The sequence below is a fragment of the Physella acuta genome, unplaced genomic scaffold, assembly GCF_028476545.2.
Source record: "Physella acuta isolate Inbredline_101_S28 unplaced genomic scaffold, ASM2847654v3 ptg000366l, whole genome shotgun sequence".
Lineage (NCBI taxonomy): Eukaryota > Metazoa > Mollusca > Gastropoda > Physidae > Physella > Physella acuta.
In genome coordinates, this window is record NW_026731885.1 from 116 (window position 1) to 249,786 (window position 249,671).

A 249,671-nucleotide genomic window follows, 5' to 3' on the forward strand; every position below is an offset into this window, starting at 1 on the left:
CACACACACACTTTACACACACACACACACTTTACCACACACACACACTTTACCACACACACACACACACACACTTTACCACACACACACACTTTACCACACACACACACTTTAACACACACACACACACTTTACCACACACACTTTAACACACACACACACACTTTACCACACACACACACGGGAAATTACCGGGTGTACTCATTGCAAAAATCGTACATCCTCGATACACCAATCTGACGGTAAATTGCAGGACTTGAGGTCCCGGGGCGAAACTACAACACTGCCGTCTGCCGCTACCATTGCTGTCGTATTATCGTCAGGTGTGCGGGGAAATATTTTTGTTTCAATCGATTTAATGTATAGGCCTACTCAATATGGTAGGCTTGGTAGTCGGGACTGAAGGAATCTGCACAATTAGTATGCGTCAATACCCTGGGCATACTCATATATATATATATATATATATATATATATATATATATATATATATATATATATATATGTATATGTATATATATATATATATATGTATATGTATATGTATATATATATGTAAATGTATATATATATATATATATATATATATATATATATATATAATATATATATATATATATATATATATATATATATATATAAACAATGTAATTGTTTGGCACAGTTAATGAGTCGAGTTTCTGATTTGTTAAAAATGTGAGCTAATTTAAAAGTGTGTAAACATACTAGTACCGCTATAATGGATTGAATATAGATTTCTAAGTGTGTTTGCAAAGATGTTTTGTTAATTTCTTTTTTATTTCTTTCGCTGCATTGTAAAAACGTAGACAATTTACCATATTTTAACTTGGTCTGTTGATTTTTAATTATCTGCGGGGATATTTTTAATATTTATTTTTCTCTTAATAAACAATAAACGATAAGCGAATGTTAAAAATAATTATGTTAAAGCACGATTAAGGCAGGACTTATGAGTTTAAAAAGCAATATCAAGTCTACCACTCAACACTACCATCGACAAACACAAACCTCTCTCTAAAAACAACAAACCTCTAGTTGACAAACCCTCAGCCCACAAACCTCTTGCCCATTCCCCCCACCCACACACCCACACACATATTCTATAACACTTAACTTCATTTCCGCTAACCAGTCAATCCAGGTTTAAGAGCTTGATTAGCATATTAAACACAGGTTTAAGTCATTCAGTGTTCATTTCATCGTTCTTGAAAATTAATAGCGCCACCACTAGATTAATACGCAGTCAATTGGTATCCGCTATATCACGAACCGACACTATCCATGACCCCTCTATAACAGCCTTAATCCATGACCCCTCTATAACAGCCTTAATCCATGACCCCTCTATAACAGCCTTAATCCATGACCCCTCTATAACAGCCTTAATCCATGACCCCTCTATAACAGCTTAATCCACCACCACTCTATAACAATCATGACCACGACCCCTTTATAACAGCCATTATCCATGACCCCTTTATAACAGCTATGACCCACGACCCATCTATAACAGCCATGATCCATGACCCCTCTATAACAGCCTTAATCCATGACCCCTCTATAACAGCCTTAATCCACCACCACTCTATAACAATCATGACCCACGACCCCTTTATAACACCCATGACCCACGACCCCTTTATAACACCCATGACCCACGACCCATCTATAACAGCCATGACCCAAATCTGTATAAAATAATTGTGACACCGGACCCATTTTCAACTATAGCGACCATGACCCCCAAACTAAAATAGCTTAGATAAGCTACACTAGTTCCCATATGGAGACTGAACTCATAAAATTGATTAAATAGCTCACGATAATTAGTATTGAATGCACCAGGTTTTAATGGATTCAGTGTAAAATTTAGTTTGGTATATAGGAAGTTGTTGGGGAGAATGTTACAGAATATAGTAATGCTGTATTTGTAATATAATAAATATTATATTGTAATTATTTAAATAATAAAATTGTTTTGTTTTTTAATTGCGTAGTCTGAGCTAAATGTAAAAGCACGGGTAAATATTAAACTAAATAAATAATATATAATTAAGTAGTAAAATAAATGTAAAGAATTATATAGAAACGGAATTAAACACCCAATTAAATATTATTCAGGTTGAAAATTAGCTGTTATTGTTGTTAATGTGGTTTTTTTTTTTTTAATTGGCTATCACTAATGAACATTTTTAATGTAATTTGGAATCTTTTTGTATAAACAAAGGAATGATCGCTTTTCGTGGTATTTACTAGAGATTAATATTATTGTGTACCGTTGTACATACTCGTGTTTTAAATAACTGGTGTAGACGCTGTTATTAGTGTTAAATATATCTAATATTCGGCAAAGTTCTATGGGACTGATTGATATGGGACTGTTGGTAGTAATGTATAGCAAACAACACTAGCAACATTCAGATGGGAAATATTGAGGGAGGACATTTTCATTCACAAGGTAAGACGTAGGGTGTATGGCCGAGTAGCATTTAGCCGAAATATAAAAGAGACAGAACGTACTAAATAGCCGAAATGGAGCCTATATAGGATGTACAACATAGCCGAAATATAGTCGAGACAATGCTTACTATATAGCCTAAACATTAAGTACTATATATCCTAGACACTAAGTACAATGTAGCCGGAGTATAACAGAGACAGGATGTAACAAATAGCCGATATTTGACGTACCATATAGTAGAAGTATAGCCGAGACGGGACGTATTATATAACCGAGATTTGACGTACTATAGGGCCTATATCCAAAGTATAACCGAGACAGGACGTACTAAATTGCCGAGATTTGACGTACCATATAGTAAAAGTATAGCCGAGACAGGACGTGCCATATCCATATAGCCGATATTTGACGTACCACATAGCCGAAGTATAGCCGAGACATGACGTATTATATAGCCTCAACATGACGTACTATATGACAAGACGCGAGCGATGTCTGTATTAGAACATGTAAAGTTCTCCTCACAAGAAGAACCTAACTTAAAACGTCTCTCACAAACCCACACGCTTTGAGACTGTGTACCCCCGTGTGAAATAAAACTATTTCAAATTGCTTGAAAGGCTTACAAATTGGATTACCCGAAATCTCTCTCCAACAAACATAAACAAGGATTAAAATAAGATTAATAAACTTAGCTTACATCCGAGAAAAAATGGATTATCTGTGGTCACACGCTTTGTTTAAGAATCTGGTCTAATTAACGTACGGTGCAGCTAATTCTGTTAATTAAGGTCAACGCCGAATAAACGTATTAAAAAAAAACAAGGAGTAATTCCAAATATAAATGAACTGAGTTAGTCTTTATTCAACTTTATAATTAATGACCCAAGAATATGTTACAATGATTGGTAATAGTATATGTCAGTAAATGATAATAGAATTAAATACTGAGTTGTTGTTTTTATACATGTAAGGGATGTAATCCTAAAACAGTTGTCTGTTCACAAGACAAATCCACCACACACTATCCAGGTGAGTCGCACAATCGAAACCACAACAAACTTGATAATAAAATATAATTTTAAAATTCAACATACGATTTGGTGAATTATAAATCCAACTCCTGAATTAGTTCCCAGCTAGCCGCCCAAGTGCACAGAGCGAAACAGTCTTTGTTTTTCAAGTGAGTGCTTCAAAAAATTACAGCCTTCAAATTTTCAACTTAAATCCAAAGAAAAGTTGGGCTACAACGATCTAGAACCGTGGCGCAAGAAGCGTAAACTCAACCCCCCAAACTAGACTTGCCACCGCGCAGAGATTAGTGCGATATTCCCTACCTCCGTAAGACTTTGACAATCGGGCGACTCCGGCAGGCGGCGGGGACCGCCGAAGGACCGAAATGAAAAGCTACCTGATTGGTTGAAATAGACCCCTAGCGGTGCTCGGTATAGAAAATCTCTCCCTGCGGTTTTTTTCTCTCTCTCTGCAGGCTTGAGTTGTGTTTCGTTTCGCTAGTTTGTGTCTGGCTTCGGCGGGGCGTGTTCAACTTTTTTTAAAAAAAAACTAGCAAACCGGTGGCAAAAAAACGGTCGATTATAGAAAGCGTGGTTGGAGTTGGGGGGTTTTGAACAATAATTTTACCCTGCAACGCTTGAGGTTTTCAATGCAAATGTTCCCATCTCCTAGAGGCATTGAATCTTCAAGTCACTATTGTATGTTTACAACAAAAGAATGTAAAAAAAAAAATTCGCGTTGCTTTACTTTCGCTACTGCGGAATTCGGTTTCCTTGACATCAATATTTATCAAGGGAAAAGGAGGTTTTAAACCTGGACAAAGGAGGTTATAGGTTTTGATCATTGAATTTGAGCGAAAACAAACTCCCTTGTGTGTGTTTAGTGATAAGTTGCCTTGTTAAGATAGCTCAACAAGACACTCTGTACTCGCTTAGTAATTGATATTCCTACGGTAGAGATAGCGAGGCATTTTTTGTCGTGTAATATTTATTTTAATTCACTAAAATTGAAATTAGTTGTTATTGAATGCTAATATAATCTATGATTGCAATCTTACAATTTTTTGTTGTGGGTAATTTGGATTGATTTCATATATGGGGAAATGGGTTTTTCGTACTGGTATGGTTGAAGTGCTATAGCGTTAGGTAGAAGAAAAAATATGGACATATATTAAGTTGTGTTGTCTAGAAGGTTATGTAGGAAGTAGAGATTTAAGGTTAGGGTGTTAGGTTAGGAGTATGGTGTTAGGGTGTTAGGTTAGGAGTATGGTGTTAGGGTGTTAGGTTAGGAGTATGGTGTTAGGGTGTTAGGTTAGGAGTATGGTGTTAGGGTGTTAGGTTAGGAGTATGGTGTTAGGGTGTTAGGTTAGGAGTATGGTGTTAGGGTGTTAGGTTAGGAGTATGGTGTTAGGGTGTTAGGTTAGGAGTAGGGTGTTAGGGTGTTAGGTTTAGAGTATAGTGTTAGGGTGTTAGGTTTAGAGTATGGTGTTAGGGTGTTAGGTTTAGAGTATGGTGTTAGGGTGTTAGGTTTAGAGTATAGTGTTAGGGTGTTAGGTTAGGAGTATGGTGTTAGGGTGTTAGGTTTAGAGTATAGTGTTAGGGTGTTAGGTTAGGAATATGGTGTTAGGGTGTTAAGTTAGGAGTATGGTGTTAGGGTGTTAGGTTAGTAGTAGGGTGTTAAGGTGTTAGGTTTGGAGTATGGTGTTAGGGTGTTAGGTTTGGAGTATGGTGTTAGGGTGTTAGGTTAGGAGTATGGTGTTAGGTTTGGAGTATAGTGTTAGGGTGTTAGGTTAGTAGTAGGGTGTTAAGGTGTTAGGTTTGGAGTATGGTGTTAGGGTGTTAGATTAGGAGTATGGTGTTAGGTTTGGAGTATAGTGTTAGGGTGTTAGGTTTAGAGTATGGTGTTAGGGTATTAGGTTTAGAGTATGGTGTTAGGGTGTTAGGTTTAGAGTATGGTGTTAGGGTGTTAGGTTTAGAGTATAGTGTTAGGGTGTTAGGTTAGTAGTATGGTGTTAGGTTTAGAGTATGGTGTTAGGGTGTTAGGGTGTTAGGTTTAGAGTATGGTGTTAGGGTGTTAGGTTTAGAGTATGGTGTTAGGGTGTTAGGTTTAGAGTATGGTGTTAGGGTGTTAGGTTTGGAGTATGGTGTTAGGGTGTTAGATTTAGAGTATAGTGTTAGGGTGTTAGGTTAGGAGTATGGTGTTAGGTTAGGAGTATGGTGTTAGGTTAGGAGTATGGTGTTAGGTTAGGAGTATGGTGTTAGGTTAGGAGTATGGTGTTAGGTTAGGAGTATGGTGTTAGGTTAGGAGTATGGTGTTAGGGTTCTTTTAGAAGAAAGATGTAAGGGTGAAGTTAGCAGTAAGATTGTAGGTTTAGAGTGGGTGTTAGGGTTAACGCTATATTAGAGTATGAGAGACAAGTTATGATTGTTGATTGGAGGGTTAGGTGAACAGTGGGTCGTAAATTACGACGAAATTGATAGGTTAGGATCAAGATGTCAGGAATAGTTTAGTAATTGGATGAAAATATCGTGTTTCCTCCATTTTATCGTATTGTTTCGATGAGGTTATTTTCTGTTTTTAGTCGGATAGTTTTGAGATTAAGTTCTGCGTTTAAGAATAGCATATTTTATTTAAGTGGAAATATTCAGTTGGTGGGAAATATTTGACTGAGAAAGAAGTCTGGTGACCCCCAGAGGTGGTATGGTGGTGCAGTAGCAGTATCGTTAGGTTAATGATGAGGTTGGATAATAGTGAGGTGGTATAATGGAGAGGTGGGATCATTGAGAGGTGGGATAATGGAGAGGTGGGATAATGGAGAGGCGGGATAATGGAGAGGTGGGATAATGGAGAGGTGGGATAATGGAGAGGTGGGATAATGAGGAGGTGGGATAATGAGGAGGTGGGATAATGGAGAGGTGGGATAATGGAGAGGTGGGATAATCGCGAAGCGGGATAATCAACATTTGGGTTCATAATAAGCTGAGTTAACAGGTTAAGTGGGGTAATTATTATGTGAGGTAGTTCTATGAGACGGTCATAATTGTTGACCAGTTGATAGCGACCAAATGAGAAAATTTCCTCTTTAAGTACCGATAAATAAAGTAAATAGTTTTCGCATACCATTGAACTGCCAAAATATCTTTGTGATTCTGCCCCGCCCCACCCCCGGCACTTATTATAGTTTTATTAATTTAAACCCTTTCTTCATGTTCATAACCTGCTTCGTGTGTCACCCCAGGTACCTTAACTGAATCTCTGTCAAGCTAAATATTCCATTTTTTAAAAGTTAAAATTTTATTTGTTTCGTTTCATAGATTGTATCTATAAAATGAAAACCTCGTAAGTGTTGCTTTTTATAAAACCCTCGATGACATTAGATCAAGATTGTAAGAACCATCGTGAACAGTGTGAACCGTAAGTCATTACTCCATTGCACGATATTCTTGCAGTAGAAGACTGGGAGACAATGTCTTACGACACCCGACAACCACTGCAATCGTCTGCCCGCCGGAGCATACGATATCCGACACAAACACAGCAGAACCCTCCCGATATACGTGATATAGATCTATATATTACCGAGACAGTTGTTTTTTTATTAAAGATATCTCACATTACATTTGGGGGGAAAAGGGGCACCATTATATCATCGGTTACACCAGTTTTTAATGGCGGCAGTGGCTGGGGTATAATTTATAGTTGGTGTCACCCCGGCCAGGCGAGCAGAGAGTTTATTTCAGTCATTGAATTCACGAAGTCACGCTGTTTCTCGGCAGACAGATCAGGACGAGAAAATTTTTTGTCGAAGGGTTTGGGTTACCGTAGCTATGTGGGGGGAACGGGGGGGGGGGGGGGGGGGGGGGCAAACAAGGGGTGCAGGTTTCATTTAATTGATACATCTCTGGTTATCTTTATATATATATATATATATATATATATATATATATATATATATATATATATATATATATATATATATATATATATATATGTATGTATATATATAATATATATATATATGTATATATATATATATATATATATATATATATATATATATATATATATATATATATATATATATATATATATATATATATATATATATATATATATATATATATATCTTACCGTCAAAAAAAAAACACAGAAAGAACAGAGGCCATAAAAGAGCAGTTTTTGTTTTAATTGTTTCGTTTAAACTAGGGGGGTAGAAAATGTTTAGTAGCGTAATAGCATAAAAAATATTTAGCAAAAAAAAAATTATGATAATTCTATTAAATCAAATTTTAAAATGTTAATCTTAAGGTAACAAAAAGAAATGTCATTATACCATACCTGACCTGGGGTTGATAGGAGACACCTCGATAGATGTCGTGGGGTAGATAGAACACAGCCTTGATGTCCTGGGGTAGATAGGACACAGCCTTGATGCCCTGGGGTAGATAGGACACACCCTTGATGTCCTGGGGTAGATAGGACACAGCCTTGATGTCCTGGGGTAGATAGGACACAGGCTTGATGTCCTGGGGTAGATAGGACACAGCCTTGATGTCCTGGGGTAGATAGGACACAGGCTTGATGTCCTGGGGTAGATAGGACACAGCCTTGATGTCCTGGGTAGATAGGACACACCCTTGATGTCCTGGGGTAGATAGGACACAGCCTTGATGTCCTGGGGTAGATAGGACACAGGCTTGATGTCCTGGGGTAGATAGGACACAGCCTTGATGTCCTGGGGTAGATAGGACACAGCCTTGATGTCCTGGGGTAGATAGGACACAGGCTTGATGTCCTGGGGTAGATAGGACACAGCCTTGATGTCCTGGGTAGATAGGACACAGCCTTGATGTCCTGGGGTAGATAGGACACAGCCTTGATGTCCTGGGGTAGATAGGACACAGCCTTGATGTCCTGGGGTAGATAGGACACAGCCTTGATGTCCTGGGTAGATAGGACACAGCCTTGATGTCCTGGGGTAGAAAGGACACAGCCTTGATGTCCTGGGGTAGATAGGACACAACCTTGATGTCCTGAGGTAGATAGGACACACCCCCAAAGATCCCTATCCTAGATAGGCCACCCTGCTCGCAGCGACCCTGTCATTAAAAACACATCAGCGGGTAGACTCGGACGTGAACTGACGCAACTGACCAGAAGGGGGGGGGGGAGGGGGAACGGGGGGGGGGGGTGCTCGCGGTGACGTCTCAAATGGCACCTCGTCACGCTCGACCAACCACCGAAGGGTGTCATCAAATTGAGCGTTAGGGCGGAACTTAATGTACCTGTGGCGACAACCCTCCCCCCATCCCCACACACACATCCTTTATCACATACAACAGGTTTGATTTTAGTGTCTGTTCACTAACATGCCACAAGGGGTAGTCCAAGTCAATCATTCTATCGAAAGGCCAGTTACATTAAAGGAGCTTAACTTGGATCTTTAAACCCCATTTGATGGGGTGGAAGGGGGGGGGGGGTACCTGTAAATGTCGATGAGGGAGTAATTAAGGTATATTTCATTGAGACGTATTGCTAGTCATTAGCGAATACCACGTGGTCGTAATTTTTGTTTGCGTCATAAGCAATGGCAGATGGCATTTTTTCTCAGCAGTAAACTAAAACGTCGATCTAAATATAGTGAGAATGCTTTGGAGTCTAGCTGTGGCAGTCTTAGGGCTGGGCCTTATGTTTGAGTTGTAGGCTTGCCTTTAAACAGTGAGTTATGCGCGTGTTTTATAACAGAAAAACTTCACTGTTACCCCATCCTAACACCATGTAACGGTACAAGCCATTTCCTTAGAACAACAACTAATATTATTTCACTTTTCCAGAAACTCCCATCTCCACCCCAAACTACGATACAATTTGGTCAAACTAAAGCTAAAATTTGGAAATCACAGCTTTCAGAAAACAAAGAAATATATTATGTCTCAACTTAAAATGGTGGTAAAGACGTGTTTGGAGAAGTTGCGTAAACAAGTAAACAATATTTAAACCATTCTAGTCATTAGAAAGTCATTACCAAAAACAAAATAAGGAAAAATCCAAATGAAGTCACCATACAACATAATTTAACGAAATGCTAAACCACCGCCCCCACTACCTTCGTTTGAGATCGCTAACAAGATCTGTCCAAACAAGTTGCAGTCTTTCACAACGTCTACAAGCGGCCTCTGATTCTTTTGTTTCGCTCTCGTCGCTACTTTTAAACAACGTTGGTCCTGTGGCTCCTGTGGGTCCTGCGGGTCCTACGGGTCCTTCATGTCCTGCGGGTCCTACGCTGTTGACTTAAACCTAACCCTGTCCTTGACTCTGACACTAATCTTGATCCTAATCTAGCAAGGACTCTAACCCTAGTCCTAACCTGAACCCTGACCAAAATCCTAGCCCTAACATTTGATGCTATGAGTAGCACTATACCCAACACCGACGATGGTGAAGGAGGGGGGGGGGGGTCAATACAGCGTTGTATTACCGTCGCTGGATATTTTTTTTTAAAGAATCAAATACTAAAAACGCGAGTTCAAAAGATTTTTTTTTAAATGAATCAAAACTTTTAAAATTTATATCCACAGGAGCTTATAAAAACCTGTAATGAAATACGCATTTAAACATAAAAAGAAGTCAATAAACCGCTGATAAATTAACTTCGATATCTACCCTCCCGCCCCTGAAGCCATAAAGAAGGGAAATTATACAGCCAACAAACTTGCTTAACGCGCAGCGAGATACACAATAATCCAATAAAAATGGCGTTTTTATCGGTCAAATATTTATAATTTGACTGGTACATTTTAAAAACTGTAACCGGGATTTCTATACGATACAAGTAATTTCTAAGTAGGGGGTGACTTTTATTTTTAATTTATATCCGGGCCTTCTTTTTAACCGTTGTGATCTCCCAATTTCAACTGTCCCTACGCACACAGCGGTGCCCAATATAGATTCTAGACCAATATAGCTTGTTTTTTTTTTATCAAAGCATTGGCTTCTATGTGTGCATGAATTCGTGGCCTCTATATGTGTAAAAGTATGAATTGCTAAACAAATGCCGGTATAAAGAGGACTGCGGGGAACGAAATCACAGAAAACAAATCGATGGGACTCAACTCGACAGACGTTACGTCTTCAAAAACATCTTGACTTTAACAACTGGGCTCTGACAATCTTGACAAATGGTCAGTTCGGCGAAGTACCAATTTAAAATAATGTTGCTTGTTTTATTTATTTCCAAACAGACTTCGAATATAAAAACGTTGTTCTTATTTCACTTGTTGCCTATTTTGTGATTAATTAGTGATTTTCTTTTGAAACTTTGCTAATTAAAAGTAATGTCTAACTTATATACTTGCAAGAAATAGTCCTCTAGATGACGCGATAAAAAGTCACTGTGACTTTTTCCTACAATCATGCTAACATTCGCGGTGGGGTGGTGGTGGATCGGTAAAATTAGCATACTTACATGTTTCACAATCAGATATTAAACATCACATTAAGGGATGTTTAAATAGATCTTTAACACATGTCAACGCTTAAATGATAAGACCTTGTCATTATCACGAGATGCCAATTATGCTAGAGAGGAATTTTGGTGGGATCTCAAAAAGGTCTTTTACATGAGGAGACTTTATGTTAGGATATCAAAACGGTCGTTAACATAAGTTAGCATTATTTATGATTTCAAAAAGATTATTTATTAAAAACGACTATTGTTTAGGCCTATTAGGACATTCGAACATTCTCTACAATTTCAGCAGACACAAGTTTGTCCATTTTGTCACTTCGATGTGTCCAAGTTCAACGAATTTGTCCAGATTCAACGAATTCGTTCAGATTCAACGAATTTGTCCAGATTCAACGAATTTGTCCAGATTCAACGAATTTGTCCAGATTCAACGAATTTGTCCAGATTCAACGAATTTGTCCAGATTCAACGAATTTTTTCAGATTCAACGAATTAGCCCAGATTCAAAGAATGTGTCTAGATTCAACGAATGTGTCTAGATTCAACGAATGTGTCCAGATTCAACGAATTAGCCCAGATTCAACGAATTAGCCCAGATTCAACGAATTAGCCCAGATTCAACGAATTAGCCCAGATTCAACGAATTAGCCCAGATTCAATGAATTTGTCTAGATTCAACGAATGTGTCCAGATTCAACGAATTTGTCCAAATTCAAAAAATGTGTCCAGATTAAACGAATTTTTTCAGATTTAACGAATTAGCCCAGATTCAAAGAATGTGTCTAGATTCAACGAATGTGTCCAGATTCAACGACTTTGTCCAAATTCAACGAAGTTGTCCAGATTCAACGAATGTGTCCAGACTCAAACCTAGTATGATCACGAGACCTATGCACTCGGCCACGTGATGTAGCATAGAATGTAAATATCTCTACTATCTAGATACGTGAGGTTGAAGGTGGGTATAAAAACGTGTGGGGTAGGGCAGCCATTTGCATAGAAATCTGTGGGCATTAAAAGTAGCTGCCAAAGACTGGCCACCACACCCCTCTCCCTCACCCACACACCCACACACCCACAATCACCAACACACACCAACCATCACCCCTGACTTATCGCCAGGCCCATTACAAAGAGCTAGCGCCCAGTGACCAGCAGGGCTCTAACAATAAAAACCCACGGCAATTAAGCTTTTATACGTCCGTGAATTTTATGCCCTGCAAGGGCGTGAGCCCGGTGGGGGTCCCCGGGCCGGTGGTTTGGGCGCGGTGTTTCGTTACCCTTTTCTTCTGCTACAATGTTGGGGGGTTGACGTCTGCTGGTCTGACACGTTTATGATGCGAGACTACTTGGCGATGGGGGTCCAGGGGTGACTTTCTGATTCCACGCACGGGGAGGGAGGGGTGCTGCCACCCCCTAGCGCCGCCCCTTCTCTTTCATCTGGTTCCAAGGAGATACAAAAGGTAAAACACGATTGATGATAACATCTGGTCTGCCAGTGTGTCTGTGTGTGTGTCTGTGTGTCGGTCTATAGGTTTCTATGTCCTCCTTTCCATCTATCCATCTATTCATCTATCCATCTATCTATCTGTCGATCTGTCGATCTGTCGATCTGTCCATCTATCCATCTATCCGTCTATCCGTCTATTCGTCAATCAATCTATCCATCTATCCATCTATCCATCTATCCATCTATCCATCTATCCGTCTATCCATCTATCCGTCTATCCGTCTATTCGTCTATCAGTCTATTCGTCTAGCCATCTATCCATCTATCCATCTATCCGTCTATCCATCTATCTATCTATTCATTATCCATTATCCATTATCCATTATCCATTATCCATTATCCATTATCCATTATCCATTATCCATTATCCATTATCCATTATCCATTATCCATTATCCATTATCCATTATCCATTATCCATTATCCATTATCCATTATCCATTATCCATTATCCATTATCCATTATCCATTATCCATTATCCATTATCCATTATCCATTATCCATTATCCATTATCCATTATCCATTATCCATTATCCATTATCCATTATCCATTATCCATTATCCATTATCCATTATCCATTATCCATTATCCATTATCCATTATCCATTATCCATTATCCATTATCCATTATCCATTATCCATTATCCATTATCCATTACCATTATCCATTATCCATTATCCATTATCCATTATCCATTATCCATTATCCATTATCCATTATCCATTATCCATTATCCATTATCCATTATCCATTATCCATTATCCATTATCCATTATCCATTATCCATTATCCATTATCCATTATCCATTATCCATTATCCATTATCCATTATCCATTATCCATTATCCATTATCCATTATCCATTATCCATTATCCATTATCCATTATCCATTATCCATTATCCATTATCCATTATCCATTATCCATTATCCATTATCCATTATCCATTATCCATTATCCATTATCCATTATCCATTATCCATTATCCATTATCCATTATCCATTATCCATTATCCATTATCCATTATCCATTATCCGTCTATCCATCTATCCATCTATCCATCTATCCATCTATCCTTATGTCCGTATGTCCGCCCGCCTGTCTGTCCGTCCTTCCGTCTGTGTATCCGCCTATCTATCCCTCCATCCGTCTAGCCGCTGTCTGTCCGTCTGTTCGTCCTACGGTCCGTCCGTTTGACAGTCTCTCTGCATTGAAATACATGTTTTCTTCTGATATGCGCAATCGTAAAAACTACAGAAAAATTTCATGTTGTATTTTTTCAACTCCAATCTTAGTATTACAACAAAAAAACTTCCATAATATAAAGCCGTGTTTGGTTTCATATGAGCGGCAAGCATCTCTAGACCTGAAGGTCCTAGATCACTAGATGAACAACCAGCATCTCTAGACATGAAGGTCCTTGATCACTAGCCTAGATGAACCACCAGCATCTCTAGACCTGAAGGTCCTAGATCACTAGCCTAGATGAACCGTAAATGAACCACCACCCATCGAGTGCTAGCTCCGTGTTATCACGTCATTAAGGGGCAGCAATCCTAATGGGGAGATAACTCTATTGTCCCTAACGAGCTGAGGGATCATAGAACTTGTTTTATCTAGGCGGAGCGGCGTCACCGGCCTTCTCATTGAGGGGAATTACGACCCGCGAGAGATAAGCCAACGTGGCCAAAATAGATAGGGGTGGACAACAGGATAATGGGGGTAGGGGGAGGTATGGGGGGAGATATAGCGTAAAGGTTGAATGACCGTTCAGCTTTCATTTTAAGACGATGGAAAAATAACCTATAAACATGAATACAAAATGCTTTTGTCTTTAGTAATACAACGTATGAATCTCTTGTTCGGCTGGCCACATTTCTATAATAGTTTATCTATTATAAAAAATAGTATGTTTTAATTTATGTGTCATTATGACTTCCATAAATGGATCGATTATATGCTGTTCTACCTCAGTGTGTGGGGAGAAGGGTCCACGATGTACATCCCTACCTGCAGTATGCTTGTAGGTTAGCAAAACTAAATGTCGTTATCCTGTAAACATCATTTATATCATAGATCTAGTTATATCACTAGATCTAGTTTTGCAAAAATAGCTGATGTCAATAAAAATTGAACTGCCGAAGACACGCTGTAAACAAACCGAAAGAAGTCTACAAAATGAATTTAAAAGAATAAATTTGTACTTAACATTTTTTTTTATTATAGATCTAGATCAAGATCTATATTACATTATTTACACCCCATTGCCATGCGTATTAATTAGGCTAATAGTAAGCCCTAATACTAGTAAATATTTATTGTATTTACAGTGCCACATCAAAATTCGGTAATGTATCGTAAAAGTTTTAGGTACGTACAATCGGCCGACACTACTAACGTGAAAGAAAGGTGACTCATTAATATGGCTTTAATACAAGTAGGGCCTTATAAAAAAACTTGACATCATTTACTGTCATTTCAATTTTATAAGAACAATGTGGAATTCTTCCTGTAATATTATGTTAGTGGGCCTAGATTTCCTCCTGATGCACCATAGATAGCTACAGGAGATTCTAAAGATTTAATAGAATGTCACCAATATAAAAGAGAAAACAGGCAGCCAATGTATTTTTCCAGAATAGTTGCATCATTAATATCTGGTAGATTATGCAGATAGACTGAATTATGATGTTAAATTGATAAACCGTAGAAGAAACCGGTGCTGACGTTATGCTTTGAAACTGTTGAAAGTCGTTGATCGGCTGTATTAATTGTATCCCATTATACTTATAGCTAAGAAGCTGTAAAGATTTTGTAATTCTAGTACAATTCTTACCGCCCCAAAAAAAAAATCTCAACTTCCATTGCTATTTTAGACCATAAAAGATCTAAAGGGATATAACTCAATATTTTTGTTACTGTAGGAGTTATCGGTTTTAATTTTTTATTGCTATGATGATAAGTAAATCATCAAAATTAGCATAATCAATTTATTTGAAAACTAAAATGAGTTTTTGTCTTTAACTTATCCGAGCTTATTAATATAATGGTTGACTGATGACTTTTTCAATTACTTTTGAAAGCATTAAAAAATATATACTTCTGCTTGTTTAGAAATTGATAGTTTAATAGTTTAAACATAGGAAGGAACATTTGGTCGAAAAGTAAACTAACCTCTCAGGAAATTAAAAATGTTATTTTATGTATAAAACATGTTTCACTTTAATATTTTTTTTCTCTAACATTGAAAGGCATTATTTATAAATACAGTGATAAGAAATTAGACTGCTGCTGGTTTAACAGACCGATTCAAATGTTTTCTGCACCTATTGTCTGACACCAAAAGACTGAGTGGGCGCTTTTTCGCCAACTTGAATGGCTTTATATAAATTGGGGTGGGGGGTGGCTGCGTTAGTGTAACAGGTAGCTCTCAAGAAAAAAAAAACATTAACGCATTGATGTAATCCTCTAAAAAAGTTGCGTCAGCCTTTCTTTTGAGATCGCAGCAACAATCTCTATCTTAATGAAAATATGTTTCTTTTTCGGCCTTAGTCTTTTTATATATTATTACATAATCGATCGGTGTGAAACTCTGGAAAATTATATAGGAAACATATACTTTTACCAGTGTCCCCTCACCTCCAAAAATATCAAGTGCCCCTCCCCCCCCCCCCACTTCGGAAAAAAGAAGTATGGAAGAAACACTGTATATAATTGGTGTATGGGGTATCTTACCCTTGATTTGGACTAGGGCACCTATGTAACTCTACTTGAGTTGAAACCTGGGTTATAAATAATACATGCCTGGGGGAAACTGTAACAAATGTGCAGTGTACAGAGTTTCTTATAGGCATATACGCGAAGAGAGTCTACCGCTGCCCCCCCCCCCCTTAACAAAATGGAAATTATATAGAAAATATATACTTTTAGCAATGTCCACCCCCCCCCCCGGAGAAAAAAGTCTTGAAGAAACACTGTCAGTGTATAGATCTATGATCAGTAGATCTAGACAGTGCCGGCAAAACTTATTAACCCCCCCCCCCCCACCCACTCGCAATTTTTTTTACATATGATATATATGTAAATAAAATAATATAATATATTATATAGGTCTATGTTTATTATATATTCATATATTATACATATATATATATATGAATATAATATTATATATATATATATATATATATATATATATATATATATATATATATATATGCACACACACACACACACACACACACATATATATATATATATATATATATATATATATATATATATATATATATATATATATATATATATATATATATATATATATATATATATATATATATATATATATATATATATATATATGTATATATATATATGTATATATATATATATGTATATATATATAATATTTGTTTATGTGTATATGTATATTTGTATAAATGTATACACCTTTACATATGTATATACTTATATATACATATATGTTAGTAGACTGTCTCGCTAAATTTTAAATTAACCATTTAACCTATTTCATAAAACAAGAAACCACACAGCGGATAGGCTGAAATTCATTTCTGGTCTGAAATAATCCAGATTTTAAAAATCTCATTTATGCTCGCCGAAAATTATAAATAGCGTCAGCGAAGTGTTTTAAATGTTTGCCTATTTTTCATACTACAAGTTATGGAGTTTTTTCTCTACGCAACAGTATGTGTTAGTTACTGTAGAACAATGATTGCTGCAGTGGCTTTGTTTTTCGTTTCACAAAAACCACTGGTCTATAAGGGTGCAACAAATTACTTATATATATATATATATATATATATATATATATATATATATATATATATATATATATATATATATATATATATATATATATATATATATATATGTGTGTGTGTGTGTGTGTGTGTGTGTGTGTGTATATAAACAGGTTGTACGTGGTTGGAGCTATTGTGTTAATACATTTTATACCAGAGTCCTAGAATATAACCCATATATATTTTTCCGAAAATTAATTTCCCCTAAAGATCTTTAATGCAGGAGAAGTTGATATGTTTCTAGACCTCGGCATTTGAAGGGATGGTGTGGTCAGCACTATGCCCAGCTGCCTTTATGTCCTGCAGTAGTTACTAGGCCGCACCGAGATCTGAACTCAAAGACTTCGGGCTAGCAGTCGAGCTCTCTACCACCCCGACACGCCCTCCCATTTTTATCTTTGTGTTAACAAGGTTTCTTTCGTGTTTTGTGTCACAAGTAAATTCAGAGTATTTCGTACCTCGTGCAATTTTAGACTTACCCCCTTCCCTTTGGTGTGTGATGACATGTGACGTCATTTATAGATTTCCCGGGGTGGAGGGGGGCGGATAGTACACTTAAAATGATACGTGAGCTTGCGCAATGTCAGTTTATTGGCTGTGGAGCTTAACTATCATCGTTTAACAATCGACCTTTAATTGATTGAGTGGTAGAGGAGAGTGCTATTGGAGGTAAGATGCAATTAAAAGTTGATCCAATTTGATGTAACTTCTAAAATGTATTTGTTGCAACTAAAGGGAAGTCAGCCGCGCAAATACAAAAGTGTTGAACAACCTTGAATGCTGAGTAGTCTTTCTTTTATTTAGAGCTTCTTTTAACTAATTCGCTAAAAGTAAAAAATCCTTTTTTTCTCAGTAATATAAATTGCAGACTGAATTTCAATTATTAATTAAAGAAATTAAAGATTTTTAAAATGTGTTTATGATTTTAGAATATAGTTAAGCTCTTCGTTAAAGCAAAAAAGAAATGAGTTATTGAGTGTATACTAGTTTATAGATTGTACGGGAGGCTACTGTAAAAATAAAAGCTCTCCGAAAATTAAGTTCAATTTCATACCATTTCCTGTTTCGCTATCACTGTAAACCAAAATAATAGCGTCGTCAACAATACGATTTACGGATTTACCCAACTAATATTAGATCTGATTAATTATTAAAGTAATACGTTAGTCCGACATACGAAGTAGAGACTGTTTGTCAAGCGATATGGCCACTGAAATTTATAAAAAAGATTTGTACGGGATTATCGGCGTACCCGAAGAAGCGACAGAAAAAGAAATTCTTCGGGGTTACAGAAAAAAAGCTCTTCAATGCCACCCTGACAAAAATCCAGACAACCCAAAAGCTGCTGAACTTTTTCATGAACTTTCAAGAGCATTAGAAATACTAACGGATATAGCTGCTAGAGCAGCATATGACCAATCACTCAAGGCTAAGAAGGTTGCTGCCGAAAGAACAAGAGTTTTAGACAGCAAGCGTAAAAAGTTTAAAGAAGATTTGGAAGCTCGAGAAAGGGCAGCATTTGAGATAAGACAGGCTGATGCAGCAGCAGAAGCTGAGAGGAAACTTCAAATAGAAATCAAAAGATTGAGAAAAGAAGGATCAAGGTAAGGCAATTATTTTTTTTAAAATCTAGATCTAGTAATCTAGATTGAACACATGTGATGAATTCCTTTTTTATGTCTACTACTAAAAAGTCTACTACTTATTACTAAAGTACTTAGATCTAGTACCTAGGTCTAGGGGTCGTCCATAAGTGACGTCACGCTTTTTTGACAATTTTTACCTCTCCCCCCTCCCCTCTGTCACACGTCGTCAGAAAAAGCCAGACCCCCCCTAAATAGTAAAATGACCTCACACCTCAGACTACAACCCCCCTCAAAATTGCAGTTGTCTGAATTTAGTCAAAATAGAGTATTTTAATCAATTCCTATTACAATTTATTAAAACATTTATCTAAAATGCGAAAAATAGAGTCTAAAATTCGTTTTCTAACATTGCTTTTTTATAATGCAAAAGTGTGACGTCGCACCAACTGACCCCTCCCCCTCATCACACACCGTCACAAAATTACGGACCCCCCTACGAGTGTGACGTCATTTATGGACGTCCCCCTAGCTTCTAGATTATAGATCTAGTACACTTATAACTAGTTATAACTTAACTCTCTCATTTGAAAATTGAGGGCAATGGCTGCAAATGATAAATTATAATTTCAAATATGTAGGCTACACAACATTGGCTTGATGATTGAAAGGTTATACTGATGGAAATGAATTTCAGGGTCTGTAAAATTTGGGATAATATAGACTTGCAGTACGCTTGCACCATATTAAAAAGTTAACTTAAATCCTGCGAGGTGGTATTCATATTCTACAGAATGGACGCAACTTGAAGATTCATTAAATATTTTTAAACTGTATTACATTTAAAATGAAAGTGGCTTTAATACTTTTATTAAGTTTTTCTGGGACTTTACTAAAGATTGGATGTATATATTTTTAGTATTTTCAGTAACTAAACAAAAAAATTAAAAAGCCAAAAACTATTTTATTTTTTCATTTTATCTCTCAAAATGTAAAAAATATTGGCATTGATAGATCATTTGGTTAAAAAAAAAGTTAATTTTATTTAAAATTTTATCAGCAAAGTTTTGAGTATGAATAACTGCTAAGCGGTGTTTTCAGAAGATTATAATTTAGGCTTGATTAATAAGAAAATAAAAATGTAGCCTTAAACTCACAAATTTGTTTTAAGTTCTCAACATCTGCAACTTTTATAACATTGAATCCAAAAAAATTAAATTATTTGAAATATTTTTAGGCTTAGGCCTAAGTTGTTTTTTTATTTTATTTTTACTGCCTCTTTGATGGCAAAATCTAAAAAAAACTTATTTTTTTAATCTATGTCAACAATAATGGTTGAGCCCTACTCGTCAAACTAGGCTGACTCCATTGATGCTTCCACCTCTAGGGGTCTATCAGAAGTATTCCTACATATTGGACCTTTTTGCCCACTTATTACAATCATCAGACCTGCACTAAACATAGAGACATTGAATGAATGAAGCAAATTTACCAAATCAGAAAATAAAATTTAGAAATTTGCAAAAGTTAAACTCGATATTTAAATAGATTTTTCAAGTCTTGTTTTGGCTTTATGTTTCTGTTAACTTTAAATTGTTTTTCACAGATTACTTGAACAGGAGCAAGAGCGGTTACGCAGAGAGTTACAGCGTTCCAGTTTAAATGATAACCTACAACCAAATAACCAGTCATCTGAACCTCAACGGATTAAACTGAAATGGAAGGCTCAAAAAGGAGACCCTTCTAATGGAGGCTACTCCAGTGATATATTAAAAGACATACTGGGATGTTATGGTCATATAAACACACTACTTGTCTCCAGCAAGCGCACTGGTAGTGCTATAGTTGAATTTGATGGAGTCTCAGCTGATATTTCAGATGAAAAAGGTCATACAGACAACCCCTTCACTATTGTGTGGTTGTCTGGCAAGCCAGATTGCCCGGATGAGTTCGACAAACTTGACAATTGTGATTTTACTAATGGGGCCAGTAAAAGGAATGACATATTTAGTACGTGTTCTGTGAAATTTGACTCTGGAAGTTCTGTCCCTCCTGTGAGTGGACCGGCATATTCAGAAGATGGGGAAAAAGATTTTGAAAGCTTGGTTTTGATGCGAATGCGACAAGCAGAGGAGAGGAAGAAGCTGACAGAACAGATGATGAAAGATGATGCTGAATAGTTTTTTTTTGGCCCAGATATCTTCATTGTAAATAAATTTATGATTCCATTGTTATTTTCAGTGTTATATTTTCAATATTCTGTTTGTATTTGACATTGTGAAATAATTTATACATTTCTCTTTGAAAACAAAACTAGTTCTGATGAGCACCTTTCATATAAAGGTGCACAGAGTAAATGTGTATTACATGTATTACTCTTGAGTTGTGTTTTATGGTATGTCAGTGATTTTGGTGACACCTCTTTTTTTATTGTGCTGTGTATTATCTAATTCTACTGTGTTGGGCAATAAAACATGCTTTTCTTACATCTCTTTTAAAATACTGTCTATAGAGGTGCACCAAGAATTAGATTATTGTCAGGTGAGATTGCAGGATCTGTGGGACAGGAAAAAGTAGGCTGAATGTATGTTTATTTTTGCTGACTTGCGAAATCCTGTATGCAGAACAAGATTATGGCTACACAAACAGGCAAAGGCTTGCGGCGTTAGAATTTTATACAACACTCCACCATGAACAAAAAAACCAAAGAATATGATGGAACAAATACTTTTATTTTACTTCAGCACATACAAGTAAAATACACATTGAAAAAGTTAAAAATACATCACATGACACTAAAAATTCAGCAGATTGATGTAGTTATAAACTGTCGATTGCTACTCTAAAATGTAAAATTACCGGTGCCTGAATCACAGTCACTTTAGTTGTTATTTCCCGACTGGATGATATAGCTCCTTATGTTTTTCTTAAGACCTCAGCTTTTCAATGTAATACAGTATTTTTTAAAACTCCAAAAACAATAACGACAATTTTTTTTTCCATAACATTTAAAAATAATAATGTATTATACTTGCAAATGGTTAAGCTGGTCAATTATACACACAAATGTATACATCTTTTAAAATAAATTATTTATTATGGCACACAATTATTAAAATGTACTTATACAAACCTAATTTTATAATCTGAAGTACAATATAGAGATATGAATACTGTTACATATTTTCCACAATGGATTTTTTTTTTTGCAAACTTAAAAAAACTAGTTAAAGTTACAATTTTTTTATAAACTGTTGAATTTGTATTATAAAACTAGTGTGTAAACTGAATTCGTTGTACTTTCAAATACCATTTTAAAAATTAAAATTCATTTGAATAGCTGCCATAGACCTAGCTTGTTAACTATTTGTTTAACATTTTAAAAATTTGACATTTTGACAAAAGGTGAAAAAAATACATCAAAGTTGTTTCAATCAAATATCTATATTTGAAATGTACAATCCTTTTGATAATGTACAATTTTTACATAAAAAGCTGTAGAATAAACAATTTATACTTTTAAAAGAAAACTACCTGCACTATTTTAAGTCAAATACTAACAGTGTGATATATAAAAAAATTTGTTAAAATGCAAGGACATTTTTAAAAACTTAAAGATACAAGAATATAAGTTGATCTGGAGAAAGTGATTGCATAGCTGAAAATGCTAAAATTGCTGCCAAGTAGGTACGGAAACCAGCTTAAAGGTGACTAGTGGTGTGATGTGAATGTAACTGAAATGATGGAGGGGGGAAAAAAGAGCTGTTCTTTCCTAAATACTGCCTTTACTAGACAAAGTCAACATTTCAAAAAAACAGAACATTGACGCTAACAATAATTACTACACTATACAAAAAATATTAACTTAATTGAGTTAAGTATGAGATTTGAGATCCAAACGAGAAAATGTGTCAATAACCAGTTAGTGCCAATGTATGACATTAAATATAATAGTGGGAATTTTACAGTTAAATATTTCCCTTCAGACTTGACATGGTAACAAAAAACTTATCAAAAAGAAGAGAAAATATTTCTTTTTAAATTAAATATTGTTTGGTACAACTAAAAATCTTATTCAAATATTTTGGAAATGTGTATCTGTAACACAGTGAATGAGTTTAATAACAAATGAACATGATTTGTCATTAAAAATCACCGTTAAACTATTACTTAACTATTCAAATAGAAAGTATTCACATGGTTTGGTAGCTTTAAAATTTTCTTTTTAGGTGCAAGACATGAACACATTATTAAATGTATACTGCAAGATTTTGCTTTGAACAGGGAAAGTTTGTCTAGTGTTTCTTTCTTTGTATGCATAATATATTTAAAAAATGCTACAAAACCAGGCACAAACTGTAAAAAATATTTAGGTAATTGTTTTTTCAAATTGTACAGGAAAGATTGAAAATTAATATACAATAAATAGGATTAGAACAAAACTGAATACACCAAAAAATATTTTTAATAAAGAAAATTCTTTTCACTTTGTAGGCACTTGCATGTAACATAATGGCAACAAGCTTCATTTACTTCGCATTTTGTGGTTGTCGCTTGCATAAATTTTAAAAATTGCATTACAAATTAAAAAATATTTATACAGATGTTAAATTTTAAATAAATCAGACAACTGGGCTTGCACTTCAATAATTAATATAAATTAATTTTACTGACCTTAGGGAAAAATAGTCTAAAACAAAAAAAATGAATGTACCCGATATAAAATGTATGTATATAACTCAATAAAAGCAATCAACATTTAATTTTGATTATTGATAGAACTTAATCTTTTAAAAGTTTAACAGTAGCCACTAGTTACATTTATATTAAAATGTGTAATAAACACATTTCTCTCCCATGAACAAGATTTCCTTGAAAAATCATGTTTAAGTCATTAAAACTACAATAAAGTATGATCTTTCTGTCATACACTTCTGCTTTGAGATCTTTTCTAAAATGTTTCTATAAATGGATAAGATAAATGCATAAAACAAAAAGTTTCTTCCAAGATAATACACAAAATAAATCATATTTTAAAAACTATATTCAGTATACACAAAGGGGAAATCATATACAATCCACTAAGTACTTGAGTGCACTTAAACATAAAAACTTTTAAAAATCGCTGCAAATTGAACCATTAGGATGGATACAATACTGATCAATCTACAAATAAATAATCAAGGACATTGCTATAGCTTTTGTACAATTATTTCTTCTATCTACCACTAAAGCACAGCTTAAGACTGCTGAAAGATCTAAATGAATGAACATCAATACACTAAGACTAACATCAATTTATTCTTTCAAACTTTGATTAATACGTTTATTGTAAAAGAGATTTCTTTGCTTTTGATGACGGTGACCTGGAAAAAAAATGTTTACAAATATATTTTTAAATGTGGATAAAAACCACAGGCCTAAGAATTACTACTAGTCTAGAGTTTTTAGGACATATTTTATGTAGGTGAACACAGGAAGAGTTCAATGTGTAGCCTACAATGGTTGTCTTAGTGACATTTATAAAAAAAAAAAACTATAGCATTTGACTATAAACAGTTAAAAGTGTAACAAATTAAACTAGGAAACTTTTAGTCTAAGTACTTGAATACTTTTACATACTTTAGCAGGGTTTATACTCCTATAAATTTTGGTACATTTTATCAAATCAGATAAGGCAAAAATTAACCCTGAGCAAGTTATAATTGTTAAAATTTGAGGTGCCACTGACTTCTACTGTGAATCCTGATATTCAATCACCCAAAGAATACAGCATTAATAAACCTAAGATTACTTACAGCAAAATAAACATTTTTTTATTAAAATCTGGATTACTCATAATTTAACAGATTTAGGTTATTTATTAATGTGAAATAGGATATTTATACAGCAATCCTTGGTTGTGCAACCAAAATCTAGTGCATTCTGCAGCTAACCCAATAGTCTGGAGTTCAGATCTCTGAAGACCCCAAGCTCTAATGGGTACCTGACTAACATTAGGTAAAGTAAAATACTCTTGTCAATTAACTCTACTTTATTTGCTCAATAGATTGCCAGGTGTTTTCATAGAAATTTATATTAACATATTACTAATCAATGCCAGTATTTTAATTGAGATAGTTTAAGATACATGACAGTTTTCGTATCTTCAGAACATCTTTGTTCTTAACTGAAATGTTGGAAGGGATTTCCTCCAACTCATTTAAGTATTACAAGTCAACTCATGTGCCATTAGTCTGTTGACTCCAGTTTAAGCCTACTTTTCTTTCTGGATTTTCTTCCATAGCCTTTGTCCAACCAAGAACAAACTTCAAGGCAGCAGTGGTTTGATGGGTTCCGATCCTCCCAGATCTGCCCAGGGGGTTCTAATTGGGACTACTTACTGGTTAGCAACCATGAGCTTTACGAACCCGACCACATAGATACCCATCACGACATGGTTTCAGGTGCTTTCCAGTTTTATGGTTTTTAAATGATTACACAAAATTATACTGAACTTGCCCACAATTCAATGATAATTGTATAAAAATGTCACAGTACATCTTTACTTACACTTCATCCATGTTTAAACGCTTCTTGGCAGAGGCACCAGGAAAACCTTTCTTAACTCTTTCATTGATATCTTTCAATTTCTCTGATGACTGAAACATGACATGTATTAATTAACTTGGTAGTTTTTACTAACTTAAATACTTGAACTAATTTAAGATGATTAATGTTAAAATAGGATTTAAAAAAACAAAAAAATTATTTCTGACTTTTTCATAAACGTTAATTTTTTTATAGGAAATTGTTAAAAATAGACAGTAAAACAACTTATGTTATGCTGTTTAAAATTAAGTACTATTCAAATCTTATGACAATTGAAAACTAAAATGCTTAAACAAGTGAAGAGGAATTTTTTTTATAGAAAATTGGCTCTTATATCCCTAACTTTGTGGGAACCCTACCCATCATATGTGAATCCACTTGCTAAAACTACTCCAGAACGTTATAATCATGGTTTATTAACGAAGATTATTACGCCATTGACAGAGTACTAACAGATTGTTAAACCAATCATGGAGTACTGACACAGAATGTTACTTACTCCAATTGTGTCCCCAAAGCTGTAAAGCAACCTAGTGGAAGGTGTCATCTGACTAGGGGAGGAAGGAGTTTTAAACACAGATTCCTTCAGCGGCGAGATCAGAAAATTCTTTTTTCCTGGTATGCTAATAAAAAGAAATGAAAGTAAAAATTGTTTTATTAAACTACAAACACTAATGGAAACAAAAACCAATCACATGTTTACTAGAACAATGGCTGCGTTAGGTGGCACAAAAAGCTAAATATTAGTTGTTTGTTGAATGCGGAATTATGACAAATATAGCTAGGATATACTTACACATAACTTGGGGACTGTTTTGGCATTGGAGATAGTTGTGGCCGCTAAAGGAAAAAAAAAAGCAAAAATTGCAATTTTAATTTTTTTTTTATAATGTTAATAATTAAAATGACAAGAATACAGGAGTTGCCATAAAATAAATTTAAAATTTCATAGCTTACACTTTCTCTGTTGGGTGAGAATTGTAAAATGTACATCTTGATGGTCTGGACAAAGACGCTGTTGTAAAAGTTGATGATGGATTCAGTCTGGTCTGGGCTGATGTAAACATCTTTAAAAACCTACGAAGCATAAAAACAAAGTACATGATAGTATGACTAATACTTTGGGTGCATTTTAGATGTGCACATATAAGAGACGTTTAGACTTTTAAGAAAAAAAGCACATATGGGAGACAGTAAGACTTTTTTTTAAAAATGTGAACTCTAAAAGTAAGCTTAATGTTGCGCTAAGCTTAATCACTAACCTCTGGTCTGGCATGTGGCATGTTTTTATATTCACTGACTATAGACTTGAATTTAATTTCATGCTCGGCAACTTTGCAGATACCATAGATGCAACACATAATGATCTATGTAAAAAAAAATTTTGAAGTCAAATATAAAATTTAATGAATTTAATAAGTAGCTAGATAAACCAACTAAAAAACTTTGAATTACCTGGTCAATGTGTCTGTTTTTTAAGAGTTCAGGCATTTTGGTCACACAATGCTCAAAACAAGTCCAAATTTTGTGTTGCTGTCAGACAAAATTCAATATAAAAATTAAAAACAATAAGCAAATTTATTTTATTTTCAAAATCTATCAAATAAATGTAATTTTTATTTATTGTAATTGATAAAAACTCCTCCAAACAGTTAACCAATAATTAACAAATGCAATAAATCTATTGAGCACTTACTAAATCACTAGCTATCCTCAGATCTGTACACAACTTTGTCTGTCTGGTAAAGCCTAGTCGCAGAACTAATAAAACAAAATTTAAAACAATAACACCAAATTGTGTTTGAACATTGAATAATTGTTGACATTTTAACATATGATTATTCAAATAAAATGAACAGAGACCAACAAATCCTAAGCAACTAATGGTTCTAAAAATCGAACCACAGGAGCAATGTGGAAAACATTAAAGATTATGATCAAACTTACCTCTCTTAAGGAAGTGTGCTAGAGACTGAGACTTTGGTTGAGTGTTGAGCTTTGAAGGCAGTGTGTGGTAGTGTGAAGATTCTGTGTGGGGTGGTGGGGTGGATCCTGTACTGTTTGATGAGCTTGGTCGACCAGGAGATAAAAACCTGACCAAAAGGTTACAATTATAGCACGTAAGGTCAAAGGGCATTTAAAGTACACATCACAGAAGGTCAAATCATACAAACTATACATGGTAATTTTAAAACAAGCATGCAAAATAAAAGCTAATTATAGTTAAAGAAACAGACAAACTGCACAGAAAGCAGATAACCAGAAGGTACATTATTTCAATTTTAGATTAAGTACAGCTTTATTTTAGAATTTCGGGCTACAATCATAGATGATTATTTACATGTTACATTTTTTTGTTTATTTAGATTAAAAAAATAAAAAATCTTCACTAAATTAGGCAATAAAGTGTGTTTAGCAACTTACAAGTCAACAGCACTTTTATTTGGCAGAGGAAGAGTTTGTGGGTGTGAAGAGAGGTCAGATGTTTTCACTGGGGAGACAGAAGGTGGGGTCCTTTGACCATGGTCCCAGTCACAACCAAAGGCGTCAAAAAGTATAGATTTCTGGAAACAAAGAATTCAAATTAATAACATGCAAAAAAAATAACATGCATCCATACCCCAGCAGACTGATAAATAGGTCTGAGACATAAACATTCAAAAATACGTAACAAGTATTGTTTGACTTTTATGTTCCTGTCATGGCTGTGCCCACTAATTTTTTTTTGTTGTTTATCATTTGTAATTTACGATGAAAAACTATTTGAAAATTCCAAATATCGGCTTTCTAGAAAGAAGGCTCTACCTACTGGCATACTAAGGATTGTTGTTGACAATTTATGTACAAATGTTGACTAAAATAATAAAATCAACTTTGTTGTTCTCTTCATATATATTTTTATTTAGTTCAGGAGCTAAGGGTTCAAAGGGTTTAGCTTGGAAGAAGACTAAATAGTTACCTCATTCCAAGCTAGACTTTCAAGAATCCTGATCTCATTATTATGAAGATGCTGCAATTAGAGAAACCTTCAGTCAGTTTAACACAAAAAAAAGTTACTATATTTTTAAATTTAGCAATAGCAATTCCTATATATTCATATTGCTGGTATAATCAGTAATGAAAGTTTTTTTTGTATTTAAATTTGTTTTCTCGTTCACTAGTAATACAAATATGGATCAGGCTAATCAGCAAACACCAAAAGAAATGCCCCATATTAAAAATATTGCAGTATCTGATAGCTGTAGCTTACATATCTATAAATAAAATTTACAGTAAGAAGCTTTTTTTTTTAAACGAGACATTTTAACAATTCTCAGCACAAAATTTGAAACTACCTTCACAACATCCACTGGCAACTTGGGCTCTGCTTTTATAAAACTCTCCACCACTTTATAAAACTCATAGGCTTGGAGTGAAAATATTTCTAATATCCATGGAAAAGAAAATGCAGTTTCTCCCACTTGTGCCCCTATACAAAGTAAGAAAAATATTGTAAACAAAATGTGACTTTTACATCAATTCATTTATGACTTGTTTATTAATGAGTTCTTAATGACAATAACTACCTTGGTATCAGACTTAGTAAATCAAATTATATTGTTTGTATGATGTAACAAAAAATGTAAAAGAAAATGTCAACACTAAAGAGACTGACTTACATGTTTGGCTGTATGTAGCTAAAACAACTTCCAGTGCACAAGCAAGTAAAGATTTGTGGAAACTTTCCTTATTCAACAAAGTACTTAAAACATTGGCAGCAAGATGATCAGACTCCTGAAATGATAGATACAAAGATTTTTATTAATACAGAGAGTTCAAAGGTCACAATGGCCAAGAAGTTGGCTACAGAATGTAATAAAACTGCTAATTTTAAGTCAACAACAGTGTAGTAAGCATACGTTCTTTTTTCCTATGGTTGAATTCTTGATCAACAACCCTCAAAATTCCCTACGCATGAATTACTACTCACTGTCAGCAGGATAGTCTCAAGAACTTTGAGATACAATTTTGCTCCTAAGCTGAACCTGTATTCAGCAAGGGTTGTTTTTGAATCAGCAGAAGGACAAACTGCCGAGTAGCCTTTGACAAAAGTTACTTTAAGGTTGGCCATTATTCTGTTGACTTCATCACTAGGATCCACAGTACATCTCTGAAGATTTAAAAAGCTTTCTTGAAACAAACATCAATGTAAACAAAATGTAAAAATGGTGTACTTCCAGTTTTAAAAGCAGGAGCTACAAATTTTCTCAATGACCACTGTCTTAAAACATCTATAACGCTATTGATTTAATATGTGAAGGAAGAGATTAGGCACTTAATGAATCCAAACTAACTGATACAGAAGGGTATTATATTTATTTCCATAGTGAAAAGTTTTTAAAGTCCAAACTGTGAAATTTTACAAATAATTATGTAGATCCTGCTTTTGATAAACATGGATATTACTTCTAAAAATATAACTGCTAATCTCTTTATTAATATGACCTTGACCAGTAAATACCAATAGCCCACAGGTGGAAAATATGTTTATAATTAGAAACAAACCTTAAAAAACTGCTTCAATCTATCACTTGGCACATCAGAAAGATCAGCAAAATTTTGTTGAAAATTTTGAATGGTGCTAACAGCCAATCTGCATTTTAAAAGACAATTTCATTGACCACCAATTAGACAGATGAGAGGAAATTTACTGCAAATGTAGAAACTTCTAAGGTGGTATACAAATATTCACAGAAATGTAGCATGAAATTTACCTGACTGGAGTCATCAGCTCTGGTGATAGCCTGGAATGTTTTTGTTCTTGAGTCTCTTGTCTAAAACAGAAACCACACATTTATTTAAAAATCTTTCTAAATCGTACAAGGAAATCTTTATAAATATAAATAAAAGAAAAACTTACTTGTTGACTTGTAATGGACGTAGATATGATTCTCCTTTAAGGAAATCCAATTCATTTACATCTCCCTCCTTCTGAAGTGCATTCTCGTATTTTTCCCGGAGGCGGTCAGACTGAGATAAGTAAAGTGCTCTTATAAGTATTTGCCACATTTATGCTAAGCTAGACAGTCAGCTAATATTTTATATAAAGTTTTACCTCTAGTTCTCCATCCTCATTCAGTAAATTTTGGAAAAAAGGTTCTGTGGTTTCTAAATGTAATTGTACAGTCTGAAAGAAAAATTATTTGCAGGAAAAAATAGACAAATAAGCAAAAATAAGACCTCTTATGAAACAGGTAAACTCTACTTTACTCGGCACAGGTTTGAAAAGAAACCTTACTCTTTTAAGATCATTGACTATCCAAAGGCAATGATAAAACAAACCAAATTCTCAAACTATGGGCCGAGTTCTTAATATAGCGTTATTTTCCTGAATTATCTATTATTAGAAAACCATCAACTTAAACTGAACGAAAATGTAAAAAAACTTGATGAATAGTTATCTTTTTACCTCTTTTACAGTCACATCAAATTCTTCAGCCAACTTTTTAAGCATGGTCACACCCTGTTCTTGAGGACTGTAGCTGAACTTGATTGCATCTGTAGAGAAACTGTTCTTTAAAATACCAACATAAAAAAAAACTCCCACAAATAACTCAAAAGAAATATAAAAACAAAACCCCATTTAACAAAAATTATGTTGTTACCATATGGAGAATTAAGAAGGAAAGATGGCGTCTGTCGCAACACAAACTCTAAGCAACACAGCAATAGTTGAAAGTGTTGAAAAAGCTCCTGGGTTGTGGGAAGCAAATGTTCTGAAGAGAAAAAAAGAAGTGTGATCAGTACAAAATATCACATAAATATATATATATATGATAACAAAATGCAGTTTATTATTAGTAGTGTGTTAATAAAGATATAGACAGTGATGGAAAACAAAAAACACATCAACACTCACTCAATCTACTTTATATATATATATATATATATATATATATATATATATATATATATATATATATATATATATATATATATATATATATATATATATACACACACACCTGAGTTAAAATTCCTGGTTGAGATTAGGTTTTATTGATAAAGGTAAAAAAAAGCATCCTTACCCTTGGCCAATAAATAAAGAACCCAGCACTGCTTCTTTCTGAATGGAACACCCTCTGTCACGGGTATTGGGGGAAGGGATGTTTCCCTGCACAAGTAAAAAAAAAACATTTGGATGCTGGAAAAAAGTAGCTACCCAACAACTTTATTAACTGAGTACATTTTTTAATCACAGAACAACATTACACTAGTCCCTCAAAAAACATTTTACAGGAGGTCCTCTAATAAATTCATGTAAACAAATTAAAGTAAGAGCCATGTGGGAATCAGCTCCAATCAAATACTCACTCTAGCCCTCCTCTGATGCTGTCTTCTCTAAAGACTGATGTGCACAGACGTCTGTAAATTAAATCATTTTGTAAACATGACTATTCTTAGACAGGAAAGATTTTACATTCACTAACACTACAAACTTTTAAACACTATCAAATACATCAAATTTAATTTTATAAACAAATGATTGCAATTAATCAGTTTGATATGTGCGGTCATTATTTATTATATTAAGCATATTACATTAATTAAAAAAACATCTACAACATGAAAATGGAGTAAAAATATAATGCAAAAGCAAAATAACTTAAAAGTGTTGTATTGTTTAAAAAAGAAAAGGTGTTTAGAAGCTTATGGCCACCTACCCCTGGAATGTATGAAACAATGCTGATACAACAAGGTAATTCCTCTCCAGCTTCATTAAATTTTCTTCCACTGACTTCGTCACCACCATCTTTCTCTTGATGACATCCATAGTTTTAAACAATGTATTTATGCTGAAAGAAAAATTATCAATTAATCAATGGAACTATCAATGAAGGCATAAAACCAAAACTTACTGCAAAAACTGCAAGCAGTGGGAAAGCTGAGTAGCCCAAGTAGGCTATTAGAAAAATTCATACTTATTTAAAAGGTTTTATTTTTTTTTTTACCAATTTGCTTAGTGCATAGAGTTTATTGAGCTAAAATTGTAAATTTAATGACATCTACGATACTCACTTGACATTAGCCTTTTGAAGAATGTCGGTGACTGTGATTGATGGCTCAAAGCTCCTGTGTTCCAGTAGAGGATCCATGGGGCCATACGGCAATCTGTGGATATTTTTATTCATTGAACTCTGACATTTAAATAATGGCAAAATTTCATTTCTACAAATCTGGAACATACATATTTTACTAAAGATGTGCTATTACTGCTACTTATAAAAACAAACTAAACCATTTTTAAGACACATAGTTAATATTTTCTTTTTGATGTTGTCAGTAATGAAACTAGCCAATTCTTATGTTCATTCTAATGAACTTAAGAATCCTTTATGTTTTTTGAAGTCATAAAGTGTTTATTTGTAAATTAGTTAACATACCTTGATTCAACAACAGCCATGTATATTATACTGGCAAACAAGCTTTTTTCTTCAATCTGGAAAAGCAAAAAACTAATTTTTTAGACAAAAACCTTAAGGTAACTAAACATCTACAATTAGATATATAGTGTTCATATTTTTAATATAAACAAAATCAATCAACTTAGGAGTTTCAATACTGTGCTACAAACATCAAGTATTTTATTTTGCAAAACAACCAATAGATATAAATAGCCCTGCTACAGGACAGGTCACTTGATAATTACCAAATGATAAAACAACGAGCAGGAGGTAATTTGTAATATTACCTGAGGTTCTGAATCAAAGATGCCAAGACGCAGAAGCTCTTGAACTATATGGTTTCCTCTCTGTTTGATATCATTAGTGATGGAGATTTCATGACAGAATTCATCATATTTTTGCAGACTAGCCTGATAAAGTAGTTCCTGCATGCTATTTTTAGACTGACTCCGAGCAAATTCAGAATGTCTGGAATATGGAAACATGAATAAATAAACCAAGTTAATAGCTGATTAATAAAACAGACATGCTATTTCATGATAGAATTCATCATATTTTTGCAGACTAGCCTGATAAAGTAGTTCCTACATGCTATTTTTAGACTGACTCCGAGCAAATTCAGTATGTCTGGAATATGGAAACATGAATAAATAAACCAAGTTAATAGCTGATTAATAAAACAGACATGCTATTTCATAACAATGAAAATAGCTGTGCTCTCTTCTGTACCTCATTCCCCAGACATGATAAATGCTATTGATATGTTATTGTAAGATATTAGGCTATCCCAGCTGTATATTTGCATGAAATGATAGTCGAACGGGAATAGCCGTATTGAGGGCTATTCCAGTTGATTGGGAAAAGCCCCATTTAATATGCCTATTTCCAACCAAATGGGAATAGCCTTGGCCTAACAATTTTAAACAGTAAATTAAATAAAACTAAATAATAATATGATGAAGCTCCAGATCTTCATAAAATGAAAAACCTTCAAAAAATACTATAAATATGGTGTGCCTAGCATCAGACTATAGTACATAATACAGTTGTAAGTACAATGACAGTTGCCGATAAGTTGCATTGTGATGTCAATTATGTTTCAACGGAAATCAATAGTAGGCCAGGCCACTGGTGAGTGTAATGCCTTAAACTGCAGCTTAAACTGGGCCTAAACACTGTTGCTGTTAGTGTTACTTATTTCATTTACACACTTGCTTTGTTTATGTTGCAATTTACTAATTTAGGGCCTAGGCCTAATTGTTTAAATTGCATAAATTATTAGATAAATTCTAAGTTGGCCATTCTAGGCCCATATGATATGGAATATGGCGAATATGACAATAGTCAATAATAAAATGATACTAACTAGTAACTTGAGTATATGGCCTATCTAATATAGATCTATATATATATATATATAACATCTTCACATATGACCTAGAATTTAGAATCTAATAATAGGGTTGTCGGTATCGGCCGAGATGGCGGTAAAAATATGACCCAAAATCTCCCATTACTTTCTGAAACCGGGCGCACGAGATTTGGTTTTGCATACTAATAAGTTTTTAATTTATGGTAATTAATTAAGTTTAAAAGGTCATTTCCTAATGTTAAATGAAAAGTAGAATGGTTTTCCCATTGTTGTGATGGCTTAGCAATCTGATTGCATGCTGTCTCTGCTTTGGTCTTTCCCCTGTATGAAGGCTAGTTTCAAATACGTTGGAATCACGATTTTTTAAAAGGTTATTCTAAATGAGAGTAGATTACCGAGCAGACATATCTTAAGTATGTGGAAATGATATTTGTTTTTGGATATTTTGACTCCGACATTAGATATACTCATCCAGAGGTGGTCACTGTATGTAGGTCGCGTTGCCACCATTGTTATATTTTTTAACCCGATCTTCCGGCCTTTAAGTTTGATCAACTAACAACAGCGTTCTTATTGAAGGTGCAAACAAATCTCCTAATTGTTGTTTTCAAAATATATTTACATACCCATCTTTGATTTTTTAACTCTAGTTCTAGTTTTGCAGAATACCTATGTTTTTCCTAAAATCCAATTTTGTCAGACTAGACTGACAAGAGTCAGACCTAGATCTAGGTTACCTGTCTGTTGCTATACACTAGCATTGTGCTAACTGCAATTTTAAGTATTCAAGTTCTACTAACCCTTAGCTATAGTTATATGCTGAAAATCAGAATCCATACACAATTCACAAAAAAAAACATTGATCTGATAACTTCAGTTCACTTATTACAAAATGGCTTATATGGACTCTACTTCACCTGCCCAAAATAACAAGGCAGTTATATACACATTACAGTGTTCAAGTCATTTACTTTAGATTTCTGACTATGTAGTTCTTTCATTCACTGTATTTATATAAAATATTGCTTTAGAAATATTTTCAGATTTGCGCAGCAGTTTTATAATAAAATGGCTTAAAGATGGACTCTATTTCACCTGCCCAAAATAATGAGGCAGTTATATGCATATAACAGTGTTCAAGTCATTTACTTTAGATTTCTAACTTTGTAGTTCTTTCATTTGCTGTATTTATATAAAATATGGCTTTAGAAACATTTTCATATTTGAGCAGCACACAGTTTTTTGGGGTTATGGGAGGAAGCCAACACAAAAATATAACTTCTGTATTATTTTTATTCATTTCAACAGCATTAACAAGTTCTATATATCATTCTAGTTAAACTCTGCAAATATGAACAAAATACAACTGCAAGTAAAATAACTATGCTCAATTTATTCAGGTATACCATGACTTGTCACAATTGGCCAATGCTAAAACAAGGGGATTCCACCCCTCACAAAAAAATTCGCTAAAAAAAACTATTTGAGCTAGACAGAAAATCTTTTTTGTTTTATTTTCATATAGTTGAGCTCTTGAAGAATATGTACTTTTTATTTTTATATGATGATTAGTGTTTTTTTTTACCAAAATACCTACTAATAATATCTAGATCTAGTTAAGATTTTATCTACTTATAGGATAGGCCCTAATCATACAATGTAGATCTAGATTTATCTAAATCTACTAGGCCTATCTCAAATTTAGATTCTAGATGATGCCAGATCATCAGGCTGACCTTTTTTTTTAATGCTTTGGCCTCCTGCTTTAATAAACTCAATAAAACTCATGTAAGTCATAATCCTAACAAAAACAATATTTTTATAATTATTTTAAGTAGATCTTTTGTTGCTGCCCTATACTCCACAGGGAGTGATGAGGAGTAAGTAAGTAAGGAGATCTAGATTCTAGATCTAGGGCACAGCTTAGCTTATGTGAGTCTTGCTTGATCACTATAACTTAGATCTATTATATTTAAGAATAGCCAGTATATTAGAAATCTATATTTAATTTAATTAACTGAAATCTAAAGCAGTCTTTTGCCTTAGTCTTATATACTTATTGGAACATGCATTTTTTGTATTAAGGGGGAGGGGGTGCAGTGGTACTTTTTCTTTATGGAGAGCTTTCTACCCACTACCGCCCTGGCATATTTTTCTAAATCATGCCGATAAATTTAATTTTTTGCTCAATCAACGGTAATATAATGTATTAAATAAATAATTACTTACATTTTGTTTTGACTTTCTTTACCGTCATCATCTAAGTTCATTTTGTATCTCAAGACTGGATCTAGAACTAGGATTTAGGAGCTTACAGATCGTGTCACAACAACAAAATATAGGCGGTGGCTCCCACCCAGCGACCTTCTTTCCCCGCGTAACGCACAACACTTCCTTTACAAGGCTAACCAATGATATCCGTTAGATTCCTCAGTTTTCTCCTAATTTAGTTCAGAGGCAAAAGGTTACGCGAGAGGGATTTTCCCGCCATCAGGGGAAAAAAACTATATTTGGACATGACGCTTCTTATCTTGAACTTGAGATGAAGATGTGAAATTTATAATTCTTAAAGAATTTTTGAATTATCCTAAGGAGGTAGATCTAGATCTAGGAAGGTGGGGGTTATCTTGTAATACGGGTAGTGGTGGTAGAGAGTAATGAAAGAGTAGTACCGGTTCCTGTTGTTTAGTTGTTTTTTGTAAATAAATTGATACACCAGGCTTAAAAGGGTCATCCATAAATGACGTCACGCTTTTTTGGACGATTTTCACCTCCCCTCCGTCACACGTCACAAAAAGCCAGACCCCCCCCCCGCTCCTAAAATGACGTCACACCTCAGCCTACAACCCCCCCCCCCCTCAAAACCGCAGTTGAATTTTTTTAAAGCATCGATATTTTTCCAAAATCTTGTCTGAACTCTGTCAATATAGAGTGTTTTAATCAATTCCTATTGCAATTTATTGAAAACAGTTTTCTAAAACGCGAAATAACTTCTTAAATTAGTTTTTAACATTGCTTTTGTATAATGCAAAAGTGTGACGTCGCGCCATCTGAACCCCCACCCCTCCCCCTCATCACACACCGTCACAAAATTACGGGACCCCCCCCCCCTCTCCCCCCTTCGAATGTGACGTCATTTATGGACGACCCCAAACTAAAAATCTAGGCATTTTACTTTAAGGACTAGATCCAGATCAATGTTTCTTCCAGACTTTTTTCTCCGGGGGGGCACTTGAAATCTTCGGGGGGGGGGGGGGGGGGGCGGTAAACTTTCTTCGGGGGGGGGGGGCGGACACTGTTAAAAGCATATATTTTCTATATAAATTATATAAATTTCATTTCGTTCGGGGGGGGGGGGGGGGGACGGTAAAAAATTTTCAGGTGGGGTTTCGCCCCCCCCCCCCCCGAAGAGATGCCTGGAAGAAACTCTGATCCAGATTTCTAGATCTAAAATAGAACTATATAATAGACGTTACAGCTTACTGTTAGTTATAATCTGGGGTGTGGTCATAATCGAGGGAGTGGGGGGGGGGGGGGTTAATACTCCAAAAAAGAACATATTTAGGACATTGGCAAATTAATTATAGGCTACCAAAATTTATAAAGCTTAAAATTGAGTAGGCCCTAGGCCTCAAGTGCCGCCAATATATCCACTTGGGTAGCTATGGAAGAGACGGGAGTCCGGCCGCCCAGAAAGCCTACCATAGGGTGCGTCAAAGATTGTAGGGGGGGGGGGGGAAGTTTCAGGAAATAAAGACAGGAAAAAAGTCACAAATGTGTATTTGCACGGAATTAATGCATAAGATTAGTTAAATTTAAGGAAACTCTAAATGCGACTTTTGTCATGATTAAGATTAGGTGCAAAGTTTAGCGGTATGGCTACGTACGACTATATTTAGAATCTAGTATCAATGTGCAGTAACTACGTGTAGATCGAGATGAAATCCGATTAAAAAGACGATTCTGGATAAAAATTCGCTTTCAATTACATTTTTCGTTTTTGGATCAATTTGAAGTTGAGGTTGTGATTATTTTGGTTTTCGTTTAGAGAAAAGAGACAACACTATCAACCAAGCGCCGGCTGTATTCCTTCCTCAACGGGCCATTTATCTCGTTAATTATAACTTTGCTATCATAATAATACGGTGTTGTTTACAGATTTGGATAACACTGTTAAATGCACATATTGCGGCGTGGAGCGTATTGGTGTGGGGTATGGTGTACTCCGTGTGTGTGTCATTGGGTGGGGGTAATGAGAAGTTGTCTGTATGGTGTAAGATGAATGATTGTATGTGAATATTGGGGTGTGTCGTGTTGCTTGCGGGTTATGGACATGGGCGGGGTGGTATTGGGTTTTGTTCATTGTGCTGTTTATTTGTCGTGAGGGTTGGGAGTGGTGTAAGTTGGGTGTGTGGAGTGGTGCGTGTTGGAAGTGTGAGCAGAGGCGTAGCGACCCTTCCCGGCGCCCGGGGCGAACTTTTAGTTTGGCGCCCCCCAATATATATATATATATATATATATATATATATATATATATATATATATATATATATATATATATATATATATGTGTGTGTGTGTGTGTGTGTGTGTGTCGTTCTCTAAAACTTAACGCCAATTAAATTCCCCTTAAGATGCAATATCCTTTGAAAAATTATGATTAGTATTGTCAGAGAACAGTCTCTGTTATGATATAGTACACACTTGGATTATAAATTTGTTAGATTAAGGTTATACAATTGACATACAATAGCAAATTATTGTTCACATTGGATTACGATATGGGTATTTCGTTGACTGTTTGATTATATAATGAAACAAGCTAGAGGAAACAAACTGGAATCCAACGGACACAACAACTCGAAGTCTTGGATTTATCAGATGTGCGCTGCCTTCTCGCACACAGTCAACAACAAATTCAGAACTAATTGTACTGGTTGAAGAAGCTGTAATAACCGGTTTAATGAGAGTAGCTGACGCCCATGACGTTCTGATTAGAATCAGCAGCGATAAAATACGTATTAACGTTTTAAATCGATGTGGAATTCAAATGCATTGTCAAAATAATTCGATCATGATCTATAGCTAAATATGATGTATCTTTTACGGTATGGCTCAGAGCTAGGTCAAAGACAGTAGAGAATGAAAAGGTGGTGGTTAGGACAAAATATGAGACAACAAAAAATAACATCACTATGCAGGTGCTTGTGTGAAGTCCATGGGGAAAGAGGAAGAGAAAAAGACTAAATAAGTCCTGAAGGAAATCGTTTGAAATAGAGAAGGGGTAGGGTGGATTATTAGGGTACGATCCTCATAAAAATCAAGTGAGTTGACGAAGTGTTGATTACGCCTATGTTCCTAATGGAGCCGAAACGAATAAACAGAAGAAAATCAAAAGAGCTTAAAACAGTGGGTTCCATCGAACCCGAGAGGTTCGGTAATTCAGTCTCAGGGCTTCCGCGGAGGTCAAGACACACACCCGACTCAAATGATACACGATTTGATTTTTTTGCAGTGTGGAAGATACAACTATCAGTTAGGTTGACCAAAGTGTTATGAAAAAATGAATTTTAAAAATGATCTATTCCGTACAATATACTAATTTTTTTCTCTCTTAAAATTTTGGCAAAGAGTGTCGCTTTCCACCACCCGCTACGACAGTCTGCTATTTTACTGATCGGATAGCGATACAGGAATCCGTGATATGTATTTCTCTTTAATGAAGTGATGTTAAGATGTAATGCAATCAAGTAAAGTATCTGATCTCTCACGATGAAGTTAAGAGAATCGTAAGAATCGTACTAAGAAATAGTCGCGTTATTACTTAGCAAAACTGGGTGGTGAAATCGTACATTAAGTGTTAATACAATTGATTTCTTTTCTGTGTTAAAAGAGTTATCTAAAAAGCGCCCCCCCCCCCACCATCTTGGACAAAAATGGTAGAGCGGATTTTAAACGTCACTAACTCGTTTTTTTTATGTTACACAATCGTGAAATACGCCTTAGTACAATGGGTTTCTTTTCTGAATGATATCGGTTATTTATTCCATAATCCGGTGTGATATTTTTCCGATTTTAGTCTTCGAAAAAGCGCCCCCCCCCCCCTTCCTAGGAAAGCTGAAAAGCAGTTTTTCTTGTCACTGTTTTTTAAGGATACACGTTTTATAGTTACACAATCAAGGTAGAAAAACAGTTAAATCAGTATTTAAAGGCTCTCAGCCGTTAAATTTCTTTACTTTGACTGTTTATAATTCAAAACTGCAGCTTAAAATAAGTTTTAAAATTATTTTCTATCCCTTTTGGCGCCCCCCTAGGGTCGGCGCCCGGGGCGGCCGCCCTCCCCGCCCTCCCCTAGCTACGCCTCTGAGTGTGAGTGGTGTGGTTTGGGAATGTGGAGTGGTGTGAATTGGGTGTGTGGAGTGGTGTGGGTTGGGAGTGTAGGGTGGTGTTGGTTGGGAGTATGGAGTGGTGTAAATTGGGTGTGTGGAGTGGTGTGGGTTGGGAGTGTGGAGTGGTGTAAATTGGGTGTGTGGGGTGGAGTGGTGTAAATTGGGTGTGTGGAGTGGCGTAAATTGGGTGTGTGGAGTGGTGTAAATTGGGTGTGTGGAGTGGCGTAAATTGGGTGTTTGGAGTGGTGTGGGTTGGGAGTGTGGATTGGTGTGGTTTGGGAGTGTGGAATGGTGGTCGTTGGGAGTGTGGAGTGGCGTAAATTGGGTGTGTGGAGTGGTATGGGTTGGGAGTGTGGAGTGGTGTGGTTTGGGAGTGTGGAGTGGTGTGGGTTGGGAGTGTGGAGCGGTGTGGCTTGGTAGTGTGGTCACAGTGGATTTGTGTGGGTTGGGAGTGTGGAGTGGTGTGGGTTGGGAGTGTGGAGTGGGTTGGGCGTGTGGAGTGCTGTGGGTTGGGAGTGTGGAGCGGTGTGGGTTGGAAGTGTGGAGCGGTGTGGCTTGGTAGTGTGGTCACAGTGGATTTGTGTGGGTTGGGAGTGTGGAGTGGTGTTGGTTGGGAGTGTGGAGTGGGTTGGGCGTGTGGAGTGGTGTGGGTTGGGAGTGTGGAGTGCTGTGGGTTGGGAGTGTGGAGCGGTGTGGCTTGGTAGTGTGGTCACAGTGGATTTGTGTGGGTTGGGAGCGTGGAGTGGTGTGGGTTGGGAGTGTGGAGCGGTGTGGGTTGGGAGTGTGGAGTGGTGTGGGTTGGGAGTGTGGAGCGGTGTGGCTTGGTAGTGTGGTCACAGTGGATTTGTGTGGGTTGGGAGTGTGGAGTGGTGTGGGTTGGGAGTGTGGAGTGGTGTGGGTTGGGAGTGTGGAGTGGTGTGGGTTGGGAGTGTGGAGCGGTGTGGGTTGGGAGTGTGGAGTGGTGTGGGTTGGGTTGGGAGTGTGGAGTGTGGAGCGGTGTGGCTTGGTAGTGTGGTCACAGTGGATTTGTGTGGGTTGGGAGTGTGGAGTGGTGTGGGTTGGGTTGGAAGTGTGGAGTGGGTTGGGCGTGTGGAGTGGTGTGGTTTGGGAGTGTGGTGTGGGTTGGGAGTGTGGTGTGGGTTGGAAGTGTGGAGTGTGGAGTGGTGTGGGTTGGGAGTGTGGAGTGGTGTGGGTTGGGAGTGTGGAGTGGAGTGGGTTGGGAGTGTGGAGTGGTGTGGGTTGGGAGTGTGGTGTGGGTTGGGAGTGTGGTGTGGGTTGGGAGTGTGGAGTGGTGTAAATTGGGTGTGTGGAGTGGTGTGGGTTGGGAGTGTGGGGTGGTGTGGGTTGGGAGTGTGGTGTGGGTTGGGAGTGTGGAGTGGTGTGTTTTGGGAGTGCGGAGTGGTGTGGGTTGGGTTGGGCGTGTGGAGTGGTGTGTTTTGGGAGTGCGGAGTGGTGTGGGTTGGGTTGGGCGTGTGGAGTGGTGTGTTTTGGGAGTGCGGAGTGGTGTGGGTTGGGTTGGGCGTGTGGAGTGGGTTGGGCGTGTGGAGTGGTGTAAATTGGGTGTGTGGAGTGGTGTGGTGTGAATTGGGAGTGTGGAGTGGTGTGTTTTGGGAGTGTGGAGTGGTGTGGGTTGGGTTGGGCGTGTGGAGTGGGTTGGGCGTGTGGAGTGGTGTAAATTGGGTGTGTGGAGTGGTGTGGGTTCGGAGTGTGGAGTGGTGTGGTTTGGGAGTGTGGAGTGGTGTGGCTTGGTAGTGTGGTCACAGTGGATTTGTGTGGGTTGGGAGTGTGGAGTGGTATGGGTTGGGTTGGAAGTGTGGAGTGATGTGGGTTGGGAGTGTGGGGTGGTGTGGGTTGGGAGTGTGGGGTGGTGTGGGTTGGGAGTGTGGTGTGGGTTGGGAGTGTGGAGTGGTGTGGGTTGGGTCTACTCCGTGTGTTGCAAGGTGTGTGTGTAGCGGAGTAGGCTGTGGTGTATTGGGAAAGGCGTGGGATAAGTAACTTGGTTTGAAGTAAAGGGATATGAATCCTGAACAGTGGGTTTTAAATGTACATTGTGGGGTGTAGTGTTTTTATGGGGTGGGTGTGCGATGTAGTGTTTCAGGTTGTGGGGGTTTGGTTACCTCATGGTGTCGTGAGATGTTGTGCCTAAGTTCCGCCGCGAGGTAGTGTGGGTTTTGATCTACTCCATGCGTTGTGTATTTGTAAGCGTTTGGTTCAGTGTATGGTGAATCGTGCGTATGGTGTGGGATGAGTGACTGGATGTGGATCGTGTGGTTAGCTTTGGGTTATGCTATGTGTTGTAGTGCGATGTGTCGCGTTGGTAACCAGAGGGGGATAAGGGGTGGGGGAGGGGTTTGGTTTGGGTATCATGTATCAAGGTGTCGTGTGGGCTCGTGCGAGTTTTTTTTTTTTTATTTCGCTTCTATTATCCTCTCCCAATAATTATTTTTAATATCTAATTTCGTGAAACTAATATTTATTTCACGAGAATTTCAAAAGAACACTTGTATGTTTAGTGCAATTCTTTTCTATCCCCCCCCCCCCCCCAATTCGTAAGGGGATATAATCAGGCTAGTTTGATTGTGACGAAAATATTAATGGGGTTATCGCGAATTACATAGGAAAGAGGAGAGAAAAAACTAACTGTTAAAATATGCAAATTATCTCAAGTTGATGAGGTGGCCAGCCCTGTCGGGTTGGGGGGGGGGGGGGTAATCTATCTATATAATTCTCTTCTGGGAGACGCTAGAAAACAAGCTGTAAGCGCGCTCTCTACCACTCCACCCCTACATGGTCTGGTGAGCTGGTTGGTAGGGGTTGGGGGAAAGGAGGGTGGGGGTAGTATCGTTCTTAACGACCTACTGATAGTGTTTTAAAGCAAATATTTTCAGTGGCAGCATTGGTACTATCGAATTCACAAATTATGAATTACTGAAAAGTAGAAAATAAAACAACTAAATAGCGGCATATGATATGCCGCGGGTCGGCTCGTATACTAAAATTATTATCTGGCCAATAAGGCATAACAGGAAGTGTCAATGCCCATGCGCAAAACCGGTTGTCAAGATAAACGGTTGTTTACAGAAGTAGAAAATGCTGTACTAACTATTTAGAATTTAGGTCCACTGACAGGTTTGTGTATGCTTTTTTTTTAAATTGTATATTTTGTTTTAAATTTTGGGATGATTGAAATAGCAATGGTTTAAATTTAAGAGCTAGATCAAGATCTAGTAGGCCCTAAACTAATTAAATTATTAATTTTTTTAATAGGGCTTAGGGCCTAAAAAATTATTTATTTTTTTTTAAGCTAAGAAAAGGTATTTCTTGAGAAGTAAGTGCAAACAACAATTGTGATGAAATTTATCAACTTAATAATCTTACTTTTTAGAATCTAGCTCACTTATGAAGAGAGTGTAAAGTGCAAGCTATTTTGATGAATGTGAAGTGATGAAGAGGTAAGAATATTTTTTAGGTAAAAGATCTAGATCTAGGCCTAAACTCTAAACTATAAATAAACTATAAATACTAAATACCACTTATTAATAAGTTATATGGGACGGCATAGCCTAGTGGAAGACAGCTAGACTGCTAATCTGAGAGTCGCTAGTTTGAATCAGGGTTCAAATATGTAGAACGTCCCTGAGTTCACCTAGTTCTGATAGGTACCTAACTGACGTTAGGGGATCAAACGAGGCATTGTGCTGACCAAGCTATCCCTTCATATGCCGAGGTCTTTGAAGCAGATGAACTCCATTTCATCTGCCCCATGTGTGTTGGGCACGAAAAGGATTGATGATGACGAAAGTTATATATAAATTAAACACTGAAACTACTAAACTAGTTATATCTAGATTCTGAGTAGACTAGTTCTATATAGTATATGGCAATAATTGAATATGTCCTACTACTAATAGATAGCTATTAACACTAATCCTCTCTTATTTAACCTGAAATCCTTGTTAATATGAATATTTAATAATAACAGATAATTCATTAATTCAATTAAATAATATGTCTATGCATAAACTCTTTTGATTATGTTTTGATAACATTATTATCACATGTATACTACTATTACCATATAACATTGTTTTGATTTGAGGTTGTAGTATTCACATTAAACACATAATTCTAGAAATATATTTTAAGTACCAATAATTTGGTAGCTAATGGCTGATCGTTAACTAGATCCATTGAATAGAATGGAAAGTAAACTAATAGATACAATTTCAATGTGGAGTAAAAAAAAAAGTTGGTCTGTGCACCAAGTTGTGGGAAGTTATTTTAGCTTAAGCTTAAACTTCTAAAAATTACGATTAGTTCTTATCAATCAGTGTTATCACACCCACAAATTCATATAATATAGATCTAACTAAGCAAGAATACTTTTATCCAAAGATTTAGTGGGTGATTAGGCACACTTAGAGTTAGGGTTATCTCTTGGTAAATCTAATGAATTTTAATTATGCTTTATCAATATTAACCTATTCTATGTAGGTCTCCTTTACTATATATGATATATTTAATCAAATCATCCCTGCTGTAAACACAATCTGGTAACATGTTTTTATTATTTTAGTGACTTGTAAAGAACTAAAATGAGTGCAAGGTCAGGAAAATCAAGAAAAAGTGCGAGTGGGGTTGGTGGGAGTAGACCAGGCAGTTCTCGGCCCAAAAGTAGGCCAAGTGTTGGAAATGACTCTGAGAAGGCTGTTGAAGAAGGTACTGAGTTAAAAATTGACTGTTAAATATTTCTTTATCATACTTTATGTATTATAGTACTACATTTTATCAAACAAATTTAGTTTAGAGATTACTAATGGATGTTGGCTGCTTGTTTTTAGAGGTCATTAATATCTGGCTCCATCAATTTTTGTAGAAATAAGTACAGATATTATCTTTAGTCTCATTTAAAATTCAAGTTATTCAACATACACATTATATTATTAACAAATAGGGTTGTAACTCATCATTTAACTTATAAAAAACCTGTCAATGTTTACATAGTTACTTGTTGATCTGGAAGCCTATATGTATTATGTTAAAGATTTGTTGGAATAATAAATGCTGATAATAGACCTGACTTCTACTTATTTTAGATGAAATAAATAAATTGAGAATTGTATTTTGTTTTCCAATAAATAGCTGCAACAGTGGAGGAACCAGAGGTAGACTTAGAAGGTAGACCTAAAATATTTTATACATTGTAATACTTTATACATTGTCATACTACAAAACACTTTTTAAAAAGAGAACATTTTATTCTAGAAGCAGATAATTGTGTATTGTCTAATTTTTACATTTAAATATTTTATTATCATTTACAATTAATATATTTAAGAATTCTGATTTAAAAAATATATTTTTCATTAGGTAAGGATATAATTATTTTAATGATGAAATTAAAATAGGAAATAGGTTCCTTTATTAAGTAATTAGTTATGATAAATGATTTTTATTGTAATATCACTCTTCAGATATTCTTGGAAATGTTAAAAAGTAATAGTAGGCCAAATGAAAAAAGAGAATTTCTGTATTTCAGAGGAATTGGCGTCAGGAGACAAGGAATCTGTTGTTCTTATTCCTGAAGCTCCAGCAACACCCATACCTGATGAACAGCCTGAAATGTCTGTGGTAAAGATTTTAAACTATTCCCTCGCACTGTTTAAAATGGCAGTATACTAAACAACTTTATAGTTTGTATGAAGTAAAATAATTTCTTCTTCATTTATTGATGAAAATGGGAGATTACTAGATAGTGTTAGAGTTAAAGGCAGATAATCATCATTTAGAGTTAAATTTTACATGTCTTAAACAAATACTTTTAGTCACGTAGAGCGCCAGCTTGTGTAAGAATAAACATGGACCCTAAAGAATCAATGATACTATATTGTTTTTTAGTATTATCAGTTTCTTAAATTTGTTTTTACGATTTACAGAACCTTTATAAAGCAAGCCTTTGAAATGAATTTTAAATTAGAAAGTCAATAAAAATTTTCTTTCTTTAAGCATCTTTAAACAACGTCACACTTTTAAAATTTTTTTTAGCTCCCTCTTCCTGAAGTCAGCATAAAAAATCAGATAGCCCCCTCCCCTAAATTGATGTCACATCACAACCTGCCAACACCCCTCCCTCCCTACCGCAACACAATTTTTATTTTTAAAATTTTTAATTTCTTTCTACATTATTTACATTGCTCTACCAGCATAGGGTAATTGAAATGAAATGTACCAAAAATAATTTTAAATGCAAAATAATAGCTAGAATTTGATAATGATTAATGCCTTAAATGTAATAGTAATTGTGATAGTTACTCATGAAATCTCTTACATAAACTTTAGTGATCAACACTTTTAGTTTTCTATCTTAAAAAAACAAGTTGTATTTTCTCATTTTATCATGCATTTCATTTAACAGCTTGTTACTTTAAAGGTTTTTAAATGCATTTTATTAGAAGACAGTTTTGTCTTAGAAGAGGTTAATGATAAAATATAACTTGTTTCAGTTGGATATGATAAAAAAGAGATTAATCTTATCCGGTGGACTTCCATCGGAGCTCACTCCAGAGGATGAAGATGTGATTAAAAATTTCATTGAGATTGAATCTTTTCGACTGCTTGTTGCGTACAATGACCAGTACAATGGCCTGAGTCTCAGCCATACCGTCCCCAATTTCCCTGTACAACAGCTGTGCTACTTCATCAAGTCAATGAACACAACAGAGGTCACGAGTCAAAACTTTCTCAAGGAGATACAATACGGGTCTGTTAAAAGTGGCCACATTGAAAGCTTGTTACGTATAATGATGGGCATATACGCCCCCATATTTTTTGAAAATCGATCCTGGCCTGACAGTATCCTTTACACACCATATTATCATTTTCTCAATTAATTCAATTCTTGTATTGATATTTATGGAAGAATATTCTGAATAATAAATATTTTAAATGTGATTTGGTACGGTCCATGGGGGCAGGTGAGGTAGAGTTCACTTATTTTGGTGACCTCTAGATATGTAGGGATAGTATGATCAGCACTATGTCCAGCCCAGCGACCTTTACTTTCTGTCAGGTACCCATCAGATCTGGGTGGACTAAAAGACGTTGTACAGACTCGAGTCAAGGATCCCAACTTGAGACTTCCAGACTACGGTCGATTGCTCTACCATTTAACCTCACTGTCCCTCAATGTGACTTGTGGTTTACTGTTAATCTGAAGAAAAGTTTATTTTCATTAACTAAAGATCAGGTATTAAAAATGACTTTTCTGCCCAACTGCACCGTTTTTTGGCAAGTTTGACAGACACAAGATGGAAACTGGAAGGGAAGACAGTCCTGTATGTTCCCACTGAAGGTATCAAGCTGACGGTGGAAGAGGCTGCCAAAAATAAGGAACTTATTCAGCGCCTTGAAAGTATGGCATTATTTTCTTTTTTTTAAATAGTCTTTAGTATATCTGATCTTTTACAAAAATAACTTCCAAATTTTAAATTGCCTTGAAAGTATGGCATTATTTCCTTTATTTAAATAGTCTATAGTATATCTGATCTTTTACAAAAATAACTTCCAAATTTTAAATTCCAGCCTCAATGATCCATTGGGCAAGACAAATTAAAGAAGTTTTGAGCACTCAGGATGCCTTTGAGATGGCAGAAAACTCTGGTCCTTTGGATGAAATAGAGTTCTGGAAAAACCGCTGTGCTGACCTTTCTGGAATCACAACCCAGCTGGATAAACCGGGGGTCAAGAGGATCACACAGATCCTGGAGCTGGCCAAGTCATCATATGTGACCCCATTCCTTAAGCTCTCAGGACAGATCATTGTAAGCAGACGCTAATGGTTGAAACACTTTTATATAGACTGCATATCAAATACTAAAAAAACAAACTTGAACTGCATTTTCTATTCTTGAAAAACACAAAACAATTTTTTTTTAAAATTTAAAATACAAACATTAAAAAAATAAATAGGTATATTATATTTATTTCCTTATATGTGTTTTTAAAATATGAATGTGACCTAAATTGGATAGTTTGACCAAAAAAAAGTCACATAAATTAGCTAGTTAGCTTTTTAAAAATCGTTACACCTGGATTAGCTTGTAATTTAAAAAAAAAATGTCTCACCTTGATTAGCTCAACAAAATAATTTTCTTCAATTCTACAGGAGGGATCCAGACAGGCGGAGAGCAACTTGAAATTTTTGGCTGTTCTCAAGGATCCATGCTACGAGCTGGCCGATGCCAAACCCAAAGACATTCCTAAACTCATTCCCAAAATTCTCAACATCATCCGCATGATATGGGTGAACTCAGACTACTACAAAACTAGAGAGAGATTGACTGGCATTCTCAAAAAGGTAAGATGTATCAGTAGTTCAGGTGTGGTATTCTATTTGTTACTTTCAAGTAGTGTTTTTAATTTTACTAAATATTTTCTAATTGATTGAAAATGTTTTGCATAGATGAGCAATGAGATTATTCGTCGCTGTTCTGTTGAGATCAACCTGGATAAAATTTTTGATGGCTATGTCATCAGTGGGAAGCAGTCCCTCAATGATTGCATTGAATGCTGTGAGGAATGGAAAGAAATCTATGACAAGGTAGGCAATCTGTTGTAGAACTTGTGACATAAATCTGTGAGAATGTAGACAATCTGTTGTAGAACTTGTGACAGAAATCTATGATAAGGTAGGCAATCTGTTGTAGAACTTATGACAGAAATATGTGAGAATGTTGACAGTCTGTTGTAGAACTTGTGACAGAAATCTGTGACAAGGAACAATCTTGACAAAATCTGTGACAAGGTAGACAACCTGTTGTAAATTCTCCAGTGCTTTTGTATTTGTATTTAAAAAATAACTTACCTCTTTGACAACAACCTGAATGTTATACCCCTCAAAGAGTAATGATAACATAAAATTTTAGAATTATTTAAAATGATGATCTGAAAAGTAAAAAGTAATGATAACATAAAATTTACCCAGACATCCAGACTCCACCACAGGTTTTCACAAGTTGGCTGGGTCTTGGACAGGAGCAGCATCTTTGCACAAATTGATGCATTTATTCAGCGATGTAAAGATATGCTTGAGGTACGTACAGTATTAGACGGAATCTGTTGCTGAAATCTCTTGTTGCGTACAACATTAAACAATAAAAACTTGGTTAAAATCTCTTGGTACTGTGTCAGAATGTAATATAGTATCACAAAAATGACATTGTTTAATGTGTACTTCTATCATTACTAGTAGTACAGGGCAGTATAGAAATGTATTGACATTTTTCTGCCTGTATCAATGTTGATGATGATATATCCAAACACTTATGTTTAAGGTTGAGTTAATATTTCAAATAAATAATTATTGCCTTCTGTTTTTATTGCACAAATGCCTTAATCATAAACCAATTAAAAAATCTGTTTTTCCCTTCTGACGTTACAGAAAAAAATACAAATTTTATTATCATGAAAAAATGTATAAGATAAATGTGCAATAATGCTGAGAATATGTTATCTCTGTTTGATCTGTGACTGTTGTCTTGGCCAGGTTTGTGAAGCACAGTTCCACTTTGCCAGGCAAGTGGATGGGGAAAAGGCTGAGATGCCCCACTTCCCTGGACAGAAGGGGCCTGAGATTGTCCGTGGTCTCTTGGAGGTGGAAGCTCAGTTTGAGAAGAATGTCAACCAGCTCAGGCTACAGAAGAAAAACATTTTAGATGTCAAAGCTACATCCTGGCATGACAGCTACAACAAGTCAGTGTTTCAAATCTTTTGTCTGCGTTAAAAATTGTTTTATTTAATAGAAAATAATCAAACTGTAAAAATATTTTGTCACTATGAAAAGTATTATTCATTTATATAATGATAGCGATTAAATTATAAAGATTCTTATCAGTGTTAAGAGTAACAGTATTAAAAAATATGTTGACAATGCTGAAAAATGGTATATTAATATATATGAGCCGACCCGCGGCATATCATATGCCGCTATTTAGTTGTTTTATTTTCTACTTTTCAGTAATTCATAATTTGTGAATTCGACAGTACCAATGCTGCCACTGAAAATATTTGCTTTAAAACACTATCAGTAGGTCGTTAAGAACGATACTACCCCCACCCTCCTTTCCCCAACCCCTACCCCCACCCTCCTTTCCCCCAACCCCTACCCTACACCCCCCCGTGAAGGCAGCCTCCTCTTAGTTACCTCCCCTAAGTTTAAAATCATTTCAAACTAAATTATCTGCCCCTAATAGCCGTCACTAAACCCGGCTCTATGAATGTAAACATTTAGCATGAACCACAGTTCACCAGACCATGTAGGGGTGGGGTGGTAGGGAGCGCGCTTACAGCTTGTTTTATAGCGTCTCCCAGAAGAGAATTATATATAGAGATTAAAAACAGCAACAGATTAGCTCTGAGAGTATCATGTTATTTACAGTATTTTTTGTCAAAAGTCACAGAAATTGAATTAACATAATGCTTCCTATTTGCATCAGCCTTTTTTTAAAAAAAAAATACTATATAATAGAACGTTTATTTTAAAATGCTTCGCTTATGTAAATGTCATATTTCTATGACAGGTTCCGAGCTGGAGTCAAAGATCTGGAGGTCATGATGCAAAACACCATCTCATCAGCATTTGACACAGTGAAAACAGTGGAAGGAGGAGTGGAGATGTTGGACGTCTTCATGCACCTGTCTTCTAGAGAGGTTCTTTCTTCACATCTTCTAGATATTAACATCTTTAGGAAATTAATTCAACTTCTATACTTCATCTAGATATTAGCATCTATAGGAAATTTATTCAGCTTCTTCACTACATCTAGATATTAGCATCTTTAGGAAATTAATTCAGCTATACTGTTTGAAAAATACTCAACACTTTAAATTGTTCTTACAAAATAAGCATGTCTTTTTTAAAAACCTAGGCTACTTATATTAATTGATTAATGAAGCTTAGGTCTTTTGTTAGGGTTAGTAATAATTTAAAGAGTTAGGGTTAGATGGAGGATGGGGGGGTATGGCTACTTAACAATTACACACAGCTTAACTTGTACAGTATAAATAATATGTCCGCCATTTGTGTAATTTTTAGGCAGTTAGACGCACCATTGATAAAAAGACAGTGGAGGTGTATGGTTTGTTCAACGATGAGTTAAATGCTGTCAAGAGAGAACTCTCCACCAAGGATCACCCCACACTATCACCCTCACATCCTAAATTTGCAGGATCTGCACACTGGGCTAGGCTTCTCAAAAACAGAGTACAGAAGGGCATGAATGTAAGTTAGTTTTACTTTCTGCAGGAAGTGGCCATAGTTTTCGGTAATGTTCAGTCATATGTCCTCCAGGATTTCCTTAGCCGCTTATTTTCCTCTTCACCTGGGGACTCCATACACACATTTATACACATACAGATACACACACACACACATATATATATATATATGTCTTTATTCTGTATTAAGTAATGTCCCAAATATAATTTAAAACACTTGAAACGCACTAAATTTTCTTTTTCTTTTGTTGATAGGCTCTGGACCGAGCCCATTTCCTCCCTCAAATTGGGACAGGAGAGGAAGTCCGCTCCCAGTTCAAATCTCTCATGACTGCGCTGGATGAGTTCATCCGTAAGACATACTACGAGTGGACAATGACCGTGGATAAAGTAAGTTTTTTTGTCTCCTCTAATCGTGCTGGTCATTAATCCCATATAAGTTCCAAAATTTATATCATAATTATGCCTCATGTTAAAAATAGCAATGAGTTCCTCATATATAACCCACCAAATCAGATAATAAAAATGTAAAACTATATCAGAATGCTAACAGTTGGGTCACTTCTTTACATTTTTATTGACATTTTGAAAAGATTGTTCTATTAATGTCTTTTTCACAGAAAGCTCAGATTATGCATAATTAGCTTTAGATTTCTAAACATTGTTACATTCAATAAACACTTTTGCTAATATCATTTAGAGCAGGGGTCTCCAAACTTTTCAGACCGAGGGCCACATTAACTATCAAATTTCAGTTTGGGGGCCAGTTTCTTCCAGGCATGTCTTTGATTTCTCTGGGCAAAGTTCCTCAACCATCACCAACAAACAATTTTTCCTTAGACAAAAAGATCTCCGCGGGCCGAATGAGAGAACTTCGCGGGCCGCATCCGGCCCGCGGGCCGTAGTTTGGAGACCCCTGATTTAGAGACTAATTTTAAATAATCTGTTTATAGTGGCTCAATATATACCAATAATATTTAAGAGTTGGTAATTTAATCAGTGAAATTAATTTATTCCTCCACCCCCTTTTTATGCTTTGATTTATATTATTGTAGTGGAGAATGCAGTCTTTCTATCTTCAGTGTAAATAACTTAATTTATGTGTGTATTTTCTCATTGCATCTCTCCCCAACAGGACAGTGTAAGTTATTTCCTTCTTGAATGTTGCTGTACTTTATCTGCTATATTTAGACACTTCACAATACACAAGCCAATACTATATTAACTAAACTAAACTTTTTTTTTTGTAAAATGTTCTAAATTATTTTTTACTTTGGTGTCATGTAGCTTACAAATTTCTTTATAAAAACTACTAACAAATTTTTGTAGCACCATTTATGCTATATATTTTACTTTTCACTGGCACACTATTAAAAATCACTTTTTAAAAATATATTTTTTTAATTGTCTGAAGGTTGGTAACATCAGAAGAATTTTTTGAAAACTTTTGCATTTGTTCACTGTCAATTCTTGATTAGTAGATGTAGTAAAAATATATTTACTAACAGAAGCATTTTAAAAAAATATATTTTATATATATATATATACATAATATTTGCAACACAAATAATAGCAGCACATACAATTTTAAGAATATAATCCACAGCACAAAATTCAACCTAACAATCAATTCAACCCAATGTTCATCGAAATAATCAATCAGACACATTAAATATCTTCATCTTTTCCCTTTTGTGTCCAGGACACATAGGGCAGCCACAGATAGCTCTTTCCACTTTTGCCAGTCTCTGGCTAGTATAACCAATACTAAATAGTATTCCACTGAGTAACCAACACAAAGTAATAATCAGCAGAATAATCAAAACAAGATCATATTCAATAGAATTATCAACATCACTCAGTATTATCTATGCACAACTATATTGTTGTAAACTTCTAATATAATTTATCTGTTACTGGCTTGAATCTTAACAGTAAATTTGTTAAAGATAATCTAAAAATACTTTTTTATGTAACCTCTGTTGTCACTTTTTGTTAAATCTCTCAAGGTTCAAAACCATGCCATTCTTTTTTTTTTTTTTTAAATGAGTTTAACTAAAGTATTGGCGCATAAAAAATTGCTGTAAAAGATATTCATGTTTAAGAATTAACATTCAAATGACTTTTGGATATGACATTGTCATTGCCTGTCACAAACAAATAGTATCTGAAATAACATCAGGTCATCTATTTGAATGTTTTTGTTGTCAAGTAAACTATTCACCTATCCTCTTCATTATTACTTTTTAAATCTTTTTTCCTAAATGATTTACACGTTGCTATTTTGAACACAGGAGCCTCAGAAACTTCTGGACTGCCCATTGCTGTGTCGTAGTCTTGAAAGACCACCCATGCTTGATCTTAATTTCAACAAGTGAGTTACCCTCCCCTGCAGATTGGTATCTACAATTCCACATTAACTACTTTTAAAATATGGCGTCTACTTTTGAAACACATCACAAAGCTTCTGAAAATATGTTTTAGAATTCTCAATTCATCCATGTCCAAGATTCTAAGAAGAAAGTCATGCTCTAATTTATTAACACTATTTAAAACGATCACTTGCAGGCACCTGCTGAAGATGTTTCAGGAGATCTACTACTGGGAGAGACTTGTCTTTGAAGCGCCACACTACGCCGTGGAGGTTTACACAAAGAAAGAAGATCTCCGCTACCTGAGGGAAAATGTCTTACTTGTTGTCAGGGATTACAATAGGTGACCTTGACCTTGATACTTGGGTTGTTGTTTTTTTTTGTATTGTTCTCTGCGAGTTCAATGGCTCATGTTAATATAAGTACAAATTTAACCTTCTATCTGCACAAGTGAAGGATCAGAAACACACTATTGTTGTAGTGCTAACTGGTCATAGTGTTTACACTTCTGACCTGAGGTAGGGTAGGTAAATCAGTGTCATGAGGAATGGTTCACTAGGGCACCACCTGGCTTAAACTCCTGTTGTACAAGGACTAAGTCCTGTATCTGTGTTTACCTCGGGTGTTTATATGACACTTTCTTTAAATGTCATCCAGTTTTCAGTAGTTCAGACATGCCTACCGTCACGGCAAAATCGGAACCGTCACGCTTTTTCACCTAAAAAAGTAATTTGTTCCGTCATTCCGATTTTGACTAAGTTTGTTCCGATTTTTTGAAAAAAAAAATTAATAAAGACAGGTAACAAAGTGAATTGAAAAAAGGCAGGGAAAAGCGATTATCTCTCTTTGGAATACGTTTCTGTTTCCTAGTTTACTTACAATATTTACAAGTATCATCTTATACTAGATCTAGCTAGTATATCTACTACTACTAGATCTAGAATTGTAACTAGATCTACTAGTAGATACTGAAATAGTGAACACTGATCTATCTTGTAAGTTGTAACTTAACTAGTAACTACTATTATGAAGAACTTAGTAAGAAGTAACTAGGACTTTTACTAGGTAGATCAAGGGTCTTTGCTCTTAACTTATATATTACATATGATGAAGCCTTCAGAATTTGTTATTCATATTAATATAGCCTAGAACATAGCAAGGCATAAATAATCAAATCAATAATGTTATGTCAAAGCTATGGTTTTTATTTGGGGGGGGGGGTGGTCTCAGGTTACTGGTTAACTTTTTAAAAAAATGTAAGCTGACATTAATAAGCAGTATTTAAATGTAGCCTATAGACCAGTTATATATGACTAGAAGCCTACTAATGTCATTAGAGTAATTTTTATTTAATTATTTTTATTTTTGATTTAGTAAAGTAGGGTCAGTGCATATGTTCCTCTTTTTGGCTACAAATTCCTTTTTTAGGCATAACTATTCCTACTTTTGGCTGAAAGGGGTAGGCATGTCTGGTAGTTAGATGTTCTCCAATGGTCAATACATTAGATGTTATAAGACAAACAGGATACTCGACTAATTGTGTTGGCTGCTATAAATTCTCCAATGGTCAATACATTAGATGTTATATGACAGGATACTAGACTAATTGTGTTGCCTGCCATAAATTCTCCAATGGTCAATACATTAGATGTTATATGACAAACCTGATACTAGACTCATTGTGTTGGCTGCCATAAATTCTCCAATGGTCAATACATTAGATGTTATATGACAAACAGGATACTAGACTCATTGTGTTGGCTGCCATAAATTCTCCAATGGTCAATACATTAGATGTTATATGACAAACAGGATACTAGGCTCATTGTGTTGGCTGCCATAAATTCTCCAATGGTCAATACATTAGATGTTATATGACAAACCTGATACTAGACTCATTGTGTTGGCTGCCATAAATTCTCCAATGGTCAATACATTAGATGTTATATGACAAACAGGATACTAGGCTCATTGTGTTGGCTGCCATAAATTCTCCAATGGTCAATACATTAGATGTTATATGACAAACAGGATACTAGGCTCATTGTGTTGACTGCCATAAATTCTCCAATGGTCAATACATTAGATGTTATATGACAAACAGGATACTAGACTCATTGTGTTGGCTGCCATAAATTCTCCAATGGTCAATACATTAGATGTTATATGACAAACAGGATACTAGGCTCATTGTGTTGACTGCCATAAATTCTCCAATGAAAGCTACAATTTGTTATGTGTGAAGCCTAATCTGTTTTTTAAAGGCTGACACCCTACGGGGTGGGAAAAAGGGGGAGGGTGATTTTTTTATTATAGAAGTTATATGAATAGAAAATGCATATTTATTCTCAGTGCTTTAATATTTGATTTCTGTAACTACATTATTATCCAAAAATGATGAAGTTCTGAAGGAGTAAAAAGATAACAAAATATTTGAATGGCATCAATTTCTTTATAGAATCCTCTCAGCTTTGTCCATGGAAGAGCGAGGTCTGTTTAAAGAGAGAATTCGTTTCTTAGACAAGCGAATTCACCCAGGCCTCACTAAATTAACATGGGCTTCAAAAGGCACTGTGGATTATTTCTTGCATGAATGCCGCACTCATTGTGGAAATATCCAGGTGAATTTTTTAATTAAGAATTAATTTTTTGTTCCTAATTTTTATGCCATTTAAATTTGACATGAAAATTTACTTTTAAAATTATTTGAAGTTGTCGCTTGTATTTTTGATCAAATTTCATTGAACTCATTAAAAATCTTCCAAATCTATTTTTAGTCAGTGGTGGATAGTTATAAGTTGGCCAATCAAAATGTTTCAAGTATGTGTGTCAAAATCAGTGAGTTACTTCTAGTCAAGATTGATTCCAAGGTGGTCTATGAGAACTTGCAGTTTGACGAGGATCAGGTAAATGATTCATCAGTAAATTAGGTGGTTTATTAGAACTTTTTAGTTTGATGAGGATCAGGTAAATGATTCATCAGTAAATTAGGTGGTTTATTAGAACTTTTTAGTTTGATGAGGATCAGGTAAAGGTTCATTTAAATAAAGTGGAAAAAAAAGTCCTCAATATAATACTGTATTATCATGCTTGCATATTTACTGGGAGGTTCGCCTTACTCATTCTATAAAGTATAAATGAAGGAATGCAATTTTTTTGTCTAGGCCAAGCACAGAGAGAACGTCCAGAAAAAGCTAAGAGAAGCACATGAATCTATTGTGTCCACACTACGCCAATCTTACGAGGTGTATAAAAATGACGGCCCTGAAGTCCAGCAACATTGGCTGAGATACACAGAAAAGATGGACAAAATGCTGGAAGAGGCTTTCAGGTGGGTCTAGCATCACTGATGTATGTACACACAACATCACTGACATGTACACACAACATCACTGATATGTACACACAACATCACTGATATATGTACACACAACATCACTGACATGTACACACAACATCACTGATATATGTACACACAACATCATTGACATATGTACACACAACATCACTGATATATGTACACACAACATCACTGACATGTACACACAACATCACTGATATATGTACATACAACATCATTGACATAGGTACACACAACATCACTGATATATGTACACACAACATCATTGACATATGTACACACAACATCACTGATATATGTACACACAACATCACTGACATGTACACACAACATCACTGATATATGTACACACAACATCACTGACATATGTACACACAACATCACTGATATATGTACACACAACATCACTGACATGTACACACAACATCACTGATATATGTACACCCAACATCACTGACATATGTACACACAACATCACTGACATGTACACACAACATCACTGACATAGGTACACCCAACATCACTGACATAGATACACCCAACATCACTGACATAGATTCACCCAACATCACTGACATATGTACACCCAACATCACTGACATAGATACACCCAACATCACTGACATAGATTCACCCAACATCACTGACATATGTACACACAACATCACTCACATAGATACAACCAACATCACTGATAAACACTATAGCCTTTATTTTATTTCTGCATACTTAAACCAGTGTTGGTTTAGACAAGTTACCCAAACCCCATCAATTGAATTATACAGTCCTTGTACAGTCACAGAAATATAGCTACTTACTTTAATAATAATAATAAGTGGTCCTTATTAGTTATCTATTTTTGCATAATTTATGTGAACTTTGGACCTAGGTTTTAACATTGAAACAGTGTTTACACCAATGTAGGTTGCTACATAAACATTGTGCTGTTATGAACATAGTAAACGAATGAAGTGAACATTGATATTTTCCTGCAGGCTGAATGTCAAATGGTCATTGCAAGAGTTGTCCAAAGCCATCAATGGAGACGGCAAGTCTGCCCCAAACCCCTTGTTTAGGGTCAGGGTTATTTTGGAAGGAGATAAGGTTAGTCTAAAACATCAAAAAGTGGTTTAGTGTTTAGTTTTAAAAAGTCATGAACAGATAAATATACAGATATCTGAATGGAGTCAGCTGTAGTATTTTCTAATTTAAAGTTATAGAATAATTGTAATGAGCCGGCCCGCGGCATAACATACGCCGCTATTTAGTTGTTTCTAATTTTCAATAATTCATAATTTGTGAATTCGACAGTACCAACGCTGACACTGAAAATATTTCTTTAAAACACTATAAGTAGCTCGTTAAGGACCATAAACCCCCCCCCCCCTTCCTTCCCTCCCCCCCTCCCCCCCCCCCCTACATTTATAATCGTTGGCTCTGCTTGTAAACATTTAGAGTGAACCCAGCTCACTAAAACCATGTAGGGGTGGGGAGGTAGGGAGAGCGTTTGCAGCTTGTTTTCTAACGGCTCGAAGAAGAGAATTATATATATAGATATACCCTTAATGAATTATCATATAAATTTTATTACCTGCATTTTATTTATTTTGTTGAATGTTATTCACTTTTTAAAAAATTAGGTTGAATTTTCTCCAACACTGATCCAACTGGCAACAATAGTTGGGGAAATAGGCAAAACACATGTCATCAAGGCCATTTCTGATTTCAAACGTCTGCCTGATCTGTTGACCAAAAAGAAGTCAGCTAAAGAGGTAATTTCAATGACTCAAATCTTTGTGTGTATGTACTTGATCTGAATATTTACCAGTACACATTCTAAACAATGTGCTTGATCTGAATATTTACCAGTACACATTCTAAACAATGTGCTTGATCTGAATATTTACCAGTACACATTCTAAACAATGTGCTTGATCTGAATATTTACCAGTACACATTCTAAACAATGTGCTTGATCTGAATATTTACCAGTACACATTCTAAACACTGTGCTTCATTCTGAATGTTTTCCCAGTCAATCAGTGAACTGGTAGCTAAAGATGAAGAGATCAAAAAAATTCTCAATGTTATCAACACTGGCATGCAGACCAATGCACAGAACCTTCAAAACTACCTCAGTACATGGGACTCATACAGGTAAACCCTAACCCAGACCCATAGACAGGTACATGGGACTCATACAGGTAAACCCTAACCCAGACCAATAGACAGGTACATGGGACTCATACAGGTAAACCCTAACCCAGGCCCATAGACAGGTACATGGGACTCATACAGGTAAACCCTGACCCAGACCCATAGACAAGTACATGGGACTCATACAGGTAAACCCTGACCCAGACCCATAGACAGGTACATGGGACTCATACAGGTAAACCCTAAGCCAGACCCATAGACAAGTAGACTCATACAGGTAAACCCTAACCCAGGCCCATAGACAGGTACATGGGGCTTTTACAGGTAAACCCTAACCCAGACCCATAGACAAGTAGACTCATACAGGTAAAACCTAACCCAGACCCATAGACAAGTAGACTCATACAGGTAAACCCTAACCCAGGCCCATAGACAGGTACATGGGGCTTTTACAGGTAAACCCTAACCCAGACCCATAGACAAGTAGACTCATACAGGTAAAACCTAACCCAGACCCATAGACAAGTAGACTCATACAGGTAAACCCTAACCCAGACCCATAGACAGGTACATGGGACTCATACAGGTAAACCCTAACCCAGACCCATAGACAAGTACATGGGACTCATACAGGTAAACCCTAACCCAGACCCATAGACAAGTAGACTCATACAGGTAAACCCTAACCCAGACCCATAGACAAGTACATAGGACTCATACAGGTAAACCCTGACCCAGACCCATAGACAGGTACATGGGACTCATACAGGTGAACCCTGACCCAGACCCATAGACAAGTAGACTCATACAGGTAAACCCAGACCCATAGACAAGTACATGGGACTCATACAGGTGAACCCTGACCCAGACCCATAGACAGGTACATGGGACTCATACAGGTAAACCCTAACCCATAGACAGGTACATGGGACTCATACAGGTAAACTCTAACCCAGACCCATAGACAGGTACATGGGACTCATACAGGTAAACCCTGACCCAGACCCATAGACAGGTACATGGGACTCATACAGGTAAACCCTAACCCAGACCCATAGACAGGTACATGGGACTCATACAGGTAAACCCTTACCCAGACCCATAGACAGGTACATGGGACTCATACAGGTAAACCCTAACCCAGACCCATAGACAGGTACATGGGACTCATACAGGTAAACCCTGACCCAGACCCATAGACAGGTACATGGGACTCATACAGGTAAACCCTAACCCAGACCCATAGACAAGTAGACTCATACAGGTAAACCCTAACCCAGGCCCATGCACAGGTACATGGGACTCATACAGGTGAACCCTAACCCAGACCCATAGACAAGTAGACTCATACAGGTAAACCCTGACCCAGACCCATAGACAGGTACATGGGACTCATACAGGTAAACCCTAACCCAGACCCATGCACAGGTACATGGGACTCATACAGGTGAACCCTAACCCAGACCCATAGACAAGTAGACTCATACAGGTAAACCCTAACCCAGACCCATGCACAGGTACATGGGACTCATACAGGTGAACCCTAACCCAGACCCATAGACAAGTAGACTCATACAGGTAAACCCTGACCCAGACCCATAGACAAATAGACTCATACAGGTAAACCCTAACCCAGACCCATAGACAAGTAGACTCATACAGGTAAACCCTGACCCAGACCCATAGACAAGTAGACTCATACAGGTAAACCCTAACCCAGACCCATAGACAAGTAGACTCATACAGGTAAACCCTAACCCAGGCCCATAGACAGGTACATGGGACTCATACAGGTAAACCCTAACCCAGACCCATAGACAGGTACATGGGACTCATACAGGTGAACCCTGACCCAGACCCATAGACAGGTACATGGGACTCATACAGGTAAACCCTGACCCAGACCCATAGACAGGTACATGGGACTCATACAGGTAAACCCTGACCCAGACCCATAGACAGGTACATGGGACTCATACAGGTAAACCCTGACCCAGACCCATAGACAGGTACATGGGACTCATACAGGTAAACCCTGACCCAGACCCATAGACAGGTACATGGGACTCTTACAGGTAAACCCTGACCCAGACCCATAGACAGGTACATGGGACTCATACAGGTAAACCCTGACCCAGACCCATAGACAAGTACATGGGACTCATACAGGTAAACCCTGACCCAGACCCATAGACAAGTAGACTCATACAGGTAAACCCTGACCCAGACCCATAGACAAGTAGACTCATACAGGTAAACCCTAACCCAGACCCATAGACAAGTAGACTCATACAGGTAAACCCTAACCCAGGCCCATAGACAGGTACATGGGACTCATACAGGTAAACCCTAACCCAGACCCATAGACAGGTACATGGGACTCATACAGGTGAACCCTGACCCAGACCCATAGACAGGTACATGGGACTCATACAGGTAAACCCTGACCCAGACCCATAGACAGGTACATGGGACTCTTACAGGTAAACCCTGACCCAGACCCATAGACAGGTACATGGGACTCATACAGGTAAACCCTGACCCAGACCCATAGACAAGTACATGGGACTCATACAGGTAAACCCTGACCCAGACCCATAGACAAGTAGACTCATACAGGTAAACCCTGACCCAGACCCATAGACAAGTAGACTCATACAGGTAAACCCTAACCCAGGCCCATAGACAAGTACATGGGACTCATACAGGTAAACCCTAACCCATAGACAGGTACATGGGACTCATACAGGTGAACCCTAACCCAGACCCATAGACAAGTACATGGGACTCATACAGGTAAACCCTAACCCAGACCCATAGACAAGTACATGGGACTCATACAGGTAAACCCTAACCCAGACCCATAGACAAGTACATGGGACTCATACAGGTAAACCCTAACCCAGACCCATAGACAAGTACATGGGACTCATACAGGTAAACCCTAACCCAGACCCATAGACAAGTACATGGGACTCATACAGGTAAACCCTAACCCAGACCCATAGACAAGTAGACTCATACAGGTAAACCCTAACCCAGACCCATAGACAAGTACATGGGACTCATACAGGTAAACCCTAACCCAGACCCATAGACAGGTACATGGGACTCATACAGGTAAACCCTAACCCAGACCCATAGACAGGTACATGGGACTCATACAGGTGAACCCTAACCCAGACCCATAGACAGGTACATGGGACTCATACAGGTGAACCCTAACCCAGACCCATAGACAGGTACATGGGACTCATACAGGTAAACCCTGACCCAGACCCATAGACAAGTACATGGGACTCATACAGGTAAACCCTAACCCAGACCCATAGACAAGTACATGGGACTCATACAGGTAAACCCTGACCCATAGACAGGTACATGGGACTCATACAGGTGAACCCTGAATTTTTAATTGATGTATAAATAATCTCTGAGACCCTGGATAATTTTAGGACAAGCTAAATGTGCCCCTGCTAATTAGTTTTACGTCTAGGGAAATAATTAACTTCATATTTCAACCAATTGTATACAACTGTTATTTTACAGAGAAATTTGGGAAATTCAGAAAGATGCATTTATTAGACGCTATCAAAAACTGAATCCTCAAAACTCTTCATTTGATGCTGATATAGCTAGGTAAATCAAGTTTGTAATTTTTATTTTATAAATTTTAAACAAGACAAGATTTCAAATTTTTATAGGTTTCATAATCTTATAAATCTGTATTTCAAATATTTGTATACCATTTCTTGTAACAATGAGATAACCTAAACAAGACAAGATTTCAAATTTTTATAGATTTTATAATTTTATAAATCTGTATTTCAAATATTTGTATACCATTTCTTGTAACAATGAGATAACCAGCTACACTTGACCTTGGCTGTTTTGTCTACAGATATAATGAAGTGGCCAACAATGTTCAAACACAGGAGACAATTCTAAACATTCAGTTTGCACTCTTAGACTGCTCTCCCCTGAAATATGCCATACTCAGTCACTGCCAAGAGTGGCAGAATAAGTTTACAACCTTGCTGATGGAAATAGCTACAGCCACCCTGCAGGAAATCACCAAATATCTATCAGACAACAGCGTCAGGTCAGACTTTACATTCACTCAATTAAACACACACAAATCTAAATAAAGAATAACCAAGTATAGCGTCAGGTCAGACTTTACATTCACTCAATTAAACAAACACAAGCCTAGCTAAGTGATAATGATAATTCTCTTATATTTTCTAATTTTTATTTATTGTTTTAGTTTTCATTTGGTATAGGCCTACTTTTCTTTTCTTAAAACCTTACAATTTAAAAATCGATTCATATTAAAACACTGATATGCTGAAGAGAAACTACCCTAATCCTAAATCTAACGATTTCTCATTAGTAATTTCATTCAGAATCTGAACTAATCTGCATATGTAAAAAAAAATCATTGTCTAACAATAGCCCTGTATGTTTTTATAAGAAGTTCAACTAAGTTGATGAAGTAGTCACTAATTTTAAACTGCTGACAGAGTGGCCCAACCACCACAGACCCTGGATGAGCTGGGAGACAGCCTTGCTTTATGGGACAAACTGAGTTCTGAGGTGCCTGTGACGGAGCAGAAGTTTGCTCCCCTGCAGGAGCAGTTTGTCATCCTGGAGAAATACGAAGTGGTCATTCACAAAGATGTGAGTTTCACATGGGTCACTTTCTTCACCTGGCCAACATTTTATTTGGTTTACATTTATTCACTTTATAGTTTTCTTTTGTTTCTTTTCCAGTGTTTGTTTTTAATTGTGTACTTCTGTTTACTGGTTGCTAACTAGATGTTGATGTTCATGTCTTATGGAATTAGGTGGCCCAGTTGCTGCAGCAGTTGCCTACCCAGTGGGATGAGTTCAAACAGACCCTGACAGATTCTGAGACCATGCTCAAGAAACACAAGGTAGGAATGACTGACTCATCTGTTGTAAATCTCATCTCAAAACATTTAATAGTTTAATAGCTGGATGCTCTAGGAACTACTGACTGAACTGTCTTTTTACAATTTAGTAGCTGGATCCTACTATGCTCATAACAAGCCTCTGTCTAGGACATTCCCCCCTCCCCAAGCCATTACTTCTGGTCAATTACTACCCCCTTTCTCTTCCCTACCCCCCCCCCCCCATATGCTGCATGCTGAACCCTGACCCTAACCCCAAAACTCAACCATAAACCTATAGCTAAACCTAAAACCAACATAATCTTAACCCCAACTCTAAACCTACATCTGGCCCTATCACTAGCCCTAACCCTACCATCCATAAAAGGCTCCCATGAGGCCATGTGATACATTTGACTGCATATTGTGCTCTCCACCTGATTAACTCATACAAATGTACATGACTAAACTTATTTAGTTTCTTGCTAACTAAAATTATTTTTAAAGGAACGGTTCAAAGCTGGCCTGCTTTCACAAGCTGAAGAGTTCAAGAAACAAGCAGCAGAGCTAATGAAGGAGTTTGAGACTAGTGGGCCCTTCACATCCACCATTAAAACTGATGATGCCCTGAGTGCTATTGCTAATGTTTATGCTGCCATGGATGCCCTTAAGGAGCAGGAACAAGTGATCAGACGTGGGCTCAACATCTTCAAGATTGAGCAGCCCCCATCCAAGGACATTGGAGCTTTAGAGAAGGTACAATTTTTTTTTTTTTAGACATTGGAGCTTTAGAGAAGGTACAATTTTTTTTTTTTAGACATTGGAGCTTTAGAGAAGGTACAAATTTTTTTTAAAAGTTTGATTGTTTTAACAACCTAAATAAAAAAATGTAATGGATCAAAACATTTGCGTGAATTAAATAAACAGCCATTAGGAAATTACATATTATACTGATGAAGTGGCCAACAATGTTCAAACAGGAGACAATTCTAAACATTCAGGTTGTGCTTTTAGACTGCTCTCCCCTGAAATATGTTTTGTTTTAGTAGATTTGAAAGTTGTTTGTGAAAAATTTAAACAAAGGCTTTAAAATGTGTTAGTTAGAATTTTTTAAAAACCTATGTTGACCTGTATCTGACTAGGATCTAGAGAACATCAAGGCCGTGTGGGAACTGACCAAAGAATGGGAAACCAACTGGGATACTTGGAAGTCTGGGAAATTTTCAGACCTGGAAACATCAGAGATGGAGAACAACTCGGTCAACTTGTTCAAACAGCTGGCCAAGTACAGCAGGGCACTCAAGGTACGCAGTTTCAGAACTCTTCTCCTTATAAGTTTAAGTAGGCAGATTTAAATTTGTAAGCTTCTGTCTTGTTTTCTCAACATTGCCATATTTTGTTTGCCTAGACTTTTGTTTTGACAATGCCATATTTTGTTTGCCTATACTTTTGTTTTGTTTTGACATTGCCATATTTTGTTTGCCAATTAGGAAAAGAACTGGGAGATTGTGGAGACCAGTAAAAATAAAGTGGATCAGTTCAAGAGGACAATGCCACTCATCTCAGACCTCAAGAACAAGGCCATGCGGCCCAGACACTGGAAACAAATACAGGTCACTTTTTTTCTGTTGCTTCAAACTAGAATGTCAGCAACTTTCATTTGCTGGTCACTTAACATATATTTATTTTAAAAACCTAAACAATTTGTATAAAAAACCTAAACAATTTATATAAAAAACCTAAACAATTTGTATAAGAAACCTAAACAATTTGTATAAAAAACCTAAACAATTTATATAAAAAACCCAAACAATTTGTATAAAAAACCTAAATAATTTGTATAAAAAACCTAAACAATTTGTATAAAAAACTAAAAAATTAGCAGAAATACCCTTGAACAATTTTTTAAAAAAATTTCCAGGTGGAAATGCATCGCACTTTTGATCCAGATGCAGATGACTTCACCCTGGAGAAAATTATTGAATTTGGCTTTGATCAGTACGCTGAGCAGATCAATGAGATTTCTGGTGCAGCAACCAAAGAGTTAACTATTGAACAGGTACAAATCATTCTTTGTTTTCTTCTTCTTCAGTTTTAGGTACAAATCATTCTTTGTTTTCTTCTTCTTGAGTTTTAGGTACAAATTATTCTTTGTTTTCTTCTTCTCCAGTTTTAGGTACAAATCATTCTTTGTTTTCTTCTTCTTGAGTTTTAGGTACAAATTATTCTTTGTTTTCTTCTTCTCCAGTTTTAGGTACAAATCATTCTTTGTTTTCTTCTTCTTGAGTTTTAGGTACAAATTATTCTTTGTTTTCTTCTTCTCCAGTTTTAGGTACAAATCATTCTTTGTTCTTCTTCTTCTCCAGCCTTTAAAATTTATAATGAATATAATTTCTTAGCCAGCATGTATTCAAACCATAAACTTATTCCATTTCTGATTCAGTTTTATCAAAATCATAAACTTATTCCAATTTATACGTAGTATATCAAAATCATAAATTATTCCAATTTAAACATAGTTATATTTAAATCATAAACTTTATCCAATTTAGATCAAACTTCATCAAAATCATAAACATATTCCATTTCAATTATCAAAAATAATATAATTGATTTAAAAAAAAGAAAAATAAGTACCAGTTTTTGTTATAGAATATATCAATAAATTAGTACATTTTTAACTCCCCAGGGACTTGCTAATATTAAAGAAATTTGGCAAATGAGAGAATTTGATATAGGGCCTTATAAAGACAAAGGCCATTACAAAATCAGGTAAGCATAAGGTCAAATGTCATTTGATTGTTAAAGAAAAATAGGAAGTTGATGCTTGTATTGTAAAAAATAATATTGAGTTACAGAAGTGATCAATAATTTTAAAATGATATTTCGGCTCTCATTCTCACACTTCAGGACAACTGAGGAGATTTTCCAAAACTTGGAGGACAATCAAGTCCAGTTGTCTACCATGAAAGCCTCAAGGTTTGTCAAAGCCTTTGAGAAAGAGGTGGACTACTGGGAGAGAACTCTGTCTCACATCATGGAGACGACAGAGATGCTGTTGACAGTCCAGCGCCAGTGGATGTACTTGGAGGTAGCATCACACTTCACATCACTGTGATAATTAGACAATAAGGAATACAGTCATGTGCTAGAAACAAGTTTAATATGGTGTGAATTAATTCCAGAATATTTTCCTGGGTGAGGACATCAGAAAACAGTTGCCCAGAGAATCCGCAGAGTTTGATGCCATCAACAAGACATGGAAAGAAATCATGACGCGACTTTTCAACACAAAAAATGCCCAGAAGGGAACACATTATCCAGGTTTGTTTTTTATTTTATTTTTAACTACAGGCAAATTCATCATCATCTTACAAATTTTGACTGCTTTAAAGATAATTCTTCAACACCTTTCTTAATGTCCCTCCCATGTCATCTACCTAAAAAAAAGTTTACCTATTTATATTCTACATTTTCTAATACATTGGCTAGTCTGTTTTCAGAACACTTTACCTATAACATTATAGGAGAAAATTGTTTAATAAAATATATCATTAACCAATGCCCATAAATGGTTGTTTTGGTGTTGTATTATTTTTAATTGTCTACTCCTTAAATAATTAAAATTCAGAGACAAACTTTAAGCTAAAGATTAGAAATATATTTCATAAAATATTAATTTATCTTGTTTATAAGAAATCATAATACAATGAAGCATAATCTTGATGTTTTACATTTTATAATAACCTAGGCACACTTGACCAATTGAATGAGATGAATGGCAAACTGGAAGAGATTCAGAAATCTTTAGACATGTATCTGGAGACTAAGCGCCAGATCTTCCCACGATTCTACTTCCTGTCTAATGATGACCTGCTGGAGATCTTGGGTCAGTCAAAGAATCCTGAAGCCATCCAACCTCACCTCAAGAAATGTTTTGACAACATCAAGTCTCTGAAGATGAGCAAAGTAAGACAACAGTTATACCAGTTAAAGTAAATTTAGTTCACTGTCACAAAGTAAGACAACAGTTATACCTATTATAGAACATTTAGTTCACTGTCACAAAGTAACACAACAGTTATACCAATTATAGAACATTTAGTTCACTGTCACAAAGTAAGACAACACTTATACCAATTATAGAACATTTAGTTCACTGTCACAAAGTAAGACAACAGTTATACCAATTATAGAACATTTAGTTCATTGTCACAAAGTAGGCAACATTTACACCGGTTAAAGTTAAGTTAGTTCAGTCACAAAGTAAGACAACAATTATACCAGTTAAAGTACATTTAGTTCAGTCACAAAGTAAGACAAAAGTTGCACGAATTATAGAACATTTAGTTCACTGTCACAAAGTAAGACAACAGTTATACCAGTTATAGTAAATTTAGTTCACTGTCACAAAGTAAGACAGCACTTATACCTGTTATAGTAAATTTAGTTCACTGTCACAAAGCAAAACAAAAGCTCTAAAATCTATTTATTTTTAAATATTGTATTTGACCACTAGACATTTTGAATACCAAGTCATTCATTATATTAAAAAGTTATGCCTCACAAAAACTAATGATTTGAATGCTGTCTGCAATTTACAATCATTCACCAATTAAAATTTGTTCCATTTGTTTAAGGTTTATATTAAAAAAAAATATTTGACTGTTTAGGCTGGCGTCCAGCAGAAATGGGAAGCAGCCGGCATGTTTTCCTGCGAAGGGGAATATGTCGAGTTTGGCCATGCAGTGTTTCTAGAGGGCCCAGTTGAGGTAATTTCTTGATGTTTCTGTTTTTTTTTCTTTTCATATTTTTTTAAAAGTTGCTGTCAGTTAGGACTTAAAAAGAGCTTAATTAATCCAATTAATCCAGTATACCTTCACCCATTGACAATTTGTTTTTTAAAAACTTTTTACTGAGTTCAATTTACATTTTTCTCTACTTTTCAAGGCATGGTTGTGTGATGTTGAAAAAACAATGAGATGGACCCTGAAAGAAATCTTAAGGAATTGCCGCACTGCTCTGAAAAAGAATCTGAACAAAAGAGACAAATGGATCAAGGATTGGCCTGGACAGGTTCGGCTTGTTAAATTGATCTGGACAGCTTTTTTTTTTTTTTTTGTTGAGTGCTCATCCCTATTGGTGGTTTAAATCCGCCCTTCATTGTTAAATCATTATTTTATTTATACCTTTTTTGTTCACTTCAGTGTGATAACCTTTATGTAAATAATGAACTTGAAAAGTGAATTTTTACTTTTTATTTAGATGTGCATCACAGCTGGTCAGATTCAGTGGACACAGGATGTAACCAAAGCACTGGCCATCACAAAGGAAAGGGGAGACAAGAGAGCATTGAAAAGTATGAAAAAGAAACAAGTAAGATAATTTTTGGTAGTTTGGTTTCATTATGTATTTTTTTGTTTTGTTTCTTTTTACCACACTTGCGATTCTAGTTTTTTTTTTGTTTTGAAAAAAATGAGCTATCTTTTGTTATTATTTTTTGATCTATGAATTTCTAGTACTAGGCCTACTGTCATCCATAGACTATTATCACACTTTGTGTTTTGAAGTTTACTTCCCCTGCTTTCACTTGTTTTAATTCTTGTCCCCATAGGTGATCATGCTGAATAAGTTTAATTCTTGTCCCCATAGGTGATCATGCTGAATAAGTTCTCTGAAGCCATCCGCAGCAACCTCACCAAGATGCAGAGGTCAAAGATTGTTGCTGTTGTTACCATAGAAGTGCATGCCAGGGACATCATAGAGAAACTGGCCAAAACTAATGTCAATGATGTCAATTCATTTGAGTGGCTGTCTCAACTGAGACTTTACTGGGACAAAGTGAGTCGTATAAAAAATAATTGCAGAGTGCTTTCATATGCATGACAAGATAATCTCCAATTGCACAACATTTTGACATGTAATACTTAATTGTGTTGGAGGAAATCCTGTAACACTAAAGAGCTGATGATGCTCTGAATAGATTAGTATTAATGCATTTATTAAATCTTCTTCAGGTGGATAAAATAAAGTTGTCCAAATTAAATTTTAGCAGTTAATTGTTTTAAATTTATTTGATACATATTAGACTCCTTTATGGACAAAGGCTATGGAAGCAAATCGAAAAAGAAAAGCAGGTTGACGTGTAATACTTAACTATTTGGGAGGGAATCCCTAGAATTAAGAAGAAGAATAAAGAAGACTCCTTTAAACTCAATTTATGCTTACTATTCAAAAGACCTTTTAAATAGTGTAAATACAGAATTTAATCTGTAACATTTTTTGTCTTAGGCAATATATAACTTATGTTTCTTAATTCAAACATTAAAAAAAAATTAAAATGGATTTTTTATACTACAATGTTTTTCTTTTCTGACTGCAGGAGTATGATGACTGTGTAATCAAGCAGACCAACACACAGTTCCAGTACGGCTACGAGTACCTAGGTAACTCTGGGAGACTGGTCATCACACCATTGACTGACAGATGTTATGTGACACTGACCACAGCATTACACTTACATAGAGGAGGCAGTCCTAAAGGTGAGTACATACATTCAGTGTGTAGAGTGTGAGTACATACATTCAGTGTGTAGAGTGTGAGTACATACATTCAGTGTGTAGAGTGTGAGTACACACATTCAGTGTGTAGAGTGTGAGTAACATACATTCAGTGTGTAGAGTGTGAGTACATACATTCAGTGTGTAGAGTGTGAGTACATACATTCAGTGTGTAGAGTGTGAGTACACACATTCAGTGTGTAGAGTGTGAGTAACATACATTCAGTGTGTAGAGTGTGAGTACATACATTCAGTGTGTAGAGTGTGAGTACATACATTCAGTGTGTAGAGTGTGAGTACATACATTCAGTGTGTAGAGTTTAATCCAAATTATGATCTTTTAAGCTTATGACATCCTATGACTTTCATTATGGAAATCCTAGATTTGACATTAAATGCTAACTATAACAATTTAAACCACAATATTAACTAACTATGACACATTAATGTTAGTTAAGACAATATGGAAATTCTAAATATGGCATTCTAATGCTAATTATGACAATTTAAACATCATAACATTAAAATGCTAACTATGACACTCTAATGCTAGTTATGACAATTTAAACCTGACAACATCAAAATCCTTAACATTCTAATGTTAATTATCAATTCTTAATGCTATTTATGAATTTTGTCTTATGAAACTTGTGTATTACTGTCAACATGTCATTAGAAACTTGTCCATTACTGTCAACATGTCATTAGAAACTTGCCCATTATTGTTGATTGATTTGTCAACTTTTCCCCTGTATTTTAGGCCCTGCCGGGACAGGGAAAACTGAAACAGTCAAAGATTTAGGGAAAGCCCTCGGGATGTATGTCATTGTGGTCAACTGTTCTGAGGGTCTTGACTACAAGTCTATGGGCAGAATGTTTTCTGGTCTTGCTCAGGTTTGTCTGTTTGAAAAAAAAATTTTTGAATAGATTTCTAGCAAAAATTGTTTGAATAGTTGTTTTTTTGACAAGAACTGTTTAAGTAATTGTTCTTCTGTCACATATGTCTAAATAGTGTTGATTCTTTTATATTTAAACAAATGAAATTAAATTAGTGCAGAACTAATGAAGAACAACAGATTTTTTAATGAGTTCCACCTTGTTTTCAGACTGGTGCCTGGGGTTGTTTTGATGAGTTCAACCGTATCAACATTGAGGTACTGTCTGTGGTGGCCCAGCAGATTCTGTCTATACTGAGTGCCCTGGCTGCCAACTCAGAGAGATTTGTATTTGAGGGGCGGGATATTGACCTGGTCTGGTCTTGTGGGATATTCATCACCATGAACCCTGGTAGGTTTAACCATGAACCCTGGTAGGTTTAACCATGAACCCTGGTAGGTTTAACCATGAACCCTGGTAGGTTTAACCATGAACCCTGGTGAGTCTAGCCCTGCACCCTGGTAGGTTTCACCATGACCCCTGATAGGTTTAACCATGAACCCTGGTAAGTTTAACCATGAACCCTGGTGAGTCTAGCAATGAACCCTGGTGAGTCTAGCAATGAACCCTGGTATTTAACTATGAACCCTGGTGCTAGCCATGAACCCTGGTGTCTAGCCATGAACCCAGGTGTCTAGCCATGAACCCTGGTGTCTAGCCATGAACCCTGGTGTCTAGCCATGAACCCTGGTGTCTAGCCATGAACCCTGGTGAGTCTAGCCATGAACCCTGGTGAGTCTAGCGCTGAACCCTGAGTTAGTCTAGCCCTGAACCCAGGTAGGTTTAACCATGAACCCTTGTTAATCTAGTCTTGCACACTGGTATCATTCATACTGATCTCCCCTAAAGTGGCATAACTATCATGTTGTATACTTATCTCCCTTAAAGTGGCATAACTCATGTTGTTGTATACTTATCTCCCCCTAAAGTGGCATAACTCATGTTGTATACTTATCTCCCCCTAAAGTGGCATAACTCATGTAGTATACTTATCTCCCCCTAAAGTGGCATAACTCATCATGTTGTATACTTATCTCTCCCTAAAGTGGCATAACTCATGTTGTATACTTATCTCCCTTAAAGTGGCATAACTCATGTTGTATACTTATCTCCCCCTAAAGTGGCATAACTCATTATGTTGTATACTTATCTCCCCCTAAAGTGGCATAACTCATTATGTTGTATACTTATCTCCCCTAAAGTGGCATAACTCATCATGTTGTATACTTATCTCCCCCTAAAGTGGCATAACTCATCATTTTGTATACTTATCTCCCCCTAAAGTGGCATAACTCATGTTGTATACTTATCTCCCCCTAAAGTGGCATAACTCATGTTTTTGTATACTTATCTCACCTAAAGTGGCATAACTCATCATGTTGTATACTTATCTCCCCCTAAAGTGGCATAACTCATCATGTTGTTTACTTATCTCCCCCTAAAGTGGCATAACTCATGTTGTATACTTATCTCCCCCTAAAGTGGCATAACTCGTTGTATACTTATCTCCCCTAATTGGCATAACTCATCATGTTGTATACTTATCTCCCCCTAAAGTGGCATAACTATCATGTTGTATACTTATCTCCCCTTAACCCAGGCTATGCTGGTAGAACAGAGCTACCAGATAATTTGAAATCCATGTTCCGACCAATAGCCATGGTGGTCCCTGACTCCGCCCTAATTGCAGAAATTACACTTTTTGCTGAAGGCTTCAACAATACTAAGGTTGGTTGCTTGACTTTTAGATTCCACAACATTTGTAATTTTGAAATGTTTTTTTAAAGTTAACTTTGAAAAAAAATTTGTTTCTTAATTTTAAAAATGCACTATTTATTTTAAAAATTTCATTAAAAAATGTGTAAAATGTGCCCAGGTTTTAGCCAAAAAGACCTACACACTGTACAACCTGGCCATGCAACAGCTGAGTAAACAAGACCACTACGACTTCCAGCTTCGTGCCATTGTATCACTGCTCAGATACTCAGGGAGGAAGAAAAGAGCCAATCCACATCTTTCGGATGAAGAGGTAGACTGACACATCTGTGAATGCATCTTAAGACTGACACATCTCTGAATACATCTTAAGACTGACACATCTGTGAATACATCTTAAGGCAGACACATCTGAAGACTGACACATCTGTGAATACATCTTAAGACTGACACATCTGTGAATACATCTTAAGACTGACACATCTGTGAATACATCTTAAGACTGACACATCTGTCAAAACATCTTAAGACTGACACATCTGTGAATACATCTTAAGACTGACACATCTGTGAATGCATCTTAAGACTGACACATCTGTGAATACACCTTAAGGCTGACACATCTGTGAATACATCTTAAGACTGACACATCTGTGAATACATCTTAAGACTGACACATCTGTGAATACATCTTAAGACTGACACATCTGTGAATACATCTTAAGGCTGACACATCTGTGAATACATCTTAAGACTGACACATCTGTGAATACATCTTAAGACTGACACATCTGTGAATACATCTTAAGACTGACACATCTGTGAATACATCTTAAGACTGACACATCTGTGAACACACCTTAAGACTGACACATCTGTGAATACATCTTAAGACTGACACATCTGTGAATACATCTTAAGACTGACACATCTCTGAATACATCTTAAGGCTGACACATCTGAAGACTGACACATCTGTGAATACACCTTAAGACTGACACATCTGTGAATACATCTTAAGGCTGACACATCTGTGAATACATCTTAAGACTGACACATCTGTGAATACATCTTAAGACTGACACATCTGTGAATACATCTTAAGGCTGACACATCTGTGAAAACATCTTAAGACTGACACATCTGAAGACTGACACATCTGTGAATACATCTTTAGACTGACACATCTCTGAATACATCTTAAGACTGACACATCTGTCAAAACATCTTAAACATCTGTCAAATCGTCTGTGAATATTTCTCTAACTTGTGATTCTGGAGTAAACTATAGTTTGTTTAAAAGAAATTTGAACTAGAAGAATATTTTAAAGTCAATAGTAAATGTAGATTAAATTAAATTGATTAAATTGAATGATATTGAAACTAAATTTTGGAATTTCTTAATCAGAAATTTTTTCTCTCATTTATCTTGATCCAGGAACCATTTCTAATGAAAATGTTTATGATGTTTTAGATCTTACTTCTGTCAATGAAAGACATGAATCTGGCTAAACTGACGTCCATTGATTTGCCCCTGTTTAACGGAATCATGTCTGATTTGTTCCCTGGTATTGAGACGCCTGTAGTTGATTACACAAAGGTAACGTTTCAAACTTTTTTTTCTCTTCCCAAAGTTTGTGTATCTTTTCAAACTTTTTTATTCTTTGTGTATCTTTTTAATTATTTTTCCTCATCCTAAATTTTGTGTAGAACTACTTGATATTTTAACATCAGAGAAAACACAATTATTTACATCACATCCTGTTAGAAAAGTTAATAAAATTAGAGCTTTCTGTAATCTTTTAAAGGTGAAGACTGCTATTGAAGAAGAACTAAAGGAACAAAAGCTGCAAGTGAACAACCACACAGTGCTGAAGGTTGTGCAGCTGTTTGAAACCAAATCCTCTCGGCACTCTGTCATGATAGTTGGGGGGACCCAGTCGGCTAAAACAGTCACCTGGAGAGTCCTTCAAGCCACCATGGGCAGACTAAGCAAGGCAGGGGACGCTGCCTTCCAGCCAGTTAAAGTAAGTTTGTTTATAAGACAGGGGACAGCTGGTTAAAGTAAGTTTGTTTATAAGACAGGGGACAGCTGGTTAAAGTAAGTTTGTTTATAAGACAGGGGACAGCTGGTTAAAGTAAGTTTGTTTATAAGACAGGGGACAGCTGGTTAAAGTAAGTTTGTTTATAAGACGGGACAGCTGGTTAAAGTAAGTTTGTTTATAAGACAGGGGACAGCTGGTTAAAGTAAGTTTGTTTATAAGACAGGGGACAGCTGGTTAAAGTAAGTTTGTTTATAAGACAGGGGACAGCTGGTTAAAGTAAGTTTGTTTATAAGACAGGGGACAGCTGGTTTAAGTAAGTTTGTTTATAAGACAGGGGACAGCTGGTTAAAGTAAGTTTGTTTATAAGACAGGGGACAGCTGGTTAAAGTAAGTTTGTTTATAAGACAGGGGACAGCTGGTTAAAGTAAGTTTGTTTATAAGACAGGGGACAGCTGGTTAAAGTAAGTTTGTTTATAAGACAGGGGACAGCTGGTTAAAGTAAGTTTGTTTATAAGACAGGGGACAGCTGGTTAAAGTAAGTTTGTTTATAAGACAGGGGACAGCTGGTTTAAGTAAGTTTGTTTATAAGACAGGGGACAGCTGGTTAAAGTAAGTTTGTTTATAAGACAGGGGACAGCTGGTTAAAGTAAGTTTGTTTATAAGACAGGGGACAGCTGGTTAAAGTAAGTTTGTTTATAAGACAGGGGACAGCTGGTTAAAGTAAGTTTGTTTATAAGACAGGGGACAGCTGGTTAAAGTAAGTTTGTTTATAAGACAGGGGACAGCTGGTTTAAGTAAGTTTGTTTATAAGACAGGGGACAGCTGGTTAAAGTAAGTTTGTTTATAACACAGGGGACAGCTGGTTAAAGTAAGTTTGTTTATAACACAGGGGACAGCTGGTTAAAGTAAGTTTGTTTATAAGACAGGGGACAGCTGGTTAAAGTAAGTTTGTTTATAAGACAGGGGACAGCTGGTTAAAGTAAGTTTGTTTATAAGACAGGGGACAGCTGGTTAAAGTAAGTTTGTTTATAAGACTGGGGACCCTGCCTTCCGGTCAGTTAAAGTGTTAGTTTACACTAAGCTGAATATTTCCTTTTATTTAATTTTATTGGGGGTCAGTGTGGTCGAGCCGGTAAAGCTCATGGTTGTTAAAATCGAAAAGATGAGGCTTGACAGCTAGGGACAGCAACTCATATAGGAGAGACAACTCCAAAATCAAACAACTGCTGCTTTGTACTTTGTTCTTGGCTATTGAAGCAATCCAAAACAAATAGCAGGTTGAAATTGGAGTTAACTTGGCACATAAGTTGACACGTAATACTTTATTGTGTTGGAGGGAATCTCTTCCAACACAAAAAATTAAGAACTCAGAAGAAGAAGAAAGAATAATTTTATTTAGTTGTAAAAATTATTTATAAAATCAATTATAACAATTTTTAAAATTTCTATTTTTAAGTTTAATTACATTAAGCCAAATACTAATTGATTAAATTGATAAAAAATATTTTTAAAATTATTTAATTTTTAGCAAAAATTTATGAAAAAGTATTTTTTTAAAATTTAAATTACATTTAACAAAAAAAAACAACCCATTGAGGTGGGATGATTAAAGAGTTTGTTTGGTTTCAGGAATTCCCACTGAACCCTAAAGCCCTGTCACTTGGGGAGCTGTATGGAGAGTTTGATCTGAGCACAAATGAGTGGACAGATGGCGTCTTGTCTGCTGTTATGAGACAGACATGTGCAGGTGTGTGGCTTTCATTTGTCTTGTTCCGTTTGGCAAACAATTTATAGTGAAGTAAATATACATCATTTCTCATTCTTTAAATTTTCAATTGTTGTCATTCAGATTTATTATCAAAGTTTATTAAAGCCTTCACATGGTAGACTTCTGGTAAGAGTTTGGGGGTAATGGGGACAACAACCAACATTATATTTGTGTATATTTATATATTAATATATAACTAAAATCTTTATAAAATTACAATTTAAATTTAATTTTTTTTTACCAGCATCAGGTAAAAAGCCAAATGAGAAATTGATTGTTGGCTCTGTGTATATTAAATGTCCTATGTTAATCATGTTAATTGGTTGATTTTTCCTTTTCTATTGACAGATGAAAAGCTAGATGAGATATTGATTGTTAACCCTGTGTACATAAAATGTCCTATGTTAATTAGTTTTTTATTTGATTTTCTATTGACAGATGAAAAGTTAGATGAGAAATGGATCGTCTTTGATGGACCTGTGGACACGCTTTGGATTGAGAGCATGAACTCAGTCATGGACGACAACAAAATTCTGACTCTGATCAACGGAGAGCGTATCTCCATGCCGGAGCAGGTGTCCCTGTTGTTTGAGGTGGAGGATCTGTCAGTGGCCTCCCCTGCCACAGTGTCCAGGGCTGGCATGGTGTACTGCGACTACAAAGATTTGGGCTGGATGCCTTTTGTCGACTCCTGGCTCAACAGAAAAACTAACAAGGTCGGCTGAAAATTTCAAGAAGGGCTTTGGTTTTTTTTTTTGTTATTTGCTAACTGGTTGAAGTAAAAACTAAAGGGTTTCTCTTCAGGTGGAGTCAGATGTTTAAAATACTTTAACTTTCAAAATACTTTAACTATCAATACAATTTATTTAAAGTAAGGGTTAGCTAGCATATCTCTGGTTGCTAATGTAAAAGAAAGGTCACATCTTAGTAATTAATAACTGATAAATTAATTATAAATTAACATGTGTATTCTTTAAAATAATCTTTTTTTTTTTAAATTAATTCAAAACGTATGATTTCATAGTCCCCATAGTCTGGTAGTGTGAAAAAAAATACTACTCGTTATGTATTATTTCCTTGTGTAATGCGGTGAAATGCTATCTCACTGCAGTAACTTTACAATGGATTAATTTCATTTCCATCAGGCATTAGTGGAGGAACTGAGGAAATGTTTCGACAAATATGTTGTCAAGATGTTAGACTTCAAGGCCCTCAACTGCAAGGAGTTGGTGCCAATAGCAGAGTTGAATGGAGTGGCATCCCTTTGCAAACTTTTTGATGCTCTTGGCACTGTGGAAAATGGGGTAAGTTCAAGTCCATAGTTTCTTTTATTTTGTTAGATAATTTAGCTCATTTATTTATTCATTATTTTTAGTTCTATTCCAAATTAAATTTGAAATATACGAGAGTTTAAACAATTATGTATAATAATAAAAAAAAATTTCAACTTACGACAAAATCTTCTTGTTTTAATGAACACAGGTTGACCCCAATGACCAGGACACTTTCTCCAGAACTGTTGAAATTTGGTTCCAGTTCTGCCTGATCTGGTCAATCTGTAGCTCCGTGGACGAGGAAGGAAGGAAAAAAATTGACAACTATGTGCGGGAGATGGAGGGCACTTTCCCCAACAAGGACTCCATTTTTGAATACTATGTTGATGTGAAGAACAAAACCTGGCTACACTGGGAGGAGAGGCTGAAGGAAGGCTGGAAGTACAACCCTAAGTAAGTAGAGGATAAGAGTTGTAGGGGTTGTTGTTGTTGTTATAAGTATAAGATTTTACACTTATGCAGGGGATATAGTTCTATTTTAGAAGATAAAAGTTATAGGGGTCGTTATTGTTGTTGTAAGTATAAGATTTATAGACAAGTAAGGGATACAGTTCTGTTCTAGAAAAAAAAGTTGTTGGGGTCTATGTTGCTGTTCTAAGTATAAGATTTATACACTGAAGCAGGGATATAGTTCTGCTCTAAGCTTATACAAAAGTGATTAAGAATGTAATCATGTAGAGACTTCTAAGCTTTTTCAGTACACATTATAGGAATCCATGCTGTTTACTGTTATAAAAATAATGGTGTAATTGTTATATTTAATCAAAAACATTTTTTAAATTTTTAGTTCACAAATGCAAACGTCTTTGAACTCTTATTATCTTGAAATCTAATTCATTTATCTCCATATTTTTTACTGCGAATTGCTCCAATAAGTCCTAAATTAATCACAGAATGAATCATAAACATTAGAAAGTTTTTTTTTTAAATTATGGTGTCAAAAACAATTTTTGGTGACACCACCAGTTTTAAAACAAAATTTACAATTTCAGTGTGCCATTTTTCAAACTGATTGTGCCGACTGTGGATACCATCCGCTACCAGTTCCTGTGTTCTGCACTGATCAGCACACAGAACCCAGTCCTTCTGGTGGGTTCTGTGGGCACAGGAAAAACTTCTGTCATAGAGAGCACCCTCTCCAAGTTTGACAAGTCTGAATTCTCTGTGCTTTCAGTCAACATGTCTGCTCAGGTAATGTTGGTGGTGTGCTGTGTAATGTTGGTGGTGTGATGTACTGTGTAATGGTGGTGGTGTGATGTACTGTGTAATGGTGGTGTGATGTACTGTGTAATGGTGGTGGTGTGATGTACTGTGTAATGTTGGTGGCGTGATGTACTGTGTAATGTTGGTGGTGTGATGTACTGTGTAATGTTGGTGGTGTGATGTACTGTGTAATGGTGGTGGTGTGATGTACTGTGTAATGTTGGTGGTGTGATGTACTGTGTAACGTTGGTGGTGTGATGTACTGGTGGTGGTGTGATGTACTGTGTAATGGTGGTGGTGTGATGTACTGTGTAATGGTGGTGGTGTGATGTACTGTGTAATGTTGGTGGTGTGATGTACTGTGTAACGTTGGTGGTGTGATGTACTGGTGGTGGTGTGATGTACTGTGTAATGGTGGTGGTGTGATGTACTGTGTAATGGTGGTGGTGTGATGTACTGTGTAATGTTGGTGGTGTGATGTACTGTGTAATGTTGATGGTGTGATGTACTGTGTAATGTTGATGGTGTGATGTGCTGTGTAATGTTGTGGTACTGAATAGAGCATGTCAATTTGTATTGATGTTTTTATAATGGGGTGTGTAAAGCACGAATCCAATGTGAAGTTTGTTTTTATGTTAAGCAATATAAAACCAAGGATTATTCTTATATTATTATCAGCTACCTTTTTGTCAAACATTATTAAACAAAACAAGATTTAAACAAATAATTACCTTAATAAACAGTGTTTGCAGATTTAAAGATACTAAGTACAAAAAACCCATTTAAATTTGATCAACCCCAGGCAGTACTAAGTAAATTTATTCAGTTGTTTAGACCTGTGGGGTCATTAACTTGGGTGCTATGTGTTGTCAGCTTCCTACCCAGTTAAACTATGTAAGGTGCACATTAACCAAGATTTTAAAAAGGGACTTGTTTTCCTTTGTATCACATCTTTTATTTAAAGTGAATATTGAAATTATTTTAAATGTATTTAACCTCTGATATATAATATTGTGTTAATCTTGTTAAGCAAAGGTTCTTCAGTTGTTTTTTGTCTTAGTATATTCTGTATCAAAACAAGGTTAATAGAATATTGTATTTAAAATTTTAAATGCATTATTTCCCTTTGGCCACAGACTACGTCAAACCAAGTTCAGAACATCATAGAATCCCGCGTGGAGAAACGCACTAAAGGTGTGTACGTTCCACTGGGGGGTAAAAAAATGATCACATTCATGGATGACCTAAACATGCCAGCTAAGGACACTTTTGGTTCTCAGGTAAGGGTTGTTAGCTTACAAATTAGCCAAATTTAAGCTCCTCTAAATCAACAATTTAACATTTTAGGAACTTATCAGCTCAAAAATGTGATATTTTTGTAATAATGTGCTAGTCTGTACTTTGACTGTACCTTTAAAAACCTTGATAATAATGTGCTTATCTTGTACTTTGACTGTACCTTTAAAACCTTGATAATAATGTGCTTATCTGTGCTTTGACTGTACCTTTAAAAACCTTGATAATAATGTGCTTATCTTGTACTTTGACTGTACCTTTAAAACCTTGATAATAATGTGCTTATCTGTGCTTTGACTGTACCTTTAAAACCTTGATAATAATGTGCTTATCTTGTACTTTGACTGTACCTTTAAAAACCTTGATAATAATGTGCTTATCTTGTACTTTGACTGTACCTTTAAAAACCTTGATAATAATGTGCTTATCTGTGCTTTGACTGTACCATTAAAAACCTTGATAATAATGTGCTTATCTGTGCTTTGACTGTACCATTAAAATCCTTGAAATGTTTCCCTGCAGCCTCCGTTGGAGCTCATAAAACTGTGGCTGGACTACGGCTTCTGGTACGACAGAGAGAGACAGACCATCAAGTACATCAAGGACATGCTGCTTGTCAGCGCCATGGGCCCACCTGGTGGCGGCCGCATGGTCATCTCTCGACGTCTGCAGAGTCGTTTCAACCTCATCAACATGACTTTCCCACAGGTAAGTTTCAACCTTATCAACATGACTTTCCCACAGGTAAGTTTCAACCTTATCAACATGACTTTCCCACAGGTAAGTTTCAACCTTACCAACATGACTTTCCCACAGGTAAGTTTCAACCTTATCAACATGACTTTCCCACAGGTAAGTTTCTACCTCATCAACATGACTTTCCCACAGGTAAGTTTCAACCTCATCAACATGACTTTCCCACAGGTAAGTTTCAACCTTATCAACATGACTTTCCCACAGGTAAGTTTCAACTTTACCAACATGACTTTCCCACAGGTAAGTTTCAACTTTATCAACATGACTTTCCCACAGGTAAGTTTCAACTTTATCAACATGACTTTCCCACAGGTACAGTAATAATTCATTTGATATTTTACAGTTTGGTTATTTTTGTCTAGCAGTTGAGTGTTGGTGGTGCCCTAAATCAATTAAAATTGAATTTGATTTATTCTCTCACCATTACATGTTGTTCAGTAGAAACTGATGTCATTCAATGATCATGACATGTAATTCACACAGCATGAGATGTAATTAAATTATCATGATGTGCCATTCGTGTATCATGGCTTTTTATAAAGTACTCAGTATAACATGTCATCCACTCATTATGGGATGTCATCCACTCATGATGACATGTGATATAACATTGTATTGACATTCTCTACCAGGAGTCCCAGATCAAGAGAATCTTTGGCAGCATGATCAACCAGAAGCTTCAGGACTTTGAGGAGGAGGTGAAGCCCATAGGAGACATCATGACACAAGCCACCATTGAGATGTACCAGGCCATCGTCCAGAGGTTCTTACCCACCCCAACCAGGATACACTACCTCTTCAATTTAAGGGACATTTCAAAGGTAAACATTCAATTTAAGGGACATTTCAAAGGTAAACATTCAATTTTAGGGACATTTCTGAGGTAAACATTCAATTTAAGGGACATTTCAAAGGTAAACATTCAATTTTAGAGACATTTCTGAGGTAAACATTCAATTTAAGGGACATTTCAAAGGTAAACATTCAATTTTAGGGACAATTCTAAGGTAAACATTCAATTTAAGGGACATTTTTAAGGGAAACATTCAATAAAAGGGGCATTTCTGATGGACATTTCCAAGGTAGAAATGGTCATTTTATTCAAGACAACTGCACTTAACCTAAGTACCTATTAAAACAAAAATATATCTTATTTTACTGTCTTTGACTGAAATAATTTTCATTCTTCTCTTAAATCTATGATTAAGGCTGAGATTGAACATAACAATGTACTATTAGACTTTAAAAAAAACTACACTAGTCCAATTTTGTTGTTCATTCTCCTGGTTTGTTCATACTTTAATGTGGCTCATTAAATCACCACTTATAGTTGTGATACCATTAAGTTTGAGTAATTAATATAAAACTAACAATAACAGAAATCTAATAATTCTCTTCATTTTTAACGCATCTGTTTTTTTTAAAAAAAAAGTAAAGATGTTAATGTTTCATTTTTTTTTTCAAATTTGACAAGATATTTCAAGGCTTGCTAAGGGCTAACAAAAATTATCATGATACAAAGCATGCCATGACAAGGCTTTGGATACATGAATGCTTCAGGTTAGTCACACCTTTGTTAAAAACCTGGCTACTTTGATATGTTTTTAAAACGAGTTAAACAGCTCTTATCTTGATACATTGTATTTAAGTGTGAATATTTGAAGACCACTTAATAACTTTTAAAATCGTATTTCATATTTTTTCAGAGTATTTTCAGATCGATTGATAGACTCAAAGGACAATAATGCTTTTATTGAACTTCTCTCTGAAAAACTTGGAGTCTTGTTTGACCAGACATACCATAACATTTGTCACAACAAAATACCTCCACTGTTTGGTTAGTGAACTTAAGCATACCTTGACTTTTTGTTAACACTATTGTAAAATCCATCAGATCTATGGGTTGTTTTTTTATAACTTGAAAATATCTTGAATTTATTGTAACCTTACAGTAAAATACATTGATGTTATGGTAAATTTATGGTAAAATACCTAATATATTTATACTTGCAGTAAAGGTCTTAAAGACAAAAGTTTCAACTATTTACTTAATCCTGTATAAACTATATTCATCTGAGATACTTTATGCACCCAGAGAAAGTGTATGAAAACAAGTTTTAATTTAATTATTTAACCTTTTTAAAACTGTATAGGAGATTTCATGCACCCAGAGAATGTGTATGAAAAGTTTGAATAAATTATTGAACCTTTTTAAAACTTTGTGTAGGAGACTTTATGCACCCAGAGAATGTGTATGAAGAGTTTGAATAAATTATTGAACCTTTTTAAAACTTTGTGTAGGAGACTTCATGCACCCAGAGAATGTGTATGAAGACATCCAGCATGCGGAGAAGTTGAAGAAGTTCATGCTGGAGCAGCTCAATGACTACAACAACACACCCAACACTGTGTCTATGGACCTAGTGCTCTTCAGAGATGCCATTGAACACAGTGAGTTCTACATCCAATTTTTCCCAAATATTTCTGTACTGTGATCTGCTCATATTTTTCTTCCATCACTTGTGTTTTGACTTTTGTTAAAATCACTATTTTCATGCTACCACTTATTAAGAAATATTTTTCTTTAGTTTCCAAGATTGTGATTGGGCAGCCCTTAGGAAATTTTTCAGTTTTGTTTCCAAGATTGTGTGTCATTCGACAGCCCTAGGGAACTTTAAATATTTATATTTTTGTCTAGTTTCCAAGATTGTGTATGTGATTAGACAGCCCCAAATTTTTAAAAATACTTATATTTTTGTCTAGTTTCCAAGATTGTGCGTGTGATTAGACAGCCCAAATTTTAAAAAAAATTTATATTTTTGTCTAGTTTCCAAGATTGTGCGTGTGATTAGACAGCCCAAAATAAAAAAAAAAATTTTCTATTTTTGTCTAGTTTCCAAGATTGTGCGTGTGATTAGACAGCCCAAATTTTTTTTAAAAATTATATTTTTGTCTAGTCTCCAAGATTGTGCGTGTGATTAGACAGCCCAAAATATAAAAATATTTCTATTTTTGTCTAGTTTCCAAGATTGTGTATGTGATTAGACAGCCCCAAATTTTTAAAAATACTTATATTTTTGTCTAGTTTCCAAGATTGTGCGTGTGATTAGACAGCCCAAAATAAAAAATATTTATATTTTTGTCTAGTTTCCAAGATTGTGCGATTAGACAGCCCAAAATTTAAAAATTTATATTTTTGTTAAGTTTCCAAGATTTTGTATGTGATTAGACAGCCCCAAATAAAAAAAAATGTATATTTTTGTCAAGTTTCCAAGATTGTGCGTGTGATAAGACAGCCCCGAGGCAACATGCTGCTGATTGGTATTGGTGGCAGTGGTCGTCAGAGCTTGACCAGGCTTGCGTCTTTCTTGTGTGACTATTCAGTCTTCCAAATTGAAGTCAGCAAGATCTACAGAAAACAGGAGTTCAGAGATGGTATGCTCTTTTTTTTTTTTTATAAATTTTATTTATAATTTTATTGGCTGTTTTTCTAATTGAAAAGTGTTTGTTAAAATTAGAAGTAACATAATTAAATCTCTGAGGATCAGCAACTTAAATGATGTTTGAATCTTCACAGTTATGTTATTTAGGCTTTTTGATTCTTAGAGAAACTTTTGTGTTTTATTGTTGAGCTATAATAATAGAATCCTAATACTTGTTCCTCTGTTTTGTGAGTTAAAAATTGACAATTGCAGATTTGAAAAAGCTGTACTCTCTAGCTGGGGTTACCAACAAACCCACAGTTTTCTTATTCAATGACATCCAGGCTGTTGAGGAGGATTTCTTTGAAGATATAAACAATATCTTGAGCAGTGGAGAAGTACCCAACTTGTACAAGAGTGATGAATTTGAAGAGGTTTGTGGGTTAAGGAACTTTTTTATAAAATGTTTTTTTTTTAAGCCAAATTAATTTTTTATATTAAATTTAATTTTCTTAAATTTTTTCTAGAATATTTTTCTTAAATCTTTATTATTTATGTTTGATAATCCTTTATCTAAAATTAATTAGGCCTTTAAAAATTGTAATTAGGTCAAAAACGCCCTAATGGACGATGTGAAAAAACTTGGACTGGATGAGAGCACCCAAAGTGTTTTTAATTTCCTGATTGACAGAGTGCGAGCAAACCTTCATGTTGTCCTCTGTATGAGCCCAATAGGAGAAGCTTTCAGGTCAGGGCTTGTTTCATTTGATGTATTACGGCTTGTTGTATTGCATGTATTACGGCTTGTTGTATTGCATGTATTACGGCATGCGTTATTTGATGTATTACGGCTTGCTGTATTTGATGTATTATGGCTTCCTGTATTTGATGTATAACGGCTTGCTTTATTTGATGTAGTACAGGTTTGTGGAGTCTGACAATGATCTTTCCCTGATTTTTGTGCGAATTGTTGTTTTTTTCAGAAACCGCATGAGAATGTTCCCAGCGTTTGTCAACTGTACGACCATTGATTGGTTCAGTGAGTGGCCGGCTGAGGCTCTACTAGAAGTGGCTGACAAGTACCTGGTTGACATGACTTTGGGGACTGATGAAGCTGTAAGTTGGTCCCACCCACTACCCCACCCCCTTACCCCAACATCCACCCATTGATTCAGCCTCAGCTAAAAATGACAGACAAATATGTAGTTGGCATGACTCTAGAGAATGATGAAACTGTAAGTTGGTTTTTAACCACAACACCATCCCATCCTCTACCTCTGTGGGTGTGGCTGGCATTGGTTGACAAATATGTAGTTACCATGACACTAGGAATGATCAAGCTGTCAGTCTCAACCCCTTACACACCTCATCCTTTGAGCATTTGTTGACTACAGCCAATGATCACTGAATGAGAAAACTAATACAGCCAATGACTGACTTAGTGATAGACCAGATCAGCTGTTGTTACAAACTAGATCACTGAATGAGAAAATATATACTGACTGTGAGTTACTAACTCTTAGGAATACATTACACCAACAGTGCTGAATTTTCTGCTCAGAATATTTTGTTTGTTTTCTTGTATGCTCTTGTGGTGATTTTTTTTATCATATGATTTTTATTGCTAGTATTTGTTTTTATTGAACCATCTAACAAAAATAAAAATATTTAATAAATTTTATTTAAACATTTTTTCACACAGGATAAGGAACGCTACAATTTGGTAAGACACTATTTAACACTTGCGTTTATTATATCATTTTTAAACACAAACTTTTTTTTTTATTTACCAAACTTTATTATTTTAAAAAAATAATTTTTAAATTACATTACTAAGAGCTGTATTTTTTTAGAAGTTTGTCATCGTTGCTCCCATTGTAGGACAAGAACAAACACGCCCTGGCCCAGATGTTTACCATCATGCACAAGTCAGTGTCTGAGTTCTCCAGCAAGATGTTTGAAGAAATGAAGCGCCACAACTACGTCACACCCACTAACTACTTAGAGCTGGTAGCTGGCTATAAAAAGTAATTTTGATCTTCTTGTTTAGAAGTTGTTTTGTAAATGTATATTATTGTTGAAAAGATACATTTAATATGCTTCACCCTTTTTAAGTAGAAAAATTTTGTTAAGGGTCGTCCATAAATGACGTCACACTGGTAGAGAGGGAGGGGGGTCCGTAATTTTGTGACGGTGTGTGATGAGGGGGAGGGGGGGGGGGGGGGGTTCAGATGGTGCGACGTCACACTTTTGCATTATAAAAAAGCAATGTTAGAAAACGAATTTTAGCAGTTATTTTGTGTTTTAGAAAACTGTTTTAATAAATTGTAATAACAATTGATTAAAATACTCTATTTTGACAGAGTTCAGACAAGATTTTGGAAAAAAATATAGCTGTTTAAAAAAATTCAATTCAATTTTGAGGGGGGGGTTGTAGACTGAGGTGTGACGTCATTTTAGGGGGGGGGGTCTGGCTTTTGTGATGACGTGTGATGGAGGGGAGGGGGGGGGAGGTAAAAATCGTCCAAAAAATGGTGACGTCATTTATGGATGACCCCTTAGACATATTACCTAAGTAAGACATGATGTAGAAAATCCTTTAAATATTATAATAAACTAAAACATTATTACTTACATTTTATTAAACCAATAAAACTTTTTAAAAATTTCAACAATAATTCTACAATAAATTAACCTCTCATAATTAGCTCTTGAAAAAAATGTACAATCCCGAAGGGTTTAACTTTTGGGTTCTACATGTGTTTGTCCGTGTTAGGCTGCTGTATGAAAAGGCCAAGGAACTGACTGAAGGCAGGGATAAACTCCGGAATGGTCTGAGTAAGATCGATGACACCAGGGAAAAAGTTGAGAAGATGAAAGTGGAGTTGGAGGACGCTAAGCTGAAAGTGGCGGCCTACCAAAAGCAGTGCGATGAATTCCTCAAGACTCTAGTCCAACAGAAGAGAGAAGCTGATGAGCAACAGAAGGTAAATATTTGAAGGAAAGATAACTCTAAACATTTATTTTGTTGACCTGGACTTATTAACCCATATTATCCCAAGGTCTCAAATTTTTATAATTTTTTTATATGGTTTAGCTTTTGGGCACTGAATGAAGGAATGACTATAGATTTTTTTTTAAATCAATACTTTTTTAAATATCGATTTTTAAAAAACGGCCCATAAATGGGACGCTAGCAACGAACGGCCCTATGTACATTTATTGAAAAATAAAATCATTTATCACGAAATATGGCTAATCACGCGAAAATTAAGCTGTATACTGATTGTGTATTGTTAGACCAATGATTACATTGTTTAGAACAGCTAAAAATACTGATACTTTTCAATTGGGTTAGCCATACCATGGTCTAAAATGCAGAAATTATGTTCAAAAGTCTAGTTTTCTTTCAATCTAGCATCCATCAAAGTGAAATAAGTAAAGCTGTGACTAGTACATCTAATTATACACACATGATCACAAATATTGTTATTATTCATCGAAACTGTAATATAATTAAATATAAAGAATTGATTTTGGGGGGGGGGGTACTTGAAATTTTCAGGGGGGGTGGACTTAAATTTCAGGGGGAGGGTGGACACTGGTAAAAGTATGTTTTCTATATAAATTCCATTTTGTTCTGGGGGCAGAGCCCCCCGCCCCCCTCCTCCGAAATGATGCCTGAAAGAAACTCTGCCCTCAGTGAATTTGCAAAAGACGATCCGGTCCAGTCCCAGATGTCATCCAGCCAACTTCTCTTTTGTTACCCTCCCTATCCCCCCCCCCCTCTCAGGCGTACATTAGGACATCAGACATCTTATTTCTAGGGCAGGGATCCGTCTCTTTGGGCCTGTATTGAGTGTTTATGGCTCTTATCTATGTATGCAACTCACTATTCGAACAGCCCCCAATCTAGCACCAGGAATCTTGTCGGCCTTTTGGATGTCGGCCTTTTGGCAGTCGTCCTTTTGTCTTGTCGGCCTTTTGTCTTGTCGGCCTTTTGTCCATGTTGGCCTTTTGTCCGTGTCGGCCTTTTGTCCATGTCGGCCTTTTGTTCATGTCGGCCTTTTGTCCGTGTCGGCCTTTTGTCCGTGTCGGCCTTTTGTCCATGTCGGCCTTTTGTCCAGATCCCGTTGCTAGCATCCCACTTATGCGACGCTTGTTGTACACTTGATATAACGAAGTAGTAAAAAAAATTGTTATTCTTAAATTTTTATCAGATAGAAATATGGTACTGCTACAAGTTTCAAATGTATTGTGCACTTAAAATGTTAATATTTTAGAAGATATGCATTTTCCTGTGCGCATGTTTTCTTTTTTCCGCCATTTTGACAAGTCCTGCAAATCCGGCGCTATAACATTTTTCTAAATATTTTTTTCCACAAAACACACACACATTCAATAGTCTAGCCATTTTCAAATACATTGAAACATAATTTGTGTTTTAACTAGTTTTTAATAAATTTTAACATTTTTTTTTACAAGCGTCCCATAAGTGGGACGCTAGCAGAATATGGGTTAAATCCAGGTCAAAAAAATAAATGTTTAGAATTAAGTTTGAAATTATTATTTTCTTCTAGTTAGTTAATAATAGCACTAGCAGGCATATTAATCTGTAGTTTCTGTTATATAAGTTGTATAGCCTAATAAAATACTAATATTGTGTTGATAAGACTATTCTAACACAATGTTTAGTGAACTAAAACTGTGTGTACACTAACTAAAAACTGCTCTGTTGATCACCAGTCTGTAGCTCAGAAGTCTGAGAGAATCAAGGAAGAAGAGGTCAAATGCCAGCAGATGGCAGATGTGGCTCAGGCTGACCTTAACGAGGCTCTACCTGCACTGGATGAAGCTAACAAGGTTTTTACAAAATTTCATTTTTTTTACACCTCAAATCTTTTTCTAGAAATAATAAGCCACCTTGCAATGTAAAAAATTAAAAATATGTCATTACTCTTCATAAAAGTATTTTTCAAATTACTTGTGCCAATAGTTTTTAATTTGTTTACATTTTTTATTTGTTTATAACAAAATATAACTATTTCATATCATATTAGCTTATATTTTTTTATAAACAAATAAAAAATTTATATATGAAATAGTTATGTATCAATACAAGAAAGTTTTAACTTTTAAAAAATATCTCTAATATTTTCCATCTGACAGGCCCTGGAGTCTCTGAACAAAAAAGACATGACTGAAATCAAATCTTACGGCCGACCACCTGCCCTGGTTGAGAAGGTCATGGAATCTGTCATGATTCTACGAGGCAATGACCCAACTTGGGCCGAGGCTAAAAAACAGCTAGGTGGGGGTTAAAGTGACTTCCTTTGCTCTTTTCAAATGTGTAATAAAATAATGAATTTAAATAAACTTGCATATATTAGTAACTTTGGCTGAGTTTTAAAAAGAACTAGGTGGGGGATAATATATATATCACTCTAGAATCAACATATATATATATATACATTTACATACTAGTTGTTATATTTAATGTTTGAATTTTGGTCCATAGATAAATAGTCTAAAGAATAATTTTAAAATGTAAATATTTTAATAGTTTATATAATTGGGGTTTTTTTTTAGGTTTTTTTTTTTGTCAAAATATTTTTTAAAATTATAAAGTGTGCTTTTTCTATTTTGTTTGATAAAAGACTTCTATTGCTTATAATTTTCTTTTATTTTCATTGTGTAGGTGACCAAAACTTCCTGAAACAACTGATGAACTTTGACAAAGACAACATCACAGACCGCGTCTTGAAGAAAATTGGCCAGTACGTCGCGCAGGCCGATTTCCACCCAGAAATAATTGGCCGTGTGTCTCTGGCCGCCAAGTCTCTGTGTATGTGGGTGAGGGCCATGGAGATGTACGGCCGTATATACAGAGTGGTGGAGCCCAAGAGGCAGAGGCTGAATGCTGCCATGGCTGTACTCAGGGAAAAGCAGGCGGCACTGGCTGATGCTAAAGCTAAACTAGCTGAGGTAAGAGCTATACACTGCTATCACTTGGAGGGATTCCCCTCAAATTTTTATTAAATTTATAATTTTATACTTAAGTAGGCTAACCTACTTGTTAAAAATCAAAGTAAATGTAATATACTGATACATCAGTTTAACTATCAGTATCACCTTCCATATTATTTATTTTACTTTTTAATTTAGTGTAATTCTTTAATTAATTATATATAAGACATATTTAAAACTGTTATTTAAAATTGAACTCCTTGTTAAAGAGTGTTTTATAACTTATTAAAAAAAAGTATATTACTAACTTTTAAAAAAAATTGTTTACAAAGTAACTTATTATCTCAGATGGTCTGTTATCACAGAATTATAAACAGTTAGTAAACTCTATTCACTTTTCACTGATCATTGGTTGTTGATTACAGGTAGAGGCCAAGATGGCGGAGCTGAAGGTGTTGTATGACGAAAAACTGGCCCAAAAGGAAGAGCTGAAGAAAAAAGCTGAACACACGGAACTCATGTTAGACAGAGCTCAGAAACTGGTCTCTGGGTTGGCAGGGGAGAGAATTCGTTGGGAACAAACTGTCAAGGCACGTTCAACATGTTGTAGACATACTTTTTTAAAAAGTTTTTTCATTTTTACTTTCTCGTATATACGAAGTATAGAGAAAGTATTGTAATCGTGCACAAAAATCACTTGAAATTTTAACTATTTTCACCGTATTATACCTCAGTCCTTCATCACATCCGAAGTATAGAGGACTTATTTTAATCGGGCAAAAATTATCAATCCAGATTTATCAAAATTAAGAGGTTTTATGCGTAATGCAGTCTGAAAATCTGGGCTTTGCAATTCTGTCCGTATGTCTGTGTGTGTGTCTGTGTGTGTGTCCGTGTGTAAACACGATAACTTGAGTACCGTTACAGCTAGGTTGATGAAATTTCATATATAAGTATTTTATCAAAATCGTAGATCCGTATCAACTTTTGAGCGATTTCCGATAACCGGAAGTGGTACTTTTTGTACTTTGAATTTTTCAAAAGCCTATAACTTGTGTACTATTTCAGATACGTAAATGAAATTTCACATGTAAGTAAAAGATCTAATACTCTACCTTCTGTTAAATTTTGAGTAATTTCCGTTGACCGGAAGTAGTAATTTACGCTACTTCCAATTTCTCAAAAAACTAATGTAAATTTTTAAAGTACTAATAATATTGCGCACTATTATGCACTTTTTCATTGCGCGTTCACTTGGTGTGCAATTCTTTTGTCTACGAGATTTTATTCTATTTTTAAAAGTTTAAGTATTTAAAATGGATTAAAAATCATGTCTATAGCCAGAGTTCCAATCCCCTGTTGTTTTATATAAGAATATTCGAGAAAGTTTAGGGGAGATCACTCCCGGTTTATTATATTGAGACATCTGGGAAAGTCATTCAGTTTTTTAAAATACATAGGGCTTAACCACATACACTCCATGCCATCTTAACACATAGAATTCTGTAAAAAAAAGTGGAGATATTTGGCAGCTCAAAGGAAATAACTTAGATACATACTTGAACCTCCTTTGAAATTGTATTGATACAAAACCTTGATATTTTTAAACAGTAGAAACCACATTCAAGTTATTGTTTTAGCGTAGTCGAGGATGCCCACAGAGCATGCCACAATACGTTTAGGATCTGTGGTGAAAGAAAAATGTACTATGATGTATGTTGTCTGTGTCTTAGGATCTGGAAGAACGTATGGGCCACCTGGTAGGTGACGTCCTGATTGCTGCTGCCTTCCTGTCCTATATGGGCCCATTCCTGTCAACATACAGAGAGGAGATTGTCAACACGAGGTGGATGACCGAGGTCAGGCTTGTTGTTATCTCCCCTCACTGGTTGCTTACACTTTATCCAGTCCAACTTATCTCCTCGCTAGTTCTGTTGCTTGTCCCATTCAACTTTTACTTTATCCAGTCCAACATATCTCCTCACAAGTTCTGTTGCTTGTCCCATCCAACTTTTTACTTCTAATAGACTGATGTGCGACTAAAAACCGGTGTGTTTTACAAATAACATTCAAGTTTACACACTAATTTTAAACATAACTCTCTCGGTAAGGTTGAAAGACTTGTACCTAATTTTCTAATCAATCGTACATTAACAATTCAAGTTTCTTGAAATGAGCCATTGAATCCTTTTTCACACTGTATACATTTTTACATATTTTTGCATCAAATTGTTTTTTTACTAATGAATATAGTTTCTATAGTTTAGCGTCCAACATTTTTAATTGAATATTTTGTGACTGCTACAGGTGAAAAAGCTCGGCATACCTGTGGGTTCAGAATTTAGTTTCTGTAATTTCATGTCCAATCCAACATTTTTAATTGAATATTTTGTGACTGCTACAGGTGAAAAAGCTCGGCATACCTGTGGGTTCAGAATTTAGTTTCTGTAATTTCATGTCCAATCCAACATTTTTAATTGAATATTTTGTGACTGCTACAGGTGAAAAAGCTCGGCATACCTGTGGGTTCAGAATTTAGTTTCTGTAATTTCATGTCCAATCCAACATTTTTAATTGAATATTTTGTGACTGCTACCGGTGAAAAAGCTCGGCATACCTGTGGGTTCAGAATTTAGTTTCTGTAATTTCATGTCCAATCCAACATTTTTAATTGAATATTTTGTGACTGCTACAGGTGAAAAAGCTCGGCATACCTGTGGGTTCAGAATTTAGTTTCTGTAATTTCATGTCCAATCCAACATTTTTAATTGAATATTTTGTGACTGCTACAGGTGAAAAAGCTCAGCGTACCTGTGGTTTCAGAATTTAGTTTCTGTAATTTCATGTCCAATCCAACATTTTTAATTAAAAATTTTGTGACTGCTACAGGTGAAAAAGCTCGGCATACCTGTGGGTTCAGAATTTAGTTTCTGTAATTTCATGTCCAATCCAACATTTTTAATTGAATATTTTGTGACTGCTACAGGTGAAAAAGCTCGGCATACCTGTGGGTTCAGAATTTAGTTTCTGTAATTTCATGGCCAAACCAACACAAGTACGAGACTGGAACATTCAGGGTCTTCCCAGTGATGCCTTTTCTACAGAAAATGGTGTCATAGTCACCAGAGGTCAGAGATGGCCTCTTATGGTTGACCCTCAAGGTCAAGCTATCAAATGGATCAAAAACATGGAACACACCCAGGTACTTGAAAATAGGATTTGTTAAAAAAAAATTTTTAACACTAATAAGAGTTTGTTGCTAAAATCATAGCAAGTACAAAGTTTGTAAAAAATCAGCTGTGAGTAAACGTCCACTCCACAAACCAGGCAATAAATTAAAGCAATATTTGTATTGCAATATTGTATTTAAATTGGTACTTTTTCATGCGGAATAAATTTTCACCCTCTCTCTTTGAAAATGTAAAAAATTACTTCCTTAATAAGCATTTTAAAAAAAAAACGTAATTTTAAACATTATTTTTTAATATGTTATGCAGTAAATACAGCATTCTTATCTGTAAATTAAATATCTTATCTAAAATTAATGCTATAAAGTTGTTTTTTTATATCAAGCATAAAAAACTTTTCAATTTTGATCTGTTTTATTAGGGTCTGAAAGTTGTAGATCTACAAATGCACGACTACATGCGTACACTAGAAGGAGCTGTACAGTTTGGCATGCCTGTCCTGCTCCAAAATGTGCAAGAAAAATTAGACCCCTCACTTGATCCCATTCTCAACAAGTCACTCATGAAAATAGGTACAGTGAAACTAAAATTAGATTTAAAGAATAATTGTTAGAGGTATTATAAAACTTTGGTTTAATTGCTTAGTTTTGAGATAGAAATAAATGTAAAGATTTAGTTGTGATGAGAGTGACTGACATGTGGTGATTGCCCACCAGGTGGCGCCAACATCATGAAGCTTGGAGACAAAGAGATTGAATACAACGAGGCCTTCAGGTTTTACATCACAACCAAGATGAGCAACCCTCACTACACCCCTGAGATCTCCACTAAGGCCACCATTGTCAACTTCGCTGTCAAGGAACAAGGTCAGCATGGTTGTCTAGTGAGCTGTCATTTGTAGATTTGATGTATGTCCTGATGTTCACATATTGCACTACATGGCTTTACATTCAGATGGTGTCTTTACATTCAGATGTTGTCATGTTGTCTTTACATTTAGATGTTGTCTTTACATTCAGATGTTGTCTTTACATTCAGATGTTGTCTTTACATTCAGATGTTGTCTTTACATTCAGATGTTGTCTTTACATTCAGATGTTGTCTTTACATTTAGATGTTGTCTTTACATTCAGATGTTGTCTTTACATTCAGATGTTGTCTTTACATTCAGATGTTGTCATGTTGTCTTTACATTTAGATGTTGTCTTTACATTCAGATGTTGTCTTTACATTCAGATGTTGTCTTTACATTCAGATGTTGTCATGTTGTCTTTACATTTAGATGTTGTCTTTACATTCAGATGTTGTCATGTTGTCTTTACATTTAGATGTTGTCTTTACATTCAGATGTTGTCATGTTGTCTTTACATTCAGATGTTGTCATGTTATCTTTACATTCAGCTGTTGTCTTTACATTCAGATGTTGTCATGTTGTCTTTACATTCAGATGTTGTCTTTACATTCAGATGTTGTCTTTACATTCAGATGTTGTCATGTTGTCTTTACATTCAGAAGTTGTCTTTACATTCAGATGTTGTCTTTACATTCAGATGTTGTCATGTTGTCTTTACATTCAGAAGTTGTCATGTGGTCTTCCCATCTATGTTTGAAACAATGTTAAGTGTACATCTCATCAAGCCTAGTCTAACAATCCCCTGGGGTAAACCTTGTTGCACTACATCTCTCATCAAGCCTAGTCTAACAATCCCCTGATGTAAACCTTGTTGCACTACATCTCTCATCAAGCCTAGTCTAACAATCCCCTGATGTAAACCTTGTTGCACTACATCTCTCATCAAGCCTAGTCTAACAATCCCCTGATGTAAACCTTGTTGCACTACATCTCTCATCAAGCCTAGTCTAACAATCCCCTGTTGTAAACCTTGTTGCACTACATCTCTCATCAAGCCTAGTCTAACAATTCCCTGATGTAAACCTTGTTGCACTACATCTTTCATCAAGCCTAGTCTAACAATCCCCTGATGTAAACCTTGTTGCACTACATCTCTCATCAAGCCTAGTCTAACAATCCCCTGATGTAAACCTTGTTGCACTACATCTCTCATCAAGCCTAGTCTAACAATGCCCTGGGGTAAACCTTGTTGCACTACATCTCTCATCAAGCCTAGTCTAACAATCCCCTGGGGTAAACCTTGTTGCACTACATCTCTCATCAAGCCTAGTCTAACAATCCCCTGTTGTAAACCTTGTTGCACTACATCTCTCATCAAGCCTAGTCTAACAATCCCCTGTTGTAAACAATGTTAAGTGATCATCTCATCAAGCCTAGTCTAACAATCCCCTGATGTAAACCTTGTTGCACTACATCTCTCATCAAGCCTAGTCTAACAATCCCCTGATGTAAACCTTGTTGCACTACATCTCTCATCAAGCCTAGTCTAACAATCCCCTGGTGTAAACCTTGTTGCACTACATCTCTCATCAAGCCTAGTCTAACAATCCCCTGGGGTAAACCTTGTTGCACTACATCTCTCATCAAGCCTAGTCTAACAATCCCCTGTTGTAAACCTTGTTGCACTACATCTCTCATCAAGCCTAGTCTAACAATCCCCTGTTGTAAACAATGTTAAGTGATCATCTCTCATCAAGCCTAGTCTAACAATCCCCTGTTGTAAACCTTGTTGCACTACATCTCTCATCAAGCCTAGTCTAACAATCCCCTGGTGTAAACCTTGTTGCACTACATCTCTCATCAAGCCTAGTCTAACAATCCCCTGGGGTAAACCTTGTTGCACTACATCTCTCATCAAGCCTAGTCTAACAATCCCCTGTTGTAAACCTTGTTGCACTACATCTCTCATCAAGCCTAGTCTAACAATCCCCTGTTGTAAACAATGTTAAGTGATCATCTCATCAAGCCTAGTCTAACAATCCCCTGGGGTAAACCTTCTTGCACTACATCTCTCATCAAGCCTAGTCTAACAATCCCCTGATGTAAACCTTGTTGCACTACATCTCTCATCAAACCTAGTCTAACAATCCCCTGATGTAAACCTTGTTGCACTACATCTCTCATCAAGCCTAGTCTAACAATCCCCTGATGTAAACCTTGTTAAGTGATCATCTCATCAAGCCTAGTCTAACAATCCCCTGGGGTAAACCTTGTTGCACTACATCTCTCATCAAGCCTAGTCCAACAATCCCCTGATGTAAACCTTGTTGCACTACATCTCTCATCAAGCCTAGTCTAACAATCCCCTGTTGTAAACCTTGTTGCACTACATCTCTCATCAAGCCTAGTCTAACGATCCCCTGATGTAAACCTTGTTGCACTACATCTCTCATCAAGCCTAGTCTAACAATCCCCTGATGTAAACCTTGTTAGTTAAGTGATCATCTCATCAAGCCTAGTCTAACAATCCCCTGTTGTAAACAATGTTAAGTGATCATCTCTCATCAAGCCTAGTCTAACAATCCCCTGTTTTAAACCTTGTTGCACTACATCTCTCATCAAGCCTAGTCTAACAATCCCCTGATGTAAACCTTCTTGCACTACATCTCTCATCAAGCCTAGTCTAACAATCCCCTGATGTAAACCTTGTTGCACTACATCTCTCATCAAGCCTAGTCTAACAATCCCCTGTTGTAAACCTTGTTGCACTACATCTCTCATCAAGCCTAGTCTAACAATCCCCTGATGTAAACCTTGTTGCACTACATCTTTCATCAAGCCTAGTCTAACAATCCCCTGATGTAAACCTTGTTGCACTACATCTCTCATCAAACCTAGTCTAACAATCCCCTGATGTAAACCTTGTTGCACTACATCTCTCATCAAGCCTAGTCTAACAATCCCCTGATGTAAACCTTGTTAAGTGATCATCTCATCAAGCCTAGTCTAACAATTCCCTGTTGTAAACAATGTTAAGTGATCATCTCATCAAGCCTAGTCTAACAATCCCCTGATGTAAACCTTGTTGCACTACATCTCTCATCAAGCCTAGTCTAACAATCCCCTGTTGTAAACCTTGTTGCACTACATCTCTCATCAAGCCTAGTCTAACAATCCCCTGATGTAAACCTTGTTGCTCTACATCTCTCATCAAGCCTAGTCTAACAATCCCCTGTTGTAAACCTTGTTGCACTACATCTCTCATCAAGCCTAGTCTAACAATCCCCTGATGTAAACCTTGTTGCACTACATCTCTCATCAAGCCTAGTCTAACAATCCCCTGATGTAAACCTTGTTGCACTACATCTCTCATCAAGCCTAGTCTAACAATCCCCTGTTGTAAACCTTGTTGCACTACATCTCTCATCAAGCCTAGTCTAACAATCCCCTGATGTAAACCTTGTTGCACTACATCTTTCATCAAGCCTAGTCTAACAATCCCCTGATGTAAACCTTGTTGCACTACATCTCTCATCAAGCCTAGTCTAACAATCCCCTGTTGTAAACAATGTTAAGTGATCATCTCATCAAGCCTAGTCTAACAATCCCCTGGTGTAAACCTTGTTGCACTACATCTCTCATCAAGCCTAGTCTAACAATCCCCTGTTGTAAACCTTGTTGCACTACATCTCTCATCAAGCCTAGTCTAACAATCCCCTGGTGTAAACAATGTTAAGTGATCATCTCTCATCAAGCCTAGTCTAACAATCCCCTGTTGTAAACCTTGTTGCACTACATCTCTCATCAAGCCTAGTCTAACAATCCCCTGATGTAAACCTTGTTGCACTACATCTTTCATCAAGCCTAGTCTAACAATCCCCTGATGTAAACAATGTTAAGTGATCATCTCATCAAGCCTAGTCTAACAATCCCCTGGTGTAAACCTTGTTGCACTACATCTCTCATCAAGCCTAGTCTAACAATCCCCTGATGTAAACCTTATTGCACTACATCTCTCATCAAGCCTAGTCTAACAATCCCCTGTTGTAAACCTTGTTGCACTACATCTCTCATCAAGCCTAGTCTAACAATCCCCTGTTGTAAACCTTGTTGCACTACATCTCTCATCAAGCCTAGTCTAACAATCCCCTGTTGTAAACCTTGTTGCACTACATCTCTCATCAAGCCTAGTCTAACAATCCCCTGATGTAAACCTTGTTAAGTGATCATCTCATCAAGCCTAGTCTAACAATCCCCTGTTGTAAACAATGTTAAGTGATCATCTCTCATCAAGCCTAGTCTAACAATCCCCTGATGTAAACAATGTTAAGTGATCATCTCTCATCAAGCCTAGTCTAACAATCCCCTGTTGTAAACAATATTAAGTGATCATCTCTCATCAAGCCTAGTCTAACAATCCCCTGATGTAAACCTTGTTGCTCTACATCTCTCATCAAGCCTAGTCTAACAATCCCCTGTTGTAAACAATGTTAAGTGATCATCTCTCATCAAGCCTAGTCTAACAATCCCCTGATGTAAACCTTATTGCTCTACATCTCTCATCAAGCCTAGTCTAACAATCCCCTGTTGTAAACCTTGTTGCACTACATCTCTCATCAAGCCTAGTCTAACAATCCCCTGATGTAAACCTTCTTAAGTGATCATCTCATCAAGCCTAGTCTAACAATCCCCTGTTGTAAACAATGTTAAGTGATCATCTCTCATCAAGCCTAGTCTAACAATCCCCTGTTGTAAACCTTGTTGCACTACATCTCTCATCAAGCCTAGTCTAACAATCCCCTGTTGTAAACCTTGTTGCACTACATCTCTCATCAAGCCTAGTCTAACAATCCCCTGTTGTAAACCTTGTTGCACTACATCTCTCATCAAGCCTAGTCTAACAATTCCCTGATGTAAACCTTGTTGCACTACATCTTTCATCAAGCCTAGTCTAACAATCCCCTGATGTAAACCTTGTTGCACTACATCTCTCATCACGCCTAGTCTAACAATCCCCTGATGTAAACCTTGTTGCACTACATCTCTCATCAAGCCTAGTCTAACAATCCCCTGATGTAAACCTTGTTGCACTATATCTCTCATCAAGCCTAGTCTAACAATCCCCTGATGTAAACCTTGTTAAGTGATCATCTCTCATCAAGCCTAGTCTAACAATCCCCTGTTGTAAACAATGTTAAGTGATCATCTCATCAAGCCTAGTCTAACAATCCCCTGATGTAAACCTTGTTGCACTACATCTCTCATCAAGCCTAGTCTAACAATCCCCTGGTGTAAACCTTGTTGCACTACATCTCTCATCAAGCCTAGTCTAACAATCCCCTGTTGTAAACCTTGTTGCACTACATCTCTCATCAAGCCTAGTCTAACAATCCCCTGATGTAAACCTTGTTGCACTACATCTCTCATCAAGCCTAGTCTAACAATCCCCTGTTGTAAACCTTGTTAAGTGATCATCTCTCATCAAGCCTAGTCTAACAATCCCCTGTTGTAAACAATGTTAAGTGATCATCTCATCAAGCCTAGTCTAACAATCCCCTGATGTAAACAATGTTAAGTGATCATCTCATCAAGCCTAGTCTAACAATCCCCTGTTGTAAACGTTGTTGCACTACATCTCTCATCAAGCCTAGTCTAACAATCCCCTGATGTAAACCTTTTTGCACTACATCTTTCATCAAGCCTAGTCTAACAATCCCCTGATGTAAACCTTGTTGCACTACATCTCTCATCAAGCCTAGTCCAACAATCCCCTGTTGTAAACAATGTTAAGTGATCATCTCATCAAGCCTAGTCTAACAATCCCCTGGTGTAAACCTTGTTGCACTACATCTCTCATCAAGCCTAGTCTAACAATCCCCTGTTGTAAACCTTGTTGCACTACATCTCTCATCAAGCCTAGTGTAACAATCCCCTGTTGTAAACCTTGTTGCACTACATCTCTCATCAAGCCTAGTCTAACAATCCCCTGTTGTAAACCTTGTTAAGTGATCATCTCATCAAGCCTAGTCTAACAATCCCCTGATGTAAACAATGTTAAGTGATCATCTCATCAAGCCTAGTCTAACAATCCCCTGGTGTAAACCTTGTTGCACTACATCTCTCATCAAGCCTAGTCTAACAATCCCCTGTTGTAAACAATGTTAAGTGATCATCTCATCAAGCCTAGTCTAACAATCCCCTGATGTAAACCTTGTTGCACTACATCTCTCATCAAGCCTAGTCTAACAATCCCCTGTTGTAAACAATGTTAAGTGATCATCTCATCAAGCCTAGTCTAACAATCCCCTGGTGTAAACCTTGTTGCACTACATCTCTCATCAAGCCTAGTCTAACAATCCCCTGTTGTAAACCTTGTTGCACTACATCTCTCATCAAGCCTAGTGTAACAATCCCCTGTTGTAAACCTTGTTGCACTACATCTCTCATCAAGCCTAGTCTAACAATCCCCTGTTGTAAACCTTGTTAAGTGATCATCTCATCAAGCCTAGTCTAACAATCCCCTGATGTAAACAATGTTAAGTGATCATCTCATCAAGCCTAGTCTAACAATCCCCTGGTGTAAACCTTGTTGCACTACATCTCTCATCAAGCCTAGTCTAACAATCCCCTGTTGTAAACAATGTTAAGTGATCATCTCATCAAGCCTAGTCTAACAATCCCCTGATGTAAACCTTGTTGCACTACATCTCTCATCAAGCCTAGTCTAACAATCCCCTGTTGTAAACAATGTTAAGTGATCATCTCATCAAGCCTAGTCTAACAATCCCCTGGTGTAAACCTTGTTGCACTACATCTCTCATCAAGCCTAGTCTAACAATCCCCTGTTGTAAACCTTGTTGCACTACATCTCTCATCAAGCCTAGTCTAACAATCCCCTGATGTAAACAATGTTAAGTGATCATCTCATCAAGCCTAGTCTAACAATCCCCTGATGTAAACCTTGTTGCATGCAGGTCTGGAGGCCCAGCTGCTGGGTATTGTGGTCAGGAAGGAGAGGCCAGAACTGGAGGAGCAGAAAGACAGCCTGGTCAGAAGTATCGCAGCAGGCAAGAAGAAACTGGTGGAGTGTGAGGACGAAATTCTCAGGTAAGTTTTGTTACTTCACCTGGATACTTCTCAGGTAATTTTGTTACCTCACCTTGATAGGTAAGTTTTGTTACTTCACCTGGATAATTCTCAGGTAAGTTTTTGTTACTTCACCTGGGTAATTCTCAGGTAAGTTTTGTTACTTCACCTGGGTAAATTCTCAGGTAAGTTTTGACACATTTCTTTACCTGGACAATTCTCAGGTAAGATATGGCACTTTTCATTACCTAAACTGGATATTTTTACTCAAATAGTCTTTGTATGTTATAATTTTTTTCTTGTATTTAAAAATTCTTAATACCATTATTCATTTCCTTTCTTATAGAACCATGATAATCTCTTTAAAAACCTAAGCACCAATTAATGTGTTGTAGATTACTGAATGAGACGAAAGGATCTCTGCTTGATGACGCTCAGCTGGTCAACACACTGCAGCTGTCAAAGACAACCTCTCAAGAGGTCACCGAGTCTGTGACCATCGCTGAACAGACTGAAATCAAGATTGATGCTGCTCGTGAAGTGAGTTCTTTCCCTTTGACCTATAGAAAAATATCACTGATAAATTGAATACCATTATTTTTTAAATCTTGTTTTCTAAAATTGAATCTAATCTTTTTGTAAATTATTTTTAAAATTTTGTTTTCTAAACTTGAATCTGTAATATTTTTGTAAATTATTTTTGAAACTTTGTTTTCTAAACTTGAATCTATAATCTTTTTATAAATTATTTTTTAAATGGTTTTCTAAACTTGAATCTGCAATCTTTTTATAGATTATTTTTAAATTTTTTTTTTTTTAATCTTGATTCTGTAGCCTTTTTATAAATTATTTTTAAATTTTGTTTTCTAAACTTGAATCTGTAATTTGTTTCTATTCAGGGCTACAGGCCATGTGCACAAAGGGCATCAACATTGTTCTTTGTACTCAATGACATGGGTCGCATTGACCCCATGTACCAGTTCTCACTGGATTCCTACATAGACCTGTTCACCATCTCCATAGAGAAGTCCCAGAGGTCCTCAAAACTGGACGAGAGGATCGTCAATTTGAATGAGTACCACACGTATGCTGTGTACAGGTGAGGCTTCACTCATTCACTGGTGTAGGGAAAACTTGAGTCAGGTAGATGACTGTTTGGGACCTTATTGGTACATAGATCAGGTCAAGAAGGTGACTTTTTGGGACCTGATTGGTACATAGATCAGGTCAAGTAGAGTTCATCTGTTACTATGCCTGCAGCAGATGAAGGAACTGAGTGGTCAGCACTATGACCAGCTCCCTGACCTTTAGTCAAGTTCTTACCAGAGCTGGGTGGACACAAACAGAACTAAACAAAACAGGCTAGCAAATGTGTCCTCTACCACTCCCACATTGTTTATTCTATCATGAGCAAGTCAAGAATGGGAACGGCTTAGATATACTAAAATATTTGTATATCAAAAAGATAGGTGTATCAAATTACTAATATTGACTAAGAAATTAAAGTCTAATTCAGATGTAAATGTGATGCTGTCAAACTAGAAACCTTAAAAAAAATGGCAGCATGGAAAATCAAACCCTAAAAATTATAATTTGGATACAAAATTAGTTTTATATTGGCTTGTGAATACTTTGTAACAACATTTTTTTTACCTCTGGGGTTGAACCTGGTTGAACTTTGCCCTTTAAACCTGCACAGGTTCACATGCCGAGGTCTGTTTGAGAAACACAAATTACTCTTCTCCTTCCAAATGTGTGCTAAAATCCTGGAGCATGCGGGCAAGCTGAACATGGATGAGTACAACTTCTTCCTGAGGGGAGGAATTGTGAGTCAAAGGCTTTCCTTTTATCTTACAGTGTTGATTTTAAAACGGGGGGGGGGGGGTATTTTATTTTACATTTTACAATGGGGATATCAATTAATTATTAAAATGTTAAATGAAAAAATAAGCAGTACACTCCACCCATTATACTTGTGTCTGTGTGTATCAGTCCACCAACCTTTAGATTGTTTGTGTTTGTATCAGTCCACCAACCTTTAGATTGTTTGTGTTTGTATCAATCCACCAACCTTTAGATTGTTTGTGTTTGTGTTTGAGTCCACCAACCTTTAGATTGTTTGTGTTTGTGTTTGAGTCCACCAACCATTAAATTGTTTGTGTGTATCAGTCCACCAACCATTAAATTGTTTGTGTTTGTGTTTGAGTCCACCAACCATTAAATTGTTTGTGTGTATCAGTCCACCAACCATTAAATTGTTTGTGTTTGTGCTTGAGTCCACCAACCATTAAATTGTTTGTGTTTGTGTTTGAGTCCACCAACCATTAAATTGTTTGTGTTTGTGTTTGAGTCCACCAACCATTAAATTGTTTGTGTTTGTGTTTGAGTCCACCAACCATTAAATTGTTTGTGTTTGTGTTTGAGTCCACCAACCATTAGATTGTTTGTGTTTGTGTGTATGTCCAGTCGTCCACAAACCATTAGATTGTTTGTGTTGTGTATGAGTCCACCACCCATTAGATTGTTTGTGTTGTTTCCCCTGCCTCATGTCCTGGACAGAGAGAACCAGATGGACAACCCCTGCACCAACTGGCTGTCTGATTGGATTGTTTGTGTTGTGTATGAGTCCATCAACCATTAGATTGTTTGTGTTGTGTATGAGTCCACCAACCATTAAATTGTTTGTGTTGCTTCCCCTGCCTCAGGTCCTGGACAGAGAGAACCAGATGGACAACCCCTGCACCAACTGGCTGTCTGACTGGATTGTTTGTGTTGTGTATGAGTCCATCAACCATTAAATTGTTTGTGTTGTTTCCCCTGCCTCAGGTCCTGGACAGAGAGAACCAGATGGACAACCCCTGCACCAACTGGCTGTCTGACTGGATTGTTTGTGTTGTGTATGAGTCCATCAACCATTAAATTGTTTGTGTTGTTTCCCCTGCCTCAGGTCCTGGAAAGAGAGAACCAGATGGACAACCCCTGCACCAACTGGCTGTCTGACTGGATTGTTTGTGTTGTGTATGAGTCCATCAACCATTAGATTGTTTGTGTTGTGTATGAGTCCATCAACCATTAGATTGTTTGTGTTGTGTATGAGTCCATCAACCATTAGATTGTTTGTGTTGTGTATGAGTCCATCAACCATTAGATTGTTTGTGTTGTGTATGAGTCCATCAACCATTAGATTGTTTGTGTTGTGTATGAGTCCATCAACCATTAGATTGTTTGTGTTGTGTATGAGTCCATCAACCATTAGATTGTTTGTGTTGTGTATGAGTCCATCAACCATTAAATTGTTTGTGTTGTTTCCCCTGCCTCAGGTCCTGGACAGAGAGAACCAGATGGACAACCCCTGCACCAACTGGCTGTCTGACTGGATTGTTTGTGTTGTGTATGAGTCCATCAACCATTAGATTGTTTGTGTTGTTTCCCCTGCCTCAGGTCCTGGACAGAGAGAACCAGATGGACAACCCCTGCACCAACTGGCTGTCTGACTGGATTGTTTGTGTTGTGTATGAGTCCACCACCCATTAAATTGTTTGTGTTGTTTCCCCTGCCTCAGGTCCTGGACAGAGAGAACCAGATGGACAACCCCTGCACCAACTGGCTGTCTGACAACTCCTGGGACAACATCACAGAGCTGGACAAGCTGACCAACTTCCATGGGATCATCACTTCCTTTGAGCAGTACGCCAGAGACTGGAACCTTTGGTATATTTCTGCGGAGCCGGAGTCTACGCCTTTGCCAGGTAAAACTTTTTTCAGGTTTGATATTTTGGCATTTAGTGATGTGACCCTTTTGGATCTGGTGATCAATAGAGTAGATGAAGTAGAGTTCAGCTTTTTCTGTGATCTCAGCAATCAAAGGAACAGTGTGATGAGTTGTATTCCCAGCTGCCTTTACATTAGTTAATGTAAGTCAGGTACTTATAAGAGCTGGGAGGGCTCAAGGATGTGCTACAGACCAAATTCTGGGATCTGAACTTGAGACTTACAGGTTAGCAGTAGTGTACTCTACTGTCTGACCTCATTATACAGTACATATAAACAGCTATCATTTGGCCAAATGTGTGTTTGTTTTCTGTTCACATTATTTATGTGGAAACTACAGTAAGTATATTTAACCAAATTAATATCACCTTACTTGGACATTGAATTTCTGTCATTAATTTAATTTTAAAATATATTTTTATTAATGAATTTTAAAAAATATCCAGCTGAATGGGATAACGCGTGTAACGAGCTCCAGCGGATGTTGATTGTCCGCTCCCTAAGGCCAGACAGGGTCTCCTTCTGTGCCACTTCATTCATCATCAACAACCTGGGGTCAAAGTTCACAGAGCCTCCTGTCCTTGACATGCAGGCAGTTGTTGAAGACTCCACCACAAGAACTCCCCTGATCTTTGTGCTGTCCCCTGGAGTGGTGAGTCACACATTCCATTACATAGCAAACTTGTGGCACAATAAAAACATGGAACTAACACTTCACAGTACAATCATATCAAATTTATAACTAACTTGTGCCATTGTAAAAACATGGAGCAAACATTTTACAGTTAAAAAATATCAAACTTAAAACTTTTAGACATTATAAAAACATGGAGTAAAAATGTTACAGTTCAATAATATCCAACTTATAATTAATCTTAGACATTATAAAAACACACAAAAACTTCAGCAGCTTATATTAGAACTTAAATGGAAAGAACTTTTTAAAACTGTATATGTCATATGTCTTTAAACTTGATATGTGTAAGGTTATCTATTGTTGTTGCATATGGTATAAAAAAAAGATGTAATGATTCCAGGATCCCACAAGTGGTCTGCTACAACTTGCTGAGAACAGTGGGATGGCAGCAAGGTTCCATGCCTTGTCCCTAGGTCAAGGTCAGGCTCCTATTGCTACAAGAATGATCAAAGAGGGAGTTAAAGAGGTATAACAAATGTTTCATGTAACATGTATCTTATGTATTGCCACATAATGACTTCATAAGCTAGGGTCATAGGAACAGATGAACTTAGTTTCAGCTCCACTTTAGACTAGCAAGTCTGAGAATCAGAATTGATGCAATACCAAGCCAAACACGTTCGTGTGTGTCCCGTCCACTCCACCCCCTGGCAAGTGGGTGTTCCTGGCCAACTGCCCAACTTACACATACATATGTAATGTTGCTTCCTGTCCCCACCCCCAGGGTACGTGAGTGTTCCAAACCACCCCCACACACATGTGTAATGTTACTTCCTATCCCCACCTCCAGGGCAAGTGAGTGTTCCTGGCCAACTGCCCCCCCCCCACACATGTGTAATGTTGCTTCCTGTCCCCACCCTCAGGGCAAGTGGGTGTTCCTGGCAAACTGTCAACCCCCCCCCCCCACACTCACAGATGTGTAATGTTGCTTCCTGTCCCCACCCCAGGGCAAGTGGGTGTTCCTAGCCAACTGCCCCCCCCCCCCACAGATGTGTAATGTTGCTTCCTGTCCCCACCCCCAGGGCAAGTGGGTGTTCCTGGCAAACTGTCACCCCCCCCCCCCACACTCACAGATGTGTAATGTTGCTTCCTGTCCCCACCCCAGGGCAAGTGGGTGTTCCTGGCCAACTGCCCCCCCTCACACACACATATGTAATGTTGCTTCCTGTCCCCACCCCCAGGGCAAGTGGGTGTTCCTGGCCAACTGCCCCCCCCCCACAGATGTGTAATGTTGCTTCCTGTCCCCACCCCCAGGGCAAGTGGGTGTTCCTGGCCAACTGCCACCCCCCTCACACACATGTGTAATGTTGCTTCCTATCCCCACCCCCAGGGCAAGTGGGTGTTCCTGGCCAACTGCCACCCCCCCCCCCCCACACACATGTGTAATGTTGCTTCCGGTCCCTACCCCCAGGGCAAGTGGGTGTTCCTGGCCAACTGCCACCCCCCCTCACACCTACACATGTGTAATGTTGCTTCCTATCCCCACCCCCAGGGCAAGTGGGTGTTCTGGCCAACTGCCCCTCCCCCCCCCCCACACATGTGTAATGTTGCTTCCTGTCCCCACCCCCAGGGCAAGTGGGTGTTCCTGGCCAACTGCCACCCCTCCCCCCACCCCCCACCCCACATGTGTAATGTTGCTTCTTGTCCCCACCCCCAGGGCAAGTGGGTGTTCCTGGCCAACTGCCCCCCCCCCCCCACAGATGTGTAATGTTGCTTCCTGTCCCTACCCCCAGGGCAAGTGGGTGTTCCTGGCCAACTGCCTACCCCCCCACACATGTGTAATGTTGCTTCCTGTCCCTACCCCCAGGGCAAGTGGGTGTTCCTGGCCAACTGCCACCCACCCCACACATGTGTATTGTTGCTTTGTATCCCCACCCCCAGGGCAAGTGGGTGTTCCTGGCCAACTGCCACCTCTCCCTGAGCTGGATGCCACAGCTGGACAAACTTGTGGAGCAGCTCCAAATAGAAGAGCCGCACCCTGAGTTCCGGTTGTGGTTGTCCTCGTCGCCCCACCCAGAGTTCCCAATATCCATCCTACAGACCGGCATCAAGATGACCACAGAGCCCCCTAAGGTAACTCTTGTCTTTCATTTTGTGATAAGATTATTTTTTTTAATGTTAAGTTCAATTTCACAACATTCATATTTTAAAACTTAATGCAATTTATTTTAATTACTAATGTTACATGTATTGCTTATATTACCAGCATCCATAATCAATTATCCCATTCATTGTCTAAACTAGCCATCCTTTATCCAAAAAAAAATTCATAAAATAGTATCTTAGTCACCTAAATTTAATTTATACTTCATCAGCTATTCTCACAATAAGTTCCTCCTATTCTCACAATAATTGTTCTAATTTCCAATCTGTTCTTTCCACTTTGACTTCACCTATTCTTCCACTTGTTCAACTCCACTGAGACTGTGCTGACTGTAATACTCTCCAACAGGGGCTAAAGGCCAACATGAAGCGTCTGTACAACCTCATCACAGAGCAACAGTTCCACCGCTGCCACAAGCAGGAGAAGTATAAAAAACTCCTCTTCACTCTCTGCTTCTTCCACTCCATTCTACTGGAGAGGAAGAAGTTCCTCATGCTGGGCTGGAACATTGCTTATGAATTTAACGACTCAGATTTTGAGGTACCTCTCTTCAACATTTTAAAATTTCAGCTACTGTTGTTGTTTTTTTTTTTTGCTCAGCTTCATAAAGATCAAATAATATTTTTACAATAATTATCACTATTCTAAATTTTTAAAAGTCATTATATTTACTTTGAAAATGCTTGCTGTTATACTTTAAGTTTTATTAACGATAAAATAATATTTTTCATTGAAATACTTTTTTGAAATAATAAGCTCAATAATATAGGTCTATAAAAAAAGAAATATCTATTTTTTTTTTTGTGAATAAAATTTACTGAAATAATAATTTTTAAAATATACAACATTTTAAATGCAATAAAATGATTATGAGATATCAAAAAAAAAAAATTAAGTTGTTGAGAATAGTTTGAATGGATTCATTTTTTTTTAACCTTTTTTCTTTTGTGGCCAGGTTTCTGAAAATCTGCTGTCTATTTATCTGGATGGTTATGATGAAACACCATGGGAAGCCCTGAAATATTTGATTGCAAACATCAACTACGGTGGACACGTGACAGATGACTGGGATAGACGCTTGCTCATGACTTACATTGCTGACTACATGAACGAATCTGTTCTTACAGTTCCATTCAACAAGTAATATTTCTTTTTGAGTCAGAGATTCTCTTTATTATTTAAACTAGCCGTCCCGGCTAGGCGCTGCACTGGCCTCTTTATAAAACCTATCTGTAAGGGACCATGACTTTTGTGTTTATTATGCAGCATATACCCGGCATTGCCCAGCTTTAGGAAATATATTACTTTTCGAATTAACCCTAACCACATCAAAACCAAAACACACAAAACATGCAAACATAACGCAAACACAAATGAAAACCCAAACACAAAGAAAACCCAAACACAAAGAAAACACAAACATAAAAGCAAACCCAAACACAAAGAAAACACAAACATAAAAGCAAACACAAACACCAACGCAAACACAAGTTAAAAAACAAACAGAAACACAAACACAAATACAAATAGAAACGCAAACCTAAACACAAACAATAACTCAAATAATGCAACATAAACACAAACATTAACACATAGTGCTCACGGTCTAGTCCGTAGCACCCAATCGCACCTGCCGGTCGCCGGCGGAACTGCCTGATTTAACTTAGTAAACGACTATAATACCCCAACTTATCCATAGGCTTTTGCACTTAAACGAACGTAAGAGTTATAGCACTCACTGGAAGGCCGGGGACACCAAATAGCACTCTGTTGGGACGTCAGACGACACCCTGGATTCGATTTAGTGAAAGTCTATAATACTCCCAGCTTGTCCTCAAACACAGAGAATATTTAGGAGCGGCCAGAGAATATTTAGGAGCGGCGTCTAAACTGTTTAAAATAAAAATGAGTAAACTGTACGTTCAGTGTATAAAATAAACATAAGGCAGTATTTAAATTTACCTACCACAGTGCATTTTATCAATCCATGCTAATGTATGTAATTATTTTCTTTCAAGCACCAAAACAAACAAATATTTTTTCCAGATTTTTTTTTGTAAAGGGAAGTAATTTTTTTTCCGTGATCTTTCAAGGGAAGTAAATTACCAATTAAAGGAACAAAAGAAAATAATTTCAAACATAATTTAAGTTATTGTGATTTTCTTTGATTTTGTTCATTCTTAATGATGTTAATTAAAATAGTAAGTTTGGAAATTGAAACTTTTTTTTAACAAAACTATCAATATTAATTTTTTAAATAATATATTTAGAGAATAAACACTTTAAGAGTATTACTTCACTTGTCCCACATACTGTCAGGTTTGACAAGAAAGTTTGTTCATATAATAAGATTCATCTTGTGGAATTTTTTACTTTATGCATATCTGTTCACTGTCCTTGGTCACATACTTCGAGCTTTATATATTAAAATCAATCTATCTTTATCTAAATATACTGTAAAGTATTAATAGTGACAAAATCTAATCTAATATTTACAAAGTGCATGGTGTACCATGTGAACATCAAACCAGTCTTTATTTAAACACAACTTGTCTTTCTAACTGGCTGCAAGCAAATGTTTGAAAGCTAGTTCATCACCTCAGTCTCTTTATATGAGAGTGGCCATTATAGATTCTCTCATTTTCTTACTTCACAAAGTACTGTAAAGAGTACCATGTTAGCTTTAGGGCACTACCTTCCTTCTTGTAGTTAAAGAACTCTGTAATGTACAATAAATACCTTAGACAAACACCTTCAACCTTCTCCATCTTTTAGTTATTTTAAATTTTTGTAAATAGATTACAATAGAATATATGGACCTGTGATATGAGTTTAAAGCTGTATTTACACATACTTTATTTTTTCCTACTGACCCTGGGATAATGGGTTCATTCTGGTCATTGAAAGATTTACCAAGAATCATAAAGATATCCTTGAATCCCAAGATTCACTTAGGATGATTATCATTAAGATATCCTTGAATCCCAAAATTCACTTAGGATGATTATCACTAAGATATCCTTGAATCCCACCCATCTCCAACATAAAGGAAGTAGGTTTTGGCAACCCAAAGTGGCCATTTTGCCCTGGTCCAAACTTTGGTTTTAAATGTCAGATCTGTTTTCCTTGCTCTTATGCAGATGGTGGAATAAACTATTAAATAAGTGATATCATTATCTTATCCAGGCTGTCCTCACTACCAACATATTACATCCCCAAAGATGGCCCCCTCTCATCCTACAAAGAGTATGTCAGCATGCTGCCCAATGTGGATCACCCAGGTAACTTTACATTATCACCAGATTTTTTTCAAAACTTCATCTTAACTCTGTAAGACTGGAGTGAAGCAACACTTCCAGTGTTCAATATTTCCTCTATTTACTCCATTGTTTTGAAGGATCTACATTTGTATTCATATACCTAAGTCATAATATTGCTACAGCAGTTGATTTTATTTGTTTTTACGACTTGTAGTTTTCTCTTTTGTTTGATTTTTTTATTATATAGAAATATTTTTAAAAAACTGCACCAATAATGCAACATTTTTAAACACTGCAGGAACCTACACAGACACCGCATCTTATAATATAATGAACCAAAATTAATGCATTTATTCTAATTTTTTAATGGGAAAAGTAAAACTTTAAAGTTTATCACTTTTTTGTGTCTAAGAGGGCTTTCACACATAGGGTCAGGAAAGATGTTATTGCCCTATTAGTGGTTTTAAAGAGGGGTAATATACATTATGTGATGAGTGCAATTAGATTTCAACCTAATGAATCCCACGCTAACCATGTGTTATTAGATTTTAACCTTATGAATTCCCCACTAATCATGTGTAATTAGATTTTAACTTAATGAATCCCACTAACGATGTGTCCATCTACACATTATTTGATGAGTGTAACTAGATTTTAACCTTATGAATCCCACACTAACCATGTGTAATTAGATTTTAACCTTATGAATCCCACACTAACCATGTGTAATTAGATTTTAACCTAATGAATCCCACACTAACGATGTGTCCATCAACACATTATTTGATGAGTGAAATTAGATTTTAACCTAATGAATCCCGCTAACGATGTGTCCATAAACACATTATTTGATGAGTGGAACTAGATTTTAACCTAATGAATCCCACACTAACCATGTGTAATTAGATTTTAACCTAATGAATCCCACTAATGATGTGTCCATCAACACATTATTTGATGAGTGTAATTAGATTTTAACCTAATGAATCCCACACTAATCATGTGTAATTAGATTTTAACCTAATGAATCCCACTAACGATGTATCCACCAACAGAGGCGTTTGGCCAACATCCCAACGCTGACATCTCCTCTCAGATCCAGGAGACCAGGCTACTCTTTGACACTCTACTGTCTCTACAGCCTCAAGTCTCAAGCTCAGGCGGGGAGAGCAGGGAGGACAAGGTACACTTTAGTTAGGGGGGGGAGGACAAGGTACACTTTAGTGAGACATGGGGGGAGGGTAGAAATTAATTGAAATGAAAGCCAAAATACTTCATTTAATGGTAGACCTATATGTAAAGTTTAGTCTTCTAAGAAATTTATTGTCTTATTCATTGAGATGATGTTGTAATATTTTTCCCTAAGGTGTTGGAGTTAGCAGCCAACATTTTCAAACAAATTCCAGAGAACATGGATTATGATGGCACGGCAAAGATATTGTCAGTGGATCCATCTCCACTCAATGTGGTTTTGTTGCAAGAGGTAAGACTTGCCTCCCTTGCTATACATTGTTAAAAGTAAGCTTTGCTTCCCTTTCTCTTCTTTCTCTTCTCTACATTTTTACATAGTCACAATTTCAAATAAGCCAGTTGTAGGTGAGGTCTTTCATGCTAGTTGAAGGAGTAGAAGGGACATGATGAGTTGAGACCACTTTCACATTAGTAGGACAGAAACTTATTTTAATAGTTTATTTTTAACTCCTTAAAAAACAACAAAATTATCTAGGCCACTACATGGACTGGTTTTGATTCAGCATCAAAAATTTTCTGTGTGTTTGTTCTTCAGATCCAACGTTACAACATACTCCATACATTTTCTCTCTACAGATCCAACGTTACAACATACAACATACATTTTCTCTCTACAGATCCAACGTTACAACATACCCCATACATTTTCTCTCTACAGATCCAACGTTACAACATACTCCATACATTTTCTCTCTACAGATCCAACGTTACAACATACAACATACATTTTGTCTCTACAGATCCAACGTTACAACATACAACATACAACATACTCCATACATTTTCTCTCTACAGATCCAACGTTACAACATACTCCATACATTTTCTCTCTACAGATCCAACGTTACAACATACTCCATACATTTTGTCTCTACAGATCCAACATTACAACATACTCCATACATTTTGTCTCTACAGATCCAACATTACAACATACAACATACTCCATACATTTTCTCTCTACAGATCCAACGTTACAACATACAACATACATTTTCTCTCTACAGATCCAACGTTACAACATACAACATACATTTAGATCCAACGTTACAACATACTCCATACATTTTCTCTCTACAGATCCAACGTTACAACATACAACATACATTTAGATCCAACGTTACAACATACTCCATACATTTTCTCTCTACAGATCCAACGTTACAACATACAACATACAACATACTCCATACATTTTCTCTCTACAGATCCAACGTTACAACATACTCCTGAATGAAATCAGATCATCTCTGACAGCTCTTGAGAAAGGTATTCAAGGTCTTGTGGTGCTCACTGTTGACCTTGAGAATATCTTCAACTGTATTTTTGATGGCAGGGTACCCCCACTGTGGGAGAAGGTAAAATAACTATCCAGCTGTTTTACAGGTGAAACATGTGGCATAAAGACAAAGTTTAATTATGTTAGAGAATAATTTTGTCAATTTACTTGGGACAGCGTGGCCTAGCAGTGTAGAGCTAACCCAAAAGTCTGGGTTCAAGTCAGTGCCCTGAGTCCACCCAGCTCTAATGGGTACCTAACTCACATTAGGGAAAGCTAATGTAGCTGATCACACTATCCCTTCATATTTTGAGGTCACCAAAACAGGTGAACTCTACTTGCCCCATGCACTGTCAGGTTCCAAGATGGAGCTAACTTGTTTATTTTTAGACAGATATTGTATTTTGGTTGTTTTTTTATATATATTTTTTTAGTAGTTATTACTTTTTAAATAAATTTTATTTTCAGGCAGGAATTATTTTTTAAAATATGTTATAACATATATTCAGGCAAATTGTATTTAAAGATTTTAATTGTACTTTTAGGCTTATAATTCTATGAAGCCCCTGGCAGCATGGACAAGAGATTTGGTGCAGAGAGTGGACATGTTTGCCAAATGGGCCTCACTGGCCAAACCACCCTGGGTCTTCTGGATGTCTGCTTTCACTTTCCCCACAGGATTTTTGACAGCAGTGCTACAAACAGCTGCTCGACAGAATAGTGTAAGTTTATGCTTCAGTTTTAGTTGGTTTTTTTTTTAATAAACTTTTTGTGTCATTTTGGGTTTTTTAAGATTAACTTTAGTTTTAAAATATCGTTATATTAGGTTTGAAAATTAGATTAACTTAAGAAAAAGTTGGAAACGTAATATAAGGGTTTGATTTTTAGAACATCTCTAATTACCTTTTCTATATAGTATATTAGTTTTGGTTTAACTTTAATTATCAGTTGTTTTTTTAAGTGAATGTTTTTCCAATGCATCCATTTTTATTTCCAACTTTTGTCTTTATTGAAGTCTTAGTCTATTGAAGTAATTATGTTGAGGGAGATCACACATACTCAAAGCTTGACTTAAGCATTGTTACATTACCAAAGTCTAGCTTTTTTAAATGTAGTTGTGGAGATTTAGTACTGGGATACCCTTCAACACCCACCCCACTTCATAGTTTAAATACCTTGATTTCTCTGACTTAGTTCACTGCTCTGTATAAAATTACCCTTGCTGGTTCTCTGTATATTAGTTCTAATTCTTCATATTTTTATAATCAGTTTTCTTTTTAGCTTAATTATAATTAATTACAATTTTTATCTTGATTAGCTTTCTGTGGATTCATTATCCTGGGAGTTTATTCCTCAAACTGTTGATGACAGTAATTTGACTGGACCTGCTAAGGTAAGAAATAAACAGGTTTTTGTTTTGAATTTAAAGGGGGAAAAAGAGCATATTATAATTTAAGCAAAAATGACAGAAAAAGCAATTTGTGCTGACTCTAATAAATATTTGATGATATTTACACCAACATGAGAATTGTAATGGTAAAACAATTGGAATTCTAATTTACATAATTCACATGACAAATATGAGTAGCAAACCTATTTTCAAGCATGTGAAAACATTATATCCAGCAGAATAGTACTTTTGTATTGTAGAAAAGTTTCCGTGGTTAGAGATTTGGGTACACTTCACCATTGAAGGATAATAATTTTTCTTTAGTATTAATTTTGTCTCAAGATGTATTTTGGTTGGCAATACAGAAGAATTTCCCCACCACTTCCCTGGAAAAAATTTCCCCACTTCCCTGGGAAGAATTTCTCCCTGCTTACAATGCCCCCCACACCCCTGCTGACACAGATTACAATGTCCCCCTCCTTCTGTTGGCAGGATGGTGTGTACGTCAAGGGGTTGTTCCTACAAGGTGCAGGTTGGGACAAGAAGAACGCAGTCCTAGTTGAAGCCAACCCTATGCAGCTGGTGTGCAGCATGCCAACCATCCAGTTCAAACCTGTCGAGTTCAAAAAGAAAGGCAGCAAAGGTAAAATAAAAATCTGGAGCTGTATGTCCTATCAGTTAGTCAAATATATCAAGGGGATGAGCAAATGATTGTCTCTGTTGTGTAAAACAGCATTAAGATATAGTTGTAGTTGATAGAGTTGACTTTACAAATTGTGGTTTGACATAAGTTTACTGTAAATATAGCTGGCTGGATTTCATTAAATGACAATTTTAGCCCTTCATAACTCAATCACGTGTAAATGAAAGACAATGTTTACTTCATATTAGACAGATATTGTGTAACAGATATTCTTTGACATAATTTGTATGACAGATATCTTACATTGGAAAATAAAATCTAAAATGTGATTCTTTACATTCAGGGCCTAAAAAGAAGAAAGAAAGTAAATACGATAAAAAATTCATTTTTATTCACAGTTTAATTATATTTTAGTGATTTCTATTTTTATTGATATTTTGTACATTGCAATTACTGTTTGAGATTTTAGTATTAAATTTTGGCATTAATAGGGTTATTCTTTTCAGCTTTTAGAAGGTTAAAATATTTGTGTTTTCTCTACAAAACAGCTAACTTAATTTGTAACTAATGATCATAAATTTCTATATCATTCACATCTGTATTCACTTTGAATTAGGTATTGGTGAATAACAATACCTAATTAAAATATGTAATGCAGAGTGTAAAAATATTTGTTATTGTTAATCTAAGTGTATTTAATTATTATACACCTTTGCTTGTAGAAATATATCTTGCTCATCTGTTTACTTTAAAGGATTTATTTAGTTAAAAGAGTTGAAAACATTCTAAAGAAAACTGGTTGTCCTTTCAGGCATGTACACAGCACCTTGCTACTACTACCCTGACAGGGCAGGAAAATCTGGCCGCCCCAGCTTTGTGGTGGCTGTTGATTTGAAGGCAGGAGACAAACCCAGCGACCACTGGGTCAAGAGAGGCTGTGCTCTACTCATGAGTTTGGACTATTAAACCTTTTTGTTTTACGTCCGACTCAGACTTCATAGAGCTAGAATTACTTCAGTATTATTTGAAGTGACTGCTGAAGAATATTCATTTGTGTAATTTATTTGTAAATATAAAATATGTGTTGAAATATTTATAGACTGCTGAAATTCTTTGTATTTTATAGCTATTTCTACAATATTATTTTTTTAGTATTTAATAAAATTTCCAATGACCAGGTGTTAAAATCCTATTTGTATTCTAGTTTTAACTAATTCCTGAGTGACAGATCTCATATTGCATGGCATGATATAAGATGCAAGTATATTATGTATATAAATACATTTACGATGATATGTTTTTAAGAGTTATTTGTTGCCAACAACATTCCGTCCTTTAGATTATGTAAATTGATGTTTGTAATTTATATCCAATGTGATATTAAAATTTATAAAATCCACCAGCTTGTGATAAAAAATTTTCATAATTATAGACTTACTACATTCCGTCCAACTTGCCTTATTTTTAATGTTACTTTTTGTTTTAGTTCCAAAATGTCTAAAAATAATTTTGAGAAAGTTTTAAAATTATATTTTATAATTAAGTTCATGTTTAACTGTTTTAAAATGTTTTTAGTTTTTAAAATGTAGTTATTTTATAAACTTTACAAGTTTTATTACGGTATTTATTGTTGACATTGTTAGTTATTTGTGCTTAATTTATTATTCAGTATTTGAAAAAAAAAATGTGAACATGAAAATAAAACTGCTAATTTTTTAAATAAAAACTTTACACATCTTTATGTATAGACTGTTGATATATAATTGAAAAAATAAAAAATATATTAAAACAACTGCATGTCAATTCTATGGGCGTGTTATTTCAGTCAACATATGATTTTTGTTTTGTTTTTGCATCCATCTTCATAGCAGGAGAATCTAGGTCAAAAATTATTGTCTGATCACAAGAAGGTGATTGGTGGTAATTGATGATAAGAAGGAATGGGGTAAAAAGTGAGATATAAGCACATAACAATAAGGAGTTGTATGATTGTGATACATGTGTCACTCATGATAATGGGCCTACGTGTTTCGTCTGGTGATGATACAATCAGTGTGTCATTCAGACTTTTTTTCTCCGGGGGGGGGGGGGGGGTGTCGGTAGACTTTCTTCGGGGGGGGGGGGGGGGGAACACTGTTAAAAGTATATCTTTTCTATATAAATTTCGTTCGGGGGGGGGGGAGTAGAATGGAGATGCCTGGAAGAAACTCTGGATACAAGTATCACCTCGTTCTTTTCTTCGTTCGAGGCTTTTTCGAATTTAACAACTTTGCCCGACTCGACAACGCCTCCATCACAATTAAGGATGGCCATTGACTCCGATTTCAGCCTTTGTATAACCAAGAACAAACTACAACCTACTTACGAGCATCATCTGCCCGAGGGTTTGAACTCGAGGCTTTTCTGTTTAGCAACCATGCGCTTGACCACGCCGACCCCCCCCCCCCTAATCACCTCGTGATAATAGGCCTACATGTTTCATCTTGTTGTGATACATCTGTCATCTGATGGTGATACATCTGTCATCTGATGGTGATACATCTATCATCTGATGGTGATACATCTGTCATCTGATGGTGATACATCTGTCATCTGATGGTGATACATCTGTCATCTGGTGGTGATACATGTGTCATCTGGTGGTGATACATGTGTCATCTGATGGTGATACATCTGTCATCTGATGGTGATACATCTGTCATCTGATGGTGATACATCTGTCATCTGATGGTGATACATCTGTCATCTGATGGTGATACATCTGTCATCTGATGGTGATACATCTGTCATCTGATGGTGATACATCTGTCATCTGGTGGTGATACATCTGTCATCTGATGGTGATACATCTGTCATCTGGTGGTGATACATCTGTCATCTGATGGTGATACATCTGTCATCTGATGGTGATACATCTGTCATCTGATGGTGATACATCTGTCATCTGATGGTGATACATCTGTCATCTGATGGTGATACATCTGTCATCTGGTGGTGATACATCTGTCATCTGATGGTGATACATCTGTCATCTGATGGTGATACATGTGTCATCTGATGGTGATACATGTGTCATCTGATGGTGATACATCTGTCATCTGATGGTGATACATCTGTCATCTGATGGTGATACATCTGTCATCTGATGGTGATACATCTGTCATCTGATGGTGATACATCTGTCATCTGGTGGTGATACATCTGTCATCTGATGGTGATACATCTGTCATCTGATGGTGATACATCTGTCATCTGATGGTGATACATCTGTCATCTGATGGTGATACATGTGTCATCTGATGGTGATACATCTGTCATCTGATGGTGATACATCTGTCATCTGATGGTGATACATCTGTCATCTGATGGTGATACATGTGTCATCTGATGGTGATACATCTGTCATCTGGTGGTGATACATCTGTCATCTGATGGTGATACATCTGTCATCTGGTGGTGATACATCTGTCATCTGATGGTGATACATCTGTCATCTGATGGTGATACATCTGTCATCTGATGGTGATACATCTGTCATCTGATGGTGATACATCTGTCATCTGATGGTGATACATCTGTCATCTGGTGGTGATACATCTGTCATCTGATGGTGATACATCTGTCATCTGGTGGTGATACATCTGTCATCTGATGGTGATACATCTGTCATTTGATGGTGATACATCTGTCATCTGATGGTGATACATGTGTCATCTGATGGTGATACATCTGTCATCTGGTGGTGATACATCTGTCATCTGATGGTGATACATCTGTCATCTGGTGGTGATACATCTGTCATCTGATGGTGATACATCTGTCATCTGATGGTGATACATGTGTCATCTGATGGTGATACATGTGTCATCTGATGGTGATACATCTGTCATCTGATGGTGATACATCTGTCATCTGATGGTGATACATCTGTCATCTGATGGTGATACATCTGTCATCTGATGGTGATACATCTGTCATCTGGTGGTGATACATCTGTCATCTGATGGTGATACATCTGTCATCTGATGGTGATACATCTGTCATCTGATGGTGATACATCTGTCATCTGATGGTGATACATGTGTCATCTGATGGTGATACATCTGTCATCTGATGGTGATACATCTGTCATCTGATGGTGATACATCTGTCATCTGATGGTGATACATGTGTCATCTGATGGTGATACATCTGTCATCTGGTGGTGATACATCTGTCATCTGATGGTGATACATCTGTCATCTGGTGGTGATACATCTGTCATCTGATGGTGATACATCTGTCATCTGATGGTGATACATCTGTCATCTGATGGTGATACATCTGTCATCTGATGGTGATACATCTGTCATCTGATGGTGATACATCTGTCATCTGGTGGTGATACATCTGTCATCTGATGGTGATACATCTGTCATCTGATGGTGATACATCTGTCATCTGATGGTGATACATCTGTCATCTGATGGTGATACATCTGTCATCTGATGGTGATACATCTGTCATCTGGTGGTGATACATCTGCCATCTGGTGGTGATACATCTGTCATCTGATGGTGATACATCTGTCATCTGGTGGTGATACATCTGTCATCTGATGGTGATACATCTGTCATCTGATGGTGATACATCTGTCATCTGATGGTGATACATCTGTCATCTGATGGTGATACATCTGTCATCTGATGGTGATACATCTGTCATCTGATGGTGATACATCTGTCATCTGGTGGTGATACATCTGTCATCTGATGGTGATACATCTGTCATCTGATGGTGATACATCTGTCATCTGATGGTGATACATCTGTCATCTGATGGTGATACATCTGTCATCTGATGGTGATACATCTGTCATCTGATGGTGATACATCTGTCATCTGATGGTGATACATCTGTCATCTGATGGTGATACATGTGTCATTTGATGGTGATACATCTGTCATCTGATGGTGATACATCTGTCATCTGATGGTGATACATGTGTCATTTGATGGTGATACATCTGTCATCTGATGGTGATACATGTGTCATCTGATGGTGATACATCTGTCATCTGATGGTGATACATCTGTCATCTGATGGTGATACATCTGTCATCTGATGGTGATACATCTTTCATCTGATGGTGATACATCTGTCATCTGATGGTGATACATCTGTCATCTGATGGTGATACATCTGTCATCTGATGGTGATACATCTGTCATCTGATGGTGATACATCTGTCATCTGATGGTGATACATCTGTCATCTGATGGTGATACATCTGTCATCTGATGGTGATACATCTGTCATCTGATGGTGATACATCTGTCATCTGATGGTGATACATCTGTCATCTGATGGTGATACATCTGTCATCTGATGGTGATACATCTGTCATCTGATGGTGATACATCTGTCATCTGATGGTGATACATCTGTCATCTGATGGTGATACATCTGTCATCTGATGGTGATACATCTGTCATCTGATGGTGATACATCTGTCATCTGATGGTGATACATCTGTCATCTGATGGTGATACATCTGTCATCTGATGGTGATACATCTGTCATCTGATGGTGATACATCTGTCATCTGATGGTGATACATCTGTCATCTGATGGTGATACATCTGTCATCTGATGGTGATACATCTGTCATCTGATGGTGATACATCTGTCATCTGATGGTGATACATCTGTCATCTGATGGTGATACATCTGTCATCTGATGGTGATACATCTGTCTAGTGACAACACAGACACTTTGAGGAACAGATGGTGGGAACCGACTGACTAGGAGAACACGAGTAGGACACACGGCTAAAAAATGTATGACCCTGCGGTAATATAATGTTATATGGAATGGAGGGTCTACATTTATTATAAGGTGAGGGGGGGGGGGGTGTCCATTAATGACGTCATGTGCTCAGGAAAATGGCAAACAAATGTGAGGATTCCATTTTTTTTAACAAAAGACATATTTAGTATTTGTGTCGAAAGATTGCGGTCATGTTGAGCAGAGTATCACTTAGGTCTTATATCTGTGTCGTAAGATCAGAGGCGTAGCGAGGAAGGGGGGGGGGCGGGGGGTGCGGATCGCACCGGGTGACACCATTTAGGGGGGTGATATCAAGGCAAAAAATAGCAAAATATATAGAGAAAAGTTTGAGGGGGGGGGTGCAAATCGAAAGTTTGAGGGGGGGTGCAAATCGAAATTTTGAAAGTTTGTCCCCGGAAGGGTCGCTACGCCTCTGGGGGGGGGGGGGGTGTGACACCATAAAGTGCCGCACCGGGTGACACCCGACCTCGCTACGCCACTGCGTAAGATTGCGGTCATGTTGAGCAGACTATCACTTAAGTCTTATATCTGTACCAAGTCAAAGGTGACACGCGATTTGACTTCTGCGTGCGCGAGGCCGGTGTGACGTTGTCGTCTGCCACCTGTACGTTCGACTGAAGCTTCCCACGAACGAGATTGCGTCGTGTGCTGAAATTCTATTTGTCAGTTTGGCTTCACCGGTAAGTGGCTGTTATTTCATTTGTTGCACTCATACTTTTTAGACAGCTTCATAGATCTAGATGTAAGTAATTATATAAACAGCTCTTTAAAGATTGGTTTGTGAAGTCGATTTCTATGTAAGCAACAGAGGCGTATGTAGAAATATATCATGGGTAGGGATGAGTGTTTTCAATAAAGTCGCAACAAGTGTTATTAATTATTTTTTCTGAATATTTTTATATTTAAACACTTTGGTTAAATGTAATAACCGCTGTGCAATAATGATAGTAAGAGATATGACAATATGACCACACTTTTTTTTTTTACTACCCATGCCTTTGTGGTTATTGAACAAAACGGTGTGTAATTTCGGGCAGATGAGGCTCGTTAGCTGGGGACAGCCACTCTTCTAGGAGAGACAACTCCAAAATCAAACAACTGTTGCCTTGTAGTTTGTTCTTGGTTGGACAAAGGCTATGGAAGCAAATCCAAAAAGAAAATCAGGCTGAAATCGGAGTCAATGGCCTCAATGGCGCATAACCAGTTGACACGTAATCCTTAATTGTGATGGAAGCATGTTCAAGTCGGCAAAGCTCATGGTTGATAAATTCGAAAAAGTCTCGAGTTCAAACCATCCGGCAGATAAGGCTCGATCCCTCCCAACACAAAAAAATTAAGAACGAAGAAGAAGAAAAGGTGTGTAATTCTTTTAAAACATCGAAAAATGGAGTTAAAACGATGGGACTCTGGAACAGCAAGCACAAACACACATTTATATATTATTCCGCAACGATTTTAAGAGCGTGAGTTGTTTTTACAACATTGAAAATGTTGAAACTTTACACATCAAGCGAGACGAGTACATTGTTGCCAATAGCTTTAGCTTACGGGAAACGACTTTGATTTTGGGGGTCCCTGGGCAAGGTTCTAGCCAGGTTTCAGTGCATGTAAATGCTCCAACTTTTCACTTGTATGTTTCTGTTATTGTTTGTTGTCTTTCATTTTAACTGAATAAATACACGAACCCCTTCTACGTACGCATTAACTCACTCTTATCCATACCCTGCCAACGCCAGTTGTTTTTATAGATTTTATAAATATGGCAGAGTGAGTAGAGTTTTGTTTCTTTAAACTAGAGATTGGAGTGGTCACTATTTGGTCCGCCCAAAGCCCAACCGCCCTTTCTTTCCCCAATCCCCAACTGTAGAACTGTAGTGCGATGCCGATCAAAGCTGGGGGATTTCCCACGAACGCGATAGCAATCGCCTGCTTAGTTACGCCATCTTAAGATCCTTCTTTTTTAGATATGTAATTTAATTAAGTGGTATCAATCATTTGTTTTGGCATATATTTTTACCATCTCTTCAAGAGTTTCAGCATTGTTTATGTTTTATTTATAGACTAACCAGATACAATCATGAGGCCTTTGGTCAACACAAAAGAGACGAGAAAAGAGAAAAGAGAGAGGAAATTAGAATACGACAAAAACAAACAAAATTTATGGCGGGTGACAATACCAGCATTCCTCGCAGTAATCGCTCTCATCGTTTTATTTGTGTATGCGAATACAAGACCCAAAAACTATAAATAGACGTAACAGAATTCTTGAATTATACGACAAAAACAATAATTAATATGTGTACATTATAATTTCTTGCTTTTTACAATAAAGTTGGTGGAGTTTCTCAAATTTGTTTTAAAATTTAAATGCGATAAAATCTGGCATTTGCGGACTTAACGCAATGAGTTTATCTGAAAAATTGAAAACCCTACTGTGTAATTTATTATAGTGGTTGTGAGAACTAGGTGTGTCAGTTGTATTGAAATGTGTTAACATTTAGTATACACACGCAAAACATTAAGAACATAAGCTTGGTACGGCTCACACACATCGCAGCAAATAATTGGAGTTTTTCATGCCGGTTTGCGTGACATCTGGTGTGGCATAAAGTGTGATGTGGTGTGGTGCAAAGTGTTGTGCAGAGTATCGTGTGGTGTAAAGTGTGTGTAGTGTAGAGTGTGGTGGGGTGTAGAGTGTGGTGTGATGTGGTATAGAAAGTGGTGCTGCCCAGAGTAAACAGAGACCTGTGTTAATAAGCCGTCCTATTGTTGTAATATAAGACACAGGTGTAGGCCTATAGCCTCAGTTATCTCAACACACACTCATCTGACAGAAGAAACAATATGCCTGTAACAGATGCCGCGTGATATATACAACTAATAACACTGGACGTTGACTCGGGATAGATATATATATATATATATATATATATATATATATATATATATATATATATATATACATATGTATATACATACATATATATATTCATATGTCCCCTATAGAAGGGCAATAAAGATATGAACACAGGATGGATTGACAGCATTGTATTACCTATAAGCTTCACTAATGAACCCAGTTGTCGATCGTTTGTTTACATACCGCCGACATGGAATTAAATAACAAACATTCACCTGCGTTGTCCAGATATTCCATTAGTTGTTCGATATCGCTCTTAACTGTGTACTAAAAACGGATTCCAAGCATCCCGCATAACTCATGTAATAACACACTGGATGTTTTTGTTTGACTATACAAATAGCTTAACTACACACCCGAGTGTGTGAGTTTGATTGATCGTGTCAAAATAGATTGAGCTAATCAAGCAACAGATGTTTGTATTCTCCAAACTCCATTATAGCGGATGAGTGTATAGTTTCATGCTTTTGAAGGACGTATAAAGTATTGAATGGAATGTTTGAATCTTCTACGATCGACTTAGTCCCTTTCTGTGGAGGGTCATTCTGAAGGACACACGTGATCAACATTCAGTCATCTCCCCTGATCATCTCTAACGTAGTAGGTGCCAGCCATATTCCCCTGCAAATAAATGCCACTTCTTGGATGCACTACGTTAGATATTTACATTATTTTACATCAATTCTAGTCCCGTTAATCAATTAAGTTTAAATTTTTATAAGCTGTTATTAGTTTACAATGGCTGTCTGTCTGTTTGATTGTTTCTTATTAACTTGTAGAAATGTATTTTGTGTCACAACCTCACCCCCCCCCCCCCCCCCCTCCGTCCCCAACCTTACCACCCTTTTACCAAACGTCACATGTAACAAACTTCATAAAAATTGCGAACAGTATCAGTGAATCACCTCTATCGTCCCGTGAGGTGAGTTGATTACCTGAACAAAAGCCAACAACAACAGGTACATGAGACGTTTAGGTGTCACAACTGTAGCAGATGTCAGGAGAGTACGTGGAGGGGGAGAGAGAAAGCATCCGTGGGGGTGGGGGCATACGTCGAGTCTCGATACTGTGACCATCTTGTTCACATCACCTCAACCATCACCATCTTCTCTCGATCCTCCCAAGACTCTTGGTGCAGATAAGGTAGAGTGCACCTGTCTCAACGACTACGGTAAACCAAGAGATTGGTCAGCATAATACTCTACGTCTTGGTTTCCTGCCAGAAACAGTTACCTACAGACTCGAACCCGAGATTCGAACTCGAGATTTTCGGGTTAGCAGTCGTAAGCTCTGTTATTCGACCACGCCGTGCCGTACCCCAACTGTACTTACATTAAGTTGGTGACATCAATCCTAAATGCATACGTTAGATTGGTGTCATCAATACAAAATATATAGGTTAGATTGTCCAATTTTGTTCACCTTTAACAAAGCAATACAAACATTTCTAGTTTACATAAACCCAAACCCTAAAGTTAAATATGCAGTGAACACGAAGACAGCAAGCGACGTGAACCTCAACCCAAATGCTATTTCACATCACGGACTAGATAAGGACACATTTTATCTGAATGAAATCTAAATGTAGTTCAGAATAAATAATACATTTATGATGACGTAACAATTAGATACTGCACACGTTGTACATAATATATTTAGGCCTCCAACTAACCCAAGCTTAAGCATTCTGCTTTACTTGAATGGTATATTTGAATTGATTTAACTGACGACTTTGTATTTTTTCAATGTGAGCACCTGCATTTCAAGTTTATGTCGCGTGTGCAACTAGTTATTTAATTCAAGCATTTAAAAATAAAAACTTATAGTTTATAAAAGGCCGCAGTCAGTTTTGGTCCGGTTTCGGTCCAGAGTTTATTCCAGCCCCCCGCCCCCAAAATAAAATAAAATTAATAAGCATACTTTTAACAGTACCCCCCCCTCCCCGGAGAAAAGTCTGGAAGAAACACTGTTTCGGTCACTAGAGAAGGCCCTAAAAACTTGTCTGAAAGTACCCGATCTACTTGGTGCGAATAACAACCAATCAAATACCAATGGACAGACCAACCAATCGGCCAACGAAACAAATAAACAAAAACACATATTACTGAGTTTATACAGCAGATGTTTATTTTCTCCCCATTCTCTGATGTATGCTAGTGTTGAGTGACAGTGTCTGATGTATGCTCGTGTTGAGTGAGAGTGTTTCCAGTCAGCCGTGTGTGAACTACTGAGTGACAAAACATTCATCAGCTGGGCCTCACCTCTCTAGGTTTGACGACCTCAAGCGTCATACATTTGTGGCGGCAGTAGTTTACACACAGGGTAAGTGTGGGATTAAAGTGGGGGCGGGTCTTGTGTGGGGGAGTGTGTTGTGTGGGGGATCATGTGTGGGTGATGAGGTATGGATGAAGATGTTGTGTGGGTGAGGATGTTATGTGCGTGAGGATATTGTGTGGGAAGATGTTTTGTGGGATTGGATGAAGATGTGTGGTTAAGGATACTGTGTGGTTTCAAATGTTATGGATATGATGTTGTTGGTGCGGATGTTGTGTAGTGTGGATGTGTGTGGATGTTTTGTGGGTAGGGATGTGTGTAAATGTTTAGTGGGTGAGGATGTGTGGTGTGGTTAGACATGTGTGGGAGATGATTGTGTGGGTGTGTGTGTTGTGTGGGGTGTAGTAGCTGGACGTGCGTGGAGCTGGTAGCGTTGAAGACTTCAAACAGAGGATTCACATGCGGGGTACTTGCTGACGACTTTCTCAATGGTGTCTACGAAAGCTTGAGTTTCTTGCGAACCAGAGCAGGATGGCTGGCCGTTGATAAAGATGAAAGGAATGGCTGGGGGAATATAGAGCAAAGGGTGAGCAGAGGGTAGTAGTAGGTAGACAGTTAGTAAACGGTTAACTAGCCAGTCAGCTCATGGGTTAACCAGTTAGTTCGTGGGTTAATAAGTTGGTTCATGGGTTAACCAGTTGGTTCATGGGTTAACCGGGTAGTTCGTGGGTTAACCAGTTGGTTCGTGGGTTAACCAGTTGGTTCGTGGGTTAACCAGTTGGTTCATGGGTTAACCAGTTGGTTCATGGGTTAACCAGTTGGTTCATGGGTTAACCAGTTGGTTCATGGGTTAACCAGTTGGTTCATGGGTTAACCAGTTGGTTCATGGGTTAACCAGTTGGTTCATGGGTTGACCAGTTGGTTCGTGGGTTAACCAGTTGGTTTATGGGTTAACCAGTTGGTTCGTGGGTTAACCGGGTAGTTCGTGGGTTAATCAGTTGGTTCGTGTGTTAACCGGGAAGTTCGTGGGTTAACCGGTTGGTTTGTGGGTTAACCAGTTGGTGCATGGGTTAACCGGGTAGTTCGTGGGTTAACCAGTTGGTTCGTGGGTTAACACAAACAAAAGACATCCCTTCACCCTAAATTACAACCACCTCCCCGGGAAATAACTGTCCAAAATGGAGGTACACAAATAAAACTGTCCTGTATCTAAGCGCCGTCTCCCTTCCTTGCTCCACATCACATTCACAGCGCTCCACCCTCTCAATTCGTCACATAACAGTAAAGTTTAAAATAACCAATCAATTGTAAAGTGACCTTGGCCCACCAACCTTGAACACCCTGCTTCCGCCATTGCGCGGCCTTCTCTCTGACCTTCTGTTCGTTGTCCGGGTTGTCCAAGTATTTGGACACTGCGTGGGTGTGCAGTCCGACGTCTTGGGCTATTTTTAGCAGATGTCTTTTCTCCAGTGGTCGCCCTTTGGTAAAGTAAGCCTGTGGTGACAATATAGACAAGTAAGCTTGAGACAATATAGACAAGTAAACCTGAGGTGACAATATAGACAAGTAAGCTTGAGACAATATAGACAAGTAAGCTTGAGGCAATATAGACAAGTAAGCTTGAGGCAATATAGACAAGTAAGCTTGAGGCAATATAGACAAGTAAGCTTGAGGTGACAATATAGACAAGTAAGCTTGAGGCAATATAGACAAGAAAGCTTGAGGTGACAATATAGACAAGTAAGCTTGAGGCAATATAGACAAGTAAGCTTGAGGCAATATAGACAAGTAAGCTTGAGGCAATATAGACAAGTAAGCTTGAGGCAATATAGACAAGTAAGCTTGAGGCAATATAGACAAGTAAGCTTGAGGCAATATAGACAAGTAAGCTTGAGGCAATATAGACGAGTAAGCTTGAGGCAATATAGACGAGTAAGCTTGAGGCAATATAGACAAGTAAGCTTGAGGCAATGTAGACAAGTAAACCTGAGGTGACAATATAGACGAGTAAGCCTGAGGTGACAATATAGACAAGTAAGCTTGAGACAATATAGACGAGTAAGCTTGAGGCAATATAGACAAGTTAGCTTGAGGCAATATAGACAAGTAAACCTGAGGTGACAATATAGACAAGTAAGCCTGAGGTGACAATATAGACAAGTAAGCTTGAGGTGACAATATAGACAAGTAAGCCTGAGGTGACAATATAGACGAGTAAGCTTGAGGTGACAATATAGACAAGTAAGCTTGAGGCAATATAGACAAGTAAACTTGAGGCAATATAGACAAGTAAGCCTTAGGTGACAATATAGACGAGTAAGCTTGAGGCAATATAGACAAGTTAGCTTGAGGCAATATAGACAAGTAAACCTGAGGTGACAAAATAGACAAGAAAGCTTGAGGCAATATAGACAAGTAAACCTGAGGTGACAATATAGACGAGTAAGCTTGAGGCAATATAGACAAGTTAGCTTGAGGCAATATAGACAAGTAAACCTGAGGTGACAATATAGACAAGAAAGCTTGAGGCAATATAGACAGTAAGCCTGAGGTGACAATATAGACAAGTAAGCTTGAGGCAATATAGACAAGTAAGCTTGAGGCAATATAGACAAGTAAGCTTGAGGTGACAATATAGACAAGTAAGCTTGAGGTGACAATATAGACAAGTAAGCTTGAGGTGACAATATAGACAAGTAAGCTTGAGGCAATATAGACAAGTAAGCTTGAGGCAATATAGACAAGTAAGCTTGAGATGACAATATAGACAAGTAAGCTTGAGACAATATAGACAAGTAAGCTTGAGGTGACAATATAGACAAGTAAGCTTGAGGCAATATAGACAAGTAAGCTTGAGGTGATAATATAGACAAGTAAGCTTGAGGCAATATAGACAAGTAAGCTTGAGGTGACAATATAGACAAGTAAGCTTGAGACAATATAGACAAGTAAGCTTGAGGCAATATAGACAAGTAAGCTTGAGGTGACAATATAGACCAGTAAGCTTGAGACAATATAGACAAGTAAGCTTGAGGTGACAATATAGACAAGTAAGCTTGAGACAATATAGACAGTAAGCCTGAGGTGACAATATAGACAAGTAAGCTTGAGACAATATAGACAAGTAAGCTTGAGGTGACAATATAGACAAGTAAGCTTGAGACAATATAGACAAGTAAGCTTGAGGCAATATAGACAAGTAAGCTTGAGGTGACAATATAGACAAGTAAGCTTGAGACAATATAGACAAGTAAGCTTGAGGTGACAATATAGACAAGTAAGCTTGAGGCAATATAGACAAGTAAGCTTGAGGTGACAATATAGACAAGTAAGCTTGAGACAATATAGACAAGTAAGCCTGAGGTGACAATATAGACAAGTAAGCTTGAGGTGACAATATAGACAAGTAAGCTTGAGGTGACAATATAGACAAGTAAGCTTGAGACAATATAGACAAGTAAGCTTGAGGCAATATAGACAAGTAAGCTTGAGGTGACAATATAGACAAGTAAGCTTGAGGTGACAATATAGACAAGTAAGCTTGAGGTGACAATATAGACAAGTAAGCTTGAGGTGACAATATAGACAAGTAAGCTTGAGACAATATAGACAAGTAAGCCTGAGGTAACAATATAGACAAGTAAGCTTGAGACAATATAGACAAGTAAGCCTGAGGTAACAATATAGACAAGTTAATCTTAGGCAAAATAAACTACTGGAGGGTTTAAAAAGGAATTTTGAAAATTGTTCTACAATGTATTATGTTGTTTGTATCCAGTAAACCATAAATATTTTATACTTCCTTTTTTTGTTCTTAATTGTATTATCGGAGATGATTTTCCCATCCTCAATTGAGTACTATGTGTCAACATGTTTTGCGCCCGTTGACGCAAGCGTATCCTGATTTTCAGTCTAGATTTCCTTCCATCGCACCCACCCACTTGTCCACCCACAGGACTTGTCTTGCAAGGCAGCACTTGTTTGTTTTTTGGAGTTTCTGCTAGATAGGTTGCTGTCCGGGTTCCGAACACGGGGACTTCTGATTGAGCAAGCACAAGCTCTCTCGCCCGACCACGCCGTCCCTAGAGCCAGGTATGAAAACTAGCAAACTTTGAAACACTGAACACCACAAAAAAAAAGTGAGTTACCCTGAACAGCCTCTCCATAATCTCGTTCTGTAGGGCGCCATCTTTAACGGTTTTAGCGTAGTCGAGGAAGACGTGGGACGGTACAGTGTTGGGGTAGACAGGACAGGTAAAGTTAAAATCTATTCCCAGATTCTTGCCAGTTTCCTTCAGGTGCAAGTATCTAGAGAGAAGGTAACAAGCTGTATCTACAATCGTCGTCAAGGTACATGTAATGTTTTTAGAGACGCTAGGAGAGAGTAAGAAAATGATCTAAAAACGCAGAGATATTTTCAAAATGTGACATCGGGTTAGATTTGTTTCATAATTGATCTAATTGAACATCCAGTTGACTCACTCACATCCAGTATCTAGTAGACTCGCTTTCATACAGTAGCCAGTACTCCCATCCAATAGACGCCCCCCATCCAATCAGTAGTTAGGGGGGGGGGTCATACCCCCCCCCCCATAGACCCCTCGGTGGATACATAAAGGTTGAGCGGGGGGTGCAAAATCGAAAGTATGAGGGGGGGGGGGGGGTGCAAATGAAAAGTTTGTCCTCATGGGCCGGGGAGGGACGCTGCGCCTCTGATATATACATTTATAATGCGGGGAAAAATTTGACCCCCCCCCCATGAGACGATCCTGGCTACGCCACTGCATCCAATAGACGCCCTCCCATTCAATATCCAGGAGACCCTCCCATACAATCCACTCAATGTCAAGTAGACTCCCCCTACCCAATTACCCAGTATGCTGACTACCATGTATTGACTTGTGTTTACATGAAACTCAAAATGTCTAGACCAATGCCTAATACTGTTAGCTAATACAACACACATAATGTTACTTCATGTAACACGCCTACTGTTAACTAATACAACACGCATACCGTTATATTAACAAGCTTCTTGCTCTCATCATACCTCGGGTTCGCCAAATCGCCGCCGATAGGACCCTCCACGGGGATCCCCTCCAGGGGGCAGTTAGGGTGGATGAGAAACGGCTCCCAGCGAACACGCACCACATACTTCAGACTGAGTGTGTTGGCCGCCTGCTCGAGTCGCCGTTTCGCCACCCAACACCAGGGTCACAAGACGTCGCTGATGATGTCCACCACCACGAGGGGTTTCTTGGCCCCCTCGCCGCAGCAGGACGCCTCGTTCATGGTGGGGGCTCTGTACAGGGGCTGTGATGTCACCTAGAGGCTCGGTAGAGGGGCTGTGATGTCACCTAGAGGCTCGGTAGAGGGGGCTGTAATGTACCCTAAAAATAGAGGCTTGGTAAAGGGGCTGTGATGTACCCTAGAGGTTCGGTAGAGGGGCTGTGATGTACACTAAAAATAGAGGCTTGGTAGAGGGGCTGTGATGTACCCTAAAAATAGAGGCTTGGTAAATGGGCTGTGATGTACCCTAAAAATAGAGGCTAGGTAGAGGGGCTGTGATGTACCCTAGAGGCTTGGTAGAGGGGCTGTGATGTACCCTAGAGGCTCGGTAGAGGGGCTGTGATGTACACTGAAAATAGAAGCTCGGTAGAGGGGCTGTGATGTACCCTAAAAATAGAGGCTTGGTAAATGGGCTGTGATGTACCCTAAAATTAGAGGCTCGGTAGAGGGGTTGTGATGTTACCTAGAGGTTCGGTACAGGGGTTTGATGTACACTAAAAATAAAGGGTCCGTAGAGGGGCTGTGATGTTACCTAGAGGTTCGGTACAGGGGCTGTGATGTCACCTAGAGGCTCGGTAGAGGGGCTGTGATGTACCCTAGAGGCTCGGTAGAGGGGCTGTGATGTACCCTAGAGGCTCGGTAGAGGGGCTGTGATGTACCCTAGAGGCTCGGTAGAGGGGCTGTGATGTGCCCTAAAAATAGAGGCTCGGTAGAGGGGCTGTGATGTCACCTAGAGGCTTGGTAGAGGGGCTGTGATGTAGCCTAAAAATAGAGGCTCGGTAGAGGGGCTGTGATGTTACCTAGAAGTTCGGTAGAGGGGCTGTGATGTACCCTAAAAATAGAGGCTCGGTAGAGGGACTGTGATGTCACCTAGAGGCTCTGTAGAGGGGCTGTGATGTACCCTAAAATAGAGGCTCGGTAGAGGGGCTGTGATGTACACTAAAAATAGAGGGTCCGTAGAGGGGCTGTGATGTTACCTAGAGGTTCGGTACAGGGGCTGTGATATCACCTAGAGGCTCGGTAGAGGGGCTGTGATGTACCCTAGAGGCTCGGTAGAGGGGCTGTGATGTACCCTAAAAATAGAGGCTCGGTAGAGGGGCTGTGATGTCACCTAGAGGCTTGGTAGAGGGGCTGTGATGTAGCCTAAAAATAGAGGCTCGGTAGAGGGGCTGTGATGTTACCTAGAAGTTCGGTAGAGGGGCTGTGATGTACCCTAGAGGCTCGGGAGAGGGGCTGTGATGTACCCTAAAATAGCGCATGGATTGGAAGAGGGATATTTTGTAGGCCTACTCAAAAAAAAAATGTGAAGGATTGGAAGAGGCTTTTTCTTGTCATTTTTCTCCAGCGGTTGGGGCGGGAGGGGGGGGGGGGGGTGCACTTAAAACTTTCGTAAAAATGCCTGAAAAAATTCTTCTCTGTATTTGACTTGTTCTAGATCTAGTACGTCATGGATCATGTATAATTTTTTTTTAAAAGATTCGCTTCTTATCACTAGATCTATCTGTGTAGCAATTTATTCGAGTTATTTTGGAACGTTTTGACCTAGATTGTAGATCTAGATCTAGATTCACCACATATTGAATATTGCCTGCTACATTAAATCAAGATTTCTAGGTAATCTATCGTTTTGGGTACGTAAAATCGCCCGCTACTAGTAATGTGAAAGACAGGTGACTCCTTAAATTTTAATAATTATTTCACATTTTGAGGAGGATTTATGTTTTGAAAAATACAAAAATGTTTCCTTGTTTCATTTATGTACCTGCTTTCAAACAATTGAATTAAAACTTTTCAATAATAAATGAAGACTAGCGATGTTTCCAACAGATGCAACAATGCTCATTTACTATAGCAGCCATCTTGTTTAAGTTCTTTCTTTGTTAACGTATAGCGCAAGATTCAGGGGAAGGCAACTCTATTTTACAAATGGCTGCAGTTTATATAGGAAATCCTGCTCGTAAATACTGCTGTTTAAAGTTAATTTCTTGCCTATATTGATATATTTAGTATTATTTAGCTATTGATTTAGGTTTATTATTCATTTATCTATAATATTTGACACAAATATATTAAAATATACCTCTATTAAAGCCTTGACAATGAGGTAACGTTTTCGAACATTAGAAGCCGCGGGCGATTTTACGTACCCAAAACGATAGATTACCGATTTCTAGATCTATTACTTGATATATCATATGTTTTTGGCATCATGCATGTGTCAACGCTCATTTAAAATAAAGAACCTTGAGTCAACAATGCTATCATTAGCAAGATAAGTTGTTAATCTAATGCTTACCTAAAGGTGTAGTCGCACCACTCAAGACTTAAAGATGAAAGTAGTCACCCAACCCGGCACTGTTGACTCTAACTGTTATGGGAATACGACGGCGTAAAATGATCAGTAAACATTGGTGCGGAAATGTGCAAAGCTGAATTTGTTGGGTAATAACGCACCGCAGTGCGCAAAGCACTATATATGGGAATACGACGGCGTAAAATGATCAGTAAACATTGGTGCGGAAATGTGCAAAGCTGAATTGGGTTAGTAACGCACAGTAGTGCGCAAAGAAATGTGCACAAATGTAATCTCTAAAACCTTTTACACTGAACGGGGGGGGGGGGGGCACTTGAAATTTTCGGGGGGACGGACACTTAAAATTTAATAAAAGTATATATTTTCTATATAAATTCCATTTCGTTCGGGAGGTGAAGAGATGCCTGGAAGAAACTCTGACCCTGTATAATATGTTGTCACATCAGGGTTGATTTTTTTAAACTGAAATTTAAGAGTAGGCCTATACAAATAATTCATTGTGATCATCTTAGAAATCTAATGTTTCTTGGGGATCAGCAATAAATGGCGTCACACTTTGTGGGCGATTTTTACCTCCCCTGCCCCATCGTCATAAAAAGCCGGAACTCGACTAAACCGCAACCTCCCCCCCCCCCCCCTCAAAATTTTGAAGTAAAAAAACTGTTGATCTCTGTAAAACATTGAGATATTAATCCATTTCTATAACAATTTGCATGCCCCCCCCCCCTTTCCCAGGGGAGCAGCCCGAAAGAAACACTGAATTGAGCTCTACTCAATACTAACCTTGAGCTCCATCTCAGCACTGATACAAATACATTTTAAACAACAAACTATGAAGACGTATTGTTACATTCTTGAAGCATTGTATTGAAAACAAATGATGAAATATTATTAATCTAAATCCAAGCTTGAAGTAATTCTTTCTTTAACTTGCACATGATAATCATTTACACCAGAAAAGAAAATAACACCAAAAACAATTTACAAACAAAAATAAAAAAAGTAACACATAAAGAAAAATGAAATGGAACTCTCCAGATTTAGAATGTCCTGGAGTATGAGAAATGAGAGTTCATTTTGAACATAATGATACAAATATAACTTACAAATACAAATATAAGCAAATGCAAATTTAAAATATGACTACAACAAAATTTTAAACTATAAAATCCTTAAATAATCCTATGTAGTATGGGGGGTGTATTTAGGAGGAAAGAAATGCAGTACCAGATGTTTCAGTTAAAGCATAACTATCAAAACTAAAAGAAATCTACAACCATATATCACACACCAGTAACCACATTCAGTGGGATACAGAGGATACCAGTTTAAAATTGAACTGGTGTACAGCTTTCATCTAAATCTTACAGATTTCATCTAAATCTCCTGAACTCTCCACTGGTTGAAGGAATACAAGCCGATACATAATTTAAAAAAAAAAAATTTTAATCATTTTATCCAACATGTTTTTTATTCAATCTTTCACCAGTTTCAACTCCATAAACATGTGAATAAAAAGTGTGATTATTTTAACAAAAAAAAACAACAACAAAAAAAACAACAATATTTAACTCTAAGGCACATATCAACAGAGAAACAATTGACATCAATATTTCATAATGCACCATGGGGAAAAATGGATGGTCAAAATTAAAATTTATGAACTTATTATGATTTATATACAGTGTGTAATTGTTTTTATTTAACATTTATGAAAATTAACTAGTGCAGTGCATTAAAAATCTAAACTACTTTTATTTTTTAAACAACTTGGATAATTCTGCTTAAAATTGTATGTTCTGGAATAAATTGGATAATGATCTTTAATCAATTTACATATTAATAACCAAATACTTAGGTAATGTTTTCAAATCTGTAAAATATTTTACTTAAAACTGATCAAAAGGTCACAAATAAAACATGGATGAATAACATTAGAAAAAAATCTTTAAACATTTTGGAAAAATACTAAAAATTAAACATGTTTTATTTATGTACATTAAGTAGCAACGTTAAGCTCCATTTGAAAATATTTAACTTTTTTTTTTAACTCTCCAAGGCCAGGTGTTAAAAGTTATATTAAGAAACAATAAATATGAAAATAATTACAGGTTTATCAATATTTTAATAATTACATTCTTAAAACATAATTTATGCAAAGTACTCCAGTAATGTACATAAACATCCATAAACAAGTGCATACTAATGGCAATGAATTATACAGCATTCATAAACAAGTGTACAGAAATGGCATTAACTTGTACACAACATCCATAAATTAGTGTACAGTTATGTCATCAAGTTGTACAACATCCATATACTAGTGTGCAGTAATGACATTAACTTGTACACAACATCCGTAAACTAGTGTACAGGTTGTACACAACATCCATAAACTAGTGTACAGGTTGTACACAACATCCATCAACTAGTGTACATCCATCAGCAAATGTACAGTGTAGCTGCACCTCCCACACATCATACATTGAACAAGAACATCAATCTAACAGTCCACTATTTACAGAGTTAAAAAATTAAGTATGTACATATTGAAATCCCTGAGATTTAATTAAGAATTGTAAATAAATACCACATAAATGTATCTATTTCATGACTGCATATAGGCACAATGATAACGTTTCTATTTAATGATTGCAAACAGGCACATTGGTAACATATCTATTTCATGATTGCATTTAGGCACATTGATAATGTATCTACTTCATGATTGCATACAGGCACATTGATAATGTATCTACTTCATGATTGCATACAGGCACATTGATAACATCTATTTCATGATTGCATACAGGCACATTGATAATGTATCTACTTCATGATTGCATACAGGCACATTGATAACATCTATTTCATGATTGCATACAGGCACATTGATAATGTATCTACTTCATGATTGCATACAGGCACATTGATAACATCTATTTCATGATTGCATACAGGCACATTGATAAAAACTGGACAAACATTAGTTGCATAGGGAACTGTGGCTAAGTTATAATTCTTTGGACTGAAGTGAATATTTTGGAATAAAAAAAAGTATTCTATAAAGTTGAGCACTGCTCGAGTTTGTAAACTTGTTATCAAATTTGAAATTATTTACATTAAGTAATTAATTAAGAGGTGGGTGGTCACAGGTAAATACATACATAGTTTTATTTTCTGTTTACAAAATCAACATTTATAAATTTGTGATCTTAAACAGTTACATTTTCAGTAACCTAAATCACCGTCAAACTAAAATTTTTCAAAATGATCTAAGCATTTTATTAAAGAAATTTTATTAAAAAAAAACTAGCATCTAAATTAAAATAGTTATAAAATTATTTAGAAAAGAACTAGGTCTAAATGCAGTCAAAATCAAATTATTATTATTAAGTAATTATTTGGTCTTAAAAATGGTATGTCAATTATGTGCAATTAAAAAAAATATTTAAAGCTTCCTTATAGTGGCGATGAAATAAAAAGTTGATGGAATGATGAAATAAAGACAAATTTTGTTCATCAATATTGTGCATCAGAAGTGTCAGTCTAGGAAAGTCAATTCACTTTAGTAATTGCAATCATGGCCAGTCAAAAGACAGTGGTTGTCAACTTAGAAAAGGTGACTGCAAACTACTATAAGCATTTGACGCAATTCAATATTGCTTATAGTAAATATTTCATTGTACGCAGGTCAAGATTGTTATCAACAAAACATGTAAAAGCTAGGGAATATTCCAGATGCTTTATAACTTAATAATCTCATTACACTTTGACATTTGGTTTATTTACTGGTGATCAGTTTTTGAAAGCTCTTGAGTTTAGGGTATAGAGAGAAATCTGCCTGTGTGAAGGTCGTTTAGCTGCAGCTAGCATCCCTTCATGGCTGGATTGTCAAACAAATGTGCGACGTTTGACGACTAAGATTTCAACTGTAAAAATGCCAGTGCTCTACTTAAAATAGTGGTTACTTGTTCTTCCCATTCATGTGTAGTGCTCCACACTTTAGTGATCTTCCCTAGTAGGCAAAACTCCGTTGCTATTTCAATACTTCCATTTTGGAGAGTTGGGTATGCAAAGTGATGAGAAATTCTGCAATGTTTAAGAAAAGGTAAGAACTATAAAGATTAAATTACTGTTATTTCTAAATTAATCTTTTTGTAAATTCTAAAATGTATATAATTTTCTTACCCTTGATTTGTCATGATAAACAGTCGATCCAAAAACATCTTGACATTGCTAATCATAGCAAAAGCTCTCAGCTTATTTTTTTGGATCAGACTATTGGCATCATTTTGAAACTCACGGCTGGATTTCACTAAGTCATCGGATAATATTAAGGCAGAGGCTGAAAAACATTTCAAGCAAGATTGTTATTTTAATAAAAGGATTATCTTTGTACTTCATGAATTCAAGGATTTTGGCTGCATTTAAACGAATGGATTTTGATGCTGAACTGATGTTTTAACATGGAAATTTAGGCTGAATCTGAAGAATGGCTTTTAGTTTTCAAGGAGGAGGACACAATATTAATTTTGAGCATCCTGAACTAATTTGGAGTGGCCTGAAGTTAATTAGGGAATGCCACTCTATTGACTGAATGTTTCAAAGATGGAAGATGTCTTTAAATCCAGCCATAAAACGCACATTTTCCAACCCTCTTGAAATTATATACCACATCCAACCCTCTTGAAATTATATACCAATGTGATATTTCAACTTTTGCATCAAACACTTTCAAAAAGGATCTTGCATTTACCATACTTATGACGTATGCTAATGTAGGAAATTTAAATTTTTTCCACACCATTTTGTATTGTTTATGTTGATGACCCAAGGTTATAAAGGTAATTATTTGTTTTCATAATACAATACTTCTCTTGATTTTTATTAAAACTGATGGATATTTTTCTTACTCTTACTTGATAATTAAAAAAAAGTTATTTCACATCAGACTCGGGTAGGCCTACATTCGGAAAAATTAAAATAATTTTTACGTGATAGGAATAAAATGAGTTCAAAGTCTTGTCTTTTAAAGCAATTCAAACAAAAAACCCAGTACTCACATAAAGAAGTCTTGTTTTCTGAACACGTCATCAAAAGCTCTGATGTTTTATGTAACGATGTATTAATGCTGATGGCTGTGTCCAGGAGGTTGATTGGCAGAAGTTTGCAGTCAACAATGCCCAGCATAGCCTTGACCAGCACATGAGCTGCGGCTATGTGGTATTTGTTGTGGTGGACGTGGTCGACAGCTGACATGGAGGTGACAGAGTTGTTGACGTCAGTGTACTGGGATAGAGTGGCGTCAGAAGCATTATATTATTAGGGTACAATGTAAGTAACAAAATTTTTAAAATTTTTACTGAGTTAACAGCAAAGGTAAAATTAAATAATTCTATTTAACCAGGCCACTAATAATTAACAAATGCCTACATTTGGTCGCTGTTACTGATCAATTCAGTGTATACTTGATAAAACATATTAATTCAGAGTATACTTGATAAAACATTAATTCAGAGTATACTTGATAAAACATTAATTCAGTGTACACTTGATAAAACACATTAATTCAGTGTATACTTGATAAAACAAATTAATTCAGTGTATACTTGATAAAACACATTAATTAAGTGTATACTTGATAAAACATATTAATTCAGTGTATACTTGATAAAACATATTAATTCAGTGTATACTTGATAAAACTAGCTATTCAGTGTGTAATAGGAATCAAATATGTACTTGCTTAAACTAATTAACTCTGTGTGTTCTTGGTTAAATTAATTAGTTCAGTGTGTACTTGGTTAAACTAGCAATTCAATGTGTGTACATGGTTTAACTTATAATTATGTGTGTCCTTGATTAAACTAATTAATTCAGTGTGTACTTGATTAAACTAATTGATTCAGTGTGTACTTGATTAAACAAGCTATTCAGCATGTACTTAGTTGACCAGAGTGTACTTGGTTGGGCGGTGCGTACTTTGAAAGTAGACATTAAAATATAATTAGAGCATCAACAAATTTTCCCTTACCTCTTGATACTGAACATGTGCCAGCTGTAGGCCCAGATGCTGCAGGAAGACGCTGATGGCGGAGCTAGAACTGTAGCCATTCACCAGGCTATTCTCGTAGAGTTCTCTCCCTTCCTTGTGGCTGGCTGATGGAATGTTGTAGTCTCCTGTCTTTGGGTCAGGCAGCTAGTGAGAAGATATACAAAACAATGTTAACATAAGCAACTGTTGTGACATTTTGAATCAAAAGAAAAAGCCCATACCTTTAGTGAACATTTTTTTAGCTAAGTTTTTTTTTAGTAGTTCTCAAAGAATTAAAATTTAAAATTCTAAGTTTCTAATCTAAATCTATATAGATCTACTATATGATCTTATTTTTTAAAAAAAATTATCTTTTAATAAAGGGTTTCTTGTGTGATTTAAAATCTAAACATGAAACATTTATTTTCATGGCTAATTTAAGACAACTTTAAAATTAGACATTAGTCTAACAAAAAATTGCTACTTAAACTTACATTTGCAATGGTATCTGCCAGAAGTTTCCCAAGGCCAGGTGTACTTTGAATCTGTATTGTTTTACTTCCTATTGCCAGTTGAGACAGATCAAAGTAAGCTACTGCTCTTGCTTCAAGTAGTGGTTTGTAAGTCTGGACAGAATTTTGAATGTGTTAGTCTTCACGCAAATTAAGCTTTCCCTTTTAGTCATTATAAAGTTTATTAAATTTGATTAAATAAATAAGTCTACATTATGATTCATAACTAAATATTTTAAGCATATTAGAAATTCACAATAAAATTAAACTGTTAAATTATTTACTTGTAAAACCATTTTTTAATTAACACTACGCTTCTAATTTGTTAGTTAGATATTTTAAACACAATGAATTAAATTAAACAAAAATGAGCAATATTAACAACAAAGTGGAGAGCTTCAAACATGAATTCAAGACTTCCTGTTACCTTTAAATAATGAAGCAGACCAATGTTAGAGTATTCCGCACCACCCCAGGAAACAATTTTGATGCCTATGTACGGCCGCCAGTGGTTGTGGAAATGCATGTGGTGGATGCTGTAGGCTAGTTGAAGAAGTAACGAGGTGCTCACAACCACATCTTGTGGTTGGCCAGGGAGGGCAGATCTTGGGGCACCCACTATCACATAGTGATCTATACAAAAGTGGATTATAATTTGTTGGAAGTAAAACACAACAAACATTAACAGGTTAGTTCACCCACTACCATATAGCAAATTTTTAGAAAAATAGATGTTATTAGCTGTTTATAATATATAAAAAAAAAGTTATTTATTTTTCATTTATATTTTAGGCGAATGTTTTGGATAGATGTGAAACATGTTTTTTTTTTAAATTTTCTTTATTTTCTTATTGAACCCCTAATTGGATTAATAAATATATTAATGGGAGAAAAATTGTTATAAAAACCATACCAGTTTCTTCTGAACCTAAAATGGTTGCAATGTGATTTTTTATTTTCTTCATCGACTTTTTGTTGAATACTGAAAGGCGGACACTGACATTTTCTGAAAATAAATATTGTAATATCTCTAATACTAGACATGTTGGTAAAGCTATTCTTTTAAACTTTTAAAAAATACAGAAAATAATGTGTATACTCATACGAGAAATTTTTCTTATCTGATGATGATAGTGATGAAAACATATGAAAAATTCATTGATAGACCAACAAATAATTGTACATACAAACTTTAGACCTGAAGAAAATTTAGCATTTTTGTACCAAGGTAAAATCCAGACAAATGTATATTTCCCAACCGGGATGAATGATCAATGATTTGTTTACCTCTTGTATTGTTGGCCACTAACACAGTCCAGCCTGGTTGTGTCTTTGTGTTTGATGTTATATTTAGATATGACATCAAAGTTTTTGCTTGGTCGTTTGAGATGGTTTGACAAGGAACTGATGGGACATACAACTTCTGAAAATCTGAAATTAAATAAACATTTAGCTATAAGAGAAATTAAAGTATTTTTAGATTATAAAAGGTACATTATCAGCACTGAGATAACTAAAACAAATTAAAAGCTGAAGAAGATAGCTTGTAAAATCTAGAAAACCAATTTTTGTCAGCTAACAAGAAGAATATATAAAAGATAGAATGCTGAGTTACCATGTGTAAACATGAAAGCTGAAGCAAAAGGGACATAACTTGAAGAAAAAGAATCAACCAGTTCATGTCTTGCATCCTCCTGTTCCCAGTACAATAGAACACCTACAGCACCTAGGTCTTCAGCATTTTTTATCTGCATTAGATGCAAACATTTCTTAGATCTAAGCTAAATTAGATACTGCAACTATGATAATAAGTTATACTGAAAGGAAAAAATATCCAGAAAAAATCCTCAAATATTAATTTGAGGATTTTTTCTGGACTTTTTACTTCTTTGAATAGAAATTAATTTCGATCTATTATTTACTTTTATTTGTAAGGATGTATTAAAATATCCTTACTATAGACATGCACCAATTTACACACCAAATGTAATTTTAATAAATCCTAATATGCTAGTTCTAAAGCAATGTTAATTCAATATTCTTTGTAATTAATTTACAATGCACATTGATTAAATATAAACATTTTGTTTTTAGTTTTACCTTCTCAGCCACTGTTAACTTTCCCAACCTCATCAAAACTATTTTGTTTTTTATCTCAACATTCAAGGCTTGTACGATGCTGAGGTCAGTTTTTCTGCCGTAGTGTCCATAAACTAAGTTAGCCTGGGAAACAAAACAATCAATAAACAGTGTTTGTGCACGCAAAAGATGGAACATTCATTTAAATTATTAGTTTTTATTCAGGGTAGATAAGCCTTACATATATCTTGTATTTAAAATATTGATTCATGTAAAAAATATTTTTAACATAGTGAAATTTTTATTTAATTTTACAAAGTCTGTCTGGTTATAAACCAGAAAATTATATTTTAAAGAATAATCGAATCTCGTGATACATCAAATAATGTCAAATTTAAAATGGCAACAAAAAAAATAGCACAAGAAGTGTATAACATATAATATTGCAAAAATAGTAACATAGCCAGCCCATTAAAACAGTTGACAAAATAACCAAACATAAAATCAAACAACTCACTTGGACTTCGCCTTTAGGGGAGAAAGCTACATGCGGATGCTTCCATTCTGGTGTTGTAGATGGTGAGTCACTGATAATTTTCTGGGAGTTTTTGAACACCATTTCCTTTATTGTGGTGTTTGCGTTAATTATTTCTAGGCGGTTGGGCTGGGCCGGGTTAGCGGACGTCATGACTATGTCATGCTCGTCCACCTCAAGGCGGTCAAAACTGGAGACACAAAAACAGGATCAAGTAGTTCTACACTTCGACAATCGATGCACTGGTATCTATGTTATGTGTAGGTCAGTGTAAGAATCAAATATATATCACAGGAATGAGGTAGTGGCACAACTAATATGGATGGAAGACCATATTTGTTGAGCAAAGTACCAGAACTACCTTGACCATCAAATTAATAATGTTGATAAATATTCTATTTATTTGGGCCAAAATAATTATATATATATATATATATATATATATATATATATATATATATATATATATATATATATATATATATATATATATATATAATATATATATATCAATTGATAAAAATAAATAAAGTTCCAAATTTCCCAATAATTTAAAATATGTATTTCTTCAAGTATTTTAAGATTTTATATTACCTGTATTTTTTAAATTCTTCATAAATAAGTTCCGAAAACTTGGCCTCGATATCACTGCCGACAACTGGGTCATCAGTTCCATATTTCCTAAGAAACGAAGAAAAATGGCAAGACAAATAAATTAATGGGAAGTAACACTTGAAGCTTTGTTAAGTAAGATAAAATTCAGTTATCTCCCATACTTGTTTTTTTTTTTAACTGTATAGTGCCGAAGGCAGGCCAAAAAAAGTATCAAAATTTCTCATGAGAAATCTTTTAATCTTTATTCCTTTTATATTTATAACCGTTTATAAAATCACGAACCCACACATTCTTTGCATAATAAGCAGATTCAGACCTAAACCAAAAAACTAAACACCGAATAATAGTTTTTTTCCCATCTTTTTCCTCTCTTTTACTATCAATATTTATTAAAATAATCGAGCTTTTTTATTTTATTTATTCCCAGTAAATTTTGATTTAACGATAAACGGATATTAAAAGAACTGAAATAAAAACGCATAATCCCCCCCGGCATACAATGCAAACAATTCGAAGATAACCAAGTACAGACAAGGCCGACAACTGAGACTGTGATTCTAATACATGACATGGATACTACAAGAGACAAGCTGATTGGATGCCTGGGTTGCTGCGTTCAGGGTGTTAGTGTATAGACAGGACATTACACACTACATCACGTATGTGTAGAATACCGGACCAATTTCTGTTGGACAAGTTATGCAAAGGTTACAAAAGACCCCGGGAATAGAAGGTATCTTTTGTGGTCAGCACTGATCCAGGTTGTCTTTACTGGACTGAACTTACCCCGACTCTAGTCATGTACTCATTTGAGCTGGGTGGACTCACGGACGTCCGGTGGATTCTAGCTCAGGCTAAACTCGATACCCAGCTTTCGGTAGGATCACAAGGTGTGGGGGGAGGGGGCGACTGAACGGGGTGACACAATTCAAAAAGGGTGACACCAAAATAAAAACTGTCTACATTTTAATTAGCTTTTCCCAATTATTTTGATATAGACATGGAGCTACACAAAATTACCTATAGTTTAAGTACACCATACAGCGTATATAAATGTTGGCGGAGGGGGGGGGGGGGGCGACACCCTGGCCTACCGCACCGGGTGACACCCCACCTAGTAGAGGCGCTGCTAGGATAAGGCGCTGCTAGGATAAGCTACCGTGTACTCGACTACACCGTCCCATACTTTTTATTAACTAATTCTTTTCATGCGTCATAAAAACCTTGATTTCAACATCCAAGTACAGTAAAGACCTAAAGAGATTTAACAAGACTTGTACTAAACATATTTATAGCATTGTTGTCAGTGGTAGTTACTGGCTAACCCAAACACGCCATAACATGTGTTTATTAAAGTTATTAGTAGTGGCTGGTGTCAAACACACAACAACCAGTGTGTATTGGTGTGTTTAATGATACACATAATGACCTGCTTCGTAAGTAAATTTTACCCATATTACGTCCTATTGTACATTTAATGCACATATTAGTTTTTTTTTATTTAACTTGCAGATTGAATTCATTCAGAAAAACCAATTAGAAATCACTCATAGAGCTGTAGATCAAAACACGTAATATAATGGACATAAATCCTTCAATACACCTGATATAAGGAAAACGCTGACTCCTAATGAAGCTTGAATATTGAGCAGGCTTATTAACCGTCCTTTCATTCTCCGTCAGCTAAAACCAATAACAAACGTATTCATAGTGGTGTAAATAATTACACCTAACTAGCTGTGATCTTCTTGAATAGCAAAACGATTTTAATCGGATTAGTTCGGTGAATGGGCACTACACACCTGTGTTTAATTTAGCACTCGCGACGTTCGTTTTTTCTCGGCGAATGCCGTACGGCGAACAGGTGCTTCGCCGTTCACCAATGTTTCTGTTGTGACCGCGTTCATTGCTTTGCAAGTACTAATTTTAAACTGCTGTTCGTTTTTTATAGAAGGGATACCGGAAACTGATACGACCTGCTTTGTGTCGTATTATAAATCGTAAAGAAATGGCTTATCTGAGCTTGGGTCAGTTTGACACATCGGCTGCTGGGGTATCAGTCAGTTTGACAAATGGGGTATCAATCTAAAGGCCGATTAGGCGGTCCCGGATTTGATGGGGTGTTGGGTCACAATGCTAGACCGAAACTTTGTTTACTACTTCAAGTATTTACTTAGGTTCAGTGTTTCTTTCAGATATTTTCTCCGGGAAGTGGGAAAGTGATTAAAGTATACATTTTCTACGATAAAGTCACAAAAATTGTGAGGAGGTTGTGGTCAAATTTTGAAACTAGAGTGTTATTAAACATTAAATTTTAAACGTTACTGAAGGCCGATCACCGACAACTACATAAAGGGAAATAACTAGGTGGTAGCGAGCAGTGAGGTGTGTTCGTGAATAATTTAGTCAAGGTGGACGTTGCAGGTAATCCTTGCGTGGAGTGACTTTTTGAAGGGAATATTGTGGGAAGGTGTGTTGGTTCATTAAGTGCGATCGGCTTGGTAAGCCTGACTATGGTAAAAAATAATTTTAAAAATTGACTTGCCTTTACACTTTACCATATGTAAATTTTCATTAGTAGAAAGAAAAAATATAAAAATCTTCGTATTAATACCATACAAGTTTCTATCATTTTACTTATCAGGATACGAAAAAAAAAAGGATACGAGTTGAGTTATCTAGGCAATATGGTGAAGTAATTGATTAATTCAGCATGAAGTAGAAATATCATGTATAACATAAAGAACGTCACGAAATAATAAATAACACTCTATATAAGAACTGAGTGAGATTAATGATAGCATGACAAAAGGACATCTAGTTAAGTAAGGCAAGTCACATCAGACATGTGATTGGTCTAAATTAAAAGGTCCACAGGTCAGTTACATCAGACATGTGGTTGGTCTAAATTAAAAGGTCCACAGGTTAGTCATATCAAACATGTGGTTGGTCTAAATTAAAAGGTCCACAATATAGTCACATCAGACCTGTGGTTGGTCTAAATTAAAAGGTCCACAGGGTAGTCACATCAGACCTGAGCTTGGTCTAAAGTCTAAATTAAAAGGTCCACAGGTCAGTCACATCTGAATAATTTTTTTTTTTATTGAATAGGAATTTTAACTATACTCGTGATAGACTTGATAAAAATAATATATTTCTCAATGACGTGTGTGACGTTTTTAAATGCTGCATTTAAAACACTCGATTCTAGGCTCGGAACACAGCGGACATCACCAAGTTAGCGAGGTTAGGTTGATGCTGGTGTGTTAAGAATTAACCTTAACCAATCGTTATAGTGTGACTAAAAACTAACCCTAACCAGAACGGTTGTACGATATTTTCGATTCGACTCTACTTGGTCGAACGTTAATTAGCACTAATTAATAAACTAAGGAAAACTAGACAACTGGTTATTGTAGCTTCTAATTTTTAAAAAAAAGTTAACATGAACTAAACATGGTAGTGAATTAATCAGCAATAAATTAATTACAAACTTTCAGCTTAATTAGATAAAAAAAAATTGATGAGCTATTAACTAATAATTAATTCAGAATGTTGAGTTTAACATGGTAGATAATCAGTTAACCAATAAACTTCAAAACAATTTTTAACTAAGCAATGGATATAACTGGCTACCTTTTGAATTCTGCCTGTTAAAACCATATGTCTAAACCAAACAGATACCGGGCAGAAAGGAGGGAAACCAAATTCTGCTTCAATATCGACTGACAGCGCAAATGTTTGTTTTACTGATCTACGTTCGACAATTCACCAGGAATGCTTGCGTACACAGGCAGTTGTCGTTCTTTGCATAGCGCACCGTTTCTGTCGGTGACGCGCCAAATTTGGTGGTTCGGCGTGTATGTGTGTGTGTGTTTATCTATTGGCGGCCCATTCCAGTCGTCTGCATGTCAACATATCCAGCCTAACTAATGAAACTCGATTAACGAGCAGGTAACGTTTTTATTTTTATTTAAAATTTTTTAAAGCGTTGGGGAGAAAGCCGACAAGCACTAGATTATAGGGCAGTTAAATTTCGTGTTAAAGGAGTAAAAAAATATAAAAAATTTGATAGCGATGTATAATGGCTTTAATTTTTTTTTCTATGCTGATGAAGACATGGATGCGTCTTTTTTGCTGGTCTAGAATCTAATTATTATCATCTTTTAATATTTAAAAAAAAATGTTTTTTTTTTCGAAATTGTTTACTATTGATAGATTGTTATTCGGTAGATTTGAGCGTACGGTCACATTTAAGCCAGATTTTTTTACCTGGCTAAAACAATCACTTGTTTCTATCTTGAATACCGCTACAAAGCAAGTTTTTTTTTTAACAAACTTATTGATGGTCTCTTAGCTCTATATTATAAAACTGTATCTTTCAGACTTGGGTTAAGCCAGATCTTTGACTAGCCGAGCCTGCAGTTTGAATCCATCATTTCTTTTTGTAGAATGAATCAACTTACACTTACTTGTTAGGTTTAGAGGGGCGCTGAGAGGGGGTGGGGGTGGGGCTTTTTGCGACGATGTGTGTGGTGGGAGGGGGGAATGTAAAAAGCATTTTAAAAAGCATGACGTCAAGTCAGATTGTGACCGAAATTAAATAAAGGCAGAGCGGTAATTTTTAATTTGTTGAACAACATATCAACCTCTTTAATAAGCAAACACACCCAACACATCACACATTACACATCACACTCAACACATCACACCCAACACATTATACTCAACACATCACACTCAACACATTACACTCAACACATTACAGTCAACACATCACACTCAACACATTACACTCAACACATCACACCCAACACATTATACTCAACACATTACACTCAACACATTACAGTCAACACATCACACTCAACACATTACACTCAACACATCACACCCAACACATTATACTCAACACATCACACTCAACACATTACACACAACACATTACACCCAACACATTCGAATCAACACATCACACCCAACACATTATACTCAACACTCAACATATTACACCCAACACATTCGAATCAACACATCACACCCAACACATTACACCCAACACATCACACCCAACACATTAGAATCAACACATCACACTCAACACATTACACTCGACACATCACACCAACGCATTTCACCCAACATATCACACTCAACACATTACATCCAACACATCAAACTCAACACATTACATCCAACACATCAAACTCAACACATTACATCTAACACATCAAACTCAACACATCACACCCAACACATTACACTCAACACCCAACACACTAGAGACCAACCATTTTTTTTACGAACTGGAAAATAAACCCTACACATTACTCGACATGTTTAACATCATGCGCATAGACCATTCGCCGAGTAGCTCTCGTTAAAACACAAACGTAGCTACTTTTTAGCTGTTATTTTAACATTTTGGCCTATTTTGTTGATTTTGCGGCCAGTTTCACAAAAATAATTCACGCTTTATAATGAAAGTTGAAAAAAAATTAACTAAACAAGTGGTACAGTAGTGAATTCAATATATAACTAGGTGAGTACGATCCCACAGTTACTCTCTTAGATGAGTTACTGTCCCTAACTATGAGATCGTCCATTAAATGATGAATGAGTCACATTCCAAGGTGGGAGGGCGGTTAAAATTTTGTGACGATGTGTGATGAGGGGGAGGGGTGTTCAAAAAGTGTGAGGTCACACAGTTGCATTTTTTAAAAGTATGTTAAAAGCTGTTATTTTGGGGTTTTGAGAGCTGTTTTTATAAAGTGTATCAGAAATTATTTAATATGTTGACGAAGCTCAGTCAATATTTCAGAAAGAAATCGAGGTTCTTAAAAAAATTAACGATAACTTTGATGAAGGTTGTAGGCAGAGGTGTGACGTAATTTTAGGGGTGGGGTGGCTGTTTGGCTTTTGTGACAATGTGTGACGGTAGCTAAAGAGGTAAAAATCGTCCAAAATAGCGTGTCATCATTTATGGATGATCAATTTGGAACTTCATCTTGTCATAGGTGTTTGAGCTCGCTTTACCGACCCGACCACGCCAATCCCGTTCTAATTTTAAACTAACGAATGCTTTTATTTGTAACATTCAATATTGACTATAGCAGAACTGACACTACACAAATGAAATAGTTTTAAAAAGTAGTTTTGGTGGGATAAACAAACCGAACTGCTTTCAGCCTGAAAAACTAAAGCCATCTCTAACGTCATGTGTGTGCATTGGCAGTTTAAAAACTTAAACTCTCGCACACTAAAACTGGGGAGGAAAGGGAGTTAATAGGCTAGATTAATTCGTGCTTATACAAACATGTGTTTTCAAGTGTTCAGGTCGACGCGATTGTACAACTCCCATTGCCAATCTAAGGGGAAAGCACTCTTAAATTAATCTTGCAGGAGTTGCGTTGACATTCTATTAAGATAAATGGCGTTGTGTAATGGCAAGCTTGAGACGTGTGTCAAACGTAAGTTGCTGTAGTTTAAAAGAGGTAATTGTGGCCGCATGCCCTGACAGAGTGGTGTCTGACTCATGGGGCAGACATCTGAAAGTTTTTTCATGCAAGGCGAGAGATGATGAGTTCGTTAGGGACTGTCCACGTCACGTCTGGCCCGTGTCACATTTCGTCACATGTACACCCAGGTGAGGTTTTTAGGGAGTGTCCATGTAATATCTGACCTCGGTACATAAAGGGATCATGTGGTCAGTACAACGCTCAGCCGAATTTACTTTCCCTAAACTGAGACAATTACCCATTAGATCTGGGTGGACTCACGGACATCATACAGTCAGGTACCTATTAGAGCTGGGTTAACTCGGGGACATCATACAGTCAGGTACCCATTAGAGCTGGGGTGAACTCAGGGACATCATACAGTCATATACCTATCAGGGCTGAGTAACTCCTTGACATCAAACAGTCAGGTACCTATTAGAGCTGGGTGGACTCACGGACATCATACAGTCAGGTATCCATTAGAGCTGGGTGGACACATGGACATCATACAGTCAGGTACCCATTAGAGCTGGGTGAACTCAGGGACATCATACAGTTATGTACCCATTTTAGCTGGGTGAACTCAGGGACATCATACAGTCATATACCCATTATAGCTGGGTGAACTCAGGGACATCATACAGTCAGGTATCCATTAGAGCTGGGTGAACTCAGGGACATCATACAGTCAGGTACCCATTTTAGCTGGGTGAACTCAGGGACATCATACAGTCATATACCCATTACAGCTGGGTGAACTCAGGGACATCATACAGTCAGGTACCCATTAGAGCTAAGTGGACTCAGGGACGCCCCACGGACAGAAGCCCGGGATCCGAACTCGAGACTTTCAGGTTAGCGGTCATGTAGTGTAGGTTAAACACCATCTCCTGATGGCGTAGTGCTGTTTATAGAACCCTATTCGCATCAGAGGTTTATACTTATTTGATGGTGTGCCACATACTGAAAGGGGGGGGGCACATCTTATGTGACATTTATTATATTAGAAAATGTTATTTTTCGTTAAAATTACGGCGATACAGGATACAGAGAGAGGATAGGAGTGGGGTAAACATCAGCTAAAATGTTTATTGTCCTAAGTTTACGTGCGACCCCTTAACATTTTGACCACACAAGATTAGTATCTTATTTCACGCATTTATCAAGCAACTTAACTTTTTATATATTAAAAATGGAACTACCTGAGAGCAAGTAGGCTGTCTTATCAAAATGGCGCAATCCAGTTTAAAATTTGTTCAAGGACTTGCGCACAAACTTTTTTCTCTAAATTTCGAAATGGATTATCACAAGTTCAAGAGATAAGAAACAACTGCATTAGTGGCAGATATGACGTCGTAGAGCCGCGTGTTGTAGGTTCAAAGGTTAACCAACTATTACAAAAAAAAATTATTTTCACACGTATGCTAGGAATAGTTAAAAGTCTTGTCTTAGAAGTGTTACACATTTTGTCTAAGATCCCCCTCAATTAAGATATTTCGGTAAACAAAATAAGGCCATGTGTTGTAAACCAAAAAGCAACTTACTCTTAAATCTCAACACAGCTTGTAATGTTTTAACGCCCCCCCCCACCTCCCAAAAAAAGAAACTAAATTACTAAATTAACTAACGCAGTAGACTAAGTAAGATTCGCCCCCTCACATTACCAGGGCTGTTTCATCCATTTTAATTTATTGACTGTCCATTATAGCCTGCAGCTAAGCAGACGATAAAGAAAAATTGTGCGAGACAAGTTGCCAGATAATGCTGCGACAAGTTGCCAGATAAAACTAATACTCAGACAGCCAGGGGGCCAGATTTCTCAAAGCACATATACGTCACATGTTTCATATAATTAGAGCTTTAACCTTGCACGACAACTTTTTGTCAACAGTAAAAATTTTCCCTCTATTCGCGTAGAATTACTAGAGCATGGACCGGCGCTGTTGGGGGTGTTTTTGTTGATAAATACAAAGGTCTCTTTCACAGACTGTTTTTGTTTACTTTTACAAATATCTCTTTTACATACTGTTTTTGTTTACTTTTACAAAGATCTTTTTCACAGGCAATTTTTGTTTACTTTCACAAAGATATCTTTCACAGGCTGTTTTTGTTTACTTTCACAAAGATCTTTTTCACGGACTATTTTTGTTTACTTTATGCCAACACGTGTGGAAACAATAACTGACAGTATGTACGTAGATGTAATGGCGCTTATAAAATGGGGTCGTTGTTTTTTTATTAAAAGTTTGAATAAAATAATTATAACACTGCCTCAGTGGGGATAAGGTGTGATGGTCACCCACTGAAGTGTAGTGCTGACCAACAACAACAACAACAAAAATAAAACCCAGCTCTATTCGTTTCTGGATCAGCTTTATTACTTCAAACAAACTTCCTCAGAATTTCAATTTCAACATTGCACTGTCGCAATTTCATAGACTTACTTAAAATGGCAATTACAATTTCAACATTGCAATTTTTACATAGCCCTTCATTAGGTCTATATACATTACTTTAATTATTCTATGCCCATGTCACTAGTCAACATACTGTTCCTGATCACCCGCAGTCTGGGGTTTGAATCCAGCAGACACAGTCGCAACTACCCAGAGTTCCAGAGGTCACAAATAAGGTTTAAATTATCCCCTCCCCCTGACTTGTAACCCATGGTATGTATTTCATAATCTAATATAAATATAATGGCGGTCACGATAAATTAGACCGCCCGGTTTGCTGATATCAAGCTATGCCGATGCGCCAAAAAAAAAAAACACAGTCGTAGTGTTCAGAACAAACATAATGTTAACACGTTTAGCTCTGATTTATGTGTGAATCAAAGTTCACATATGAAGCGAGTTTAGTGTGGTAATAAGGGTGAGTACACAGATACGTGTGTTTAGGAAATGAAGCAGATGCTGTTGATAGAAATACAATTGCTATTTCAATGTCCTGATGAGATGCTTGTGTTGCGATTATCTTGGGCGATACACGGATGGGGGGGGGGGGGGGCTGATGTTTGAAAAATGTTCACGGAAATAATTATTGAAAGGACAAAGCCGCTGGACAAAAAATTGACCACATCGACACCGTGATGTCTTGACCGTAAACATCAGGCGGAACGGCGTGGTCGAGCAGTAGAACGACAACTAACCAAACCAGAAGGACGTGGAAAAATACGATGGCTTAACTGTTCACGCAGTCCCTCCGAGGTCAGAGAAACAGATTAACTGCTTCCTCTGCCCCGTGAACTTCTTGGTCTGAAGTTTAGGCTATTGGTTTCACATTGAACACTAGACATCGTGATGTACGTCGACCACTAAGGTTCGTTAAAAAAAAAGTTGAAAATGGTGGCCTTGTGTACGATGACTTGTGACATCGCGATACAGGCACTTCAGCTGAACTTTGAACTTTTATGTTTCCCTGGGACGTTAGCATAGACTACATGCCGCGTTTAACATCTAATTTACAGAAATCAATTAGTAGCGGTGATAATTAGTTATCTGGGATCGTAAAATCCATACTAAGGCGACAAAATAACTGTTATTTTTTGTTCTTATCGATTAGCCGTACCACATATTCGTGTACGAAACCGATAAAGATACTTTAACCTTTATAAAAGACAATAGTAGTATTATGAAGGTCTGGCTAATCGATTCGAACTTGTTAAAAAAAATTAGTAGTAGAAGGCAGTGCAATGCCAGTTACACAAAGACGAGCTTTGCGTGCGTTCTTAAACTAAATTTAGCTGTACGCGAGAAATAATCGTAGCTAATGTAAACAGTTCAAAAACCTCAAGCATTCAGAACATTTGATTATACCTAATTTTAAAAAATACAAGTATAGCCGTTTTGTGAAATTATCATAAACTAAAGAAAGCACGCATTTAACTTGAGTGCAGTAAATTGATGCAGATCTTGATAGTTCTGATAGAGAGACATTTGAAAATTGTGTTTGAAAATGAGGGATGATTCAACTCTAGCAATGCTAACTGCAATCGGGTTGTTTAAAAAGATGAAAGAGATACTTCATTACAACCAGGCAGGCTACAGTGCCGTGTGGTACGGTGCTACAAGAGATAGCACACAAACGGAGACAGACACCTATCCTAAAAATGTAAAAACCGTTTCATCGACTACCGGGTATTCCCACCTCGCAAGTAACGTCCGTAGATTTAAGCTCCCCCATGACATTGATTGCCTATTTAAAACTCTGTCTATAGGCATGTGTCAAATAAACATGGCATTGTTGAAAATTTTCTCTGTGTAATCCACATGTTATGGTATTCGAAATGCCGCCTTTGTTGTTTTTTTCCTCACCTAAATTCGATTGAACTATTTAAATACCGAACACATGTGTGAATACAATTTTTTATTCTGGATATATTTTTATTTTAAAGATTCAGCCTTTACCGTTATGGTACAATCTGATGCACCGTCCTGATCTATAGTAGGGCTTAGCCATGCTTGCGTCTGATAAACTATTTAAATCTCACCCACCCTTTCAATTTATAATACAATATCACCCGTTCAAAAGACAGTTAATTGGGGATAAGTAAATGTGATGTAGAAAAATGTGACACATTGTGTTTTTTTATAACTGTATAGCTTTATACTATTATAATTTTTTAAATTTTCGTTACATTTTGGTGGTGTTGTTGTTATTGAAGAGAGTAGTGGGTGACTAGCAACAAAATATTGTATTCTACTGGTATTTTAAAAACGTGTGGACCTGTCATAAGTCTTATGACCAGTTGACGAGTCCTAGTCTTATGACTAGTGGACATTATGTAGTCATATGACCAGTGGACATCTGTGACCAGTGGACATGACGTAGTAGTAGTATATTAGGTCGCTTTTGGACCGCATTTTTGGCGGAGGTGGGGATGTGGAGGAACAATGACATATAGCAAAATACTCGGGAGCAGGATGCGCGGGTGGCGCAAAGACATATAGTAAAATACTACGCCAGCTGCCGCATCGGGATGTGGAGGGTGGGTGAGCAGGATGTGGGGGTGGCGCAAAGACATATAGTAAAATACTACGCCAACTGGGGTTGGCGGAGGTGGTGGGGAAGTAGGTCACCTTTTGGTGACCTTGTGACGTAATCATCGGCCTTGTGACGTCATCATTGACCTAGTTACGTAATGTTAATGCGTTTTAATGAGTTTTAATGAGTTTTTTAAATTTTAATTAATTTTTATTGACTAGTTACGTAATTTGATTATTTGTTTACTTTTTTAATTGCTTAATTTGTTTGTTTACTTGTTGTTTAATTTAATTACTTTGTTTATATTGTGTAATTTTTATTAACGAGTTACGTAATTTGATTATTTGTTTACTTTTTAATTAATTTTTTATTGAGTAGTTACGTAATTGGATTTTAATTTTTTGAATTTTTAAATTTTTAATTTTATTTTATAATTAGTTAAATTATTATTAACTAGTTACGTAATTTGATTTTAATTACTTTGTTTATTTGTTTATTTAATATATTTCTTTTCTTTGTTGTTTAATTTGTTGGTTTGTTTATTTGCTTGTATGTATGTTTAATAGTAAACGGAGAGGGGGGTGGTTGAGGGGAGGGGTGTGCTAGCGTGGACTTTGTATAAGGACCATTCAGCAACACAATGAACGTTACAAAAATAGAACATCCATTTAACCACATCTGTTACTTATTGATCCGCGATCCTTTGTTCTTGTCAACCACTGACCGGAGATTTATGGGCTTTATATTGATCGCACCCACTGGCCATCAGTACGATGTCCCACCTAATTAAATTGATTATGCTTCACCGATTTTATGCGTTGTTCGCCGACCCGATCACAGCAGGGGTTCCGCATTTAATTAAAAGAGATAAGTGTCTCTCCGCGAAGCCCGCGTTAAGTGTGGGAACACTTGTTACCACGTTAATCGATTTTACCGAACGCTTTGTTAGCTCCGCGAAGTACTTAGGTCATTATGCAACAGCTGTTGTGCGACAGCTGGGGGTGTAATTAGACTGACCAACCGGACATTACCTTGTTGGTTTTCTAGTACGCGTATGCTACACGTATATACACACACACACACACACACACACACACACACACACACACACACACACACACACACACACACACACACACACACACACACACACACACACACACACACACACACACACACACTAAATTAGAACAAAACTCTTCTTATATTTTATTTGTTTATTAACGTTTTTCCAATTCATCAAAGGCTTTTAAAATTTCATCCTGTAAACTTAACAGGCGCTCAAAGCAGGCGCGACTCATACTAACACCAGAATTTGTAGGAAAATTAAGATCGTTCCCATCTATGAGCTCTCTAAGATTTAAAGTGTTTTTGTTCATGAATTGGCTAACAATCGCCAATTTAAATCCGGTGTGATTCATCGTTCGTATTTCCGTCACTTTATTGTTACCTCTGGCCACAAGTATCCAATCTTCATTAGACATCTTGAAATAATCTTTTATAATTAGTTCCAATAATTTGAAGTGTTAAACGTAATATAATACGATCGTTAATATATTGACGATTCGCTGACGCCGAAAAGGGTTGTAATATAACTTTTAAAGTTGCACCGCGCGTTTAATCGAAAGAGCTAAGTAGTTATCCGCAAAGCTACCGTTAAGTGTGGCGACAGATGTTACCAAGCGGGTGGTGGTGGTGGTGGTGGTGGTGGTGGTGGTAAATTTGCTTAAGATTATAAACTTCCGGCGCTCCCCGTGGTTGCTTAATAGCGGGCTCACTGAAGCGATCACAACAGGTAATTAATCGAAGCCATTAAGTCCCTCTCCGCGTTAAGTGTGGCGACAGCTGGTGCTGTAATTAGTCACGGCTCTCGGCTTTTTTCATTAGACTACAGCTGTACATGAACTATGTTCACATATCATACGCCCGGTCATTCTTTGATCAAATTAAAAAATTTTGTTTCCACATGCCATGCGAACCGTCCCTTGCTATGTATGAAAGATTAATGGTTGTAACTATTCGCTTATAGCGAGGGTCAGCGAAAACAAAAATATATTTAAGGGTCGGAATTTTCTTTCAACCACCGTTAAGTCAGGTTTTGAGACGAAACGAAGTCTCGGTAGGTTCGTGTTTTTAATGGGCGACAGGGCGACTTGGTGCGTTGGTACGTAGGTATGCGGGGTAGACATGTTTTTTACAAGTCTGGAAAAGTAATTACGTTTTTTTTATGACCGTTCCGATTGTCGCGTGTCTTCCCCTTACGGCTTCCCTAATAGAGAAACGAGAGGAAAGACAACTGTTCTAAAATTAGAACAGCCTTGTTTACAGCCACGAGTATCGTCCCTTGTGAAAAAAATTCGCGTCAGAATCATTAACTAAACATTCAATTTCTTTAACAAGTTAAAAAATAATTTAGGAAGACAAGGGTTAACAACATTAGACGCCACCGTTTTTGTTTCCTGCGACGACAAGGCACAATACACTTTTTTATTTTATGTCTCAAGTAGAGGGGTGGGATATTTTTTTCTTTGTAAGCGTGTTGTAAACAATAGGTAGACGAAGCGATTACTAAGTAAGAGGGGAGAGAACGTGACGTACATCGCGATATTTGAAAACATGGCGATGTTTAACCTCAACCAAAAAAGGCAATGAACCTAGAAGGAAGCCGAATATATATCTTAGTCTTGCAGCAGATTACCTGCCCATGTTCGCTTTAGTATTACAGTTTTCATCAAACTTCTTTTTGACTTGAACTTCTTTAATTTTTTAAGAAAGTTTACTTATACATAATACATTACGTCTAATGACAATTTTTTTATTTTTACCACTCATGTATTTTCTTTTTCTATATCTTACATTGTCATCTTAATTTTTGATCACCTTAGGTGGTGGTAAGGTGGTAAGGTGGTGGTAAGGTGGTGGTAAGGTGGTGGTAAATTTGCTTAAGATTATAAACTTCAAGTTTTAAAAAACAACAACGTTATAGTACGTCGTGTCAAATGACACACCGTTTAAAATGTCTACATTTAAATTTCACCAAAATAATGATGTATAAACTAAATATGATATGACGTTAGCATACATATAATTCAATCTAATCACTCTAAAGTACAAATCAATAATTTTTATTGATTAAGGGGCTGGGTGAGTTATTTTTATCACTATTCGCCCTTCCCCTTCCCTTTGTCCGCAACCCCTTTCCCCTTCGCCCATCCCTAACCTCAATACCAACCGTACCACTACCCATTCTATTCCATTAAAGAGACAAAGGATTTATGACAATCCTAAAGACAAATATTTATTCAACTAATATCACAACCCCCTAGAAACCACTCCAACAGACTGGGATACATAACTTGTAGACACCACTCCCCGTTGAATATCTCTTGCACCCTACCTACATCGACAACTTTGTCCGCCGCCCTCGCCCCCGTCCCTAAACAACCGATAGATAAACACACCGTACCACTACCCACACTATTCCCTTGGACAGACAAAGGACAAAGTAACAGACAAACATTTATCCCCCTTCGTTTACTGTCACAAGTGACAACGTTCCCATCCAACTCCAAAACATCCATGGCCGAATTTCGAAACCTGTCTTGTTGAAAACAAAGACCGTCCCACTCTAGTGTAAACTCTACCCCGACCAACTCCGAAACAGGGATGGTCCACATTTTAAATCTACCTTAGTGAAAACAAAAGCCTTCCCACTCTAGACTCGGCCCCTAACACTTCCAAAACATACCTGTACTAACTTTGAAACCACCCTCGGTGAAAACTTCACCGACACTAGTATGGACTCTACACCTACCGATTCCAAAACATGAATGTTCCGAGTTCAAAACCAACCTTCACCGACACTAGTATGAACTCGGCTACCAACAATTCCCAAACATACATGTACCAACTTTCCAACCTGCCTCAGTGCTAACAAAATTCCCCGACCCTAGTATGAACTCGACTGCCAACAATTCCTAAACATCCCTGTACCAACTTTGTAACCTGCCTCGGTGAAAACTTCACCGACCTTAGTTTAACTCTCCCTAACAATTCCAATGATGCATGTACGAACTTTGTAACTTGCCTCGGTGAAAACACCCCCGTCCCTATTATGAACTCGGTTACCAACAATTTCAAAACATGCATGTTCCGAGTTCAAAACCAACCTTCACCGACACTAGTTTAAACTCTGCCCCATCAATTCCTAAACATGCATGTACCAACTTTGTAACCTACCTCGGTGAAAACTCCCCCGACCCTAGTATGGACTCTACACCTACCGATTTCAAAACATGTATGTTCCGAGTTCAAAACCAACCTTCACCGACACTAGTATGAACTCGGCTACCAACAATTCCTAAACATGCATGTACCAACTTTGTAACCTGCCTCGGTGAAATCTTCACCGACCCTAGTATGGACTCTAGACCTAACGATTCCAAAACATGCATGTTCCGAGTTCAAAACCAACCTTCACCGACACTAGTACGAACTCTAGACCTACCGATTCCAAAACATACATGTTCCGAGTTCAAAACCAACCTTCACCGACACTAGTATGAACACGGCCCCTAACAATTCCAAGGATGCATGTACCAACATTACAACCTGCCTCAGTGATAGCAAAACTCCCCGACCCTAGTATGAACTCGACTGCCAACAATTCCTAAAGATGCATGTCCCAACTTTGTAACCTGCCTCGGTGAAAACTTCACCGACCCTAGTATGGACTCTTTACCTGTCAATTCTAAAACATGGATGTACCAACTTCGAAACATCCGTCTGTGTTAACAAAACTTCCCCGACCCTACTATAGACTCGACCCCTAACAATTCCAAAACATGCATGGTCTAGCTTCGAACCCTGCTTCGGTGAAAACGTCACCGACTCGTGTATAAAATCTGTTCCAACCAACTCCAAACTTCCCTGGGCGCCCGAATAAAAATAACTCACCCAGCCCCTTAATCAATAAAAATTATTGATTTGTACTTTAGAGTGATTAGATTGAATTATATGTATGCTAACGTCATATCATATTTAGTTTATACATCATTATTTTGGTGAAATTTAAATGTAGACATTTTAAACGGTGTGTCATTTGACACGACGTACTATAACGTTGTTGTTTTTTAAAACTTGAAGTTTATAATCTTAAGCAAATTTACCACCACCTTACCACCACCTTACCACCACCTTACCACCTTACCACCACCTAAGGTGATCAAAAATTAAGATGACAATGTAAGATATAGAAAAAGAAAATACATGAGTGGTAAAAATAAAAAAATTGTCATTAGACGTAATGTATTATGTATAAGTAAACTTTCTTAAAAAATTAAAGAAGTTCAAGTCAAAAAGAAGTTTGATGAAAACTGTAATACTAAAGCGAACATGGGCAGGTAATCTGCTGCAAGACTAAGATATATATTCGGCTTCCTTCTAGGTTCATTGCCTTTTTTGGTTGAGGTTAAACATCGCCATGTTTTCAAATATCGCGATGTACGTCACGTTCTCTCCCCTCTTACTTAGTAATCGCTTCGTCTACCTATTGTTTACAACACGCTTACAAAGAAAAAAATATCCCACCCCTCTACTTGAGACATAAAATAAAAAAGTGTATTGTGCCTTGTCGTCGCAGGAAACAAAAACGGTGGCGTCTAATGTTGTTAACCCTTGTCTTCCTAAATTATTTTTTAACTTGTTAAAGAAATTGAATGTTTAGTTAATGATTCTGACGCGAATTTTTTTCACAAGGGACGATACTCGTGGCTGTAAACAAGGCTGTTCTAATTTTAGAACAGTTGTCTTTCCTCTCGTTTCTCTATTAGGGAAGCCGTAAGGGGAAGACACGCGACAATCGGAACGGTCATAAAAAAAACGTAATTACTTTTCCAGACTTGTAAAAAACATGTCTACCCCGCATACCTACGTACCAACGCACCAAGTCGCCCTGTCGCCCATTAAAAACACGAACCTACCGAGACTTCGTTTCGTCTCAAAACCTGACTTAACGGTGGTTGAAAGAAAATTCCGACCCTTAAATATATTTTTGTTTTCGCTGACCCTCGCTATAAGCGAATAGTTACAACCATTAATCTTTCATACATAGCAAGGGACGGTTCGCATGGCATGTGGAAACAAAATTTTTTAATTTGATCAAAGAATGACCGGGCGTATGATATGTGAACATAGTTCATGTACAGCTGTAGTCTAATGAAAAAAGCCGAGAGCCGTGACTAATTACAGCACCAGCTGTCGCCACACTTAACGCGGAGAGGGACTTAATGGCTTCGATTAATTACCTGTTGTGATCGCTTCAGTGAGCCCGCTATTAAGCAACCACGGGGAGCGCCGGAAGTTTATAATCTTAAGCAAATTTACCACCACCACCACCACCACCACCACCACCACCCGCTTGGTAACATCTGTCGCCACACTTAACGGTAGCTTTGCGGATAACTACTTAGCTCTTTCGATTAAACGCGCGGTGCAACTTTAAAAGTTATATTACAACCCTTTTCGGCGTCAGCGAATCGTCAATATATTAACGATCGTATTATATTACGTTTAACACTTCAAATTATTGGAACTAATTATAAAAGATTATTTCAAGATGTCTAATGAAGATTGGATACTTGTGGCCAGAGGTAACAATAAAGTGACGGAAATACGAACGATGAATCACACCGGATTTAAATTGGCGATTGTTAGCCAATTCATGAACAAAAACACTTTAAATCTTAGAGAGCTCATAGATGGGAACGATCTTAATTTTCCTACAAATTCTGGTGTTAGTATGAGTCGCGCCTGCTTTGAGCGCCTGTTAAGTTTACAGGATGAAATTTTAAAAGCCTTTGATGAATTGGAAAAACGTTAATAAACAAATAAAATATAAGAAGAGTTTTGTTCTAATTTAGTGTGTGTGTGTGTGTGTGTGTGTGTGTGTGTGTGTGTGTGTGTGTGTGTGTGTGTGTGTGTGTGTGTGTGTGTGTGTGTGTGTGTGTGTGTGTGTGTGTGTGTGTATACGTGTAGCATACGCGTACTAGAAAACCAACAAGGTAATGTCCGGTTGGTCAGTCTAATTACACCCCCAGCTGTCGCACAACAGCTGTTGCATAATGACCTAAGTACTTCGCGGAGCTAACAAAGCGTTCGGTAAAATCGATTAACGTGGTAACAAGTGTTCCCACACTTAACGCGGGCTTCGCGGAGAGACACTTATCTCTTTTAATTAAATGCGGAACCCCTGCTGTGATCGGGTCGGCGAACAACGCATAAAATCGGTGAAGCATAATCAATTTAATTAGGTGGGACATCGTACTGATGGCCAGTGGGTGCGATCAATATAAAGCCCATAAATCTCCGGTCAGTGGTTGACAAGAACAAAGGATCGCGGATCAATAAGTAACAGATGTGGTTAAATGGATGTTCTATTTTTGTAACGTTCATTGTGTTGCTGAATGGTCCTTATACAAAGTCCACGCTAGCACACCCCTCCCCTCAACCACCCCCCTCTCCGTTTACTATTAAACATACATACAAGCAAATAAACAAACCAACAAATTAAACAACAAAGAAAAGAAATATATTAAATAAACAAATAAACAAAGTAATTAAAATCAAATTACGTAACTAGTTAATAATAATTTAACTAATTATAAAATAAAATTAAAAATTTAAAAATTCAAAAAATTAAAATCCAATTACGTAACTACTCAATAAAAAATTAATTAAAAAGTAAACAAATAATCAAATTACGTAACTCGTTAATAAAAATTACACAATATAAACAAAGTAATTAAATTAAACAACAAGTAAACAAACAAATTAAGCAATTAAAAAAGTAAACAAATAATCAAATTACGTAACTAGTCAATAAAAATTAATTAAAATTTAAAAAACTCATTAAAACTCATTAAAACGCATTAACATTACGTAACTAGGTCAATGATGACGTCACAAGGCCGATGATTACGTCACAAGGTCACCAAAAGGTGACCTACTTCCCCACCACCTCCGCCAACCCCAGTTGGCGTAGTATTTTACTATATGTCTTTGCGCCACCCCCACATCCTGCTCACCCACCCTCCACATCCCGATGCGGCAGCTGGCGTAGTATTTTACTATATGTCTTTGCGCCACCCGCGCATCCTGCTCCCGAGTATTTTGCTATATGTCATTGTTCCTCCACATCCCCACCTCCGCCAAAAATGCGGTCCAAAAGCGACCTAATATACTACTCGTAGTCTTATGACCAGTGGACGAGTCCTAGTCTTATGACTAGTCGGCGAGACGTAGTTTTAAAGACTAGAAGACGATCCGTAAACCGTAAGAGTTGTGGTCCATCCCTAGTCTAAAGACCAGTGGACGAGTCAGAGAATGTACAAACACTCTGGGCGTCTTAAGCCTCCTTGTTAGTATACTGAAGCCCCGGTGAGTCCACTTAACGAGCCAGCCTTTAGACCGGTAAAGTAGCGCCCCCTTTGTTCCTCCTGGTGATACCGGGGTACAAAGGGGCGCAACTGGCGAGCGGGAAAGTAAATTTACACGGTCGCCCGCCCTAAGTGGATCGAGTTCTAATCCAAATAAATCAAAACACAGAAGCTGGGTTAGGGTTGGCTGGGTTACTATGTGGGCCGAGGCTGCTAGGGTGATGTTCGCTTGGGGCTGATCTATGGGCCCAGACAGAAGCTGAAGTAGAGCTAAGCTTAAAGGATTATCAAACAGAAATCGGAGAAAGCTGTGCTGTACTAGTATGATAGAAGCATGTTGGTTTCAAATAAGAACTTGCCGGTGGGTGGAGTCTCAGAATGGCTGGGTTGTACATGGTGATGGATGACACGCAGAGGCGTAGCGACCCTTCCCGGCGCCCGGGGACAAACTTTCAATTTGACGCCCCCCTCGGGATCAACCTTTCAATTTTCGATTTGCACCCCTACCCCCCTCGTGTATTTTTTTATATTTACAAAGCAAAAATGCAGCTAAAATAATATTTTAATTTGTTTTTCAAACCCATTTTGGCGCCCCCTAAGGTCAGCGCCCGGGGACATATGTACCCCTCTGCACCCCCTTCGCTACGCCTCTGATGACACGATATTTATTTATTTATTTTATTCGCAAGCTAGAAAATAGTCCACAGTCGCCATTCTGAATGTTAAAGGTGAGGGTTAGAATGAAATGACGTACATCAAATATCAGCGATGTATGTAAACGAAAACAGAAGACTGTGCTCAAGTTTCTAAACAATACTTTTTTGCCAAAAAGTAATTTCCATCTGTCTGCACACACGCACACACCGTGAAATGTGAAAATTGCAGGCTTTTTATTATTTTAAATTGTGTCTACGAGACTGAGTTTTTGTCAAACGCGATTTAAAAATATAAACCACACTAAGAAATTTTAAAACTCGATTTTAATTATATTTTCATAAAAAAATAATCTCCTGTAATAACCTTTGTAAAAATGTTTATCTATTGAGTGATGAGTTCCTTCCCTTTAATTCGGTTGTCTACCTTGAACATTAATCACTCAACTCCGCACAAAAGATTCACCCAGGGGAAGTAATGTCATTAAATAGTTGTATTGTTTACAAACATATTTTTTTGTTTTCCTTCTAGGCGGGGATATTTTTTTCTTTTTTTTTTCTCGTGGATAATTTCTTTCAACATTGAAGGTTTCTCTTTTCAGGTCAGAAGGCTTTGAGCGTGGGTTGATTTAAATAGTTTGAGGTTTTTGTTTGTGTAAACATAAGGTCTCCGTCAAGCACACGGCACAACGTGTCGAACATGCCCCCACGAAAACAAACAATTCAAACAGACTAGTGCGAAGATGACAAACAGCTGACACGTCATACACTGACGTCCTGGGTCTGACGGATGGCCGGTGCGATAAGACGTCACATATTGACGTCCTGTGTCTGAGGGATTGACGATACAGCGATTAGACGTCATACGTTGGCGTCTTGGGTATGACTGATTGCATGTGAAATTAGACGTCATACATCGACGTCCTGGTCAGACGGATTGCCGGTACGATTAGACGTCAACATTGACGTCCCGCAGGTACGATTAGACGTCATACGGCAACGTCCTGGTGTGAAGGATTGCCTGTACAACGATTAGACGTCTAAAACTTCTAGTGACTGAAGTACTGTCGTGGGTCGCAGGTGTAATGGTCAATTTTCACCATATAATATCTCTACTATTTTAAGCCTCCCGCAACATAACTTAATTTAGATCAACAACCTTAATGGTCGGGTTCCTCAGTGAAGACAAAGCGCCACCACAAAACGAAGAGTTGTGACAGTATCATTCACTCGAACTACATTTATGGCTGGATACAGGAACTATGAGAGCGATACTACGATAATAACCTCTATATAGGGGTTCATTAAATATTTTCTTAACAGTTGGGCTATGGCTTTTAGTGTGACAGAGTACAATTTTACTTCACTGAGGTTAAAGTTAAGTTACAAATGTAAGTCACCTTCTCCCCCTTCACCCCCCTCCTAACAAAAACTGCATGTAGAAACCTATCTGTACGAACACCGTAGATAGCCGATATCTTCAACCAGCGGAGCGGTGAAACACAAAAGATTGGAATTTTCCGGTGTTGAGGCGGCCGCCGCCACACACTTTATTTTTCACTACCATTTGCGGCTGGTTGTTCGCAGGGAATAATTATTTGCATGAATCTCGCCGGCGTCTTGGTGTTCGTGGTACGCCTGAATCGGCTTGAATGTCAAGTTTAAGAGTTAGAATATTAGCATGATTCTAGCGAATGTTATACAGAAACTCAATAATAACAATAGATAGGCATATGTGGTCAAGGATGGTTATAAAAAAAAGTATTTATTACATATCAATCAGTAGGAATTGATACAGTTAAAAACAACAACAACGCATGATTTGAAGATAGGATAATAGAAACAGTTGGGCCTTATATTTCGTCACAAGATTGAGCCATTCGGTGCAGCGTTTCCTCCAGACACTGGGGGGGGGGGGGGGCACTGTTAAAAGTATATATTTTTAATACAAATTCCATTTCGTTCGGGGGGAGGGGGAGACTCATTTCGGGGAGAGATGCCTGGAAGAAACAGTGATAAGGTGACAAAGGGACAATTTTAAATCACGACCATATAGGAGAATATAGTGACCGCAATCGTGCGGTCTTCCGTCCAACCACCCCGCCCTTTATTGATTCGGTACTTTAAAACTAAAAACTTATTCGCTGACGCTACTTATGCCATCTGACACCGCGGTAAGCATGTTAGATCAGTCACGGGTGGGAGACTTCGCATATTTTTTAAAAAATAATATTTATTTTTAACCCCTCGTATATTTTGAGCTCCATGTTATTTACGTGTATGCAGAATTCGTGTGTGGTTCAAAGAGTATTCCAATTAATAATAGTTTAAACATTTCCGGGGGGGGGGGGGGGGGGGACGACGACACTCAACAGACCCACCTTGCAGTACTAACGCGTGAGCAGTTTTCTACTCATCACAATTCCTTTCTCATCTTCTTGTGCTAAATATATATGGAGGGGGGGGGGGGGAGGAGAAATTAAACCAAGTAGCCAGCTTCCTAGAAAACACAATGCCTTTGTCATCTTCTTGTGCTTAATATAAATAGGCCGAGATACTCAAAAGAAACAGGTCGGGGTAGGGGAAATTTACAAAATGGCCAGTTTTCTAGCCAACTCGATTCCTTTGTGTTTGTCATCTTCTTGTTCTAAATATAAATTATGCTGTAGGGGATGAGGGAAATGGACCAAGCGGCCAGTTTTATTGTCAACAATTTTTGTGTCATTATCCGTGCTTAAAATATGCAGTAGGGCTCCCTCGGGTTTATTAGCGACTAATGTAATGTAGTAGGCTTATTATTTATTAGTAAATATCCGTCTCATCTATTGACATTACTTACATTAATTATATTGCCTACAGCTGGTTTCAGATCGCCTAAATAGGCCCGTTTAATATAATATATAGGCCTATAATAAGAAAATGTATTGGCTATTGAAGGCCCTGCCCTACAGGCTACAATATACTAGTGTATAAACGTATAGTGTCATATAGTTGACATAGAGACTATAAGAAATACATAGCTTAGTCAGTTAGGCCTACATAAAATGTACTACTACATATTGTATAGGGCAGGGCAGTGACGTAGCCAGGATCGTCTCAAGGGGGGGGGGTTCCAATTTTTACCCGGGGACAAACTTTCGATTTGCACCCCCCCCCCCCCTCAAACTTTCGATTTGCACCCCCCCTCAAGCTTTCGATTTGCACCCCCCCCCTCATACTTTTTATATATATACCGAGGGGTCTGTGGGGGGGGGGGGGGGTTGTTATAACCCCCCTAACCCCCCCCCCCTGCCTACGCCACTGGGGCAGGGACGTATACTATTTATTGCTAGATCTATTATTAACCTAATTAATGGTACTTACTGGACAAACTCCGTAACGTTTTCCCCTCTGATCGAATACACCAAAGAGTTATGAAACATGACGTTATCCAATCTGTACGTTTCGATATCCTCGTTTCTCGACTTGGGGACACAGTTTTTGCTGGGGGTTTTCCCCGCTTCGTACTCGTCCTCTAGCCGTACCTCGCTGATGTAAAACCCCACTAAAACCCCAGCAAGAAACATGACCGCCACCGCGATGGCCAGCAATAAAAACACGGGCAGACTCAGACATTTCTTTGAACTAGATCTACCTCCTCCGTAAACTTCCACTTTAGCTGGGCCTGCTGCTTCAGGGCTGGAGTGTGGTTCATCGACGGTTGGGGCGAGTGTGTAACCACCATGGCTCGCCATTCTACTGTATCTACACGATGTTTGTCTTATAAGTCTCCCTTATCGAAATTTTACTCCAACTCTTGAACGTAAACTAGATTTAGATCTAGAATCTAGACTAGATCTATATCTAGTTCTACACTACACTTAATTAAGTACACTTGCTTGCCTAAAAAAAAAAAAACTAGCCAGATTGAGATTCCATTACTAGAGTCTAGAATAGATCTCTAGGCCCCTACTGTAGTAATACCATGCGCAATTTTCATCTCATAAAACTTCGAAGAAAGTTTCAGAAAGTAGATCTATCCATATTCAAACTCCAATGAAAATAAAAGTACACACTACACACTGGTTTAACGAGTGGAACACATCATGTACGACACACAGGGGAGAGCACTATAATGTGCATTCCTTACATAAAGCAAGATCCGCTGTCGTCGTTTATAGTTGACAGATAATGACACAGCAAGCCAAGGTAGTTGGGCCAACACCTGTCGTAAAATAAAACGGGGAGGCTGCAGTTCGCCGTGATGCGAGTTCGCGATTAGAATTTCGGCGGAGAAATATAAGAAGCGGACAAAAATCACTTTGAATAAAAAGAACACAGACCAAAACATTTTACGAGAATAATAATAATAGGGCAAAATAGGGAATTCAGATAAGATTTCCTACATTTTTGAACACTCGCAGTGTCGATTTCGGCTACTAGAAACATTTATTTACAGAAAAAAACTATCAATAAAAACGTTTTAATAATAAGCTTTTATATTATAATAACAAGCTTTTATATTATAATAACAAGCTTTTATATTAATAATGCACTAAAAAGTAGAAAATAAACGATTTTCTTTAAATAAATACTAATGCATAACTATTTGAAATAACTATTATTTGAAAAACGTGGGTTTTGAAAATGACCCTTGTGCCGAGATTAAAACAAATCGGCCCCGTTGCATTGATATGCCCAGGGGCGTAACGAGGGGGGGGGGGCGGGGGGGGGGACGCGGACCGCACCGGGTGACACCATTTAGGGGGGTGAAACCAAGGCAAAAAATAGGAAAATATATAGAGAAAAACTTGAGGGGGGGGTGCAAATCGAAAGTTTGAGGGGGGGGGGGGGTGCAAATCAAAAGTGTGAGGGGGGGGGGGTGCAAATCGAAAAGGGTCGCTAAACCTCTGGGGGGTGACACCATTAAGTGCCGCACCGGGTGACACCCGACCTCGCTACGCCACTGGATATGCCACAAAAGATTTTTATAGAAAATATTTGTACGCATTTTAAAACTAGACAATATTATTTACTGGTAAGTAGGCCCTACACACCAAATTGATTCGGTAAGGCACAGTGAAGGAATCACAACATATTACAAAGCACACGCCTAAAACTAGAACTTGAGAGATTTGATAAATAATCGTAAATAGGCGAAAAGAAATGGACACATTAGGAGTGATTTAAATCAAACAGTGATCTCTACCAATGTTTATTTTGTTTTTCTTCTTCTCTAGTAACATATGGAAGTCTTGTCCCATTTAAAAAGTGGACACAGACATCTACATACAAGAATAAATTATTAAATTATCAACAAGAAAAAGGTAAACAAAGCACAGCATTTGTCAGGTTGCACTGACTGAATATTTACATTAGACAAGACATGATTTTCCATACACTTTTGATATATAGTATAGCTTGATAAATGTGTTCTTGTTTAGTAAAAAAAAATCAAATCTTTTTCAGATTAAAGTTTATTTTAAAAAATTGAGCTGAAATCTAGATCTAGATCTATAGGCTACACAAAAATGTTTTTAATTTTTTTGTAACTCAAATTAGGCATAGTTCTAGTAAAAAATCAGGCAAGAAGGGCCTAACTCACAACATTGTCTTAAAAATGGCGACAGCCTTTCCAAGTCAGGAACACGTACCGCTCAAAAAACCAAGATTAGGCCCCCCAGATGTTTACCTGCAAGATGCAAAACAAAAAGAGGTTTGAAAATAGTTAGATAACACTATCCTGCTAACAAAATCTGCATATTCTGCAAATCGACATTAAATTTGGCTCCATTTCCCTTGTCTGGCCTAAGCTCAGCAGCGGTTCGGCTCAGTCAGAGTCAGAGCTCGCAACAGCAACTCAGTCTTGAACTTCATTTTCATGTTAAGTTAGTATTTACTATTTAGAAATCTAGATCTAGATTCTAGTAAGTTCACAGTAGTGACAAGGTCTAGATTCTAGGCCTAGAGAGTAACTTGCGATCTTTGAAGACACATAGCAAAGAAATCGGAAGTCTCGATTTCAATCAAGATATTAAAATTAGGCCAATGCTAGCCGGAAAAAGATGCATGTTCAGAACTATCTTTTGCCGACTAAGTGGAGATGTTGGGGAGAAAAATCGCTTTCTGAGTAGTCACTTTGTTAAAATTATTTCCCCCCCCCCTAGAAAATTCAAGTGACCTCCCCCTCCGGAGAAGAAAGTCTAAAAGAAATACTAACTCTAATACCTATTCCTAAACCTCATTCTTAACTCTATTCTTAATGTTTAAACCTAATCCGTAATTCTTAAAAAGTCCAGCAACAGCTTTAATTTACTAAATTACTTTGTAAGATAAGAAGAAAATATCAAAATAAAAACTCAGAGATAAAAGGAATGGAACTCGCTTCACACAAAAACAGGCTAACTAATGGCCAGCCACTTTGACCTCTTCGACCACATGAATAGTTATCACGATGTGGAAAAATTGAATGTCATACGCATGCACATATTTGCTCTGCCTAGCCTAGAGTCTAGGGGAGGCTTGGCTGCATGCAGTTTGTTTGCATAGTCATTTTGTTTTACTTTTGTCATAGATCTAGATCTAGTCTTTATTGAACTATACTACTATAGGTCTAGGTGGATTTCTTATACCAGTGTCCACTATGGTACGATCATAGAATCAGCAGGTAATAGCCTTTGCCCTCTCTTAATTAAATATTTGTGTAACAATATTTAGCTTTGTAATTTCTTCTGTAGGATGAACTTACTCAACAAAATGTCAAAAATGGATTCCAGCTTGGAACAGTTGTTTCAGATGAGGTAACTTATTATTTAAAATATAGAACGTGTTTGTTATTTTGGATTGTAATAAATTTCTGGTCTAAACTTAGTCGTGTTCTAGTAAATTTGTTTAATTATATTTTTCCAGTGTGCTTCTTCAAAAGATATTGAAATAACATTGGATCGGGTAAGGATTTATAATTCTAATTAGCTAACCTATAACCTATGTTATAGGTATTATTTTTTTACATATTACTTTTGGAATTTATCTAATTTATTTGATGGTAACTTTGGGATAGTTTAACTTCAGCTGTCAAGTTTGATTTTTAAAAATCTGAAGTTTATTAAATTAAAATTTCAGTGCAGCACTTTCTACAATGGGGTATTTAAGAAAAAGAATGAATTAAATACTCTACAAGACAGCAAGAATAAAAAATTCCAGCTTCCAGTTAAAGAGAATTTTTGGCCTGTAAGTAAACATTTATTTATTGTATTTTAGTTGACTACACTTACTGTGTTTTGCAATGATTCTGTATGCAGAGGAATAATATTTCAGCATTAGTATGACCTTAGGAAATGTGATTGTTTTTAGTTTATATTTAACTCTATGCAACAAGACCATTGGGATACAAAGGGTCAACTCAAAATATTAACCATATTATTTTTTAATACATCCCTTTGACCTTGAAGAGCTTAAGGAATAATTGACTAAATTTCAGGGGGCATTTTATAACCATTTATTGTATACACTTCAACTTCAATCCTATACAGAGTATGCCAGTCCTTTAAATTTTTTTTCTGTCGAAAATATTCTGTTTCTTACAAAAGCAATTTTTTGATCAGTACTATTTAGCAGGATATAACATCTGAATATTGAGTCTCTTGTTAGCAATATTTTTCAATTCATCATTTGGAATATTTAAAAAAAAGAAGTTTCTGTTGTATAGTAATATTTTGCTTAGTTTTTAGCAAATTTGGGTTTTGTTACATTAGTTTACATGTCCATGTGTCCTGGGTGCAAAAGGGTAATGAGGATGATGACATTAGTTTAATAAAAATCTGCCCTAAAATAGATTCAACAGTTACAGGAATCCAGTCATCTACCAGTCCTACGCGCCCTTACGGTTGGGCTTAAGGAACAATTTTAACAAAATAAATGTCACAAGTTATTTAAAAGCCTGTGAACTTTTCTCTGAACTCATCTGTAAAATACCAGGAATGTGTTATTCTATTTATTAATGGGCTGTGTCACAGGACAGATTTTGGTATGAAAAGAATAATAGCATAAAATCATGATATTAACTTGCCCATCAATGAACAACAGTGTGAACAGTAAGAGGATTTAATCATTTAAAATGTAAAGTAAATTTTCTGCAAAGATTATTATTGGTCAATTTTTTTTGGCCACCACTCCTCCACATATTGGAGCTATCAACCAATCATAGTTTGTGAGTTAATTAAAACCGATTTAATTAAATAGTTCTTTAAAATGAGCCGTAGAATTTAAAATAAAAGTTTAAAATTTCAGGCAGCATGCAGTAAAACATCAACTGAGGCTTGGTTCAAAGATCTTGCTGGCAGCAAACCTTTGGCTTCCCTAAGTCGTAAAGTAAGCCATTTTTAAAATTATTGTTAACTGTTTCATCAAATTTTTTCTTGTATATGCATTTTTACCATTTAGCACTTCTCTGGCATCGATTTTTATAATTTGTTACTGTCCAAAATGTGCTTACACTATGTAAATGTTCATTTCTGCGTATCAAATCTTTTATTTCTCTTGATAAACCAATAAAAGATGTTAAGTTGTAAACTGTCGAATTGGTCGTAAAAACCTTTTTGTATTTCTTGGTGTCAGGTTCCCACATTCAACAAAAAGGAAGAAATTTTTTCTACACTCTGTGAATATGCCGTCCCAAATGTTCGGGCAGCTTGGTTTATTAAAATGACAGCAGCCCACAATATGGGCACACAAGATTCCAGAAACCGTAGAAAGTTAGCCGTCGATCAGTTTATGGGTGAGTTTAGCAATTAAAATGTTTTCATAGTAAGCAAGCTTTTGAATTTTCTAGTTCATAAAAATAAAGGTTGCTCAGCATTGTGCTGAACATACAATACCTTAAAACATCCAAGCTCAGAAAACAGAAACTATATCATCTTTAAGATCTGAAAATCTAATATAATTTGAAAATAGAATTGTTTTTTGTTGTTTTTAAAATACAATTTTATGGTTTTTGAATGAAATTGGTTTTAAATTCTTTTTCAATATAAAAAGAAAATGTTACATTTTTTGTTTCTAGACTGGACACAAGCGCTGTGCAAGTACTTAAGAGATCAACTACAAAAAATCCAAGACTATTATCATGGCACCAGCAATGCTGCTGCCACCCCTTTCCTCCTAGCTCCAGCACCTACTACTTCTCAAGTTGACCTGGATCTGGCTATGAAGAATTGGACATACTGCACTAGATTTGCTAATCATATGTATGAGGTACAAGATCTTTTTTAATTTTTTTAACGTGTGTGCACACATTTTTACAATTTTGTTGCGTGACCTATGCTATGAGGAAAAACCCCAACACTTCTATAACGGATTAGTGACTTATTTTATGAGTTTTGTTTAAACAATTGTATCTAACTTTATCTGATGTTGAATAGTTTTATTTAGAAACTAATTTTGATTAATTAAAGGCATTACAAGTTCACCAATGAAATTCTTATCTTGATCCTCTGCAGGAATGTTTGTTTGATCGGCATGAATTCCTGAGTTGGTTGATAGAACTACCAGAGAAAATAAAGCAGCCTGACGACGTGGTGTTAAAACTTCTCTTGGTGCAGCTCAATACTGTAAGTTTTTTATTCTTAAAAATTGTTTTTTATGGTGTTAAATATCTTCACCTGACCAGGCCTTTCTGAGGCTGTTGACTAGACAATTCATGAACTTGTATCTGGTTCTCTGTCCTCATTACTGTACTGCTGTCCAGTTCTAGTTTGGTGAAATTAAGTCATTAGCTTGACCAGGCTTTTGTGGAGCTACAGACACCTAAATAGAGCACAATGTCTGTACTTGTTTTTTTTTTGCCTTAGCCATTTCCAAAGCCATGCTATCTTCAATTTGCCATCTTTATCTTAAGATTACTAACATTGTTTTTCCTATCTTTAGTCTTTACTAGATGCCATTATAAGCAGTGTTTTTTTTTGTTTGAAAATAATTGATGTATTAATGTTGTAGATTTATACAGTATCATATTTAATAGTTTTAATTTTTTTTTAATTCTCAGTATTCGTCTGACATTTGCAAATCTGTGATTTTGGCTAGAAGATTGGCTACATATTGTGGGAAAAAAATTTCACATCTTGTTGCTGAATTGGACCACATGCTAGGCAGAACAGATCCCCAAATGAGTGCGAACGGGTAATTACTCTAATTTTTTATTACATGCAAACCAATTAAAATGTAAATGAAGACAATGCCTTACCATGCATGTACTTTCCTTTGCAGGACCCCTTTGACCCCTGCTCAAGCCATCAACACCACCCTCCAAATGTGTAATCCCCTGATCAATGCTATGGCAGAGTTTAAAGAATGTCAAAGCCACAGGTTCATTGTGTTACAGCTGTGTGCCCTGGCACAGATCATTAGTATCAAATGTCCCACGGCCATGGTGTGGAATTCTTTAGGGGACTGTAAGAGTAACTCCTTCTTAGTTGGATCACCACTAGACCTCTTTCCTTGCGCCACCAGCAGCCTGCCAATGCCACCTGGTCCAAACAACACCTATGTAAGTAGTCAAACTATGTGCCAGTTTAATGTTCGTAAAAACTTGAAATTATTATAAACTTCAAACAACACCATTGTAAGAAAACTATATGCAGGTTTTATATTTGTTAAAACTTACTATAAACTTAAGAACTGAGCAACTTTAAAAAAACCCAAATAGCTTAATCTAATAGGTTTTTTGTTTTGTGTGCTGTAGTAGTGTGATTTGATGCTAACATATATTTTGCTTGCAGTACTGTGCCTTGTATACAATAACACCTTAAATACCTTATAAGTCTTAACAGATTTTTCATGTTAAACATTTTATTGCATTGTGTTACACTTGTATATATTTTGATAGTGTACACCATTTCACCACTTTGTCTATAGATACGATCCCAAGTGAAAATAGCTGAACAACAGATCATCACCAGAAGCCATGCTGCGGAGGTGCACTGGTCTTCAGACAAGTGTCAACAGTCAGCTGTTGGTAAGATTTAATAATACATCCTTAACAAACCATTTCATTAGTCTACCTATGCTGTAGAATTAACACTTCTTTCCAACAAAAACACTACCGTGTATTCACATTTACCTAAAGGGTATTTGTCCTAAAAATTGTTGTTTTCTTGTTTCACTGTAATTCTACAGTATTTTTGTTTACATAAACAACATGCTATACCTATTCTACTTGTAATTCAGTAACAACTGTTGAAATCTGTAGGTTACATAATGAGCAAAGTATTGAAAGTTTTGGATGTGCTGGACCAACACAACTTTGACATTGTAGACAGCACATACAACATGGACTCACTGTACACAAAAATATTTAGTATAACACAGAGCAAAGAAACAGGAGAGGTAAGTGGGTTGGACTCAAAACTTCATTTGCTTGTTTGTGTAAAAAGTTTTTTACTTGTGATTTAAAACATTATTTTAGGTGCATCATACTTTTTAAAAAATGGTAAATGTATTAAAAATATATCTCGTTTTCCTTTATAACCCAGATAATAAGGGGGGGGGGGTTATATAATTCTAATGTAAAAGAATTCTCACTTTATTTTGAACAAGCTTAGCATTTGCTCTCAAATCTGTCTGCATTTAATTTTCTTATTCGAATTCCTGTTTCAGTTTAAATGTTACAGTGGTTTTGATGTTTACTAATAGTGTTATAAAACTTTTGCTTTACCTAACAGGCCCCTATTGGTGATGAACCCATAATAAACCTTCTGGTGGACTGGGCAGTGAGTGTCCAGCGTGTGGGAGACCACAGGTGTATTGTAGTGGCCCTGCTGCTGGAGAGAAGACAGAATGAGATCAGGAGTGAGGTGAGCATCACTGACTCAAATTTTTTGTGGCTAAAACATTTTTGAGTTTTCTATTAAAACAGTATATTAATAAAAAAAGACAATGAGTTTTAGCTTATCTTAGTGTGGGGATTTAACTGCAGTAGATAGTTGTTGCTTCATATTTTAAATATTCATTTAAAATGGTATGATTAATAGTGTAGGACTAAATATTTGAGTAAAGAAAGCTCTGATTTGTCCAACAGAAATTTGGAGATATTGAAGGTACAGAAGACAAGGAAGGCTTCCATGCTGATCCCATCACATCTACACCAGTCTTTCAGTCTTTACTTATGAATTTCTTAGACACGAGAGCTCCAGTTTTAGGTTTGTTTTATAGCCTTTTTTTTATGTTAATTATAGTTTGCAATTTTGACGTAGTATATCTGTAAGAGAATTGTAAAATAATAAACTATTTCACATTTTTTCTATTCATTTTTTTAAAAAATATTGTTTTTTTAGAAGAGCACCCTACAGACGAGGCGAAGCAGGCTTTTAAAAACCTGATTTCATTGTTCAACGAGTTGATAGTGCATGACGTGTTCTCACATGATGCTTACATGCACATGCTGATATCCAGGGGGGATCTTGGTCTGGCACCTGCCTACACCGCCCCTCTGACTGACCAGGACGATTTGTTCAATGCCAAGAGTCCACCAGAGAGTATCAAACATGACGTAACCCTGGGTGATGTAAGACCATACATTTTTTGGATAATACTTACTTTGTTCACATTCATGATAAATTTCTTGTTTACCAACATCAAATTCAACCAGTTTAGTTTATGAATTTGAATAAATAAAATCCTTCTGTGATATAAATGAATTCATGGATATCATATTTTATGTTAACTCTGTTTTTGAACTGAAAATACAAAGTCATTTAGTGGTAATGAATTAATTTGAACCTTTCGTTTAAAAATAATAACAATGACTTGTAATTATGGCTGCCAGAATCATAAATATTTAACCTTTTCCAATGTACTATCCTACAGGTAGAATGTTACATTATGTATTAAAGAATTTGTTTCAGAAAAAAAATTAAACTTACAGAAGCAGCTTAGCTAATACCTTAAGAAATGACAAATATTATGTACAATAGTAACATTGTTAATCCCATGACTATTTTATGTAGGAGGAAATCAAAGTGGACATGGATATCCACACAATGGAAGAAAACCTGGGAAGTCTGTTTGGTGCCATGAAAGATGAGTCAAAACCCAGTCCTGAACCCCCAGGTAAGAGAGGTTATACTAAAATAACATTTGCTGGGTTTTTTTTCTTGCTCTTCTGCAGTGGTTTGCTTCTAACTTTATTTTAATTAATTAGTGTACATTCAATAATGAATAAAGTTTTTTGTTCAGTTTTGAAATTTGTAAAATAATCTTCAAATAAAAATCATCTGTTGCTATAGTGTGCATCTTTCTATAAGCTTAATCAAATAAAAAATCTCTTAGTCGGAATACATTTTTTAAAAATCTTTTAGTTTGAATACAAAAATTGTTCATTACGTTTTAAAAAGATGGCCTGAATTAAAAGTTTAATGTTTGTCAGTTGGTGAGGTTGGTTTCTAAGCTTGAAGTACACTGTGTGCTGCAATTATTTTTCCTGTTTTCCAACTTTGCATAGAGTTGCTTCTTTTGTTCCAGCAGTAGACCTAGGTTCACTCAATGGTGAGACAGATGTGTGTATAGATGTCTTCTCAGTTTATACATCCATTCATCTTTAGTTTTAAAACTTCAGTTTTTGTGTTTTTTGGTTTTGTTTCTTTGTTCTTTCTGATTTGTTTAGATTCAAATTTTATTTTAAGAAGCATTTTATTTTTCTTGTTATTATTCATTGAGTTATTATGTATTTCATATGGTTATCCTTTTTAAAAGATCATTTTATGAAATTATAACAGGAAGTACATCTCACATGTTTTAACTTTCATGGCTGAATGTTTTAGAACAAAACATCCGACATATTGTTACACATAAGAATGCATAAATGAACTATTTATGTGATTTTATTTTAATTACTCAATTATGACATGATGTATTTTTAAAAAAAGCTAATTTAAAAAAAGTTGTAATGACTTCTTTTTTAATAAGAACCTGATCTTTTATTTCCTTTTATATGATAAGATTATTATTTGATAATGCCATTCACACAAGACAGGGTTATCCGTAATCTGTTATATGGCATCATCTTTACCATGTCTGTCATTATAATTTACTGGATGGCAAAATGACAACACAATGATTGAAAGCCTGTTGGTTTTAATATATTTCTTTCTCTGTATCTTACCATACTTTTTTGAATGTTATTGCAAAAATGGTTACTTTTCTTTGTCGTGTGGCTTTATCTATAGCATTACACTGGAAGATATACCCTTTTGGTTATTTTCCATATGTTTTTTTTTTTAATTGTAACATTGTAGTAGCATGGATCTAAGAGTGAAAATTTGCATGTTTTTGTTTACGTAAATTTTATTTTAAATGTTGTGTTCAGTTTTCCAAGCAGTTATATGTTATGTTAATAATTTATGCTGTATAAAAAACACAATCAGCTGATTCTATCTAAAGAAAAATATGTTGTACTCCGTTGTTTGGCATCTTCTAATTCTGCTCTCTGAAAACTAAGGTGTCTGTTATTGTTTAAAAAAGAATTCGTCATCAATGCAAAAGTTTAATGAAACTTCACCATTCCCATTTAAATATATTTGTAAAGTTTGCCCTTGGTACAAAATGCTAATAATTTTAAATTTTTAGTAAGCATTCATGATTCAAAATGAGGTAAAAAAATGTACTTTGTCATTCAGTATTTGCCATTGGTTGCAGATGTTATTGTTTGGGCCTTGGTAATATACACCAATCACATGAATCAAAATTATATCCTCAGCATCAGTGAAGTCTATAAAGTCTGAGAAAGATCAGCCACTGGGCAGTGTGGGTGACTTCAGCACGACACAGGGCGTGGTTTCTCAACCAAAAGGACCCTCGCGGCATATGGTGTATGCCACCCACTTCCCCATCCCCCAAGACGACTGCTCTAGTCACGAGATCAACCAGAGGATGATTGTGCTGTACGGTGTTGGCAAAGCCAGGGATGAGGCCAGGCACATGTTTAAGAAAATATCTAAGGAAATAGTCAAGCTTTTTAGTAAGAGAAATTGTATTGATGTTACAAGTGGAGATTTGGGAAAGGTATATAGGTTTAATTTATAGTTTTATTAGAAAATTTGTTGTATATTTAATTCATAATATAACTACATTCATGCTTAAAAATTTCAAAATTAATGCTTACGTGTGCAAAAAAAAATAATTTGTTAAGTTTTTTTTTTAATGTGAAGGTGAAAAAAAAGAAAGAGAAGGAAGCCAAAGAAGCTGAAAATAATGCAACCCCAGCCACCTCCGGGACCACAGTTACCTCCCCTAACTTTGACAACCTGCAGCAGAAGTTTTCCAAGCTGTCCTACTTTGACCAGCACCAGGTGACAGCCCAGTGCACATCAGCTGTGTTGGACCAGATCAAAAGTTTCACAGCTGGCAACTCGAGTTATCTGCCCCTGAAAGACAATATATCCTTCCTGTTTGATCTCATGCAGTCTGCTCTAAACATAAGTGGCTTGCTGGACTTTATTATTAGAGTAAGTTTTTTTTGCAATTCAACTTTGAATTTATGTTTTCAACTTAAGATAAAGGCACTTTACGTTATGGATGTACATTTTGAACAAAATATTACTCAGTATTTAGAAACTCCAAAACGCATGGTTATTTAAAATTAACTTCCTTAAAAAATAAATAAACCGGGAGTGATCTCCCCTAAACTTTCTCGAATATTCTTATATAAAACAACAGGGGATGGGAACTCGGGCTATAGACATGATTTTTAATCCATTTTAAATACTTAAAGTTTAAAAAATAGAATAAAATCTTGTACACAAAAGAATTGCACACCAAGTGAACGCCAAATAAAAAAGTGCATAATAGTGCGCAATATTATTAGTACTTTAAAAATTTACATTAGTTTTTTGAGAAATCGGAAGTAGCGTAAATTACTACTTCCGGTCAACGGAAATTACTCAAAATTTAACAGAAGGTAGAGAATTTGATCTTTAACTTACATGTGAAATTTCATTTATCTATTTGAAATAGTACTCAAGTTATAGGCTTTTGAAAAATTCAAAGTAGAAAAAATACCACTTCCGGTTATCGGAAATTGCTCAAAAGTTGATACGGATCTACGATTTTGATTAAAAACTTATATATGAAATTTCATCAACCTAGCTGTAACGGTACTCAAGTTATCGTGTTTACACACGGACAGACAGACAGACACACAGACATACGGACAGAATTGCAAAGCCCAGTTTTTCAGACTGGATTACGCATTAAACCTCTTAATTTTGATAAATCTGGATTGATAATTTTTGTCCGATTAAAATAAGTCCTCTATACTTTGGATGTTATGAAGGACTGAGGTGTAATACGGTGAAAATTGTTAAAATTTCAAGTGATTTTTGTGCACGATTACAATACTTTCTCTATACTTCGTATATACAAGAAAGTAAAAAAGGGGAAAATATTATGGAAAAGTGAAAATTTTATTTTACTTAAAAAATGTTTTTAAGTAAGCAGATTTGATTTATTTCCTATAGCTTTTAAAAGATCTTGTGGAAGTTGAAAAGGAGCTTCATCAAAAGGAATCCTTCCTCATGATGACCTACACAACTGATGTCTGTCTGAATATAGTGGCTGTCTTGCGCAGATATCATTCATACCTTCTCAGTCCTATGGGGCTGAGTTCAGAACTCTTTATAGGGTGTGTAGAAAAGATATATCACGTTCACTGACCTTGTGCATTTTGACATTTTAAAAACACTATCTTAATTTAATAACTTTAAAAATTTACAACCCTATTTTGAGTTTTTTAAGGAGCTTTAAAATAATGTACAAAATGATGTTTTATGAACAGACTGACAGACATTTTGAAAGTAGTAAATGTGTGTAACCCTATCTACTGTTCTACTGCTGAGAGATGCGTGCTCACCTACCTGTATGACATTTATTCTACCTGCTCACCACTACAGGTAGTAATCAAAATTTTATTTTTGTCTTCACAATATATCATGGTGATATATCAATGGATTATATATAACAAAGATTTGTGTACATCAAATTAAAAAAAAAATTAGACAATTTTTAATTTCAATAAAATGTTTACTAGACCAGATTTATAAAAAAATTAGTGTTTTTTTACAATTCAGTCATTTTAAGAAAATTGGTTTTACTGTATGGTTAAATTACACATTTTGTTTACCAGATGCGTCATTCCGAGATTTTCAACCCAGCATACACAAAGATGAAGGCCACTTTGTTTGCTCAGATAACACCATCTTCTACCAATGCTAAGTGGGATCAGATTGAGATGACAGAGATCATCAAGTCTGCCAGGTGTGTCATGAATGACAGATGGTCACCAATAAATAGTGCATTATATATTTTATTTTGTAGTTAACATGTTCCATTTTGAGTATAAAAAAAGATAGTAAGAATTTTGTTTTATACAGAGACACTTATAAGTCCACATTTGAGCTTAGCTGTTAAAAAGAAATGTTTATTTGTTTTTGAACTACTTTCTTTATTTTGAAATTTGTAACTGTGGCCAATTTATGTCTCTGTATAAAATTATATTAACGCCAGAAGCAGATAGCAGTTTTATCAAATGTGGTTAAAGTGAGTTTTTGAATACCCCCAGGTTGCCAGATGAGCCACACAAGCTGCACAAAAGCCTGGCCGATTGTGCAACAACAAGATACAGCTTTGTGTGCAATGTTCTCCTGGATGTTGTGTCAACACCAGCAGAGAAGTAAGTCTTGATCATTAATTAATTGGCTCTTAAAACTTGATAACATTGATTTTTTTTGGAATGCAACTGTTTAATATCGTACAAAGTACTCACAAATATGCTGACAAACATAATGAGGACTGTTCCAGCTAGCATCCGTATACCTATTATAATTCTTATTCATACTCATATTCATTGTCAGATGTAGCAAAAAATCTCAAAATCCTACTGTTTTTTCCTGCCTGTTTTTATTGGAACCAATCTTTGTTTAGAAAAGAGTACAGCTACTTCTAAGAATTACAAGTTTCTAATTGCCCTTTTAAAGTGCAACACTTAAAACTTAGTACTTTAAAGGTGTCACTGTTTTACAATCAAGAACTTAGTTGTACTGTTTGCTGACGTATTGGCTAATGTTTTACAATCCCCAGCCTAGGAAATATCAATGACTTGGCTGTACTGTGTGCAGAGCTGACCGCACATTGCAACTCCCTGAGTCCAGAGTGGCTGGGTGTGCTTAAAGCCTTGTGCTGCTCATCCCAGCAAGATCTTGGTTTTATTGATGTTCTCACTACCATTGATGTGAGTACTCTACACTGTTGTTGAATCTCGTAGTAAATTCCTCATTGAAGTAATAATCAAGGTCAAAACATATTACAGTGTATACAAAAATTCTAGTTGATAATTTTAATTTTTGAATTATTTCAAAATTAACTTACAAAAATTACTTACAAAAGTATTTTTGAAATTAAAAGGCTTACTGTTGACAATTTCAAATATTACCAGAAGAAAAAAATTGTTCAAATCCCTCACCAGTAATGGCCCACAGGTCTCTTATTGGATATATTTAGTTTAAAGCACAGCTTAAGAACATTGTTAGTTCATGTGTTGATTTTGTTCCACTACTGTAGGTGAGTGACTTGTCGATCCATGACTCCCTGGCTGTGTTCACTGCCATGCTGATTGCCAGGCACTGTTTTTCACTGCAAGATTTTGTCTACCATGTCGCCCTACCCTCTCTCATGGCTGTCTGCTGTCCTGGTAATTCATCCACATTAACTTTTGGATGTATTTCTCAACCTCTAATTTCTGCCCTGTCAGTTTTCCATATGTTGTAGTTGAGAACATTGAAAGTTGTATATTATCAATGTTATTTCACTTTATTCATTCATTAACCTATCTTTAGAGCTAATATATTATGCTCTAAATATAAAAAAAAAAATTCCATTTGACCTCTGGAAAATTGACAGTGGATTATATTGTTTAGAATGCTTTATCAGGTAAGATAAGCCATTGTTTGATTAGAATCCTTAGATGCTTAAATTAAAAGTTAATTTTTCAAGCTTAGCAGTTCCAAAAAAATTTAAGTTCTAAAATTAAGTTGTAGTTTTAAGACAATAATGCATCATGTTTTGAATTGCATTTAAAATTATTATGTTTACTTCTGTTTGTAGTCAGTATTTAAGTTATTGAATCTTGTTTATTTTATAAATTAAGCATATGTTTATGTGTGTGTGTACATCCACATATCCACATGCATAGTAGCTGAATCAGACTAAGTTTTATTTGCACTTTATATTTTACTGGTTGTGGGAACAGGTTTGTTTACAATTTCTTAAGGATTTTTCTTTCCTGTTCCTTTACTGTTGTGTTACTGTAAACTAAACTCACCTAATAGTGTCCTGTGTTTATTTTTTTTAAAAAGGATGCAAACTAACGTGATGAGAAATATTTTTTAAAAATCCCATCTCTTGAGTGATTTATTTATAGCTGCAATCAATTAGAGTACTGTTTCAATGGCATAGATCCACATTCACTGTTGCTTTCTCTTTCTTAGATGTGTTGAATGTTGTGATTTTAACACTTACTAATTGTATTTAATTAATGTACTTCTATGTAGTAAGAAATAAAAAAAATAAACACTTATTTTAGTTACACTTTATATAGGTTTAGTGTTAAATATAACAATGTATTGAAATGAAGGTTAAAAAAAATTTGAAGTTGAAAATAGTCAAAAGACAAAATTCAGTATTGAAAAAAAAAATGTTTTAGTCAATGTTAATTTGCATTCCTCCTATTTAAATATGAAAATTCTCTCTTCTGCATATTTTTTCTGCCATCCATCTTGCTCATCACAATTTTACTTCCTGCCACCACCCAACAGAAGGTAAAGTTTTTTTTTCTTCCATCCCTCCGTCCACTTCATCTGTGACTAGCTCACATGGGTAATCTTAGCTTTTTAACTTTTGGTTCTGATTATCATATTTTACTAATGGTGAGTTCAACTATGGGTTTTTTTTTAAATTTTAATTTTTAAAAGTTTTTGTTTCTTTTTTTTATTTGCTTTTGTCTGATCAGCTACATTAAAAAAATTAGATTTCGAAGTGTTTTGTGACTAAATGAGTGTAATGTGTTTCAGAGGGCGATGCTGAAGCAGAGTCTGGGGCTCGCCTCTCGTGCCACCTACTGCTGCGTTTGTTCAAACCTTCCTACCTCATAGCTCCCCAGTGTGGGATCTCACAGAAAAACCCCGCCCCTATTCGCAACTCATGTGATCGGCATTTACTGGAGGCAGCCCATTTGTTCATAGGAGTTGGTCCCATGCTGGCAGTTCTAAAAGCTATGCTGAAATTGGGTATTTTTATTTTGTGCAAAGACTTTTGTTTATAATTTAATTCAGCCTGATTAAATCTCCCAGTTTTAAGTACTACCAGCCTTTTCATCCACACTAAGTAAAATATTTTTTTAGCTGATGAGTCCAACGATGAATCTACAAATAAAGGCAGCTCAAGCAGTAATAAAGATAAAACCGGCATGGTTCTGGATTACATGTTGCGTAACCTGGAAAATGATGGTCTGGGGGACGAAATGGAGGCTATGTTAAGGTAAAAAAAATTCATTGGTTATTAATACTAATTAACTTGTTTTATTTTTCAATACTGTCTGAAGATATTTATTATTAAAAAATTGATCCACGATGCAATAAATATTCAAAGCTCATTTTTTGGCTAAAGAAAAGGGTGAGACTCAACCCACTTAATAAAAATTTTAAAATGACATTTGTTACCTAAAAATGTAATAAATATTTCCTGTTCTTTTATTTTCTCAGAGCAAGTGGTCAATCTGGAAAAGATGGCCTGGGTAGTGGAAGTCTTAGTGAGTTTGCTAAATGTGCCCTGACAGAAATCTGCCGACAGGACTGGGTGCGAGAGAAATTTCTAAGAAATCCAGAAAAATTATTTACCAGTGATCTCTTGAATGATCCTATTTTGTCCTACAGACAGGTAGTGTAGTCGTTCTGTTTGAATATTTCTTAGTGATAAGTTTTAACGATTTGGATTAACTCGTGTGGCTAAAAATTGTGTTTTTATTCTCTACGTTTGGTGAATACAAAATTAAAATATATTATTAGCTAGCATTTACATCAGTTGAAGCTCCTTGACAATTGTTTGCTAACATAATTTAGAAAAAAGTTGTGAATATTTTAAGCCAAATCTGAATTTAAAAAAAAAATTTCAGGCCCAACAGCTGCTGCAAATGATCTGTTACCCAACAGGTGTGCCCAACCAGGTAGAAGGGTGTGAGCCAGAGAATAAACATGTTGTACAGCGAGTTCTACAGGTGAGAGACAAATACACTGGTCGAAACATCAAATGTTTTGTTTATTTCTTAAACATTGAATAATCTTTACAGTCTTGAACATTGAATGATCTCTTGTTCCTCTAACATTGACTTATCCTGCCTTACCTGAAACAAAAAGAAATATTTTACCTTCCAGACACTGGATCAGTGGACCCTGAGGGTGTCTTGGCTTGAGCTGCAGTTACTTTTTGAAAGAGCACAGTCACAATCAGTAACTATTTTTTTTTTTAATTTGGCTGGTCTACTGTTTTTGTTGTAATAACTTAAGGGTACTGGTACTGTTGTTAGAATTTTTGTTGTAATTATTTCAAGAATTTTCAAATTAAATTTTAACATTTTGATATGGTTTGAGTAATCATACTTTTAAAAAAAAAACGTACTTAGATAATGTTTTTCCTTTTTGTCTTAAGGAAACAAATAGTTTATTAGACTTAGTTTCCCGGGGCACTATCGACCTATTTCATCAACTGACAGAAAGCCAGAATACAGCAGAGAGTTCATCAATGGCCCTTCCTCAAGAACACAAGTAATTATTTTTTATTTTATTTTAATAAACCTGTATTTATGACAACCACACAACCATGTTTAATAAAATGTGATATCAGCTCAATATTTTCGTTTCATAATATGTATAGATTAACAACTGATCTGTTTCCATTATAGAACGGGTACGGAAAATACAATTTGGCTGGTAGCGCCACTGATTGCTAAGCTGCCTATCACCATACAGGGTCGTGTTCTAAAGTTAGCAGCACAGGTGCTTGAGAGTGGCAATATGTCCTCTAAGAATAAACAAGAAAAGGAAAAAAATATGAAAAGGTATTTGCTCACTGAAAATGTGTCTTCGAAAGAAAATCTATTACTATTAAATTCATTATGTAACTTTAAAATACCAAATTTTTAACTATTTATTATTGATAATATAGTTTTACAGCTCTACTCAGATTTGTGCTTGTTGTATTAGGTTTAGCTAAAATAATTTTACAAACAGTCGCTTGGAAAATAAATGCATATGTTTGTTTTTACAACTTCTTATAAATCTTGTTTGTACATTTTAAAACATTTTACACATACGCAACATATAGTTTTTAAAACATTTTCTCCCTACACAACAAATAATGTTAAAATTTTATTTTTCCTTATGTAGCAAATCCCTATTGGGGCATCAGCCATTCTTGTCTCTGGTCTTAAGTTGTCTGAAAGGTCAGGACGAGCAGAGAGAATTTCTCCTGCGATCTCTCCTAAATCAGATGGAACAGTTTATCAACAATGTCAAGGAAGTTGTTGTTAAAAATGTAAGTCATTTGATTTCTCTTTAAAGCTTACAATATTAGTTGACAATAGTGTATTAATTCACAACATAAATGTCGAGAAAGCTCCAAAAAAAGTAATAGTAATAAGTAATACTTTTTTTACAATGAATTGATAGATACTCCATATTTTAAGAGCTTAATTCATAGGTCCTACCTTATGACAGATGTTTGATTCATTTGTCCTATCTTGTGACAGATGATTGATTAATGTCTTACCTTGATTTAAATTTCCTATCTTGTGACAGATGTTTGATCATATGTCCTACCTTATGACAGATGTTTAATTCATACACAATTTTATCAGGACAAAACAGTGACAGATGAAAGCAAGGTTAGACAGAATCTTCATGAAGCCTTACAGCTAAGACTTTCTTTGGTAAGCTTATTTTTCCATGTATTAGTGATAAATTTAGTTAATACATATTATTACCCTTTTAGACATTAAAAATAAAAATTTTTGTACCCACTACAAGTACATCAATATTTTATGTTTGCATTCTCTACTTCTAGGCATAAAAGTAACGTTTTTTTTACATGTGTAAACCAGGTTGGTGGAATGTTTGATATGATACAGCGCAACAATGCAGCTACTAGTGACTGGGCTCTCATTTTAGTTCAACTCATCAGCCATGATGTGATTGACTGCCAGGTGAATAGGTGAGTTGGTTTTGTCATCTGCTCATCCAATGTTTCAGTCAACTATTGTTGTCATACAATCTGCTCATTTGGTGTTATAGTGAACTATTGTTGTCATACCATCCAATGTTTCAGTGAACTATTGTTGACCTGCTGTCTGTGTTTATCCAATGTTTCAGTGAACTATTCCTAACTATTGTTGTCATGCTGTCTGTTTATCCAATGTTTTAGTGAACTATTCCTGACTATTGTTGACATGCTGTCTGTGTTTATCCAATGTTTTTCCTGACTATTGTTGACATGCTGTCTGTTTATCCAATGTTTCAGTGAACTATTCCTGACTATTGTTGTCATGCTGTCTGTGTTTATCCAATGTTTCAGTGAACTATTCCTGACTATTGTTGACATGCCAGCTGTTTATCCAATGTTTTAGTGAACTATTCCTGACTATTGTTGACATGCTGTCTGTTAATCTATTGTTTCAGTGAACTATTCCTGACTATTGTTGACATGCTGTCTGTTAATCCAATGTTTCAGTGAACTATTCCTGACTATTGTTGACATGCTGTCTGTTAATCCAATGTTTCAGTGAACTATTCCTGACTATTGTTGACATGCTGTCTGTTAATCCAATGTTTCAGTGAACTATTCCTGACTATTGTTGACATGCCATCTGTTTATCCAATGTTTTAGTGAACTATTCCTGACTATTGTTGACATGCTGTCTGTTAATCCAATGTTTCAGTGAACTATTCCTGACTATTGTTGACATGCCATCTGTTTATCCAATGTTTTAGTGAACTATTCCTGACTATTGTTGACATGCTGTCTGTTTATCCAATGTTTCAGTGAACTATTCCTGACTATTGTTGACATGCTGTCTGTGTTTATCCAATGTTTCAGTGAACTATTCCTGACTATTGTTGACATGCTGTCTGTGCTCATCCATGGAACGCTGTTGTCTGAAGGCCAGGAGAAGGGAGATGAGAATAAGAAAACTTACTTCAATCTTATAAAAAAACTGAGGGTATGATTTTTCTGATTTCAAATTAATTAAAAGTGTACTTTTGTCTAGAAGCAATTATTATGGCATTCTCAACATTTTCCTGAGAGCAGTTTAGGTCAAAGGTTAATTGCCAGCAATTTCTATGAAATTTGTTTGAAAAAATTGTTCAAAACCAACATTGATATGTTTAAACCTTCATTAATAGTCATTTAATTTAATTAAAAAAATAGCTTAGGACAGGTAATTGTGTAGTAGTCTTGTAAAGTTGTTTGTAGTAGTCTTGTAAAGTTGTTTGTTAAACCAGCTTTATCATTTAGAGCCATCTGGCAATTTTGTCTTCTTGTTTTACCTTTGCATTTTAATATTCATCATTTTTCTTTCTTCTGTTCTAGAAAGAACTTGGGGATAAAAACACCCCAGCTATAGATCAGATCAGACAGTTATTCCCCCTGCCCAAGAAGCAGGTTGAAGTGATCACAGTTGAGCCATATGGAGCAGTCCTTGACAATAAAGGGAACAGAGTGCAAACATTTGATGCTATAGGCAAAAAGCCAGTGTGTATTCTTCTAGAGCTTCTCACCCAATACCTACTAGACAGACACACTGCTTATCTGTCTATTCTGGCCTCTAAACTTTTTCTCCAGCTTTTTTCATGCCTTCTTGTTATTGTTTTTTTTTTGTAGTGTCAGCTTACGTACTAGTTATATTCCTTTAAAATAATGTTAATAACTTTACCCAGCTTGAACAGAATAAAATAAATGGGGAAAGTTTGTTAAAATGAAAACAAATATGCAAAAAAAAAAAAATATTACAAGAGTATGATACAAATTTGCATTGCTTATTTTAAGCCTAAATCTTTTAAGTTTATTGTCTTCTTTTAAAAAAGAAACAACTGAATATATATTTATTCTTAAATGAAAACTTAGGGTCTTCAAGTGGCTCAGAAAATAGCTTTTAATCCATGGGAGATAATTGAAGGACACAAGAATATGCCACCTATTCCGTGGTCATATTTTGGAGCTGTTCGACTGGAGAAGAAAACATTAAAATACGAAGATCAAAGAAGGTAGCATTTAATATCAATCAGTTTTTTTTTGGAGCTGAAAAGTCATTTTGGTGCTTTTATATATTTGTCTTGTCAATATGTTGAGCTTCTAGTCTAAGTCTTATTCTCAGTAAATGTTTTGGGTGTTCCACAGGTTGGATCTATATCACAGCCATTCACTACGAAAGCCACTTAGTTATTTCATGGAGCCACCAAACTTACCACCAGAGGATCTAGAACCTATCCCAGAAAAAATTGTAAGTTTGTTGAAACAAATATAACAACACCCCTCAGAGTTCTTTAAAAAAAACATGTACTCAGCACATATATAGAATACCCTTTTCTCCCAGCTGAAGCAGTTGTGTACATTTAAAGTTGTATTTACTCAAACTCTTGTCAAAACCTGTCTCTTATTTCTGGTTTAGAACTTTGAATCTTGAATTGGCATTTAATTTTTTTTTTTTTTTTTTTTTTTTTTTTACATATGCCATTAATGAAAAAAAGAATGTATTAGATGTACATAACAAACTCATTATTAATATCTACATCTATCAAATAATTTACACATAATTTTTTTTATCAACCCTAGGATGAAAAGCCCAAGGAAACCATAGAAATTTCTAGTGACTCGAGTAAAAAGGCTACTGGACGTATAAAGAAGAAACGTCCCAAACAAGCTGCAAGCAATCCCAATTATAACATTACTGTAAATTTGAGGATTCATCTTTTGTTTCTTATAGCCAATATAAAAAAAATATTATTTTATTTTGCTAAATAGTAATTTTTTATTTTGAAAAAATTAGGTACTATTTGTATTTATAATTATTTGCAATCTTAAAATCAAGCATTAAAAAAATAGTAGTCCTGAATGACAGTATAACATTTTTTGCATTACTACAAAAAAGTTGTAAGTTAAGAAAATCTCCTTTCAGCCCAATAATCCAATGAGACCATTCTACCAACCTGATACGATGTACAACCAGCCTGGGCCCCAGCCAATGTGGTCCTACAATCATAACCAACCCCAGCCACTGCCATACATGTATCAGAACCCACCCCCTAGACAACGCGTGCCTGGTGGTTTAAACAACTCTAAACAGGTCCTCAATAAAATGCTCATCCATCGTTCCATGGTTACACAAAGTGGCTACATGCCAGCACCTGTAAGTATTGCTGAGTTCATCAATTGATCCATGGTTATACAAAGTGGCTACAGCGCCTGTAAGTATTGCTGAGTTCATCAATTGATCCATGGTTACACAAAGTGGCTACATGCCAGCACCTGTAAGTATTGCTCAGTTCATCAATTGATCCATGGTTACACAAAGTGGCTACATGCCAGCGCCTGTAAGTATTGCTCAGTTCATCAATTGATCCATGGTTACTCAAAGTGGCTATATGCCAGCGCCTGTAAGTATTGCTCAGTTCATCAATTGATCTTTAGGAAATAATTTTAAAAAATCATTTGGAAATGATAGTCTTAGAACATTGCTTCTCAAAATTTTAAGTTGTGTCATTTTATATTGTGCATTAATTAATACAAAGCTGTTTTGTGTTGTTTTTATATGAACACATGAAAACTGGTTTGTGTCACTAACTCCCTTACCATTTTCCAATTTAAGTCAGTTAACTTGTTGGACATCTTACAAAAATCCCTGGAATCTTGTTCTAGCCTTTTTATGCTCTAGAAATTAACCACACTGTCTCATAATGAGAAATGTGAAAGAATGAAATATTTTTTCTCAGGGTCCAATAACCCAAGGGCCACAAGGCATGCAGATGAGCAAGACAACCCCTAACAATCAGCTATTGAGACAACACATCTTACACAGGAACAGAAACATGATGGACACATCCCAGACTGGGATGTACCCTGGTCCTATGTCTGGACAAAGCCAGGGGACAATGGGCCACCCGATGGGACAGCCTCAAGGTGAGAACATGATAGGTCTGACACACACATTTTTTTACCTCTACATTTAATTACTTCATTAGCCTAGTTAATTACATTTTTAAAGTTATTTTTTGATAGTCTTGAATATCTATATTTAAAAAAAATTAAAGCATAAAGTGTATAAAATGTTTTTGTATGTAGAGAATAATGTGATTGTTGTTTACTGGTTCCACAGGCAACTATTACAGCTCTATGGGTCCACAACAAAGTCGTATCATGGACCCCATGGCTGGCGGGGGTGGAATGATGCCGGGGAATTTTAACCAAGGGTACCAGGCAGGGCCCCAGGGTGCCGCCATGATGAGTGGTGGCATACCTCCACAGAGTGGCTTCATGTCTAACCAGAGTGCAGGTCAGCCTGCCCCACAGTATGGCTCCAACACACAGAGGTTAGTACAATATTACTTGCTCATTTACTACAGGTAACATTGTGTCTCAGTGACACCTTACAGTTGATTAAATTTAGAGAACACTTGCCTTGTGAGGATATTTTAAAAAATTTCTGTTCTAAAGTAGTAAGGATAAGGACATTTCTGACGGACATTGTTTATCATAAAACTAAATGTATTATATGAAAGATTGTTGACATGTTTTGTGAATTGTACAGGATGTCAACAGGGATGGGTGGGATGGCACCCTCCGCTACAAGTGGTATGAACTCTTACAGCCAGGGACCCATGGCATCCAATGTGGCCCCTGGCCAGCTCCCTCAGTCCTACATGGGGGGTCACATGGCTAACTCACAAATGCAGTTCAGACAGCAGGTAATAAACTTAGTCGAGAAAATTAATTAATCAATGTTGAACATGTCAGCAAATGTATATCTGACATTTATAAATCCATATTATGAAGGTCGTAATACTAAATATGTATCCCCAGATGATGCCGATGCAAGCACAACAGCAGCAGTCTCAGCCAGGCATGGCACCTATGCCAGCACCACAGCAAAGAAATGTCATGGCAATGAGAAGGTTATCTTCTAGCATGCAAGGACCACCAGGTTCTGCCCCACAATATGGTTCATATCCATACTAAGACTGCAGTGAATCTCTTCCTGTTAACTGCTAACCTGTTACTAAATAATATCACAACATCTGTGCAATGATTCAAGGAGTACTGTACAAATACTTTGTAAATTCTTTAGACTTGGTGTAAAATATAGAAAGCTGTACATTTATATTGTCATTAGCAGATATTTTAATTTGAAGATGAACATATCTTAAGCACAGAAGTAATAGTTCTCATGTTTTTATTGAGGGCATAGAATGTGAGATTCAGTATTGTTTAACTGTTATTTTATATCTGATTGCTGGAATTTTTTTGTTCATGAATGTTTATGTGATTTTAGTTTTCTGACAGCATACACAATGTTCTTTTAGGCACAAACAAAAATTTTAAGATCAATTTGCATTTTTTAATAATAACATATGTATAAGTTATATCGTTGGAAATAACTTATCAAGTAAAACTGAACTAAAAATATTATATGGTGTTTGTATATAATTATGTTAATTTATTATACTAGTTAACAAGTTTTTAAAAAGAAAAATGGCATTAACCTTTGTAGTAAGTGTATCCTGCTCTAGTATCATGAAATAATTTGTTTCACAATACACCAGGCATCTATTTTACAATGTTGTGACTAGCACTAGTCCTGGAGGGTGCCATTGTTCATGACATTGTAGGCTGCAACCAATGAGAAACTCAGGGACCAAATTTAAAATAGCTAGTGTAGCACAAGTTTGTTTGACATCATTAGGAATAAGTTATTTGCTATGACATATAGAGAAGTGCAATCTGTAAATTTAGTTTTTTCTTACAGATGTAATCTCAATACATTAACTTAGATTTTGGCTTAAATTATGATTTTGTTAAATTTATATAATTTTAGTATTTAACCCAATATTACTTTTTACACAAAGAGTTTAAGGGTAAAACTGTTTCCTATTGTCATAATCATTAGAGAATGATTTGACATATCCAATATCTTGTTCTGTAAAATTACCCAATGCAATGATTTGTCAAGTCTGTGTATCTCCAATTTAATAAACATGGCAGAAAACAAATGTCTTTGAACCATTTTCTCATTGGTGTGTGTTTTGTGGGGAAGGGGAGGGGTGTTTAGGGGATGAAGGAAGAGAGATGGGGTGTCTCTGTGAGTAGAGATCAGACACTACAGTGTCTCTGATATCAGACACTATTTCTGGTGTCTGTGAGTAGAGATCAGACACTACAGTGTCTCTGATATCAGACACTATTTCTGGTGTCTGTGAGTAGAGATCAGACACTACAGTGTCTCTGATATCAGACACTATTTCTGGTGTCTGTGTGAGTAGAGATCAGACACTGTCTCTGATATCAGACACTATTTCTGGTGTCTGTGTGAGTAGAGATCAGACACTGTCTCTGATATCAGACACTATTTCTGGTGTCTCTGTGAGTAGAGATCAGACACTACAGTGTCTCTGATATCAGACACTATTTCTGGTGTCTCTGTGAGTAGAGATCAGACACTACAGTGTCTCTGATATCAGACACTATTTCTGGTGTCTGTGTGAGTAGAGATCAGACACTGTCTCTGATATCAGACACTATTTCTGGTGTCTGTGTGAGTAGAGATCAGACACTGTCTCTGATATCAGACACTATTTCTGGTGTCTGTGTGAGTAGAGATCAGACACTGTCTCTGATATCAGACACTATTTCTGGTGTCTGTGAGTAGAGATCAGACACTGTCTCTGATATCAGACACTATTTCTGGTGTCTCTGTCAGGTCTCACAGAAGTGGTGGTGGACTGGTCTACTGGGAACAATTCCAGCGAGCCCCCATGAACGGTGCTGTTAAAGTCCTATTAGAGTTGATTTTAAAAAAAAATTGCTGGTATTTTCCAATTTCTGCATGCCAGGGTGTGCGGGGGGGGGGGGGGGGGGGGATGGGAGGGAGAATTGTTAAAAATCTGCTGGGCCTCTTGGTCAGAGCCTGTCCACTCCTAGACATCAGGCATTACTGTAACGCTGGTGTCTCTGAGACCTCAGGCACCTGCAGTAAGTTTCCCCCAGAAAGTGTAATACTTGCAGCTAAAAATAACAGCAGTAGTCGAATAGTGACCCAGTATTTAGAGATCACATTTCAAACACGTAGAGGGGGTGGAAGTCAAACACACAATTCATGAAGGTACGATACACACCAGAAATAATTAAGAATTCGTGAAACCATTAGCTTGAGCTGTTTAATTTATCCTAACCAATCTGGACAACCAAATGCTTGAATGTGAACCTAGTTTTTCCCTTTTTTCTCACCACTCAGCTTGCCTCGCATCTTTGGTGCCACATAGCCATAGCGATTGAGCAACGTGTCTATGCTACCAAGGTCTCTCATAGCAAACTCCCATGCCTCGGTGCCGTTCACCTTAAATGCCCTCTTGTAGAAGGAATAACTGCTGCTGATTTCTTGAGGTCCGTGGCCGTGAAGTTTAGAAAGTGGAGGGTTGATGATACTGTCTTTAGGCGGCATGGAGTTGTTGACGTAGTATTTGGCCACCATGTTTTCACCTTCGTGTTCATTGAGCGCATCACCCTTGGAGCTATCTTCTGCAGTGGCAGTTTTCTGCTTCTTTATGTCTTTGAGCTTTTTGATGATCTCCTCTGTATCGATGGGGTTCGACACGTCGAACATTCCAAGTGTGCTGGAGCGTCCGTGGGCAACCAGTAAACGCCGGAATGTGTTGGGCGACATCGATGTGACGTGTGACGCATTCATTTCTAATGGCAGCTCTGCTTCTGATGGGGGTGGAATCTGTTGAGTAGATAACGTGAATTAATATGCGCCTGTCAACTATAATAAAGACACCGGAGAGTCGTCGATAAATGACTTTGTTAGAATAAAGTATTGGATGGAATTTATTTCTGCCGGTATGACCTTTAGGGTTCAAGTTACAGCCTGCCGTAGTTAGAGATCGGGTACAGTAAGTCAACAAGCAAGAACTTTGCTTCAGTATACATGCTACAGTTAGGGTACAGTAGGTCAACTAGCGAGAACTTTGCTTCAGTATACGACCTGTCGTTGTTAGTGTACAGTAGGTCAACTAGCAAGAACTTTGCTTCAGTATACGACATGCTACAGTTAATGACTAGTTTTCCTAGTTATAAAATTATTAACTTGTACCAAACCGTAAACAATCCAGAGGGACAATATCATTTCACAATTACAAATTTCGTTGTTACAACTCAACCCTAATTAATTAAGTTAACATCCAAAACTAATAACATAATCATACAGCACAGAAAGGGACACACATTAGATTGCATGTTTCATTAGCCACACTGCCAAATTAATGAGTGTGTGACGGGCTAGTACTTCGCGTATCAATGTTTCCACTTGTATAAATCTTCAGCTGTTTTAACTTACGGGAGTTGTCAAACGGTAGTGTGCTTGACTGCTAATCCCAAAGTACCTGAGTTCGCTTAAATCTGAAAATACGGACCACACGGGTCACAGAAACAGGTGAAATCTACTTTATCTGCCCCAAAGTTCCGCCAGGTTGAAAGGTTACTTTACTTCTTAACCTTCACATGGCTTTTTATAAAAGTACCATTATTATGGATTATCGCCATTCAACCCGTACACACTTCTGATACAGCTTGCCAATACTACATCTAGACAAAATATGTCAGTATTATTACTAGCTGGATCTATATTAGGCCTGGCAATTGCTCAGGAGCCTACCACCACAATCAAACGTTTTAAGGTTAATTTTTAAACATTAAAAATGAATAGATCTAGATATTTAAAAAAAAATACTTATTAAGGAAGGTGAAAACTTAATGGCTACTGGCTAACTAGATCTAGATAAGTGGCTCTTAACCTTTTTGGAGGCATCGAAACCCCCATCAGCTTCTAATGCCCATTCACCCAACCCTTCATAATAGGACAAATAAAATGTTTTTTTTTTCAAAAGCAAATCATATCTTCCCCCGAAGAAACGAAATGGAAATTATATAGAAAACATACTTTTACCAGTGTCCACCCCCCCCCCCCCCCGGAAAATGTCCGCCCCCGAAAATATCAAACGCCCCCCCCCCCCCACGGGGGAAAAAGGCTGGAAGAAACACTGATCATCCACGACCACTAGTTCTATCGTCCGCATTGGCGAAATCCTATTAGTTGGGTGTGTGTGTTGACCTCCGCAGAACCACTAAGACTGACTTACTAAACCCATGGTGTTCGATCGAACCCAGATTAAGAACCACTGATTTAGATCTAACTCTTATTTTTCTTTATTTCAGTGTAACAACAATTTATTCATTAACATAAATAGATCTACACTCTACACTAATAACTAGCGTGCAGATTATAAATCTAATAATCTTCGCCCTTGTCCTTTTAGAACTAATGTGGATAGATCTAGCACCAATAGGTCTAGATCACTAGAGTCTAGTATTGTACAATAGTATCTAGAATTCTAGTTATTATTGTTATTTATGGTATACATTAAAAAAAAAAGAATATTTATAAAATATCAATATAGAACAGGGGTCTCCAAACTACGGCCCATGGGGCCGGATGCGGCTAGCGATGTCCTCTCATCCGGCCCGCGGAGCTCTTTTTGTCCACAGAAAAAAAAGTTTGTTTGAGATGGCTGAGGAACTTTGCTCAGAAAATTGAAAACAATTTGAAAATATAGCTTTTGGTGCAACTACCATTGCCCGCCGTGTTGCAGACATTGGCGAAAACATCTTGGCTCAAATCGCGAAAAATGCATCAAGTTTCGCTATTTTTCAAATGCAATGGATGAGTCGCTGGACAGCTGTTCTACCTCTCAACAAGTTCAAAGAAGGGCGGGTAGGTTTTTATAAGTTTTTACCCATGGAAGACTTTCCCAATAATAAACATTTTGCTTCAATGTACCTTTCACATTGTGGAACAACATACTTGTGTGAACTAACATTTTCTAAAATGAAATATGTGAAGAATAATTTGAGAGCAAGCATGGACCTCGATTGTGTTGAAATGTGTATATAAATTATATATTGTTGGGGGGGGGGGGGGGCGGGGGGGGGCGGGGGGGGGGGGGGTAGTAGACGTTTTTCGGGGGGGGGGGGCGCTCCGCCACCCCAAATAGATGCCTGAGAAACTGCACCTGATCTGATAGTCCATAGTTAAGGCGGCCCTCTGGCTGAAAAGTAAGTGGAGACCCCTGATATAGAATATAGATCTAGATTTAGATCTATATCTAGATCTATGCATAGAGAGATCTGGATCTAATGTCTTTAATGTTTTAGTACACAGACAATGTATTGCTACACTATTCATACGTCATAAAACTTAGGGAAGTTATTGAGTATAATCCTGGGCAGTGGCGTAGCGAGGTCGGGTGTCACCCGGTGCGGCACTTAATGGTGTCACCCCCCAGAGGCGTAGCGACCCTTCCCGGGGACAAACTTTCAAGTTTTCGATTTGCACCCCCCTCAAGTTTTTCTCTATATATTTTGCTATTTTTTGCCTTGGTGTCACCTCCCTAAATGGTGTCACCCGGTGCGGTCCGCACCCCCGCCCCCCCCTCGCTACGCCCCTGATCCTGGGTGGGTTTCTACGATAAAGACAAAAATTTCGGCCAAGATTCTACTGAGGGGGGGGGGGGGGGGGCTTTGACTTAGTGACTACACACTGTCTGTGTGGCTGTAGTCTGTGGTCATTAGATTTAAAATTGTAGTCTACTTTAACTTTTAGATTAATGCTTACTTTTTTTTCACTGCTATTTGTGAGTTTTAATAAACATACATGTCAATACAAAGACTTGGTTTCTAGGTTGTTAGTGACTACACACTACACTACACTACTAGATCTAAATCTACACTCTTCTACACAGTGACAGTGTGAGTAAAGTAAACACTCAATGATCAATCTTAATCAAACTCAAGTGATCGTATTGTTATTGTTGTAGTTGTAGGTCAGAAGATTTAAAATTGTAGCCTAATTCTAGATTAATGCTTAAGTTAAGTCTATAAGACTTACCGGACTGTTTATTTTCACTGCTATTCGTGATTTTTAATGAACTTACATAGGTTTTTTTAATTTTTATTTTTAATGCATTGTTCCAGATGTGATAGGAATCCTAACGGTTTCAATATGATGTCACGAAGTTGTGTACTTTTTTGCGTCACCGCAGAGACAGGGGCGAGCAGCGCAAAAAACAAAAAGAAAATATTTGTTAGAGTTACTTCGCTTCGGAAGTAAAAAAAACAACAAGCGAAAGCGTCATCAAAAATTGTTGTTTTCAATTGGTGGTGACTGGTCACGTGAAATTTGTTTGCCAAAGTAAATCAAGATCCTAGATCTCACTATTTTAATAGATCTACAATCTATATCAATATCTAGACATCTAGTACAGAATTTAGATAAGTTATTAGGATCGAGTGAGTCATACAGAATTTCTTGTTATTAATAGAATAATAGTATTAATTAATACTAGATCTCTAGATCTAATAAATAATAATAATTATTTTATTAATTATTAATTACTATTAGTAGTATTAGAATCTAGATAGTTAGCTACTGTTTCACTACTGACTACGATGTGCCTATTACTATTCATAATCATAATCAATGAGTCACTCAATAAAAAAAAAGTCATTCACTCAAATTACTGCTACTCAACATCCCATTGCAATTAAAATTAACTTTCTTTACACTATTTCAGTAATATAGGCCTAACTAATATGGCGAGTGGTGGATTTGATATAGCGAAAGCTGGTTGGCTGTACCGTCAAAGTAAGTGCTAGATCTAGATCTAGATTCTAGATCTTGTAGTAGATCTAGTAGGCCTGGCCTATATATATATCATATATACTATAGATTCTAGTTATAGTAATCTAGTGTTAAATCTAGATTCTAGAATATTCTAGATTAATCTGGAATCTAGATCTAGATCTAATCTAGATACTAGTTAGTAGATAGACTGTAGGCCTAGTTTGTTGTTTGTTGATTTAACTTGATTTAGACTCCAGAGTACTGAGAGTAGATAGGCCCTTTAGGGGTCATCCATAAATAATAAATGAGGTCACACTCGTAGGGGGGAGGGGGGGCTGTAATTTTGTGATGGTGTGTGATGAGGGGGAGGGAGGGGGGGGGGGGGGCTCAGATGGTGTGACATCACTTTTTTGCATTATAAAAAAGCAATGTTAGAAAACGAGTTTTAGCCGTTATTTCGCGTTTTAGAAAACGGTTTTAATAAATTTTAATAGGAATTGATCAAAATACTCAATGTTGAATGAGTTCTGACAAGATTTTGGAAAAATATCGATGTTTTAAGAAAAATTCAACAGCAATTTTGAGGGGGGGTTGTTGGTTGAGGTGTGACATCATTTTAGGGGGGGGGGGGGTCTGGCTTTTTGTGACGACGTGTGACGGAGGGGAGGGGGAGGTAAAAATCGTCAAAAACAGTGTGACGTCATTTATGGTTGAACCCTTAGGCCCTGCCTACATTAAACATTCCGATTAAAATTGAGATCTTCAAGTATCTACTTAACTTCTAGCTAGGCCTATTAGGCCTACAAAAAATCTAGAATAGTTAAGAAAATATATTATTAGATATCTATCTTGATTCTTGACTAGATCTAGAATCTCTAGTTTCTCTAGGTATAGCGGACTAAATTTTTCAGTTAGGGGGGACGGGACGGAGGACACTGGTAAAAGTATAACTTTTCTATATAAATTTTCATTTCGTTCGGGGGGATGGAAGAGATGCCTGGAAGAAACACTGCCCTCCCCTTTTGACTAGTGCTTTTATATAGGGAAGACACAAACATGAATGGAATCCCTATAACTATAAGTGCAGGATAGATATTGTACATAACTCAAATGCATTATTGTCACCAGGCTCAGTTCTTCACAGGTGGAAGAAGAATTGGTTTGTTTTGGATCGCCAGGGAGACTTGCGGTACTTTGAAAGCCCAGATACCCCCAGAGCTGAGGAGCATATTGTGGTTCGGGCAGCGGTAACACAGATCAAAAGTGGACACGATGTAAGAGTTGAGCCATTTCTTTTGCATATTTGCCATTCTTCAAATAAACTTTGTATATATCTTATAGTATACTGTCTATATCTGATATTATTATTTATTTTAAAAATATATTTTAAACTCAAAGCTGACAAAGTTAACAAAAATTTGAAAATATTATTTGTATAGTTAATAAATGTTCATCAGTGTTTACCTTCCAAGACACTTGTTTTGTAGTCAACTTAAAGAATAGTTAAAAACTTCCTGAAGGTCTAGACCTCAGGATTGTAGGACGGCCCTTATGTTTGTCCACCCAGCTCTGGTAGGTACCTGACTCACTTTGTGGAAAGTGAAGGCGGCTGGGCATAGTGCTGACCACACCATCCCTTCATATGCCGAGGTCAAGAAGCATATGAACTACTTCATTGCCCTATGGATCTTTATGTCTAAAAGAGGACCTTAACTTTTTTCTACCAACAAGACTGGTTAAGAACATAAGTTTTAAAACTCCCTTAAATGTGCAAATTACACTGCCTGATGTTAAAAAAAATTTTTTTTGCTACTTTTTAGATGTGATTGTTTTGAAAGAGAATAAAAGTTTCTGTATTTTAAAATCAGTGTCGTAAAGCTGACCCACCAGAAGGGGTTGGCCAAAGTAAAGCGTTTTACCTGGAGCTGAAGATGAGGGAGAAAGAGTCCATGCTTCTGTGTGCAGAGTCTCTTGATGATATGAAGTGAGTGCTATTTTTAAATGTCTCCATTAGAGATTTATTTAAGTATATTGGTTTTTTTTGACATACAATGAAAATAAAAATGAACTTTTTGTTTTTGCTTTAAGGCTTCTTTCATAAACAATGTCACACTTAAAAAAATTTTTGCCTTCCCGTCATCACAACTTTCAGACACGCCCCAAATGAAACCCCAAATTAACTACCAAAGCTCAGTTTCTAAAATTACTTTTTAAAACACGAATGTGTCTTCAGACTTTCTGAGCCCCACCCCTCCCCCAAGAGACATATTGTCACCAACGTTTGTAACCTCTTCCCTTCTTGGATTGTTACATCATTTAAGACAACCCTCTACCAGTAACTGGTTTAATCAAACATCATTGCAGGTTTTATACAAACCACAATGTTATGCTTTGAGTTAATCATTTTTATCACTGGTGTAAAAAAACAAACAACTTCCCTATTTGCCCAGTTAAAACTAAAACCTAAACCCTCATACAATTTATATTGACATATATTAATATTATAGAAAATGCAAAAAAAAAAATAAACTAACTTATACATACTCTTAAACATTATTATAGGGCATGGCTTATTTCCCTTGAGGAGGCTCGCGCTATGCCTGGACCCGTATACCCCCCACCATACGTTGCTAACACCACCACCTCTTATGTTGCTCCCCCTGGATATGTTCATTATGGATCTCCTTATGTTGGCTATGGTTATCCAGGCCAGGTTATCCAGCCTGCATCACAAGGTCAGATAGAAAAATTCTTAACATTTTTTATTTGATATTTTGATATTTTTTTTTTTTATATAAATTTAACATTTTTATTTCTTAAATTAAAATTTTTTAAAGGGTTTATTAGTCTATATGGAATACATATCATCACAAAGAGCTTTACAATTTTCTATGTATCTTATTTATTGCAATTCTATGACACTAAATAATATTGACTTTAACATGTTTTGTACATGTAATGAGAATAAAAGTTTTTTACTTAAACCTATGATTTCTTTTGAAGCCAGAAATTTTAACCAAGCTAATTTATTTCCCTAGTGATTCACACGCCGACAGGGACCACAACCATCATTAATGCCCCTCCTGGTCAGCAGATTGTCTATGTGGACGATGGACCCTACCGATACAGGCGCAGCTATCGTCCAGGATTTTATCCAGTACCCTTGTTTTTCTGGTGATTCCAGAACAGACAGAAATCAGAACTTCTGTTCTATTGCTAGATAGATTAAAGAAAAATACACTGTTTCTGATAACTCAGTCTGTTTTACTTGGCTTTAGTTTAATGTTTAAAGATTCTGATTTGAGCAAGATTTTTTAATTTTTATAATTAGACCCCAATAGTGTTTGAAATATTTGGCCAATCCAATTAATTAGCTAGTATTTTTAAATGAAGCAACTTATTAAGAATTCAACTTAAGTTTTAAAACAGTAACATTTAAAAAAACAAATCTTTACCCTCATCCTAATTAGTTTGTCATTGTAAATATTGCTGATTAATCAGATAAGTAAATAGTTATTTATAGAGTAATGACTTGGCCGTAGCAATAATAGTAACTCATTATACAGTTCTATAAGCTGGTATCCCTGTTTATAATAAATAATGGCACCAAATTATTTTAATTATAATTTATATTAAAAAATTCTAGCTATTTAATAATGTAGTCATATGGATTTTAAAAAAAAATGTGTATTCTGAAATAAAGCTAAGAAATGTGATGCCAAAATTTTAACTTCTTCCAATGAATATTTTTATCCAACAGGAATACCAGTATTTGTTGTTGTTTTACTTTGATTTTTTAAGTGCTTTCAGCTTTTTAATATTAAATGTGTACCTTGTTGTGTAAACATTATTTTAATGATACAATGATTTATATAAAAGCATAAGTTGCACTAAAATGTGCAATTTTTTCATAATTTTCATTAATGCATAATCCATTTTATTTCACATGTTTTTGTATCTTTATTTTTTGGATCTTATTCTTGTAAACATTTCTACATTTCTGCACAATAAATGACAATTACAATAGGCAAGAGAAGTAATAAAATTATGATTTTTAAACAGCAATTTACAAAGGAATTTTAATTTAACCTTATTTTTTTGTATTTTCATTCCACTGTTTTGAAATTTTTAAAAATTCTCTAATCAGCCATTGTTTAAATAGTTAATTAGATTTTCGAGCAGCCCGCATTATGTGATTATATTGTAGAATTTCTTCATTCTGTGTTCATCATGATTTACACCAGTTCGCTCCCCTGTTATTTACAGAGACCTAGCTTTACAGCTTTGTCTAAAATATCAACTCTTATGGGCTTGATGCTGACTTCTGACAATCCAGAGGGGGGAAAAAACTGTGCTAGTCATCAAAAACGCAGTTAGAAAGAGAAATTTTTCTTCTCAGATTATTTTAACGGTTGCCTTGATATTAGTAAGCTTTATATTTTTTACAAATTTATTCAGGACAAAAATTTGAAGTTTTGAAGTGTAATGAGTGACAAGGAAAGATGTTTTTTACCATTACATGTTTTGTAACATCACTCATCAGAACTAAGATCTGTTAAACTTTGTAAAATATTTTGGTATTGTTAAAAATCCTTTAAACACATAGCATTGTATCTGTATATATTTGCTGGCTTTTCATTAAAATATAACCATTTGATTTTCTTTGTCTCAATTTGCATTAAAAATAAAGGGAGATAACTCGGGTTTATTTAAAAGTTGAATGGATTATTGTATTTATTGTTTATGATTTTATTCGTTTGGCGGCTTCAACTACTTTCATTTATCAAAATCAGCGCCTTCTTATTACACCAGTAAATGTTAAGTTCCCTGAAGATCCAATGGGGCATGAGAAGTAGAGTTCACCTGTTTCTATGCCCTTGGTAAACGAAGGAGAGTGTGGTCAGCAATATGCCCAGCTTTCTACCCTTTCCCTAACGTGAGTCACGTACCCATTAAAGCTGGGTGAACTCAGGTATAGTTGTAGCCTGTTGGTCAGACGTCCCCCTCAGCAAGCGGACCGTAGTGTCGGACACGCAAAAAGTGACAGAAATCATAAATTTGGAGGTGACAACAGTGACAAATCTGATAATCCAACACCACTGATTGGGTAGGTGACCCTGTTCAGCTCCTAGGCTCTCCCCAAATTATTTCCCTTGATTTCACCCCCTTACCTAATCTATCATAAGGCTTTTAAAAAAGTTTCACTCCCTGCATTGACAACGCTAAAACTCCAAGTTTCTGAACTCAAAACTTCTACATGCAGGTAGGTTATCTCTGTTGATAATGTTGAGAGACAAAAGGTGGGATTTTAAGGTGTTTATTACTTCCAAATCTTTGAGAGCTTGGGTTTTTTTTTGTTCTAAAAAAATTAATAAGATTGGTGTTGGGTCATGTACGCTAGCTGGTTGGTCATAGAACTGTGGGTAGATGATAGTTCTATCTTTACGTTAGCTCATGGGTCTCCAAACTTTTCAGCCCGAGGGCCGCATTAACTATTAAATATCAGTTGGGGGGGGGGCAGAGTTTCTTCCAGGTATCTCTTTGGGGTGGTGGTGTCCCCGTGCCGCCCCCCCCAACGAAATATAATTATATAGAAATATATACACATTTTAACCCCCCCCCCAGGAGAAAAAGTCTGAAAGAAACACTGTCGGGGGCCGACAACACACTCGAGGTCCAAGTTTGTTCTTTTTGGGCAAACATAAAAACCTACCCGCCATTTTTTGAACTTGTCTCTAAGGAAGTCATTTGCTTGCAATTCAATGACCTCCATCTGCAGTTCATTTGGGCAACGGGTTACATTTGCTTCAAATGGGTTTTGAAACAGTCTCACTTCTTCTGCCTTCGATTCCTATTCAGAAAATCGCAGCTTGAGGTCTTTGATGATCTCGCATGCAAATGATGTGGGGAACTCAGCTATCGCTTCAGCAATGAAGGCCATGCACTGCTGAAAGTGCGTCAAGTTGTTGCCCTGTATTGTTCCAAAAACATGGAACAGCTGTCCAGTGACTCATCCATTACAAAATTGCGAAACTTGTTAGCAGTTTTCACTATTTGAGTCACAATGTTTTCATCCATGTCTGCAACACGGAGGGCAATGGTATTTGCACCCAAAGCTACATTTTTAAATTGTTTTGAATTTTCCGGGCAAAGTTCCTCAGCCACCTTTAGCAAATTTTTTTTTTCCGTGAACAAAAAGATCTCCGCGGGCCGGATGAGAGAACCTCGCGGACCGCATCCGGCCCGCGGGCCGTAGTTTGGAGACCGTGCGTTAGCTGGTTGGTATGAAAGTTTGGGTAGATGATAGCTTTTGTACGCTAGTTCTTAAAGTCTTTGATGTGCTTAAAACTCCATGGATGAGCGGTCGACTTATCTTATAGGCCAAGTCTTATGCTACTGCACATAGTCTGTGCATCACAATCTGTAATATATACTTTACCCAATATCCGCCTCCACGGAAAGTTTCAAAATGTCTCCGTAAAAAAAATCTGTAAGAAGCAATTATCTTTATTTCACTTGGAAAGGCAATTTACAACAGGTAGTATAGATGTTACTCGTTACTGACGCACACTTACTTGGGTTGGCTTAGGTATAATCAAAAACGGTGATAAAAACTAAGATTAGATTAACGATTAAGTGCGCCCCCACTTCTCCCTGCTCAAGTCCTCTGACATTACCGCGACAGAAAACAAGACAATAGATGAACGAGAGTTCTTCCCCTTGGTATTTGCATTGTGTCAACATTGAAGCCAGTCCACCGTACAATAGACAAGCTGAAAGCGTTCGTGTTTCCAAAACAGCTTCAGATAAAGATGGTTATTAGTCTCGTCCGGTTAATGCGCCGGCAGAGGGCTCTCAAATCAACACCTTTACCCGGTAGTAGCCGAAATAAGCCGCAAAACTCGATTGTTTCCCGCTGTTTTTGCCCGGGTCGAACGCTTGTTGAGGAAAATACTGAGGCTGCTTCTCGTGTATTTTTTTCTCGATCAGACAACGAAGTGAAGACGAGAGTTTTTAAAGAGCTTTCAGTATCGAGGCTAAATGTGAAATCTTGTTGAAGGCAGGACGAGATTCTTGTAGCTCATCTCCGGGAAATCTAGGCATTTAAACAAATATTTCTTTCACTCTTTAGGATCGATTAAAAATACTTATTTTCCATGATATAAAAAGCACGCCAGCACGTATGCACGTACGTACGCGCGCGCGCACACGCAAACAAACAAAAAAGAAACAAGATAAAACACACAAAAACAACAACAGATACTAAATATTTCAGCTGACTCCCTTATTATTATGAACGCACGTTTCTTGATATTTAAAAAAAAAATTCTAATCATGTCTTAATCACGTCACTTAATTTATTTTTTAAAATAAAGACAGTGTGAGAACGATATAATATTAAACCATTTACATTCTAACACCACTAGACAATGTGAGAACTATGTAATATCCAACTATATACACTAAAATTAAATAACAATACCATTATCCAACAGATTAAATATTTCAAATTAAGTGGGAGTGATCTCCCCTAAACTTTCTCGAATTATATTATATAACACTACGGGGGATGGCAACTCGTGATACAGACACACTTTTTAAAATCAATTTTTAAATACTTAAACTTTTAAAAGTTGAATAGAATCTCACAGAAAAAGCATTGCGCACCAAGTGAACGGCAAACAATGAATGGAACATTACTTTTTAAATTCATATGCGTTTTTTAATGTATCGGAAATAGCGTAAAGTACTACTTCCGGTCACGGGAAATTACTCAAAATTCGTCAGACAACAAAGAATTAGATTATATGTAAAATTCCATCTATCTATCAGAAACAGAACTTAAGTTATAGGCTTTTAAAAAACCGAAAGTAGACTAAATTCCACTTCCGGTTCCCGGAAATCGCTGAAAAATTGATACTGAACTGCAAATTTTCTGTAATACTTATAAATGAAATTCCATTAATCTAGCTATAACGGTACTCAAGTTATCGTGTTCACAGACACTCAAACATACACACACACGGAAACAATTGCAAAGCCCAGTTTTCCCGATTCGATGACGCGTAAAACGCTAAAATTAGGATAAATCTGGATTTATAATTTTTGCCCGATTAAAATAAGTCCCCTATACTCCGTATATGATGAAGTACTGAGGCGTAGAACGGTGAAAACTGTCAAAATTTCATGTGATTTTTGTGCACGATTACAATACTTTCTCTCTACTCTGTATACGAGAAAGTAAAAAATAAAAATCGGGAAACTCCAAACAGCACCATGTTTACTTTAGTTAGTGCGGAACCCTTCTAGTGATCAAAGCGACTCTCATTATGGTCTTTTATTTTTCTATTTTCCTCATGATTTCCTACAAAATGTGAAGACTGTGTTCATGAACTTTGGTGAGGTTGGTTTCACAATGCAGTCTGATATTTTTACACAATTTTAGCGTTATGCTATAATAAATTATAGACTTTTAAATGATGCTTAAAATATGTAGCCTACACCTGGGCCTACATCTAACCAGGACTAGATCTAGATTCTAGAACAATCAACTATCATTCGTTACATAAACAATAACAACACTATTAATGGCATATACATCTGCTATTATATCAACATACAGCAATACTTTTTTAAACAGGTTAAAGTTACCAAAACCATTGCAAAGAGAAGGATTATAATTAGTTAGTATAATTTGAAAAATTAAACCTCTAATATTATTTACTTAAAATTTGTCTAACTTTAAAAATTAAAGTGAATAAATAATTACTGTAAAATCGCTCACTAAAAATTCAACCGGCGTTTCTTGGTTTTTATTTTAAACTTCACGTTATCACCCGCAAAACATAAACTTTCGTTTCCTCCCCCCCCCCCGTCCAGTTCTACAACACCCCATTACTTACGCTCAGCTCCACCATGGTGACGCCACTAGTATGACGTCACTAACGGGACCTTTCCCTCAATTACCAGACACACAAAGCACTTGACGCTCAATTAGTGCCATTTTAATGAATGCACAGCATTGTTAATTAAACACATTCAAACATATTGACACGTACTACTGATGAACTCACCACTATCATACACGATATCAGATATCGGTGATAATTCATCTAGTGCTATGTTGCGAGTCGACTAACCATGCACACATATTCCTATTGTCAGTACCGCAGCTAATTCATCTAGTGCTATGTTGCGAGTCAACTAACCATGCACACATATTCCTATTGTCAGTACCGCAGCTAATTCATCTAGTGCTATGTTGCGAGTCAACTAACCATGCACACATATTCCTATTGTCAGTACCGCAGCTAATTTATCTAATACCTTTTTTACGAGTCAAACAACAGTACACGCGTCAGTATATAGTCAGTATCGCAGCTAATTCTAACCTTAACTTAAACCAGAAACTCGTTGTAACCCTAACCCAAACACTAAATAAAACCCAACCCTAGGTCTACACTATCAATATCGACGAGATTTAGCTACAACTAATAAGTAAGGATCAATACATTAATACCCAAGCAAGTCTATGAATCAAAATCCTTACAATAAAATCGTAACAAATCCACTCAAATTGACATATTAATTTGCTACTAAAAACACTTTCAGACAGTCCCCCCAAAAAAAAAGTTGCTGAAAAAGTTGGCGGTAAAACCCACTGTGATGACGTCATCAGGCTGTCCGACCTTCACCTTGGCCATGCGTCACACGGACAAAGACGTGAGCTCTGCTAGATGGGCGATCGTCCGGAGACCGCGTGGGAAAACTTCCAGCGAGCGTCGTCAGAAAGTCTCTCCCAACGACCAGATCTTTAGCGACCATTTCAGACGACCACTGGACAATTCCATCTGTTTGACCGTGTACGACAGCGACAACCCACACTTTACGACAACAGGGACGGTTTTTGGTATTGCTAGACCTGCAAAGACTTCGTTTTTGTTCGGCAAGAGACACATTGGAAATGGTGAAGCTGATGTGTTGGATGGTAGAGAGGATGTGTCTGTTGATATGGGATGTGTCTCCAGCTACCCAGGGTACACACCGTATCTCGCAGTACACACGTTCAATGACGTCATTTCGTATCACCCAAGAGAGACGTCACATGACATAGTACACGTGTTAAGTGACATCATTCAAATGCCAGAAATCGCGAGACTGATGAACACATTGTGGTACCACAGAGGAGTCTCGTGTGAAGACAGGTGCTGGTTGTTCTATAGAGTCTTGTGTGAAGACAGGTGCTGGTTGTACAGAGAGCGATTGCTGACTAACAACACAAATAATAACAGCGATCAAGGTAAGATTCCTCTTCTGTCATTCTCTGCGGGACTACATTTTGGTGCAGAGTTTCTTCCAGGCATCTTTTCGGGGAGGGGGGGGGGAGTGGGCGGATTCCCCCCCCCCCCCCCCCCATAAGAAAATCTAGCGAGCCCCCCCCCCCCCCCGAACGAAATGAAATTTATATAGAAAATATAAATATATATATTTAACAGTCTTCGCCTCCCCTCCGAACAAAGTATACAGCCCCCACCCGAAAATTTCAAGTGCCCCCCCCCCCCCGGAGAAAAAAGTCTGGAAGAAACACTGTTTAGGTGTGTGACTGCAATTTTCTATGCGACTACCATTTTAATGTAAGGTCTTCTTTTTTTTTTCTTCTTCTTCGTTCTTATTTCTCAGTGTTTGAAGGGATTCCCTCCAACATAATTAAGTATAGCGTGTCAACAAGTTATGCGCCATATAAGCCGTTGACTCCGATTTCAGCCTGCTTTTCTTTTTGGATTTGCTTCCATAGGCTTTGTCCAACCAAGAGCAAACTACAAGGCAGCAGTTGTTTCATTTTGGAGTTGTCTCTCCTAGGGTGTCTATGTTGATGAGGACATTTTTAACGGTTCTAGAGGGTGTCTATGTTAATGAGGACATTTTTAACTTTTCTAGAGGGTGTCTATGTTGATGAGGACATTTTTAACTTTTCTAGAGGGTGTCTATGTTGATGAGGACATTTTTAACGGTTCTAGAGGGTGTCTATGTTAATGAGGACATTTTTAACTTTTCTAGAGCGTGTCTATGTTGATAAGGACATTTTTTACCGTTTCTAGAGGGTGTCTATGTTAATGAGGACATTTTAAACTTTTCTAGAGGGTGTCTATGTTGATGAGGACATTTTTACCGTTTCTAGAGGGTGTCTATGTTAATGAGGACATTTTTAACTTTTCTAGAGGGTGTCTATGTTAATGAGGACATTTTTACCGTTTCTAGAGGGTGTCTATGTTAATGAGGACATTTTAAACTTTTCTAGAGGGTGTCTATGTTGATGAGGACATTTTTACCGTTTCTAGAGGGTGTCTATGTTAATGAGGACATTTTTAACTTTTCTAGAGGGTGTCTATGTTAATGAGGACATTTTTAACTTTTCTAGAGGGTGTCTATGTTAATGAGGACATTTTTAACTTTTCTAGAGGGTGTCTATGTTGATGAGGACATTTTTAACTTTTCTAGAGGGTGTCTATGTTAATGAGGACATTTTTACCGTTTCTAGAGGGTGTCTATGTTGATGAGGACATTTTTAACTTTTCTAGAGGGTGTCTATGTTGATGAGGACATTTTTAACTTTTCTAGAGGGTGTCTATGTTGATGAGGACATTTTTAACTTTTCTAAAGGGTGTCTATGTTGATGAGGACATTTTTAACTTTTCTAGAGGGTGTCTATGTTGATGAGGACATTTTTAACTTTTCTAAAGGGTGTCTATGTTGATGAGGACATTTTTAACTTTTCTAGAGGGTGTCTATGTTGATGAGGACATTTTTACCGTTTCTAGGGGGTGTCTATGTTGATGAGGACATTTTTAACTTTTCTAGAGGGTGTCTATGTTGATGAGGACATTTTTAACTTTTCTAAAGGGTGTCTATGTTGATGAGGACATTTTTAACTTTTCTAGAGGGTGTCTATGTTGATGTGGACATTTTAACTTTTCTAGAGGGTGTCTATGTTGATGTGGACATTTTAACTTTTCTAGAGGGTGTCTATGTTGATGTGGACATTTTAACTTTTCTAGAGGGTGTCTATGTTGATGTGGACATTTTAACTTTTCTAGAGGGTGTCTATGTTAATGAGGACATTTTTACCGTTTCTAGAGGGTGTCTATGTTGATGAGGACATTTTTACCGTTTCTAGAGCGTGTCTATGTTGATGAGGACATTTTTACCGGTTCTAGAGGGTGTCTATGTTGATGAGGACATTTTTACCGTTTCTAGAGGGTGTCTATGTTGATGAGGACATTTTTACCGTTTCTAGAGGGTGTCTATGTTGATGAGGACATTTTTACCGGTTCTAGAGGGTGAAGATCTTACTGAGGATGAACAGCACACTGACGAAGAAGAGGAAGAGGACGAAGAAGAAGAAGAGGAAGGGGAAGATGACAAGGCCGAGGAGCCCAAGAAAGGTCGAGAGGTCAAGAAAGAGGAGGAGGATGAGGGCCTGATGCTGGACAGGATGCTCTTCGTCTGGCACGCTGCACTGCTGGTAATGACGTCACACATGGGAGGGGGGGGGGGTTGGGAGTCGGGGCATGACGCACTGTTGATGACGTCAGATATTTGGGGTCAGTGGGGGGGGGGGGGTTCGAGGCAGCTGAATTGCTAGTAATGTCTTCACACATCTAGGCTAAGGGGCATTGTTAGTAATGCGTTGATAAATCTAGAGCCGTGGGGGGTGGGGGGGGGGGGGTGGGGTCGGGAGGGCCAGTTGGTGACGACGTCAGACATTTGGATGTGATGAAGGGGGGGGGGCATGTGGCATGATATGCATTTTGCCTGCAGTCCTATATGTGTGCTTTAGCCTGCTGCCCTATATGAGTGCTTTAGCCTGCTGCCCTAAACACTTTCCTTACAGATCGTGTGCTTTAGCCTGCTGCCCTAAACATTTCCCTTACAGATCGTGTGCTTTAGCCTGCTGCCCTAAACATTTTTCTTACAGATCGTGTGCTTTAGCCTGCTGCCCTAAACATTTTCCTTACAGATTGTGTGCTTTAGCCTGCTGCCCTAAACATTTCCCTTACAGATCGTGTGCTTTAGCCTGCTGCCCTAAACATTTCCCTTACAGATCGTGTGCTTTAGCCTACTGCTCTAAACACTTTCCTTACAGATCGTGTGCTTTAGCCTGCTGTCTGTGGGGATTGTCCTACGATTTTTCTTCACTAACCTCGTCATGTCGTCCCTAAAGAACCTGCCAACATACGAACAGTACGCCAACTTTGTCAGATTTGACCTCGCCCCACAGGACCTCTATTTCGGTGATCTGGTCACGGTAAGGTTATCCGCAGGTTTGGTGTAGTCTCCGTAAGGTCGAACCCTCGGGCAGATGAGGCTCGTTAGTTGGGGACAGCAAATCCCCTAGGAGAGACAACTCCAAAATCAAACAACTGCTGCCTTGTAGTTTGTCCTTGGTTGGACAAAGGCTATGGAAGCAAATCCAAAAAGAAAAGCAGGCTGAAATCGGAGTCAACGGCCTCAATGGCGCATAACCAGTTGACACGTTATACTTAATTGTGTTGGAGGGGATTCCATTCCAACACTAAATTTAAGAACGACGAAAAAGAAGAAGCTGACGCTCTAATGACGTAAAAAACATATAACTACTTTTCTTAGCTAACATTCTAGTAAAGTAAATAAGAAAATAACGACTGTTCTTACAGATGCTGGGGAACTCTTTGATTATTCTAAACGCTGCCTACATTATGTGCATCGTGATGTATATGAGCTTTTTGATACACAGGTAAGTGAACTCTCTAAACAAACTGTTTTAATACACAGGTAAGGCAAATCTCTAAACAAACTGTTTTAATACACAGGTAGGGCAAATCTCTAAATAAACTGTTTTAATGAACTGGCGTAAAAAGTTTATAAAGATATAGTTTGAATAAGCAAAACCTCAACCGGGGACAGTGTGGTCTAGCGGTAGAGCGCTAGCTGCTAACCTGAAAGTCTCGAGTTCAAATCCGAGTTCAAGTCAATAGAACATCCCTGAGCCCACCCAGTTGTTATGGGTACCTAACTCGTTAGGGACAGCAAAGACGGCTAGGCATAATGCTGACCACACTATTCCTTCATATGCCGAGGTCTTAAAAACACATAAATTCTACTTCATCTGCCCCATGTGTATTGGGCACAAATAGTACTCAGATAACTGCTACATGTAACTCTAACATTGAACTAGCGTAAGTTTGACATAAGACAATGTAAGACCTAGAACGGCCATTACAGTCTTTCACTTGTTGTAATACTGCAACAATATGTCGGCAACAGCTACTTTAAAAAAAGGATTATTTAGAACAGCGTCAGAATTTTAAATGTGCACATTTTATTATTTTATTATTTATTCTATGGCCCATATTTTTAAAAAATTTAACCGCATGAATATATCTTTAAATTATTTATATTTTTCTTCAGTTGAAAATATTTTATTTTACATTTTATGAACATTAAACAGGTTTTTTTTTTGCGTGAAGGGGGTAGGATTTGTAGTTATTTTGAATGTGTTACAGTCAGGTTTCAGGTCAGGATTTTAGTTAGGGGTCAAGCTTGAACTAAAGTTTGCTATGATCAGGGATCAGGGTTAGCTTCAAAGGTCAAGGTTAGGGTATCAATAGTTACGGGTCATTTGGCGGTTAGGTTAAAATTGTCTAGAACTCACGGGCATCTAATATCGGAACACAGACTTTGACATTTGTTGCTATACCTATCCCCCCTCCCCAGAAACCCGTTCACCCTCCCCCTGGTGGGTCTGGTGTCAGGGGCGGTCATCTTGACCGAAGTGAACGTCATCAACGTGTACATGTCGCCCGACTCCTTCGCCAACGAGAAGGCCGTGTCCTATCTGAAGAGAAAGTTGATGAACAATTACACAATAGACGACAGTACGGTCTTCTCCCTGACCTACGACATCATATCCATCTGGGTCAGTACTTTCTAAGATATATATATATATATATATATATATATATATATATATATATATATATATATATATATATATATATATATATATATATATACACACATATATATATATATATATGTATATATACACATATACATATATACATATATACATATATACATATATATATATATATATATATATATATATATATATATATATATATATATATATATATATATATATATATATATATATATATATATATATATATATATATATATATATATATATATATATATATATATATATATATATATATATATATATATATATATATATATATATATATATATATATATATATATATATATATATATATGTATATATAATCCTTTAACACATATTGGGGTCGTTGGGGTGTCTAGGGCTACGTGTCCCATGGCGTCACCCACCCCTCCCCATGCCTGACCACAGCCGGAAGCCTCCATCTAGGTGGGTCGCCATGGTCACGAACACCTGGCGATGATTCCGGGTTGTACAGGTAACGTCCTGTCCCTTGGGTCCATCAGCTGTGTGGAGAGAAGGGGCGGGGCTGATACAAGGGCAACATCTGGCTCTTAACTGTAGAGAACGTCATGCCTCCATAGATTTGACCCTCTCCTGACCTCCGTCCAGCCTCTTTTTCGATTTCATTTCGATACCTCGAGGCTAACCCCGACTACCACGTACTTAAAAGTGATGGATTCGTATTTACCTTTTACCCAATATCGTTGAAGCAGTCGGATCGATGCCCACTATCTAGATTGTCATCGACTTTTTACAAATAAAAGGAACCTTGCCGATTGCCCGACTAAAAACTGCCCCGAATGACATTGGACGGAACTGCTGATGTTGACAAAAAATCTATCGCTTCAAGCCTAGTGTTAGCTGCCAACCTTCTGTACCTATACTTTAACAACGTTTTACACAAGTTAAAAATCTTCCAGATCAGCAAGAATAAACCCCAGAGCTTAAAGTGACCAATTACCATGGCGAGACCTGTAATTGTTGAACGTTAATGAACTTTTTCAGTCAAGTTAATTTGTACCTGTGGACACCAACGAATTTCCTAGAGAAAATTACGACTAGCGACTTTAGAACAATGACTAGATCTCTATAGGAATGTTTCGTGCTAGACTTCAGGTTTATAATATAAATTTTCAAAATTTTTACACACACACACACACACACACACACACACACACATATATATATATATATATATATATATATATATATATATATATATGGTTCCATGACAAATGATCTCAGGACAAATGATCTCAGACAAAATATCTCAGACAAAATATCTCACGGACAAATGATCTCAGGACAAATGATCTCAGGACAAATGATCTCAAGGACAAATGATCTCACGGACAAAAGATACCAGGACAAAATATATCAGGACAAATGATATCATGGACAAATGATCTCAGACAAAATATCTCAGACAAAATATCTCACAGCGAAATTTTAATAGTATTTACGATGATTTTAGTTGAACTTTTTTTATTGACCGTTAATATGGTTTTGTTTACTTTGTTTACGTATGATAATTGTGAATAAAATGAATTAGTGAAACCTAACAAACCATCAAAAGGTGTATTAAGCAATTGTAGTAGCATTTGATTTGAAAAAGTAAAAATTAAAACAAACTTACTGTTTTATCCTGAAAGGTATAATAAATGATAATGTAAAAAACAAATAAAGTAACGGTAGCTATACAACATTAATGTTCATATCACGCGAAATATCTTTCAAAAATGTGAATGGGTCTGAAGGTTCGTAACGTTAAACTATTGTTTTTATTACATCATCAACACATACATATCGTGTAAGTTTCTTTTCTGGTAGGTATATCGTTATGATCACACCTCTTCAATACTATGTGATCATCTTTTGTGTGAACTCTTGCTCGACATGTCCTAACTTCCCATTTCCAAATCTCTTTGCCTGCTTATGGCAAACATAAATTCACCAGAAACTAATGTCCTAATACCTTTCTGCGAGGTAACGAAAGAGATCATAGCAAAGCAATCACCATTAATACTGCTTTGTTTGATGCACACTACGACATACTTAGCTCCGCGATGACCGCTGTCGTTTAAATAAGCATTAGTCACCTGATCACTAAGGTGTAACCGACGCATAACAATGGACTGTATATGCTAGTTGTATTGTCCATGGAGGACATGTCTCTGCCATCAAAGCGGGTGACCACCTTGATACGAAGGAGTGTCTTTATTTCATTCCCTTTGATCTTGTTTCGTCCACCTGACGTGGTAGGATTGTCCCACGTTTGTCAAGCACACCTACGCTATCTTTCGAAATTATTTCTTTAATCTTGGAATACTATATTACTAATACTAACCTTAAAATGTTTAGTGCAATATGGCAAATTTATACGGCAAACATTTCTTACAATTATTATATAGGCCTATAAACAATATTAAACATAGTAAACAAAACCATAAGACAGTCAACAACAAAAAATCAGATTAATTAAAATCACCCAATACACTATTAAAATTTAGGTGTGAGATATTTTGTCTGAGATATTTTGTCTGAGATCAATTGTCCGTGGTATCATTTGTTTTGATATATTTTGTCCTGGTATCTTTAGTCCGTGAGATCATTTGTCCTTGAGATCATTTGTCCTGAGATCATTTGTCTTGAGATCATTTGTCCGTGAGAAATTTTGTCTGAGATATTTTGTCTGAGATCATTTGTCCTGAGATCATTTGTCCTGTCACCATATATATATATATATATATATATATATATATATATATATATATATATATATATATATATATATATATATATATATATATATATTCTATATATATATAATTAATATCCGATTGTATTTACTGGTTTAATCTATAACGCTGAATACAATTGGTAACGTCGTAGTTTTGGGGGAGGGGATAGGGTTGCCAAACTCGACTCTCTCTCATAAATCGTTACACACATTTGACTCTCTTCCACCATAAAGCGTCACACACACACTCGATTCACTCTCTTACACCATAAAGAGTCACACACACACACACACTCAATTCACTCTCTTCCACCATAAAGAGTCACACGCACTTGACTCTCTTCCACCATAAAAAGTCACACACACACACACACACTCAATTCACTCTCTTCCACCATAAAGAGTCACACACACACTTGACTCTCTTCCACCATAAAGAGTCACACACACACACACACACACACTCAACTCACTCTCTTCCACCATAAAGCGTCACACACACACTTGACTCTCTTCCACCATAAAGAGTCACACACACACACACACTCGACTCACTCTCTTCCACCATAAAGCGTCTTACACTTTCGACTCACTCTCTTCCACCGCACACACACACTTTCTGACGCCTATGTTTGACCACAGGGCGAGTGTTGTGGCATCAACGACCAGTACGACTTTCCGACGTCAGGACTCCGATACATGCAGCCCTCGGCTAAAATCAAAACCTATCAGGTAAGGCAGAGACATCTTAATGGCACTCAATATAGTGGTACCTCGATATACAGTCAAACGATTTTGCTTTGAGTTACGAGCAGTCAGTGTTTCTTCCAGACTTTTTTCTCCGGGGGGGGGGGGGGGCACTTGAAATTTTCGGGGGGGGGGGGGGTAGACTTTTGTCGGCGGGGGGGGGGGGGGGGGCGGACACTGTTAAAAGAGATGCGAGCAATATTTGTGATACAAGGAACCGAGCTTTTCACAGGTCATGGCTAATACAAACCCGAAAAAGTTGCCATTAGAATTATGTAACTTTAGGTCAGGGTGACCGGCTAGATCCATTAGAGAGTTGTAACTTTAGGTCAGGGTGACATGCTAGAACCATTAGAGAGTTGTAACTTTAGGTCAGGGTGACATGCTAGAACCATAAGAGACTTGTAACTTTAGGTCAGGGTGACATGCTAGAACCATAAGAGACTTGTAACTTTAGGTCAGGGTGACCGGCTAGATCCATTAGAGAGTTGTAACTTTAGGTCAGGGTGACATGCTAGATCCATTAGAGACTTGTAACCTTAGGTCAGGGTGACATGCTTGAACCATTAGAGACTTGTAACTTTAGGTCAGGGTGACATGCTAGATCCATTAGAGACTTGTAACTTTAGGGCATGGTGACATGCTGGACCCATCACTTTAAGTAATACCTAACGTCCGGTCAGGGTGATACAATCATGTAGGCTCGTGGCTCTAGAACCACGTGATTAAAACTTGTCGTCTGCCAGGTCCCGCCCACCTGCTGCCGGAGGGACGTGTTCCAGAGGTCGGTGACTAACGTCTATCAGTGTGCTGAGACAGGGGATCATATTTATACGGTAGGTGGGGGTGGGGAGGTGGGTGGTGGTGGGGAGGTGGAGAGGTGGGGGGTGGGTGGTTGGTGGATGGTGGGTGGGTGGGTGGGGGGTGGTGGGGGTGGTGGGGGTGGTGGGGGTGGTGGGTGGTGTGGGTATGTGGTGGGTATGTGGTGGGTAGTGGTGGGGGGGGGGGGGTGGTGACAAACGTCTATCAGTGTGCTGAGACAGGGGATCATATCTATACATCTATATAGGTGGGTGGTGGGTGTTGGAGGGTGTTGGTTGGTGTTTGGTATGTGGTTGATATGTGGGTGCTGTGTGGGTGTTGGTGGTTGGTTGGTATGTGGTTGGTGTATGGGTGTTGATTGGTGGTTGTCATTTGGATAGAGGTGATTAGTGTGTGGTTGGCTAGTGGGTTTGTCTACCATCCAACAATGCCGTTCCATTCCCTATTAATTCTGTTTAAATATTTCCTCAACTTTCCCCTCCCCCTCCCCCACAGAAAGGGTGTTACGTTATTTTCTAAATACTTGTTCAACCTCTCCCCTCCCCCTCCCCACAGAAAGGGTGTTACGTTATTTTCTAAATACTTGTTCAACCTTTCCCCTCCCCCTCCCCCACAGAAAGGGTACTACGTTGTTTTTTAAAAACGTGTTCAACCTTTCCCCTCCCCCTCCCCACAGAAAGGGTGCTACGTTGTTTTTTAAATACTTGTTCAACCTTTCCCCTCCCCCTCCCCCACAGAAAGGGTACTACGTTGTTTTTTAAAAACGTGTTCAACCTTTCCCCTCCCCCTCCCCACAGAAAGGGTGCTACGTTGTTTTTTAAATACTTGTTCAACCTTTCCCCTCCCCCTCCCCCACAGAAAGGGTACTACGTTGTTTTTTAAAAACGTGTTCAACCTTTCCCCTCCCCCTCCCCACAGAAAGGGTACTACGTTGTTTTTTAAATACTTGTTCAACCTTTCCCCTCCCCCTCCCCCCACAGAAAGGGTACTACGTTGTTTTTTAAAAACGTGTTCAACCTTTCCCCTCCCCCTCCCCACAGAAAGGGTGCTACGTTGTGTTGTACGACTGGCTCCGTGAGTACTCGAACAAGTACTCAATCGTGGTCGTGCTGCAGCTTATAGACATGTTCATCCATCTGACGCTCTACAAGAAGTACATCTCGGCACTTGAGGACGCCAATGAAGTGATCCTGGGGTAGGATTTTTTGCTTGGGGTGGGGGGTGTATGGGGGGGGTAAGTGATCCCGGGGTAGGATTTCTTTGCTTGGGGTGGGGGTGTATGGGGGGGGGGGTAAGTGATCCTGGGGTAGGATTTCTTTGCTTGGGGTGGGGGTGTATGGGGGGGGTAAGTGATCCCGGGGTAGGATTTTTTGCTTGGGGTGGGGGGTGTATGGGGGGGTAAGTGATCCCGGGGTAGGATTTCTTTGCTTGGGGTGGGGGTGTATGGGGGGGGGTAAGTGATCCCGGGGTAGGATTTTTTGCTTGGGGTGGGGGGTGTATGGGGGGGTAAGTGATCCTGGGGTAGGATTTCTTTGCTTGGGGTGGGGGGTGTATGGGGGGGTAAGTGATCCTGGGGTAGGATTTCTTTGCTTGGGGTGGGGGTGTATGGGGGGGGGGTAAGTGATCCTGGGGTAGGATTTCTTTGCTTGGGGTGGGGGTGTATGGGGGGGGTAAGTGATCCCGGGGTAGGATTTTTTGCTTGGGGTGGGGGGTGTATGGGGGGGTAAGTGATCCCGGGGTAGGATTTCTTTGCTTGGGGTGGGGGTGTATGGGGGGGGGGTAAGTGATCCCGGGGTAGGATTTTTTGCTTGGGGTGGGGGGTGTATGGGGGGGTAAGTGATCCTGGGGTAGGATTTCTTTGCTTGGGGTGGGGGGTGTATGGGGGGGTAAGTGATCCTGGGGTAGGATTTCTTTGCTTGGGGTGGGGGTGTATGGGGGGGGGGGGGGTAAGTGATCCTGGGGTAGGATTTTTTGCTTGGGGTGGGGGGTGTATGGGGGGGTAAGTGATCCTGGGGTAGGATTTCTTTGCTTGGGGTGGGGGGTGTATGGGGGGGTAAGTGATCCTGGGGTAGGATTTCTTTGCTTGGGGTGGGGGTGTATGGGGGGGGGGGTAAGTGATCCTGGGGTAGGATTTCTTTGCTTGGGGTGGGGGTGTATGGGGGGGGGTAAGTGATCCTGGGGTAGGATTTCTTTGCTTGGGGTGGGGGGTGTATGGGGGGGTAAGTGATCCTGGGGTAGGATTTCTTTGCTTGGGGTGGGGGGTGTATGGGGGGGGTAAGTGATCCCGGGGTAGGATTTCTTTGCTTGGGGTGGGGGTGTATGGGGGGGGTAAGTGATCCTGGGGTAGGATTTCTTTGCTTGGGGTGGGGGTGTATGGGGGGGGGGTAAGTGATCCTGGGGTAGGATTTCTTTGCTTGGGGTGGGGGTGTATGGGGGGGGGGGGGTAAGTGATCCTGGGGTAGGATTTCTTTGCTTGGGGTGGGGGTGTATGGGGGGGGTAAGTGATCCCGGGGTAGGATTTCTTTGCTTGGGGTGGGGGGTGTATGGGGGGGGTAAGTGATCCCGGGGTAGGATTTCTTTGCTGGGGGTGGGGGGTATTTGATCCTGGGGTAGGATTTCTTTACTGGGGGTGGGGGTATTTGATCCTGGGGTAGGATTTCTTTGCTGGGGTGAAGGGGGGGGGGGGGGTTTGATCCTGGGGTAGGATTTCTTTACTGGGGGTGGGGGGTATTTGATCCTGGGGTAGGATTTCTTTATTGGGGGTGGGAGGTATTTGAGCCTGGGGTAGGATTTCTTTACTGGGGGTGTGTGTAGGGGGGTATTTGATCCTGGGGTAGGATTTCTTTTCTGGGGGTGGGGGGGGGGGGTAAGTGATCCTGGGGTAGGATTTTTTGCTTGGGTGGGGGTGGGGGGTTGTATGTGGGGGGTGGGTAAGTGATCCTGGGGTAGAATTTTTTTGCTCGGGGTGTTTGGGGGGAAGGGAAGTAATCCTGGGATAGGATTTCTTTACTTGGGGCGGGAGGGGGGCGACGTAGTTATCTTGGGTTAGGATTTCTTTGCTTGGGGTGGGGGATTGTCTTGGGGGGGGGGGGGGCACAGATTCGATGATACAATGTCTTTCTATCAAGTCACCACCCCGGGAGGTGCCTCTAGAGGGTAGTGCTCATATAACCGTTAATATTCTACGTTACTGAGCGACATATTTCTCTCGACAGCCAAATCGAGATGTTTGAAACTGTGCTCAACAAATACACAGACCAGTATCTCAAGGACGCCAAAAAAACCTGAACCAAATCTTGAGAGAACCACACTTTAGCTCACAGACGAGCAGCCATTTTGAACAGGGCGGGCAGCTATAGAAGGGAGGAAAATATAAGCCAGTGAGAAATCAGTCAAGTCATACCAAGTCAAGTCATACCAAGTCAAGTCATGCCATACCAATTCATATCATACCAAGTCAAATCATACCAAGTCAAGTCATACCAAGTCAAGTAATGCCAAGTCAAGTCATACCAAGTCATATCATACCAAGTCAACTATCAACGACAGGTCAACTGTATGCAGCTAGCTTTACTGATTTCATACAAGCCTACATCCTACGCAGATTTTACAAACGTATCAGTAGTTATTTACAAACGCACCTTCGATCTGCACTAACAACTTATATTTTTAAAATATATCATTAGTTATTTACAAACACGCCTTCGCAGATTTACAAACATATCATTAGTAATTTACAACCATACCTATTAACTAGGTTAACTTAACTTATACATACATATCATGTTTATACATATATATCATGTTTATACAAAGAAGACTACGGACTCACAAAATACACTTTAGAAATTAACCTCACCGCAGTGGTCTTAGTCTCAATCTATGTGTTTTGGGTTTGTATTGCTGTATTTCTCAATTTGGCGGTACTTACAAGCGCTGGAAACATTAAGCATTTAGAAATTTTTATTTTTATGTTCTCTTTACGGCTTAACATAATTTGTTTTTTTTTAAGTTTGATATTTTTTCAAGATTACTCACATTACGAAAAAAGTGAGTGGGTGAATGTAGGTTGATATTGGAAAATATCAGTCGGCCTTCGTCAGCTTTTCTTTTTAAAAATACCTCAGCAATCGGAGCCTAGCCCTACTCAAAACCCACTTTACGAAAACATCTTTTAGTCACTTGACTCCGAATACTCTCTTATCTATGTGCATTCTCCCTCTACAGTCCCCTGAACAACATAGAAGTTTCTAGAACGCTTTTAGAACTCTCCGCCTCATAATCATTCGATAGAAATGTTTTAGTAAAAACACATTTGTCACTGAGCGGAAAATTGAAATCACTTATCTCGTATAAGCCAAAGATGGAATCATTTTAAGGATTATATTTAAATACAACACATTTCTGGATATTTTTTTTTTAAATTTGTATTTTGTAATGCATGTAATGACAGACATTTTAGTTTTACAAAACAGGTTAAAAAATGAAAATAAATGCTAAAAATAAAAACTGACTTGTTTTATTTAAGGTAAATGTTGAACTGATTCTGTTTGCTATCTGGAATGATGGATTACTTGCAATAAGTATTTAAATAGTACACGTAGCATTTCCCTATTTGAATGATTCAATCCATGACGTACAGAGAGCAGATCTGACGGCTACCACTCGACCACTCAGACACCAGATAGCCACAGATCAGAAGGTCTGGACTTCCGTAAAAGCCAAAATGGGTGAGGATGGGGGGGGGGGGGGGTTGATCTTTAAGGCGCCCGAGGGTGTGGCCTAGACGTTGTAAGGCAGGGTTGGATGACACAAACACAGCACGACTAATACAACTGGTCTTGGCCAACCCTTTCGGGCCAACCCTTTCTAAACCTGTTCTAGCCAACCCCATCTGGTCAACCCGTCTAGATCAACCCGTTCTTGTCAACCCGTCAAGGTGTAGCAAGTTTTTAGGTTCTCTGTGACCTCAGCGACACCATTTTACATCGAGCAGAAGACTCATTCATTCGAACCTAACACAGATAAAATAACGAAAAGCTCACGGTGAACAAGATTTCGTATATCATCTTCTTTAGAATGCTAACCGACCATACATTTTTTTTTATCTTCAAAACAACTATAGATAAGAATAAAAATGGTTTTACAATGTCAGTTAAAAACTCATGCAAATTATTACTGGTACCATCTCGCTTGTCGGACCTATCTTGTAGCCTGTCTTTATTCAGTGTACACGGGAACTTTAGAATAAGTGTCTTTTCTGTCGTGACACCGTAGACTACAGGGTCACAATATCAATGCGCACCGTGGATTGATCGGGAAAATCCGCACACGATTGCGTTCACTATGAGAGGTGGTGTCTGTTTTCTGTTTGAACTGTGTTGTTGAACCATTCGCTTGATCAACACATGCTCTCATATAATTAATTAGTCTAAACATTGATTAGATACTGGAAGGTCGAGAGAAAAAACAAAGCACAAAATAGTTTTAGTTAGGTAAATTGATTAGGGTTAGAGAGATCAGATGATCAAATAGCCTTGATTAATATGTCATGTATGCTATCATAAAACACCGATATTAATAAAATTGTTAGGATTTTTATTCTCTAAACGTCTGGTAGATCTAGATCTAGATCTAGAATCTAGATCTAATGGACATGCATAGAGTTGACGAGAATCCTTCCATCATTATTGTGTTTGTGTTGACATGGATAATAAACGTCTTTTAAAAAAAAGCATTCTTAAAAAAAAAATACAAAACTTAAGCCTGAAAATAATTCAGAATTTTTTTAGCTGGAGGCTTTATGGCTAAATTTCTATTTACTTTAATTAAACCTACGTTATAACCTACGTTATTTTTTTGTGATAAAAATATAAACAAACAAATAGTATTTGGTGTTTGTTTTTTAATTTTTGTCATACCAGGGGGTCTTAAAGGTGGGACACGGTTAATGGTGAAGTAACAATTCAAGTGAAAGTAAAAGGACTTTTTTTTTTACTACAGCTGTGTTTTGCTTCGAAACCAAATGATGAGTACCGCGGGTAAACACAGACAGGAGACACAGAGGTCTTCACGTTCTCGCAAGGTCCTCGACTACAGCGAAAAGCAGACAGATAGGTCTTTACGGCCTCGTAAGGTCCCTGACTACAGAGACCTGGAGACAGATAGGTCTTTACAGCCTTGTAAGGTCCCCGACTACAGAGACCTGGAGACAGATAGGTCTTTACGGCCTTGTAAGGTCCCTGCCCACAGCGACTCACGACAGTGGGACAGTTTTGTACGGGGAAGATTTCAAATCAACGCTCGGCGGAATTCTACGTCAGTGGGGGACTCCAGGGAATTCGTTGGAGATTCTTTCAGATACAAGGACAGACGGTCAGGCTTCAGTGACAGACGGTCAGACTTTTATGACAGACGGCCAGACGTGTATGACAGACGGTCATACTTGAGTGACAGACGGTTAGACTTCACTGACAGACGGTCAGCTATGAGTGACAGACGGTCATCCTTGAGGGACAGACGGTCAGACTTAAGTGACAGACGGTCAGCCGTGAGTGACAGACGGTTAGATTTGAGTGACAGACGGTCAGCCTTGTGGGACGGACGGTTAGACGTGTATGACAGACGGTCATCCTTGAGTGACAGACGGTCAGCCTTGTGGGACAGACGGTTAGACGTGTATGACAGACGGTCATCCTTGAGGGACAGACGTTCAGACTTCACTGACAGACTGTCAGCTATGAGTGACAGACGGTCAGACATGAAGCTCCTGACGGACCCCGACCCCAAACCGTTGCAGACCTTGATAGAACTAGTTCACTGGACCGACGACGACGATGTTCAGTTCTCCACTCCGCCATCTTGGGGCAATGAACCACGTGTTTTGGTGCCGGATGTGCCTGCAAACATTCCAGTCTGGTTAAAGGATGGCGACTACTGTAAAAGAAGGAATCGAACGGTTTCACGAAACAAAACAGATTTCCACAAAGACTACTTTAAAAACAGGAACAAGAACAGAGGTAGTGTAAGTTGTTTGAAATCTATTGCCACTACTCTATTGAAAACAGATCCTTTAAAAGGTTGATCTAACTGTAAAACTCTGCTGCTTTTTTATTTGCTTGAGATTAATTAAAAAGACAGTATAACAACTATCGAACTTGGGCCGCCTAAAAAAAATAATATGGTCTTAGACTTAGAGACATGTAGATTTGTTACAGAAGAAGGCTCCATAGGCTAATAGACTTTTGGATGATTGCGCAATGGAAATCCAAGCACAAAGCCTAGGCAGTAAGTTGAGAAGAACCAGATGTTACCCATTTATAAGAACCCTCTCTCCACACAGCTGGTCGACTTAAAGGAGAGAAGTCTTTGTTAGAGGCCATTAGGAATTATTTTAAAAAAAAATATTTTCCTTCCGTTTATAAATATTAATTTTAATATTCCCAAGATAACGACGCGGATAGCGATGACGACGATTGTCTTTCAAAGAAAACGATAGATAACTTTCTTCTAGCATGGCATACTTCACTGTTGGTAGGTGATGGTGTATGGTTATGGTGTTTAGGTGATGGTGTATGGTTATGGTGTATGCTTATGGTGCTTAGTTCTAGTGTATGCTTATAGTGTCTGGGTGTGGTGTACAGTTAAGGTGTTTAGGTATGGTATATGGTTATGGTGCATAGCTTTATTGTATGCTTATGGTGTTTGGGTGTGGTATACAGTTATGGTGTTTAGGTATGGTATATGGTTATGGTGCATAGTTCTAGTGTATGTCTATGATGTTTGGGTGTGGTATACGGTTATGGTGTTTAGGTATGGTATATGGTTATGGTGCATAGTTTTAGTGTATGCATATGGTGTTTGGGTGTGGTATACGGTTATGGTGTTTAGGTATGGTATATGGTTATGGTACATAGTTTTTGTGTATGCTTATGATGTTTGGGTGTGGTATACGGTTATGGTGCTTAGGTATGGTATATGGTGCATAGTCTTAGCGTATGCTTATGATGTTTGGGTAACGGGTATGGACATAATGTATCAAATGGTACCCTTATAATTTTGCTAAACCCTGGTGCCTGTTGCTTTACTTGTATCCTTATTGCCTGTTACTTTGCTTGTATCCTTATTGCCTGTTGCTTTGCTTGTATCCTCATTGCCTGTTACTTTGCTTGTATACGTATTGCCTGTTGCTTTGCTTGTATCCTTATTGCCTGTTGCTTTGCTTGTATACGTATTGCCTGTTGCTTTGCTTGTATACGTATTGCCTGTTGCTTTGCTTGTATCCTTATTGCCTGTTTTTGCCTCAGTTGTTGAGCTTTTTTTTGCTCATCGTTGGCGTCGTCCTGAGATTCCACTTCACTTCCATTGTGATCAGCTCCGTCCAAAAACTGGACAGCTATGAAGACTACCGCCAGTTTGTGCGCTTCGAGTCTGCGCCGCGTGAGTTGGTGTTTGGCGATATCGTACAGGTGGGCTCTAGGAAGATTAAATCTTAATCCTAATCCGCATTGTCGTGGTCCAGCAATCCTATAAGTATATTTGTTGTTGATTGAACTTACATTTTTTGCCGTTGTTAAAAGTCTTACCGGTATTGCTCATGTTTAGGAATGTTCCCTATATTGGAAGCTACCCTGATCCTAAACTTCCCACTAAACCTCTCCACTGGTCATGACACGCCCCTGACCGTATCTTCAAACTTCCCACTAAACCTCTCAACTGGTCATGACACGCCCCCGACCGTATCTTTAAACTTCCTACTAAACCTCTCCACTGGTCATGACACGCCCCTGACCGTATCTTTAAACTTCCCACTGAACCTCTCCACTGGTCATGACACACCCCTGACCGTATCTTTAAACTTCCCACATAACCTCACAACCGGCCATGACATAGAAAGACGCCCCTGATCGTCCCAGTTATATTTCAGATGACTTGACTTAACCTATGAACTTTGACCCTCGATGACTAGTTGTCCGTCTCTTGCAGATGCTCGGCAACTCTCTGATAATCTTGAATGGCGTGTACATCATGTGCACTGTGCTCTATATGAGTTACCTAATGCACAAGTAAGTTTTAGGTTTTACACACGTTCTTGTGAGAAGTATGTGCTAGATTTTACACACGTTATTGTGAGAAGTAGGTGTTGGATTTTACACATGTTCTTGTGAGAAGTTAGTTTGTGTTATTTTTTACACACGTTCTTGTGTGAAGTAAGTGTTAGATTCATTACACTTTTTTACACGTTCTTGTGTGAAGTAAGTGTTAAATTCTATACACTTTTTTACACACGTTCTTGTGTGAAGTAAGTGTTAGATTCATTACACTTTTTTACACGTTCTTGTGTGAAGTAAGTGTTAGATTCTATACACTTTTTTACACACGTTCTTGTGTGAAGTAAGTGTTAGATTCTATACACTTTTTTTACACGTTCTTGTATGAAGTAAGTGTTAGATTCTATACACTTTTTTACACACGTTCTTGTGTGAAGTAAGTGTTAGATTCTATACACTTTTTTTACACACTTTCTTGTGTGAAGTAAGTGTTAAATTCTATACACTTTTTTACACACGTTCTTGTGTGAAGTAAGTGTTAGATTCTATACACTGTTTTTACACACTTTCTTGTGTGAAGTAAGTGTTAGATTCTATACACTTTTTTTTACACACTTTCTTGTGTGAAGTAAGTGTTAGATTCTATACACTTTTTTTTACACACGTTCTTGTGTGAAGTAAGTGTTAGATTCTATACACTTTTTTACACACGTTCTTGTGTGAAGTAAGTGTTAGATTCTATACACTTTTTTACACACGTTCTTGTGTGAAGTAAGTGTTAGATTCTATACACTTTTTTTACACACGTTCTTGTGTGAAGTAAGTGTTAGATTCTATACACTTTTTTACACACGTTCTTGTGTGAAGTAAGTGTTAGATTCTATACACTTTTTTACACACGTTCTTGTGTGAAGTAAGTATTAGATTCTATACACTTTTTTACACACGTTCTTGTGTGAAGTAAGTGTTAGATTCTATACACTTTTTTACACACGTTCTTGTGTGAAGTAAGTGTTAGATTCTATACACTTTTTTACACACGTTCTTGTGTGAAGTAAGTGTTAGATTCTATACACTTTTTTTTTACACGTTCTTGTGTGAAGTAAGTGTTAGATTCTATACACTTTTTTCACACTTTCTTGTTAAGTCTCTTTAACCATAAAGTGATGTGATATAAGATCAACAAATATTTGTTAAAATTGGATGGGGTGAGTGGGTCGGTTAATATAATTTTATTTAAAAAATGGACTGTCCTTTCATGACGAACCTAGGAACCCCTTCACCCTGCCGTTGGTAGCTCTTGTGTCCGGCTTTGTGGTGCTGATTGAGGTGAACATCATCAACATCTATATGGCACCATTCTCGCACATCAACGAGGAGTCGAAGAGAACGCTGAAAGATAAAATCAGTCATGTGTACGCTATAGACGACAGCACCGTGTTCTCAGTCACATACGACATCATCTCTATATGGGTGAGTCGACAGTGCTGACATACGACATCATCTCTATATGGGTGAGTCGACAGTGCTCACATACGACATCATCTCTATATGGGTGAGTCGACAGTGCTCACATACGACATCATCTCTATATGGGTGAGTCGACAGTGCTCACATACGACATCATCTCTATATGGGTGAGTCGACAGTGCTCACATACGACATCATCTCTATATGGGTGAGTCGACAGTGCTCACATACGACATCATCTCTATATGGGTGAGTCGACAGTGCTCTGTATATGTGGAGCTGATAAATGCTGTACGGGTTTATATATGCAAGTGCTAAAGGGTATGTGTTTATATATGTACGTTCCAGGTGTTGTATGTGTTTATATATATATATATATATATATATATATATATATATATATATATATATATATATATATATATATATATATATGTGTGTGTGTGTGTGTGTGTGCTAGGTGCTAAATGTGTTTATATATGTAAGTGCTAGGTGCTGTATGTGTTTATATATGCAAGTGCTAGATGCTGTGTGTGAGTCACTCCCACCCTGTCAACTAATAGATAACTTTTAGTCCTACCATCCTGTTGACTTTTAGCTTCAGTCATACCATCCTGTTGACTTTAAGGTTCAGTCATACCATCCTGTTGACTTAGCTTCAGTAATACCATCCTGTTGACTTTTAGCTTGTCATACCATCCTGTTGACTTTTAGCTTGTCATACCATCCTGTTGACTTAGCTTCAGTCATACCATCCTGTTGACTTTTAGCTACAGTCATACCATCCTGTTGACTTAGCTTCAGTCATACCACCCTGTTGACTTATAGTCATACCACCCTGTTGACTTTTAGCTTCAGTCATACCATCCTGTTGACGTCTAGCTTGTCATACTATCCTGTTGACTTTTAGCTTGTCATACCATCCTGTTGACTTTTAGCTTCAGTCATACCATCCTGTTGACTTAGCTTCAGTCATACCATCCTGTTGACTTAGCTTCAGTCATACCATCCTGTTGACTTTTAGATTCAGTCATACCATCCTGTTGACATAGCTTTAGTCAAACCATCCTGTTGACTTTTAGCTTGTCATACCATCCTGTTGACTTAGCTTCAGTCATACCATCCTGTTGACTTTTAGCTTGTCATACCATCCTGTTGACTTAGCTTCAGCTATACCATCCTGTTGACTTTTAGCTTGTCATACCATCCTGTTGACTTCAGTCATACCATCCTGTTGACTTCAGTCATACCATCCTGTTGACATAGCTTCAGTCATACCATCCTGTTGACTTAGCTTCAGTCATACCATCCTGTTGACTTTTAGCTACAGTCATACCATCCTGTTGACTTAGCTTCAGTCATACCACCCTGTTGACTTATAGTCATACCACCCTGTTGACTTTTAGCTTCAGTCATACCATCCTGTTGACGTCTAGCTTGTCATACTATCCTGTTGACTTTTAGCTTGTCATACCATCCTGTTGACTTTTAGCTTCAGTCATACCATCCTGTTGACTTAGCTTCAGTCATACCATCCTGTTGACTTAGCTTCAGTCATACCATCCTGTTGACTTTTAGATTCAGTCATACCATCCTGTTGACATAGCTTTAGTCAAACCATCCTGTTGACTTTTAGCTTGTCATACCATCCTGTTGACTTAGCTTCAGTCATACCATCCTGTTGACTTTTAGCTTGTCATACCATCCTGTTGACTTAGCTTCAGCTATACCATCCTGTTGACTTTTAGCTTGTCATACCATCCTGTTGACTTCAGTCATACCATCCTGTTGACTTCAGTCATACCATCCTGTTGACATAGCTTCAGTCATACCATCCTGTTGACTTCAGTGATACCATCCTGTCTCAGGGCCAGTGTTGTGGTATCATTGACCAGTACGACTACCAGACCCTGACGCTAAGGTACATCCAGAGGGACGCTAACTCTGTCGTCAGGCAACTTCAGGTCAGTTTTGTGGGTCAAACAGGGTCAGGTCAGTTTTGTGGGTCAAACAGGGTCAGGTCAGTTTTGTGGGTCAAACAGGGTCAGGTCAGTTTTGTGGGTCAAACAACTTCAGGTCAGTTTTGTGGGTCAAACGGGTTCAGGTCAGTTTTGTGGGTCAAACAACTTCAGGTCAGTTTTGTGGATCAAACAACTTCAGGTCAGTTTTGTGGGTCAAACAAGTTCAGGTCAGTTTTGTGGGTCAAACAAGTTTAGGTTAGTTTTGTGGGTCAAACAACTTCAGGTCAGTTTTGTGGGTCAAACAACTTCAGGTTAGTTTTGTGGGTCAAACAACTTCAGGTCAGTTTTGTGGGTCAAACAACTTCAGGTCAGTTTTGTGGGTCAAACAACTTCAGGTCAGTTTTGTGGGTCAAACAGGGTCAGGTCAGTTTTGTGGGTCAAACAACTTCAGGTCAGTTTTGAGGCTCAAACAACTTCAGGTCAGTTTTGTGGGTCAAACAAGTTTAGGTGGGTTTTGTGGGTCAAACAACTTCAGGTCAGTTTTGTGGGTCAAACAACTTCAGGTCAGTTTTGTGGGTCAAACAAGTTCAGGTCAGTTTTGTGGGTCAAACAACTTCAGGTCAGTTTTATGTGTCAAACAACTTCAGGTCAGTTTTGTGGGTCAAACAACTTCAGGTCAGTTTTGTGGGTCAAACAACTTCAGGTCAGTTTTGTGGGTCAAACAACTTCAGGTCAGTTTTATGGGTCAAACAACTTCAGGTCAGTTTTGTGGGTCAAACAACTTCAGGTCAGTTTTGTGGGTCAAACAGGGTCAGGTCAGTTTTGTGGGTCAAACAACTTCAGGTCAGTTTTGTGGGTCAAACAACATCAGGTCAGTTTTGTGGGTCAAACAACTTCAGGCAAGTTTTGTGGGTCAAACAGGGTCAGGTCAGTTTTGTGGGTCAAAGAGCGTGAGGTCATTTTTTGGGTCTAATCAAAGTTCAAATCTAATACACCAATTACTGACACTAATTAAAGTTTAATTCTAATAAACCAATCAACTCTAATCAAAGATCGATTTTAATAAATTCGCACTTATGACAGCTCGGGTCTAATACAAAATCAATTTAAAACGGCCACCTGACCCTGAGATCAATGTTTAAATTATTGTTGAGATTGAGATCAAAGTAAAAATGATTGTTCAAATTGAGATCAATGTAAAAATGATTGTTGACATTGAGATCAATGTAAAAATGATTGTTGACATTGAGATCAATGTAAAAATGATTGTTGACATGGAGATCAATGTAAAAATGATTGTTGACATTGAGATCAATGTAAAAATGATTGTTGACATTTAATTTTAGGTCCCGCCTACCTGTTGCAAGAGCGAGGTCGTTAAAGAAGGGTTAAGGAAGGTGCATGAGTGCGCGGAGGCTTCGGAGGGAATTTATACTGTGAGTGTTACCGTAGAGACTTGATGGTTGCTATGACTACAGCAACCGTAATTAACCACCGTAATTTTAAGCTATGCTGACGTTGGCCGGCCAATGCACACATTGCCCATTATCACCTCTCAGTGACCGTTTAAAGTCCGAAAGTTTTTTGATTTCGGACTTGGCCAGCCAGTCCGCGGACTGGCTAAAGGTAACCGGCTAAAGTCCGAATTAGATCTTGGCCAAATTTTAAATGATTGTATACAGTTATTACCATCAGATCATATAATTGAATATTAATTAAAGTAAATAACAGAAACGCTGTTACATGGTACTGTATAGCTGGCTCTCTCGCGCCCCCCCCCCTCACCCACAGGAAGGCTGTTACATGGTAGTGTACAGTTGGCTAGGGCTATATTGAACCGTTTCTCTCCCCCCCCCCTTCCCACAGGAAAGCTGTAACATGGTACTGTACAGTTGGCTTGTGCTATATTGAACCGTTTCTCCCCCCCCCCTCCCACAGGAAGGCTGTTACATGGTACTGTACAGTTGGCTAGTGCTATAGTGAACCGTTTCTCCCCCCCCCCCTCCCACAGGAAAGCTGTTACATGGTACTGTACAGTTGGCTAGTGCTATAGTGAACCGTTTCTCCCCCCCCCCCTCCCACAGGAAAGCTGTTACATGGTACTGTACAGTTGGCTAGTGCTATATTGAACCGTTTCTCCCCCCCCCCCCTCCCACAGGAAGGCTGTTACATGGTACCGTACAGTTGGCTAGTGCTATAGTGAACCGTTTCTCCCCCCCCCCCCCTCCCACAGGAAGGCTGTTACATGGTACTGTACAGTTGACTAGTGCTATATTGAACAGTTTCCCCCCCCCCCCTCCCACAGGAAGGCTGTTACATGGTACTGTACAGTTGGCTAGTGCTATATTGAACCGTTTCTCTCCCCCCTCCCACAGGAAGGCTGTTACATGGTACTGTACAGTTGGCTAGTGCTATATTGAACCGTTTCTCTCCCCCCCCCCTCCCACAGGAAGGCTGTTACATGGTACTGTACAGTTGGCTAGTGCTATATTGAACCGTTTCTCTCCCCCCCCCCCTCCTCCCACAGGAAGGCTGTAACATGGTACTGTACAGTTGGCTAGTGCTATATTGAACCATTTCTCTCCCCCCCCCCCACGGGAAGGCTGTTACATGGTACTGTACAGTTGGCTAGTGCTATATTGAACCATTTCTCTCCCCCCCCCCCCCCCCACGGGAAGGCTGTTACATGGTACTGTACAGTTGGCTAGTGCTATATTGAACCGTTTCTCTCCCCCCCCCCCACCACAGAAAGGCTGTTACATGGTACTGTACAGTTGGCTAGTGCTATATTGAACCGTTTCTCTCCCCCCCTCCCACAAGAAAGCTGTTACATGGTACTGTACAGTTGGCTAGTGCTATATTGAACCGTTTCTCTCCCCCCCCTCCCACAGGAAGGCTGTTACATGGTACTGTACAGTTGGCTAGTGCTATATTGAACCGTTTCTCCCCCCCCCACCACAGAAAGGCTGTTACATGGTACTGTACAGTTGGCTAGTGCTATATTGAACCGTTTCTCTCCCCCCCTCCCACAAGAAAGCTGTTACATGGTACTGTACAGTTGGCTAGTGCTATATTGAACCGTTTCTCTCCCCCCCCTCCCACAAGAAAGCTGTTACATGGTACTGTACAGTTGGCTAGTGCTATATTGAACCGTTTCTCCCCCCCCCCCCTCCCACAGGAAAGCTGTTACATGGTACTGTACAGTTGGCTAGTGCTATATTGAACCGTTTCTCCCCCCCCTCCCACAGAAAGGCTGTTACATGGTACTGTACAGTTGGCTAGTGCTATATTGAACCGTTTCTCCCCCCCCCCCCTCCCACAGGAAGGCTGTTACATGGTACTGTACAGTTGGCTAGTGCTATATTGAACCGTTTCTCCCCCCCCCTCCCACAGGAAGGCTGTTACATGGTACTGTATAACTGGCCCTCCCCTCCTCCCACAGGAAGGCTGTTACATGGTACTGTACAGTTGGCTAGTGCTATATTGAACCGTTTCTCTCCCCCCCTCCCACAGGAAGGCTGTTACATGGTACTGTACAGTTGGCTAGTGCTATATTGAACCGTTTCTCCCCCCCCCTCCCACAGGAAGGCTGTTACATGGTACTGTACAGTTGGCTAGTGCTATATTGAACCGTTTCTCCCCCCCCCTCCCACAGGAAGGCTGTTACATGGTACTGTACAGTTGGCTAGTGCTATATTGAACCATTTCTTCCCCCCCCCCCCACCACAGGAAGGCTGTTACATGGTACTGTACAGATGGCTAGTGCTATATTGAACCGTTTCTCCCCCCCCCCTCCCACAGGAAGGCTGTTACATGGTACTGTACAGTTGGCTAGTGCTATATTGAACCGTTTCTCTCTCCCCCCCCCCACCACAGAAAGGCTGTTACATGGTACTGTACAGTTGGCTAGTGCTATATTGAACCGTTTCTCCCCCCCCCCCTCCCACAGGAAAGCTGTTACATGGTACTGTACAGTTGGATAGTGCTATATTGAACTGTTTCTCCCCCCCCTCCCACAGGAAGGCTGTTACATGGTACTGTACAGTTGGCTAGTGCTATATTGAACCGTTTCTCCCCCCCCCTCCCACAGGAAGGCTGTTACATGGTACTGTGCAGTTGGCTAGTGCTATATTGAACCGTTTCTCCCCCCCCCCCCCTCCCACAGGAAGGCTGTTACATGGTACTGTACAATTGGCTAGTGCTATATTGAACCGTTTCTCTCTCCCCCCCACCACAGAAAGGCTGTTACATGGTACTGTACAGTTGGCTAGTGCTATATTGAACCGTTTCTCCCCCCCCTCCCACAGGAAGGCTGTTACATGATACTGTACAGTTGGCTAGTGCTATATTGAACCGTTTCTCTCTGCCCCCCCCCCCCACCACAGAAAGACTGTTACATGGTACTGTACAGTTGGCTAGTGCTATATTGAACCGTTTCTCCCCCCCCTCCCACAGGAAAGCTGTTACATGGTACTGTACAGTTGGCTAGTGCTATATTGAACCGTTTCTCTCTCCCCCCCACCACAGGAAGGCTGTTACATGGTACTGTACAGTTGGCTAGTGCTATATTGAACCGTTTCTCTCTCCCCCCCACCACAGAAAGGCTGTTACATGGTACTGTACAGTTGGCTAGTGCTATATTGAACCGTTTCTCCCCCCCTCCCACAGGAAGGCTGTTACATGGTACTGTACAGTTGGCTAGTGCTATATTGAACCGTTTCTCTCTCTCCCCCCCCCCCACCACAGGAAGGCTGTTACATGGTACTGTACAGTTGGCTAGTGCTATATTGAACCGTTTCTCCCCCCCCCCCTCCCACAGGAAGGCTGTTACATGGTACTGTACAGTTGGCTAGTGCTATATTGAACCGTTTCTCTCTCCCCCCCCCCCCACCACAGAAAGGCTGTTACATGGTACTGTACAGTTGGCTAGTGCTATATTGAACCGTTTCTCTCTCTCCCCCCCCCCCTCCCACAGGAAGGCTGTTACATGGTACTGTACAGTTGGCTAGTGCTATATTGAACCGTTTCTCTCCCCCCCCCCCCCACCACAGGAAGGCTGTTACATGATACGTTATAACTGGCCCTCCCCTCCTCCCACAGGAAGGCTGTTACATGGTACTGTACAGTTGGCTAGTGCTATATTGAACCGTTTCTCTCCCCCCCTCCCACAAGAAAGCTGTTACATGGTACTGTACAGTTGGCTAGTGCTATATTGAACCGTTTCTCTCCCCCCTCCCACAAGAAAGCTGTTACATGGTACTGTACAGTTGGCTAGTGCTATATTGAACCGTTTCTCCCCCCCTCCCACAGGAAGGCTGTTACATGGTACTGTACAGTTGGCTAGTGCTATATTGAACCGTTTCTCCCCCCTCCCACAGGAAGGCTGTTACATGGTACTGTACAGTTGGCTAGTGCTATATTGAACCGTTTCTCTCCCTCCTCCCACAAGAAAGCTGTTACATGGTACTGTACAGTTGGCTAGTGCTATATTGAACCGTTTCTCTCCCCCCCCCTCCCACCACAGGAAGGCTGTTACATGGTACTGTACAGTTGGCTAGTGCTATATTGAACCGTTTCTCTCCTCCCCCCCCCTCCCACAGGAAGGCTGTTACATGGTACTGTACAGTTGGCTAGTGCTATATTGAACCGTTTCTCCCACCCCCCCCCCCCTCCCACAGGAAGGCTGTTACATGGTACTGTACAGTTGGCTAGTGCTATATTGAACCGTTTCTCTCCCCCCCTCCCACAGGAAGGCTGTTACATGGTACTGTACAGTTGGCTAGTGCTATATTGAACCGTTTCTCCCCCCCCCCCCTCCCACAGGAAGGCTGTTACATGGTACTGTACAGTTGGCTAGTGCTATATTGAACCGTTTCTCCCCCCCCCCCTCCCACAGGAAGGCTGTTACATGGTACTGTACAGTTGGCTAGTGCTATATTGAACCGTTTCTCTCTCCCCCCCCACCACAGGAAGGCTGTTACATGGTACTGTACAGTTGGCTAGTGCTATATTGAACCGTTTCTCTCTCTCCCCCCCCCCCCTCCCACAGGAAAGCTGTTACATGGTACTGTACAGTTGGCTAGTGCTATATTGAACCGTTTCTCTCTCCCCCCCCCCCACCACAGGAAGGCTGTTACATGGTACTGTACAGTTGGCTAGTGCTATATTGAACCGTTTCTCCCCCCCCCCCCTCCCACAGGAAGGCTGTTACATGGTACTGTATAACTGGCCCTCCCCTCCTTCCACAGGAAGGCTGTTACATGGTACTGTACAGTTGGCTAGTGCTATAGTGAACCGTTTCTCCCCCCCCCCCTCCCACAGGAAGGCTGTTACATGGTACTGTACAGTTGGCTAGTGCTATATTGAACCGTTTCTCCCCCCCCCCCTCCCACAGGAAGGCTGTTACATGGTACTGTACAGTTGGCTAGTGCTATATTGAACCGTTTCTCTCTCTCCCCCCCCCCCCCCACCACAGGAAAGCTGTTACATGGTACTGTACAGTTGGCTAGTGCTATATTGAACCGTTTCTCTCTCCCCCCCCCCACCCACAGAAAGGCTGTTACATGGTACTGTAGAGTTGGCTAGTGCTATATTGAACCGTTTCTCCCCCCCCCCCTCCCACAGGAAGGCTGTTACATGGTACTGTACAGTTGGCTAGTGCTATATTGAACCGTTTCTCTCTCTCCCCCCCCCCCCCACCTCAGGAAGGCTGTTACATGGTACTGTACAGTTGGCTAGTGCTATATTGAACCGTTTCTCCCCCCCCCCCCTCCCACAGGAAGGCTGTTACATGGTACTGTACAGTTGGCTAGTGCTATATTGAACCGTTTCTCTCTCTCCCCCCCCCCCCCACCACAGGAAAGCTGTTACATGGTACTGTACAGTTGGCTAGTGCTATATTGAACCGTTTCTCTCTCCCCCCCCCCACCCACAGAAAGGCTGTTACATGGTACTGTACAGTTGGCTAGTGCTATATTGAACCGTTTCTCCCCCCCCTCCCACAGGAAGGCTGTTACATGGTACTGTACAGTTGGCTAGTGCTATATTGAACCGTTTCTCTGTCTCCCCCCCCCCCCACCTCAGGAAGGCTGTTACATGGTACTGTACAGTTGGCTAGTGCTATATTGAACCGTTTCTCCCCCCCCCCCCTCCCACAGGAAGGCTGTTACATGGTACTGTACAGTTGGCTAGTGCTATATTAAACCGTTTCTCCCCCCCCCCTCCCACAGGAAGGCTGTTACATGGTACTGTACAGTTGGCTAGTGCTATATTGAACCGTTTCTCTCTCCCCCCCCCCCCACCACAGGAAGGCTGTTACATGGTACTGTACAGTTGGTTAGTGCTATATTGAACCGTTTCTCTCTCTCCCCCCCCCTCCCACAGGAAGGCTGTTACATGGTACTGTACAGTTGGCTAGTGCTATATTGAACCGTTTCTCTCTCCCCCCCCACCACAGAAAGGCTGTTACATGGTACTGTACAGTTGGCTAGTGCTATATTGAACCGTTTCTCCCCCCCCCCCCTCCCACAGGAAAGCTGTTACATGGTACTGTACAGTTGGCTAGTGCTATATTGAACCGTTTCTCTCTCTCCCCCCCACCACAGGAAGGCTGTTACATGGTACTGTACAGTTGGCTAGTGCTATATTGAACCGTTTCTCTCCCCCCCCCCCACCACAGGAAGGCTGTTACATGATACTGTATAACTGGCCCTCCCCTCCTCCCACAGGAAGGCTGTTACATGGTACTGTACAGTTGGCTAGTGCTATATTGAACCGTTTCTCTCTCTCCCCTCCCCCCCTCCCACAGGAAGGCTGTTACATGGTACTGTACAGTTGGCTAGTGCTATATTGAACCGTTTCTCCCCCCCCTCCCACAGGAAGGCTGTTACATGGTACTGTACAGTTGGCTAGTGCTATATTGAACCGTTTCTCTCTCCCCCCCCCCACCACAGGAAGGCTGTTACATGGTACTGTACAGTTGGCTAGTGCTATATTGAACCGTTTCTCTCTCTCCCCCCCCCCCCCACCACAGGAAAGCTGTTACATGGTACTGTACAGTTGGCTAGTGCTATATTGAACCGTTTCTCTCTCTCCCCCCCCCCACCACAGAAAGGCTGTTACATGGTACTGTAGAGTTGGCTAGTGCTATATTGAACCGTTTCTCCCCCCCTCCCACAGGAAGGCTGTTACATGGTACTGTACAGTTGGCTAGTGCTATATTGAACCGTTTCTCTCTCCCCCCCCCCCACCACAGGAAGGCTGTTACATGGCACTGTATAGTTGGCTAGTGCTATATTGAACCGTTTCTCCCCCCCCCTCCCACAGGAAGGCTGTTACATGGTACTGTACAGTTGGCTAGTGCTATATTGAACCGTTTCTCTCTCTCCCCCCCCCCCCCCCCACCACAGGAAGGCTGTTACATGGTACTGTACAGTTGGCTAGTGCTATATTGAACCGTTTCTCCCCCCCCCCCTCCCACAGGAAGGCTGTTACATGGTACTGTACAGTTGGCTAGTGCTATATTGAACCGTTTCTCCCCCCCCCCCCTCCCACAGGAAGGCTGTTACATGGTACTGTACAGTTGGCTAGTGCTATATTGAACCGTTTCTCCCCCCCCACCACAGGAAGGCTGTTACATGGTACTGTACAGTTGGCTAGTGCTATATTGAACCGTTTCTCCCCCCCCCTCCCACAGGAAGGCTGTTACATGGTACTGTACAGTTGGCTAGTGCTATATTGAACCGTTTCTCTCTCCCCCCCCCCACCACAGGAAGGCTGTTACATGGTACTGTACAGTTGGCTAGTGCTATATTGAACCGTTTCTCCCCTCCCCCTCCCACAGGAAGGCTGTTACATGGTACTGTACAGTTGGCTAGTGCTATATTGAACCGTTTCTCCCCCCCCCCCTCCCACAGGAAGGCTGTTACATGGTACTGTACAGTTGGCTAGTGCTATATTGAACCGTTTCTCCCCCCCCCCTCCCACAGGAAGGCTGTTACATGGTACTGTATAACTGGCTGTTGCCGTACACTAACGGCTACTCATTAATGGTCATCGTTCAGTTGATTGACATCACCATCCACCTCATGCTGTACAAGAAATCCATCAAACAGACGCAGGAGGAACATTCTATCGTTATAGAGTAAGTTGTAGCCCATTCCATTGTTATAGAGTAAGTTTATAGACTGTAGCCCATTCTATTGTTATAGAGTAAGTTGTAGCCCATTCCATCGTTATAGAGTAAGTTTATAGACTGTAGCCCATTCTATTGTTATAGAGTAAGTTGTAGCCCATTCCATCGTTATAGAGTAAGTTCATAGACTGTAGCCCATTCCATCGTTATAGAGTAAGTTGTAGCCCATTCTATCGTTATAGAGTAAGTTTATAGACTGTAGCCCATTCCATCGTTATAGAGTAAGTTGTAGCCCATTCCATTGTTATAGAGTAAGTTTATAGACTGTAGCCCATTCCATCGTTATAGAGTAAGTTGTAGCCCATTATATCGTGATAGAGTAAGTTGTAGCCCATTCCATCGTTATAGAGTAAGTTTATAGACTGTAGCCCATTCTATCGTTATAGAGTAAGTTGTAGCCCATTCTATCGTTATAGAGTAAGTTGTAGCCCATTCTATCGTTATAGAGTAAGTTCATAGACTGTAGCCCATTCTATCGTTATAGAGTAAGTTGTAGCCCATTCTATCGTTATAGAGTAAGTTCATAGACTGTAGCCCACTCCATTGTTATAGAGTAAGTTGTAGCCCATTCTATCGTTATAGAGTAAGTTGTAGCCCATTCTATCGTTATAGAGTAAGTTGTAGCCCATTCCATCGTTATAGAGTAAGTTGTAGCCCATTCTATCGTTATAGAGTAAGTTGTAGCCCATTCTATCGTTATAGAGTAAGTTCATAGACTGTAGCCCACTCCATTGTTATAGAGTAAGTTGTAGCCCATTCTATCGTTATAGAGTAAGTTGTAGCCCATTCTATCGTTATAGAGTAAGTTGTAGCCCATTCCATCGTTATAGAGTAAGTTGTAGCCCATTCTATCGTTATAGAGTAAGTTGTAGCCCATTCTATCTTTATAGAGTAAGTTCATAGACTGTAGCCCATTCTATCGTTATAGAGTAAGTTTATAGACTGTATCCCATTTTATTGTGATAGAGTAAGTTGTAGCCCATTCTATCTTTATAGAGTAAGTTCATAGACTGTAGCCCATTCCATATTTATAGAGTAAGTTGTATCCCATTCTATCGTTATAGAGTAAGTTCATAGACTGTAGCCCATTCTATCTTTATAGAGTAAGTTGTAGCCCATTCTATCGTTATAGAGTAAGTTGTAGCACATTCTGTCTTTATAGAGTAAGTTCATAGATTGTAGCCCATTATATCTTTATAGAGTAAGTTGTAGCCCATTCTATGGTTATAGAGTAAGTTCATAGACTGTAGCCCATTATATCGTTATAAAGTAAGTTGTAGCCCATTCTATGGTTATAGAGTAAGTTCATAGACTACAGCACATACCGTTTATAGAGCAAGATCAGGCACATTGCGCCACATAAAAACTAGTCTGTCAACTTGCAAAACTAGCCTGCCAACAACTCTGGCTTGGACCTATAAAGCCTATATTTCTTTATGTAGACCCAACACAATCACTTGATACAGAACTAAATACAAACACATGAATGATTTGAAATATTTTTTTCCTTAATGAGATCTTTTAATTGTTTTGCTTTAATAACTTTATAGACGTCCACCTGAGGAAGACGAATAACCACCCACATCAAATTTTTAAAATAAACTCTTTATGGGCCAGTCAATGCTCCATTTAGGATTGAGTGTAATCTTAATCGGAACGGGAATCAACGAACGCGTCATTTTAATCCAAGTAGGAACCAGCCAACTTGCGGTTTTGACCCTAATAAGAATGAGTCAACACATTGTCTTAATCTTAATAGGAATTAGCCAACACCTGGTATTAACCCAAATAGGAATTAGTCAACTCCTGGTCATGAACCAAGTAGGAATTAGCCAACTCGTGAAATTAGCCCAAATAGGAATTAGCCAACTCCTGAAATTAGCCCAAATAGGAATTACCCAACTCTTGGTCTCTACCCAAGTAGGAATTAGCCAAGACCTGGCATTAACCCAAGTAGGAATTAGCCAAGACCAGGCATTAACCCAAGTAGGAATCAGCCAAGACCTGGCATTAACCCAAGTAGGAATCAGCCAAGACCTGGCATTAACCCAAGTAGGAATTAGCCAAGACCTGGCATTAACCCAAGTAGGAATTAGCCAAGACCTGGCATTAACCCAAGTTGGAATTAGCCAAGACCTAATTGTATCCTACTGTAAACTTGGCTCAGTTGAGAACTTGTTTCCTTGTTAATGTGTTCATGTCTTTTCTTTTCTCTCTTTTTGATCTGTAATTGATTTTTTAAAAAAATTAAACTTTAAAAAAGAAAGAAACAAAATGTGTTAATAATTCATCTGAATGTTTTTGTTGTGTAAGTGAATGTGTGCTGTGTTTACAGTGCCGGGCGCCAGGTTATTTAGCGCCCTAGGCAAAACTTATTATAACGCCTTCTTCACACACATTAATTACTAAGACATATGTATAAGAAGAAAATTAATTAAAAGTGGCATATTAGTTTATTATCAATTGCATACACGGTATACGTAGACATCAAAATTAAATTTTACTTGCCTCCTTCGTCTCAAAAGTGAGTACTAATTCCTTCAATTCCAGTTTGTAAACGTAATTACATTTTATTGAAATTGTTGCTAACTCCACGAGTCTACTTTGTACTTTACAACATAGCCCCCCCCCCCCCATTTAGAAAATATTAAGTGCTCCCCCCCCCCCCTCCAAAGTCTGGAAAAAAAACACTAAAAAAAATTTCTTGTAGTGTTGGGCTCACTGCAGACCTCCCAAGGTGAGTTCCAAAACGGAACTTACCTGTTTTAACCTTCTGTCTTTAGTTATACTTGTAAAATGTTTATATTGTGTGATTATGTAACGATTTTTTTTTGTTTTTGAAAAATAAAAGGTTATAAATTTGATAGATTCCAGCCTAAAATTGTTATATATGAAACCTTTAGGAGAGGGGAAAAATATGAAAAGACAATTAGATGTTTAATTTACGACAAAGACTGTTTGTCTACTAACATTAAGTATTGCAATCTACGACGGCTACTGATGTAGGCCTATTTGTTTTTCAACTCAATAATGCAAAAAACACCTACCAAACTATTTTGTTTAGAACTTAAGCTCTGTATAATTTTAAAAATAGCAAATAATAACTTAAAGTTGTATTTATATGTTAGCGGTCGACCTAAGGTGCAGGAATTTGATATAATGAATATAAAGTTAAGCAACGAATAGGGCTGGTAAGTAGGTCATCAACCAGTTCTATGGCTCATGCAGTTTTTGTTGAGCCGTAGAACTGGTTGGTGACCTACTTACCAGCCCTATTATCTCCTATTTGAAAATCCAAATACCAAAATTTTATTCAAGGGAAATAACTTTTACAAGAATAGCTAAATTAATCAAGTGTAACTAAGACATGTTTGAAAAACACAATAAAACGCTGTAAATTTCATTACCTAATAATTATAATAAATTTTTTATAATAACTATGTAAACCTGTAAAAACAATATATTAAACCTATTGAATACTTAACTGTAGGTTTTGTTTGAAAGTCTAAAAACGGTAGCTTTATTATAACATACTTCTATTAAATTTTGATGACATACATTTAATTGCGGTGTACTGATAGTCACATTTGCATCATATTTTGGTTACCCTAATTAGGGACGTCTTTCTCAAAAATCAAACACGGTTAACTGTTTTAGACATTGCTATAATTATTGATTAAATATAAAAAAAAATAAAGTGGAAAAACGAAGTATACGGTTAGTTATAAATTCCATCCTGTTTAATCTATATATATAATTCTCTTCTGGGAGACGCTAGAAAACAGGCTGTAAGCGCGCCTTCCTCTCTAGGCATATCTCTATTACCCCCCCCCCCCCCCCCATACCCACATGGTCTGGTGAGCTGTGGTTCACGCTAAATGTTTACAAGCGTAGAGACGGGTTTAGTGACGGCTATTAGGGGCAGATAATTTAGTTTGAAAATATTTTAAACTTAGGGTAGCTAACTAAGAGGAGGCTGCTTTCACGAGGAGGGGGGGGGGGGTTGGGGGGAAAGGAGGGTTTTAGTGTTTTAAAGCAAATATATTTTCAGTGGCAGCATTAGTACTGTCGAATTCACAAATTATGAATTACTGAAAAGTAAAAAAAAACCACCTAAATAGCGGCGTATGATACGTCGCGTGTCGGCTCGTAGTATTTATTAATGGTGTTGTAATATAGATTCCTAAAAAAAAAAAACAAGATTTTTCAATTAGAAAACGCCTACCTTTCTTTGTAGTGTGTTCCGTACTGAATTGAAAACATCTAACTTACGATAAACTCGACTACTCGGTGTACTCTACTACATTCACAACACATATCAAACTTCGATACCTAAACATAACTAGACTCGATGCTCCAGAACTACGACACCAACTCGTTTAACTTCACCAAGCTCTACAAACGGTACTCCCAATGAACAACGATTTCACTGGACCTACTACTACACTTTAACAGTCAATGTAATTCGATACCTTAATACCACAAGAATCAATACTCCCGAACTCCAGAACTACGATACGTCATCACCTGCATTCTCATTTCTCTATTACCAATCAAATTCCACTAGACCTTCAACTACAAAAGAGCCGAATAAAAATTATGACACTCTAACACTTCGATACTTTATATCTACGAAACCATATCAGCAACAGCCTTCCGCCGCTACTCCCAAATCTAAACAATTCATCAAAACTTACCAAACAAGTACAATACTTTGAACACCCCGTCATTACAAAACTCTGTACACCAGGACAGATTTCTAATTCAAAGTCAGAGAAAAAGAGACTTACAAGCCTTATTAAAATTAAATAACCGTTTGAAATATTCGAAATTTATATTACGAACTTATTTAATCGTTTTCTACATCAATTATGTGCCACCAAATTTAAAAGGCAGAGTGACTGGTAAAAAGCGCCCCGACCTTTCCAAATTAGGGAGATGGGGTTGCATTTTGCGCCCCCCTTAGGGATGGCGCCCTAGGCGACCGCCTAGTTCGCCTTAGAGGTGGCACCGGCCCTGTGTGTTTATCTACGTATTTTAACAAGTCTGTGTACAAAAAGAGACTAAAAAAAAACAGACAAAAATGTCTGCTCCGGTTGAAAAGTATTAATATTAAAGCTTTAAACAATTAGCATGTAAAATCTGCAAGACAAAATTTACAAATGCAGAAAACTTGAAAGTCTTACTTTAACTTTGAGGCTACCTTTCTGTTTACTTTACCTTTCTGTGTGATTTTTGAAAGAATACCTATACAATACAAATAATGATCGGCAATACAATTGACAATCATTACTTATGTGCTATTATCGATTCCCGTTTGTGTCCAAGACACATGGGGTAGAGGAAGTAGAGTTGTTTCCCTAATGTGTGTCAGGTACCAATTAGAGCTGGGTGGACTCGGGGATGTCTTGAAGTATTGTGTCCGAACCGAGATCTGAACTCGAGACCTTCATGCTAGCCTTCAAACGCTCTACCACTCGAGCATTCGACCACACCTATTTTTTTAAAATAATAAATTAATCTTTTTTTTTTGTGGCGCTTGAAAAAAAATGTTTTAATAATGTTTACCGTTTCTTTAGGTAAGAATTAAAAATACAATAAAACATCAATACATTTTTAGTTCTTCCGACAAATGTCTCTTTTTACTTTCTCGTATACAGAATATAGAAAAAGTATTGAAATCAGTGGGAAAAAAAGTAAATATTTGTTTAGATTTAAAAAAAAAACAACTCGATTGTGTACAAGAACTACACCGAATGTGTATATATATTCGCACTACAAGATACAACATATATGCGCACTACAAGATAAAACATATATGCGCACTACAAGATTAAACATATATGCACACTACAAAATAAAAAGTACATATGCGCACTACATGAAAAAAAAGGAAATTTCTGTAGATAAACTGTATTTTACTTTCAATGAACGTCTATCTATAATTAAATATTTAATATGATACAATATATTATCTTATAGGAGATTTCTATAAAGGCAGTGTAAAAATCTTCCTAGATCTATCTTACAAAACAGTGTAAGATTCGCTAGTAGTAGAGAAATTACAAAACAGTGTAAGATTCGATAGTAGTAGAGAAATTACTAAAACGGTGTAAGATTCGCTAGTAGTAGAGAAATAACTAAAACATTGTAAGATTCTCTAGTAGTAGAGAAATAACTAAAACAATGTAAGATTCGCTAGTAGTAGAGAAATATCTAAAAAAAACTGTGTAAATTTATTTAGTGTTACAGGAATATATAAAAACAGTGTATGATTCTATTGTGGTAGAAGAATATATATAAACAGTGTAAGAATCTTCCTGGATCTACCTTGTATCTACAAACTGTCTAACAATCTCTAGTTGTAGAGAAATTACTAAAAACAGTGTAAGATTATCTAGTAGTAGAGAAATATCTAAAAACAGTGTAAGATTCTATTGTGGTATATATATATATATATATATATATATATATATATATATATATATATATATATATATATATATATATATATATATATATATATATATTTAAAACCAGTGTAAGATTCTATTGTGGTAGTGATATATCTAAAAACAGTGTAAGATTCTATTGTGGTAGTGATATATCTAAAAACAGTGTAAGATTCTATTGTGGTACAGATATATCTAAAAACAGTGTAAGATTCTATTGTGGTAGTGATATATCTAAAAACAGTGTAATATTCTATTATGGTAATGATATATATAAAAAAAACAGTGTAAGATTCTATTGTGGTACAGATATATCTAAAAACAGTGTAAGATTCTATTGTGGTAGAAATATATCTAAAAACAGTGTAAGATTCTATTGTGGTACAGATATATCTAAAACAGTGTAAGATTCTATTGTGGTACAGATATATCTAAAAACAGTGTAAAATTCTATTGTGGTAGAGATAGATCTAAAAACAGTGTAAGATTCTATTGTGGTACAGATATATCTAAAAACAGTGTAAGATTCTATTGTGGTAGAGATATATCTAAAAACAGTGTAAAATTCTATTGTGGTAGAGATAGATCTAAAAACAGTGTAAGATTCTATTGTGGTACAGATATATCTAAAACAGTGTAAGATTCTATTGTGGTAGAGATATATCTAAAACAGTGTAAGATTCTATTGTGGTACAGATATATCTAAAAACAGTGTAAGATTCTATTGTGGTACAGATATATCTAAAAACAGTGTAAGATTCTATTGTGGTACAGATATATCTAAAAACAGTGTAAGATTCTATTGTGGTAGTGATATATCTAAAAACAGTGTAAGATTCTATTGTGGTACAGATATATCTAAAAACAGTGTAAGATTCTATTGTGGTACAGATATATCTAAAAACAGTGTAAGATTCTATTGTGGTAGTGATATATCTAAAAACAGTGT

The 249,671-nt window shown here is 37.4% G+C and overlaps 9 protein-coding genes, 1 long non-coding RNA gene and 1 pseudogene across 14 annotated transcripts; 7 read left to right on the plus strand and 4 right to left on the minus strand.

The window, feature by feature from the left end:
* Nucleotides 1-18,369: 18,369 nt before the first annotated feature.
* On the plus strand, nt 18,370-21,100 carry LOC131941574 (dnaJ homolog subfamily C member 17). The gene is made up of 2 exons (XM_059300882.1): nt 18,370-18,906; nt 20,492-21,100. Exons 1-2 carry the CDS (start codon nt 18,506-18,508, stop codon nt 21,063-21,065), a joined length of 975 nt encoding a protein of 324 aa, XP_059156865.1. The 5' UTR covers nt 18,370-18,505; the 3' UTR covers nt 21,066-21,100.
* Nucleotides 21,101-21,596: 496 nt separating this feature from the next.
* Nucleotides 21,597-36,665, minus strand: LOC131941591 (retinoblastoma-associated protein). The gene is made up of 27 exons (XM_059300908.1): nt 36,523-36,665; nt 33,209-33,389; nt 32,901-32,956; nt 32,536-32,628; nt 32,181-32,312; nt 31,831-31,881; nt 31,545-31,630; nt 31,122-31,232; nt 30,926-31,014; nt 30,572-30,643; nt 30,377-30,486; nt 30,231-30,290; nt 30,022-30,109; nt 29,447-29,626; nt 29,136-29,250; nt 28,812-28,945; nt 28,436-28,486; nt 27,901-28,040; nt 27,424-27,569; nt 27,173-27,237; nt 26,932-27,009; nt 26,739-26,843; nt 26,434-26,553; nt 26,273-26,316; nt 25,976-26,099; nt 25,438-25,526; nt 21,597-24,251 (listed from the first exon to the last, which is right to left on the minus strand). The coding sequence occupies exons 1-27, from the start codon at nt 36,561-36,563 to the stop codon at nt 24,212-24,214; spliced, it is 2,601 nt and encodes an 866-aa protein (XP_059156891.1). The 5' UTR covers nt 36,564-36,665; the 3' UTR covers nt 21,597-24,211.
* Nucleotides 36,666-43,730: 7,065 nt separating this feature from the next.
* Nucleotides 43,731-118,766, plus strand: LOC131941575 (dynein axonemal heavy chain 2). Of its 2 annotated transcripts, XM_059300885.1 has the most exons (91): nt 43,731-43,811; nt 44,068-44,134; nt 45,259-45,401; nt 45,825-45,860; nt 46,222-46,313; nt 47,186-47,534; nt 47,929-48,093; nt 48,264-48,502; nt 48,847-49,038; nt 49,144-49,281; nt 49,666-49,773; nt 50,227-50,432; nt 51,260-51,389; nt 51,775-51,960; nt 52,212-52,346; nt 54,251-54,330; nt 54,525-54,671; nt 56,787-56,949; nt 57,106-57,234; nt 57,493-57,659; nt 58,685-58,793; nt 59,330-59,461; nt 59,725-59,846; nt 63,396-63,485; nt 63,748-63,948; nt 64,370-64,526; nt 64,694-64,783; nt 65,267-65,515; nt 65,902-66,063; nt 66,250-66,372; nt 66,681-66,818; nt 67,449-67,531; nt 67,670-67,850; nt 67,945-68,083; nt 68,511-68,728; nt 69,433-69,531; nt 69,710-69,835; nt 70,025-70,135; nt 70,412-70,600; nt 71,142-71,301; nt 72,080-72,213; nt 72,426-72,606; nt 73,856-73,983; nt 74,132-74,284; nt 75,446-75,571; nt 75,780-75,998; nt 77,646-77,763; nt 78,223-78,500; nt 78,930-79,088; nt 79,267-79,511; nt 80,111-80,309; nt 81,458-81,601; nt 82,140-82,325; nt 83,006-83,194; nt 83,848-83,933; nt 84,080-84,210; nt 84,675-84,824; nt 85,641-85,808; nt 86,069-86,229; nt 86,404-86,543; nt 86,779-86,911; nt 87,498-87,518; nt 87,677-87,822; nt 88,572-88,782; nt 90,542-90,658; nt 90,965-91,106; nt 91,494-91,780; nt 92,188-92,352; nt 93,496-93,621; nt 94,749-94,964; nt 95,372-95,522; nt 95,667-95,816; nt 102,778-102,910; nt 103,285-103,429; nt 103,789-103,988; nt 104,589-104,715; nt 106,452-106,638; nt 107,107-107,312; nt 107,698-107,823; nt 109,239-109,430; nt 109,810-110,001; nt 110,417-110,601; nt 112,648-112,742; nt 113,777-113,904; nt 114,088-114,204; nt 115,181-115,330; nt 115,797-115,973; nt 116,570-116,644; nt 117,134-117,284; nt 117,628-117,648; nt 118,096-118,766. In XM_059300885.1, exons 3-91 carry the CDS (start codon nt 45,278-45,280, stop codon nt 118,248-118,250), a joined length of 13,587 nt encoding a protein of 4,528 aa, XP_059156868.1. In that variant the 5' UTR covers nt 43,731-43,811; nt 44,068-44,134; nt 45,259-45,277; the 3' UTR covers nt 118,251-118,766. The 2 variants fall into 2 exon arrangements, with proteins under 2 accessions (XP_059156868.1, XP_059156869.1); XM_059300886.1 differs by lacking the exon at nt 117,628-117,648.
* Nucleotides 118,767-123,647: 4,881 nt separating this feature from the next.
* On the plus strand, nt 123,648-125,462 carry LOC131941600 (uncharacterized). The gene is made up of 2 exons (XR_009386661.1): nt 123,648-123,794; nt 125,175-125,462. It is a non-coding gene; the product is annotated as an uncharacterized LOC131941600 (long non-coding RNA).
* Nucleotides 125,463-128,143: 2,681 nt separating this feature from the next.
* On the minus strand, nt 128,144-136,012 carry LOC131941602 (uncharacterized; annotated as a pseudogene).
* Nucleotides 136,013-136,765: 753 nt separating this feature from the next.
* On the minus strand, nt 136,766-170,434 carry LOC131941595 (transferrin receptor protein 1-like). The gene is made up of 13 exons (XM_059300911.1): nt 169,627-170,434; nt 145,669-145,755; nt 145,057-145,264; nt 144,561-144,683; nt 144,076-144,208; nt 143,748-143,891; nt 143,374-143,466; nt 142,888-143,093; nt 142,443-142,574; nt 141,949-142,113; nt 140,978-141,203; nt 140,103-140,259; nt 136,766-140,003 (listed from the first exon to the last, which is right to left on the minus strand). Exons 1-13 carry the CDS (start codon nt 169,995-169,997, stop codon nt 139,832-139,834), a joined length of 2,217 nt encoding a protein of 738 aa, XP_059156894.1. The 5' UTR covers nt 169,998-170,434; the 3' UTR covers nt 136,766-139,831.
* Nucleotides 170,435-171,825: 1,391 nt separating this feature from the next.
* On the plus strand, nt 171,826-195,590 carry LOC131941579 (mediator of RNA polymerase II transcription subunit 12-like protein). Of its 3 annotated transcripts, none has more exons than XM_059300894.1 (44): nt 171,826-171,958; nt 172,980-173,042; nt 173,152-173,190; nt 173,365-173,472; nt 174,532-174,612; nt 174,859-175,018; nt 175,301-175,491; nt 175,737-175,847; nt 176,282-176,415; nt 176,503-176,782; nt 177,151-177,250; nt 177,485-177,621; nt 177,957-178,088; nt 178,313-178,433; nt 178,569-178,798; nt 179,241-179,343; nt 180,989-181,293; nt 181,440-181,736; nt 182,748-182,911; nt 183,065-183,179; nt 183,413-183,543; nt 183,827-183,958; nt 184,366-184,516; nt 184,846-184,975; nt 186,354-186,569; nt 186,684-186,819; nt 187,044-187,218; nt 187,454-187,555; nt 187,713-187,787; nt 187,987-188,102; nt 188,240-188,395; nt 188,724-188,871; nt 189,194-189,265; nt 189,437-189,546; nt 190,429-190,552; nt 190,924-191,085; nt 191,458-191,597; nt 191,731-191,833; nt 192,166-192,282; nt 192,509-192,739; nt 193,323-193,524; nt 193,706-193,919; nt 194,138-194,294; nt 194,410-195,590. In XM_059300894.1, the coding sequence occupies exons 1-44, from the start codon at nt 171,863-171,865 to the stop codon at nt 194,563-194,565; spliced, it is 6,423 nt and encodes a 2,140-aa protein (XP_059156877.1). In that variant the 5' UTR covers nt 171,826-171,862; the 3' UTR covers nt 194,566-195,590. The 3 variants fall into 3 exon arrangements, with proteins under 3 accessions (XP_059156877.1, XP_059156878.1, XP_059156879.1); XM_059300895.1 differs by having other exon boundaries at nt 171,847-171,958; nt 193,323-193,509; XM_059300896.1 differs by having other exon boundaries at nt 171,847-171,958; nt 183,848-183,958.
* A 1,146-nt stretch (nt 195,591-196,736) lies between these two features.
* LOC131941570 (uncharacterized) lies at nt 196,737-200,712 on the minus strand. Of its 2 annotated transcripts, none has more exons than XM_059300871.1 (2): nt 200,592-200,712; nt 196,737-197,326 (listed from the first exon to the last, which is right to left on the minus strand). In XM_059300871.1, exon 2 carries the CDS (start codon nt 197,288-197,290, stop codon nt 196,808-196,810), a length of 483 nt encoding a protein of 160 aa, XP_059156854.1. In that variant the 5' UTR covers nt 197,291-197,326; nt 200,592-200,712; the 3' UTR covers nt 196,737-196,807. The 2 variants fall into 2 exon arrangements, with proteins under 2 accessions (XP_059156854.1, XP_059156853.1); XM_059300870.1 differs by having other exon boundaries at nt 200,546-200,706.
* A 109-nt stretch (nt 200,713-200,821) lies between these two features.
* Nucleotides 200,822-205,937, plus strand: LOC131941599 (pleckstrin homology domain-containing family B member 2). Its single transcript, XM_059300922.1, has 6 exons — nt 200,822-200,946; nt 201,231-201,301; nt 202,409-202,554; nt 203,149-203,264; nt 203,843-204,015; nt 204,319-205,937. Exons 2-6 carry the CDS (start codon nt 201,250-201,252, stop codon nt 204,456-204,458), a joined length of 627 nt encoding a protein of 208 aa, XP_059156905.1. The 5' UTR covers nt 200,822-200,946; nt 201,231-201,249; the 3' UTR covers nt 204,459-205,937.
* Nucleotides 205,938-210,946: 5,009 nt separating this feature from the next.
* LOC131941581 (uncharacterized) lies at nt 210,947-221,236 on the plus strand. The gene is made up of 8 exons (XM_059300897.1): nt 210,947-211,580; nt 213,616-213,803; nt 214,425-214,586; nt 214,975-215,054; nt 216,035-216,236; nt 219,670-219,759; nt 220,521-220,610; nt 221,213-221,236. The coding sequence occupies exons 1-8, from the start codon at nt 210,947-210,949 to the stop codon at nt 221,234-221,236; spliced, it is 1,470 nt and encodes a 489-aa protein (XP_059156880.1).
* A 6,107-nt stretch (nt 221,237-227,343) lies between these two features.
* LOC131941569 (uncharacterized) lies at nt 227,344-244,129 on the plus strand. Its single transcript, XM_059300868.1, has 9 exons — nt 227,344-227,615; nt 228,044-228,129; nt 228,903-229,064; nt 229,582-229,661; nt 230,918-231,119; nt 232,985-233,080; nt 234,424-234,513; nt 242,065-242,219; nt 243,821-244,129. The coding sequence occupies exons 1-9, from the start codon at nt 227,357-227,359 to the stop codon at nt 243,843-243,845; spliced, it is 1,155 nt and encodes a 384-aa protein (XP_059156851.1). The 5' UTR covers nt 227,344-227,356; the 3' UTR covers nt 243,846-244,129.
* The last annotated feature ends 5,542 nt before the right edge of the window (nt 244,130-249,671 follow it).

Excerpts from the sequence above, each read along its gene's own strand:
- LOC131941574 (XM_059300882.1), top strand. The coding sequence starts at position 18,506 with ATGGCCACTGAAATTTATAAAAAAGATTTGTACGGGATTATCGGCGTA. Across the intron at positions 18,907-20,491 it reads TTGAGAAAAGAAGGATCAAG|ATTACTTGAACAGGAGCAAG; the intron begins GTAAGGCAATTA and ends TGTTTTTCACAG.
- LOC131941591 (XM_059300908.1), bottom strand. The coding sequence starts at position 36,563 with ATGAACTTAGATGATGACGGTAAAGAAAGTCAAAACAAAAT. Across the intron at positions 26,317-26,433 it reads TCTCACCCAACAGAGAAAGT|CGGCCACAACTATCTCCAAT; the intron begins GTAAGCTATGAA and ends TTTTTCCTTTAG. Across the intron at positions 25,527-25,975 it reads GCTTTGGGGACACAATTGGA|TCATCAGAGAAATTGAAAGA; the intron begins GTAAGTAACATT and ends GTCATGTTTCAG.
- LOC131941575 (XM_059300885.1), top strand. The coding sequence starts at position 45,278 with ATGAGTGCAAGGTCAGGAAAATCAAGAAAAAGTGCGAGTGGGGTTGGT. Across the intron at positions 48,094-48,263 it reads ACTTATTCAGCGCCTTGAAA|CCTCAATGATCCATTGGGCA; the intron begins GTATGGCATTAT and ends TTTAAATTCCAG. Across the intron at positions 74,285-75,445 it reads CACATCTTTCGGATGAAGAG|ATCTTACTTCTGTCAATGAA; the intron begins GTAGACTGACAC and ends ATGATGTTTTAG.
- LOC131941595 (XM_059300911.1), bottom strand. The coding sequence starts at position 169,997 with ATGGCGAGCCATGGTGGTTACACACTCGCCCCAACCGTCGATGAACCA. Across the intron at positions 145,265-145,668 it reads GAAGAATTTAAAAAATACAG|TTTTGACCGCCTTGAGGTGG; the intron begins GTAATATAAAAT and ends TTGTGTCTCCAG. Across the intron at positions 143,467-143,747 it reads AGTGGCCAACAATACAAGAG|AAAATGTCAGTGTCCGCCTT; the intron begins GTAAACAAATCA and ends ATTTATTTTCAG.
- LOC131941579 (XM_059300894.1), top strand. The coding sequence starts at position 171,863 with ATGGCGACAGCCTTTCCAAGTCAGGAACACGTACCGCTCAAAAAACCA. Across the intron at positions 179,344-180,988 it reads ACCCAGTCCTGAACCCCCAG|CATCAGTGAAGTCTATAAAG; the intron begins GTAAGAGAGGTT and ends TTATATCCTCAG. Across the intron at positions 182,912-183,064 it reads AGTTCAGAACTCTTTATAGG|ACTGACAGACATTTTGAAAG; the intron begins GTGTGTAGAAAA and ends TTTTATGAACAG.
- LOC131941570 (XM_059300871.1), bottom strand. The coding sequence starts at position 197,290 with ATGAATGCGTCACACGTCACATCGATGTCGCCCAACACATTCCGGCGT.
- LOC131941599 (XM_059300922.1), top strand. The coding sequence starts at position 201,250 with ATGGCGAGTGGTGGATTTGATATAGCGAAAGCTGGTTGGCTGTACCGT. Across the intron at positions 202,555-203,148 it reads AGATCAAAAGTGGACACGAT|TGTCGTAAAGCTGACCCACC; the intron begins GTAAGAGTTGAG and ends TTTTAAAATCAG. Across the intron at positions 203,265-203,842 it reads GAGTCTCTTGATGATATGAA|GGCATGGCTTATTTCCCTTG; the intron begins GTGAGTGCTATT and ends ACATTATTATAG.
- LOC131941581 (XM_059300897.1), top strand. The coding sequence starts at position 210,947 with ATGACGTCATCAGGCTGTCCGACCTTCACCTTGGCCATGCGTCACACG. Across the intron at positions 211,581-213,615 it reads AAATAATAACAGCGATCAAG|AGGGTGAAGATCTTACTGAG; the intron begins GTAAGATTCCTC and ends TACCGGTTCTAG. Across the intron at positions 216,237-219,669 it reads ACGACATCATATCCATCTGG|GGCGAGTGTTGTGGCATCAA; the intron begins GTCAGTACTTTC and ends GTTTGACCACAG.
- LOC131941569 (XM_059300868.1), top strand. The coding sequence starts at position 227,357 with ATGAAGCTCCTGACGGACCCCGACCCCAAACCGTTGCAGACCTTGATA. Across the intron at positions 229,065-229,581 it reads TGTTTGGCGATATCGTACAG|ATGCTCGGCAACTCTCTGAT; the intron begins GTGGGCTCTAGG and ends CGTCTCTTGCAG. Across the intron at positions 234,514-242,064 it reads CTTCGGAGGGAATTTATACT|GAAGGCTGTTACATGGTACT; the intron begins GTGAGTGTTACC and ends CCCCTCCCACAG.